The sequence below is a fragment of the Mytilus galloprovincialis genome, chromosome 9 (genome assembly GCF_965363235.1).
Source record: "Mytilus galloprovincialis chromosome 9, xbMytGall1.hap1.1, whole genome shotgun sequence".
Taxonomy (NCBI): Eukaryota; Metazoa; Mollusca; class Bivalvia; order Mytilida; family Mytilidae; genus Mytilus; species Mytilus galloprovincialis.
The window spans coordinates 74893324-75144316 of NC_134846.1; the positions used below are offsets into that span (position 1 = coordinate 74893324).

Below are 250993 nucleotides of genomic sequence, written 5' to 3' on the forward strand. Positions count from 1 at the left end.
TTTTTTACGGGTTTGGCTTTACCGATAGCTAACATTGCAGATTTTTCCAGTGGCGGATCCAGGGGGGGGGGGGGTTCCGGGGGTGCGCATCCCCCCCTTTATTTTTGCCGATCAATGCATTTGTATCGGGACATATGTTTTGCACCCCCCTGCCACCCCCCCCCCCCTTTTGCCCTGGGTTAGCACCCCCCTTTCGAAAATTCCTGCATCCGCCCCTGTTTTTCTACCGCATTTTTCCATAAATCCCAGAGTTGGTTTACATCGTTTATTTTGTCACTTTCTTTAGTAAATTTGCTCATATTTTCATTAAGTTTTTTCTGGAAGAGGGTCCAGTCTGTTTTATCGTTTATTTTCCAAACGCATTTTTCATTTTGTGTCTTTTTCTGTACAATAGGTTTACAAATTAGAGTTAATCTTATCAAAACATGGTCACTGTGCAAGTCGAACCTGCCTGAATCGTCTATTACAACACTAGAGACATTTTCTGACAAGCTCTTTGTCAGAAATACGTAATCTATTGCCGACCTCTGATTATTAAGAATGCGCGTGAAATGACCCGTACAGCAATTCATTGTATTTGCTACTATCATTTGACTTGCGTCAATGAACTGTAATAAGCGAGATCCGTTATATGACGGTAAACTACATAGTTTATTTTTACCTGTATGTTCGCAAACACCAACGCAACGCCCGTTGAAATCGCCCATGAGTAGTATTTCATATCCCATGGCATTTAAACGAGACGTTTCGTCTAGTAATTGGAACATTAATTCATCAGTGTGAGATTTATTTGTTCCGTCGTTCGGAAAATAAACTACACCTATTGCCGTTTTCACGTTATTTATTCGCGTTAAAGTCCAAAGCCGTTCATATAAATCTGATTTGCTATCAAGCAAATTTTCATCAAGCAATGGTAAATGCGACTTCAGACAAATACCTATGCCTCCTTTTTCTTTACTACCTTGTCGCGTTTTTCCGACCCAACAATAAGATGTATCTAAGTTAGGTGGTCGACTGTTATTTTTAAAAAATGTCTCAACCAAACCAAAAATACCAACATTATTATATTTTAAATGTTTGTTAACTTCATGTATTTTTGACGTCATACCACGAATATTGAGATAGTCGATATTAAGAGTGGTCTTACCATACGAGCGACGACTAGTTTTCTTTCCGCGTTTATGTTTACGAGATTTTATTGCATGCATTTTCTTACTTTTATCTATAGGATCTATCTTTTCAGAGTTGCCAACCTCTTCGGCACTCTCTTCTTGGCCAGTAACCTAAAAACTACATACCTTGGCCTTATGGCCGGGTTCATTACAATTATGACAAACAACATAAGTACCATGCCTACAGACAGAAGTCGTATGGTTAGATTCGCCACAATACCAACAGAAAATGTTATCATGAGTGTCTTTTGTTTTCCTATAGTTATTAGGTGTTTGTGAATGACCACCAGACCTATTATAATCACCATACAAAGAGAACGATCTATTGTCTAGACTATGATATTGTTTATCTTGCCTTCGGTCCATATGGTTACGGTTGTTTTGTCTTCCCGGGTTCCTTTTATAACTATTACTAGCGTCGAACGACTTCTTATGAGAATTCTGATTGGAATGACTGTCCGCCTGTCGTCCGTTGTAGGGTTTACGGTTGTTAGACATTCGTTGAAAGTATAATTCATCTGTTACTTCTTTCAGAGCACGATGATCAAACTTTGGTTCCAATAATTTTATGTTTAGGTTTTTGGCCAACTTAAAGGTGCCTGTAATGTCCAAGTGAACTCCATCAGGTTCATACATGTTAACATTTATGGAGCCATTCGATAGACGGAATGTGTCGTCATTGTCTACATAGTGTAAAGTTTCATCATTGGCAATTTTTTGTAGGATGTTGTTTGCTCTACTAATGTTTCCGAATTTATCGTCTAACCGTGGGCACAGTCCTGATACCACTACATTCTCGCTTACCGATTTTGCCTTTAATACTAGTGTCATGTAATCCTCATAAAACACATCGGGGTTGAAATTTTTATCAAGACAGTCATTGCTACCGACTAGAAGAATTACGTTTTCTAATAGTGTGTCTTTCGGTAATTTCAGCAACTCGTCCGTTATATCGTTTACCTTTCCATCTCTAACACATTTTGGTTCAATGTCAAGGACAAAACGATCTTGAGTCATGCTGCGAATAATTGAACTTCCCATAAGCAAGGTACCACTTGGTTTCGGTTTTTGGGGAGATTGCATAGATGCACGCTTAGATCTAGTGTTGTTCGATCTTCTGCTTATGTCACAGACGCTGTCATTGTCATCACTGTCGGAATCACCGTTACAGGTCGAGCAGTAAGAGCTAGTTGATGATGATTTTGCTTTATTGACAAGGTTACGCAGTCGACTATTTTCTGCTTGTAAGGATAGAATTTGATCGGTCTTGACAGATATATCCTTAACTAAATCAGTGTTGTTCTGTATAATGGATGACAGTTGCGATTGAATATCCTTAACTACTTTCGGCAACGTGCGACATTGTACACAGATCCAGAAAGCTACATTATCATCTTTCTTTATCGACATACATTTATTGTGGTACCATTCTTGACACCAATTACACTGAATCATATCACCTGCAGGCGGTTGTTGGCATATGCACATATTTTCATGGATCTCATTTTTGTGTTTTGCTGTTTTTCGTTTATGTGTAATTGGTTTAGAATTATCGTTGGTTATTATCGTTTTTGCTTGAATCAGAACTTATGTTTTATTGATATCTGTATCATTGGTAGCCTGTTGTTGCTCGCTAGTTGAATTGACCACTTGTTTCTCCATTGTTATACTATCATCAGGTAATTCCTCCATACTTGTGTCAGTTGATGTTTCTGGCTGCTGATGACCGGAGATGGGCGTTTTTGGTGTGTTGAGCTGATCCAGGCTAAGCTGGTCAAAAGAATCTGAAAGCTCAAACTGAATCGTTTCCGTGATCGGACTAGGTTTTTTGTTAATGTTACGTTTTCTTTCACCTTTTAAACGTTGACTTTCATTGTTCAGAGCATTTGAAATATAATGACAGGATGTTCTAATAATGATATCACTTGTATCTGGTGTTAGTTCTTTCATTTCTTTAATCATTAAGTCTCTATATTTGAATTTATTGAACGCTTTCAAATCTGTTATTGACAACTCGTTTACGATGTCCAAGTACTTTGCCTTTAGGTTACTTTCTATATCTGTAACCTTTGATCGTGACCTCGGGGTAAGTTTAAACAGAGCACCCTCGCCAAGGCTCATGATTGCTTGATTTAATTGTTGGTTACTTTCGACGAAAATAAAATTTCACAGACTTTGAAAAGTCTCAAATCTGGAAAAGCCTGTGGTACTGATGGCATTCCTAACGAATTCCTTAAATATGGTGGGGACATCCTGTTGAACTCCCTTGTGCATATTTTTACAAAAATTACAGATCTAGAAATAATCCCAGATGAATGGCATAAAGGAATCATTATACCCATACACAAAGGTGGGTTAAAACTCTGTCTAAGTTAGACTGAATTATAGACAGTACGAGTTGACACTATTAACAGTCCGATTCGACTTTTTGACGGACTGAAGGTACAATACAGAATAGATATAAAAAAAAAATGAATGTCGAATTTAACATTCTAAGCCTCAACTTCATTTTTTAGTATAACTACACGCGTTTCGCCGCAAGTCACAGGATTTGTCTGAAGGATATTGGATCAAAATATTTCAAATGGCATCATGGTATTAGTATGTCGTCGTGATTTGTGGGGGACATCAAATTCGATAAAACATTCTTGATGAATACACGATATGTCATATACTAACATGCTTTCCAAATTATTACATAATTATTTTAATGTGACATTTTATTAGAGGTAATTATTTATATGTACGCAGATGGTTTACTGTCGATGGAGAATTATGAGAAGGAGGACATGATGAAGGGAGAAATAAAAAATAAGAAGAAAAAGTGCAAATGATGTATGGTAATAAATAAGCCAAGACGTGAACAAGATAAAAAAAAAACGAGATGTGGTATGATTGCCAATGAGACAACATTCCACTAGCAACCAAATTGACGTACACGTTTTAATTGTTGGCACTTATAGGTCCGGCTTTGTACGGTCTTAACAATGAGAAAAACACATACCAGATAACAAACATATTGAAAAAAAGCCAACGGCGTAATTAGAAAATTGAAGGGTATAAACATGTTTGCAGGTGCCCAACCTCCCTTAATCTGAGACAGTGTGTAACAGCACGACACGAAAACAAAGTATAGAATCAGTTGAAATGGGCTTCAGGGGCCTGTAATTCAGTAAAACGGGCTTCAGGAGCCTGTAATTCAGTGATAGTCTTTTGCTTATGTGTTACATATTTGTTTTTCGTTCATTTTTTTTATATAAATAAGGCCGTTAGTTTTTCTCGTTTGAATTGTTTTACATTTTCATAACGGGGCAATTTAAAGCTGACTATACGGTATGGGCTTTTCTCATTGTTGAAGGCGGTACGGTGACCTATAGTTGTTAATGTCTATGTCATTTTGGTCTCTTGTGGACAGTTGTCTTATTGGCAATCATACCACATCTTCTTTTTAGCTCACCTGGCCCGAAGGGCCAAGTGAGCTTTTCTCATCACTTGGCGTCCGTCGTCCGTCGTCCGTCGTCGTCCGTCGTCGTCCGTCGTCGTTAACTTTTACAAAAATCTTCTCCTCTGAAACTACTGGGCCAAATCAAACCAAACTTGGCCACAATCATCATTGGGGTATCTAGTTTAAAAAATGTGTGGCGTGACCCGGTCAACCAACCAAGATGGCCGCCACGGCTAAAAATAGAACATAGGGGTAAAATGCAGTTTTTGGCTTATAACTCAAAAACCAAAGCATTTAGAGCAAATCTGACATGGGGTAAAAATGTTTATCAGGTCAAGATCTATCTGCCATGAAATTTTCAGATAAATCGGTCAATCGGTTGTTGGGTTGCTGCCCCTGAATTGGTAATTTTGAAGAAATTTTGCTGTTTTTGGTTATTATCTTGAATATTATTATAGTTAGAGATAAACTGTAAACAGCAATAATGTTCAGCAAAGTAAGATCTACAAATAAGTCAACATGACCAAAATGGTCAGTTGACCCGTTTAGGAGTTATTGCCCTTTATAGTCAATTTTTAACCATTTTTCGTTAATTAAAGTAATCTTTTACAAAAATCTTCTCCTCTGAAACTACTTGGCCAAATTAATCCAAACTTGGCCACAATCATCTTTGGGGTATCTAGTTTAAAAAATGTGTGGCGTGACCTGGTCAACCAACCAAGATGGCCGCCACGGCTAAAAATAGAACAAAGGGGTAAAATGCAGTTTTTGGCTTATAACTCAAAAACCAAAGCATTTTGAGGAAATCTGACAGGGGATAAAAATGTTTATCAGGTCAAGATCTATCTGCCCTAAAATTTTCAGATGAATCGGTCAATCGGTTGTTGGGTTGCTGCCCCTGAATTGGTAATTTTGAGGAAATTTTGCTGTTTTTGGTTATTATCTTGAATATTATTATAGATAGAGATAAACTGTAAACAGCAATAATGTTCAGCAAAGTAAGATCTACAAATAAGTTAACATGACCAAAATGGTCAGTTGACCCGTTTAGGAGTTATTGCCCTTTATAGTCAATTTTTAACCATTTTTCGTAAATTAAAGTAATCTTTTACAAAAATCTTCTCCTCTGAAACTACTTGGCCAAATTAATCCAAACTTGGCCACAATCATCTTTGGGGTATCTAGTTTAAAAAATGTGTGGCGTGACCTGGTCAACCAACCAAGATGGCCGCCACCGCTAAAAATAGAACATAGGGGTAAAATGCAGTTTTTGGCTTATAACTCAAAAACCAAAGCATTTTGAGGAAATCTGACAGGGGATAAAAATGTTTATCAGGTCAAGAACTATCTGCCCTGAAATTTTCAGATGAATCGGTCAATCGGTTGTTGGGTTGCTGCCCCTGAATTGGTAATTTTGAAGAAATTTTGCTGTTTTTGGTTATTATCTTGATTATTATTATAGTTAGAGATAAACTGTAAACAGCAATAATGTTCAGCAAAGTAAGATCTACAAATAAGTCAACATGACCTAAATGGTCAATTGACCCCTTAAGGAGTTATTGCCCTTTATAGTCAATTTTTAACAATTTTCATTAATTTGGTAAATTTATGTAAATTTTTACCAAATATAGTTCTCTGTTACTAATGGGCAAAGTTCATGATAGATATAATTGTAAGAAACAAAATCGTTCAGTAAAGTAAGAACTTCAAACACATCACCATCACCAAAATACAATTTTGTCATGAATCCATTTGTGTCCTTTGTTTAATATGCACATAGACCAAGGTGAGCGACACAGGCTCTTTAGAGCCTCTAGTTTATATTGGCCCATCTAATCGAAACAAACCACAAAAACAACTAAAAGAACCACTAAGGACACAAAGTACCGATCTGAGAGTACTTGTAGTTAATGGAAGCTAGTTCAAATAATCAAATTATCATGTATCCAAGACAAACTGTCAATCAGTACACATCCAATGGATTTAGTATACATTTTAAGTAAATTTGTGGAAACGAAATTCCTCAATTAATTATTTACCAGTGACGCATAAATTACGTTTAATGAAGTATACACAACACTTCAGACACGGCAATAGTGAATGAGTTGGGATATATATTATAGATACCGTAATATCGGGTCAAAGAAACGTCACCGTCCGAAAATGGAAAATTAACAATAGGGAACGAAAATCGGTCCTTTTTGTCGTATTGTGAGTATCGAGTTTTCAGTGTGAATTGAAATATCTTATTCTAGGAAAGGGCAGTTATTGTTGTTTATATCATTGTTATAAGTAAGTTCCCTTGGCAAAATTTCGGCATTATATTCAGAAAATTATTGGTTATCTAACAAAAATGTCATCATTGCAACGATATGTGTTGTAGAATTTATCAATTAAATAAAATAAGACGTATCTTTCCTGAGTTTGTCTAAACGCTGTGATTCGTAACGGTACAGAATAAAAGTCTGCGGAGCCTAATTGGTACCCATATGATACATAAAACCAGGAAACAAACTGTGTTACCGAAACGCACATAGACGTTAATCATCACATATCTATCAATTTACCTTAATTTAACTTTTTCATTACAAAAAAAAAAGCTTTATAAGAGTTGCAGCAAATAAATTTGCAATAATGTTTTTTCAATGGACTATTTAAATAAATAGGAAAATCTGTGTTTATCATCTTCATATCGTTTTATAGTATTCTTAAATTTAATTGTCCACATGATTATTACTTTTACTGTTCATTCGTTTTTTGGTAATATCCATTTGACGTGGCTCTGTACCTATACATCCCGTTCTTTCAGCATTTTTGTATTCATGTCTTTCATTTTTGCTAATGTGCTTTGTCTATATGCCTTTTTTGTGCTCCTTTGTTACATATTTGTTTGTTTTTATAGTGATTAAGATTATAACAAATTTATTAAAAGTGGGAACACTGCTGTTCCCCTATTTATGTTCACACATCGTTGTCAATATAATGGAATTTGATGTGACTGTCATACAAGTGAGAGGTTTACGGCTAGCTATAAAACAGGTTTAATTCACCATTTTCTACATAAGAAAATGCCTTTACCAATTCAGGAATATTACAGTTGTTATCCATTCATTTGATGTGTTTGAGCTTTTGCCATTTGATTAGACTTTCCTTTTTGAATTTACCTCAGAGTTCAGTATTTTTGTGATTTTACATTTTTTATAAATAAGATTGTAGGCCGGGGAGTATAGAGAGTCGAATAGTCAAAACTGACAACTAAAGTAAAAAGACTATCATAGCACGCAGTAATTTAATTAATTATTATATAAAACATCTACACTAAAGACATGTTTACACTCTAGAAATGATTAATATCATCATTTACATACTAGTATGCTTTATAACAGAAATAAATTACTAATTATGTGGTAAATAAAAAAGGGTGAGGGGAGTAAAACCATTCAAAGACTTGATGTTGAACACTACTAATGTCTTACAATAGGCCGAGATAAAACGATATTTGACAGATTTTTTTATGCTTTAGTTTGGGTAGCCAATACAAATAGAAATGGTAATATGAGACCTCAAGCTAAGTTGTCGTGTTGATATGATTGTTAACTGTTCGAATGTCTGTGAAGTACACGAACGACAAGCGAGAGATACCTAAAAGACATTTAGAGAACAAGAGGTAATTGTAACAGGATGCTGTTACGAAGTCTCCCAAACAAAGCTCCCATACCTCGCCATTCCTATGGTCCCATCCATTTACAAGTAATCAAGCAGGACGGGGGGTGACCACAAGGGACTTTACATACATTTCATTTGATTTGTTTTATAGTCCCATACAAGAATATATATGGTTTAGGGATGGGGATCTCAACCATTTAAAAGTTTTTCCACCATGTGGGGATGGGGGTGACCCCCACGGACTCTCCCTATATTTCATTTGATGTGCTTTATTCTTCCATACAAGAAAATATATGGTTAATGGGTGGGGATCTTGACCGTTTACAAGTTTTCTAATAAGAGGGGGTGGGGTAACCCCCTAGGGACCTCCCTTTTATTTCATTTTATTTGTTTTATTCTTCCATACAATAATATATATGGTTTAGGGGTGGGGATCTTGACCGTTTACAAGTTTTCAAACAAGAGGGGTTGGGGCGACCCCCTTGAGACTTCCCTTTTATTTCATTTCATTCGTTTTATTGTCCCCTACAAGAATATATATGGTTTAGGGGTGGGGATCTGGACCGTTTACAAGTTAATAGCACATTCTCAAATTGAACGGGGTGGGGGTAACCCCCAGGGACTTCCCTTATATTTCATTTGTTTTGTTTTATTGTCCCCTACAAGAATATATATGTTTTAGGGGTGGGGATCTGGACTGTTTACCTGTTTACAAGATAATAGCATATTCTCAAATTGAAGGGGTTGGTGATGACCCCCATATGATTTGTTTTATTGTCCTTTGATCATTTCTGAAGACTGCGTGTGTCTATCACTTACAATTTTTAAGTTATATTCATTTGAAAATTTTAGAAAATAAAATCCCATATGATTCTATAGTAAACCCCTCCCTTCTTTCTGCCCCCAAAATACTAGTACCCCTTAATAGACCCCTATATACAAACAAAAGATTGATGGCTCACCTAGACATATTAGTCTAACATTCTATGAAACCCTAAGTAAATCTGAAAAGCGGTTTTGGAGAAACGCTGCGGACAAGTTCATTTTTAAAGTGGCTGAAGAAGAGGAAGAAGAAGAAGAATAATAAAAATAATAAGAACTGAGCAAAAACAATAAGTCACCAAACTTTGTTTGGGAGACTTAATGGCATGCAGTCGTCAACAATAAGCAGGTGTATATTCAGTTTTTGTCAAGTTCTTAATCGAGTCTTTAAAATGTGTTTAAATTCAACAAAACAAATCAAAAGTCTACAAGCAACATCAAATACTCTCTGACTCCATGACTTGGGACAGACACATCTAATCTGTTGCAGGTTAAACTTATACTCATCATAGATACCATGCAGGATTAAATTTTGTATATACACCAGACGCCAAAGTTTTGCCAAATACAACTAAGGTAATCTATTCCTGAGGTAGAAAAGCCTTCAAGTTAGTATTTCAAAAATTCAAAAGTTTTGTAAACAGTTAATTTATAAATATGACCATATCAATGATAATTCATGTCAGCACATAAGCACATAAGTGCTGACTACTGGGCTGGTGATAACCTCGGTGAATTGAATCTCCACCAGCAGTGGGATCGACCCAGTGGTTGCAAATAAACCCATTATAGATGCCAGGATTAAATTTTGTATAATCGCCAGACGCTCTTTTCGTCTACAAAAAACTCATCAGTGACGCTCAAATCCAAAAAAGTTAAAAAGAGCCAAATAAAGTACGAAGTTGAAGAGCATTGATGAGCAAAATTACTAAAAGTTTTGCCATATACAGCTAAGGTAATCTATTCCTGAGATAGAAAAGCCTTAGTATTTCAAAAATTCAAAAGTATTGTAAACAGTTAATTTATAAATATGACCAAATCAATGATAACTCATGTCAGCACTTTTGTGCTGACTACTGGGCTGGTGATACCCTCGGGTTATTAAACTAAATGTCTGTAGTTGGATACATTCTTCCATCATAAATCTCCTCAGTTGTATTCAAAGTTTGTATTGAAATTTAAACTAAAAGTGGAAGACAATACTTATAGGACAATAAATATCTAAATCGAAGAAAGAACATACAAAAACAATTACAAAAGGACAATTAACAGACCAAAACACTACACAGAAAATTGAGAACTGTGCGGCAACAACCTCACATAAAACCGAAGGTGATTTCAAGTGATCCTTATTGGTAAGCAGACCCAGTTCCACTATAGTTGCACCCTTCGTGTTGTTTATGGCAAGTAAACATTTGATGATAAGTGAAATTCGGTTATGTTACAATCGGAGAGGATCTGTGGCACTGATATTCCGTAACGACCAACCGAATCATGATGGCGTCCGTAGACGTTCGAAGGATTCAAATCTTCTTTAATATATTGTAAGCAGCAACCTTCTTTCAAAAATCTGGATATGATACGCTAGGAATATTGGAATATTTTAGCATCTGGGAGATATATACCCTATATTCAAACGTTGTTTGAATGTTTTCAATCAACCCTCATTGCAATACGTGGGGTTCATGTTGGCTCTGTCTTTAGTTTACTTTGTTGTGTTTTGTGTACTGATTGTCTTTTCGTTGTTTTTTTTTTTTGCTCGTTTTTTGTCATAGCTTTGTCAGATTAATTTAAACATTTGAGTTTGAATGTTTATTTGGTATCTCTCACCTATCTTTCCCAGATGTCCTTCGCGATACGAAGCATGTTTAACCGTATATATGATATCCTTTATATCAAGTTCAATTTATGAAAATAGCCACGAAACTTGGAATGATTCCTCTATTGTGAGATGTCATCACCTACACAGCGAAACGTGAAGTTAAAGGATAATGCCAATCATTCTTCTTATAAGGGTCATATATGAAGTATTTTCTAGATATCAGAATTACACAAATAAAGCACAGTGGTTCGCATAGAAATAATAATTCACTGTTAAAAAAAATATCGTTCAAACATAATAAAGGTTACAGATAAAGTATTTCCATCGTTCTTTCATCATAATCGCAAATAGCATTGTTTTATTACAATATCTCATAGTTGAGTGAAAGAACTATCCGTTCCGACAGTCTCCAACCCATGATTGCCTCTTTGTTTTTGTTTTTTGTTTTTCAAACTAACTTCGGTTTTACGTCAAGTAAAAAGGTAAAAAATAAGCAATACAGATATATATCAAAGTAAGGTTTAATCAATTGTAGTGTATAATATAAAACAAAACAAGTATAAAACGGATCTGAGACTTTTTTTTTAGTCCTTTTTCTACTACCAAAAAAATGTTGATTCTGATTTTTGAGGAACGTTCAATTGATCTAACATATGTCCTGCTTTCCTTTTCTCTAATGCAACATTTGACAACCTCTCCTTTCCAAGCCTCTTTTGTTCTGCCATAAATAACATAGCCTCTTGTTTGTCAGTTAGATACTCATCATATTCCCGTAGCCCATGAATGACAGCAAACATCATAGGATACTTAGTCCCACATGCACCATTAAAATCGTCCATATCTAAAGTCCACACAAATGCACCTCCCAGTCTATTACTAATCACTAACTCAGCCTGCAAATACATTTTCTATGGTGTGATATTGGTATAAATTCAAGGATTACATATTGAGAGAAGCGAATATTACTGTCTAATTGATGTTTACCCAAATCTTTTTTTTTAAACTTTTTTATGCTGACTAAGGAGCAGGAAACGATTTAACACAAGCATGCACATGCTACCCCTAACATTTCTCTCAATTTTAGTGCATAACATGTCTAGGCATTAGGTTTTGTTATATGTTTGCATGTCTGATTTGTTAGATCTTTTACATGTCCACATGTTTTGGTTGAATTCGTTTGTTCTATGTCTTTCAAGGATTTGAGTTTTTTCCCCTAGTTGCTTCATTATTTTCTGTTTCTCTCGACTTATATGAGTTTTGAATCCTCTCGGGTGTCCGCATTTTTTTGTAAAACGTATCCGGTGATGATCATGCAACATGTGTTATACACGCAATGAAATTTTACCATTTTGTCCTATAGCCCCGAATAAAGCATCCATAATATGATTTCTTGAGAAATATTACCTTTTCTTGAACACTGGAAGGATTATCATAACTTATCCATTCATCTTCATGCACTACGAATGGTACACGTGCATACATTCGTTCTGACAATCCACCATGTTTTATAAGATGACAGAGCTGATAAGAATAGAAACATTCTGTTATATGCATATACAATAAAGATGTGGTATAAAGCTATAGGTCAACTGAGAGCATATACAAGTATTGTTCCTGTTCGGAGACATTGACCCATAACAACATTTGTGTTTTGCATGCATTTGTTTGAATTTTTGCTTTGATTTTATCTTTTCTGCTCTGGCGATATTTGTATTCTTGTTATTTAACAATATAAAAAATACAATAACAAAAAACCTTGAATAGTACAATAACCAACATAAGATTGAACAAGAAATAAAGGCGGCTGATGACTTAAAAAGCAACTCGTGAAAATGTGTTCGCTTTACTACAAATGGCTTACTAAGGTAGCACCACATGTTGGTTGAATACTGTATTATCAAAGGTACCAGGATTATAATTTAGTACACCAGACGCGAGTTTCGTCTACATAAGACTCATCAGTGACGCTCATATAAAATATTTATCAAGCCAAACAAGTACGAAGTTGAAAAGCATTGAGGATCCAAAATTCCAAAAAGTTGTATCAAATACGGCTAAGGTAATCTATTCCTGGGATAAGAAAATCCTTAGTTTTTCGATAAATTCAAAGTTTTGTAAACAGGAAATTTATAAAAATGACCACATAATTGATACTCATGTCAACACTGCAGTGCTAACTTCTGGGCTGGTGATACCATCGGGTACGAAACAAAATAACTTTCGAGAATAGGATTTACAATATAAAAAGATTATTTGTATTTTTCTATCAAAATTAAGATACTCTTTATGAATGTTGATTAGAGTTTTATATTTACATTTTTAACTGGATATCCATCTCCATTGTCAGAACCAGGACCGATACCCAATGATCCTGGAGCAGACAAGTTGCTGTTCTGTAATCTGAAAGACCTTCCAAAAAATGGTATTCCAAGAACGATTTTATGCTTAGGTACACCCTGTGAGATCCAGTTGTTTAATAAAGAATTCTGAAAATTAATAAACCATTAAAATTATTAATATTTGTTACAATATACAAATAGGTTATGATTGCCAATGAGACAAGTATCAAGCAAAGTTAAAAAATAAAGTGGATGTAAGCAACTATCAAAAACTATTTTCATGAGCTTTCAATGTTACTGATTATTTTCAAACTTTTTTTGAAAGATATACAGTGTTGGAGTACGAAAATATATTTTACAAACAAAATAATTTCGTTGTTCATAGTACAAGAACAGAACTAAAAATGATCTTATTCAGATCGGACGTGTCTGCGCATCTATATACCCTGCATAGCAAATGGACGCCCTTCTTTGGTATACATGTGTTTTATAGCTGGGTAGGAAATAAACTCATCATAGATACCAGGATTAAAACTTTATATTTACGCCAGACGCGCGTTTCGTCTACAAAAGACTCATCAGTGACGCTCGAATAAAAAAACGTTTAAAAGGACAAATAGAGTACGAAGTTGAAGAGCACTGAGGACTAAAAATTCCTTAAAGTTTTGCCAAATACAGCTAAGGCAATCTATTCCTGAGGTAGAAAAGCCTTAGTTTTTCAAAAAGTTTTGTTAACAGTTAATTTATAATTATGAACACATCAATGATAACTCAAGTCAACACAGAAGTGCTGACTACTGGACTTGTGATACCCTCGGGGAAATAAATCTCCACTCCAAAAGTATAGTGAGTTTTTCTTTTAATTAAATGTTTGTTTAAAAATACAATATGTAATCCATTTAAGTGCGTGGAGTTTGTTGTTTATGCTTTTTCACTTCAACTAATTATTTTTGTTAAAATGTAAATATTGCACTTTTTTAAGTATTTTTTTCCTGCTATCACAATAAAAAATCAAAAAAGAAATAGAACAAACCAAAATATCTATACCTTCAGTGATAACATTAACGGTAGCCTTTTTACTGCACCAGATGCACATTTCGACAAATCGCTTGGCTCTCCAGGGATTCTCGAGGCCGCAATATTTAAAAATTTAGATATCGAATAAATATGAAAAGAGTATCAAAAGATTATCCAAATTCAGACAAAGAATCAGACCTATACAAGAGGAAATATCCCTTAATTTTAGATGATACCTTAAACTATATACAAGAAAATGTCAATCAAACAATATCCGTCTCTTCGTACCAGTATCGAAAATAAGACACAATCATGTATAAACTTACTACATTTTTCTCGTTATTTTCTCCAGTCAGTGCACTATGTGGATATATTCTCATTGGATCGTCCCAATGTCCATACAAGTCATACAGTTTCAGATTTATGAAATCTACTACTCTACAAACACAGAATGAAAATTATCGAATGGGAGAATGAAATGAAGAGCCAATGTTGAGATTCTATAAGTCTCATATAAAACTAGGTCATAATGTCATAACTGTACCAACGGTTTAATCATTATTGTACTCTCTTTTTTCTTTAGAATAAGTAAAACTTTTTAACAAAGAAAGAAAAATAGAAATAGGGTGAACAGAAGAGAAGCATAACTGGTAATTATTAGCATACCAACTAGCCGTTTAAAACTGTCGATAAAGTATATCGTAAAATCTAGATTGGTTCATTAAAGGGTGACAATAACAATACGTGAATAAAATCATAAATGGAACAGACGACATGGCAAAAAAAAAACACAGAAGAAATTTCATATGATAGTTCTAGCTCAAATAGTGACACGCTCTGTGTAGAGAATGGTAAGATTCATTGATGATTTTTACAAGGTGAATATTTATCCTCTAAATGTGGATTGTTGAGTGTCTCTTGTCTTGTCTTAACGTAAAATTCGCAAACCATTTATTTTCTATCCCAAAAACTCGTTTGAACCTGGTGGTTTGAAACAAACACTATATATATTTTTCTGGACAAAATATTGTCACAAATTACTTGATCATCGAAAATGAATTGTACAAATATAACACTGAACACAAGGTGAGATGAATAGTTTTAATGTCTGTGGGATGACCTACTGAGCGAGATGAGAAAGAAAATAAAGTTAAAATTTTCAATAGAATAATTCCATAAATGTAAACTATTTAATCAATGTCGCAATAAAGGAAGCCTTAACATCGAAATGGCAATGAAGTCAATACAGACAACATTAGCATAAGTGCGGACAAGACAAACCAAATTTGTAGAAGAGCATTTAAATATTTGGTATAACCCTTAATTTTCTATACTAACATACAATTTGTCTGTGTACAAACCTTGATATTCTTTTTAGATCATAAGATTTATCAATCATCTGTTGAGTAGGGTCGACACAAACTGATAAAACAAGGGTTTCTTTATTGTCAGGTTCTTCTTCGATCTCAAAATAATGTTGTAATACCTAAATTAATAGAAGGAGAAATTCCTACTAATACTTTGAAATATTTATAATACTTGAAAATTTTTGCTCAATTATAACTGGAATTATACTTATATTATCCCAGATTATAATAAGTTGTTCATATTACATAGATGTTTTTAATTTCCCCTAAATAAAAGTTACAAGATATATACTTGTTGATGTTGTGAATAGACTTTACATAGTAAAACATATCACATATGCCAGGAAAGTTAGAAATTGGCGGGAAAAATTCAATGCACTTTTGTTCTAAAATGAATACCTGCACACATTTCCAACGAATATTCTACTTACATTGAACCTTATATCTTATCATAAATTTACCTCGTTTCATCAAAAAAAATATAGATGATAGTTACAGCAGATTCCAACGAGTATGAAGCTACAGATACATTCTTTGGTTAGCTTGCTTGCTAGCTCAACCATGAAATGATTATTACCTTAAAATTGGGAGGAGCATAGCACCAATTCATCATCCAATGAAAACAATCATATCAATGGCCTGTTTATAATATGTATGTTTCATACAAACAGGTTTACCTAAATGTAAACAACTTTGCAAATTAAATTTTATTTCTTATAGTCTTTGATTGAATTAAAAAATTCTTAGTTTTACAATAAATTAGAAGCGGAGTTACGGTTTATGTTTTGTTCAAAGATGATAATATTTAGTGTTGATTCAATGCTAAACAAATAGAAATTCTATAGAAAATCCACAGTATTTCCCCTTGTACTCTCAAATTTGGCAATTTGGTACCTGATAGATGGAGGATTATCGCAAGCAATGATTTCCTTAAAAAAAGTTTATAAATTTAGATATTAGTTTAAACAATATAAATATGGACCAATTCAAGTAAACCTTCTAGGGTGCGCTCGACTTTCGGGACTTAGCACGATTTTTTAAATTTAATTTAAAAGGTTGTTTAGGATTTGTTGTAAACTATAATCGCTAGCACATCATAGAAAATCAAGTGAGTAATCTATGCTTAAAATTTTATAACAAAAATATATGTGGATTTTTTACAAAAATCTTGGTTTATTTGCCACAAAATCCCGTTTAACTTTAAAAATGCAATGCAACTATAAATATTAATGCTTGCTCGAAGTTTTCCCTTTGTATATGTACAAAATGGCCCATCTCTTAATCATTATCTTTGCTGTTTTTATACTATTGCAGTTTAACAAATTCCTAATTCAAAGGCAACAGAAGGATATTTACGCCGTGATTGTACCATTGTAAAGTACATTCACATAACTGTATTTATAAATGAACTGAGTAATTGATTGAAATAAAATTGGCAAATCAAACACACCTACAACATGCTTGTGAATTTGCTTATACTTATCAATAAATTTTAAATTTAGATTAAAACTTATTTTTAAACTGACTTGTAAGACTAGTTTTACAATGTTTATATTATGTCACTAGTTCTGATTGGTTCTCTGTTTAACTATTGACTCCACCCAAAGGCTTGTGTACCTTACCTAATAATGATTTCATGGTTGAGCTAGCAAGGAAGCTAACCAAAGAATCTACCTGTAGCTTCATACTCGCTGGAATCTGCTGTAAGTCTTTTTTTTATTTTAATCATCGCCTCTACCCATGGTCCAAAAATTTGCTACATTTCATTTTTTTTACATATGCAGATGTAGCCTAGTGGTTTATCAGTAAAATACAAATCCCAATTACGTATATTTTGCCTTAAATGTTCATACTTTAAGATAGATAAAACAAAACAGGTTTAATCAACCATGTTTTGCATAAGGTGTAATGTCTGTACCAAGTCAGAAATATGACAGTTGTTTTCCACTCGTTTCATGTGTTTTTAGCTTTTGATTTTGCCATTTGCATAGGGATTTTTCGTTTTGAATTTTCCTTAGTGTTCGGTATTTTTGTTATTTTACTTATTTCCTAGACAATTACCTCTAATAATTCGGCAAAGTTGTGTTTATCTCCCGGTGGGCTCCCTCTAGTGGCTGGATATTCCCAGTCAACGTCCAAACCGTCAAAATTATGCATGCGAAGATAACGAATAACTTCCAAGGCAAATAATTCCATGTTTGTACGAGAAGATACTAATTTACTCCAACTCTGACTACCAAGTTCCCATCCACCAACAGATAACATAACAACCAAATCTTCGTTTATGTTCATTAGATTGGTCAAATCTCTATATCTATAAAATAAACAAGAAATTTTAATTAAGAAAAGTCAGTTAAGTGTTCTTGATATGCATTTAAAGGCTCAACGAACTCCCTTTCCCCTGAATATCATGTGCTCTGATCTGAAATGGTCATTATTTCCTGATACTTTGAGATATTCAAAAGTATCTCGCTTTGTTTTCAGCATATCTAAAAGGGGTAACATATCAACCAAATCCCTGTTTGGTAACGAATAGAATAGTAAATGCATGGAAACGAGGAAGCTTCATAAAGACAACAACGGTTGAACCCCGCCAAAGAACTGAAACATACTTTTTAGGAGACTGGTTGATAAAAACAAGTGATGTTATGATAAATTGACTTTTAACATATTTGTTTGCAGACGTGTTAAGGATGACAGTCTCATTTTGTCGGACTCTCAAAGTTCATAGCATACGTATTTCATTAGTTGAACGATGCTTCGTGTTGAATGTTGTGATTTTGCCGAAAACTGACAATTTACAGGTTCAGTATAACAGTCAAATGCTGTATTTATTTATACTTAAATTTGACTAAGCTAAATGCCATGCATTTTAAAAACTGTTAAAAACTTACTGTTGAAAATCATCATAACCATCTGGCAGTTTTACAGCGGAACCGTCATCGTTTAAGGCTGCTGATGCATAGATAAGATGTGTACATAGAAAAGGGTCTATATCTGATGGTTTCAATGAAAATTCAAGACCATCTCTGTAAATGGAGCTACCGCTGAAATAACATACCCTTCGAATATCGTAACCTAAGATGAAAAAAAGACGAATTAAAGAATATATTTTCATTTTAATGCCAGCGCACGTGTCTTTGTGTGGTAGGTATTGTCAAGTGATACTTAATGAAGCTGGATCAATATGTGACTGTTCAAAGTGGGTGTTACTTATAATTTAATTTCAGAAACATTCCTAAATATGAAATGTTTTACCTTTGATTAATGCTGCCAAAAATATGTGGCAGAGAATTGAAAGCTGCCTCTGAAGTTCCATCTGAAAGACGTGTAAGTATGTCGTTGTTACCTCTTTATGTTCCCTAAAATGATTAAGAGTACATGTATAATAGCAATTTATTATCAACAAAATTCACTGGAAACTATTAATTAATTTCTCTCCACCCAAAGAAAGACAAACAGTTAATCGACAACCACTTATAAGTTGGTTGGCAAGGGTAGACTAAGCTTTAAGTGAATTGCAGTATTAAAAGACTTTGAAAATGTCTTGATATAAGAGTTTCAATACGCATGCAGTGATTATATTTTGAAATTTATTTCTCAAGGACCTTATTTTTGGTATATACTATATATTGAAACTGCTTTAAGGTAGTTGTTTGTATGTGTGGACTGCTATGTGTGTTAAACGTTCGACGATTAGTGATGTTACAATGTATTGCAAGTGATTGAAAACAACTTTTACGCATATAATTTTATAAACTACCAATCGAGAAAAATAAATTCTTTTATTGGCTAGAACATTATTGGATCAAAATTCTTCTAATGAGTGCAAATATTTACAAAATACATGTCAAAACAGTGCAAAATCATTACAAATTGATGTCGAAATTTCGAAAATTAAAAATAAAATCGGAAATATTGACACTTTGAATAGAAACATTTGTCTTTGTAATAATCGGAAGGAACCACGAATCAGTAGGTTTGGTTAAAATCCTTTGAGTAATCCAAGTTGCTTTGTACATAAGGATGTCTCTCGACATATGTAATCAACTGTCAATCCAGAGATGTCTCGTCTGTATGTTATTTTTGGTAGTAAAATACAAATGTCGAAATCAAAATGGCAATACTTTGACAAGCAAACTATGCAATTACAAATTGATGTCGAAATTTCGAAAATTAAAAATAAAATCGGAAATATTGACACTTTGAATAGAAACATTTGTCTTTTTAATAATCGGAAGGAACCACGAATCAGTAGGTTTGGTTAAAATCCTTTGAGTAATCCAAGTTGCGTTGTACATAAGGATGTCTCTCGACATATGTAATCAACTGTCAATCCACAGATGTCTCGTCTGTATGTTATTTTTGGTAGTAAAATACAAATGTCGAAATCAAAATGGCAATACTTTGACAAGCAAACTATGCAAAGAAATCAAATTGAATGCCCACTGACCTTTAAAGGTACAATGTCGAATAATCTCTCAATGAGATATGCCAATGCTAAAATAATTTTGTTTCTACAATCGAAAATATAATTAAGATAGTTATCAAAGGTACCAGGATTATAATTTAGTACGAAAGGGAGAATTGCACACTTGGTCAATCCCCTATCATAAGTCGAAAAAACAACTAATTGCCCAAATGAAATTTGACGATAAGATAACGAGTCTACAAAATAACACAAAAACTGGAGTTGAACTGAAGTATCCTAGAAGGGTCAACAGTTTCAGTAGTAAATAAATTCATCAAAGATACCAGGATTAAATTTTATATTTATGCCAATCACGCGTTTCGTCTAAAAAAAAATACTCATCAGTGACGCTCGACTCCAAAAATGTTAAAAAGGCGAAATAAAGTACGAAGTTGAAGATCATAAAGGACCAAAATTCCTAAAAGTCTGCTAAATACAGCTAAGGTAATCTATTCCTGAGGTAGAAAATCCTTATTTTAAAAAAGAAATTTCTAAAACAAATCAAAGTTTTGTAAACAGTTAATTTATAAATATGACCATATCAAAGATAATTCATGTCAGCACATAAGTGCTGACTACTAGGCTGGCAATACCCTCGGGGAATATAGCAACAACCGCCGTCTTTTGTTGACAATACGCGTGTCGGGCGTACAAAATTCTAATCCTGGTATCTATTATGAGTTTTTGACCGAACGTGAAATAAAAAAAATAAGAAGATTTTGTATGATTGCCAGTGACACAACTCTCTGAGAGAAACCAAATGAAAAATGTATTCATATCACAGTTACCCGGACAATATATAGGTAAAATAAAAACGTTTGTTACTCATTTTTTCATGTATTACATTCCGATGAAATTGAATGTTTAAAATTCCGACAACAATAATTTAATTTAATAGTCTTTTATTTTAACTATTTCTTGTAGTGACAATCAATAGACTTAGAAATTACAGTGTAATTATATAAAAAACGAACAGAAATTAAATCATTTACTGAATAAATAATGTTGAGATATATAAAACGATAAGTCTTACCTAATATGTTGTTTACCAATAAATATTTTAGTAAAAATTTATTGTTCGATTGTCAACAAAGAAATCCTCATTTTTCACATGTAAATGATGTTACTACATGATTGACCGTGTAAATCTAACTGCTTGAACAATTCATAAACTCTTAATTATTATAATTAATAATTTTTTTACAAAAGTTGTTGAATTATATTGAAAAAAAGTATGCAAATTTGACAATGAACTAATTGTGTGGTCAACATATTTCTTACACATTATATTACGGCTTCCGGTTTTCTACATACGTTTTATATTTGATGTTAATTAACTAATTATAGCGGGTGATATATCTTAAGATTTATTGTGTTACCACCGATTAAATAAATATTGACAGTTGACAGACAGTCAAGACAGTAAAGAGCATTGCGTGCAAAATGGGTAATTTAAATATTACTGCACGATTTTGAGTGTGAAAAACGGCAACTCATAGTGACATATATTACATGCATGTTATAGAGGAGACCAATTTATCAATAAAATAATAGTTGGTTTCTGCTATAATAATTGATAGGGATAAAAGGTATGCCATTTGGGCCGACACTGGATAAAGAGGGAATGATGGATAGAGACAGCAATTCTACCTAGAAACGGAGACCACATACGGACCCCTAAAATATTTGTTGCATGAGTTCTGAATCGCGAAGACACATTTTATCGACTAGAAGATTAAACTTCAGTATTCTGATTGGATGTGGATGCAAAATTATTCATCCCACACAGCCAAACAAACGTCCCACTTTGGCAAGGGTTTTACTTACGGTCAGAAGAGGACTGTGGTGATAACATTTCTATACCCTAGTTCCCCATTGAGTTTATGTATGGATGAGCTTTAGATTGAGAATGAATATAAATTTGCATCTCATTGGTATGATCCTATCAAAACGTAGCAAATAAAGGCAACAGTAGTATACCGCTGTTTAAAACTCATAAATCGATTGAGAGATAACAAATCTTGGTTACAAACTAAAAGCGAGGGAACCACATCGACTATAAGAGGAAAACATAGGAACAGCAGGAACGCAACAAAATCAAACGCCAACATACATATAACATAACTAATTGATTATAAGCGCCATACTCCTGACTTGGTACAGGACATTTAATGAAAAAATAGAGGGTTGTACCTGGTTTTATGGCTAACCATACCTCCCGCTTATATGACAATGTTAAAAAACATTTCACTAAAATGTCAACACTAAGTGACAGAAATGCAGTACAAACACACAAGCACACTCATCATAGAGAAACACAAAACAAATAATACAATAGTCGGCAAACAGTAGAACAATAGCGAACATCTTCCATCAACGACAGACACCGCAGAACATCACAAACAGTGACCCACTTACGTTACGAACATGCAATATATATGATTATCAATTTATATAATTATTTTCACGATACCAGTCAAATTTGTCCTTTTTTGAACAATAACATATGTTTAAACTTAAACCAGTCCAAGCAATTTCTATGACAATGACTGAATTGAAAGGCTATTTTATGATCATTTTATATTTATTTGGACTTCAGTTAATAAAATTGACGGTACTAATTATCTTGCACCAGACGCGCATTTCGACAATACATGTCTCTTCAGTGATGCTCGTGGCCAAAATATTTGAAATCCAAATAATAATGATCGTATCAAACTTTTTTTTACATTCCCTTCATTTGCACTCTGTTGGATAGTTGTGTCAATGGTTCAGTGGAGTAGGACATTATTCGTATCGTTTGGGGGTATTTATTTAATCACTTTGCCTGCTTTTATTTCATTTACACCATAGGGGTAGCTGAATACATCTGGAGCATTTCCACCTGACATCTCAGTTCAGAATTTCTGAATTTGACTACGTTTCTTCAAGTACAAAAGATGTTATTTTAGACGAGAAAACGATGTCAAACCGTGAAAGACTTGTAATACTTATAGATGATTTATAATGGAACATATGTAATACATGTAGTTACACCAACTGTCAAATCATAGATAATTTATAGTAATTATTACAATATTAATTAATTGCTTAGTATACTAAGTTTACATGCATACAGTTTTAATGCAGACATGTACAAACAATACCTTTGTAAATTTCACAAATTACTATTTAGACCGCTTCACGTTCACATGCCCAATTTGATCAATTGGACAATGGAATATGTGTGGGTGTTGGGTAGTATCATTTATGAGTTGTTTTTTTTTTTTTTATTTATAGCTCTTTACAGAATAAATAAATATATATATATATATATATATATATATAAAACCAAAATACAAGATACCAAACTGTTTATTTGAAAGTAGATACGGAGTAAACGTCATTGCTTTGAAACCAAATCCGAAAGTCGTCAATATTTCAATAGCTAAATGGCCATTTCAAACAAAGGTCTACGAATTTTAGAATTCAAGCAAATTATTTTTCACAGGTCTACGAATTATAGAATTCAAACAAATTATTTGTTAAAAAACCATACCAAATATTTTGCATGTACACAGTGTCTTAAAGATTTTTCTATACGAAACATACACGTTTCAATTATAATTTACATCAAGATGTTGTTAAATGAAATTGGATACCCTGCATTAATCACGCTTTCAATAACATATAATCAATCGTTAAAAGCCCCCATCCCCCCCTCCTTTTTTCCGTTTTCCCTAAATTATTGAATACTATCATGCTGCATGCCATTATATTTTAATGAAAATTAGATACACACCATCGTAGTAGTATCTAATACATATTATCTTATTTCTTCAAAATTTTCTGTGATTTCTGATACAGTCGCTTCAATGTCATAAGTTTAATTCAGTTGAGTATATTATCTTTTATGATATAGTATTTCAAAGTTGTGCTGAGTATCTTTTATTCTCATGGTCACTTTTTACCTGTCACCGGGAATTATTTACTTGCAAGTAAATAATTCGACATAATTTAATCCGTATGCATGTGACCTCCAATTTAACTCCTTAGCTGGTGATGAGTTATGCATGTATTCATCTATTGAAAGATAAAGAATGGCAACATTGAAAGATAAAGAATGGAAACATTGAAAGATAAAGAATGGAAACATTGAAAGATAAAGAATGGCAACATTGAAAGATAAAGAATGGCAACATTGAACGCGAAACAAGAAGGAACCATTTGGTTGACAAAGTCGATCAACAAACACACAGTTAAAATTGTTTCTAATCCAAATTTGTAAATTAAAATATTTCTGGATTTAAGGACAGTTAAAGGTAGAAAAGGAAATGTTCGGTTACAAAAATAGGAAATATGAATGTTGAAAGTTGATCTTTAGTAGATAATTTTCTATTTAAATGTAAATTATAAAAAAAACAGGGTATTATAATGCTTTCAGTACACAATCATAAAATATTATCAATCTATAAAACAACATTCTGCAAACGTTCTTTTTTATAACAAAATATAGTTGAAGCATGCAAAGAACATTATTTTTTGCAAATGTACATCTTTTGTATCTTTCTTTAACATAGAAACATAACTTTAAGTTGCTTTTCTCACATTTTCAAGAAAGTTTCAGTGTCAATTGGTAAACAGAATGAGTTAAAACCATTACTGTAAATTTCTAAATGATTCTTAAAAAGTTCATCGGAAGATACCAAGACGTTGTTGATAAATATTTCGTATCAACTTCACAAGTAATACACGATGGTCTTGAAGTATAGATTATAGGTACTGACATTGTTTATCATCTTAATAACGAGTTACATTATTCTTTTATTTGTCTATGTAAATCATTATATTTACTGTTTAGTCTAATTTTAGTAATATCCATTTGACGTGGCTCGGTACTTAATTGTGTTAAGGTGCCATGGATTTTTTTTTTTGTTATTCTTGTCTTACGTTTTTGATACTGTGCTTTGTTTATATGCCTTTTTGTTTTTCTTTATTGTTACATCTGTTTACTTTCATACTGATTAAGATTAGAGCATATTTTTGATTGTGGCGTTTTGCATTTGCGTTGATCTTTTCTTTCACTTTTTTCGCCGATTATTTATTTCATTTGCGCCGATAGTGTTCAGGTAGATTACAGATGAATGTTCAACTTATTTATCATTTATCATTATAAACCTCTTCCGTTAGCCAATTGTAACGCAGTAATATTCATAAAAACACGAATGTGTCCACAGTACACGAATGCCCCACTCGCACTATAGTTTTCTATGTTCAGTGGACCTTGATTTTGGGGTAAAAACTCTAATTTGGCATTACAATTAGAAATATCATATCATAAGGAACATGTGTAATAAGTTTCAAGTTGATTGGACTTCAACTTCATCAAAAACTACCTTGACCAAAAACTTTAACCTGAAGCGGGACGAACGGACGAACGGACGTACAGACCAGAAAACATAATGCCCCTCTACTATCGTAGGTGGGGCATAATAACAGAAAACAATTATTTATAAACGTTTCCATGCTGCGTATTTATATACTTCACATCTGATGTATTCTTTCTTTGTAATTTGATCAATTCTATACTTGTTGCGAACAGCGGAGGGCATTATAAGAGATGTTATTTTGACATAAGGAACGACAAGGATTTTCTTGATGGCACCAATAAAATGTATGCTAGGATAGTGCGAATAGAACCGTTTATTGTGATGCGAATTAAATGATTCTGGACTGTTATTCGTCCTCTTACTGATATTTTTCAACAGGTGCAGCTACCCAGAAATAAGGTGGATAATAAAGTTGTGCATAACATTTATAGAAGTACTTTACATAGTCTAAGAATGCATGCCGTTTGTCATCAGAACGAGCATCAGACATAATATCAAACGTGAAGCAGTTCTCGGTTTCATCTGGGGGAAAGAATGGTAGCCCGAAAAATTGCGATAGCCATATTGGCATATACCAGGTCAATTGATTTGATTTTATACTCTGTACTTAGCTCAACAGACTGGAATTTCCTCCACCAGTTCTGAGTCGGAGAAAACGACAATAATCCATTCGTAGAAGACAGCAATTATAAACATGTTATAATTGGCAATTTATAACATATATACAACTGGCCGACGGAAGAGGTTTATATTGATAATTAATCTGTAATGTAAATGTGCGCAATCCGTGCAAAGAAAAGATCGAAACTTTAAAAAACGGCGCAAATGTCATACACCCGTTGACTGCTGTATCCTTAATTTTGACATTTTTACTAATTATGTCTGGTTTTTGTTGGTTCACTAATCGTTGTCAAAAGTATGGAATTGTACGCGACTGTCATACAAGTGAGAGGTTCAGCTAGCTATATAACCAGGTTTAATACACAATTTTCTACATAGTAAATTGACTTGAATCAAGTCAGGACTATGACAGTTGTTATCCATTTGTTTGATGTGTTTGAGCTTTTGATTTTGCCATTTGATAAGGGTCTTACCTTTTTGAATTTTCTGTGGAGCTCAGTATTTTTGTGATTATATCTTTTCTAGCAGATGCTTTTATATTACGATCATATATCGTGTTGCTTATAAAAACATAATTCTTTTTACCCAAATGTTGAAAAGAGTTACAGAATGGACGGTTCATGATTTTTTTTTTAAAAGTGCATGTTAATTTTTGTTAAAATGTGACACTATTTGCCAAACAATGTATATAATATGAATTATTTAGAATATTTGAATAAGAATGCAAATCACCTGCAAACTTCCATTTTAATGTAAAAATTCTGACAATGAATTACAAAAAGTAATCTTTATAATATTATTCAAAAATGATTATTGTATACATAAGTACAAAAGATGTTATTTGAGACTAGTAATAACGAAAACTGTGAAAGACCTGGTAATAAAAATAGCTGAATTATAATGGAATGTATGTAATAGTTACTCCAACTGTCAACAAATGGTAAATTATAAATAATTGATAGCATGATATTTGACAATTATTACAATATGAATTAACATTGTGTTTAGCATAATACAGTTTTATGCATAAATGCGCAAAAATACCTTTGTATATTCAGGTATAGATGTTTCACAAATGACTGTATAGACCGCTTCATATACGTTCCCCTTTGCCCTAGTTAACCCATCTACAAAATCTGACCAAAAGTCAATAAGAAAGATCTCAGGTTTGTAAAAGAACTAGAAAATGAGAACCTGCAAACTATCCCGATTTATGGCCTTTGATGAAGTCACCAAATATGAAAGTCGCCAATATTCCGATAGCTAAATAAATAGCCACAGATCGGGTTGGATCAAATATTAGTTTTCGATTTTTTTTTCATTTCCTTATCATTTTCTAGCTCTTTTACAATATTGACTCAAGTAACCATATCCGAAAGTCGTCAATATTCCCAAAGGCTAAATGGTCATCTCATATACAAGTGGTATGCTGTCATACATTTTTACAACAGTCTACGAATTAAAGGATGCAAAAACAACGTATTGCAACATTAACAGGTGATTGCATATGTTCACATCTTCAAACCAACAAATTATATCTAACTATTTTCATATTTGAAGAGTTCTATAATAATATATTATCTTATTTCTACAAAATTTGTTAATGCTAAATAAAGCAATGAAGTAAAATTCAGTTTGATAAATAGCTTCTCTTTAACTTCTATTATGGAGTATTTCATAGTTGTGCCGAGTATCCTCTGTTCTCATGGGCACCATTTACCTGTCATTGAGAAAAATAATCGAAATTAGTAATTCTGACAGTATATATCATAACATATATAAAAAAAAACAATAAAAACTTATTACTTGACGGTCAACTTTCTAAATAAATTAAAGAAGACTACTTATTCGTTTGCTTAAAACATATAGACTATAGTACCTAACAAGATTTTGTGAGGGAATTCGATGTTTGCTATACCACTGTTTATTTCAACTCACATTATGACAATACGTCTGTACCAATCAAAATGAAAATTTTTGCAGTGTTTTGAGAAATGATTTTACTTTGTAGTAATGTATTGTGTTGGAAACATTTTATGCTTTAAAAGGACAAATTTTCTGTATAAAGTCAATAATTATGTGGAGTTTTGAAGCCCAAACTTTGTATGGCTTTAAATACATAAATGAAAGATCCAAAAGGTGTACCAATAGAGAACAACATGTTTATGAAATTATAGCAAAACTTTTGGTTGACAAATTTTTATTCGTAATTGCAAAAAAATAAATTTTGAATATCTTACATTTTCTCCCTACCCAGTTTACCCCTATTAATTATTATAATGTGGACCGGTCATTGTTATTGAATGTTACGCTATTTGATTGGGTTAAGTTATTATTAGTTTAGCTTCAAACTGTTTATGCTTTTCATACATGACTATTGATTAAATCAGAACGTGCATGAATGTGACAGTAACTAAAATGACCTTCAAACTGGACACTGGATGAGTCCATGTTATGTTTTATCAATGAAAGTATAGGTATGAAAGGTAAGAATTGCCAATTCTCCTATTTTCACAAAATTTTCCAAATACACAGTAGATATATTATTTTTTAATAGTCAATTGCGGAGAAAAACAGAAAAAGTTTACAAATAAGACGTTTTATTCCAATCACCAAGTCATTTTTCGGAGAGAAATGCCGCAATACACTTTACACACGGTTACGCCAGGTAAAATTATTATTTATCTTACAAAAAAACAACATTTTTCAGTCTCATAGGAACATGCCAATTACAATTAATCCCAAACTAAGGAAGTCTTTAAATAAAGTCAAAATATGTCCGATCTACCTATTTTTGGAGCAAAAAAGTCAATAAGATCGTTTTAAGGTCAATTTCGTCTACCTCACAAAATCTTGTTAGGCACTATAGATTTCAGTAATTTACTTTCTCATCTCAATTTTCTTTTATTGGTGCTGATTTAGACGACTATCTTTACAATATGGTTTAGTTTTCACGGGACAAAAGAGAACTTGTCTGGTCGTTTAATAATTAGATATATACTACCGATGATAGTGGAACTTTGTCTGATGAGTATTGTCGTCTTCTTGATACAAAACAAGCCATTGCTATAGATAAACACAAGACTAAAGTCAAGGTCACAGCAATGACGACAATAAGTGCAACAGTCGTCTCGGAAAAGTCATCTGTTGTCTGGCTTTTTGTTGTTTTCTCTCCAGTTTGTGCAGCAGTACTCTAAATAAAATAACAATATACAAATAAGGAAAGAGAAGAAGGTATAACATCAACAACAGAGGACGGATATTATTAGTTACATAGTGTGTTAGTGACCTAATATTTGCTCGAATCCCCATATGGAATTTACTGACCCCATATATACCGTATTACGTTACTAGCAAACTATGTAACAAATTTATCTTACCGACTATCTTAACTTGTAAAATTTAGACTAGTGACCTATCAAAATGAGCAAGTCTTCAATACAGTAATCAATAACATGATTAAGAAACTACTTCCATTGATCCTACAAAAACAGATGCCAACAATGACAACTTGTTGGATTTAAATGTGTTTTATGAGTTTATTTAAATCTTAATCATCAATTTCTTTGTCTGTTGAAACCTTAGATTTTTTCTCAGTACTGTTTTGTTTTTCTAAAGGGACGTAACACCACTACTAACCGTGTATCAAATAAGCCCCGCCTCCCTACTACCTTATATGGAATATACAAAGGGACGTAACTCCACTACTAACCATGTATTGAATAAGTCCCGCCTCCCTACTAACCTAATATTAAATATACACGGTTTCTAAGAGGACGGTTTTAACCAATCACATTCCTAGAAATGAATATGAGGTTAGATAATATTAGTTACATAGTGTGCTAGCGACCTAATACGGTATATATGGGGTCAGTAAATTCCATATGGGGTGAGAGCGACCCGATATGGAATTTACTGACCCCATATATACCGTATTACGTCACTAGCACACTATGTAACGAATTTATCTTACCGACTATCTTAACGTGTGAAATTTAAACTAGTGACCTATCAAAATGAGTAAGTCTACAATACTGCTAGCATTATTTAAAGAAACTACTTCCATTGATTCAATAAAAACAGATACCAACAATAACAACTTGTTAGGTTAAAATGTGTTTTATGAATTTATTTCAATCTTAATCATCAATTTCTTCGTCTGTTGAAACTTTAAAGATTTTTTTCTCAGTACCGTTTTGTTTTTATAAAGGGACGTAACACCACTACTAACCGTGTATGAACTAAGCCCCGCCCACCTTATATTCTTTTATGGAATATAAAGGGACGTAACACCACTACTAACCGTGTATGAAATAAGCCCCGCCTCCCTACAAACCAAATATAAAATATACACGGTCACCACGCGGACGCTTTTAACCAATCACATTTCTAAATTAAAACATAAAAAATCCAACTTCAGATAAAAGGTCTACATTATATTGTTGTTTTATCATGGCAATTGTAAAAATCAAGTAAATTCGAGCTTGAAAAAGGTTTTTGTGTTAGGAAATAAAAGTACAGTGGCATATACAACGATATTCAATTTGACTTTTATTTGGTTAACCCCACTGCACAATCCAATACATTAAATTCTAATAAGCTATGCCAGCCTTTATATAAGCTTTGTTATTTACAAGACTAGTATAGTCTCAATTGAAAAAAAGACAACGGGTTTATGCTACAGGTAGGAATTACCATTTGAGGCGAAACTGTAGTTTGAAAATTGTTTTCTGTCATATGTTTAACAAAGGATATCTCTGCTACTGCAAACCATTTTTCAGGAGAAAGTTCTTCTGCCTATTCAAAATAAGAAAAACATCAGGAGTAATAAAAAGCGATAAATTGATAGAGCTTTATTCAAAGTCTTTTTTTCTTCAGAGCAACACTTCCGTATTGGTATAATTTATTGGAAAAGTGGTATAGTACTGTTGCCTTTATTTACCTTGGTAGGAGTGATTGTAAAAAATTGATAAGTATTCTTTTTGACTATCTAGAAAACAAACCAATTTAATGCTTATTTTACAATAGATTATTTGAACCACCAGAATTAATGTAATAGCATTTATCATTCATGTATACATACATGTATAACATAGATAAAGTAGATATAATGCCTATCGTCTGAATATTGTATTCACAATTGAAATAAGATGATACAGTAACAGTAAGAAATAAGTATTTCAAAGTACTTGTAATCTCTCACCTTCAGCAATATCACAAAATCTCTAGGAAGTTCAACACTTTTGACCTGTTTCACAATAGCTTGGAAATAGTTTCCCACTTTCTTTGTCTCCACAGAAAAATAGCTATCATATCCAGATGGATACGCTAAATAAAACATATTGACATAAAAATAACAAAATGTGAAATAACATGCAGTTATTGTTTATACGACAACCTCAAAGAGGTCAGCTTTTATCAGTTCATGTTAAAAGTTATCAAAGGTACCTGACTTACATTTTAATATGCCAAACGCGCATTTCGTCTTCAAAGACTCATCATTGACGCTCAGATCAAGATGGTTAATTTATTAGGATATAGCTTGCTGCTATTTGGGGGGTGGCTTCAATGTTTTTGCGCTTCGAACGTACCATATTTATAAAGTGTTATTTTCCTAATCTAGCACTGGATCGATATCACTGCTTGTTGGCTTACGAACCCGATGGTATCATCAGCTAATAGTCAGTGCTTTGGTATCGATACGATTAATCAAATACATGTTCTTACATTCTTCAGTGGACATTACAGCTTTGTTTTGCTGTAACGCAAGATTCATATCATGTAGATTAAAGAACAAACTTTCACTAGTGGTGAAAAAATACATTAAATTTCAACTACGAGTATCACTCTTTGTTAACCTGGAAGTATTTCGAATGTATAATTGGTAATTTGGATAGGTGTTCTTCCTGTTTTGCAGGATGCTCTTTTCGATAGTGTCAATTTTTCTATTTTGATGGACATTGTTTACCTTGATTTTTTTTCTTGGCAAGTATCACCTAATGTTTAGCTACTTGTAAAGTGAAGAAGTGCCATACCTAATTTAATGATGTGGTATGTGAGAGAAGTCACATACACAATTATGTTTTGTTTATACCGGTTCAGGGATAATTTTTTCTAATTTTGAAATAACTTAACAAACAACCAAAAAAACAACCAAACAAAAACGTGAATTTGAATTCATTCCTAAGTAACGCACCCTGACATTATTTCAAAAAGAATGGTTTCAATTTGCAATTAACCGACGATCAACATTGTAAGTGTATTTGGTTAATACGAAATTCGATATTTAACTTACTTGTCGCCACCGAAAATACTACGTCACTTGGAATTCCGTCCATATCTTTGGCTAAAATTCTAATTGCATTTCCTGTTACGTCAGGAAAACCATGGAAATGCAGCTCTTGATTCTAAAAATATATAATTAAGTATTTCTTGAAATAATAATCGAGAAACAAATAAAATCAAAGGTTGATTTACTTCTACCAGCTTTTTGATAATTGGCTGACATCTTCCAGTACAAATCAATGCAACCTTTTTTGTCCGACGTGTAAGTCTGTAAAGAACACTGGAGTTTCTGTCTGTATAGGTAATGGCATCTGCCTGTTTATATTTTTGAAGACTAAGTTTGACATATGCTTGTGAATAACAATGCAGATTTTTTTCTGTGAAGGTAATTGTTTGGCATACACCTGTTCTAATAGTTGCAGTCGCTCTGGTCAACGCCAGTCTGTAAAGTTCAGTGAACTCTGTGTCATTATAGGTAATTGGTTGACATCCAGATGAACAAATTGTTGCAGTCTTTCGGGCCGACGTCTTGTTCTGTATATACAGATAAGTGGTTGACTGTACAGATCATTGCAGTCTATGTAGGTGGTATATATTGAACACGGACTGGTGACGCAATTCTTCAAATAAAGCCTTACTGGTTATCGTAATCCATCGAATAAGAAAGAGCCGATACCATATCTCCACAGTTCTCTTCAGTGTCCTAGTTAATAACACAGATTGTCATCAAAAAGTATGAATGTATTAATAGATTATGCATGGCTGTTTTTAAATTGAAATCCATAAAAGTATGATTGTCCCTTCGGTATCATCTGCCTCTTATTTTCCTAAAGCAATGGAGGGTTTTAGTGATATCCCAGCATAAACTTCTCTGTGTATAATTTATTTTGTTTTGAAGGTTTACCAGGTTGACTGAATCGGAGGTCCAAAGTTTATCTGGTATCATTAGTATAGAGTTGAAATAAAAATCGCCCATCCTCTTTTCGTAAGCCAAGCATTTTGTTTTAAGGAAACATTCAATGATACTTTTAACTAAATGATTGTTCTAATCGTTATTTGACCAGACTAATTATTGGGGCTTATAGCAAATAGTCACTTGTCTTCTTTACTAGTCATCATCGGTTTTAAGATATAAAATATGTTTCTAAATTAATATCTTTATTGAATATGTCTTCGATAAATCCTTACCAGAGTTATTGCAGTTACATCTACTGTATATTTTGGCGATACACAGGTCATTTTATGCTGCAGACAACCAGTGTACATGTAAGAGGGTCCCTTGTCGTTTCCATCAGTTACATTTACTTTTATATCAGTATATGCCGAACGCTTTGTATTTGGTCCGCCGTCCTGAAATACATGATATTAAATGCTATGATCAATTCCAAAAGCTAGTAATAAAATTAGAAAATGCTAAATGTATTAATAATAAATTAATACAACAGAAGGAAAAGAGCCAACTGTTTCGTTAAATAACAGCTTCGGGAAAAAAAATGTTAATAAACGAGAGAAAGAGGATAACCAGCAAAGAAAACTAGAGGCTCTAAAGAGCCTGTGTCGCTCACCTTGGTCTATGTGAATATTAATCAAAGGACGCAGATGGATTCATGACAAAATTGTGTTTTTGGTGATGGTGATGTGTTTATACATCTTACTTTACTGAACATTCTTGCTGCTTACAATTATCTCTATCTATAATGGACTTGGCCCAGTAGTTTCAGTGGAAAATGTTAGTAAAAATTTACAAATTTTATGAAAATTGTTAAAAATTGACTATAAAGGACAATTACTCCTTAGGGGGTCAATTGTCCATTTAAGTCATGTTGACTTATTTTTAGGTCTTACTTTGCTGTACATTATTGCTGTTTATCTCTATCTATAATAATATTCAAGATAATAACAAAAAACGGCAAAATTTCTTTAAAATTGCCAATTCAGGGGCAGCAACCTAACAACTGGTTGTCCAATCAGTCTCAAAATTTCAGGGCAGATAGATATTGACCTGATAAACAATCAAACCCCAGTCAGATTTGCTCTAAATGCTTTGGTCTTTGAGTTATAAGCAAAAAACTGCATTTACCCCTATGTTTATTTTTAGCTGTGGCGTCTATCTTGGTTGGATGGCCGGGTCATCGGACACATTTTTTTAACCTAGATACCCTAAAGATGATTGTGGCCAAGTTTGGATTAATTTGGCCCAGTAGTTTCAGAGGAGAAGATTTTTGTAAAAGATTACTAAGATTTACGAAAAATGGTTAAAAATTGACTATAAAAGGCAATAACTTCTAAAGGGGTCAACTGACCATTTCGGTCATGTGGACTGATTTGTAAATCTAACTTTGCTGAACATTATTGCTGTTACAGTTTATCTCTATCTATAATAATATTCTAGATAACAACCAAAAACAGAAAAATTTCCTTAAAATTAACAATTCAGGGGCAGCAACCCATCAACAGGTTGTCCGATTCATCTAAAAATTTCAGGGCAGTTAGATCTTGACCTGGTAAACAATTTTACCCCCATGTCAGATTTGCTCTAAATGCTTTGGTTTTTGAGTTATAAGTCAAAAACTGCATTTTATCCCTATGTTCTATTTTTAGCCATGGCGGCCATCTTGGTTGGTTGGGCGGGTCACCAGACACATTTTTTAAACTAGATACCCCAATAATGATTGTGGCCAAGTTTGGTTTAATTTGGCCCAGTAGTTTCAGAGGAGAAAATTTTTGTAAAAGTTAACAGACGACGCCGGACGACGACGACGGACAACGGACGCAAAGTGATGAGAAAAAATGAAATAATTGTTCCATCATCTTTCATTTACTAGTATTTCTATTTAAGTTTAAATATTTATGATAGCTATTTGAAAATAAGTTGCAGTTTAAAATGTTGAGAAAAATATGTGCCTCTATACCTACCATAACAACAACACGAATAACATAATACTTGTGTCCATCCCCTAAACTTTCATAATCCAAATTGTCTCTAACTGTGAGGATGCCTTGGAGTGTGTCAATATCAAAGAGGTCTCCTCCATCATTCTGTCAAAAAAAAATGAAATGATCATGGAAATGAAAGCTCATTTAATCTTTGATGAGCTTCACTTCCCCATCTTTCTGTCAAATATACTCAAAAACAAATATAAAGACCACTAGTTTATGTTTAATATTACAATAATTATGAAGTATTTGGTTGAAAATATTAGGTAGTAGCATAATTTTGACTTCAGAGTGGCACTGAGAAAATGCATTTGTCTGATTATTGAGAACCAATATCAGCTGATGATAGTATAGTTATTCTTTGTTATATATTTGTAAGTTTTTTAAGTGATTATAACACAATGTTCACTGCTGTATCTTTGACATTTTTACCTATTATGTCTGTTTATTTTGTTCACGCATAGTGGTCAATATAATGGAATTCGATGCGACTGTCTTACACGTGAGAGGTTTATCTAGCTTTAAAACCAACTTCAATCCACCATTTTCTACATAAGAAAATGCCTGTACCAAGTCAAAAATATTACAGTTGTTATCCATCCGTTTGATGTGTTTGAGCTTTTGATTTTGCCATTTTATTAGGGACTTTCCGTTTTGTATTTTCCTCTGTGTTCAGTATTTTTGTGATTTTACTTTTTGTTTATAGAATAGTTATTTTATTACTTTCGTGTTTAGACTGAATTGAAAAGTATTCCATCTTTCTATGATAATTCAGTATATTTCACTCTATATAATGAATTATCCCCTTTAACTGTTTTTCATAAACTTGAATGCACATGGAGATGGTGTTAGATTGTCAGTCCCTTTCAGCCAAAAAGTGTTATTCAATATTGAACTATTGAGACTTACCACAAAGCCCAAATTCCTTATAATACTGTATGTAATGTTACCATCTAAATTCGAGTCTTTATCAACGGCAGTAACTGTTAGTAATTGTGTACCAACTGGTGTAAGCTGTTTAAAATGTAAAAGATGAAAACGTTACGTAAATTTATATATTTTGTAATCATTATTAACTAAATTTATTATATTTGTTATGTAAAAATTCCAAAAAAAAAAATTAATAAACTGTTTGATAAGAGAATTTAGAATTCACAGTGCACTTAAAAACCTCAAATATTATCCAACGACACTGACCAAAGAGGAGATCTTCGATGTGTGTCTTTTTTATGAAATTTCCAACAAGATTTGAACATCGGTCAACTACTGTCGCCGTATTAAGTCACGAAACTATTTTATGTGTTGTGTTTTAATATTGAACTTTCTTAAAATTCTTTTCACTGAATTAAAACATATAAACAGTCTAACCAGGAACAAATATATTTACATATAGTTAGATATACTGCTCCAAGGTCTAACGAAATCAAAAGTCGATCTTACTTTATATCTTGCATATTATATAAAACAGGTTTTTAGTTTACCTTCAACTAAAGTTTTATATATGATCTATGCGTAATCCATCTCTTGTTAAAGGCTTAAATTGAATTTCATATGAATACGGATTAAATGAGGTTAAATTATTCACTTGCAAGTGAATAATTCATCATTGATGTTTCCTAGATTATATTGACAAAATTGAACCATTTTGGCTGCTAAAAGCAAATCATTATTTCATTAATGTTTGAAGATAAAAATTAATCATTATTTAATTTTTATGTATCTCGCAGCTAGTGTCCCTTTAAAACTGTTTCTTACCTCATTAATAGTAGTTTCATATGGCGCATTAGAAAATATAGGTGGGTTGTCGTTCTTGTCCATAACCATGATACTGACATCATAAAAGATCTGTTTAATAAAAAAAAGTACGAATTTAGAATGACATAAGTTGATTGACATGCACAGATATATGTATAGATTGCAGATTTTTTTATTGCTTCTGTTTTATTTCATTGAAGTCTGATGTGGTATATTTGATTTTTGTTTTACAAAAGATAATGGATGAGTTTTAGACTTGATAATAACAAGGATCCCGGAATGGTAAATTGTTTGCTTTTTTTTACTTTCTGCGACATAATGAAAACATTTAAGCAATTTACAGTAAAAATAGTTTGTGATATTACACTTTATAACAGTATTATCTTACTTCTACTGAGAGATTGTTGGCTGGGGAACACTTCAAGGTGAATGTTATAACACTGATATCATCATCTACACTTTCCGTGGGACCCTGAATAAAAAAGTTGTGATAAATATCAGGTGAACTAAATAGGTAATTGTCCCTGAAAGAAAAAAAATGAAACATTTAAATTGAATTTAAATGAAGTTATCTAATGTACATGTATATGACCGATTATATTAAGATTATATTATTGATTGAGTATCCATTTCAACAAACCGTCCTGACCATGTATACGTTTACATGAGGACTTAGCGCGTCCGATGAGTTATTTGATGAATAACGTTTTAACGAACAGAAACATATTATATAGGGACGAAAGAAAATATCGGAAATTACTGATCAGTATCACTTTTCAAATTTCATTATTACAGCCCAGGAAAAGTAAAGTACGTCTTGATAATAACTGTAATTCATCAAACTTGTATGTAATGAAAAAAGTTTTTTTTATTTTTTAGCAATTTGTTTTGAAATCTTGTATAGTATTGCATGCAATTTACATAATAGAGTAATTGAGCCATTTTGCCACATGTGGAGCAGGATACTTACCTTTCCGGAGGACCTGAGATCACCCGCGGCTTTTGGTAGGGTTCGTGTTGCTGAGTGTTTAGTTCTATTTTGTATTTATTTATTTTTTTGCTGTTGTGTGTAAAGGGTCTTTTTTAAAATTACTTTATCAGTTTATTTTCAACTTGTGAGTTTGAATGTATTTTTGGGTATCTATCGTCTCCCTGTTATCAATAAATATTAAAATTCGTATAAACTTTGAAAAACGTATTTTTAATGCGAATTGGATAATTCGAAGTTGCCAATTCGAATCAATTCGAATTAAAAAAAAAAGAAGAGTGTGTGAACGCGATTAGCGAATTCGATTCGAATTAAATGTACGTGTGAACGAGGCATTAGATTGGATTGAAAATGCATAGAACTGTGCATAATGGGGGAAAATTGTTTCAAAATTGTATATAACTGAAGTTCAAATCGTACATGATATTTCTGAAACTCTTGTATCATTTTGTCCCCTTGGTATATAATTTTGTTTTTCAAGAACGATTAACAATATAGTATGTACAAGGCGTCGACAACTTACGTCCCTGTCTAATGGTTGGACTAGACGGAGAATACTATGCCCTGAAACACTTTCGAATTTGAAATTTTCTGCTGGATTAATCACAAGATAATCTGTCTGTGGCTCTAGTACAATTCTGTTGGGTGAATTTTCATCTAGAACGCCATTTAGTCGTATTTCGGACTGGTACATAGGATCGTTAGGGTATAGAAGTAATTCTGAAAATAAATTGGTTATATCAATCAAATATTAAAAAAGGCTGACAGAAAATACTAAAAATGTGAATAATGCAATAAAAGTAACAAATCAAACAAGATAATTAAAAAGCGAAATATGTCATAATTTTTACGCTACCGTGTTAAATAAAAGGAAGAGAATCAAGTCAGTATGGAAGATCGTGTATAAATGGTTGACATTGAAATCAATGCATATATTGTCCTCGTGGTGAACTAAAAAAAAAAACCATAATCTAAAATTATGTAAATATAATTGATGAGCTGTGATAATTAAAAGGAAAACCGACACAATAGAATGGGAAATATTTGTGAAATGTTTGGTAATATGAAACATTTTTTTTAACAAATTTGATGAACTCTTATATAATGAAGAGATGTCGCCAAGATTTCTGAACTAGTGTCAGTCTCACAACACAATTACGAACTTTGATTATATATTACCTAACTATTCATCCCACACATGCGAATGAATACACCCAGATTGGATAAATAAAAAATTTTAACATATTTTAATAACATTCTATTTATGCATTAATAAAACACTCGGTGAACATGATACAAAGCAAATAGTAGATAATCCAAATAAAATTAAAATTTTCATTCTTGTCTAAATACACTTAGGTTTCTTGTCTAAAAACACTTAGCTAGGTGAAATAGTTTTAGGCGTTGTTGACTAACAATCTGCCGGTCGAGATGACTCGTATCATACTGACATGTACAACTGTAAATATATGCTGTTTACCTGTTTTAAATATTTGTCTTAAACTAGTAATTTTGATCTAGACATTTGTAAGACATTTCAACCTGAAGTAGACATTTCGACCTGAGGTTAGGGACATATAAAAAGGTAAAAAGTTCATAGGCCTTCTGTTTATTTAGACAGCTGATATCGTTACGGACACATTGTGGTTAAATGTTTTATATCATTGATATGTCACCCCTTCAAGTATCCAATGACGAACGGGTAGGTTATATAAATCCGGTTTTATTTCGTATGAATTAATAATGCAAGGTCATCATCAGGTAGTATTAATCATATTAAGTACAATTTATGTTATGAAGGATATATGGTTTAATTTTGGGAGGATAAAGTCTTTAGCTGTTTAACTATGTCAAACAGTGTGACATAAGGCATACAAAACGTATTTAATGTTTGATGCACCCCTGTGCGGTAGGTCATATTTCAAAGAGATAGGACCTATTTCGCATGAATGTGTACAATCCAGGGCCAATACTGTTTTTTTAAATCTTTACTAAAATTCAAAGTACTACAGCTTCATAGGTGCACATTTAATATGGTGAAGAATTTCTGATCATGTCACCAAGTTTTGGATGTCTTGCAATGGCTTTGAACTGTAGTTTGAAAGGAATTAACACATTTTGCCGGATATGTTTGCCAAAAAAATATTGATCAAACGGACACTCTAAACTAAAAGCAAAATTCAATTGGAAGTAAATATATATGCATTGTCTTTCAGATAATTGTTTATGTTGCTGTTTCGGTCTAAAATTAACAAAAAAGTTCATTTATTTTTTCCAACCTTCTCAATAGATTGCACTAACTTACATTTTGATGGAACCCTTTAATGTAAAATTGTGGTACAGACTATGGTCATCTAGATTTTACCATCCAGTAGAAATACCCTTCCCAAGGGAAGATAGGGTCCCTTTGTCAGCACTTTATGTTTCGTAGTAAAGTTGTGTAGATACAAGGATGATACGTGTTCAGAAATTGTCATTATTCGTTTGTTTAGCTGTCCTATATTTTCTCCCATTTATCTGTTTCTTTATTGTAACCCTGTCGTGTAATGTTGTCATTTTAATGTTATGATTAACACTACCATTAAAGCGGTAGGTTTGGCATGCCACAAAACCAGATTCAACCCACCATTTTTTCATAAAATGCCCTGTACCAAGTCAGGAAAATGGCCATTATGACATTATAGTTTGTTTCTGTGTGTGTTGCATTTCGGTGTTGTGTCGTAGTTCTCTTATATTTGATACGTTTCCCTCGGTTTTTGTTTGTAACCCGGATATGTTTTTTCTCTATCGATTTATGAATTTTGAACAGCGGTATACTACTGTTGCCTTCATTACGGGTTTTTTAAACTCTTGTTACCGTGAATTTACTGAAACATTCTCAGAATCTTAACAATGTAATGGTTTGTTCTTAGTACTCCTAGTATGTATATGTGTATTATGGTGTATATCTTGGGGATTAAGCTTCAAATAGGATTTTAGTTTTATATTATATTTATCTTTGTCGGTAATTTTGGATTTCAAAATCGGGACACTTTTTATCTTTCAAGAACAAACCATCATCTGATCTAATGCACTGCCTATATTCAAACATGCATTTCCAATAGTAGCATATGATAAACACGCGTTCAATTTGATTTGCATTTTCAAGTTTCGCTCAGGGTCAAGCAAAAAGACCCATAGCCAATGGAACATATTTATTTAAGAACCTTTGTATCGTCATCTGAACATAATATTAATCCAAACTAAAACCGTTACCAAGAAATAGCATATAACGTCATAGATAATTAATAAGAATGGTGTTTTTGTTAAGTCATCGTAACAGGCGTCGTCATCAGAAATAAACCACAAATAAATAGAAAATGCGCCCGAAAAGGGATGAGTCAGACCAACTTTGTTCTTAATTGAAAAAGGTTAACTGGTAACGAACTGGGCGGGCTTTCAGTCATGCAAGGATGCTCACAACACTTAATTGCCACATCTATATTGAAATCATATCATAAATGGGTAAACATACCAAAGAGAAATTCTGACAAACAATAGCTCCGGGGTGACATTTTATTTGATTGTTATCCGTGGGGTTATCAGAACCTCTAGTATGAACAAAACGTCTAGATATCTAAACATGTTTTCGAATGTATTATTGCACAATACAGAATAGTGCATTTGCAGTAGTGTACATTATCTTTATCAATTTTACAGAAACTATTTTTGTCATCACGTTTCACTAGCTCTAGAATTTTATTTAACTTATTACATATTGTCCGTGAAACTGTGATTTGATTTCCCGAGGGTATCACCAGCCCAGTAGTGTGCTGACATGAATTATCATTGATATGGTTATATTTATAAATTAACTGTTTACAAAATTTTGAATTTTTTGAAATACTAAGGCTTTTCTACCTCAGACATAGATTACCTTAGCTGTATTTGGCAACACTTTTAGGAATTTTGGATCTCAATGCTCTTCAACTTCGTAATTTACTTGGCTTTTTACAACTTTTTTTTATTCGAGCGTCACTGATGAGTCTTTTGTAGACGAAACGCGCGTCTGGCGTATATTTAAAATTGAGTCCTGGTATCTATGATGAGTTTATTTACTATAGAGTATATTAACTATGTTCGAGCTATGTACCAGTCCAGGGAAACAATACGATTGTACACTGGTTAACCTATGAACCAATATAAAAAGTTAGATACAAAAATACCGAACTCCATAGTCCGGCGGCTACAAGCATATTTCAGACGAATTGTGCACATCCTGTTACAAGCATGAAATTTGGCATAGACCTTCCTCAACTATTACTCTTTTATTTCAGATAGGGAGGCATTTGAAAAAAAATGTCTCACTTCCGGTAAAATCCAAAATGGCGGACGTCATACTTAAATCAGCCCAATATCGAAGGCTAGCGTGTAAAAATGTGTTATTATCATGCTACTATCATAATATTTGGTACAGACCTTTGTTTTTTACTACTTTTGGATAAATTAAATAGATTAGATGTCTTCAGAAACCCCACTTCCGGTTAAAATCCAATATGGCTGACATTGTACTTAAATAAGCTTATTTTTTAGGGAGGGTAACTGAAATGTGTTTTAACGTATTGCTACTATCATTACATTGTGTATGAACCTTTCTTTGGTGTTTCTGATGGATACAATGCATAAGACATATGTCTTAAAAACCCTTTCTTCCGGGTATATCCAAAATGGCGGACAGAGAAATATCAATTTTTTATTCAAATTTTCATTTTTTTCAATATGTAAAGAAATGATTTTATTTTGTGCTGGTCATTAAACTTTTGGCTTAAAGTTATCCTCAAAACCACTTATTCTAGCATGTTGTAAATATTTAGATATAAAGTTGACACTTCCGGTTAAAAATATGACGTAAATTTCAAAGATGAGTCCTCAATCTATTTCTTCGATTTAGAGTTTTGGATAGATTGATTAAAACAAAATAAAATCACTATAGTACTAAAAATTATTTAAAATTATTACTATTTGGCCAAGAATACATGTTTATTCACAGTCACCATGACATGCACACATCGCAGTGCACGGGATACCCGATTTGCCACATTAAAAATGACCGCGGAATCCTTTCTTACATCCACAATGTATAAGCTTTTGACAAAATGATGAGGCCTCAAAAAGAGTTTTTCAAAAGTTATCCTCTTTGTCCCCGCCTGGAGTGGGTAGCATAAGAGCCAATCCCAAGCTCGTCTCCCTAAACACCTGCCTAAGTATATTGCATTATTTACATGCTGGAAAAGACTAGACCAAGTTGAGGGAATAGCCTCGAAAAGCCGTCCCTGTTGCGCAAATAGTTATTTTCTTGCTTCGTTAACCATGTTATACCCATCTGCTAAGTTTGTGCGATCTTACAGTAAAACCCCGGTGATTTAGTCTGATTAATCATCATTCTTTTTGTTAAAGTCACATCTTCAAATGCAATCAATGTCTCCCACATAGTCTTTCCCCCCCCCCCCCCCCTTCAAGCAAAGAGAGAACCATATCACAACAGGTAAAGACATGGATAACAATAAGTGTTTCAGATCACCCAGATCACTCATTGCCTAGTGCATTTGAAAGGCCATTGATAGATATTAATCCAAAGTCTTTTGCCCTCCCAAACACAACGTCTACCCCTATGTCACGGAATAGCGAAACAGTATTGACAAAATCATCATTAACGACTGTTCGAATCATGACTCGTTTAAGTGCGTGTTTCACTGCATCAGACACATGCACCATGATTTTAGTGTCTGCCTCTAAATGTGAACTTGGTGCTGAACTTGAAATACATTACGTGGTGGATAAGATAGAATATCCTGACCATTTGTTGCTATAACTACCATACGCATCCAAGACTTCATCCACTCGTATTTCAGTTTCAAGGTATTTTATTTAGGTAAGGACATAATACCCAATCAGCATACTCAGTAGGCCGCAATTCACAATCGGAGAGCTGATTTCCAACATTTACAAAGACTGTGGTATTGTTTCTCACATCTTAATAAATTCTGCAAAAACACATATTTTCTTGCCTTGTTAACCTAATCTGTTTCTTTTTTTTTTTATCTTCCAACAAAACCACGTATCGTTTTCAATGACATTAAACATCAAATCCATATGGTGATGTTGGCTGGTCAATCATCATTCTAAATGCTATAGTCACATCTTCAAACTCCATTAATGTCACCAACGCAGTTCCTTTTCCAGCGAACGTGTTATCTTTTAATGCCTAGTGCATTTGAAAGGTCATTGATTGATATATATCTTATACTTTTCCCCTTCTAAATGCAAACCAAACTTTGTCTGCCCTATGTCACGGAATAGCGAAACAGCAATGACATCAGTATCGACTGTTTGAGTCATGACTCAGTTAAGTCTATGTTTCACTGCATCAGACACATCTATCTTGATTCTAGTGTCAGTCTCTTCGTGTAAACATGGTGCTAAACTTGAAACATCATCAAGTGGTGGATAACACTAAACATCCTGAGCATTTGTTGCTTCAACTACCTTGTACTCAAAATTGTATTGAGCAAGCTCCTGTGAATGAAAACTTAAAAGTTCTTTCTTACTGTCGTCATCTCTCAGAAAACTTTCCCATCTTTGAGGATGTTTTTAATCCTGGGTTCGTCTGTGTATTCCCTTTCCCCTAAATGTTGCCCTTGCTTCTTTTAGCAGCTTTAAAACTACCAGTATTTCGCTATTGCGTAACAAAGGGGCAGACGAACTATTGATTGTATTTGGGGAGGCAAAAAACTTTGGATTAATATCTATCAATGGCCTTTCAAATGCACTAGGCAATGAGTGATCACACACTTTTATTTCTGACCAATACCTTATGACGGGTTGTGATACTGTTCTCTCTTTGCTTGAAAAGGAAAAAAAAGACTGCGTTGGAGACATTAATGGTATTTGAAGATGTGACTTTAACATAAAGAATGATGATTGATCAGCCTAAATCACCGGGTTTGTACTGTACAAACTTATCAGATCTAACATGATTAACGAACCAAGAAAGTCAATTTTTGCACAAAAGGGAAATCTCATTTTAAGTGAGGCTATTCCCACGACTTGTTCTAGTCTTTTCAAGCATGTAAAACGTGTAATATACTAATGCAGGTGTTTAGTGAGACGAGCTTTGGATTGACTCTTATGCTACCTAGTCTTGTCACTAATGGATTTGCGAAGGGACAAAGAGGGTCCCTTTAAAAAAAAAACTCTTTCTGAGACCTCATCATTTTTTCAGAAGCTTGTACATTATGGATGTAAGAAAGGATGCCGCGGTTATTTTTAATGTGTAAAATCGGGTCTCCCGTGCACTGCCTTGTGTGCATGTGGTGGTGATTGTGAATAAGCATGTATTCTTGGCCAAATAGAAGTAGTTTTAAATATTTTTTAGTACTATAGTGATTTTATTTTGTTTAAATCAATCTATCCAAAACTCTACATCGAAGAAATAGATTGAGGACTCATCTTTAAAATTTACGTCATATTTTTACCGGAAGTGTCAACTTTTTATCTTAGCATTTACAACATGCTAGAATAAGTGGTTTTGGGGATAACTTAAAGCCAAACGTTTAATGACCAGCACAAAATAAAATCATTTTCTTTACATTTTGAAGAAAGTTGAAAATTTGAATAAAAAAATTGATATTTCTCTGTCCGCCATTTTGGATACTTCCGGAAGTAAGGGTTTTTAAGACATATGTCTTATACATTGTCTCCATCAGAAGCACCAAAGAAAGGTTCATACACAATGTAATTATAGTAGCAATACGTTAAAACACATTTCAATTACCCTCCCTAAAAAATAAGCTTATTTAAGTACAATGTCCGCCATATTGGATTTTAACCGGAAGTGGGGTTTCTGAAGACATCTAATCTATTTAATTTATCCAAAAGTAGTAAAACACAAAGGTCTGTACCAAATATTATGATAGTAGCATGATAATAGGACATTTTTACACGCTAGCCTTCGATATTGGGCAGATTTAAGTATAACGTCCGCCATTTTGGATTTTACCGGAAGTGAGACATTTTTTTCAAATGCCTCCCTATCTGAAATAAAAGAGTAATAGTTGAGGAAGGTCTATGCCAAATTTCATGCTTGTAACAGGATGTGCACAATTTTTTACAAAGCCGCCGGACTACCAAGGAAAATTCAAAACGGAAAGTCCTTTATCAAATGGCAAAATTAAAAGCTCAAACGCATCAAACGAATGGAATACTCATAATCATCAACTAACTTTTTTTAGTTCTCATATTTGATATATAACCTACTAAAACGTATAAACCGAATTACAAAAAGAGGTTGAAGTTTTTACTTGTATTATATATCATCGTGATTTTAGATTGTTTTGACAAAATTAAACCAAAATTGTTTTCATCCACTCCATATAGTTGTCTCATTGACAATTATATCACATTTCCTTATTTTTACATTACTGTTAATAAGAAAATATTATTTCAATATTCCGCTTTTATAAATGTTTGAAAAACAAAGCATAGTCATAATTTAGTGTGTTTTGTCTGATCGTAGCTGATGCCTCTTTAAATGACAGTTAGTAAACACATAACTCATTAGATACAGTACCTTCTTGATTGGCTTCATAAATATTCAAATACAATACAGGACGAACTGGTGTCCATTCTCCAGGATCCATGGGACTACATGCTGTAAATCAAAAGAATACGCTTGTTTATCTTCATTTACTGTTTTGAATATATATCTTAAAAAGAAAAAAATAACAACGCACATTCTACGTAAAGAATGCAGAAGTAGCTAAACGTAGAATAAATGAACGTCAAAAACTAATTAATGCCAGATTTTCAGACAGAAACATGTTTTATAAAATTATAAAAAGTCAAAGAGGAAAATTATCTAGATTTATAGATCAATTACATGTAGATGATAATACCTATCACAACAATAATATCATTGAAGGCCGGCGTTCACACTTTCATAAGTTTGCAATAAAGGAACCAAAACAAAATTATGACACTCGATATCTAGATCTTATTGAAAAAGAAGCTAACATTATAATTGACATATGTAAAGATCGTTTCAAGCATAACCCTATTACAGAAGAAGAGATTTCAAAAGCAATATCATGTTTAAACAGGAATAAAGCTGCTGACTACTTTGGTGTAAATGCTGAATATATCATACATGGTGGTAAACAATTGAAACAATATTTACAACTACTTATCAACAGATCTTTTGAACTAGGCTATATATCTGATATTCTGAAAATTGGTACACTATTTCCTGTATTCAAGAATAAGGGTGATGCAAGATATGCGAAAACTATAGAGGAAAACAGTCACACCTATATACTCTAAAGTAATCGAAAAGATAATTAAATTACGGAGAAACAAAACCCATTACAAAGAGGATTTACTGAGAACACCACCCCTCTGTTATGTGAATTAATTTTTGAAGAGTTTGAGCGTGAAAGTACAGATCTCAAACTACCAACATACATACCTTTACTTGATTGTAAATCGGCTTTGATGTTGTTGTACATTCAAATCTTATAAGGAGATTATATCAAACAGGATTCTCTGACCAATCCATAATACTGATAGAAAGCCTCTATAAAAATGCAACATCTTGTACAAAATGGAGAAATAAAACTTCAGAAGTCTTTGAAATAGAACAGAGTGTACGCCAAGGTGGGGTCATAAGTGCTGATCTGTACAAGTTGTATGTAAACTCTACTAACCCTTTTATGTGACACAGGAATAGGTGGGCAAATAGGTAATATTAGCTGCTGTGCTCCAACGTGTGCTGATGATGTTGCTATCATAGCAAACAATCCAATAGAATTTCAGACACTAGTAAATATTGTTGTCAATTTTAGTAGGAGAGAAGGATACACTTTACAACCAACAAAAAGCGTAATATTACCTGTTAACCCCTCATCCAGATCGATTGAAATAGAAAACAATGTTTGGCATTTAAACAATAACCCTATGCCAGTGGTAGATCACTCCTCACATATTGGTATACAAAAGTGTCAGAAAAACTCAACTAGCAAAATTAACTGTTGATGAAAACAAAAAGAAGGCAAGAAGATCATTATACAGCCTAATGGGCGCAGGCTTACACGGGAGGAATGGATTAGATCCTAAAACAGCTATAACTCTTTTAAATACAGATGTTATGCCTATAGTAACATATGGTTTGGAAATACTACTCCCGACAGGCAGCATTTTTGATACTATCCACCAATTCCACAAGAAAATTATTAAACAAATACTCTCTTTACCTCAACTGACCCTGCTAAGTGGAATGCTGCTAATTGAAGCTGAAATCCACCTAAAAGCTTTAACACTTTTTGGAAATATCACCAGAGCTAACAAAACATCAGTTGAATGGAGATTAGCAGAAAGACAGCTGCAATTAAAAACACATACAAGTAAAATTTGGTTCATCGAAATAAAGAAAATATGCCTAAAATATGATCTGACAGACTGTCAGAATTTCCTAACATATCCTCCTGCATGGAAAATTCCAATGGAAAAACTTGATTACAAGGAAAATTTATACTTACTGGAGAGAAAAGATAAATGAAAATTCGGAGGGTTATTCAAGCTTGCAATACGTCGCATGTGCCTATAAGATCAAAACAATACATCTAATCCTTACAACAAACACCTCAAACTGCAGGGACATCAACAGAATACCTATTAGAACTAAAGTTGCAACAGGAAATTACACACTGCAATCAAATAGAGCCAAATTCAACAAATGTGCGGTATCAGCCACCTGCAAAATTTGTAATAAAGAAGACGAGACGATTGAACACTTTCTTATCTCTTGTATACATCTAGAACCGGACAGAGAAAAGCTTTTAAAAATGATACGTGAGCAATGTCTTAGATTGGTAGAACTATTTAACATTAGTTTGGATATAAACTTAATCCATGTGATAATTAACACATACTATCTTGTGAAATTCTGTGCTTGCACTCAAACTAGTGATTTATGTAGCTTTGTTAGCTTGCATGTTGAACCTGCTTGTAGAACACTTATATATAACCTGCAGATGCAAAGGTACAAGCTCCTAACCACTAGACAGACAAACTCAAGAAAGTCAAATTTAGCTAAGTAGTAGTTGTGTGTGGACTGTAAGTTATTAGTAAATATATTCTAAATTCCGTAAATAAGACTTGATATGTGTGTGATATTGGTGAAGGAATATATTGACATACTTTTATTGTGTACAGACTGTATTATAATTAGGTCTTTCCACCTTTCCGTGGAAAGACCTATTGAATTTGTTCTGATTATTATTAGGTCTTTCCACCTTTCCGTGGAAAGACCTATAGGTTTTGTTCTGATTATTATTAGGTCTTTCCACCTTTCCGTGGAAAGACCTATTGAATTTGTTCTGATAATATTATTAGGTCTTTCCACCTTTCCGTGGAAAGACCTATTGAATTTGTTCTGATTATTAGGTCTTTCCACCTTTCCGTGGAAAGACCTATTGAATTTGTTCTGATTATTATTATTAGGTCTTTCCACCTTTCCGTGGAAAGACCTATAGGGTTTGTTCTGATTATTATTTTTTTTTTTCTTCCGCCTAATTTTTTTCTTGCGTAGTATTGATGTTTCAAAAGATGTTGCTTAGATATTTGGAATATGATATCGTATAGTTTATACGCTTGAAAAATTTACAACCGCGTAACAAAATACTTTACGTTGTAAGAGTTATCTCCCCAAATACTGTTTTTCTTGTGGCCACTACTCCTTGGCAACCGTTAAAGATTACGACAAATTTATTTTACCAAATTGCTCGTTACATCTTCAAGATTAGGATATTCATTTGGACCGAAGCTTTACGGAGACTCCATATGAGAGTTATTCCTCCTTTTCCATTTAATTAAGTGATATGCATTTCTAAATGGTAAACCATAAGTGATAGAGACATAGGGTCTTTAGATTTGAAGTCCTTGGTCCAAAAAAATAAAAAGTAGGTCAAGGTCAAAGGTCAAGGTCATATTCTAAATTTTGATTTTGGCTTATTTTCACTTATTTTCAAATACCGTATGACATTTCCACAAATATTTTTTGATAAATTGTTAGTTGCGACATGTCCATTACTTGTATATTTTGGTTGAAAGGGTGCAGCCCATAAATTGGAGTTTTTGTCCATCTTACATTTAGAATTACGTGTAAAGTGATATTACTCATTAACCAAACATATTAAAGACCTAGGGTCTTCTGATTTAAGGTCCTTGCTTTGTGACCTTGAAATTGAGGTCAAGGTCATAGGTTAAAACGACGTTCTAGATTTTGACCTTTGCTTTAAATTCATATAAATACATCATAAAGCCATAAGAACTAACATTTTAAACTGATTTTTCATATTTCAATATCAAAATAGATCTTTACTAGTGGAAAGACCTACAATTGTTCTCTGAACAATTGGTTTTTAATTATTATTATTTTTTTTTTTTTTTTTCTTCCGCCTAATTTTTTTTCTTGCGTATTATTGATGTTTCAAAAGATGTCGCTTAGATATTTGGAATATGGTATCGTATAGTTTATACGCTTTAAAAATTTACAACTGTGTAACAAAATACTTTACGTTGTAAGAGTTATCTCCCCAAACACTGTTTTTCTTGTGGCCACTACTCCTTCGCAACCGTTAAAGATTACGACAAATTTATTTTACCAAATTGCTCGTTACATCTTCAGGATTAGGATATTCATTTGGACCGAAGCTTTACGGAGACTCCATATGAGAGTTATTCCCCCTTTTCCCTTAAATTAAGTGATATGCATTTCTAAATGGTAAACCATAAGTGATAAAGACATAGGGTCTTTAGATTTGGGGTCCTTGGTCGAAAATAATAAAAATGAGGTCAAGGTCAAAGGTCAAGGTCATATTCTAAATTTTGATTTTGGCTTATTTTCATTTATTTTCAAATACCTTATGACATATCGACAAATAATTTTTCATAAATTGTTAGTTGCGACATGTCCTTACTTGTATATTTTGATTGAAAGGGTGCGCAGACAATAAATAGAAGTTTTTGCCCATCTTACATTTAGAATTACGCGTAAAGTGATATTACTAATAAACCAAACATATTAAAGACCTTGGGTCTTTTGATTTAAGGTCCTTGGTTTGTGAACTTGAAATTGAGGTCAAGGTCATAGGTTAATATGACGTTCTAGATTTTGATCTTTGCTTTAAATTCATATAAATACATCATACAGCCATAGGAACTAACATTTTAAACTGATTTTTAATATTTCAATATCAAAAAAGATCTTTACTAGTGGAAAGACCTACAATTGTTCTCTGAACAATTGGTTTTTAATTATTATTATTATTATTTTTTTTTTTTTTTTTTCTTCCGCCTAATTTTTTTTCTTGCGTATTATTGATGTTTCAAAAGATGTCGCTTAGATATTTGGAATATGGTATCGTATAGTTTATACGCTTTAAACATTTACAACTGTGTAACAAAATACTTTACGTTGTAAGAGTTATCTCCCCAAACACTGTTTTTCTTGTGGCCACTACTCCTTCGCAACCGTTAAAGATTACGACAAATTTATTTTACCAAATTGCTCGTTACATCTTCAGGATTAGGATATTCATTTGGACCGAAGCTTTACGGAGACTCCATATGAGAGTTATTCCCCCTTTTCCCTTAAATTAAGTGATATGCATTTCTAAATGGTAAACCATAAGTGATAAAGACATAGGGTCTTTAGATTTGGGGTCCTTGGTCGAAAATAATAAAAATGAGGTCAAGGTCAAAGGTCAAGGTCATATTCTAAATTTTGATTTTGGCTTATTTTCATTTATTTTCAAATACCTTATGACATATCGACAAATAATTTTTCATAAATTGTTAGTTGCGACATGTCCTTACTTGTATATTTTGATTGAAAGGGTGCGCAGACAATAAATAGGAGTTTTTGCCCATCTTACATTTAGAATTACGCGTAAAGTTAAATTACTCATTAACCAAACATATTAAAGACCTAGGGTCTTCTGATTTAAGGTCCTTGGATTGTGACCTTGAAATTGAGGTCAAGGTCATTGGTTAATAGGTCGTTCTAGATTTTGACCTTTGCTTTAAATTCACATAAATACATCATTAAGCCATAGGAACTAACATTTTAAACTGATTTTTCATATTTCAATATCAAAATAGATCTTTACTAGTGGAAAGACCTACAATTGTTCTCTGAACAATTGGTTTTTAATTATTATTTTTTTTCTTCCGCCTAATTCTTTTCTTGCGTAATATTGATGTTTCCAAAGATGTCGCTTAGATATTTGGAATATGATATCATATAGTTTATACGCTTTAAATACTGACAATGGCGTAACAAAATACTTAACGTTGTAAGAGTTATCTCCCCAAACACTGTTTTTCTTGTGGCCACTACTCCTTCGCAACCGTAAAAGATTACGACAAAATTATTTTACCAAATTGCTCGTTACATCTTCAGGATTAGGATTTTAATTTTGACCGAAGCTATCCAGAGACTCCATATGAGAGTTATTCCCCCTTATGTATTTGATATAGGTGATATGCGTTTCTAACTGGTAAACCATAAGTGATGGAGACCTAGGGTCTCTTGATTTGAGATCCTTAGTCCAAAAAAATGAAAATAAGGTCAAGGTCAAAGGTCAAGGTCATATTCTAAAATTTGATTTTGGCTTATTTTCACTTATTTTCAAATACCGTATGACATATCGACAAATATTTTTTCCAAAATTGAAAGTTGCGACATCTCCTTACTTGTATATTTTGGTTGAAAGGGTGCGCATACAAGAAATGGGAGTTTTTGTCCATCTTACATTTAGAATTACGCGTAAAGTGGTATTACTCATTAACCAAGGTCATATGTTAATACGACGTTCTAGATTTTGACCTTTGCTTTAAATTCATATAAATACATCATAAAGCCATAGGAACTAACATTTTAAACTGATTTTTCATATTTCAATATCAAAATAGATCTTTACTAGTGGAAAGACCTACAATTGTTCTCTGAACAATTGGTTTTTAATTATTATTATTTTTTTTTTTTTTTCTTCCGCCTAATTTTTTTTCTTGCGTATTATTGATGTTTCAAAAGATGTCCCTTAGATATTTGGAATATGGTATCATATAGTTTATACGCTTTAAAAATTTACAACTGCGTAACAAAATACTTTGCGTTGTAAGAGTTATCTCCCCAAACACTGTTTTTCTTGTGGCCACTACTCCTTCGCAACCGTTAAAGATTAAGACAAATTTATTTTACCAAATTGCTCGTTACATCTTCAGGATTAGGATATTCATTTGGACCGAAGCTTTACGGAGACTCCATATGAGAGTTATTCCCCCTTTTCCATTTAATTAAGTGATATGCATTTCTAAATGGTAAACCATAAGTGATAAAGACATAGGGTCTTTAGATTTGAGGTCCTTGGTCCAAAATGATAAAAATGAGGTCAAGGTCAAAGGTCAAGGTCATATTCTAAATTTTGATTTTGGCTTATTTTCATTTATTTTCAAATACCTTATGACATATCGACAAATAATTTTTCATAAATTGTTAGTTGCGACATGTCCTTACTTGTATATTTTGGTTGAAAGGATGCGCAGACAATAAATGGGAGTTTTTGCCCTTCTTACATTTAGAATTACGCGTAAAGTGATATTACTAATAAACCAAACATATTAAAGACCTAGGGTCTTTTGATTTAAGGTCCTTGGTTTGTGAACTTGAAATTGAGGTCAAGAAGGTCATAGGTTAATATGACGTTCTACATTTTGACCTTTGCTTTAAATTCATATAAATACATCATAAAGCCATAGGAAATAACATTTTAAACTGATTTTTCATATTTCAATATCAAAATAGATCTTTACTAGTGGAAAGACCTACAATTGTTTTCTGAACAATTGGTTTTTAATTCTATTGGTGATTGGATTTAAATTAGATTTATTACTTCGTACTGAAGGTGTGCCTACATTGGCAGAATATATGAAGATACAGATACAGAATGGTAACCGACAGCAACATATACCATGAAACAACGCGGTGCAACAGGAATAGACAAGGAAGAAATTTCTCACAAACTCAGCGGTCGCGGTAAAATGGCGAACCTCCGTGAATTGGGGAGCAGAAAAACGCATGTTTTTACAAACTCAAATTAGAGGCAAAACTTCGTTTTTGTCAGACAAGAATTTAGTACAGCCGGTAATATATAAAAGATACTACATTGTGTATATACCTGTAGGGCTTTAAAATAAGATGTGGTATGAGTGTCAACGAGACAACTCGCCATCCAAGGCATAATGTGAGAAATGTACACAATTATATTTCAAAATACGACCTTCAACACGGAACCTTGGCCCACGAACTACAAACTTTCGTATTCACCGACACTCCTTTCTAAACAGTTAAAAAATTTCTTTCGCCGATTCTGTACTACTAGCATTGAAATGGAAATGAAGTGATGAGTTTCAATTGTTTTGGAATGGTTATACTGAATATAAAAAAATATATCAAGTATAATAAGAAAATAACGATTTTAAGTTCATGTTAAAAAATACATAAGTAAGAGAAATTAAATAAAAACACAAACGACTTACGTTCCTGTGCAAATACAATGGAAACTATTGCAAAGTAGGCGAGTAAAATCGGTAACATTTCTAATATCAGAGTTGTATTCGGTTGTCTTGGGTCCCGGTAAGTCAGTTCTAGAATGACTATATTCTGTTTTTGTATTTCAAATTTTAGAACAAGGAAGTCCTATTTCGTTATGGGTGCGTTCTACTAGATCCGGGATAGAGAGTTTAAACAAACTTTATTTTGTTCAAGAATTCAACTTCATTGTGTTATCTCAACCAGGAAGCTTTGCAAAATAAATATTCATATAGAAAAAAATGATGTGATACCAAATGACCGTTACAACCTTTTGTGCTCTCAAATGTTTTATATGTTTGGCTTTGGAAACTTTCAGTCTCGAGCTTTCCTGATGAAGATTGTGTTATGCACACGAAAATGATACTAATATCACATGTATTTCAAACGTTACATTCTGAAACAAAGGCGGTGTAGTTTAACCCGTTTAAAAAATTATAAACTATGATTTAGAATAAAATTTCCGCGGAGGTCCGTTGGTACTTTTGGTTCAATCCACTTTGAAAAAACATCTCAAATATCTAATGGCATGGGTAGTTTATTTATCGGAGTTGTTTTATGGATGCTTCATATTGAAATTCGTGAAATCATGGTTCTCGAGTCTCTTTCCTAACATGTGAAAAAAATCATTGACATTTTATGAATGCCGTATTGTAACGACTTCAGAAGCATGTCTTAAAACACTATGTACCTTAATATTGTTCCTGTTCAAGAATGAGTTTATCATAGCAGAGAGGGACTTTTACTTTGAAATAATTATACAAATGGCGATGGGGTAGGGTACGCGTTTTTGAGTTTCAAAAATGCAAGTTGATTTTGTGGAATAGCGCATTTGTTTATGATAATGTTTATGAATCGCATTTGTCTAATTAGTATTTGTTAGGTTTATAACGTTTATTGTTTATACTGACGTATAATTCATCTGCAGGGAGATTTTATGTTGTTTACAGAGCACGTAATTATATTTCAAATATAATAACCTTGGGTGAATCTTGCATGTGGTCATATCTTAACTTATCATGGTCTAGTTATTTTTACTTTGTTTAAACGGTTTGTTTTTATCAATAATACATTAAAAGGAAAGCCGGAATGACCAAAAAATATTTGACAGCATAAAAGACTACACTAACCAGTAAACATATAATGCACTCTACTTGCACATTATGTGGTAATGTGAAACTTGCGTACAAACCACTCCCTTTTATAATCTAGACCGCATGTCGTAAAGGTAAAACACACACAATATTAAACAAGGAATTAAACGACGGCATGTTAAAAAGGAAAGTAGGGTGTTCTTTAAATCAAGTAGTTCATGCTAATCAGGAGGACAGCAAATGATAAATTAAAATATTACGTGAGTTCGACAAGGTTGGTCAAACAGGATGAAAGGTGGGAATTTTTTTTAATTATTGAAAATGAGGATATGTTGTATATTGAAATTGCAAAAAAGCTGCATTGCAACTGACCAACTAAAGAGTTGTTGCATTGTTTCTCAAAGCGTATTTTTACATCCCGCACAAACATACGGACACGTTTAACGGATGGACGGATCAAGTTCCGTTTTTTTTTATACTTACAACACTTCAAGCTTTGTGTTGAACGTCTGCCTGCATGTTTTACAGTTTTCAACTCAAAACTAGTAATGATTTTGATATTTTCAAAATAACATTCATACATTTAATCTTTCAGTTGAAACAAGTTATTGCTTACTAGTTTTCTTTTCATTAATTGATTTAAAATTAGTGTATGGCAATAGTTATCAAAGGTACCAGGATTATGATTTAATACGCCAAATTTTTACGTCAATTTTGCATGCAAATTAGCTCCAGGAAAACATTTTCTTCTTTAAATGAACATCTTAATCATAAGTTTCTTTGACATAATACACTGGTCAATGAATTCACAGTAAGTGTTACAAAACAGTAATGAGTAAACTAAAACAAGCGTATTCATCTGTTTCACTAAATTTTTGATAATAGCGGATACTTTTCTTCTAACTAAAATCAGTCTATGGAAGAAGCGTATCGATAAAAACTTTTCTTATATCACATAGCGATATTGTCTAATATCAATTGTAAATATGCAGACATTCCATGCGGAAAATGTTGTTTTCGGCAACGAAAAATTAAGAAAATACTAATTTTAAAACTTATTGTTCAAATATAAACAACAATTGAGTCTAAATATACATGCAGAAGTTAGTTAGAAGCTTAAGTTTATGTCAGTGTAAAATTTGAAGTGCTGTGTTTTTCTTATATACATAAATAAACAATGCGATACTTTTAAAATATCAATGCGATACTTTTAAAATATCATAGCGGTTTTTTGTTATATCAATATTAGTACCGATTAGTATTAATATTAGACTGTTGTACCCCTATTTTGACAATTTTACCTATTATGTCTGTTTTGTTCACGCATCGTTGTAAATATGACAGAATTTGATGAGACTGTCATACACGTGAGAGGTGAAGTGCTATAAAACCAGTACCGAGTCAGAAATATGACAGTTGTTATCCATTAGTTTTGTGTGTTTTATCATTTGATTATACCATTTGATAAGGGACTTTCTGATTTGAATTTTCCTCGGAGTTCAGTATTTTTTTTAATTTTACTTCTTAGTAGTATTGTATGTAAATAAGCAGTTTTAAGACCATTGCTTAAATTCAAATTGCTTTTGGTGACATCTTACAAATTTCTCAATTGGTTTTTGGAAGCAAATCTAATCAAATAAGAGTTTTATAAACAATTCCGTAATCAAATAATCAAATAGCTAAGTTTCAAAATGATTGACCTGTACTTTTGAATCTTCTTTTTTTTTTTAAATTAGACCGTTGGTTTTCCTGTTTGAATGGTTTAACACTAGCAATGTTCTTGTTCCTATATAGCGTGGTGTTCGCTGTGAGCCAAGGCTCCGTGTTTAAGGATCTACTTTGATCTATAATGGTTTACTTTAAACAAATTATTACTTTGATGGAAAGGTGTCTCATTCGAACTCATGCACCATCTTCTTATATCTATAAATCTTTAAAATTTCCCCTTATAAATAACTTCTTTCCAGTCCTCCAACTGAACAATCTAAATTTATGAATATAGAAAAGATATAGGAAGATGTGGCGTGATTGCCAATGAGACAACTCTCCATCCAAATAACATTTAAAAAAAAAGTCAACCATGATTAATGGTCAATGTACGGCCTTCAACACGGAGCCTTGGCTCACACCGAACAACAAGCTATAAAGGGCCCCAAAATTACTAGTGTAAAACCATTCAAACGGGAAAACCAACGGTCTAATCTCTATAAAAAAAACGAGAAACGAGAAACACGTATATAATACATAAACAAACGACAACTACTGTACATCAGATTCCTGACTTTGGACAGGTGCAAACATTTGCAGCGGGATTAAACGTTTTAATGGATCCAAACCTTCTCCCTTTTTCTGAAACAATAGCATAACATCACAACATAGAAAAACACACGATAAAATATCAATTGGCAGACTTAACTCAATCAAAAAACGTAAATTAATACACAATGAACGAATGAACGAATATACACATTTCTAACGTCAAAAGACATTTACATCTTATTTATTTGTGTTCTAAACATTTTTTTAGTACTCATTGAAGAAATGAATTTATAACAAGCGATACGGATTGTTATTTTGCACTATGAAAAGTTCGCGTATTTATACGATCGGTTACTAGCCAAAAACGAAAGTCAAATCTCTGTGGCAACAATACATCGGAATACCCTCACGGTCATCGCGATGTAAAAGAGCGTCCACGCGGCGAGCTGATTATGTTCATAGAGATATCAATTTACCAACGGGGAAAAGTCTTTGATATCCAAAAAGAACTGTCTTCCTTCTCAATATCTTTTGCTATGTTAATAATAAATATATTTTCTGTTTGACAAGATTTTTGATTTTCGTTGTATCTGAAGTTGTCCAATTTTATAGTCTGAGGCTACTCAGTTGGTATCTTCAAAGAGCGGGACATCAGCATTTGTACATTTTAATTTGTTTGGATTATTGATTTTACCATTTGAATATTCATTGTAATTTGGAGCTGTATTGGATTGGATTGTTTGAATGAATGTTTCTTTTAAGTAATGATATTTTTTGTCTATTTCGATATTACCAAGGTGGGTAAACTATAGCAGTGTGACCAGTAAATAAGAATCTAATAGGTCGGTAGACGTATTTGCAACCGCTTTTAAATTCCGCCATTGCATCATCACTTCAAATAGAATTATAAAAAAGAAGATGTGGTAAGATTGCCAATGAGACAACTGTCCACAAGAGACCAAAATAACGCAGACATTAACAATTATAGGTCGCCGTACGGCCTTCAACAATGAGCAAAGCCCATACCGCATAGTCAGCTATAAAAGGCCCCGATAAGACAATGTAAAACAATTCAAACGAGAAAATAACGGCCTTATTATATAAAAGAAAAATGAACGAAAAACAAATATGTAACACATAACAAAACGACAACCACTGAATTACAGGCTCCTGACTTGGGAAAGGCACATACATAAATAATGTGGCGGGGTTAAACATGTTAGTTAGTTGGTTAAACCATGTGATTGAAGACAATAGACTGAACAGGTTGTTAACACTTTCAACTATCAATAGGGTCAAGCAACATTTTCGGAATGATAAGTTCATGTAAGCGTTAATTGTTTTACAGTAACGAAATTTTAGTGATGTTGATCCTAAAACATTGAACTGGTCATGATCTAAGTTTGTGAATTATGTTTGCAGTTTTCTTGACATGCATTGTGACGTGTCATCGTATTAATACTATAGCAGTTATATTAGAAAAGTATCGCATTCATAAATTTTTTATATTAAAAAATCATCGCTATGATATAAGACAAATATCGCATTGATATTTTAAAATATAGCAGTATCGTTGACTTATAGGTGATTTTGGCAAACAATTGAATTCATCTCAATTGCATTCCACTGAATTTGCTACATGATATTTATAAAATGTGTACATCTACAAATGATAAATCGTGCATTTATGTTTCATTTATTCAATAATTAAATTTTCTCATTTAAATACACCTTGCTTGTTATTACATAAAATAACTCATGAAAATTATACACCAGACGTATTTCATGTTAAATGTCACCCTTTTTTAAGAAAAGAGTCATTACTTTATACCAAGAAATCTGCCTTTCTTCGTACAAATGCTAACATTCGTCTGAAATTTCCCACAATGCAACTCGTTGATATAAGACAATATCGCTCGTTGATATATTAAAAGCTTTTATCGAATCGCTTCTTCCATAGACTGAAAATCACTTGACGATAAATGATAGCGGATATGTTCCTAATGTCGTTACTACAATCAAATCCCCTTTTGACGAATGTGTCCTATCGAATTTAATATTACTGGGGTTGTACTACCATGAGCAACACGGCGGTTGCCACGTGTGGAGCTGGATCTGCCCAGTTTCCGGTTGGTTTCGTGTTACTTAGTCTTTAGTATCCTATGTTGTGTATTGTGTACTATTATTTGTCTGTTGGTCTTTTTCTTCCATGACGTTGTCAGTTTGTTTTCAACTTATGAGTTTGGGTGTCCCTCTGGTATCTTTCGCCTCTTTTTTGAGGGAATCAAAGAATAAACTTCAAGTGCAGATGTTTAATCCACCATTTTCTACATAAGAAAATGCCTGTTTACAAAGTCAGGAATGCGATAGTTGTTATCCGTTCGATTTGATTACGGACTTTCCGTTATGAATTTTCCTCGGAGTACGGTATTTTATTTTACTTTTAAGTAACCCTATCATCTGTATGCCCTGCACTGTTAATATATAATTGGAATGACCACACAAATGATTTTGACAAACGTATCTTTGTCATAATCATTGGTGTGGTTTTTCAAATTATTACAGATTTCGTAACGTCATTTTGATATTATATTTGAGACGAATAAAAATAATTCATTGTAGAAAAATCATATGCAGTCAACTTATAAAGACCACACACCTATGGTATAGATAATTTATCTAGTTGAGTGCACCAATTAGTAAATAGTTATGACATTTTCCATTTAAGTTAATCAATTGTGCTATTTAAAGAAGCAGTATGACGAATATTATTAGTTGCATAGTTTGCTAGTGACCTAATACGATATATATATGGGGTCAGTAAATTCCATATGGGGTGAGAGCGAAACTCTAATCTTCAAATGGAATTTACTTACTTGCCCAATATATATCGTAAGTGTTAAAGAACCTACTTACATAGGTATAAACAAAAGCAAATGCCAAAAAATACAACTTGTTATCTTTAAATGTCTTTGTTGAATTTATTTCAATCGTTCGTCATCAATTTCTCCTCAACACCGTGTTGTTTTTATAAAGGGACGTAATACAACTACTAATCGGGTAATGAAATAGTTCCTGCGTCTCTTATCCCATAGTGATTATACACGGTCACCATGTAGTTGCTTTTAACCAATTATATTCCTAGAAATGTATAGGAGGTATTACATACTTACATACCCGCAGCAGTCATTCACAGGGTTTAGAGTGAAAAATTCCTTATCAGTGGAATTGGCAAAAATAATATGATCAAAGGTAAAAATCCACTCATAGTGGCGCTAAGTATTAAAATCAATCTACTTCTTTTGAAAGAATCAATAAAGAGAAAGAGCAACACAAATTACGACTTATTCCATCAAATACTAGCCGAAAATAATATTGTCACAACAAAATAAAATACCATAAATTGCTTCTTTTGTAGAGGTCATTAAAATCATACATATTCTTTTTTTTTAAACAAATTTCAGTACAAAACTTCGAACGGTTGAATGGAAGATTGGATAAGATGAATGCAACTTAATAAGAGTTGCGATTGGAAACGAGGAACGTGTCATAGAAAAAAAAATCCGATCTAAAAAGCACAAAAAAGACCAAGGCCACCAACAGTCTTCAATAGACAAACTTGTTTAAGGTTAACTCTGCTTGATTGAAGCGGTCATATTTTATGAAGATTACAAACTTCATTATTTAAAACAGAGAGATCATCGACGTCTCAAAAAAAAAGTAAAAACACAAAAATACTGAACTCCGAGGAAAATTCAAAAAGGAAAATCCAAATCAAAAGGCAAAATCAAAAGTCCAAACACATCAAACGAATGAATAACAACTGTCATATTCCTGACTTGGTACAGGCATTTTCTAATGTAAGAAATGGTGTATTGAACCTGGTCTTTAACGCAGTAGAAATGGCGAATTTGAGAGTAGCCCAATACGCAAAATAAGCCAATGAAACCTGAAAAATCGATCACAGAGTTATCCAGTTTTAACATTATGCGACGTGAGAAGTCCACATATCAAAAGTCGTATTGAGTCACAGCATGTCTAGACCCTAAAATCATTTAAATGTAAATAACTTCGATCTTAGTGTATGATAATTGATATTTACAACAAAATGCAATGGTGGTGAACACATTAGAAAATTAATATATTGAATGTGAATATATTTTTATTGTATTTGTTAAATTTAAACAGAACCAGGTAATGACGTCATTTATTCAAATATTTGTTGCAGTCCCATATTTGTACAGGACAAGCAGTCCTAGATTCACAGAAATACAGTCAGGCATGTACAGTGGAGTGTAAATTGATTGGTATTTTGAATATTCAGCGGCAAACAGTTCATGCAGCATATTTAACGTAACCGTGTGCATGCATTATTAACTAATTCTGCTTTGTTCTAGACCGACACATTGAGTGATATTTTAAAGTTCGGGAAGACGTGTTATACTACACACCATGCTGACCATGAGGAAGCCAAACTATGCCGTTGATCCCAAATGATGACTGTTTGGTAGAGAAACAGCAAATATAAATGTGAAAATCTCTTGTTCGTTCCTCACGACCGCCGTGATGATAAATAATAAGATAAAGTATAAAAATATATGATAATCTTATTTCTTGCATTATTTCTATGGAAAAAGACATTTTCATGCACTCAACTTTCAACAAAAGTAAAGAAGGTGACATGTACATACTTTCATTATGAAAAGACTTTAATATTATTACGCACTCGAATGTCCCATACCAATAAAAAATTATCAATATTTGAACAAATATGTAACGAAATTTGAGGATATGTAGGTAAGATATATATGGAGAAAAGGATTGAAGCTTATACATGGTGAATGCTAAACAACAGTTAAGCTTCAAAGACAGTCACTGAACGATTTCTGTGTGGCTTTGTAGTACAACTCTTCATCAAAGTCACAATTTGTAAAAAGTAAACCGTTACATGTCAAAGTACGGCCTTTAAGACGGACCTACCACCGAACAGCAAGCTAACTCGGGTCCCAAAAATGACAAGTGTACTACAAAGCCACAAATATAACTTTAAAATATACAATATTTGCCAATGCATGTTGTTTGTTGTTGTCTTATATCTTAACTGTTGTTTAAAACTTTGCTCTCCATCACATATCGTTATAGGCCTTATTTTTTTTTTGTTCTGTTACACCGCAGTATCTTCGTAGTGGATTTCCACTGCAGATCTATAGTACACATGTAGATGTATACTATTGTTTGGCTGAATATCATTTTAAAATGTTTGAATTTTTTACTTAATTTGTAGAATTGAAGATGTATAAACCCATATGTATGATAGAATAAACGGTTGCATGGTTTGTCCTGGCTTGTTCACTTTTTAATTTCACGTAATAGTGATATATCTATTATGTCACCTTGGTGATAATACTATATCTATATGATATAGAGAAACTCTAAATAAAATCATTTTAAAATCTGATTATTTTTTGTGTGTATTAAAACTTAAACTTGAACAAGCATAATCCGTAGAAGATTACTTCACATTCTTTAAGTAAAAGTCTAATGCATAATCTTTTGAATTAATGTTCACGCAACCAAAAGAGAAAAGGTAAACATTGGTCGATATCCCGTAGGTGGAATTTAAAAAGAAAATATATGAATAAGAATTTGTATATCTACCCATCGTAGAGTAGGCATGATGTTATGATAAGTTATGTAGGTTTTCTTTTCAGTGTATTCATTGAAGTGGAGAACTCTGTTTTCGTCCATTCGGGTGTGGTAAAATTAACCAGACCGTTCACTCCCTGGTGATTGTCGGGATTAAAATTACGTATAAGGATGCAAAAAATCTTTAATCTGAAATAAGGTAAGTTTTGTTTATATATTTTGTTTCTTAACAGATTCTCATTAAAACTAATTTTGTTGACGTAAAATCAGATATTTTTAAAAGTGCATTTAAATAATTAAAATTTTATTGATTCAAAACTAGTTTTGAAACTTAATGGGAAAGAATGTATATAATGTATTAATTCATAGTACAAACATATACACACTGTAAGTGAACATTCAACTGTAAAATATGTTGGAGAGGGAAATACATCCCTATTCTAAAATGTCTCAGAGGTTCGATGGCCGTCAATATTAAAGAAAAGAGCGACAGCAGTGTCTCTCTGCCAATTACTGTATACTAAGAAACATGTGTTTCCATGCACTCCGTATCTATGGAATTGGAAGGTTTTTTTTTAATTTAAAATGGTAGAGCATGTAAAATAAAATCTAAAGACGACAGGAATCGTCCTCGCTATTTCAATCTTGATATTAACATATTTAAATGACAATCTGTGTATTGGAAGGGGTTCGTGCAACTTGAGCCAAGGACATACGTGTTTAAATTGTGATAAATCTTACATAAATTAGTTTTTATTGAATAAACGAGCACAAAGCTCTAAAAGGACCATTACAAACTGGATCAGCATGGATATATGTATCAACGATGTTAAGTCTGGTAACAATTTGTGTGCTACATGGTTTCCAGAAGTAATGCTAATGGTCACACATCATTCGACGTTTGTTTTTTGTTGGCTTTCAGCTGTCAATATCTCTGATCTGTGGCCTTATGTTTCTCTCCTCCAGTAATATTATAGGTTTTCTCTATGGAATCATTTTGACTGGTGACCTTGCTATATTGCTTTGGTGTTTTACTTACAGGAATATAAATCGTAAAAGTTAAAGTAGACGTTTTGTTAAATATAGTGATTAGAGTTTTTACAAACATGTGTGTCACACACTCTTTTTTACCTAGGGTTTACTTGTTCTTGGAAACTTGTATTGTTAAACATTTTAATGATATCTCAAACTGATCTGTTTCCTCGGGATATTTGAAGGTCGACATGGTACGGGGATTTGTGTTTTGACGTAAGATTGACCTCTATATGTCCTTTTTGGATTGAAATGTGTTGTTAGTGTATAATTTAACCAAAGTCCATTTTTGACAGTTTTTTGCCATCAATAAATGCCTAGATTTCTTTGCTATTTAAATTAGAAATGTCGGCGGGTGATTGCCCAAATTGAACGTTTAAAACTTACTAAAATGGTGTACACGTAATTCTTTAGTAAAATCCCGGAGCACTGGAGATCTCCACCAAATATTGGTGGGGTTCGTTTGCTCAGTCTTCATTTTTCTATGTTGTATTATGTGTACTGTTGTTTGTTTTCTTCTTTTTTTTTGCCATGACATTTATTTTCAACTTAAAAAGTCTAAACGTCCCTTTGGAATCTTTTGCCTCTCTTTTAAATTTGACATGTAGTCTATGCAAACAGTTTTCACAGTTTAATAATATCAATTCGTTTCTTCATCGAATATAATTTTGTAAGGTTGCTGGGTTCATATTTTTACCTTTGTTGGCCAACTGCACCAGTGCGGTAGGCGTTTAATTGACTAGGTAACAAACAGATTTACTTCATTTTCGTTGTTAAAACCGGTTTTATTTGTTAAAGACGTATGTTCAGTTGTATGTTAAAAAATGTGCATAAATATTTATTTAAATTGTAAATGTTTTACGGCATTTTTATGAACACGGTTAGTGTGAATGAACTTTTAGATCTTTTAGGATTTCTTCAGCACCCTACTGTTTATAACTCAAGATTTTTTATTTCATGTTTTCATATAATTCTAGTCTTCCCCAATGAAATAAATATTGATTTATTCACGCCTCTAAGAGTTTCCAAATCTCGCATATCTTTCAGTGGGAAGTCATACTGTATGTAATGAATACAGTGGTCTCTTATATATCTCTGATTCAAACATTTATTACAAAAAGAGTGAAGATACAAAAAAGACAATTAAAAACTGTGATAGACACACACTCAATGCATCGTCTATTTGTGTTCCTGTTTGCTTTATATCCAGTGGATATTACTAAAGGACGATTTTACAGATAAATAATAAATCAAATACGTAATATCTGCAAAGGGTACCGACCGTTACGAAAGTAGACTTCCACTAGAAACAAAACATGTTATGCATGATATTGACAAAAAGCATGCCTTGCAACATACGGACCCCAGTCACAGAGTTGTTTTAAACTGTCCTGAAATGCAGAGCGTGGCATTATTACAATAATATATATTTAACTTCCAATTTCGAATGCATGTGACCGTGTATTTATACATCCAAGACAACCAAACGGGCGCTCGTCTTTAGAATGGATTTTAAATAGACAAACACAGAAAAAATGAATTCACATATAGAGCGAAAAGCGAGGAATATTTCTATATGATCAACACTTGACAATATGTTGTTAATTTTTTCTATAGATAACAATTATATAATTGTATGGAGCTAGGATATTTCGGATTACATGTCATAGTTTTATTTTTCATTTATAAACATAAGAAGATGTGGTATGAGTGTCAATGAGACAACTATAGGTCAAAGTACGGCCTTCAACACGGAGCCATAGCTCACACAGAACAGCAAGCTATAAAGGGCACGCATAATGACTAATGTAATATAAAAAATAAGATGTGGTATGATTGCCAATGAAACAACTGTCCACAAGAGACCAAAATAACACAGACATTAACAACTATAGGTCACCGTACGGACTTCAACAATGAGCAAAGCCCATACCGCATAGTCAGCTATAAAAGGCCCCGATAAGACGGTAAAACAATTCAAACGAGAAAACTAACGGCCTTATTTATATAAAAAATGAACGAAAAACAAATATGTAACACATAAACAAACGACAACCACTGAATTACAGGCTCCTGACTTGGGACACACATACATAAATAATGTGGCGGGGTTAAACATGTTAAATCCATTTAAACAGGAAAACCAACGATCTAATCTATATAAAAAAAGAGAAACACTTATGAACCACATCAACAAACGATAACCACTGGACATCAGGTTCCCGACTTGGGGCAGGTGCATGCAAACAAATGCAGCGGGTTTAAACGTTTTAATAGGTGCCAACCTTCACCCAACTTGAAACAATAGTTATCACCGAGGGTTTCACTGGCCCAGTAGTCAGCACTTCTGCGTTGACATGAATTATCATTGATATGGTCATAATTATAAATTAAATGTTAACAAAACTTTGACTTTTTGCTTTTCTGCCTCAGGAATAGATTAACCGTAGCTGTATTTGGCAAAACTTTGAGGAATGTGTGGTCCTCAATGCTCTTCAACTTCGTACTTTATTTTGCTGTTTTATTCCCTTTTTTATTCGAGTGTCACTGATTGAGTCTTTTGAAGATGAAACAGTAGAGGGTCGACGACAAAAGTTAATCCCTTGAAATCTAAGGAGCAAAACAATTTTGAGTGCAAAACAATTTTGAGTACCAACAACTACCAGTAGGGTCATATTGGATTGTAACAATATTATTAAAAGAACATCTTTTTTGAAATAGTGATTGAGAATACGACGATTTAATAACAGAGCTATCTGAAAACGTGTTGGCGGGTAAAAATTTAACCTCAAAGTACTGGACATTACGGCCATTTAAATAGAACATCCACGTTAAATAGACCGTCAAATCCCTTATAATACAAAGGCTGAAAAACAAGATTAAGTGGCCACAACTACTACCTGCGAGGTAATATAAGGCTGTAACAATATCATTCTTAAAAAATTAATGCCTGGCTTGAGAATTTGAGGCCATAAAACACATATATACCATAAATGGCAAATTTGTACTATGCATGGTCAACAATTTGTCTAAAAGATAGAATGAGTAGAATTGCTGAATACTTCAAGTTGATTTGTCCTTTGTTTCTTGACATATTTTAAGAAATGAGTCATATTTGACATATTTTAAGGGATGAGCTAGCTATATTTTTGATATATTATTAGGAATGAGTTATATATTTTGTATATTTAAGGAATGAGTTCTATCTTTGGCATATTTTAAGGAACGAATTCTATCTTTGGTATATTTTAAGTATTGAGGTCTATCGTTTGCGCATTTAAGGAGGAACGAGTTCTATCTTTGGCATATTTTAAGGAACGAGTTCTATATTTAGAACATTTTAAGAATTAGTTCCTGTGTTGGTCTACCGGAATGTCCAAATCAATAACTGTAAAGTTCATCGAACCTTGTGATGTCTAGTGAAAAATGTCGACTTTATTCCTAGTCTTTCTTTTCTTTTAGATTTCAAAAATTCAGCAAATAATAATAGTACCAAATGGTGTTTTAACAGTTGGTGAAAGCTAACAATGGGTAAATTAGAGAAAGGATTAGTGTCATGTTTAAACATCTCGATTCTTGTTGGATCCAAACAAAATATATGTCAAACTCAATTATCGGATATCTTAGGTTTTATTTGATCCTAACAAAATAAGTCAAACTCAATTATCGGAAATCTTTGTGATAATTAATAATCTGCGAAAACACAACTATAAACTGTTATTTTTGATAATTGTTTGTAAAGGGACAAACTATGAATTTTATAATCAATAGATCTATATGAAAATAAGATTAAAACAATATTCAATTAATTTACTAGGACATATTTGATGCACTTTCAAAGATGTACAATTTTCTTACAATCGAATTAAATACTGAAATCTCAGTCGTCAAGAGTAAAATGACAAGAATATTCATTTTTAGTTCGCCAGGTCGGGATATTCATTTTCAAAATTCCACCTTTCCCTAAAAATAAAATTGTCGTCCCAGCAATGAAAAATTAAGAATTCATATACTAGTATTCATTTTAATCTGTTCTACGCAGAGTTTTTTCCGCGGCTTTTTCTTCACTCTTTTGCACATAGTTATTTTCTGCATTTTGCAGATTCCTATAGTAACCTTTTTCAAGTTTATTTGGATATATAAGACGACATCCCTGTTTACGCAGCTTTCGTACAACTATAAGATAGATGAAACTTGCCTTGTATTAGACCGACACACGAAGCCGGGGTTTTAATTATATAAAGTGCTAGTTCAATCTGACCTTAAACCGTCCGTCTCTTCGACCTCGGATGCTTGAACATAATAATGGGTTATTGTCATTTCCTGGAATTGGGTTTGTTGTACTGCTGGTGAACTGTAAGTTCCCGAAGGTTTCATAAACTTAATATTCGGTGCTTCGGTACTGCATGAGTGTTATTAGACTTGTCTTTAATTTATTTGATATACTAGTACAAAATGTATGCAGATATTATTATGAAGCTAATGTTCCCACTCATAAAGACAAAGATAGCTACTAGAATGTTAAGGTCCGTTTTTGACATATATAAAGCTATTCACGTTTCTAGGTCTTATAATAAACATCCTTGGCTTTCAAATGTTTGGGTTTGAGCGTTCCTGATGAAGATATATTAGGAACAACAGTTCAGACGCACGCAATTAATGAAGGGTTGATTTTCTTGAAGCAGTAAATACTAATTTCAAAGGCTTAGGTTTCACCGGCCAGGATTCGAACCCATAATCTTCCACACTCGAGACTAACATGTTACCAGAAAATCAGAGTTTCTATAAAACTGAGAGGATGAAATTGGGAAGTAAAATTTGTGTAAATGAGTGCCACGTTATAAGCGCACCACAGAACCCTAGCAACAACTTGGGTGGGATGTAATTATTTGTCATGTTGCAAAACATAATTTCTAACGTTATCCAACATAACTTCATTTTCCAGTGGCGGTCTCAATTTCCCGTCCAACCGCGAAGACCATACATATTGTATAAACCTATTTTTTCCCTCATTACCAATGCGTGAAATATTTGCCACTGGACATTAATCAAACTATAATCATTCAATCAATCTATAGTTCAGTTCTCATTTTGTAACTACTGAATAATATTAGATATTTTTCAAACAAACTAAATTATGATCCATTTCAAAATATTATTACTTTGAATATGCCGTTTCATATAAATACAATTAGAACGTAAAACCAGGAGAACCAGGTTTTTAGTGTAACCATATATGTGCAGCAACCGATATGTTCTCTCTGAATGTGATAAATGATAACTCAACGGTGACCTATAGTTGTTAATTTCTGTGTCATTTGGTCTCTTGTGGAGAGTTGTCTCCTTGGCAATCATACCGCATCTTCTATTTTATATATCTACATAGACGACTATATCTAATAATAGAATTATTGATAGTTTTAATAATTAATCATTTATGAAATTCAGTTTGACTCAATGTACCAGAATTTATGGTATTCTGCAGTGTTTAAACAGATATCATTTGATCATGCTCTCCATTGAAAACACTTTTTAGAATTACATTATACAAATCTTTGTAAGAAATGAATACCTACTTAATTTCTTTAAAAATGCATCTAAATTTGGAAAAAGTAAATAACATCTATACGTTATATGTATACCCAATACCACGTGTTATTAAATGGCAAATAAATATAGTTTTGATCAATTAGCAGGAATTCTGAAATCGATTTTTCCACCTGTAATTAGTCAACCATACCACATATGTGTACCGGGTATCTTTTACATTATCTGACTAGTAGTTATATTCGGTCATGTGTAGCAATAGATTTTATGAAGGAATGATCATAACAAATGTTATATAAGGTAATGTTTTATTTGTTGTATTACTTTTGTTCGTTTATTTTTTCAAAGTTTGCTGTTAATTCCGATGAAATGAAGGTACACAAACAGGTATCAATTTGTAGGTAGGCAATATGATTATAGTTGTGCTTCGTAGCAGAAATCTTCCCACAAGTATTCGTCCCAGTTCAGTATAACAGTGCAATTGTTTTTAAATGTTTAAATGAATTGAAAGCTTTTGGGGCGAATGCCACAGCAGTCTTTGTCAGGTTATTTGTATTCTAGTATCACTGTGTTGTCATGTTGTTCTTTCTAAATTAAAGACGAACTACCATACATGAACAGGTATCATGATCAAGAAGCGTTATGGAACTTTGGGTTCTTACTGCACATTGAGATCAGATATTTTCTGGAAAACTACATTAGTAGTAAGGTTAGGTGGAGCCTGTAATTCAGTGGTTTTCGTTTGTTGCTTTGTTAAATATTTGTTTTTCTTGATTTGTTTGTACATAAATAAGGACGTTACTTTTACATTTGTCATTTCGGGACCTTTTATCGCTGACTATGTGGTATGGACTTTGCTCATTGTTGAAGGCCGTACGGTGACCTATAGTTGTTAATTTCTTCTGTATCATTTAGTTTTTTGTGCGAGTTGTCTCACAAGCAATCATACCACATCTTCTTTTTTATACAGTAGATCAAGATAACATTTAGTTAACTAATCGTAACGTTATACACACACCATCTCCCATGATGATGCATGATGAAAATTGTTGATTTTCCTACCCGTGAATGAAATTCCAAGAAATGCTAGAAAAGCCTGATCCTTATAAAGTATTAAATAATGAATCCTTTGTAAGATTTCATGTAACATTTGTTCTATCACCATACATGATTTACTTTATTAACTGTTTGCGAGCAAGTAAAATGACGTTTCTGAATAGTTACGACGATACAAAAATCCAAATTATCTAGTTAAAAAAAGACCATCGAATTCGGTAAAATTAAACTTTACATTCAGTTTGCTTAAACGATTTAGTCATAGGAAGTTGTCTCCGGGGGTATATTACATGGTTCTACAAAATATTTTACGTAGACCGATATTATCTAAACATAAAACTTTCTGCACCATAAAGCAATCATCCTTGAGTCACGATATAATTGACATTCAACTGAGTGTGGTGGTTGCTCCTTAATTTAAATTAAAATATAATGAAAGTCAATGTAAGTAATACCCCTTTCCATCACACACTGTAACGATACAACATTGATTATGTTTTTTTAACTACAAAGTTTATCACATGAAAGTTAGTACTTGACAAATAAAAAAAGACTACAAAAATCAATATAGAATTAAATATAATGTGAATTCGGCAGTACGATTGATCAAGGAAATTTAAAGACGGAAATATATAATTTAGGTTTTTTACGTTCACACATCCTTTGAATTTCCCACCGTTTCAACTTCTCTTGTAAGCTCACCTGGCTATTGCTGTCATTTGGTGTCCGTCGTCGTCGTCAACTTTATCAGAGATCTTCTCTTTTGAAACTATTGTACTAGTTTCAACCAAGCTTAGCAAATGGTTCTTAGGTTATAAAGCTTAAAGTTTATGTGTTGTTTTTTTGTCGAGCCTGCAACTTTTGTTGCAGAAAGCTCGACATAGGGATAGTGATCCGGCGGCGGCGGCTACGGCGGCAGCGTTAGCTAACTTCTTAAAAGCTTTATATTTTAGAAGGTGGAAGACCTGGATGCTTCATACTTTGTATATAGATGCCTCATGTTACGAAGTTTCCGTCAGTTACATGTCCAATGTCCTTGACCTCATTTTCAAGGTTCAGTGACCACTTGAAAAAAAGTTCAGATTTTTTGTAATGTTGAATTCTCTGTTATTATAAGTAATAAGATAATTATATTTGGTATGTGCGTACGTTGCAAGGTCCTCATGCCTGTCAGACAGTTTTCACTTGACCTCAACCTCATTTCATGGATCAGTGAACAAGGTTAAGTTTTGGTGGTCAAGTCCATATTTCAGATACTATAAGCAATAGGGCTGATATATTCGGTGTATGGAAGGACTGTAAGGTGTACATGCCCAACTGGCAGGTGTCATCTGACCTTGACCTCATTTCATGGTTCAGTGGTTATAGTTAAGTTTTTGTGTTTTGGTCTCTTTATCTAATACTATAAGCCATAGGTCAACTATATTGGGTGTATAGAATATTTTATGATCTATATGTCAGTGGCGCAGGTTTTTTTTTTTTTATCTTGACCTCCTTTTCACGATTCATTGATCAGTGTTAAGTTTTTGTGTTTTGGTCTATTTTTCTTAAACTATAAGTAATAGGTCAACTATACTTGTTGTATGGAAGCATTGTTAGCTGTATATGTCTGCCTGACATGGTTCATCTGACCTTGACCTCATTCTCATGGTTCATTGGTCTTTATTTAGTTATCTTGGTTAATGTTTAGTTTATGTGACAGTTGTAATAAAGCTTTATACTTAGGACTATCAACATAATATCAATGATTAATAAAGAAGGCGAGACATTTCAGCGTGTGCACTCTTGTTTAATTCTGGCAAGTCAACACAATTAGCCAGGCCACCATGGCTCAAAATTAAATGAATAAAATGTATTTCATCTTGAAAACCATACCAATAATAGATAATCTGAAAGGGACGAACATAATCAAAATGTCGAGAATGACCTACCCCCTATTTTGACTAAACTTTCTTGTTGCAGTATTATTTGGGTTTTTTTTTTTTTGCGAGAAAGGGATCGGGTGGCGGTAAAATACCAGTTTAACGTTACAGGCTCCTTGGAGCGACTTGGATATCTTTCTCGTTCGAATACCTTTATAGAACTGATCGACCCTCCTATCCAATGCATTTTGTTATGTTTTTAATAACAAGTCAAATGCACAATTGTAATTTAAAGTGATTTCCGAATTTCCTGTCTATTTTCATGATTTGTATTAAATTATCAGAGTTAACACCAAATAGTATTACAATTATTTAAATTATTTCCGCTAATTCAATCCATCTGCTTCATTCTCTATTTTAGTATTTTTTTCTACAAATGCGCACATTTTTTTTTTATTTTTCAGAAAGTTTAATGGTACATTATATTATCCTGTAGATATCTGTTTTTAGTCGTTTTTATTGGTCTATGTAGGGATACCTTGACCGTTTGTACACCCCAAAATATCAATTTTAAAAGAGGTGACACAGCTAATGATTCTATTTAAGTTGATAAATGCTGGGTCATTTGAAAAGAAACAGGTAGTTCGCAGCAGGCAACCGAAGTAACAATAATGTCCTGGTCACATTTTACTTTTATTTTTCAGATTCTATGGCCGAATTGTCCGATTCATCAATTATAGCACTTAGTTCTGTATTGGGAATTTTCGGATTACTTATAACTTGTGGAGTAGCGGTATATTTTCGCAAGTATGTATAGCGTGTGTATTGTCTGTTCAGGAGAATTGATTTATTGAAACATTGAAAATTGTAAAAGTTTCAACACCTTTCTTGTCTCACGTGTTCATTTTCATTGTATTGAAGTAGGTTATATTTGACTCTATTATATTTAAAATCAATAATTCTTAATATTACCAAATTCTTTTTATTTGAAAATAGAAATTTATTGATTTTTTTTATATGAGATCTGTGAACACAGGTACAATTCAGCATCAAGCTTTTTACCGCAAGTGCTGTTTGCAGTGTTGCATTGTTGGAATTTATTAAAACATCATAACCATAAATTTAATTTGGAAAACGGTGTGCAAATATTTTCTATATATAATTAGTTACATAATGCTCTGATATTTCAGTTAAAATGGGGAACAATTCAAGCAGTAATGGAGAAACTACAAATCGGTAGATTAACTATAATGAATATTTACATGTAGCAATCCTTAGCTAACCTATGCATGTTTGTAATGATATATATATATATATATATATATCTTCTTGTATATTTGTACTAACAGCCACCACTCTATTGCTTTTCCCTTGCCAACTGCATTGCTAACATATAAAGCTTTTCTTAGAAACAAGTATTACTTAACGTCTTCTATATAGTTACATGTAAACATACACTACAAATAATACATAGTTGGTTATGTATACTAAAAATATTACAGTGCTGTCTTGGTAATTGTTTCAAGCACATCATATATCTCTGCATTGTTAAACAATTCTTTAATTCTACATGTCATATCTACGTCTTGCTTTAATTTTTTCGTGTATATATATATATTTATATATTTTTGGTATTATACTTTTTAGTTTATGCTTATATATTTATCTAATACATGTATATTTCCTTTTTGCATAGTGACATAGGATATTTTTTTTCTGTTTTCTTTGAAAATTTAATGATTTCAGTATAAACCAACATGATTAACTTCGAGTTCACTCGCTGTCTTAGTGAGCATATAATACAGACCAATATAAACACGTTTAAACTTGAAGCAAAGTCCTATTGTAACATATTTAGTTCATTAACATTGCATCTGTTCTTTTTGCGAATTTAACATAATAAAATAGTGAAGTTAAAAAAAACGAAATCCTAATCATTATAATAATAGACAATGTACCAAACAAAACAAACTTTATATTTGTTCCATTGACAGGAAGTATGTTTACAGTAAAAGAACATACGTAAACGGGACAAAGCCACCAAGGGCAGTACCATCGGCCTACATTGCTCCTCCAGAGAAACATTACGTCACAAACGGCTACCCAAGTAGTCCAGACAAAGCTAACCTAAACATACCTCAACCAGAAATAGGAATAGAAAGTTCGACACAGCCAGAACAACGAAAAGAAAACGAAATAAAACCAGAACCTGTACATGTGCCTGTAACAGTACAGACTGTACCAAAACCAAACAGTTATGTTAAAAATGCCAAAAATAAGAAAGGCTTTGGTGATCATGTAGTTCAAAGGGAGGCAAGTTATAAGTTACATGATCCTGAATTACTTGTTCAACGTAATAACAGTTACAAAATATTAGATGAAAGTCGTCATACGGGAAGAGCACGAAGTTACATTCAATATGAAGGAGCAAGGCCTGAATATGTCGTTCGGCAAAGAGGGTATAAAATGCACGAACCGAGATATCAAGCCAGGCGAGTGGCCCATACATATGGTACATGGAGGCATCAACCAGAAATAGTCAATGCCCGACCTATTATGGAACTGAACGGTGGACGACCAGTAGCAGAAACGTTAACTACACGAGCAAGACCAGTAAGAATTGTTCAGTCGGTGCCTCCAATGCCAATTCGAACGGTTAGACCTCAAACCGTTGGACGGCCTGTTATCGTACGTCGAACAATCGAAACAGAGAGGCCTTACAATACACCAGTTCATGGATATATTCCTCGACATCGCCTCGGACAATATCGACCAAAAGTTATAGACAGCTACGTAGCACCTAGTAGGATAGGAGAACATGTGTATCCTTTATCAGAACCAGGAGGTTATAGGGACGTAATGATAGAACCCGTGTACCAAACTAGTAAGTATAAATATGTGTGTCTCATTTGTCTTTAGAAAATATTGTTGTCCTTAGAAAAGATTGTTGTCCTTAGAAAAGATTGTTGTCCTAAGATTGTTGTCCTTAGAAAAGATTGTTGTCCTTAGATTGTTGTCCTTAGAAAAGATTGTTGTCCTTAGAAAAGATTGTTGTCCTCAGAAAATATTGTTGTCCTTAGGTCCTTAGAAAAGATTGTTGTCTTGTCCTTAGAAAAAAATGTTGTCTTTAGAAAAGACTGTTGTCCTTTGAAAACATTGTTGTCCTTAGAAAAGATTGTTGTCCTTAGAAAATATTGTTGTCCTTAGAAAAGATTGTTGACCTTAGAAAAGATTGTTGTCCTTAGGTCCTTAGAAAAGATTGTTGTCTTGTCCTTAGAAAAAATTGTTGTCCTTAGAAAATATTGTTGTCCTTAGAAAAGATTGTTGTCCTTAGAAAAGATTGTTGTCCTTAGAAAATATTGTTGTCTTGTCCTTAGAAAAGGTTGTTGTCCTTAAAAAAGATTGTTGTCCTTTGAAAACATTGTTGTCTTATCTTTAGAAAAGATTGTTGTCCTTAGAAAAGATTGTTGTCCTTAGAAAAGATTGTTGTCCTTTGAAAACATTGTTGTCCTTCGAAAAGATTGTTATTCTTAGAAAAGATTGTTGTCCATAGAAAATATTGTTGTCCTTATAAATGTCCTTAGAAAAGATTGTTGTCCTTAGAAAAGATTGTTGTCCTTAGAAAAGATTGTTGTCTTTAGAAAAGATTGTTGTCCTTAGAAAAGATTGTTGTCCTTAGAAAATATTGTTGTCCTTAGAAAAGATTGTTGTCCTTAGAAAATATTGTTGTCCTTAGAAAACATTGTTGTCCTTAGAAAATATTGTTGTCCTTAGAAAAGATTGTTAAGATTGTTGTCCTTAGAAAAGATTGTTGTCCTTAGAAAAGATTGTTATCCTTAGAAAAGATTGTTGTCTTTAGAAAAGATTGATGTCCTTAGAAAATATTGTTGTCCTTAGAAAAGATTGTTGTCCCTAGAAAAGATTGTTGTCCCTAGAAAAGATTGTTGTCTTTAGAAAATATTGTTGTCCTTAGAAAAGATTGTTGTCCCTAGAAAAGATTGTTGTCCCTAGAAAAGATTGTTGTCTTTAGAAAAGATTGTTGTCCTTAGAAAAGATTGTTGTCCTTAGAAAAGATTGTTGTCCTTAGGTCCTTAGAAAAGATTGTTGTCTTGTCCTTAGAAAAAATTGTTGTCCTTAGAAAAGATTGTAGTCCTTAGAAAAGATTGTTGTCCTTAGAAAAGATTATCTTATTTGTAATGCAAAAAAAACATTAATGCTAACACAATAAATGATCAAATGAAGCACACACAGACCCACTAAATGATCAAATGAAGCACACACAGACCCACTAAATGATCAAATGAAACACACACAGACCCACTAAATGATCAAATGAAGCACACACAGACCCACTAAATGATCAAATGAAGCACACACAGACCCACTAAATGATCAACTGAAACACACACAGACCCACTAAATGATCAAATGAAGCACACGGACCCACTAAATGACCAAATGAAGCACACACGGACCCACTAAATGACCAAATGAAGCACACACAGACCCACTAAATTATCAAATGAAGCACACACAGACCCACTAAATGACCAACTGAAGCACACACAGACCCACTAAATGATCAAATGAAGCACACACAGACCCACTAAATGATCAAATGAAGCACACACAGACCCACTAAATGATCAAATGAAGCACACACAGACCCACTAAATGATCAAATGAAGCACACACAGACCCACTAAATGATTAAAGGAAGCACACACGGACCCACTAAATGATTAAATGATCAAATGAAGCACACACGGACCCACTAAATGATTAAAGGAAGCACACACAGACCCACTAAATGATCAAATGAAGCACACACAGACCCACTAAATGATCAAATGAAGCACACACAGACCCACTAAATGATCAAATGAAGCACACACGGACCCACTAAATGATCAAAGGAAGCACACACGGACCCACTAAATGATTAAATGAAGCACACACAGACCCACTAAATGATCAAATGAAGCACACACAGACCCACTAAATGATCAAATGAAGCACACACGGACCCACTAAATGATCAAATGAAGCACACACGGACCCACTAAATGACCAAATTAAGCACACACGGACCCACTAAATGACCAAATGAAGCACACACAGACCCACTAAATTATCAAATGAAGCACACACAGACCCACTAAATGACCAACTGAAGCACACACAGACCCACTAAATGATCAAATGAAGCACACACAGACCCACTAAATGATCAAATGAAGCACACACAGACCCACTAAATGATCAAATGAAGCACACACAGACCCACTAAATGATTAAAGGAAGCACACACGGACCCACTAAATGATTAAACGAAGCACACACAGACCCACTAAATGATCAAATGAAGCACACACAGACCCACTAACTGATCAAATGAAGCACACGCAGACCCACTAAATGATTAAATGAAGCACACACAGACCCACTAAATGATCAAATGAAGCACACACAGACCCACTAAATGATCAAATGAAGCACACACAGACGCACTAAATGATCAAATGAAGCACACACAGACCCACTAAATGATCAAATGAAGCACACACAGACCCACTAAATGATCAAATGAAGCACACACGGACCCACTAAATGACCAACTGAAGCACACACAGACCCACTAAATGATCAAATGAAGCACACACAGACCCACTAAATGATCAAATGAAGCACACACAGACCCACTAAATGATCAAATGAAGCACACACAGACCCACTAAATGATTAAATGAAGCACACACAGACCCACTAAATGATCAAATGAAGCACACACAGACCCACTAAATGATCAAATGAAGCACACACAGACCCACTATTGTTGAGTTTATAATTATGAGCACACATAGAGAGCACAGGAACTTGTTTCAGAAAATAATGTCCTATATGACTTGGAAGAAAAATTCGAGCCAAGTGCCTGTGATAGAGAGCAAAAAAACCCTATCATGAATCAAAATTAGTAACTTACAAATGAGCCCAAAAGTCAAGTATATAATGAAAGAAAAAGGGGCTTGTCCTTTCAAAAATTAGTCAACTTTTGAAATGAGCAATTGGAAGGCTAATCTATTTTTGGATTTTTATAATTTAATAAAGATAGAAGTGTTATTTGATAATCTAATAAAACTGGAAGTATTTGTGTCGTTGGACCTCTCTGTCAAATTGCCGTTTGTCCAACACATTTATTCATTCATAGGTCGCTACACCTCTTCATTTTAAAACAAGTGACATATTTCATTTCAGTTAAAAAGATTCCTCCACCTCCATACCCAGGAAAAGTGTAAGTATTTTTAACATCAAGTAATACTAATAACTTTAATCTACGTGCAAACGTTCACTATACAAATAATGAGATGTGGTATGATTACCAATGAGACATCTATCCACCCAAGTTCAAATGTAAGCATTTATAGGAACCGTACGGATCCAACAATGAGAAAATCCCATACCAAATATTCGGCTATCGAAGGTCCGACATGAAAAATAAGAAACAATTTAATTGCGAAAACTACGACATGATTTATGACAAAATATGACCAACATGAAATAATAACAACCACTAAACTACTGCATGGCTCCCGACTTGGGTCCCGTTGTCTATTATTCATTATATATCGTCAAAGAAACTGCTTTGTTCATTTGTTCTTGTAAACTTTTTAATTTCCTGAGCATAGCTCTTTCACCTTACAAATCGATGTTCTGTACTGATTTTCGAGATATCCGATTCTTATTGTCGAGCCTGCAACTTTTGTTGCAGAAAGCTCGACATAGGGATAGTGATCCGGCGGCGGCGGCGGCGGTGTTAGCTAACTTCTTAAAAGCTTTATATTTTAGAAGGTGGAAGACCTGGATGCTTCATACTTTGTATATAGATGCCTCATGTTACGAAGTTTCCGTCAGTCACATGTCCAATGTCCTTGACCTCATTTTCATGGTTCAGTGACCACTTGAAAAAAAAGTTCAGATTTTTTGTAATGTTGAATTCTCTCTTATTATAAGTAATAGGATAACTATATTTGATATGTGCGTACCTTGAAAGGTCCTCATGTCTGTCAGACAGTTTTCACTTGACCTCGACCTCATTTCATGGATCAGTGAACAAGGTTAAGTTTTGGTGGTCAAGTCCATATCTCAGATACTACAAGCAATAGGGCTAGTATATTCGGTGTATGGAAGGACTGTAAGGTGTACATGTCCAACTGGCAGGTGTCATCTGACCTTGACCTCATTTTCATGGTTCAGTGGTTATAGTTAAATTTTTGTGTTTTGGTCTGTTTTTCTCATGCGATATGCAATAGGTCTACTATATTTGTTGTATGGAATGATTGTAAGGTGTACCTATCTAGCGGGCAGATGTCATGTGACCTTGACCTCATTTTCATGGTTCAGTGGTCAAAGTTAAGTTTTTGAGTTTTGGTCTTTTTATCTAATACTATATGCCATAGGTCATCTGTATTTGGTGTATGGAAATATTTTATGATCTTTATGTCAGTCGCGCAGGTTTTATTTGACCGTGACCTCATTTTCACGGTTCATTGCACAGTGTTAAGTTTTTGTGTTTTTGTCTATTTTTCTTAAACTATAAGTAATAGGTCAACTATATATGTTGTATAGAAGCATTGTTAGCTGTACATGTCTGCCTGGCATGGTTCATCTGACCTTGACCTCATTTTCAAGGTTCATTGGTCTTTGTTTAGTTATCTTGGTTAATGTTAAGTTTATGTGACAGTTGTATTATAGCTTAGCTTTATACTTAGGACTATCAACATAATATCAATGATTAGTATAGAAGGCGAGACATTTCAGCGTGTGCACTCTTGTTTTTAACTTTGGTATACATTTTATAAAAAATTTAAGGATTCACAATCTTACAGGAAATGCTGAAGATATTGATTGTCCTATTCTGCTTGTATTCAATGTTCAAATATTTTAGACTTTTGGTTGCTACTAAAGTGTTTGTTGGTTGAATTAAAATTACTCCAGTTATTTCCACACTTTTTTCTTCTGCATTTCTGTACGAGAAGATTTATAACATTAACAGAAAAATCAAAAAAAGATTTTGTGAACACAATCAGACACCGTGATTTATCATTTGGAAAAATGATCCGTTCCAGGGCTAATTTTAAAAACCATGTATGAGCAAACTATATTATTTAGTTAGATTACTTGAAGGAAATTATCCCAATACACAAACTTGCTGTCAACTATCAGAGTAACCATCACGTGGTTTTCTTATTTGAAAATTACGTTTATGTCTTATGAAATATTTACTAAATCCTCCACTGTTGTCAATTTAAAAAAAAATAGTCAAGATGAATATCTAATTTTATTTAACAGGTATGAAAGGGAAAGAGTTCCAGTTGAAAAGGTATTGTATTAATTTATATACGGGTTTTAATATCTATGATTTGAATGCTATATTTATATTTAAAATACAGTTGCTATTTATTGAAATTCACAGTACTTGCTCGTCAGTACCTTCATATTCAATATAAGACGTTATTGATTAAAATCAAATGTACTTTATCATCAGGTTGGAATTTTTAATATTAAAGAAGTTTAACGTACACAAACAACATTAGTGATTACAAATTGATTAAAAAAAATGTAGGCGGGACAAATATTTCATTTTTTTTTAATTTTCACTGATGGGTTTAAAAGTACACACCATTTTTTTTATTTAAAGAAAACAGGTACTTTCCGGCAACAAGACATCATTGAAAGAAGGTACAACAGCACCTATAGCTTTACATTTAAAATGGGTTATATTCATAGCTTTTATGACAATTATATGGCCCGTCACATTATTTTTTATTTAAAACCATTCAAACATACAAATGCACAATCATCGTTCGGTTTATAGTTTTAAAGCTCAATGATTCTAATGGTTTCATCTGTAGAATGTAATAATTTTGGAGAGGTCCAGCGAAAATATCAAACATCTTTATTTTTCCCAAATACGATGAAAAAATAGACGCAATTCAAAATAGTGATTAAATACATATTCAGAATAAATGCGGTTTTAAGTTTACTTTTTTAAAGGTGATATAAAATTTATGGGATTTGTTCGATATTTTTTTTAAGGTAGTTTTTATAAGCATTTGTTGAATATTGAAATCACTATTAATCAATCGAAAAGGCTTGCCTTAGTTACTTTTAATTGAGATTTAGCACTATTCTACCCAACAATTTATTTTTAAAAACTGACTTTTTTGTCAAGCCTATGACTTTTGTCGCAAAAGCGAGACATAGCTATCCTACATTCCGTCGTCGGCGGCGGCGTTCACTAATAATCACTCTGTGGTTAAAAATTTTTGAAATTTTAATAACTTTCTTAAACTATCCTGGATTTCTACCAAAATTGGACAGAAGCTTGTTTTATGATCATAAGATAGCATCCAGAAGTAAATTTTGCCAAAAAATAATCCTGTTTATCCATATTTTACTTATAAATGGACTCCGTTTTTTCTGCCAGTTAACATGACATTTACTCTTTGGTTGATTTTATAAAAATTTTAATTACTGTCCTAAAATATCCTGGATTTCTACCAAACTTGGACAGAAGCTTGTTTATGATCATAAGATACCGGTAGTACCCAGAAATAAATTTTGATAAAAATAATTCCTGTTTTCCGTTTTTGTCGAGTCTGCCACTTTTGTCTCAGAAAGCTCGACATAGGGGTAGTGATCCGGTGGCGGCGGTATTAGCTAACTTCTTAAAAGCTTTATATTTTAGAAGGTGGAAGACCTGGATGCTTAATACTTTGTATATGGATGCCTCATGTTACGAAGTTTCCGTCAATCACATGTCCAATGTCCTTGACCTCATTTTCATGGTTCAGTGACTACTTGAAAAAAAGTTAAGATTTTTTGTAATGTTAAATTCTCTCTTATTATAAGTAATTGGATAACTATATTTGGTATGTGCGTACCTTGCAAGGTCCTCATGCCTGTCAGACAGTTTTCACTTGACCTCGACCTCATTTCATGGATCAGTGAACAAGGTTAAGTTTTGGTGGTTAAGTCCATATCTCAGATACTATAAGCAATAGGGCTAGTATACTCTGTGTATGGAAGGACTGTAAGGTGTACATGTCCAACTGGCAGGTGTCATCCGACCTTGACCTCATTTTCATGGTTCAGTGGTCAAAGTTAAGTTTTTGAACTTTGGTCTATTTTTCTAATACTGTATGCATTAGGTCAACTATATTTGGTGTATGGAAATATTTTATGATCTATATATCTCTTATGCAGGTTTTATTTGACCTTGACCTCATTTTCACGGTCCATTGCTAAGTGTTAAGTGTTTGTGTTTTGGTCTGTTTTTCTTAATTTATAAGCAATAAGTCAACTATATTTGTTGTATTGAAGAATTGTTAGCTGTACATGTCTGCCTGGCATGGTTCATCTGATCTTGACCTGATTTTCATGGTTCATTGGTCAATGTTTTGTTTTCTTGGTTAATGCTGAGTTTATGTGACAGTTGTAATAAAGCTTTATATTCAGGTCTATTAACATAATATCAATGATTAGTAAAGAAGGCGAGACATTTCAGCGTGTGCACTCTTGTTGTGTTTTGGTCTGTTTTTCTTAAACTATAAGCAATAGGTAAACTAAATTTGTTGTAAGGAAGAATTGTAAGCTGTACATGCCTGTCTGGCATGGTTCATCTGACCTTGATATCATTTTATGGTTGAAAGGTCAATGTTTAGTTTTTGTCGAGCCTGCAACTTTTGTTGCAGAAAGCTCGACATAGGGATAGTGATCCGGCGGCGGCTACGGCGGCGGCGGCGGTGTTAGCTAACTTCTTAAAAGCTTTATATTTTAGAAGGTGGAAGACCTGGATGCTTCATACTTTGTATATAGATGCCTCATGTTACGAAGTTTCTGTCAGTCACATGTCCAATGTCCTTGACCTCATTTTCATGGTTCAGTGACCACTTGAAAAAAAAGTTCAGATTTTTTGTAATGTTGAATTCTCTCTTATTATAAGTAATAGGATAACTATATTTGATATGTGCGTACCTTGAAAGGTCCTCATGTCTGTCAGACAGTTTTCACTTGACCTCGACCTCATTTCATGGATCAGTGAACAAGGTTAAGTTTTGGTGGTCAAGTCCATATCTCAGATACTACAAGCAATAGGGCTAGTATATTCTGTGTATGGAAGGACTGTAAGGTGTACATGTCCAACTGGCAGGTGTCATCTGACCTTGACCTCATTTTCATGGTTCAGTGGTTATAGTTAAATTTTTGTGTTTTGGTCTGTTTTTCTCATACTATATGCAATAGGTCTACTATATTTGTTGAATGGAATGAATGTAAGGTGTACCTATCTAGCAGGCAGATGCCATGTGGCCTTGACCTCATTTTCATGGTTCAGTGGTCAAAGTTAAGTTTTTGAGTTTTGGTCTTTTTATCTAATACTATATGCTATATTTGGTGTATGGAAATATTTTATGATCTTTATGTCAGTCGCGCAGGTTTTATTTGACCGTGACCTCATTTTCACGGTTCATTGCACAGTGTTAAGTTTTTGTGTTTTGGTATATTTTTCTTAAACTATAAGTAATAGGTCAACTATATATGTTGTATAGAAGCATTGTTAGCTGTACATGTCTGCCTGGCATGGTTCATCTGACCTTGACCTCATTTTCAAGGTTCATTGGTCTTTGTTTAGTTATCTTGGTTAATGTTAAGTTTATGTGACAGTTGTATTAAAGCTTAGCTTTATACTTAGGACTATCAACATAATATCAATGATTAGTATAGAAGGCGAGACATTTCAGCGTGTGCACTCTTGTCTTAGTTTATGTTAAGTTTATGTGACAGTTGTAATACAGCTTTATATTTAGAACTATCAACATATATCAATGATTAGTAAAGAAGGAGAGACATTTCAGTGTGTGCACTTAGTTTTTCTGCCAGTTAACATTACATTCACTCTGTGGTTTAAGTTTTAAAAAAAATAACATTCGTAACTATCCTGGCTTTATACCAAACTTGAACAGAAGCTTGTTTATGATCAAAAGCTAGTATCTAGATGTTTTTTCAGATTGCAGTAGAGAAAATTACAAAAAGACAGTCTGGAAGTGTACAGAACTTTATTTTAAAACCGCCAGTTCCTCAAACAGATGACGAAAAACTAAAAGACCTGCCTTCGACACAATATTTCGATGACGGAAAGACAATCATGATTATCGATTATTTGATGGACCCTTTCACCACTAAAGTTAACAAATTACCACAGTCAACACCACGTGATATAAATCACAATGGTGATATGTTGAATGGACATACATCTGGTGGGGACCTGAATGGACATAACTCTGATGTGGACCTGAATGGACATAACTCTGATGTGGACCTGAATGGACATAACTCTAACAAGGATCTGAATGGACATTACTCTGAGGAAGAAAGTGACGACCTCAACGATTCCCATAATAGACAGAGATCTGCTGAATTTGGAGATGTTCTTTTCCTTCCGTGATCGATAATCAAGAGTAAAAGTCTCATAAATATTTGCATATAAGATGTTTACAATAATTATTAGCATATAAGATGTTTACATAAGCTTAAATAATTATCATAGCAGTATGGTATCATCAAAGTAAAAATACATTAGTTCGCTCCAAGATGTGTGTTTAATAATACCAATATACTTATAGCAGATGTAAAAAAAATGTATTGACAAAGTAACAGATGTAACACTCCAGATATACTGGTTCGTCTGGTCTTGAGGTTCCACTGGGCAGACAAGAACTTGAAAAAGATCCATGTTCAATGAACAAGCGTTTCCTTATTTTTCGTTTACATAAATGATGTCGTTTACAAAAATGTTCATATTTCTGTTCCTTCAGTTCATTTTGTATCAAATCCGTTATGTTCACAACGAAATTAAGAACTATAAGGCTGACTAGTCCTATCATTATCTGAGTTGCTGCTTCGTGCAAACTTATGTATTCTGTATGACTTTATAAAATTTCAAGCTTAATTTATAACCATGTACTTAAATGATTTTGACTTAGTTTAGGAAGTTAAAACAAAGTGCTGAAAAAAGATTTAACTCTTTTGGCCGTTATAACTATATACATTTTTTGGTCATGTTAAGTTGGTTATTTAAACAGGGTAAATCGTGCTTGAATTCTTTCAGTGAAAGAAGTTTATCAAATGTAAAATATCAACACATCAGTCAATCAATCTAACATTAAATGTAAGAACCCCGGCGACATAATGAAAGCCTTGGTCTCATTTATCATTTTTGACTCTCGTATTATATTTTCGTCAGTATATATATGGATCATATTCTATTATTTTAACTAACACTATATATTCAAAGTGTCTGATTATAATAGATGATAAAATATTATATAATATGTACTTTAATAAAGATCACATCAACTGTATGATTTCATAATTTTTCCTTTAAAATGCATCTATTATTTCAACACATTTAACCAAAGGATTGACAATTTTAGACTGAATATGTAGTTTTACATTATATAAATGATTCATGTTCATAATAATTCAGTATGTGTCAGGTCTTGCAACTCAAGTCAGTCTGATAGCCTGAGGGACGTCACGTTTTACTCAATACTTAACCCAGCGACTCGGTCAGTAACTGGTGTTATATAATACAGAAAGTAATACAGAAAGTATTACCAATGTTTGTTTTATGTCTCTCGACTCCGTTAGTGAAAGTATGATAACTTCGAGGAAAATTCAAAACTAAAAGTCCCTAATCAAATGACAAAATCAAATGCTCAAACACATCAAAGGAAAGGACAACAACAGTCATATTCCTGCAGGTACATGCATTTTCTAAACATGATAAAAATGGTAAATTAAACCTTTTTTTATAGATAGCCAAACCTCTCACTTGCATGACAGCCGCACATAATTTCATTATATGACAACAATGTGTGAACAAAACAGACATATATCCTTTAACTATACTTCCCGCTATATAGATGATGTTCTTTCATTAAATAATTCAAACTTTGACTATGTCGAACGTATCTACCCCATTAAACTAGAGATAAAGGATACAACAGATACAGTTAAGTCAGCCTCACATCTTGACTTACATCTAGAAATTGACAATGAGGGTCGATTGAAAAAAAATTAACGACAAAAGAGATGATTTCAGCTTTCCAATTGTGAACTTTCCATTTCTAAGTAGCAACATTCCAACAGCACCTGCATACGGTGTATATTTCTCCCAATTGATACGATATTCCCGTGCTTGCATTTCCTATCATGATTTACTACGGAGCCCCGCTAGGGACATGCAAAGGAAAAAACATATATTGTGCGCACAACTTAAATATATATATATATTTCAATGGATTTGACTTACTCTACACTTTTGACATTATCAAGATGCTTGATTTCTTGATTGACAACATATTTGTTACGTTTGGAGGACGTGTTTTTCAACAAACTGTCGGAATTCCAATGAGAACCAATTGTGCCCCTCTTCTTGACGACGTGTTTCTTTATTATTATGAGGCTGACTTCATACAGGAACTTCTTAGGAAGAAAGATAAGAAGTTATCAATGTCCTTTAACTTTACGTTCCGCTATATAGATGATGTTCTCTCACTAAATAATACAAAATTTGGTGAAAACAAAACTTTACTATAAAAGAGATGATTTCAGCTTTCCAATTGTGAACTTTCCATTTCTAAGTAGCAACATGCCAACAGCACCTGCATACGGTGTATATATCTCCCAATTGATACGATATTCCCGTGCTTGCATTTCCTATCATGATTTTCTTGATAGAGGGTTGCTATTAAATCAAGAGTTCCAAATGGTGAAGTTGAAATCATCTCTTCGTAAATTTTACGGACGCCATCACGAGTTGATAGACCGTTATGGAATAACCGTTTCACAAATGATATAGGATATGTTCCTTACGTCGTAACTACAATCCCCTTCCCTTTCATAAATGTGACCTACCGAATTAGACTTTACTGGATTTGTTATCTCTTAAGCAACACGACGGGTGCCACATGTGGAGCAGGATCTGCTTACCCTTCCGGAGCACCTGAGATCACACCTAGTTTTTTGGTGGGGTTCGTGTTGTTTGATCTTTAGTTTTCTATGTTGTGTCGTGTGTACTATTGTTTGTCTGTTTGTCATTTTCATTTTTAGCCATGGCGTTGTCAGTTTATTTTCGATTGATGAGTTCGACTGTCCCTCTGGTATCTTTCGTCCCTCTTTAAAAGAAAACGAAACATAGGATGCTAATCCGGTGAAGTAAACTTTTTTATACTGGTATACACCTTTATATCCAAGAAGACCTGGTGCTTCACATCCTCTGTACTGATGTCTTTTATTTCGAAAATTCCGTCTGTCATATGAATCATATGTCGGTTGTACTCATATAAAACTTGTTCGGAAGTCATCTATCAAATAATCACCTAGTTTATATGGATCGTTTTAAACTACGGGTGCACTTTATGCCATTTTACTATCCTATTTATCTGCGATTCACCACATTGTTAAATTCTAACTATTGTTCATTTATATGTTTACTCGTAAAATGTCAAGAAAGGGAAGTAAAATCGCTGAAATGTATCATGTTAAAGCAATATAACAACAATTAACCGAGATCATTTGAATTTCATACCAGCGTTGAATGTATCATTAACTGTCACTTCGATAGGGCATGAAAACTGAAAACATTGTCGTAATATTTTTTTTAATTTTATACAAAACAAAAAAATATACGTGGAATACTACTAATGACAGAAAAATGTTGTTTGACATATCTCCTTTTGTTTATATTGAAAACAAACAGGCATATCAAATCATTTTATTTGCTAAACAATATCACGGGAGCATATTGGTGCATGTTAGTGTGTCCTGTTGCATTCACCTCCAATCTTAATTGACTAGGATTGTCAGTTTTTGTCCAATGTCCTTGACCTCATTTTCATGGTTCAGTGACCACTTGAAAAAAAAGTTCAATTTTTTTGTAATGTTGAATTCTCTCTTATTATAAGTAATAGGATAACTATATTTGATATGTGCGTACCTTGCAAGGTCCTCATGTCTGCCAGACAGTTTTCACTTGACCTCGACCTCATTTCATGGATCAGTGAACAAGGTTAAGTTTTGGTGGTCAAGTCCATATCTCAGATACTATAAGCAATAGGGCTAGTATATTCTGTGTATGGAAGGACTGTAAGGTGTACATGTCCAACTGGCAGGTGTCATCTGACCTTGACCCCATTTTCATGGTTCAGTGGTTATAGTTAAATTTTTGTGTTTTGGTCTGTTTTTTCTCATACTAGATGCAATAGGTCTACTATATTTGTTGTATGGAATGATTGTAAGGTGTACATGTCTAGCGGGCAGGTGTCATGTGACCTTGACCCCATTTTTAGGTTCAGTGGTCAAAGTTAAGTTTTTGAGTTTTGGTCTTTTTATCTAATACTATATGCCATAGGTCAACTATATTTGGTGTATGGAAATATTTTATGATCTTTATGTCAGTCGCGCAGGTTTTATTTGACCGTGACCTCATTTTCACGGTTTATTGCACAGTGTTAAGTTTTTGTGTTTGGTCTATTTTTCTTAAACTATAAGTAATGGGTCAACTATATATGTTGTATAGAAGCATTGTTAGCTGTACATGTCTGCCTGGCATGGTTCATCTGACCTTGACCTCATTTTCAAGGTTCATTGGTCTTTGTTTAGTTATCTTGGTTAATGTTAAGTTTATGTGACAGTTGTAATAAAGCTTAGCTTTATACTTAGGACTATCAACATAATATCAATGATTAGTATAGAAGGCGAGACATTTCAGCGTGTGCACTCTTGTCCTACCGAGCGTTGGTGATTCTATCCAACTTCGGCTTCTTCCACCACTGTCAACCACCAAATATCACAATATAGTTTAAAGTGGCTTTAATCACCAATCAATCAATATTTATAATTTAACTATCGAGATCGGATAAATCCGATAATCTAAGAGTAACTATGTAAGAATCTGTTTCTCTAATGATTAAAAATACATTTTCGTTTTTTTGTTAACCGAAAATCCCCTTCGAATGCCTTTCACATTGCACGAATTTGTCAATTTCATTAACACCTGTTAGCATATTTTGATTGATCCTTGTTAGCTAAAAAAGGTCATGAACCTTAAAATCATCCAATGATCTTTTGAGATCACCAGCAACCACACGTTGACTCAATTTTTTTTTATACATTGGGTTCGGAAAGGGATAAATCCATAGAATTAGAGAAACAGCATTACATAGCATAACGTGTATTAATGATGATTCCTTTCCATCTACCATGCCTCTGTTGTTTTGTTCTAAGCCATGACTTCGACTATTCATTGGTGGTGATATTTATCCCACAGTGACATTCTTTCTTTACTGTTTTTTTTTTTTTTTTGTGTGGAACGATGTCAAATGCTTTGCAATAATTCTACTTTTTTTGTTATCTGAAGATGATGTGTTCTAAAAACTTGCATGGTACGGATGTTAAATAATCATGGTAGTAGCTCACTGGCTTGCTTCTGACTCCTTTGGAATGATCAAGCGATGTTAACCATTTACCAGTCTTTTAGAATTGTTTCAAGCTTTTTCATTGGTGGTTTCTTTCAATATCTTGAATGATACTTGATATCGGACATTTGTTTTTTTAATGTCACGTGTGGTTAAAGATTTTTAGTAGTTTCCCAACATTTTCTTCACTTATTTTGATGCTGTTTATTGCTGTTGCAATTGAGTTCTTGTGATATTGTAAAGTATCTATATCATTTCGACCAATTCTTTCTATCTTGGCCTTTGTAAACTTTTTTTATGAATACCATCGTGCATATGACCCGTGAGTGTCAATTATTGTGTGAACAAGACAGATAATTTCATAATGAGACTGAAATTAAAATCTACTGAACATGTTAAATGAATTGAATTAACATCCAATAATTGTACGTGTCCACAATAATTTTTACAACTGATACAATCCAAATGTGAATATTTTTTTAAATGGAAAAAAAAAATCAACAGTTTTTGATACAATTCAGTATTACTTGAAGTTATGGGACATGTATATTATCTGTTGGCATTCATAAACGAAGAACAGTTCTCAACTTCCCTGCAACTTTTTTTTTCGAAACGAACAGAACTGAAGGATGTCGCTTATAAAGTTTCAAATATTCTATTGCGATTTAAAAACTGGTTTGTACAGAAAATAATAAATCTTTCTTATTGACATTCTGTCACTGATCTTTTTGAACCCAACTTTACATTACAATAAACGATAATTGAGTGTAACACAATAAAGATCTTTGGCAAATGGTGTTAAAATCTTAGTTTTACACTTGGGTGGTTTGTCATCCGTTTATATTGTCACTTTGCGTGTTGTTCACTCCGTCTTAATTAGAATATGATGTTGGGGTTTTTAGATTGTTAGTTTGATAAGTCCAACCTGTAATTTTATATACCATAAACAAAAAGAAACAATGAATACGCAAACATGTAAACTAATTGTTTTCATAATCTGAGAGGTAAAAAGAAATAATTTGAAGTAAGCCCTTTACTCTAGAATCATGGATAGGATAATTTGAGCTCTTATATATATCCATAACGTTATAGTATGGTATTTGTTTTCTGTTTTGCTTTTTCCAATCATATTGTGTTGTAAAATGATGCCCTTTATGGGTTCTTGATTAGGTTAAAATAAAATTCTATATCCTGTGAATTAGAAGCAAAATGTTGTAGTGTTTTATCTGTCAATTATCAATATAAACACAGAAAGATATGTGAAAACAACATTTTACTGTCAGTCGAAGTATTGCTAGATTATAACATCTAAAGGTGACCTTAGGTGGATTTATCTATTATTCTCACGTCTTTTTAAGTTATTAGCTCTGCCTCGGTTTTTTTATACATCCTTGACCATCAATTATTCGGCTTTGAGCGTTCTTGAAGTAAATTAGGAAAACGCTTGGGACGCATTCAATTCATTGTGTTTTTATTCTTTTGTTTTTATTAACATGTTCTAGTCTAATTACAACTCATACTGAGTAAATGAAAGAAATACCCAATGCATTTAGACGTAGACATAAAAAATGCTCACAAACACTTTGTAACGATAGACTTTGTTATTGTGAAGGGGAAAAAATAGAGATCAATGGAATGTTAGGTCTGTGCAGCAACAAAAGAGGGATACATATACCAGAGGGACAGTCACTCGTCATGATAAAATTGCTTCTTATCCATCTTACTTCATTTGTTAGTACACATTCTCGGCGTTTTTCATTTACAATTACCTATTGAATTTTTTGGTCATGGCATGAACATAGACATATGACATAGGGTTAAACGTATGATCACAGATAACAATTACCAAACTGTTCTAAATTGGTCAAAATCTACCAAAATTTGAAATAATTGCACGAGAAAGTGCGTTTCGTTCTAATAAAATTTATCTATCACTCTGATCAATATTTCTATAAATGCTAACCACCCATCTACCCCTCTGGTGAAATTTTCTATTCATCCTTTGTTATCTAGTCATTTCTATGTTGTGATGTTGTAATGTTGTTTCAGAAAAGAGAGAAGGTTTGGTACCATTAAAATGTTTAATCCCGCTGCAAATGAATGCACCTGTCCTAAGTCAGGAATCTGATGTACAGTATTTGTCGTTTGTTTATGTAGTTCATACGTGTTTCTCTTTATAGCTTGCTGTTCGGTGTGAGCCAAGTCTTCGTGTTAAAGGCCTTATATACCTTGACCTATAATGGTTTACTTTTATAAAGTGTTACTTCGGTGGAGAGTTGTCTCATTGGCACTCATACCACATCTTCATATATCTATTTACCTTACTGTTCTAATTTTTATTCACCCATATGCCATCCATCTACCTCTTTGATTGAAAATTTTGTTTTTACTAATGCCATTCATTTGCCTTTGTAATCAAAATTTCTATTCCCCCTAATGCCATTCATCTACCTCTGTGATCAAAATTTCTATTCCCCTTAATGCCATTCCTTTACCTCTGTTATCAAAATTTCTATTTAATTTTAGGCCATTCATCTACCTCTGTGATTAAAATTTCTATTCATCATTATGCCATTCGTCTATCTCTGTGATCAAAATGTATAATAACCTTAAAACATTCATTTGCCTCTGTGATCAAAATTTCTATTTACTGTTAGGTCATTCATCTACCTCTGTAATCAAAATGTCTATTCACTGTTAGGCCATTCACCTACCTCTGTTATCAAAATTTCTATTTACTGTTAGGTCATTCATCTACCTCTGTGATCAAAATTTCTATTGACTGCTAGGCCATTCATCTACCTCTGTGATCAAAATTTCTATTGACTGTTAGGTCATTCATCTACCTCTGTGATCAAAATTTCTATTGACTGTTAGGCCATTCATCTACCTCTGTGATCAAAATATCTATTTACTGTTAGGCCATTCCTCTACCTCTGTGATCAAAATTTCTATTCAATGTTAGGCCATTCAACTACCTCTGTAATCAAAATTTCTATTTACTGTTAGGCCATTCATCTACCTCTGTGATCAAAATTTCTATTCACTTTTAGGCCATTCATCTACCTCTGTGATCAAAATGTCTATTCACTGTTAATCAATTTATCTACATCTGTGATCAAAATTTCTATGCACTGTTAGGCCATTCATCTACCTCTCTGATCGAAATTTCTGTTTTTACTAATGTCATTCATTTGCCTTTGTGATCAAAAGTTCTATTCCCCCTAATGCCATACATCTACCTTTGTAATCAAAATTTCTATTTACTGTTAGGCCATTCATCTACATCTGTTATCAAAATTTCTATTAACTGCACGGCCATTCATCTACCTCTGTGGTCAAAATTTCTATGCACTGTTCGCCATTCATCTACCTCTGTGGTCAAAATTTCTGTTCACTGTTATGCCATTCACCTACCTCTGTAATCAAAATTTCTATTCACTGTTAGGCCATTCATCTACCTCTATTATCGAAATTTCTATTTACTATCAAAATTGTTATTTACTGTTAGGCCATTCATCTACCTCTGTTATCAAAATTTCTATTTTCTGTTAGGCCATTCATCTACCTCTGTGATCAAAATTTCTATGCACTGTTAGGCCATTCATCTACCTCTGATATCAAAATTTCTATTTACTGTTCGGCCATTCATCTACCTCTATAATCAAAATTTCTATTTACTGTTAGGCTATTCATCTACCTCTGTGATCAAAATTTCTATGCACTGTTAGGCCATTCATTTACCTCTGTTATCAAAATTTCTATATACTGTTAGGCTATTCATCTACCTCTGTGATCAAAATTTCTATGCACTGTTAGGCCATTCATTTACCTCTGTTATCAAAATTTCTATTTACTGTTAGGCTATTCATCTACCTCTGTGATCAAAATTTCTATGCACTGTTAGGCCATTCATCTACCTCTGTTATCAAAATTTCTATTTACTATCAAAATTGTTATTTACTGTTAGGCCATCCATCTACCTCTGTTATCAAAATTTCTATTTACTGTTAGGCCATTCATCTACCTCTGTGATCAAAATTTCTATTTACTGTCAGGCCATTCATCTCCCTCTGTGATCAAAATTTCTATTTACCTTCATGTCATTCATTAGCCTCTCCGATCGAAATTTTTATTCAACCGAAAGTCATGCATCCTCCTTCCTCTCTGATCGAATTCTCTATTCATTCTTATGCCATTCATTTGCTTGTGTTACTGCGATCAAAATGTATATTCATCATTATGTCATTCATCTATCTTTCTGATCGAAATTTCTATTCACACTTATGTCATTCATCTACCTCTTTGATAGAAATTTCTATTCATCTTTATACCATTCCTCTACATCTGTGATCCAATTTTATTCATTCTTGTGACTTTTATCTACCTCTGTGATCAAAATTGCTATTCATCTTTATGCCATTCATCTACCGCTGTGATAAAAATTTCTATTCATCTTTATGCCATTCATCTACATCTGTGATCCAATTTATATTCATCCTTGTGACTTTTATCTACCTCTGTGATCAAAATTGCTATTGATCTTTATGCCATTCATCTACCGCTGTGATAAAAATTTCTATTCAACCTTATGCCATTCATCTACCTCTCTGATCGTAATTTCTACTTATGCTGGTGTCATTCGTCTATTTCTCTTATTGAAGTTTCTATTTGTCCTTACGGAGCTACCATGTGATTTTTAGGGGGAGGGCTAGGATGACACATTTTGTCTTGCCTTTTTTAGTTGTAATCTCTGTCATGCCCTTTTATTAATTTATCCTGATTATTTTTACATAAATTGTCATCCTGAATTTTTTGGCAAAGTTGTTCATCCTGCCTTTTCTTTACATAACACTCCTGTCCTGTCTTTTTTTCAAATTTCATCCTTGTGTCCCCCTCTCCTTGGTAGTCCCCTTATGTGATTCATCGATTTATGTGATAAAACATTCTTTTCATCCTTATGCCATTCATCCACCTCTTTGATAAATATTTTTTATTCATCATTATGCCATTCATCTTGACTTTTTAGTCATCATTCGGATCATATTTTTTTTTAATTTATAAAGATGAACACTTCTACATATCTAATACAAATGTCAATATCATTGACCTTCTAAGTAAAATTAAGTATGAACAGACCAGAAGTGTTTAAACTAAATGTCTTAACAATAGTTACTATTGATATAAAATTCATAAAAGAGTGACTTTAAACTTATTGGTCAATTTTCAAACTGTTCATGAACATGGTCACAATTGAATTTAGTGACCCAACAACAAGTGTGCCTGATTTCTGTTTTCTCATTAAAAAGAAAATCGATCATTGAAAGTGAACAGTTGAACAACTAGTTTGTCTGTTAGCTAGATGTTTTAAACCCAATATACGTTTCAATATTACTGACCTTTTTTGCCGTCAATTATGGGTTAAAACTGAGTAATAATTATTCAAATAGTAAATGGACCTGAAATCTATGAGCTGAAATCCCTTCACAGAACAGTCTTTGAAAATAAGTGTAGACAAGGTATCAAGATCTGCCCTCTAGGTAAAAGTTTAAATATTTAAGTCAAAGCAACTTTGACAGGGTTTATCTGCCGTATTTTGCACAACTTTTGGGAATTTTGGGTCATCAATGCTCTTCAACTTGTACTTATTTGGCTTTTTACCTATTTTGATCTGAGCGTCACTGATGAGTGTTATGTAGACGAAACGCGCGTCTAGCGTATTGAATTATAAGCCTGGTATCCTTGATAACTATTTATCTGACTTATTTTTTTATGATTTATCTGTCAACTCTTCAAAGTTTCAAGACCGTTATATAAAAACTGCCAACGTTTAATCAGTTAAAATCCTTTAATCGTGTGCATCTTCGTTTTTTAATTATAGTCATCTGTTTAGAGAAGGAGCATCTATATCCATGGAAAATGTTTAAGTAATTAAAAATTATTTCATAAACTGATTTAAATAAACTCATCATAGATAAAGGTAATCTAGGTCGATGGCACTGCTGGTGGAGATTTATTTCCCCGAGGGTATCAGTAGTTTTGTATTTGTGCTGACATGAATTGTCATGGATATTGTTATATTTATAAATTAACTGTTTACAAATTTTTGAACTTTTTGAAATACTAAGGCTTTTCTACCTCAGCCTTTAGCCTGTAATTCAGTGGTTGTCGTTTGTTTATGTGTTACATATTTGTTTTTCGTTTATTTTTTATATAAATAAGGCCGTTAGTTTTCTCGTTTGAATTGTTTTACATTGTCTTAACGGGGCCCTTTATAGCTGACTATGCGGTATGGGCTTTGCTCATTGTTGAAGGCCGCATGGTGAACTATAGTTGTTAATGTCTGTGTCATTTTGGTCTATTGTGGACAGTTGTCTCATTGGCAATCATACCACATCTTTTTTATATTAAGGTCAATTAGCTTTTTGGAAAATTCTTACTCAGCTTTGATCCGTTTTCTAATATAGCACTTGATAAACAGACCTAACTAACTGGGGGGGGGGGGGGCAGGGGGACCCGGCCCCCACCCCTTTTTGGGAAAAAATTAGGTTGCTTATATAGGGAATGACTGAAGTGTGACTGAAGCTGGCCCCCTATTAGAGCAGTCAGTGGGCCCCCAATTATGAAAATTTCTAGATCCGCCACTGAATACTCAGAAACATGAAATTGAATTCAAAGTTATGTAAACCCTGAGACAAAGCATGTGTATCAAACAATGATCAAATAAATATTTTATAATTTTCGATGATCTTGTATTTGTTTTAAATTTTCTGATCAAATTTTCTATTCCTCACAATGAAATTTTTCTAGACTCTTTTATCAAACTTTTGGTTAATAGTGACCCCAACCATCTATACTATCAAATTTATGAGAAGGTTCAATTGACAGAAATTTAAAAACAACAAGCATGTTAATTCATCAAGATGGACACCACTACTGAACTAATACAACTTTCAACATGACAGACCATCTTATAGGTAAATAAAATTGAGAATGGAAATGGGGAATGTGTCAAAGAGACAACAACCCGACCAAATAAAAAACAACAGCAGAAGGTCACCAACAGGTCTTCAATGTAGCGAGAAATTCCCGCACCCGGAGGCGTCCTTCAGCTGGCCCCTAAACAAATATATACTAGTCCAGTGATAATGAACGCCATACTAATTTCCAAATTGTACACAAGAAACTAAAATTAAAATAATACAAGACTAACAAAGGCCAGAGGCTCCTGACTTGGGACAGGCGCAACAGGTCTTCAATGTAGCGAGAAATTCCCGCACCCGGAGGCGTCCTTCAGCTGGCCCCTAAACAAATATATACTAGTCCAGTGATAATGAACGCCATACTAATTTCCAAATTGTACACAAGAAACTAAAATTAAAATAATACAAGACTAACAAAGGCCAGAGGCTCCTGACTTGGGACAGGCGCAAAAATGCGGCGGGGTTAAACATGTTTGTGAGAAAGCCTAGTATGAATAAACCCAATTGGACCTGACATCCTTTTACAGAGTAGTAAACATTAAATCACAGTTTAATATGAGGCAGGCATTACCTGTAAATGGGACGAAGTCTGTATGAATTTTTTTTTTGTAACTTAAATATTTGATTAAAAAAAAAGAAACGGAAATACCGTAACGTTTCCGATTTTGGTTCTGTTGTTAGGGATTTAGAGTGTACATGCTGAAATGTCTTGCCTGCTTCACTAATCATGATTGAATTTATATTGAAAGACTGCATTATGAAGGTTTTAACTGCAGGTATAACAAAGACTTACAATTATCAATTATCCTTTTAAATCAGGTCAGATGAATCGTGCCAGACAGACATATTTATTTTACATTAATACTTTATTTGAGAAACAGACCTTATTACGAAAACTGACCAATGGACCACAAAAATGCACACCCTGAAATGTCTTGAATTCTTTACTAATCATTGATATTATGTTGATAAATAGTCCTAAATATAAAGCTTTAACACAATTGTCACATAAACTTAACTTTAACCAAGAAAACTAAACATTGACCTATGAACCATGAAAATGAGGTCAATGACAGAAGAACCATGCCAGACAGACATCTGTCACCAGGGAAACTGGGTGACTTTTGAGGTTGTGTAACAAGAGCCTGACTGAATGGCTTCTTGTTACTGTAACTGTGTGATGCACCTGATCACACAACGAACGATTGCTGTGAATAGCAATGAGAACTCTGAACCCCTGGTGAAAACTAACTACTGAGACTCTGGAACTAGCGATGAATAAACCAATAATTCAGCATGGAATACTTATACTTTTATTACAGATGGACTGTGTTCAGTGTAAGTCCTGAGTCCAAATCTTCCATATAAAAATTATAAACAAGTATTTATACACAATTGAATTGACAAGTATAGACATAACAAATAACAATTAATTTGAGTAATATTGTTCACTGACAAAGATTTAACTATTTTTAGAACTTGAAGAATAAATATTAAATGATAATCTGATTATGACAATTAAGAACATACATTATGAAAAAGGTAAAATGTCACTAATAAGCTAACAGAATATAACATGTCACTCAATGTCCAAACTGAGAATTAAATGCATATCAAAGCATGCTGATTTTAAGTCCTGGATACGAAATGTAAATAGAAACAAAATTATAAAATAATATGAATTGTAAAACACAGAGAATTAAAAGTCTAAAATATCAAAATTGAGAATTTTAAATTAAAGTCCAAAATAATAAACGAAGCTGCTTTTTTCCTTGGTCACACATGTACAGCTAAAATTCTTCCATACAACAAATATAGTTGACCTATTGCTTATAGTTTAAGAAAAACAGACCAAAACACAAAAACTTAACACTGAGCAATGAACAGTGAAAATAAGGTCAAGGTCAAATTAAACCTGGGTGACTGACATATAGATCATAAAATATTTCCATACACCAAATATAGTTGACCTATTGCATATAATAATAGTAGAAAAGACCAAAACTAAAAAATTAAACTTTGACCACTGAACCATGAAAATGAGGTCAGGGTACAGTATAAGAAAAACAGATCAAAACAAAAAAACTTAACTTTAACCACTGAACCATGAAAATGAGGTCAAGGTCAGATGACACCTGCCAGTTGGACATGTACACCTAACAGTCCTTCCATACACTGAATATACTAGACCTATTGCTCATAGTATAAGAGAGGGACGAAAGATACCAGAGGGACAGTCAAACTCATAAATCGAAAATAAACTGACAACGCCATGGCTAAAAATGAAAAGGGCAAACAGACAAACGATAGTACACATGACACAACATAGAAAACTAAAGAATAAACAACACGAACTATTAACTAGTATCTAATATATGGACTTGACCACCAAAACTCAACCTGGCTCACTGATCCATGAAATGAGGTCGAGGTCAAGTAAAAACTGTTTGATGGACATGAGGATCTTGCAAGGTACGCACATACCAAATATAAAAATATAGTTGACCAATTGCATATAGTATCTGAAAAACTGACGAAACCATGAATGATATAACTTTATCTCTGAACTATCAAAATCACATTAAGTTCATAAGAAACCATATAGACAGATATTTACATCTTACATTAATTCCCTATACCAAATTTAGTTGTATTTTTGTTTATAGTATCTCGTCAACTAACAAAACCATGATTATTTTTTTATAGAACACTGAATCTTGCAAATAAATTTGAGGTCAGAAAAAACTGCTAGACAGACATAAACACTGTACAATCATTCCTTTTATCAGATATAGTGGCCCGAATGCTTATGGTGTCTGAGAAATACATATACCAAAAATAAAATTATAATTGTCCAATGTACTATGAAAAGAACTAGGTGTCAGATGAAAACTGCCAGAAAGATATAAACATGTTACAACCATACCAAACATCAAATACAAGCTGAACTATTTCTTATAGTATCAGAGTAACAGATCCTTCAAAACAAGAATGTGTCGACAGTACATGGATCCCCCACTTGTACTATCATTTTGTATGTTCATTGCACTGTGAAATTTGGGTCAAATCTGTTATTTGTTATAAAAATTACAAAGATTATATTATAAGGAAAATGTGTACTAAATGTCAAGTTGATTGGACCTCAACTTCATCAAAAACTATCTTGACCATAAAAAAATTTAACCTGAAGGGGGCACCATCATTTGCTATATTCTGTACACCCTGAAATTTGGGCCAAACTCTAATTTGGCATTAAAATAAGTAAGATATTAAGTTTCAAGTTGATTGGACTTCACATTCATAATTAACTACCTTGACCAAAATTTAAACCTAAGCGGGACAGAAAGACGGATGAACAGACTGACAAATGGATGTATGAACGGGTGCAAAGTCCTGAAATCATAATGCCCCTAGGTGGGGCATAAAAACTAAACATTGATCATTAACCATGAAAATGTGGCCATGATCATGTGAAAATGAGGCCATAGTCATGTACCTGTCCCAAGTAAGGAGCCTGTAATTCAGTGGTTGTCGTTTGTTGATGCGTTACATATTTGTTTTTCGAACATTTTTTTGGTACATAAATAAGGTCGTTAGTATTCTCATTTTAATTGTTTTCCATAAGTGATTTCGGGGCCTTTTATAGTAGACTATGCAATATGTGCTTTGCTCATTGTTGAAGGCTGTGCCGTGACCTATTTCTGTGTCATTTGGTCTCTTGTGAACAGTTGTCTCATTGGCAATCATACCACATCTTTTTTTTTTATATATTTCAGATGAAACCTGACAGTAAACCTTGCAATCATTCCATGCAAAAAATTAAGTTGACCTATTGCTATCTGAGATACAGACTTCGATGCTTTTTATTAACCCAGGGATCACTACAACAAATTACTGAGGCAGTAAAATCATACTGATGAAGGATATCTGTTGTCAGAAATATTTATAGATAATTACATTGAATAATTTCTTTTTTTTAATATTTGTGTTGTTTTGTACACTTTTTAGGAGTTTATATAATTTATTTATTGTGTACATGTATCTTTACTAGTATCGATGAGACATCCTTATTAGAAAGACAAATGACATATATCTAGAAAGACAAAAACTAATTTATCATCTTTTATTTCTTTTTCCTCTTTTTGGTTGACTATTGTTTTTGCTTCCTTTGCTTCCTTTACCTCCTTTGCCTCCTTTTTTGTCTGTTTTCTGTCTTTTTGAACTGGAATATAAAATTATATATTTATGATGCAAATAAAATTAAAATTCATACACAAATAAATATCTCATTTATATATTTTAATCTATGTTTTAAATATTTTTGTATTGACATCTATACAATTTGAGTTAAATGAAAAGAGGATATGACGTCCCCTTCTATAAAAAATAATGGAAAGTGTTTCATTTCATTATCATTGTTCATGGCCAAATAATAGAAAGCTTGTATATCTTTTACAGGCTAGCTCAAAGAATTTATCTAAAAAATGTGTAAATTTCTTATGAGGCATGGAAGTTAAGATAACAAATTATTATTGCACAACAGTTGATGTTCTGTGCTTGTTATATATAACCTACATTGTGTTGTTTTCTGCATATTTACTGTTACCATTGTCATTATATATTATGTTCTTTTGCTAATATATTCATTCATTCATTCAGTATAAACTAAATAAATCACATGTCTGGCATTATAATTGTCTCATAAACTGGTAGAAAAATATTCCATTGTTATTTTTTTATTCGTCTTAATATTCTCAACAATTTTTTATTCATTATTTTTACCAATGTTTCACAATGTGTTTACATGAAAATTTAAAGAACATAGTGTAAAATATAACTTTTTTTTTTAAACACTATTCACACAGATTGTTAAATGACTTGAAAAAAGTATATTCACATATTTTGTCACAGAAGTGTGAGTTTACTATAAAACTACAAGATGATTAAACTGCCAAGGCATCTGTTTAGTTTTTATCCAGCATCTCTGCTTATTTACACCACTACATTCAATATATTGTTTACTTTGACTGAAAAGAACAATTAAAATTTTGATATGGAATAAATCTTTCTGGTTAGACTTTTACCCTAGACAATTGCCATTTCATTAAGCACTGAATATTTTGGCAAGATGAAGAAAATATATAATATGTTTACCTTGATCTGTTTTCGTCCTTTACATGTGCATTTACAGCTTGAGTTACATCTAATATTGGTGTTTTATTCAGAACACTATTTAATATATCTAACTGCTTTGTATTTTCTTTCTTCACATCTCCATAGTTGGGTTCAAACTGAAATACAAATTCATATTCTATTATTATATTGCATTATCTTGTGTAGATATTTAAAGTGATATTTTTTAGCACTTAAGATTTGCTTTGGACAAAGCATAAGCAATTCTGTAGATTCTTTTATTTTAATAGATGCTAATTTTCATGGATTGAGAAACAATTGCATTTCAAGTGGATATTAAATATCCATGGTAATGGTCTGAATACAAGCATATATAGAATTTATACTTTAATGGAGAATTAAATTCATGGTTTATCTGTGCTTACAAAATCTTCATTAGTTAATATCCAACGAATAATAATGAACCCACAGTAATTTTTTCTAGCACTTTTCTGTGACCTTGCAGCCACAACTTTTTTTAAATTCTGCCATGTCAACAGTACAATCTATATTACAATAATCTTCTTACCTTTCTCTTCTTTCCAGTAAATTTTGAAGGTTTTTCTTTAGGTAATGTTTCTGTAAACTTTCCTATAGAAGCTGTAGATTTCTTTGCTATTGCCAATGCTTTACCAAGATGATCTTTAGAAGGAGCAATTGTTGGTGTTAATCCAACCCCAGGAACTGAAATTTAGAAAAAAAAATGTTGACACAGAGATACCGCTTGCCCTTGAAGTAATTATGATATATAACACAATGAAAATGCTGAAATATAAGTATAAATACTTTAACATGTAAACTATGCAAAACTATCAAATTAAAATAATAAATTGCTTCGCCGAGCGCAACTGGATACAACCGCAGAGGTCCAACCATGAACAGTTGGGACAAAAATGGACACAATATTCGTGCTTGATACAGGTCTGAATTTGGATTGTAATTAAATATTTGACACATAATAGGTTTCTGACACAGAATAACTGTAGTCAAAGAACTTAGAATTGGTTATATGATTTGAATTTATATATTATGTCAGGCATTCTGTCTTCTTCACCAATAAAAACTGACTGCCACTGAATGGCGCTATAGTGTTGAAATTGGCATTAACCACCAATCAATCAATCAAGTTTGTTGTAAATTAGCCCAAGTAATTCAGAGGAGAAGATTTATGTAAGTGTTTAGATCTGTCAACATGTTTTTTTAAGAAGATCTTTTATTATATATATAATTATATTAATTCTTTTATAAGGTTTCACCTAAACATTTCCTTCTACACTTAATTCAAAATTAATAGCACAAATATATTAGCTGCTTTTTAGATAGTCATTGAAGAAATATGATTCCTTTCTTTCAGGGATTTAAATTTATTCTTTTGAATACGATAGCTGTTAATCAATATCAAGTAGAAGTAAAATAAAAATAGTTTGTAATAATATTTATGCAGTTATGCACCTAAAGTATGCCCTACACTGGATCATGACATTGTGTGAAGGAATGATCTAAGTCTATTATGAAAATTATGTCATTCTGACATTGGACACATTTAACATAAAATTTAACAGTAATAAAGTTTGGTTCAATTAAGACATCTTTCCCTTTTTCCTATTGAATACATGTTATAATTAAAGGTCATATAGAATTCAGTAAATCAGTAAAATACCAATTATAAGAAAAATAAACCTAAAAGAAATTTACTTTGTATGCATTACCTTTTGTTTTTTGTGCCCTGGCAATATTTCTCAGTCTTTGTAATTCATTCTTAGATGTCCTTTCATTTTTCTTTTTCTTCCTTTTCTCAAATTGGTCTTCAAATGGATCTGAAAAAAAACGTAGTAATTCATTTTTAAAAACCTTAAATTTACTATAGAATTCAGAATAATTGTAACTAGATATCATTGAGATGGCAGCCATCTCTGTGGGCCCCGCTGTGAATAATGTGCATTAAAAAATTGTATCTTTACCATAGGACATGGGTTTGTCAACTGAAATCAAAGTTTTTGACCTTGACCTTTGACCTAGGAAGTTGTAAATAAATTATGACACATCCTTTGGTGTTGGTTTATAAACAAGTCAAGTATAAACTTTGAAATGATAACGGTTCTCAAGATATAGAGCGGACACGATCTTTACCATAGGACATGGGGTTGTCAACTGAAACCAAAGTTTTTGACCTTGAACTTTGCCCTAGGCAGTCGTTCATAAATTATGACACACCCTCTGGTGTTGGTTCATATACATGTCAAGTATAAACTTTGAAATCATAACGGTTCTCAAGATATAGAGCGGACACAATCTTTACCATAGGACATGGGGTTGTCAACTGAAACCAAAGTTTTTGACCTTGACCTTCGACCCAGGAAGCTGTACATAAATTATGACATACCCTCTGATATTGGTTTATATACATTCCAGGTATAAACTTTAAAATGATAACGGTTCTCAAGATATAGAGCGGACACAATCTTTACCATAGGACATGGGGTTGTCAACTGAAACCAAAGTTTTTGACCTTGAACTTTGCCCTAGGCAGTCGTTCGTAAATTATGACACACCCTCTGGTGTTGGTTCATATACATGTCAAATATAAACTTTGAAATCATAACGGTTCTCAAGATATAGAGCGGACACGATCTTCACCACAGGACACAGCGTTGTCAACTGAAACCAAAGTTTTTTTACCTTGACCTTTGACCTAGGAAGTTGTACATACATCATGACACGCCCTCTGGTGGTGGTTAATAAACATGTAAAGTATAAAGTATGCAATCATAATGGTTCTCTAGATATGGAGCGGACACAAAGTTAAAGTGTTACGGACAGACGGACGGACAGACTGATCACTATTGGGCGACCCGCCTACGGACAGACGGATGGACTATAGGGCCATGACACGCCCTCTGGTGGTGGTTAATAAACATGTAAAGTATAAAGTATGAAATCATAATGGTTCTCTAGATACGGCTGGACGGAAGGACGGACGGACAGACTGATCACTAAAGGGCGACCCGCCTAAAGGCGCAGCCCTAATTAAGTAACGGTTTTATTTGAATATAGTCTGAGCAATGTATAAATATGATTGAAAAGCTGATCTAAAGTAGTGGCTTGCTAATATGTTGCTGTGATCAAAATATCTTTCTGCTTTAGTTTTTGAGGTGAAGCTCATATGACATATGTCAGATGATCATGGATATTATTGCCTGAACTATATTTACAGCCAAAAGACCTCATCCTGAAAATACTTTACCTTATCATAGGAAGATCGAAAACATAGTCAAGGTTAGGTTACAATTATTGGAGACTCCAGACTACATATTAGTTATCCTACAGATGACGAGTTGATATGATATTGAGGTTGTAAGCGAATTAAAAAGACTGTTGTTACTTGCAAAGTCCTACATTAGAGTTACCTCTCTCACATTTCAGATTTCAGACAAAAATGCAATGTTTTTCTTCTTAACAAAAATTACTATTATGCTGAAGTTGTTATATTGAAATATATGTATAAAATGGGAGAAAAAACATACTATGCTGGGTTCGACACTAACGCTAGCCCGCTAGCCCGAGACTAGTAACTTTTGTGTCGGGCTAGTAAATGTCCGTGGCGCGGTAGCCCGAGGGGCTAGTAAATTTATTTGTCATTGAACATCAATCTGTTGTACTTTCGGCAAATACAGTCCAAACGCCGGTCACATCTGACAACTTCGTCGAATTTTGTCTACACTGGTTCCACGACCTCTTTATTTACATACAGATACAGATACTGGAGGGTAAAATTTCTACCGTAAACCAGTCGCTATATATAGTCAACTCGGTCTAAGATTACTCGGCCCATAAAGTAAGAATGCACCACGTTTCAAGATAACCCGTTTTGAAATAAATATTAATTATACTGCATATACATTTTGGTTTTATTATATTTTATTAATAATCACATCAGAGATCCTGATAAATCGTCTGAATAGTTTAGCCTTATCTATTACATAGTCGTCGCGTAAATAGTTTAAATTGGAAATGTCCTTTCGTTCTTAAAATAGAGCATTGAAAGGTTCCCTGTTGAAATTTTCCTTTACTCCAAAGGTACACGTGGTGATGAAAACTTTTCGATCTTCTCTGTCTTTATAGAATTAGCGTTTGTCATGTCGTCATAATTCTTTTCGTATTGCTCGGGATTTATCATTACAGTTGCAATGGACTGAAACGAAAGTAAATTTCCGGTAATAATATTAAATGTGATTAGCTTTTTTTGAGAGCTGAGGGGTGATGATGATAACAAGACTAAGCCATTGGTATCAGAAAGCGTCCATTGCACGTACCGGGATGTATGCATGTCATAATGCATTAACGAGAACAGGGTTAAAACTCGTCATGAGACAAATCAGTTGGAACATGAAGACTCAGCATCAGAAACCAAAAGTAAAATAGGGGACAAGTCAACTTATTTATGTAAATAAAATTAAACAAAAACAGGACAACAGAGATGTAAACAAAAATGAAAAGTGGTGAATATAAACAGCTATATGACTTTTTGTGTGATGGTCAATACCCTCTAGAGTTTGATATTATAATAATGAAAGAAGATCATTTAGAAGGAAGGCCAAGCAATTTGAAATTAAAAACAATGAAATGTTTTATACATGTTGACAAAAAAAAACACTGGAGAAAACATTCAAACTTGTTATTCATAAAGACAAACTGAAAGAAGTATTGTACCTATGCCATAACGAGAGTGGATGCAATCTTGGGGTTAATGAGACCTCTTGTTAAAAAATGACAATAAATAAAGTGTTAAAACAATTCATTGATTCCTACTGTATATTTAAAAACAAATGTCTATCTAGTCTTATTATTTTTTGTAAATTAAATTATTTGGTTTTAGACAAGACTTTTAGTGCAATTTGGACATGATTTCACTATGAAAAAATATCCATCAAATTCCTGCCGTTAGATTTCTTTCGTGTTAATTTAAAAAAAAATATTTTTTTTATGAAGATATAAACAAGTATGAAATAGTTATTTTTCAGACTGAAAACATCTTCTTAAAAGGCCTAAGAATGCAGGATTTTGCATCTAAATTTCAAAAAATTTGAAAACCAGACCCCCCTAGCAAGTCACTCGTGGGCCCACTCACCGAGCTACCTGACACAGAACAGGGCTAGTTGAATATAATTTTTACTAGCCCTGCGGGCTAGTACCTACAAAAGTTAGTGTCAACCCCTGCTATGATACCATGGTCATTAGGATAAAAAAATGAATGGAACAAAATAATTTCAGCTTTTTTTTTTTTTTAACTTACCTGCATTTTGAGGAACCTCTATCAACCAATCTTTAGTATCATCATTGGCACGTTTATATCCCCATCTAGGTTTATATTCCTGTAAAAACAAATGTACATTAGATTGATAATTATTAAAATCCATAACTGTTATGGATTCAGTATAGGTCACATGCTATTCTGCATTGAATTTTTAACAAAGACAGCTTCATCAGAAGTTTGAAAGGGCATCATCTTCAGATTATATCAGAAAATAAAGATAAATTTATATAATCTATTCATTCTTGACATTTTCATTTTAGTTTACGACTGAGCAGATACTGCTTGGTACAAAATGTCCACTACAAATTACTATATTTTTTATGGTTCAGATTATAATAAAAAAAAAAATCTGTGTGTGTGCGTGTAGATCTACAGCTACATTAATGAAGATACAGTCAATTGTAATATACTAACCTCTAAATTATATAAATGTTCTTTGCAAACATGAAGCTCAAAAGCAAAGGGTACAAAATGTGCCATGTTGTAATGTAATATTTAAGAAAGATCGAAACTGAGTATAAAAGCGGAAATGAACACTCCAGCAGACATATAGCAGAGTACTCAAATCAAATCAATCCTTCATCAAGGCATTTGATTGTTAGTAAATATAGTAGATTGGAATTATTTCTATAAAAGGTTATAATTTATATTAATTTAACTGCATACTTAATTCATTGACTTATTCAATTAAAACACAAACTTATATAGAAGCACATGTAAGACCACAGAAAGTGATAACATGTGAACACAACATTATTCAGTATTGAGTAGAGTAAAAACAAAATTTGTATATACTATTAGTCATTGAACAAAAAAATAGAATAAACTTACTTTCGACTGTTCATCAAACACCATTCTTCCTTTTTTCTTTTTATTTATTCCTTTCATTCTGGCATACTCTTCCCATTTTGTTGCTTTTCTTTTTTTTGGTACCTAAAATATGGAAATAATGATAACAGATTGTTTTTCTGTGATTTTCTAAATTTTTTTTAATCTTTTTCTTCAACAAACCTTACAACATATCTATGCAAGCTTCTGTTATCATTTAGGTTTATCAACATGTTTGCAAATGTTCTAAATTGCATATGTGATCCAACTCCTGTAAATGGTTAATTAAGGCAATATTGTTCATCCAACAATCTCGAGAAGTAATTTAACATATTGTCTAGATGGACCCAGTAAGAGGTTTGTGTGCAAATACAACTGGTATAACCTGACCATAGTTTTGCCAGTACCAACTCAGGATATTGTTTGTTGGTGTTGTTATTTGAATATTTATCAAGCTTTAATGCGAATGAAATGCAAATGACTTCATTCATACAACAAAACAACTATTACTATATTTCGTACTATTTCATATTCTCAACAACAACAAAATTTCAATATTGTTAAGACTAATTATTTTTATATACTGACTTCATCAGCCACCCTAGCAAAATATCTCGATAACCATGCTGATAAAGTTAGTGTCAGTAACAAAAACACAATTATTCTTTTTAAGTATTACAAAATTTATTCAGGTAAACTAAAAATCATACTTACTGGTTTTTCTCTAGGGATAAGTGTTTTAACATCAGGTAACTGAAAAGAAAAACAATCTTTTCAAAACAAATAAATTGTTGGGGATCTCTTTTCAAGCATTGATTACTATGTTTGTGCAAGTAGAAAATCCCTAACTTTAAAAAAATCTCATCTTAGCAGAATTTGTTATTTATAAAAAAAATTATCAACAGTAATGTAAACTTTCATTATGTTGGATAGCTGAGATGGAATTGTCTCCCTTAGTATACATGTATTCAATTACTTCAATAATAAAATTGAGAAAGGAAATGGGGAATAAGTCAAAGCGACAACAACCCAACCATAGAGCAGACAACAGCCGAAGGCCACCAATGGGTCTTCAATGTAGCGAGAGAAACTCCCCCACCCGGAGGCGTCCTTCAGCTAGCCCCTTAAAAAATAAGTTTACTAGTACAGTGATAATGGATGTCATACTAAACTTCCGAATTATACACAAGAAACTAAAATTAAAAAACTTACAAGACTAACAAAGGCCAGAGGCTCCTATCAATACCGATGCCCTCATTTTTCTTATCAACTTATTAAAAATTTATTTCTCCCCAATTAAAATCTGGAGTCCCCAAATAGTCAAAAAATAACAAACGGACCTTAGAGCTACGGTTCCGCAGCTAGACTGTGATGTGATTATCAATAATGGTGACATACAATTCTTTATCTTGAGGGAAAATTACAGGAACAAATTAAATGTCAAAATGTAATTTGTACAAAAAATTAATTGCATATGAATAAAGCGATATAAGTTATATATATTTTTAGGGGGTCTCTGTCTCATTCAACACCTACTTTAATTCATATCTACTATAGTCTACTATATTACCTCTGCAACTACAACTTCGTCTTCTCTGTGAGTTGGCAACTATAAAATAAAATTATATATTATTATATTCATGTTTGTAAATACTACTATCTATACTAGTTTTTTGTTTTCATGTCAGTGTGGATAACACAAAATCAACTATATATTTTGAACTTTTTCATTATGATTTTTTTATAATAATGTATTCTAAATCATATATGTTTGTCATGCCTGTGTTAAAGATACAAGAATTTTACTATTTTTGCAACTTTATAGGCATGAAACCAATGGCTCTTATTATACTTCCACCTTTTATGTCATATTTGACAATACTTCATTAAATATCCTCATTACTTAGATAATGACAAAATAATTTTAAAACATCAGCAGGCAAGTTACATGTACTAAACATAAGCAAACAGTCATTTTTTTAATCAACAAGCATTCTGTAAGTATTGCATGGCAATACATAGTCCCCTACCAATTAAAAATAATTAATTCTAATATGACGTTCTTCTTTAGCTTTGGGTACAAAGCCATGTTCTAATTCGAATAGAATAAAATAACAAACAAATATTTTTTTAAACCTACCACTAAATCTTCAAACAATTTACTAAAGAAAAGGATGAAGTTGAAGGGGACTAATAATTGTATACATTTGTACTTTATAATCCAATATCCATGAATGCTAACATATTCCAACGAACCTGCCATATTCTGTTGATAAGTAATTGTGTGTTGTCTCTACTCAAGTCTTTTAAATAGTCTTCTCTGTTCTTTCTACAAAATAAATAAATAATGCAGGTAAGTGATTAGTAATATAAAAGCTTTTCTGCGATATATGACAAATAAAGAAATAATTCATGGAGCCCACAGGTTAATGATCATGAATTGACTTTTTTTTACAAACATGATAAATATTCACAAGAGTGCACACGCTGAAATGTCTTGCCTTCTTTACTTATCATTGATATAATGTTGATAGTCCTAAATATAAAGCTTTATTACAACTGTCACATAAACTTAACATTAATCAAGAAAACTTAACATTGACCAATTCAATGAACAATATGAAAATGAGGTCAAGGTCAGATTGACAATGCCAGGCAGACATGAATAGCTAACAATTGCTCCATATAACAAATATAGATGACCAATTGCTTATAAATTAAGAAAAACAGACCAAAACATAAAAACTTAACACTGAGCAATGAACTGTGAAAAGGAGGTCAAGGTCAAATAAAACTTGACATATAGATCATAAAATATTTCTATACATCAAATATAGTTGACTTATTGCTTATAGAATAAGAAAAAAAAAGACCAAAACTCAAAAACTTAACTGACCACTGATCCATGAAATGAGGTCGAGGTCAAGTGAAAACTGTCTGACGGGCATGAGGACCTTGCAAGGTACGCACATACCAAATATAGTTATTCTATGACTTATAATAAGAGAGAATTTAACATTACAAAAAATTTCAACTTTTTTTTTAAGTAGTCACTCAACCATGAAAATGAGGTCAAGGACATTGGACATATGACTGACAAAAACTTCGTAACATGAGGCATCTATATACAAAGTATGAAGCATCCAGGTCTTCCACCTTCTAAAATATAAAGCTTGTGCCACTGAGCTGCCAGATCACTATCACTATGTCTAGCTTTCTGCAACTAAAGTCACAGACTCGATAATAAAAACTAAAAACAAATTATTTATAAAGTTCTATTGTGATAACTTATAACCAGGTGCTCCGCAGGGCACAGCTTTATACAACCGCAGAGGTCGAACCCTGAACAGTTGGGGCAAGTATGGACAAAACATTCAAGCGTGATACAGCTCTGAATTTGGATTGTGATCAAATTTTTGACATTATATGGGTTTTTTACACAAAACAAATGTCACGATTTTACAAATCAATTAAAGATTTCTTCTTCAAACTTATTTAAATCTAAAATTAAATAGTTGACACAGCATAGGTTTCTGACACAGAATGAATGTGGTCTAATGAACTTATTTTTTTTTGTTTTGCCTTTGAGCAATTCACTATGCTGTTGAATATTAATCCTCTCAAAAAATGTTTGAAGAAATTTTCTTTTTATTTATGAAATCTGAAATGAGAAAAATTTACCCCCCCCCCCCTTCCCCCCCCATTTTTTTTTCACATCCCTCTTTCCCTTTTTCCAAAACTGATATCAATTCAAATTTCTAATGGAGTTTGCAACAATAACTACTCTTTTAAATACATCATAAAATATCAAAATGTAAAATAAAGTGCTTGTTATCACTGAATGGTAAAGATTGGTTGGTAGTAAAAGTGAATATACATTGTATATTGTATAAAACAACGATTTAAGTTCATTTCAACTACTATTCTGAACAAAGAAAGATAACTCCAATTGAAAATTTCTTGCTATTGCACAATATTGTGCAATTAGATATTTCTTGCTATTGCGCAATACTGTGCAATTGAAAATGTTTGCTATTGCACAATACTGTGCAATTGAAGATTTCTTGCTATTGCGCAATACTGTGCAATTGAAGATTTCTTGCTATTGCACAATACTGTGCAATTGAAGATTTCTTGCTATTGCTGAATACTGTGCAATTGAAAATGTCTTGCTATTGCACAATACTTAATATAATAATTTTGGATCCTGATTTGAACCAACTTGAAAACTGGGTCCATAATCAAAAATCTAAGTACATGTTTAGATTCAGCATATCAAAAAAACCCAAGAATTCATTTTTTGTTAAAATCAAACTTACATGTAGATTAATTTTGGACCCTTTGGACTTTAATGTAGACCAATTTGAAAAAGGGACCAAAAATTAAGAATCTACATACACAGTTAGATTTGGCATATCAAAGAACCCCAATTATTCAATTTTTGATGAAATCAAACAAAGTTTAATTTTGGACCCCGATTTGGACCAACTTGAAAACTGGACCAATAATCAACCAGATGCTCCGCAGGGTGCAGCTTTATACGACCGCATAGGTTGAACCCTGAACGGTTGGGGCAAGTATGGACACAACATTCAAGCTGGATTCAGCTCTAAATTTGGATTGTGATTAAATAGTTGACACAGCATAGGTTTTGGACACAGAATGAATGTGGTCTAATGAACTTAAAATAATTTTTTTGTCTTTGAGCAATCACTATGCTGTTGAATATTAATCCTCTCAAAAAAATGTTTGAAGAAATTTTCTTTTTATTTATGAAATCTGAAATGAGAAAAATTAAACCCCCCCCCCACCATTTTTTTTTCACATCCCCCTTTCCCTTTTTTCAAAACTGATCTCAATTCAAATTTCTTATGGAGTTTGCAACAATAACTACTCATTTAAATACATCATAAAATATTAAAATGTAACAAAAAGTGCTTGTTATCACTGAATGGTAAAGAGTGTTTTAATTTATCAGTTGGTAGTAAAAGTGAATATACACTGTGCATTGTATAAAACAATGATTTAAGTTGATTCAACTACTATTCTGGACAAAGAAAGATAACTCCAATCAATTGAAAATTTCTTGCTACTGCACAATATTGTGCAATTAGATATTTCTTGCTATTGCGCAATACTGTGCAATTGAAAATATTTGCTATTGCACAATACTGTGCAATTGAAGATTTCTTGCTATTGCACAATACTGTGCAATTGAACATTTTTTGCTATTGCACAATACTGTGCAATTGAAAATTTCTTGCTATTGCACAATACTTAATATAATAATTTTGGATCCTGATTTGAACCAACTTGAAAACTGGGCCCATAATCAAAAATCTAAGTACATGATTAAATTCAGCATATCAAAAAAGCCAAAAAATTCAATTTTTATTAAAATCAAACTTAGTTTAATTTTGGACCCTTTGGTATTTAATGTAGACCAATTTGAAAACGGGACTAAAAATTAAGAATCTACATACACAGTTAGATTTGGCATATCAAAGAAACCCAATTATTCAATTTTTGATGAAATCAAACAAAGTTTAATTTTGGACCCCGATTTGGACCAACTTGAAAACTGGGCCAATAATCAAAAATCTAAGTACATTTTTAGATTCAGCATATCAAAGAACCCCAAGGATTCAATTTTTGTTAAAATCAAACTAAGTTTGATTTTGGACCCTTTGGACCTTAATGTAGACCAATTGGAAAACGGGACCAAAAATTAAGAATCTACATACACAGTTAGATTCGGCATATCAAAGAACCCCAATTATTCAATTTTTGATGAAATCAAAGAAAGTTCAATTTTGGACCCTTTGGGCCCCTTATTCCTAAAAACCTGTTGGGACCAAAACTCCCAAAATCAAACCCAACCTTCCTTTTATGGTCATAAACCTTGTGTTTAAATTTCAAAGATTTCTATTTACTTATACTAAAGTTATGGTGCGAAAACCAAGAATAATGCTTACTTGGGCCCCTTTTTGGCCCCTAATTCCTAAACTGTTCAGACCTCAACTCCCAAAATCAATCTCAACCTTCCTTTTGTGGTCATAAACCTTGTGTTTAAATTTCATTGATTTCTATTTACTTATACTAAAGTTATTGTGCGAAAACCAAGAATAATGCTTATTTGGGCCCTTTTTTGGCCCCTTATTCCTAAACTGTTTGAACTAAAACTCCCAAAATCAATCCCAACCTTCCTTTTGTGGTCATAAACCTTGTGTCAAAATTTCATAGATTTCTATTTACTTAAACTAAAGTTATAGTGCGAAAACCAAGAAAATGCTTATTTGGGCTCTTTTTGGCCCCTTATTCCTAAAATTTTGGGACCAAAACTCCCAAAATCAACCCCAACCTTCCTTTTGTGGTTATAAACCTTGTGTTAAAATTTCATAGATTTCTATTCACTTTTACTAAAGTTAGAGTGCGAAAACTAAAAGTATTCGGACGACGACGACGACGCAAGACGCAAGACGACGCAGGACGACGACGCCAACGTGATAGCAATATACGACGAAAAATTAAAATTTTTGCGGTCGTATAAAAATGAAGTCAGTAAATTTGTTTTATTAATGTATTTATCTATTGTCTCATTTAACTAGTTTTTACTTTCCATTCTGTGTAAATATATGTCCAAAAACAAGAATATGTCCCCAGTACATGGATGCCCCATCCGCACTATCATTTTCTATGTTCAGTGGACCTTGAAAATGGGGGGAAACTCTAATTTGGCTTTAAATTAGAAAGATCATATCATAAGGAACATGTGTACTATGTTTCAAGTTGATTGGACTTCAACTTCATCAAAAACTACCTCGACCAAAAACTTTAACCTGAAGCGGGATGAACAGACGAACAAACAGAAGAACGAACAGATAGACTGACACACAGACCAGAAAATATAATACCCATAATTGGGGCATAAAAATAATATTGGCCTAGTATTGCACATTATTACCCATTTATGGGATATAGTGCAACCATCCAGGGTAATAATACAATGTATGCCAAAATAGTTTTTCAAACTGAGATGGAGCGGATACAAATATGTGAGGATAAATTGTTGTACCGACCTTGCATAATAAAAGGAAATCAAATTGTCATATACAAAACAATAATAAAAGGAAATCAAATTGTCATATACAAAACAGACTGATTAACCATGATCAATGTTATAATTGATGAGATATATTCTATACAAATTAAATGCATACTCTTATAACTAACTGTAAGGCCACACTTAAAATAATCTTTTGGTTTGCCCAAACCCAATCTAATTAAAAACCGATCTCTCATCGCTCCTGTTTCTGATATGTCGCGTGGGAGATCTAACGAAACCGGCTTTGAGGTCACATGTGAGTGAACTAAAAGTTATGAATTTACAAAGATATGCAAATGAGTTGACGACCTATTAATAAGCCAATCAAAAAAGTTTATGAATTATTTTGACTGACGATTTCGTCGTAAATAAAATGAGTTACATCCCTTTGCCTTACGTTAAACTTCCAAGATCGTGGAAGACTCAATTTCATTGGTCGAAAAAGACACACCTACGAGGTCACTCACATGTGACCTCAAAGCGGGTTTCGTTAGATCTCCCACGCGACATATCAGAAACAGGAGCGATGAGAGATCGGTTTTTAATTAGATTGGCCCAAACCCTACCCAAAAGTTGAGACATTGGGTAGGTAGATAGGTAAGTATATATTTTTTTTCAGCAAAGAGAAATTGAAGTGTCAGATGTTGTCAAGTCTTCATCCCTATCTTATTAGAAAAAATGTTCACATCAGGACATTTAATTAAAGATTTTGAATAGGCAGCTATTTTCTGGGAAGATAGGGTTAGGGCATACAAACATATTTAGTTTTATGGCCTTATATAGGTGGTAAAATGACAAGGACACATATTTATCATTTAGAAAGTTTTATTTATTGTTTCAGTTCAAAAATATAATACAGAATATAAGAATTGTTTATAATGCTAGACAAATTTAAATACCCACCTCCAGCTTTGTCAAGGTTAGGTAAATTAGGATTATAATTTTTTTTACAAAGGAACAGCTTCTACACCTCAATTAAAAAAAAGAAAACATAAAATTGGAAAATAATATATTTCAATAAATGAACTAAGTTTCCACGGTGTATATCCAGTTATCAGGACTGACACAAAAAGCATTCTTGCTTATTTAAATAAACAAATCAATCTGTGTGTGTCCTTACAAGTGATAAGTATATGATGATTTGTTTATCCATGGTTGAATTATCAGATAGCAAATACATATTATTGAAAACTGCCCATGTATGACATACCCCAGAATTGTATATTTCCTATTCTCTATTATCAAAAATAATAGGATATTTAATCAAACTTTAAAGTCTAAATCAAATGTAATATATTATCTTAATGCAAGCTTAAAGGTGTAATTTAAGAAGCATGTGTTATTGTATTCTTTAGGTAATGAGTTTACCAATTTAAATCTCTTATCGCCATTAGACATACATGTAGTGTGTTTAAAATTAGTTATTGGTCAGTGACATAATAGGTGTTTTTCAACTTTACCAGTTGGAGGTGACCTATTTATTCTTATTTGAACTATTTATGTAATATATTGTTGTAAATTAAAGCATCCATAGTCCAAGATAACGGAACTTGCTGGAAAATAGTGAAATTATTGTGATATATCGGAATAATTCAATGTTTAAGAGATGGTAAGATGAAATTTAAATAGACTTTCATTCGTTTATTTAAATGCTATTTGTAACTTGCCGGCAGAGCTGTTGATAAACACATTTTGTGACGTCAGCAATTTGTTTGCTTCTTGGGTCACTGCACTTCAGAAATTTAGGGGAAAAAATTACTTCTCCCTGGCAGACAAACCAGGAGAAGTTGAGGCACAAAATGGAGACCTCAGGGAGAATTGAAGGATCAAATAAATTTTTTTTTTGTAAATTGAATTTCCCCCTATCTACATGTATACCTTTTTGTTATTTAAATGAGCTTTTTACATGATAACTGTTAATGTGTTTCTTCATTACAATGCCTTGTGGTCTGGTTAAGTTGAAGGAATTGAATCAAGGCTTTGCATGAGAGAAATCTATTCCTAAATTTGAAATGATTATAAAATTTAAAAAATGAAAATTTCATTTAAACAATATCTGCATATACATGTACATGGCATTATTTCAGTACAGGTACTAGGATAATCGATATCATAATGATACCCTTATGGACTAATAGTCCACCAGCAGATGTACTCATGTAGTGACACAGTTTTAGTAATATAACATTATCACACTAATTTAACTGCATCAGGTGCGCATTTCAATAATTAATGTATCTTCAGTGATGTATGAGATGTCAAATTGACAGCAAACTGGGTTTTCTGTATTTTGAAAGTTGCTTTCAGACATTTCTGACCTGCCATAAGCTATGCAAATATATCAAAGACCTTAACTTCTGAATAGCAAAAGTAATAAATTGCTCAGCCCAGCCCAGCTGGATATGACTGCAGAGGTCAAACCCTGAAAAGTTGGGGCAAAAATGGACACAATATTCCAGATTGATACAGGTCTGAATTTGGATTGAAATTAAATATTTGACACATAATCATGATAATAGGTTTCTGACACAGAATAACTGTAGTCAAAGAACTTAGAATTTGAATTCATATTCATTTTTTTGCTTTTGTGCAATTCACTATGCTGTAGCGATTTGACCCCCCCCCCCCCCCCCAATTTAAAATCAAAGAGCAGATTGCTCTGAGGGATACGATTGCCATTGTTTTCATTGACACATGTATACATGTAGCTGGATAATATTATTTTCAAAACTAATTCAACTGCAAATGTAAAATGTAATTTACGTTATCTGAATAGTTACAAAATAGCCAAAAGTGTATGGACAATGTACTTATGTTTATTGTGTTTTATTTTTGTACTATCAATTCCAAGTTTAATTTCCACAGCAGTCACTGAGACTCAGAGTTAGAGAAGTATTTCACTTCGTATCTTATCACCTATTTTCCTACGTTAATTCTAGGAGGAACCCCATTCCTAACTCTTTAAATATTTAATTTCCTTTGGGTCAGTGATCATGACTCCTTTCCGTACACATTCCTCAGTTTAAATTGCGATCGTTTTTAATATAATACGACGTTTATCGACAGAACGAGTTAATTTTTCTCAACGTTTTGTTTTGATTCAGAATTCACGGAAGTGACTTCCGGAAGGGAGACAACTCGAAACGATAATATGGAAGACTCCATTTCGCCTCAAGGGGTGTTGAAAGTAAACCTTCACAATGTGGACTACATTTATTTTAATTTAAATGATGCATATGATTTAAAATTATGCAACAACAATAACTCTCAATAGCAGACATACATAGAGTTATAAATTAATCAACTGAGTAGGGAATCCAGAGCAACCATTTAACCTAGTACCCCTTGAAGTCAAGAGAACTATACGCATACGCATAATTACCTAAACAAACCCTGCAGTAAGAACGAATATTAAACCTAAATGGTTCTCTATTTTTTATGGAAGTACAATATCAAATATCAGTTTAATAACGGTGACATATAAGTAAAACTCCACTTCAGTTCTTATATGACAACTTTTATCACAACTGGGGAATTCCCTCTGAAGTGTTTCTAAATTTATAAAAACACTAAATACAAATACTGCTTAATTCTGACTTTCCGTGTTGTTAAAAACACGCATATAAGTCAAAGGAAATATTAAACATGAAGATTATGAAAAGAACATTATAGGAAAGTTGTTTAAGTTCAATCCTTTTGTTTGTTTTTAACTTTTAAACTAAGACAATCATAAGAGTCTGAGATGGTCCTTAATGTTTAGAATAAAACGGTTGACGTGAGGGCATTGTCCTGAGCCACTGGTATAAGTCTACAGATTGCTTGAAAGCAATCGTATCCCAATAAAATTAGACAGAAATTTCTTTTTAATTTCTGAAATCTTGAGAAGAAAAAAATTGTTCAACCCCAAAAAAATCTTTTACTCAATATAGTTGAATATACATCTTCGTTAGCTAAGGGTTAAGATCCATTCCCCTCCTCTCCACCCTTGGCAGATTGAGCCAACATTTGTAATAACAATGTTGCGCCATGCATCTATTGATTGATTAAAGTCATGCCCATTCTGAATACATTTTTATTGACTAATGGTAGCACTTAAACACTCTTCAGTGTGGAGGTGAAAACATGGTAGAGTCTAGAGTCTACAAACTTGGTGAAGCAGGAAACGAAAATTCCAACATTAGTGCACAGGAATGAAAGGGTTATGATTCAATCTCCATGACCTGTTTTATGATGGCGGACCGCCATTGTTAATATATCATCCACCACTGTCAAAAGATCCCTGTCATTGTTCAATTATCTTCACCATCGTCAAATGATATTCCCCATTGTCAAAATTTGTTTTTGATTTTCTACCCGCTGCCATTTTTGTTAGCAATTATAATAAATAATTCTGTAGGCTTTTAGTATTATAATCCAAAGGGTACTTCTAATTTTTATACAATTGGCTGTAAAACTTTTTTTGAACTATTTAAGGTTCATCAAAATACAGACAAACTGATGTATCTAAGAAAGTTTTCAGGCATGGGAGGGCCTAGATATATAAAAATTACAATTGTTTACAGATGTCTATTGTCAATCTATTGTCCATTTAAATTAATACTACTCACAACATCTATTATATGAGGGGAGCTTCTCAAACGTTTTCCCAACTTAAGTTTATTTTTGCACCTTCTGCAGGAATGAAAAAAAAATGAAGAGCAAAATCCAGAAAAGTTTATAATTTTCTGAACTATAAAATGCATTTAAAATTTAATTACTGGTATCTAGGTCCAGCCATGCCTTGGTGCACAGGTGTGTCTGTACTCAGAGTAAAATTTGTGGTGTAAATACAGCCATTTTAGCCAAAAGGTTGGTGTCAAGTATTGGTGACATCAATGCATGTGGCAGAAGACTTAGGGATATATCATGAGATAGAATTTTTTTATACCTTGCAAAAATGAAGAGAAAATGTTTTCTTGGTACAAGTAGAAAATAAAAATTTCCCTGTCAGACCAGTACAATTTTTTTTACTAAAAGAGTTATCTCCCCTTAATGGCTCAGTTGAAAAACTTGATACTTTGATAAATATAGATATATATATACATCATGTACATCGATAAGTCTTTTTATTATTTTTAATTAACATTTTTCTGTAATCTACAACTCACATTATTATATTTTGTTATAAGGTTATGAAACGTCTCACTACAAATCGACTAGGTACAAAACAACCTGCACCTGATTTAGCATTGTAACAACTCTTCAGACAGTTTATGTACCGACAAAGTGGTACTTACAAAAATGTATATGTATCTACTGCAGAATATACATCCTTGTATGAAGAGGGAACTAACATGCTGATACCTTCTTAGCTTACCTTCGGATATATACATCAATAAGTCTATTTATAATAAATTTATTTTTAATCAAAATATTTCCATAACCTACAACTCATATATTAAGGTTCATCATAACAAACGGACAAATATGGCTGTATTCACATGCCAAAAATTACTCTGAGTACAGACTTACCTGTAAAGTTGGAAAAATTTTAATGCCTAGCATCCACTAGATATAATAAAGTTAAATGCATTTTGTGTTTCAGAAAGATAAAATCTCTTTTGGATTTTGATGGGCATTTTTTTTCCTTCATGCAAAAGGTGTGAAAATTGACTAAGTTGTTGTACAACTATGAGATGCTCTCTCAGGTAAAAAACCGGTTTGTATTGTTTTCATTGTCCTTAATTGACATGGACACCAGGTATCTTCACAACTATAGGTGAGTTAAAGAGTTTATCTGAGTCAGTGAGTGGACAGTATCAAAGTAATTCAGGTGTTTGTTTATTTTTGCACCTTCTGTAGAAAGGAAAAAAAATGCCCATCAAAAACCAAGAAAGATTTTATCTTTCTTAAACACAAAATGCATTTAACTTTTATATATCTAGTGGATGCTAGGCATTAAAACTTTCCAAACAGCACAGGTAAGTCTGTACACAGAGTAGTTTTTGAGTTGAAAATACGGCCATACTTGTCCATTTGTTATGATGAACCTTAAATATTGTTATGGCTCCGTGTTGAAGGCTGTACATTGACCTATAATGGTTGACTTTTTTAAAAATTGTTATTTGGATGAAGAGTTGTCTCATAGGCACTCACACCAGAATTATAGTTAACCCGTACCAATGTAAACTCGTACCAACGTCAACTCGTACCACTAAAAAATAACTCGTACCAATGTAAACTCGTACCACTGCTAACTCGTACCAACTTATTTAAATGCATTTGATTGGTGTTTAATTATGAATATAAATTATATACTGTTATTTTTCTCAATACCTCTTAAGTCTGTAAAATGTATATAATTTGAAAGTAAAATGACCAGTCTGTAGCTAATGTTCCATGTGTATTAGATATAGACAATACCTTGACAGATTTGATTTGTTGTCTCCCTTGAATCATTCTTTTTTAAACTTATACTGATAACCATTGGATTTAATTTTTAATCATTCCAAATCAGTTACATTGAATAGATTTGGGTACTTTTCTTTTGTTTCTCGAAGGATTTTTATTCACTGAAAGAATTAATTTAGTGTGTTTTAAAGGTTGTAAATTGTTTATGACTAACATGTTAAAAGTATGAATTTTTTTTTATATATAATATTTTGCACTTGGTAATGATTGCCGACCGAGAAATTTAGGGTTGCATAGCCAGTGAAGGTTGTTTTTTTTTTAGTTGTAATGATAAACCAACCAGGTAAGGGCTAAATCGCCAGTGGTCGTTATGTACTTCTATGTATTGTTATCAAGATTTTAAGTAATGTCATGTTCATTTTATGTGTGAGATATGCATTGCTTTGAAAAAGAGTAGTGACTCCTTCAGAGGAAAGTAAATGAGACCTGAAATCATCCTCAGATTAGTCTTTCGTTTGCTATGTTGTCACGGTCTTGTGTGCTATTATTTATTAGCCATGGCGTTTATTTCTTTATATGAGTTTGACTGTCCATCCATGGTTCTAATGGTATTGTGAATAGCCAGTAGACGTAATGCTAGTGTTGGCAGCATAATATTTTAAGTTTATTTCTATTTATGAGTTATGAGTTTGACTGTCCATCTATATTGTGAATAATGGTATTATGAATGGCCAGTAGGCTTAATGGTAGTACTGGCAGAATAACAAAGAATATATATTTTATTTTGATGCTTTATCTACCACAATTGCAATAACAATCATCTATAAAAAAATAACAAAATTATTAATTTTAGAAAGAAAAAACACCACAAAACATTCGTATTTTTTAATATATTTTTAATGGTACGACTTCCCAGTGGTACGACTTTAAGTTGGTACGAGTTAACTTTTTTGGTACGAGTTAACATGGTACGAGTTTCCGTTGGTACGAGTTAACTTGCTTCCCTCACACCACATCTTCCTATATCTGTATAAGGTTACGAAACGTTTCAGTTACAAAATAACTAGTTACATGTAGTTACGAATAGACTAGTTACAAAACGACCTGCAACCACTGTCATACTGTTTAATTTAAACTAATAAATTTAAACAAACACTTTTTACCATATAATATAAACATGATAGAAGAACAAGTTAGTCTGTTATCATGGTGAAAGTGTTACTGAGTTATTTTTGAAAATTATGGAGGTCTTCTTACTTTTGTAATTTAAAGTCAATAGGATTTGTGTCACACACAAGGAGATTTCCTTCATCTATAATGACATCAATCTCTTTTTCAACTTCTATAGTTTTAAACTTTGATTCCTTTTCAGCTGCTTCTCTCAAAACTTTTTCCACGAGGTCTGCCATCTTCTGTTTACATCCAACGATAAATAATAGACTAACACTGATTAGTCAATTGAAAAAGTTTAAACCAATCAAAACAGTTTTTACAAAATATTTCTCCCGGAAGTATATTGCAGAATCAATTTCCTACACAACATTGACGGACTGCTATCATGAACCCTACATAAATTAGTTATATTTTATCCCTAAATGCTTAGGCATTAGTACTTTCAAAATGTTTAAGCCAGAGAATCTTCGCAAGAATTTTATGAGAGCGAAACAACTCGCTGATCAAAATTTAGGAAGGTGAGTTAGATTAAATAAAATGGCAATTATTTATTTTTTTTCTTAACACTGAAATTATAGCCTAGATTTGCCATTCTATAAAATAAAGAATGAGCGAAGCTCAGTATTTAAAACAGTCATAATAACTAAAGATGAGGCAAGTTGGTGTTCAACTTGTCAGTACCTACTCCTATGTTCTAGGATCCATCATAACCATTATTCCTAGAGCCTAGACTTGGATCTCCTGTAGTTGGTGATCGCAATACTGGTATAAAAATTTTGTACTACATGTAATATTGTAACTTTTTTTGAAAAAAAAACAGCAATACTGGTACATTACTGATATACCAGTATTGTAGTTGTATTGTTGACTATACTTTAAGGTGTATAATGAAAAATGAATTTTTAATTATGTAAATAATTGGTAATAATTTGCATTTTTGTCAAAAACTTTGGTTTCTGTGAACATCATTGGTGTGTTTAGGGTCATCGTCACTAACTTCCCATGTGAGCTTTAGAAAAAATTACGCGAATTATTTCGCAAATTGAATTCTTATAATTGACAATTAGCACTGCTGTTATTAGGGAATTGTGATAAAGTACCTTCAAAGGAACCATTATTTCTAGTGTAACCTGCAAAATGACGATCATGAAGATGATTGATGAACTTTATAAGGTTAGGGATACAGGCAATCTCCCTGGTAAATGACGTCATAAAGGTGCTAATAATAATCGAACATTTCCGGATAACTTGAAAATCGTCTATTGATAATCATATGGTGCAGGCGTTATCAGTAAGGCCAAATAAAACTATATATGTGGATCCAGTTACCCTAGCTAACTGTGTAAACCTCTTTAAATAAAGAATTATTATTATTATTGTAATTAGTTTAAACCCAGACCCTAGAACTTTTTTACATTTCTGAATAGTTTCAAACAATCAAATTTTGAGGAATGTGAATTGAAATAATAGACAACTTTCGAGTTTGATGCATTTCCGTCAATTTTTTGTTTTTTATTCAACGTTTAGGGGCTTATTCACTTCTGTTCCAATGTTGAGCGAGTGGTTGGACAACTACAAAGCTATATTGCACAAATTATTCTGCAAATTGAATTCTCATTATTGTCTTTCAGCACTGCTGTCCTTAGGGAATAGTGTTTATATATATATAATTAGGTACATGTACCTACAGAACAAATATTATTTCTAGTTTATCCTGCACAATGATGATCACTAATACACTTGATGAATGTTTATAGTGCTGGGATACAGGCGATCCCCTTTATCTCGTAAATGACATCATAATTGACAAATTTTTCCCGGTGACAGAAAAACTCAAAATTGGGCTATTAAATTCACTGACACAGACTTCTGTGATCTGAATTTTTATCAGAAGTATTCACAATGGCTAAAATGCAACAAAATTAACTAAAAAAATGTACATATCTGTTTATACTTATACAACCAAACACATGGAAAATGGCGAACTTCCGGCTGGGATGTGTATGTGAAGACACGATTTTTTCTGAATTTTGAATTTTTTACCATACCATATGTAGCTAGGACTCTGAAAAGATCATAGTGAAAACTAGTTGAACTTTAAAACCAGATTTAAAACCAGTGTGTTTTGTTTTACTCTCAGTAATTTGCTCTAACATAATGTTGTTTACAAAAATTGAGGTGATGACAGGAATTAAAATACAGGGATTAAATTTAATAAAAATTATGTTTACAATTTAAAAGTTGAGTCACCCCACAAAACACAAACCATTTTCATAAGATTTAAGTGTTTTCTTGTTATATTTATGAATACTTATGTTTTTTTGTCCAATACTCTACATGTATCTGTCAATTTGGTATTTGATGAGTGAATGTACATGTGTGTGCTTAAGGTAGATCCGGTGTCTTATCCTGAGCATCCCTTCTGCTCAATGTCATGTTGCAAAAATACTTTTTTGGTCTAAAAGTATTTCAGTTAAGTTTCATTTAAAAAAACAATAGAAACAACTTAAACTTGAAGTTAGTATAAGTATTAGACTATTATAAAAATTAAGTGTCAATAAATGTATATTGTATTAAAAAATTCAGAAAAAAATAGTTTACAATCAAGGGCAGATAATTATATCAAATTGTATATGACAATATGTGTTTTTCCCTGATTTTTAAAGAAAATGGATTTTTGGTTAAGATATTATTAAATGTAAAACGTACCAGGACTGACTCATAAAATTATCCTAGTGAAAATCTTGAGATCTTTTGCATATATACATCATAACTTGAATACATCTTTGAAATAAAGAAAAAATATGAAATTTCCTGGATACAATTCAGCATGTTAAGAGCCCAGACAGATTTTCATGAGATCTGGACTCATAGACTCACCTTAGTGAAGACTCTGAATTAAGAGCTAGAAATCAATGATTATGAAGATCCATCAACTGGACTTAAATTTTGACTGCTAAATGTTTGTTTGATACACATACAAATGTATAAATTTTCAATCTTCTAAAGTGAATCTGCATTTGTATGTGAATTAATGGCTGATGGCCAGGGAAGTATAGAAGAGGGTGTATATTAAAAGATAGATCACACATGTATTAAAGGAGGTGTATATTAAAAGATAGGTCACTACAATGTATGACCTATACATTTGTATATTAAGCTTCATTGACATATACATGTATGCTAGATTTTGCATACATTTTGAGTTTATTTTTAGATACATTTGTACATGTACATTGTACAGTAGTAAGAAACCTATGGTGATATAGTACAACTGTATGTACTATCATGGTCAAACATGAAGTTATGATACAGTTTTTGGGATACGATTGCTTTCAAGCAATCTGTAGACTTATACCAGTGGCTCAGGACAATGCCCTCACGTCAATCGTTTTATTCTAAACATTAAGGAACATCTCAGATTCTTATAATTGTCTTGCTTTAAAAGGTTAAAACAAACGAAGGGATTGAACTTAAACAGCTTTACTATAATGTTCTTTTCATAATCTTCATGGTTGATATTTCTCTTGACTTATATGCATGTTTTTAAAAACACGAAAAAAATCAGAATTAAGCAGTATTTATATTTAGTGTTTTTTTAGTGAATTCCCCAGTTTTGATAAAAATGCGAGAGTTCTCTGAATTCCGATAAATCTATTTCTGTCATAGCTAAGAACTGAAGTTTCTCTTATATGTCACCGTTATGAAAATGATATTTGATATTGTACTTTCATAAAAAAATAGAGAACCATCTAGGTTGTTTAATTAACATTTAATATACGTTCTTGCTCCAGGGTTTGTTTAGGTATATATGTGCATGCGTATAGTTTTCTTGACTTCAAGGGGTATTAGATTAAATGGTTGCTCTGGATTCCCCACTCAATTGATTGTTTTAAAACTCATGGGATCGTTTCTATTTTTGTCTGCTACTGAGGGTTAGTGTTGTTTCATAATTTTAAATCATATGCATCATTTAAATTAAAATAAACGTAGTCCACATCGCAACCACACCCCTTACGGCGAAATGGAGTCTTCCATATTATCGTGTCGAGAAAATTAACTCGTTCTGTCGATTAACGTTGTGTTATATTAAATACGATCGCAATTTTAACCGAGGAATGTGTATGGAAAGGAGTCATGACCACTGACCCAAAGGAAATTAAGTATTTTTAAAAGAGTTAGGAATGGGTTCCTCCTAGAATTATCGTAGGAAAATAGGTGAGATACGAAGTGAAATACCTTCTCTCACTCGGAGTCTTTGCTGTGACTACTGTGGAAAGTAAACTTAGAATTGATGGTACAAAAATAAAACACAATGAGTAAATTGTTCATACACTTGTATCCGGGATTTGGCTATTTTGTAACTTCAGATTATGTAAATTACATTTTACATGTGCAGTTGAATTAGTTTTGAAAATAATATTATCCAGCTACATGTATACATGTGTCAATGAAAACAATGGCAATCGTATCCCTCAGAGCAATCTGCTCTTTGATTTGTTTTCATATTAATTACGTTTTCATCAGATTTAGATGAAGTAGACAGATGTCTATTTTTCATAAACATTTGTTTTTATTGTAATACACAAGTATCTTGTCAAGATCTGATAAAAACTACTGTATTTTATTAGTAACCAATCTATAATTAGATAAACAGAATGATTCAGAATACAGATTCATTATCAGATTTCCTGTTTTCATTCTTAGCTTTTATGAAATTTGATTTATTTTAGAACTTTCTATTGTTTTATAAATGATGTACGTTGAGATGACAATTCTCCTTAAGTCTACACTTCCCTTAATGGTACAATGTATTTCCTTAATGTTCATGAGCATGTGACTGAATAAAAAAAATGAAGAAATTAATGTTAAAGAGAGGGTTTACCAGTAATATATTGATAAAGTACACTATATGCTCTTAATTACTACACCAAAATTGAATAAATAAACATAACAAAAAATAATCTTATTTATTGAGTCCTAGATTATTTATCCAAATATCCATCCCAAATACTGTAATAGCTACAAAGCTGAAGTTTGGTTAACTATATCGCATGCTTTGTAGTACATCTAAGAGTTGTGGATAAATATGATTAACTGATAGCTAAATTTTTAGATAAAATCATGGAAATATTTCTTATACAAAATTAATTATTTATCAAAAAGAAAATATAGGTTATCAGCAAAATCAATAAGAATATTGTATGTTTCTCATTATTCATTTTATTTTTTCTAATAACAGTTACTTTATAAAAAATATATTCACAGGAAAAAGAACAATTAAAACTTCCCACGATAGATTTTATCATAATGAGATGAAGTACTCTCAAAGTGTATTTCTAACAAGAGAGAGTACTTAAATGATGATATATATACACAAGGACTGTAATTGACTGGTTCCTTTGATATTATGTAAATAATCACACGCCCATAATTTGTCTTATCAGGAAATCTTGTTAAATGTAAGCATGGATATTATGTGTGCACCGAGAGTGCACTCACAAAAACAATCTAACAGCTAGATAATAAACAACGATCAAAATTTATAGTTTAAATTTTTGGTTCCTATAGACTTGAAGATATTTTCACTTGATGGTAGACATAGTGGGAGGCAATGTTTACAAGTTTTATGTGAACTTTTGTACCCTTTTTAAAGTCGCATTTAACATGGATAGTATTTTAAACGTATAATATATTCAATGGATTGTACTTTAAAGTTTAGTTAAATTTATTGCTATTTATTTCTTGAAATGATTGCTTGTTTATTTTGCTTACCTGGCTCATTGAGCCAGAAAGACATCATTTTACACCTGGTAATGTCATTTATCCCTTAATTTTACACATTTTCTTTTTTTATTGAAATTATGGGCTTACACTTTGTGCTTGAACCAAACATGAAATTGGTCTAAAAGATTTTTTTTATGCTTATTGTTTCTGTGGTGATAAGTTTTTTTTGTTGCTGTTTTTATGCCCCATTTTATGGACAAAATGTTTTTTGGTCTGTACTGTGGATCAGTTTGTTTGTCTGTCTGTCCCACTTCAGAGTAAAGTTTTTGGTCAAGGTAGTTTTTGAAATCAACTCGAAACTTAGTACACACGTTCCCTATGATATGATCTTTCTAATTTTAATTCCAAATTAGAGTTTTGACCCCAATTTCACGTTCCAGTGAACATAGAAAATAATAGTGGGATTGGGGCATCTGTGTACTATGGACACATTCTTGTTTACACTTGCATCAATGTGCTGGTCCTTGTATCTGTTTTCAAGTGAAATATGAAACGACATACATGTACATGCACTTCAATAAATATGATTTCACATGACTTATTTTCAAAATTACACCACATGCATTTGTTTTTATAAATAAAAAAAATAATTGACTTTATAAGTTTACGTTGTAAGTATTATTATGACTCAATGGTATAATCCAGAAAATTTAATGTTAGTAATTCTGTATCTTGGCAATATCCTGTTTAAATTATTTCTTATTAGATAAATGTAACATGGTACAAGGTTATTATATTGACCTTGCAAACTTTTGACAAGATGAAAACTAGATGTCAAATTATCTTGTCTGAGTCATATAGCTTATCCCTACACAAATTATTGCTATTATTGGGCATCACTGAAATTAATTGTTCAGTATCGCAGTTAATATTGCATATCCCCGTGATTGGCTCGAATGAAAACCATTTTACTATATAATCAGTATAATGGATAAAGGTATATATACATTGTACTTTCCCTCTATATTAAAAGAAACAAGGAAAATATTTTGATTTGTTGTTGTTTCCTGTACTTGAATGGAATTTTCAACAGTTCTTCAAAAAAAATAATCTTGAAATAATCAACAAGATTTTATACTACCGCAAAAATTGAAAATTTTTTGGGCGTATATTGGTATGATGTTGGCGTCGTTGTCGTCCGAAGATATTGTGTTTTCGCACTAAAACTTTAGTATAACTATATATAGAAATCTATGACATTTAAACACAAGGTTTATGACCGTAAAAGGAAGGTTGGGATTGATTTTGGGAGCTTTGGTCCCAACAGTTTAGGAATTGGGGGCCAAAAAGGGCCCAAATAAGCATTTTTCTTGGTTTTCACACAATAACTTTAGTATAAGTAAACAGAAATCTATGAAATTTTAACATAAGGTTTATTACCACAAAAGGAAGGTTGGGATTGCTTTTGGGAGTTTTGGTCCCAACAGTTTAGGAATTAGGGGCCAAAAGGGTCCCAAATTAAACTTTGTTTGATTTCATCAAAAAATGAATTATTGGGGTTCTTTAATATGTCAAATCTAACCGTGTTTTCAAATTGGTCTACATAAAGGTCCAAAGGGTCCAAAATTAAACTTAAAATTGAATTCTTGGGGTTCTTTGATATGCTGAATCTAAACATGTACTTAGATTTTTTATTATGGACCCAGTTTTCAAGTTGGTCCAAATCGGGGTCCAAAATTAATCTTTGTTTAATATCAACAAAAATTGTAGATATGGGGTCCTTCAATATGCTGAATCTAACCATGTATTTAGATTTTTGGAAAATGACGCAGTCATTGTTCCATTACTGGCGACCTGAACTTCATTACATCTCTGCCTACCGCGCTTGGTTTCGTATTTACTATTTTCTATACAAACTGGAATTTGCTTGTGTTATCATTATGCATCAGAGGTCATCGTGTAGTAATCAGCCAGGAACCAGTTTACAAACTAACTGGTTTCTGCTTGTATTCCACTACACTCGAACAAAGTGTTGTAGTTTGACGGGAACCAGTTTAGAATTTGTAAACTACAAAACGTAATCGGGTATTGTTCATTCCGTTTTGGTGTTTCATACCGACTTTTATGGTTTGAATAAGCTTAAGACCCTTCAAACATTAATGTGATAGGTATATTAAAGACTGTTTTACAAAAGGATGGAACTGTTTTGCTTCCAAAGTCGTACTATAGGGATATCTGTTATGTACGGATTTCCACTCTCACCGGTTAATTTCTTCTTTTACACGTGCTTTTGAAACTTCCTGTTTAAACATCGCAAGTTTTAAAATTGTTTTTTGAGTGAATTTAACTTATTTTAACAATCATGAAGCGTTCCAGAATCATTTTCAAGCAGTTTCTTCTTCTCTTTGATGATGGAAAATAGGTTTTTCTCAAGAAAATACCGCAAACGATCGCAGAGGAATTGAGACGTACAAGTTAAGTCGGCACCTGGTTAAATTGGCATCTAGTCAAATCGGCACCGATTTGACGTCAATTCGGCATCCAATAATATTTGTTATAATATTTTCTATTCAATTAATTAATAACTGTTACCAAGTACATAGTGAATATGTTGTTGTGTATTTAGGTAAACAACGAAACCAAAGTGAAATTATGTTGTTGTGTATAAAGGTAAACAACGAAGCCCTTACCCAAGCTGTTGTTTTAACAATTAGACAATTATTAAAATAAAATGGAAAACTATGAGTCCCTTTCAATAAATCAAACTTTCATGCCAAATAATAAGCAAATTTAAGGTGGTTTTTTTCAGTAAAGTTTAAAAGCATTAAACAAACAATCCTGTAAAATGCTCAACTGGTTTAAATAATGCATAAAAATATCCAATATCTCATTTATAAGTCCAAATAATTATGACGTCTGGCAAGGCTATTTTATTTTTTTTCTGTGATGTCTTCCTACGAAGTTCGTAGGAAGGCTTCGTAGGAAGGCGTCCCAGAAAAAAATTAACATAGCCTTGCGGTCATAGAAAGGTGTCCCAGAATAAAATTTAAAAAGCCTTGCCAGACGTAATAATTATTTTGACTACTCATATATATATATCATTAAAAATACACCAAAAAAGTCATTAAGTTGAGAAAAATAAATATATACAAAATGTACATGAACACCCAAAAATGTGAAAGTTAGTATTTAACTCTTTTTGCTTAAATACTGAAAAAAATTCTGGCAACCCCTTACTTATTTTTACTCTTTTTGCTTAAAATACTGTTAAAATTTATATTTAACATGGGTGACGAATTGACTATACCAGGTGTCGATTTAACCAGGTGCTGATTTGTCTAGGTGCCAATTTAACCAGGTGCCGGTTTGACTAGAATTCTTTGACAAGTGTTTGAAATTACCTGAGTTTCATTAGACCTTTGATAACAGTAACAAAAAGATTATTTACTTAATATTTTGTGGGAGAAGGGGGTTCAGACTATGTGGTATCAGGTCTGTTCGCGCCCAATACACTTTCGCACCCTACACGTTCGCACCTCGCACGTTCGCACCCAAGGTCTGTCTGCACTCTACTCATTCGCGCCCAATTTTAATTCAAATTCAAGTTGAATAATTGGAAAATCATGATTGTTGTTTTAAATTGCTTTGGTGTAAATACTGAATGTATTTATAGCTTGGTATGAGTAAAACATTGAAGATTTTAAAGGAAAAATTCAAAAGATAATTGTTTTTAACAGCTTGGTCCCTTTGATCTGAAACAACGAAACAATAAAATATAGGAACCAAAATATAGCAATCCACTATTATAACCAAAACATGATAAAATCTATTCAACACACAGAAAAAAACATAGTCAGAATCTCACTTCATTTTGAAAGTCAATGAAACAAAGTTATAGCAATACACTAACCATTGCTAACCAAAACATGATTAAGAGTTATTCAACACAAAATAAAACGTTGACAAAATACCACTTTATTTAGAAAGGATTATTATAATTTTTAACAATACGCTATCTAAAACATGATTAAGATTTATTCAACACAAAAAAAAATGCTGTCTCACTTTATTTTGAGACAATGACAACAATTATACTTATAAGAAAAGAGTTATTAAACACAAAACCAATTAAGATTGGGTGCGAACATGTAGGGTGTGAAAGTGAAAGGGGCGAACATGAGTGGGCGCGAACGGACCCGGATTCAGACTATGTACCAGTGAGAAATATACAAGCCTTTCTACGGTATTTATTTGTACAATTCAGGTAGTCTTGACCTATTCATTTGTCTTAAAAAAACAGCCAGTTGTCACCTTCACTTCAACCACACACACATATACGAATATCAATTATATGCTTACGAGACATGTTGCATTGTTAAACTAATTACGGTATGTGAAAATCAAGACTTGCATAAAAACTATCCCAATAATAGAGACAGTGGCGTCATTTTTCTTCAGAGCTTTCAGCTCTTTGATTAATATTTGGGCCCTGTTATCAAATTGGTCCACATTGAGGTCTAAAAGGTCTAAAATTGAACATTATTTGATTTCATCAAAAATTGAATTCTTGGGGTTCTATGATATGCTAAATCTAACCATGTATTTAGATTTTGGATATTGGACCATCATAGGTAAATGTCCAATTTAGAAATTTTAAGTTTTTAAGTTTAAGTTCTAAGACCACATACATTCTGTGTCAGAAACCTATGTTGTGTCAACTATTTAATCACAATCCAAATTCAGAGCTGTATCAAGCTTAAATGTTGTGTCTATACTTGCCCCAACTGTTCAGGATTCAACCTCTGCGGTCGTATAAAGCTGCACCCTGCGGAGCATCTTGTTAAAATAATGTGTTGGGAGTAAAATAGCAAGATAATACAATTATATAGAAAATATAGAATTTTGTTATGTTACTAGTCAAATCCTGGGTTAATCAAGCTGTAAGTTTTATGGATACATGTACTATTAACATATGCTCTCAATGAAAGCAATATATGTATACATGTACAACTCATATTACAACTTTCAAGTTGTTAGATTTTTATTCACAATCATATGAAAACCTGAAACCTTGAGGAAAAGTCCTTCATTTACTATGGAGTGCTCCACACTAAATACATGGAATAGATTTTGTCTTTCATTAAGGTCTGAGTAAAGTATATTTGAATTAATTTGAAGAAGAAAAACGTCCACTTAAAATTCAGAAAAATAGTGACATTATATCTTGTTGTTTAAGATACATTTGTACTTTTGGTATATTTCGGATTTTTAAATAACATATATAATAAGGTCTAGATCTCTAATTAAACATGCAGATCATTTTGAGAGGGGAATGCCATGCATGTTTAAACATTTCATCTAAACAGAGAACAGATATCAATTCACTTATTTTAGAAAGGCATTTTTTTTTTTTCGCTAAATTTTCCTATTTTGATCTGTAATATGAAAACCTCAATTATTCTTTTTATTCTCTGAAAGCCCAGGATGAGAGATATCTTCTCATCTTTTATTAACCAGTCTTTTTCAATGGAATAATCTGCAGTGGCGGATCTGGGGAGGGGGGGGGGGGGGGTGATCAATGCATTTGAATGTGGACATGTAGTTGGAACCCCCCCCTTTTGTCCTGGGTTAGGAACCCCACCCTCTTTTTAAAATGGCTGGATCCGCCCCTGATCTGATTATCAAAATGTTGAAGTATGACAGGAGGGGGAGGGATGGTGGCTGCCAACAGTTTCCATGCAATAATTTATAACCATTCAACCAATGCGTTTCAATTTTTTTTAACTAATGACAAATAGAGATCAATATCAATGTTAATAATTTTAACTTTTACTGTTTAGGAGTTATGGTCCCTGATTGATTTGGAAAAGGCACTTTATGATATTTCTATGTTATACATGTTACATGTATATATATATGAATCATGCAACCAAATTAAGCAAATTTTAATTTGTTGTTACTGAAATTGTGGTCAAGTTTGATTTTAATGATTTACGTGTTTGCACTTCATGGGTTATGGTGCTCTTTAGATTGAAAAATGGCGCTTAATGTTGTTTCCACGTAATAAATTATGAACCATTTGTTCAATGCTTTTCAAGTTTTAATATGTTGTTACCATGGTTACTGATGGTGAAGTGGGGGTCAAGTTTGTTATTGACTATTTTTTCTTTAACCCATTCATGATATACATTGTACATGACAGTCATGTATTGGGAAAAAGACCCAGAATGTGACAGATCAAACAAGTCTGAAAGCACCATACATATGAATACTTGAGGTTCATTTCATTTGTCTGGCTGCCCTCTTTAAGTTCAATAATAGTTACCTTTGGAATACTGTATATACTCTTTACAAACTAAATGGTATCTTTTTTTGCTCTGCTAAATAGGGACATTTGATATGAGCTTTATTTTGACAGTTTTTGTAGTTATTGAAAATGACCAGTATTTGTTAGCAAGATTGTTATTTCGTTGATAAAACTTATCTCTTTATGAATTGTCAGATGTATAATTCTACATAAATTAAATCCAGAAATATTTCTTCATTTTAGGACAGAAAAAACAGAGGTCCTCTCAGAGGATTTACAGTCAGTTGAGAAAAGAGTGGATCAAGTTAAAGATGTCAGTACAAGAACTACAAAGAAAATTGAAGCATGGGTCAAAACTTCCTCTTCCGAATTTGAGAAACGATTGGTATGATATTATATCTTTATTGCTTATTTGGTAAACAAGGATTAGAATTACCTCCATGGACTAAGTAAAATAATCTGACGAAGATGGGTTTTTAAAATGAGCTGAATCATATTTCTACCATTAGTTAAAGAAATTTTATATTTTTATTTTGTTCAATGCTGTGGACATTTAAAATAAGTAAAAGATACTTCTATTCTTCAAATATCAATCTCTCACTCATTATCAGTCACTGTCATGACTGTGTATGGATATATTTATTCCTAAAACTACTTTTACGTCCCACCTGCAACAAAAATTGCTGAATCCAGACTTGGATGTAATGTTGTCAATATTATTAATAATTGTAAGAGTGTGTGATTAGGTGACACATATCTCTGTGTTATTTTTCATACATCTAAAACCTGATATGAAATATAATTCAGTGATAATCATGATATATGCAAAAAATCTGCAGCAGATAGGTTAATTATATTATGCATATTTATTTCATATAATCAGATATGAATGATGACTTATTTGTTAGAAGCATTTTTGAAAAGTGCTTGAAGACAAAAGGATTGATAATCTAAATGAATACACTCAAATTGAGCACAAACAACTGATAAATGGCATCGACTGGACATATCAAACCATTCATGTAACCATGCTACATTATGTATGACATCCAGTTAAACAAAAAAATTAACCTGCCTTCCTGGTCTGTTTACAAAGGGTAACCTGGGGAGGGGAAACAGAAATTCTTTTAAATGTGGCATCATGGACATATCTCCATTTATTTTTTAGATATATTGCTATATGGAATATAAATAGTATCGGTTTTCCCTTGAGAGTTTTCCCTTGAGAATGCTGAAAACTTCTTTAAAAGATAAAATCATTAATTCTTCCTTTAAATTGTATTATCTTTTAAGTCTCTGATAAAGGGAAAGACAGTTTGTAATAGTAACCTTTCCTTTTCCTTAACCTTTTCAGGAAAATATGCTGTGTACATGTATGCATGTGCTTTAAATTTTTCTATGAATTTTATTATATACAGAGCACAAATATATGTTGTAGAGTTGTCACTGACTCAGACGTACTTATAAATATAATTATTTTCTGTGACTGTATATTACATTAATTTGTAGGATCCTTTACTATAGATAATTTAGCTGATCTGTAACAATAACATCTTCATGCCTTATATATCATGTACTGTAGTACGCCGTTAGATTAAAACTGACGAGGAAAGGTAACACACGGCCAGCGAAAGCTCTTTTTTTGAGAGCCCAGGTGGTCGTGTGGTCTAGCGGGACGGCTGCAGTGCAGGCAATTTGGTGTCACGATATCACAGTAGCATGGGTTCGAATCCCGGCGAGGGAAGAACCAAAAATTTGCGAAAGCAAATTTACAGATCTAACATTGTTGGGTTGATGTTTAGACGAGTTGTATATACATTATGTACACAGCCATGTATCACCATCATTGATGACGATCCGATGGATACATCTGTTGTAGAGTTGTCACTGACTCAGATGTACTTATAAATATAATTATTTTCTGTGACTGTATATTACATTAATTTGTAGGATCCTTTACTATAGATAATTTAGCTGATCTGTAACAATAACATCTTCATGCCTTATATATCATGTACTGTAGTACGCCATTAGATTAAAACTGACGAGGAAAGGTAACACACGGCCAGCGAAAGCTCTTTTTTTGAGAGCCCAGGTGGTCGTGTGGTCTAGCGGGACGGCTGCAGTGCAGGCGATTTGGTGTCACGATATCACAGTAGCATGGGTTCGAATCCCGGCGAGGGAAGAACCAAAAATTTGCGAAAACAAATTTACAGATCTAACATTGTTGGGTTGATGTTTAGACGAGTTGTATATATATATATATATATATATATATATATATATATATATATATTTATATTATTTAAGGAATGACTAATTTTTCTATGAATTTTATTATATACAGAGCACAAATATATATATATATATATAAATAATATAAATATATATATAAATAATATAAATATTTATATTATTTAAGGAATGACTGTTATGTTTTTTCTGTCTATGAAGAAATAACATAAAAAATGTGGTCACACTAAATAACCCTCGTAGAAAAGTGTGCACCACATTTTTTATGTTATTTCGAATAGGCAGAAAAATATTCAATTTAATTCTAAATTCCATTGTAAACTGGAGTAAATCATGAAAAAACATTGATGACGTCACGGTCACATGACTAAATTATGTCTATGGGCTGATAAACTAAACAACGTTTGCCAATCAGAAGACGTGTTACATCCAAAATTAAATTATTACTGTATAGGATGAAATAGATTTATTACACATTTAACATGTATGTCCACTGTCAAGATGGTTGAGATAAATGTTGTATTTTGTATTTTTTTAGAAAAAGATGCCAGAAACCAGCTTAGCCATCAGTATGATAGAAAGTGCTGGTGTACTTGGTAATGAGACATTAATGGGGTAAGATTCTACACTGGCTGGATTAATCTGTAAAATAACAATTTATTTTTGTAATAATTCTAGAATTATTTCATATATATTTGTTGAATATAGAACATTGTTTGTGGCTTGTGCTTTCAACCTTAATCCCATTCTATTGGTCTTGAGCATAGCTGAGGAAGTAAATTCCAGAAAGATGCAGAACTTTGGGTGTGAGTAAAGGAAATACCAACATGACAAATAATGGTAAAAATTCTTGCCTAAGGCATGAATGGTAATTTTTGGTGCATGATGATAAATGTACACTTTCTTTTAGACGAAAAATTTTGACTGATTTTGACAAATCATGTTAATTTAAAATAAAAAAAAACTGGTAACGATAATTATTTTAGACCTCTGACAAATCATGTTAAAGATATTTGACAGATCACGGTAAAATTTCAACCAATTTGATGTTAATGGTAACTGAAAATGACCATTTGACATCTGATGGTAAAGGGTATTCCTACCCTGGTTGGTACTATTTCTGTTCAACTGTCAGTCCTCAAGGATAGAGAATTAATAAATGCATGGTTATAACAATAATTGTAATTGTTAAAAACAAGAGATACTACTCCTCAGTCCTCACTCAAGTTTGTTTGGTTGTTCTTAATTGACATTTCAAGTTTTGATGCTAAATAAATGACTATTGGTGTTGGTCTCGAAATTTAGAAAAAGCACCTGTTATTTGAAATGTGTTTCCATAGTTAAGTTATTGTAGACCTCTGAAGTAGAAGCATGTCTCTACTAATTGTTAATAATTTCTTTTGTAGGAATTTATATCAGATGTGTGGAGAATGTCAAAGTAACTTGGCTAGTCACCTGTTAAACCATGATATATCAGTAGAGAAAGCAGTATTACAGCCAATGCAAGAAATTTTAGATGTAAGATAATAATGACATCCTTTTAAATTATTATTAAAGAAAACCATATTGATTTTTTCATAAAGTTCATTTACAAAAGTAAAGTCCCCTTATACAAAAAACAATTTAGCATAATACAAACAATAAATGTAACAGTAGTATACTGCTGTTCATTTGTCATAATTTGATTAAGCGAAAACAAATCTGGGTTACAAATTTAAACTGAAGGACACAAATCAGCTATAAAAGGAAAATAAAGGAACCACAGAAAAACTTGTCTGCTACAAAAACAAATGCCAACATACATAGAAATAGACTATTTGAAAACAACTGCCATATTCAGGTGTTGCCATTGGTAAAGGACATTTGAAGAAAATTTAAAAATGGTCGGTTAAAACTGGTTTTATGGCTAGGCAAACCTCCTGTTTATATGGCAATGTTAAAAATACCGCTAAAATGACAACATTATGTGACAGGAATAATAATGAAACAATGCCAGTAAATCTTCAAGATGACATGATTCCTAGAGTGGATAACTCTGGTATGCAAGTTTTTTACAAAAAGACATAAAATGTGAAGATTACAACATGTTTTGTGGCCTAGTGCATCACAATATAGCATATTGTTATAAATGATTCAGATGTTTGAAAGAGTTTTGATATACATTAATTGTTTATGTGAACTTGATATATATTCATCATTAGTACTGATTCTGGTTTGTTTTTCAGGTCGAAATTCCTGCAATTAACAAATTCAAAAAGAATTTAACAAAAACAACATTGGATATGGATTCACTGAAAACCAGGTAAGAATATATGATACAAAATGACTTGATTTTTAATATCCTATTATGTTATATCTGGTATAGAACTTTTTTCTTTTATTTCCTTGTTAACGAATGGACATTTACATAGAAATATATAAAGCATTTAAGTTTGGTTTAGATCTTCGAGTATGATAGATAAACCTTTAATAGTATTTAATATTGACATTAAGTAGCATTTAAGATAGAAATTTCTTGAGATGAACAATATATATACCTTGATCTGACTAAGGAACACAAAAATGATTTAAGCGGCATTCATAATTGACAGGAATGCATTGACTCAAAAAGAGCAAAGGATCCAGTCTATTAAGTACCGATCTGACTAAGAAATAAAAAAAAAAGATTGATGTGACATCCATAATTGACAGCAACCAATTGACACAAAAGGAGCAAAGGATCCAGACTATAAAGTACAATAGGTTTATCTTATTTGTGCAATAAATCTGGTACCCTCTTTTAATCATCAATGACAGGAGTTCAGTAACTAAATATATAAAAATGGGTCCTTATGAAAAGTTATATTTGTAAAAACTGTGATTTTACAGATGGCATCAAGCAGTGAAACAAACACAAGTTAGTGGAACCAATATGCAGCAAGCAGCCAATAAAGCAGATACAATGAAGGAACATTATGAAGATTCATGTGCTAGAATGGAACAAGCAAGGGTAATAATATATTATGACAAATGTATATAATGTTTTTCATATTTTCCAATTTCTAAAGTAATTTTTATACGACCGCAAAATTTGAAAAATTTTTCGTCGTATATTGCTATCACGTTGGCGTCGTCGTCTGCGTCGTCGTCGTCGTCCGAATACTTTTAGTTTTCGCACTCTAACTTTAGTAAAAGTGAATGGAAATCTATGAAATTTTAACACAAGGTTTATGACCACAAAAGGAAGGTTGGTATTGATTTTGGGAGTTTTGGTCCCAACATTTTAGGAATTAGGGGCCAAAAAGGGCCCAAATAAGCATTTTCTTGGTTTTCGCACTATAACTTTAGTTTAAGTTAATAGAAATCTATGAAATTTTGACACAAGGTTTATGACCACAAAAGAACAGTTGGGATTGATTTTGGGAGTTTTGGTTTCAACAGTTTAGGAATTAGGGGCCAAAAAAGGACCCAAATAAGCATTATTCTTGGTTTTCGCACAATAACTTTAGTTTAAGTAAATAGAAATCAATGAAATTTAAACACAATGTTAATGACTACAAAAGGAAGGTTGGTATTGATTTTGGGAGTTTAGGTCCCAACAGTTTAGGAATTAGGGGCCAAAAAGGGACCCAAATAAGCATTTTTCTTGGTTTTCGCACCATAACGTTAGTATAAGTAAATAGAAATCTATGAAATTTAAACACAAGGTTTATGACCATAAAAGGAAGGTTGGTATTGATTTTGGGAGTTTTGGTCCCAACAGAATAAGGGGCCCAAAGGGTCCAAAATTAAACTTTGTTTGATTTCATCAAAATTGAATAATTGGGGTTCTTTGATATGCCGAATCTAACTGTCATGACTGTGTATGTAGATTCTTAACTTTTGGTCCCGTTTTCTAATTGGTCTACATTAAGGTCCAAAGGGTCCAAAATTAAACTTAGTTTGATTTTGACAAAAAATGAATCAGTTAGGTTCTTTGATATGCTGAATCTAAAAATGTACTTAGATTCTTGATTATTGGCCCAGTTTTCAAGTTGGTCCAAATCGGGGTCCAAAATTAAACTTTGTTTGATTTCATCAAAAATTGAATAAATGGGGTTCTTTGATATACCAAATCTAACTGTGTATGTAGATTCTTCATTTTTGGTCCTGTTTTCAAATTGGTCTACACTAAAGTCCAAAGGGTCCAAAATTAAACTTAGTCTGATTTTAACAAAAATTGAAATCTTGGGGTTCTTTGATATGCTGAATCCAAAAATGTACTTAGATTTTTTATTATGGGCCCAGTTTTCAAGTTGAATAATTGGGGTTCTTTGATATGCCGAATCTAACTGTCATGACTGTGTATGTAGATTCTTAACTTATACTTAAAAAAACAAATCAGGATCTAAAATTATTATATTAAGTATTGTGCAATAGCAAGTCTTTTCAATTGCACAGTATTGCGCAATGGCAAGAAATATCTAATTGCAAAATATCGTGAAATAGCAATTTTTTTTTAATTAGAGTTATCTTTCTTTGTCCAGAATAGTAAGCAAGAAATATCTAATTGCAAAATATTGTGCAATAGCAAGATTTTTTTTTAATTGGAGTTATCTTTCTTTGTCCAGAATCAACTTAAATCTTTGTTATATACAATATACAATGTATATTCACTTTTTACTACCAACTGATAAATTAAAATAATCTTTACCATTCAGTGATAACAAGCAGTTTTTTTTACATCTTAATATTTTATGATGTATTTGAATGAGTAGTTATTGTTGCAAACTCCATTAGAAATTATAATTGAGATTAGTTTTGGAATAAGGGAAAGGGGGATGTGATTAAAAAAATTGGGTTCAATTTTTCTCATTTGAAATTTCATAAATAAAAAAGAAAATTTCTTCAAACATTTTTTTGAGAGGATTAATATTCAACAGCATAGTGAATTGCTCTAAGAGAAAACAAAAATTTTAAGTTCATTCGAACACATTCATTCTGTGTCAGAAACCTATGCTGTGTCAACTATTTAATCACAATCCAAATTTAGAGCTGAATCCAGCTTGAATGTTGTGTCCATACTTGCCCCAACCGTTCAGGGTTCAACCTCTGCGGTCATATAAAGCTACGCCCTGCAGAGCATCTGGTTTATTTTTTACCTTTACATCAGTAACTTTGACATAGCAGAAATGATCAAGTATATTTTTAATTAAACTTTAGAATTGCCATGTCCCTTTATAAGTCCCCTACCGACAAAGTCAAGAGGACTTTGGATTTGCACTCCGTCTGTCTGTCTGTCCATCCGTCAGTCTGGCTTAACAGTTTTCCACACTTTTTTCTTTATGCTTGAAGATATTTGGTGTATTGATTTATCATGACAAATTACAGGTCAAGTTCAAGTTGTGTTCCTGTCTGATGATTTTGTACAGAATTATGGTCCTTTGACATAGAAAATTAACTCAAATAATCTGTTTTCTGCACTTGTTTTTGTCATTCTTGAAAGATCTTGATTTGAAATTTTAATAACTTTTTTTTAAACTATACTGGATTTCTACCAAACTTGGACAGAAGCTTGTTTATGGTCATAAGATAGTATCCAGAAGTAAATTTGGTAAAAATTAAATCCATTTTTTCCATATTTAACTTTTAAATGGACTTAGATTTTCTGCCAGGAAACAACACATTCACTCTGCGGTTAAAGTTTTTAAAATTTTAATAACTTTCTTAAATACCATTTTTAATTTGTACCAAATTTTGACAGAAGCTTGTTTATGATCAAAAGCTAGTATCTAGAATGAAAATTTCGTACCTGTGTATCTGTATTTTACTTATAAATGGACTTAGTTTTCTTCCAGGTAACATTACATACAGTCTGCAGTAAGAGTTTTTAAAACATTTATTAGATTCATAGACTATCCTGGATTTTTACCAAACTTGGACAGAAGCTTCTTACAATCAAAAGATAGTATCAAGAGGAATATTTTTATTGATTTTTTCCTCATTTTTGTTGAGCCTGCGATTGTCAGCAAAAGTAGGCGAGACACTGGGTCCAGCAGAACCCTTATGAATTTTTTAAATGAAAAATACAAAAATATTTTTTTCCTCATGCTTGAAGATTTTGACTTGATATTTGTTATATAGTTTACACCATGACCAGTTATAGATCAAGATAGAATTTTGTTCCAATAAAATGAATTTTTAACCGGGAGGGGACTACGTATTGCCATGCAATACTCACAGAATGCTTGTTCATTTAAGATTGAGGTCAACATTTTTTTGTCAGTAAAGAACATTTTGTCAATCAAATCAAGTTGTATTAGTCAGACTAGTTAATAATCTGATTACATATATTACAATAATTCTCAACATTGTTTTTTATCTTACTTCCAGGATCAATTAACAACAGAAATGTACAATTTTATAGCCAGAGAACCTGAACATAGTCAAAAATTATTAAGTGTAAGTAAACTGTAAAATCATAAATTTTTTGCGAAGTTTTTAGTAATGGGAAATAAAATTGAGAATGGAAATGGGGAATGTGTCAAAGAGACAACAACCCGACCATAGAACAGACAACAGCAGAAGGTCACCAACAGGTCTTTAATGCAGCGAGAAATTCCTGCACCTGGAGGCGTCCTTCAGCTGGCCCCTAAACAATTATATATACTAGTTCAGTGATAATGAACGCCATACTAAACTCCAAATTGTACACAAGAAACTAAAATTAAAAATAATACAAGACTAACAAAGGCAAGAGTCTCCTGACTTGGGACAGGCGCAAAAATGTGGCGGGGTTAAACATGTTTATGAGAAAGTTGTGACCAGATAGCTTTCGCAATATTAAAACTACAATTTAAAATTTTGAAGACCTGATGTATTTCTGAAAACACAGTAATTAAAATCACACTTATGTTTATTGTTCAACAATCACAGTAACAAATGCTTCCAAACTTTTCTGATCTTTTTGTGTTTGCTTTCTACAATTGGGAAGTTTTACTCTCTCAGTTGCTGAGTGGATTAGTAATCCATCTCCTTTTATAGATAGGCAGATCAAACAAGATATTACTTATGTTCTTTAGAAATCTTTGGGGATAGCTTCCATATCAAATCAGATGTTTTTTCCTCGTACAAAGATGGATTTAATCATTATTATGAATAACTATTTATTCAGATACCGTACAGTGGGTTATTTTAGCTGGGTGTAAATTTTAACTTATTTTCACGGATAGAACAAAATCGCCAAAATAAATTCCGCCAATTTAAAGGTGTTCATGCAATGGTATTGATAAAATAGTTATCAAAGGTACCAGGATTATAATTTAGTACGCCAGACCCGCATTTTATATACATAAGACATATCAGTAATGCTCCTATCAAAATATTTATAAAGTACATAGTTGAAGAGCTTTGAGGATCCAAAATTCCAAAAAGTTGTGCCAAATACAGCTAAGGTAATCTATGCTTATTTTTTGAATCCTCCAAAATTATATTCGCCAAAATATTTTGTATACCTTATTCAATGAATATCGCAAAATTTTACACCAGCTAAAAATAACTGCTATACAGTAGTTTGGTCCTTTGATTTTCTTCACACTACATCAACACAAAAGTATAGTAAACATGTGTAAAAATATTGATTGACTGGGAATCCATCACCTTGATAACCTGATAAAGAATAAAATCATGAAACTCTTGCAATAATATTTCGATGGAACTTAATTCTCATATCACATGAAGAAGAAGGTCAAATTTATGAGTAGTAAAAGTATATCAAACTGAGGTTGATTTTCATAACCTTGACCACTGTGTACAAACTAAATATCCTTACTAAGTATACACAGTGACTTATTAAAAGTCAAGGTTAGAGGACAAAGACTAACTAAAAGATACTAACCTGCAAAATCCTCATGATTAAGGTCATTTTGTGTTTATATTGTCCCTTTTGTTTGTCCTGTATCTGTTATAGTTACTATGTGTGATATGATTATATATGCTTAATGTTCTTTCAGTTATTAGAAATACAACAGGCTTACCACAAAAAAGCCTTAGACGAACTAGACAAAACAATACCCAAAATGAGGGATACATTAGGTATGTTAAAATTACAGTAGAACCTCGTTGTCCTGAACTTTGATGTCCTATTTGTCTATGGTACATTTCTTAGTCAATTTGAGAATTACAAACATAAACGAACCCAAATATTTTTAGCTTAAAGGAAAAGAAGCTTTTGAATACTTAGACTAAACATTAATAAAGGTTCAAATTGAATGTTTTTATTAGTGTATGCAAGCGAGTTAAGAAATTACTTATAGTTATGTCAATCAATTTAAACAACAGAAAGAGTTCATATTTATTGGGAACCATTTTCACTTGGCTAAAACCTTTGATGATTGACTATTAGCAAAACATAGCATTTGTTGTCTACATTTTAACAGATGACAACTGAATGAATTAAAAGACCCAAGTGAACCACATCAATTAAAAATTCAAGAATAATGTGAAATAAAGTTAAAGTGAATAAGAAAAATTTGTTTGTCATCATGTGTAGTAGACAAAACTATACCAACTGTACATTTTGATTGGACAATTTTAAACTACAAAATGTGACTACTTTTTTGGCTACAACTACAAAATGTGACTACTTTTTTGGCTATCATACATCAATGAACTCTTTAAACAGAACTCTTGGAACTGTTTGACTGAAACCTCTTCATTATTTTAGAATTGTTTGACATGTGTAGATGACCATATTGTACTCTTATTTTGATTACACCATTTTTACTTTTTCCTTAAAATGACAACAGTTTCAACAACAAACACAAAAGTTCAAAATACACTTATGATTTATATTCCCGCTGGACGACACTTTACTGTAAGTTCAATGCTTGTTATACACATACTTCATTTTCCCAGAGTGGCCTCAGCCTTTTAATTGACTAGTTTTTGTCGAGCCTGCAACTTTTGTTGCAGAAAGCTCGACATAGGGATAGTGATACGGCGGCGGCGGTGTTAGCTAACTTCTTAAAAGCTATATATTATAGAAGGTGGAAGACCTGGATGCTTCATATTTTGTATATAGATGCCTCATGTTACGAAGTTTCCGTCAGTCACATGTCCATTGTCCTTGACCTCATTTTCATGGTTCAGTGACCACTTGAAAAAAAAGTTCAAATTTTTTGTAATGTTAAATTCTCTCTTACTGTAAGTAATAGGATAACTATATTTAGTATGTGCGTACCTTGCAAGGTCCTCATGCCCGTCAGACAGTTTTCACTTGACCTCGACCTTATTTCATGGATTGGTGAACAAGGTTAAGTTTTGGTGGTCAAGTCCATATCTCAGATACTATAAGCAATAGGTCTAGTATATTCGGTGTATGGAAGGACTGTAAGGTGTACATGTCCAACTGGCAGGTGTCATCTGACCTCGACCTCATTTTCATGGTTCAGTGGTTATAGTTAAGTTTTTGTGTTTTGGTCTGTGTTTCTCATACTTTATGCAATAGGTTTACTATATTTGTTGTATGGAATGATTGTAAGGTGTACATGTCTAGCGGGCAGATGTCATCTGACCTTGACCTCATTTTCATGGTTCAGTGGTTATAGTTAAGTTTTTGTGTTTTGGTCTGTTTTTCTCATACTTTATGCAATAGCTTTACTATATTTGTTGTACGGAATGATTGTAAGGTGTACATGTCTAGCGGGCAGATGTCATCTGACCTTGACCTCATGTTCATGGTTCAGTGATTATAGTTAAGTTTTTGTGATTTGGTCTGTTTTTCTCATACTTTATGCAATAGGTTTACTATATTTGTTGTATGGAATGATTGTAAGGTGTACATGTCTAGCGGGCAGATGTCATCTGACCTTGACCTCATTTTCATGGTTCAGTGGTCAAAGTTAAGTTTTTGAGTTTTGGTCTTTTTATCTAATACTATATGTCATAGGTCAACTATATTTGGTGTATGGAAATATTTTATGATCTATATGTCAGTTGTGCAGGTTTTATTTGACCTTGACCTGGTTTTCACGGTTCATTGCTCAGTGTTAAGTTTTTGTGTTTTGGTCTATTTTCTTAAACTATAAGCAATAGGTCAACTATATTTGTTGTATGGAAGCATTGTTAGCTGTACATGTCTGCCTGGCATATGGTTCAACTGACCTTGACCTCATTTTCATGGTTCATGTTAAGTTTATGTGACAGTCGTAATAAAGCTTTATATTTAGGAGTATCAACATAATATCAATGATTAGTAAAGAAGGCGAGACATTTCAGTGTGTGCACTCTTGTCCTATCAAAGGTCACGCTCCAGGTACTCAGTCTTCCTTTACCAATTAAAATTGGCTGCCATGAAATAGTCCAAAAGCAAAGCTTAAAAGTGGCGTTCAAATAAAAAAAAATCAAAAATCAAATCAAATCAATTTCACTGTGACTTGGGACATTTCTCTATGGCATAGCAATCTTGTTGAATATTGTTATTATATTGATATGGTTTTCTTTTCTTGAATAGAATGTAACCCTCATAAACCAGTATATGGTCTTCCATTAGAGGAGCACTTACGTGTGACAGGACGAGATGTAGCACTTGTGATAGAGGCCTGCATCGTTACAATCATTGAAGGGGGCGGAATGGAGGAAGAGGTTAGTTTGTAGATATAAGGGTTTTATATTCGACAACAATTAATGGCCGTATTTATTTTATTTGAAAGTTAAGGTATGGTTAAAGTTTAAATTATATTGTATTTGAAGGATAGACGGCTGTTAAACGTCCACTGGCAAATTTAATTTAAATGGAGGACGAGAACATTTTAGTGCTATATGAGTATGAACCTTACCTTGTACTAACTGTCATGCTGAGCTGGATTTTAGATATGATAGTTTCCAAGGTAACAGTCCACAGGAAGACCTGTCAACTTAACTGGACACATATTCTGACAGAGCAGACTTGTGTTTGCTCTTCCTAACAGCTGCATGCTTAATTAAGCTTGTGGAGATTCAGCAAATTTTCCATTCTGATATGATCCAGCTGGGACTTGAACCCACAACCTTCCTCTAATTGGAATTAGTAAAGCAAATATCAGAGACACAATTAATATAATATAAATACATATTATACCAAACAGACTAATGTCTTGTGAGCATCTGTAGGATGTTATTTGAGCAGTAGTTTAAACTTGCTAATTCATATGATTAAATTGAATTCAATAAGGCCAAAGCATTATTCTTATCTGGTATCAGGCTTAGATTCTTGTCCTTATTCCACATAAATATGGAAAAAAATTGAGAGAAAAAAATATTGCTAATATTTTGTAAGTGGTAACTGAAATTGTTTGGTATTTTGAAGATATATTGTATAGCCTTAAATGAAATTGTAAAAATGTAAATTGAAAAAAAAGAAAGTGTAGAATGACATTGCTTTTATGTGACTACAACGATAATTATTTAATTTCAATTTCAGGGATTATTTAGAATAGCAGGGATGGCTTCAAGAGTGAAAAAGTTGAAGGTAAGGGAGGCAACTAAATTGTTTGATCTTGATCCAGGTAAATTATATTCTAATTTAAAGTCAATCTCCATAGATATAGAAAATATATATGGAAAATTAAGTATATTAAGCAATCTTACACATACATCTTTATGAAAAAGTTTTAAAAAGAAAAAAAATGTTGGAGCAAGTGCCCCAGGGCAGATGGCATATTTGCAACAGCAGGCCATTAGAACACTGTTCTGTTATTCTATCTAATTCAGTAGGCATTTAAAATATGTCTTAAATGTTGGTGATTTATACTGATCTTAATACATGTTACCTTATTTATTGTAGACATCATTTGATGCTGGTGTAGTGGATATGGATGAATATGCTCTTGATATACATAGTGTAGCAGGTAAATTGTTTCATATGTTTAATATCTATAAAAGTAGAGGATGAGGTTGTAGCTAAGTAATACCCTCTCATGTAATAATTGGATAATAATATAACTTTACTATCGATGAATGTAAGGGGTTTATTTTCTAATAAGAAGAAAAGATTGGATGTCTTTGATTGGGCAAAGGGCAAAAATGCTTCAATTATATGTTTTCAAGAAACACATAGCAGTAAAGATGTTGAAAAAATATGGGAAGAAGAATGGGGCAATACTTGCATCTTTTGTCATCATAACAATAGAAGCGCTGGAGTTAGTATCATGTTTAAAAAGGGTTTAGATTTTACTATTCATGACAGTAAATTTGACCAGAATGGTCGTTGTATTGTTATTGATATCACTTTATTTGAACAGAGATTGACTTTAGTATGTCTATATGGATATAATACAGATGAACCCTTATTGTTTGATGATATATTATATAAAATAGCATTGTATGCTAATACTAGTATTTTATTATGTGGTGATTGGAATGTTGTCCAGGACTGCAATTTAGATATATATAACATTTTACATAAAAGAAATCCCAAATCTCGTGAAAAGATTGAAGAAATTATTGAAAAATTAGAATTATTGGATCCTTGGCGAACATGTCACCCTACTGACAGAAAATTTACTTGGCGTCAACCATCTCCTATTAAACAAAGTCGACTAGACTATTTCTTAGTTACTGAGGACATATATTCTCTTATGAAAAACACGAAGATTATACCCGGTTATAAGACAGATCATTCTGCCATTGTCTTTACTTTTTCTGCCAGTCTTGCTAAGCGGGGAAAGGAGTATTGGAAATTTAATTCACAACTTGTAAGAGATGTTGAGTATGTTGAGAAAATTAAGACATGTATAAAGGACACTATCTCTGAGTATTATCTTTCAGGTGACATTCAAAATTGTCTCGATGTTAAACTTACATGTAATGATCAATTATTTTTTGAAATCCTGAAGATGAAGATCAGGACTTTGTCCATTTCTTATAGTATTGAAAAAAATAGAGAGGATAGGGAACATACATCTAAGCTTGAAAAAGAGGTTGAACAATTAGAAAATATTATGAATATGTCACCAAATATTAATGTTCAAGCTACTTTATATGGGAAGAAACTAGAACTAGAAAATAAAAGGGAACAAAAGATTGAAGGTTTACTCCTCAGATCAAGAGCAAACTGGCATGAAAATGGAGAAAAATGCTCCGAATACTTTTGCAAATTAGAGAAGAGTAATTTCATTAAAAAGACAATGGCTGAATTGATCGATTACCAAGGTAAACATATTTCTGAACAGTCAAGCATTCTTTTTGAACAACAGAAATTTTATAAAACTCTGTATTCAAGCAGAAGATCTGACAGGGAAGACAACTCTTTTTATAACCATAATGTTAAACTCACACAGGAACAAAGTGATCTGTGTGAGGGTAACTTGACATTTGATGAATGTGCTTTGGCACTGAAACATATGACAAATGGTAAGAGTCCTGGTTCTGATGGATTTACAGTTGATTTTTATAAAAAAATTTGGAGAGATCTCGGTCCATTTGTATATCGATCTTTAAATTTTGGGTATGAGCATAGAAATTTTTCTAGTTTTCAATATCAGAGTGACATTACTTGCCTTCCAAAAGATGGAAAAGATAGGAGATATATGAGTAATTGGCGACCTATCAGTTTACTGAATACTGACATTAAAATAGCTTCAGCAGCTATAGCTAACAGACTCAAACCAGTATTGCCATTTATTATAAGTGACACTCAGAATGGGTTTTTTTAAGATAGGTTCATTGGGGAAAACATTCGCTTATTATATGATCTTATGCACTATCTGGAAGAGCATAATATGACTGGTTTACTGTTACTTGTTGATTTTGAGAAAGCATTTGATTCTGTTGTGTGGGATTTTCTAGTAAAAGCTCTAAAAAGCTTTAATTTCGGACCATCTATATGCAAATGGTTTGAGACTCTCTATTCCGAAGCTAAAAGCTGTGTAATAAGTAATGTTAATTTGTCAAATTTCTTCAATCTTGAGCGAGGCTGTAGACAAGGTGACCCCTTATCCCCATATTTATTTATTATAGGTGTTGAATTATTAGCCCTAAAACTTAAATCTTCATCTGATATCCATGGTATTCCTATTGACAACAAAGAATTATTGTTGAGCCAGTATGCTGATGACACATTTCTTGTTTTGGATGGAAAGGAAAAATCTTTAGAGGAGACTTTAAAATGTTTTGATTCTTTTCACAAGGTCTCTGGGCTAAAAATGAATGCATCCAAGACCAAAGCTGTTTGGATTGGAACCAAAAAATATTCAGATCATATAGTATCGAATTCATAACAGTGTGGCTATGGACATTGATTGGCGCACTTTAATATCCCATTGACTGGGACAGATTAGGTGAACGATCGTCTATAACGCCCATTGCTCACGACGTCCTTAATATAAACATTTAAACCGTGGGGTCACCAAAGGTTCTCAACGCCTATATAAAATAATTCGAAATACTAATCAGGAATTTGTGTTTTGATTTATATTGATTAAATAAACGTCCTTTACTTGTGTTTTTGTTATGTTTCGACAATCAATTTTCATAAGAAGATATCGCAAAGCCATGTTCTTTCAGAAAAAAGAATGACTTACTAAATGCATGTATTGATTGATTATCTTTTTCGGATTTAACAATTTCGATTGTCGAGTTATGTAATCTTTTAACTTTTATCTGGTCTAATTTTATTTTAGAACGAATGCATAATCCACTTTCAAAAGTTGTGCAAATACGAAACATAAAGACAAAATATACTTCTGCCCTGTCTTTTTCGTACTTGAAAGTTATTGGATAGTAAGAAAGCTATTTGGATTAAACCTTGTGAAATTTGCATGCATTTACGTTATTGTATTGGCAAAATGTATCATTTGGTGTATATAGGAAACTTAAACCGTTCTGCTATACTGCTACTATACTTGTGAAAAACACTTGGCAACAGAAACGCATTCATCTTATCTATATAAAAAAAATCGACCCAATTTACATAGAAATGGACGTCTTCGTGCATTTGTGATCGCAAATAAAATATGTTCCGGACCTTATGAGTATTTGGACCATACGTGTATGGTTGGACCATATTAGTATACCCTTATGGTCATGATATATGCGTATGGTCCAAATACTCATTTGGTCCGGAACACATACATGATATTCTGTGCGTTGTCGGTCGTCTATTAATTTTTTTCTTTTGTTGATGGATTTGACGTCTTTCTGTGAGTGATTATTTGTTCATGACTTAAAACTTACTTGCAAATAATTTAAAAACAAGACTTGATTTATAAAAATGTCCAAACAAACCATGATTTTTTCATAAACATACATCACATCCATTGCAAAAGGCTAAAATTCGCCAGGTCTTTAATTTCAACTAAGTGAGTTGACTAAATTAATGTTGCGGACCATTTTCCAATTTCCATGCAGTATCCCTATTTTTTTTCTCGCTCATCTTTTATGTTTGTTTTTTTTCATCCCAAGACCTCTTGGAGCTTTCATTCTATAAAGTGTGTATTTTGCTAATGGTCGAAGGCCATACGGGGACCTATAGCTTGATAACGCCTGTTGGTCCCTGGAAAGAATGTTTCTGATTGTCTATCACACTTCATATTCTTATTTTAACATGCAGTTATATCTATGATAAGAATGAAAATTGAATTGTCATTGAGACAAAAACCCAACCAAAGAGCAAAAAAAAAAAAGAAAAAAAAAGCCCAAGGCAACATGTAGATCTTTCGTATCAAGGGAATTGCTATAAATATATTTATTTCAGGTTAATAGTATTAGGCCATACTCAAGTTATAAAATAGATCTTGTCGTCAACTTTTGCAACCAGCTTCTATGTTTCTATAATGCACTGTTCATCTTTTTTGGGCTTCGACTTTTCCATTGGACAGACAATTTTGTTTTCGACTGTTTTAAAAAGATGCATTTTTTTACAAAATCATACAAGTAAGGAGTCTCTGGCCTTTGGTAGTGTTGTATGTTAATTAATTAATGTTTGTTTATTTATTTGTTTAGGAAATAAGTATGACGTACATTTTCACTGAACTAGGACACTTTTTATAATAGTTTTTCGATATCGCTCAGGCAAAAATAATCACGAATATAATGCCTACCCATGCATTGAAAAAAAACGGGTATAAACTACATAGTGCAGCTTCCAACAAGAATACAAGATTTATTGATTTTCAAAATGCGACCAAAATTAAAAATTTGCTCGCACCTTAAAAAATTCAAGTTTGATTTTCATTGAAATAAAATAATTGTTATGATTTACACACCGTTACTTTTTCCAATATAAATATTCGAACTATTTTGTTTGTTGTTTCCTTTATAAATTTACATCATTTTTAAAAAGACCACGCGTCTTCTATATTTAGAAGACTATAAAAGTGATGTTCATTATCTTTCTTCTGCTGTAAGTTTAATTTAGTTATTTTGTGTCATAATTGCCATCTCGTATGTTTTAAATTTGAATAAAGAAGATTCAGGTTGTCTTATACGTCAATGATACACACAAAAAAACACGATAACAAATAAAATAAGGTGCAACATTCATTCTCCATGAAAAGAATACATCACATGGATGTAATTTTTGTAAGAAAAATACCAATTTCGTGAGAAGTTGTGTGTTGGACTTGAAGAGCCAAGGCAAACTGACAAATATCTGAATGAACGAATCGATTTATGGTATATAAAAAAAAACAAAGCCCACATGGTTAGCATTGAATAAATACAAGGCCACTCTTAAATGATCACAACGTAGAAGTTTTTGTTCTCTTAATCAATAAGATATTTTCTGAAATAACGCGGGTCCCTATTAACTTAAAAGTTTTTTTGTTTTTTTTTACCATGAATAAACTTTTTTTTTTTATTATTATTTATTGATATCAGCTCTGGACATTAATATTCTTAAAAGTGAAACTGTTGTAAGTGATGGTATAACAATTATTTAAAATAAATTCCTTAAATGATTTGTGAAAAGAAAGTTTCATTTTATGTATCAGAATTTGTAACAAATGATTATTTAAATCCCCACTTGAAGGCCTCCGATAGACTGAGTGAGCATAAAATCATCGCCCACGACAAACAAGTTAAAGGTAAACTTTTCAGTACAATTACTAATAAACGTTTTGCTGTCGACCACACTGTTATGAATTTCGTTCTACTTTGTCCTAATTATAATCTTCAATGGACAAAGTCAAATTTCAAACTTTTAGGAATAGATTTTTCATTAGATTTACAAGCTATCTTAGATATAAATTTTACAAAGAAAATCAAGATAATGTCATCAATACTTAAGGCTTGGGAACACAGAAAACTTACATTACTAGGTAAAATTACTGTTATTAAGACTCTGGCATTACCAAAGATAATTCATTTGCTCACAGCTTTACCAAATCTATCCCAGATTAAAATTAAAGAGTTAAATACTCTCTTTTATAACTTTATTTGGAATGGGAAATTAGAACGTATAAAACGCAATACACTAATTGGGGATTTTATGCAGGGAGGTTTGAGCATGGTGCATTTGTCATCTTTTAGTACATATCTAAAAATAAGCTGGGTTAGAAGACTTCTTTTGAATTTAGAGGGATCATGGCAGACATTATTACTGTCTGAATTAACTAAATTTGGTGGTGACAGAGTCTTTTCTTTACAAAAAGAAAAACTGCTAGAAATTCATGGCTATGTTCAGAATCCTTTTTGGAAAGATGTTTTACTTTGCTTACATACTGCAAAGTCTTATACTAAGGCTTGTACAAATGATATATTATCGCTAGATATTTTAAATTTTGTGCCAATTTCAGATTACACTATTTATATGCAATGGAAGGTCTTTGGTGTACAGTATATAAAAGACCTTGTAAATGGTCAAAACAAAGACTTCTTTACATTTCAAAAGATTAGACACAAGATTCTTACAAATAATTTTCTAAAATATTACAGTCTAATCTCCAATATTCCAAAATTTATTAAAGATCACATAAAAGAATACTGTGATTCTCAACAGATTGAAAATGTCAACGTCTCTGATGCTTTTTGTACTCAGATTATTAATAATAAGAAACCAAAATTTGTGTATAAGAGTCTTATTGATCATATATTTCAACCTCCCCTTGAAAAATTTCAGAAATGGGAGCAGCTGATAGACTCAGAAATTGAAAATTGGGAAAAATATTTTATGCTACTAAGAAAGTCTTGCAAAGACACCTACTTAAAAAGTTTTCAATATAAAATACTGCACCAAATAATTCCTACAAACTCTTTTTTGTACAAGATAAAAAAGAAAGATTCTAGTTCATGTACTTTTTGTAAACTAGATGACGAAACTATTGTACATTTTTTCTATGATTGTCCAATAACATATCAATTTTGGTCATCATTACTACAGCAAATAAGATTGTATAGCAGGGATTTTGCCATCAGTAAAAAACAGATATTCCTTGGTTTCTATTCAGAAAGTTTATTCATAAATCTTTTATTTATAGTAGCAAAAAATTATATATATAAATGTAAGTTTAAGGAACTTACTCCTAATATTGCTGGTTTTAAAAATAGAATAATACAATATCAGTCATATGAATATTATATTGCAAAGAAAAATAATAATGTTGATGTATATGAAAAATTTTGGACCCCATTAAAATATATATTTCCACTACAAGAGTATGATATTAATCTGTGTGCAAATTTTTTTTTTTTTTTTTTGGATTAGATTTTGTTTATTCTTTGATGCATACAGTTGTAAACAATAACTATGTACATAAGTAAGTAATGTATGTGTGTATGTAAATAAGAATTGTATGTGTGTATGAGAGACTGAGAGAAAGTGATAGTGAATGCAAGTGGTTCTCATTTCTTTTTTCTATTTACCTCTTTACATTGGTATTTCCTGATATTTATTTATCTATTCATAAATTTTTACTCTTTCCTTTTTTTTTTTTATTTCTTAATTACTTGCAGTGTGTTTTAAAGTTTATCTTAGTTATTTAACTTTAATTTATTTTATTTTTTTTAATTTTTCTTGGGAGGGTGGAGGAGTTAAAATTCAATAAAATCATTTAAACATTTATTGCATTCAAAAGGGGAGGGAAGAGAGAAGAAAAAGAAAAAAGAAATGAAATTACTCTTGATTTATAATCTTTGTTTAATTCCTTAAAATTCAAAACTAAATAATATCTCATTTATGAAGAATTGTTTTATTTTTTGTTTGTTCTAATAGATATTTATGTTGAACCATCTTTATATTTGCTAGCTTTTAACTTACATTGTACTTATACCAGTTTATTATATATATTTAATGAATATTACTAACAACCACTAACTCCTGTATATATAAATATCATTACTAATGTTAATGAGGCCGGGATAAGGTACCGGTAATCGATGTTTAAACTAACAAATGTAAAGATTTCAATAAAATATAGATAAACCTTAAAAAAAAAAAAAAAAAAAAAAAAAAAAAATGTAATAATTGGAATAGTTTTCAAGTTTTAAAAATAATATTAAGTATTCCCTATTACGACAAGCTTACCTACCTAGAAAAATTTCATCTTTCCACATTAAAGCCAGGATGAGATTACAAAATTTAATTAGTAGTTATGTTACTTGTTCATTGTTCTATTGAATAAAAAAAGATGGACTGTTTAAGATAATTATATATTTGACTTTTGAAAACGTTCAGATTTTGTTGATTAATTGTACAAAGTAGTGGAACTATGGAAGTGTTTAGATGTGTTATGGTGATATGTATCACTCTTTTAATATATTAGAATTATTTTGAATATCATATAGTTATGGTTGATCTTGGTATTAACTATTGTATATTTTTTCCAGGTGCATTGAAGCAATATCTTAGAGAACTACCCGAACCATTATTGACTTACTATTTATACCAAGATTTTATCAATGTTTTATCACTGTAAGTAGTTATGTTTCTTGTTCATTGTTCTATTGAATAAAAAAAGATGGACTGTTTAAGATAATTATAAGATTAAGAATGGAAATGCAGAATATGTCAAAGAGACAACAACGGACGAAAGAGCAGATAACAGCCGAAAGACATCCAATGGGTCTGCAATGCAGAAAGTCCTGCTCTTGGAGATGGACTTCATCGGGCCCTAAATAAAAGTGTGTACTAGTTCAGTAAAAATGGACGTCATACTAACTCCAAAGCATATGAATAAACTAAAATTAAAAAAACATACAGGACTAAAAAAGGCCAAAGGCTCCTGACTTGGATCTCCATCTTTTGTCTTCTCCAAAACAAAACAAAATAAACTTAAATCATCACATGACCAAAGTCACAAATAAAGAACTAGTAGAAAACTGTGTTACAACATTGAAATTGATATTATCAAACCATTTAACCATTTTAAAACTGCATAAACACTGAATGTTGAAAGTGTAGAGGATATGTAACAGATCCTAAAGTTTATTAAACTTATCTAATTTTGATTGTAGGCCACAAAACCAGAGGCTTCAGGCTCTTTGGAAAGTAGTACATGACTTACCAGAACCCAACTATAACAATTTTAGGTAAGTTTTAAAGATAAGTTCAGTCTAAATCTTGACCTTGTCGCCATGAGAAAGAGACTACAATTCATGCAGGTACAATCCATTTGTTTTCTGTATACCCCCTAGTGTTTCTTCTATGCAGACGTACATTCTTTAACTGGTATTATCAATATCAATTTGTTCTTATATTTCCTTGGTTTCCTATAGAAAAAAAAGAACCTTATTTCATGTGGCCCGTCTTTCTTCTGATGTTTAATGACTTTAAAATCCATCAATAACTTTCTGGACAGTATATGATTGAAGCGATGATGATAAAGAAATTATTGCACCTAGCTTTATGCCACTAATGTTCAAAGTATCAAAAGATGTACTTTTAGCTACTAGCAACTGAATGCATATCAATGTACACCCAGATGAGTCAAATCAAAGACTTTAAAATTCATATTTGTCTTTTCCCTGCTAGGCACTCTTATTTCTTTAAGCAAAATCTGTCTGACTTTGAATTTGAATATGTTTTTAAGTATTAATACAGCCAAGCACGTTGGTTAAACAAATGAAGTTTGAGAAGATGTTAAACAGTAATCATCATCATAATTAATGTACAACTTAATGTGTTTTTTGCATTTGATCACCCAGTGGTGATTTTCATATGTTTTGTCCTTAATTTCTATTATAAAAGCATTAGAGATCAAAAACAGGATTACATGTACTAATTTTTGTTCTTTCAGATACTTAGTAAAATTTCTAGCAAAATTAAGTGAGAAGTCCGACATAAACAAGATGACACCTAGTAACATAGCTATAGTAATTGGTCCTAATCTGTTGTGGTTGGAAGGCGATGCAGGGTAGGTATAGTTATATAGCTATAGTAATTGGTCCTAATCTGTTATGGCTGGAAGGTGATGCAGGGTTGGTATAGTTATATAGCTATAGTAATTGGTCCTAATCTGTTGTGGTTGGAAGGTGATGCAGGGTAGGTATAGTTTTATAGCTATAGTAATTGGTCCTAATCTGTTGTGGTTGGAAGGTGATGCAGGGTAGGTATGGTTATATAGCTATAGTAATTGGTCCTAATCTGTTGTGGTTGGAAGGTGATGCAGGGTAGGTATAGTTATATAGCTATAGTAATTGGTCCTAATCTGTTATGGCTGGAAGGCGATGCAGGGTATGTATAGTTATATCAGTGTTCTCCCCAGGCCGATATGACGCTGCGGTGCCGCAGCGCCTTCATAATATTTTCGTTAATCCCGCAGCGTCTTAATTGGCCGCTATCCCTTACTACTTGATTCCGCAGTGTGTTAATTTTCACATTTTCATCATAAATGTTGGTTAAAATTGTCAAGTTGCTGATCACCGCTGAGCACTGCTGAGCAGGGTTGGCAAAGTATTACCCACCCAGAAATTCCCGGGTGGGAAAACCCGGGTTTTCCTGGGCTGGGCAATACTCCCAGAAATGGGTTATAGTGGGCATTACTGGGCAATATGATTTTTTAAGCTTATTTTAACACAAAATAGTAAAGATTTGTTACAGTTTCATAGTATAACAGCTAAATATATACTTTTTATACAGATAACCATTGACAGTCATTTCTAGAAAATTCAATTTCATTCTCTTCTCTATTAATTTTATATGTAGGCAGAATACAAGATTTGCACATTTAAAGATACATGTACCTTTTAATTACCAAGTATTGTTTCAATAATCCAAACTTTGAAAAATGCATTTTATTGCAGTGTTTAAGTGAATTGTTAATTTTAATTGTTATACATTCATATTGCTAAATAAACACCCTGCAGGGTCATGCCATTAACACTTATAAAATTGAAAGGACTGATTATTGTTACACAAACAAATCTGTGTTCTAATCTGAATAATTACTTATTAATCAGTGACAGTACATATACATTATTATGTTTCTTTAATACATGTTATTGTTAATTCTTAATAGGAGCTATATTCATTTGAAAAAAAATGATTTATTTGCTTTCTATTTACAGTTTGCCAATCTAGACAAATGCTAAACAAACAAAATAGGGTATAAATATCTTATTAAATGTATTGCATTTGTGTTTATCACTGAATCCTCTTTAAAATTCAGACAAATATTTTATATTACCCAGTATTGCCCAGTATTACCCACTAAAACCCAGTAAAACCCGGGTTTTCCCAGTATTTCCCACTGGGCTGGGCAATACTCATAAAACCCGGGTTTTTGCCAACCCTGCTGCTGAGAGGTTGGTCAGTGTTACACAATATCTGATAATATAGTTTTACCTGAGCCACGCTTATCTCAGCCTTATCGGACTATGTTATCATGTAATAGCGTAAATAATCATCAAGAAGATAGATATTTTAGAAGAAAATTTAAAAAAATAAAAACTTCAGAGCAGAAATTGAAGAAATAGATCGCAAATACATTGTATTTAAGCATCATGTGTGTGATTACTTGACCATTTAAATAACGAATTTTGTCATTGGTCGAGAAGAAGAATCTATTTAAACACGACCAATGAACGTGTTCAATACACGTGATAGATTTGAATACACATTGCTAAAGATATTTACGATGAAAATTATGAATGAGAGTATTTGTAGTTGAAAAAATTAAAATAAACTTTAATTAAAGATAACGAGAAGTGATTTATTTTAACTGAAAGTGAAAAATGTTGCTTGCAAGGTAAATTCGTTTCAAACTGTCATATTTTTAGAAATAAAATGATCATTGAACATCGATCGTGAGTCCTTGCGTCGGGAACGTTTTATGTGACAATCAACACGGGTACGGAATCGCCGCGGCTTCTGTATTAGTCACTAGTAAATAATTTCAATGGTCTTAACTTTAACGATAGGTTTTAACAGTAATGCACACGGAAGCGTAAATAAATGTCAAACTACGGAAACTTGTCAGCTGTTCATTAAAATATTTTTGTTTTAAAAAGTGGTATACCAACTATCTTAACCATATTCGATTTTATTAATTCTGAATGAACATGTTCTCTGCAAATAACAAAGGGTGAATTCTAAGCAAAAGACATGATGGAAGTAGAAGGTTTTTTTCAGATCAATGACTTAATTCTAATGAAAAGGGGAATACACCTCCCTCTACACTCAGCTGTCAGTATAAGCAGATGTTATAATTGCTTTTCATAATCCCAACTGAGCTAAAGTTTTAGCAAGTGATAACTGCAAGCACCATGTTTCTGGTTTCGGTGACAACTGGCTGACTGAGTTTTCATGGCTTAGAAATGTTAAGATGGATATAAGAAAAAAGTTATTATGAGAGGGGGTTTTCAACCCTGAAGAGGATTAAGACAACGTTGAGGAACAGACTATCCAACACTATCTTGAAACAATATCCCTAGAAGTAGCAGAGAGTACAGAGATGAATATTTATATTTTGACTTCTTTAATTGACTGAATATAAATAACTTTTGTGTTTTAAATCAATTTATTTCATATATAGTATATTCTTGTATAAATTCATTAATACTCTGTATTATTAAACACACAACATAAAGCAATATTGCATGTTATGATTTATGACTGATTGATTCAGATCACAAAAGATCACTATAAAAAAAGAGTTACGCGCCCTTGAATTTTGCGCCTTAAAAAAATCCTGGGGAGAACACTGTATATAGCTATGCAGGGTTGGTATAGTTATATAGCTATAATAATTGGTCCTAATCTGTTGTGGTTGGAAGGTGATGCAGGGTAGGTAAAGTTATATAGCTATAGTAATTGGTCCTAATCTGTTATGGTTGGAAGGTGATGCAGGGTAGGTATAGTTATATAGCTATAGTAATTGGTCCTAATCTGTTGTGGTTGGAAGGCGATGCAGGGTAGGTATAGTTATATAGCTATAGTAATTGGTCCTAATCTGTTATGGTTGGAAGGTGATGCAGGGTAGGTATAGTTATATAGCTATAGTAATTGGTCCTAATCTGTTGTGGTTGGAAGGCGATGCAGGGTAGGTATAGTTATATAGCTATAGTAATTGGTCCTAATCTGTTGTGGTTGGAAGGCGATGCAGGGTAGGTATAGTAACATAGCTATAGTAATTGGTCCTAATCTGTTGTGGTTGGAAGGTGATACAGGGTAGGTATAGTTATATAGCTATAGTAATTGGTCCTAATCTTTTGTGGTTGGAAGGCGATGCAGGGTAGGTATAGTTTAATAGTTTCTGTAATTGGTCCAAATCTGCTATAGTTGAAGGCAGTTCATTGAAAATTCACCTTAGACCCACCATGCATCAAAAAATTTCTAGGGAAGACACTGCGCCATACCAATTCCAACCAGATGTTTACTCTCATAATCTGAGAACCTGAATCCAAAACTAACCAGTGAATACAAACAAGAAGTCTGAACTAAGAATTTGTGGTTTCCTTGGTTGTGTAAAATTTAGATTTAATTTCAAACTCAGATTTTCTCAGAAATATTCCTTGTGATGGTCAATATTCTTAATTGAAAAAAAATGTTTTATCATTCTTTCCTGCTTTTTAATTTAACTATCAATAATGGAGAAATCCATTGACTGCATTGCCCTAATTTCAACAATGTTCTAAAATAATAATTTGGTCTTTATCTTTTTCAGAGCCAGTATGGCCAGTAGTGGATCTGTTAGTAATCTTTTTGAAATGATAGTTTCAAATGCAGACTGGTTTTTCCCTGAAGGTTAGTAGATTAGAAGCTTTTCATAATATTATTGCTTAAACAAGCTAGTTTTGTGCATAGCAATCAAATACATATGTATGATAGTCCTTTATAAAGAAGAAAGTTTTTGTTATTCATCAAACCTCCATTTTAAATATGTATAGTGAAATATGTACCTTAACAGGCATTTCATGTTTCAGTTAAAAGAAGGAATCTTTATACTTTTGATAACAATAACACTTTATTTATACAGTGCAATATATTAGTCATTAAGGATACATTGTTATAATATTAAGTTGGGTTTTTTTTTACAGTAACAGTGTTAACTATTTTATAATTTCTTTTATTTTCAGCAGGAAAATTCTTTAATTTCTACCTCTGTCCCCCTACTCCTACCTCTAAAGTTCCTCATGTTTTCTCATGAATTTCAGAAATATTACATATTTATGGCTGTATATTTACATATTTATCAAATGATTTTGGAAACCAGTATACATTTATATGCTCTGAATGAAACTGTTCTAAAATTAGATGTACTGCAATCTCATAATTTATAATCCTTCATATTATATCTTGAAATGCTTCCACACGTTAGAGATAAAGAATATTTATCTTATTTTTCATACTAATTTTGTATCACCTACAATGAATTTTGAGAGGGCAAGATATAGGATTCTTACATTCTGGCATCAACAAGAATAGGGGAATGCTCTGGTTATTTGTTTTATATTATTGGTACTTAAGATCTGTAGAGAATTTAATGAGAATTAAACCCAAAAAAATATCAACCGATGAAATCTGATGTAAAATTTAGTACACATTATTTTCCATTTTAAAACACCATTAAAAACAAATGTGTCATTGTATACTGTCATTTCTCTGTCCAAACATCCTCCAGAAACTCAAGCTTGCTTTCTATGAATTTATCAAACAATTTATGCAAGCTTTCATTTAAGAGTTATTACACTTTAAGTGATGAAAATTTGACAGTTTGGAGAACATCCAATGCTTAATCAGAATATCTACACAATGAATGGTTTCATAAAGAAGAGCCCCCTTTTTTATTGCTGTACCATAGTCTATTTTTGAAAACTTTCATAATTACTATTACAACTTTTTCACTATTATCAGCTTGATTTTAACAGATACATTGAATACGGGTCTACATATAAATTTTGACTCTTTTAACAGTACATCTAGTTTAATATATTGAATATGCCAGTTGGTTTTATGTTTAAATATTGCTTTATATAAACTGATTATAACTGAAGGACACTAGTATACATATAACTTTGTCTATCATTATTGAATGATTTTTATAGCTTTAACAATATATTTTAAATGTGTCTTCTGTACATATATAAACTTTGGGATGTTTTTGTCAACTTTTACACAGATATAGACTTTCACCAAGTTAACAAAGGCACTGCACCCCCTCGAATATCTAGCAGCTCGAGTGACAATGTGACAACAGTTTCAACAGCAGTTGTTGCACCCATGCAAGCATCAAATACTCTGTCTTCTATAGCAAGAGCATGTGAATTAGTTACCCCTGCTGTAACTTTACCTATCACATCACATTCTGATGATAGCATGTCAAATGTAGAAGAAACTGATGTATTTTCTGATAAGGTATCACCATCGTATCAGTCGTCAGCGTACAGTGTTGGAAAGGCATCACATAGCTCAGACAAGAGCCCAGGTGATCTTGTTAAATCCTATAACTCACCACGTTGCAGTGTTATTAGTCACCATAGTAATTCTATATCATCTAACACTAACGCTGAATGTAGCACTGATAATTCTTCTAAGTATACTCGCTCAAGTTCTGTTCCACCTGTTGCTAAGAGTGTTCATTCTGATGTCTACAGTACTATGTTTGCTTTACACTCGCTGGGTGACGGAAATGTTTCAAACTATATGACAAAAGTACGTGGAATATTGGATGTCAAACATCAGCAACAGAAAGGGCCATCAGCTTCAAGCGGGCAAATTCATAAAGTTGGGAGAAGTGACAGGGTATCAACGGCAAATAAAAGATGTTCCTTACAGCCAGGTCAGATCAAATGAAAATGTCTTAGAACATCATTTATTTAGCATGTGTTTTATTCTGGACTTTTCTGTTAGATAGTTTGAACCTTTTTCTATACATATATCATTATCATTTTAGGCTTCATGGATATGAGTATGAATTTTTTGAAGATTGGTATTTTTAAGTTGAGTTGCTTTTGTTTGAGGTCAATTTAAAACTTCAGATCATTTATATTTTCAAAATAGATTAGGTTTGTGGTACACTCATACATTTTCTGGTTTGCAGGATAGAATCATAGGAAAACATTGAAAAAGAAACAGCTTACTTTAAAAAATTTGTAACTTTAATCATTAAAAACTCTTTAATTTTATTTCATGGCTTGATTTGCATAAAAAATGTTTAAAAGGTGTATTTTTGTCTAGGCTCGTAGAAATGAAAAAAAGCAGGACAAACAGCAATGGCAGTGCTTCAAAGTTTTGTGATTAGGTCAATTAAAGGGGAACAACAATTTGGTATGCAGTTGAATAATCAGTGGCACATCTCATATCAATGTGGATTATTTGACCCTGCCCCTGTCAGTCATGGTCTATTGACTTTGAATATTTTGCCTAGTTTACTTGTAAAAGGTCATTATAAGGTCAGCTTAAGGAGAACCTCTAGTGGTAGGCCAATGATATTTGGTATGTAGTTATATAAGCATTGGCATTTCTCATTTTTCATTTCCATCGGGATTATCTGATCTTGCCCCTTCATTCATTGCCAATTTAACGTGAAGCTTTTGCATAGTTTGCATTTTGATAGTTTGTGATAAGGTCAGTTTAAAGAGATCAAGTACTGTTTGATCGATAATTTTTTATATGCTCTTGTATTCATATTTGAACGTACAATTTCCCTTGAAATTATATGGACCCACTCCCTCATCATGATTCATTGACTTTGAAACTGTAACAATTTTAATATGTAAATTGTTACAGTTTCAAAGTCAATGAACCATGATGAGGCAGTGATTAAAATTTGTGTTTAGGTCAGTTTATAGGGAACAACTTAAGATAATTCTATGGTTTATGCTAGGCATGAACATTTCTCATTTCCACAGAATTTATTAAGCCACACACCTCAGTTATGGTTCATTGACTTAAAATGTTTTGCATAGTTAACATGTTTAAAAAAGGCCATTTTGAATTCAACATTCGCATTATATTATCAAAAACAGGCAAGGCATATCTCTTTGTCAACAGTTTATTTATGTTGATGTACAAGTGATTTAATTTATTCTCTTGATCTCAATTATACTCATATATCATGTTCATCAAAATCACTTTTTTTCACATCATGCATGCTTAGGTGATAAATGATTAATTGACTTGTCAATCATTTTTAGTAGAACTTTGAATGAAGAAAAAGGTTCAAATTGTGAAAATTTGATGTTTGCCAAAAAAATATATGTATATATTCTTTAATGATTTGGGTGGATTTTTTTGCCTGATACCCTTATGCTTGCTCCAATTTTCAGATTTGTTTGATGTTAGCCAAGAAGACTGTCACATGATAGCATGACAATGTCATTTATTTTATTTTCATTGCTGTGTATTTTTTAGCATAAATCATATATCATTTACTTCCATATTGATCTCAGTGTGCTTTTAACTGTTTTGATTTGTAAAATAATGTAATACAAATGTTGGTTTTAAAATTTATGCACAAAAAAAAACAACTTTATAGATTTTTGTTTGGTGTTAGCCAAGGCTCCTTGTTGAAGGCCATACTTTGATCTATAATGGTTTATTTTTTACAAATTTTGACTATAATAGAGAGTTGTCTTTGTCTCATTGGCACTTATACCACATCTTCTTATATCTATATACCTTATGATTTTCCCATGAGTGGTTCTATTAATGAAATATATAACTTTTTTTTTAGCTCACCTGGCCCAAAGGGCTTTTCTCATCACTTGGCGTCCGTTGTCATTAACTTTTACAAAAATCTTCTCCTCTGAAACTACTGGGCCAAATTTCACCAAACTTAGCCACAATCATCACTAGGGTATCTCATTTAAAAGATGTGTCCAGTGACCCTGCCAACCAACCAAGATGGCCACCATGGCTAAAAATAGAACATAGGGGTAAAATGTAGATTTTGGCTAATATCTCTGAAACCAAAGCATTTAGTTGAAATTGTCCTCTGTAACTTGAGGGCAAAGTTCATAAAAAAGAGGAAATTGTAAGTAGCAAGAATGTTCAGTAAAGTAAGATCTACAAACACATCACCATCACCAAGACACAATTTTGTCATGAATGCATCTGTGTCCTTTTTTTAATATGCACATATACCAAGGTGAGCGACACAGGCTCTTAAGAGCCTCTAGTTATAATATCTAAGATTATCACTTATTTCACCACTAGGGACCATCTTTACCTTGTTAGGTTATTTATGAGATTTTTGTCCCCTGTGTAACGTGTTGTGCGGGACATGGAATTACCAGGTGTTGATCAGGTCTTGTGACGGCTCTCACAGGTACAATTCTTCTTTCCAGATTTTTATAAAACTTACACTATAAAGTTAATATCAGCAATATCTCACATAAGTTCTTTAAAATGGTGGACGAATGACTTTTATCAAAAGAGTTATGGCCCTTGGAAATATTAAACTTATGGTAAATGGCCTTGTTAGCGCTATCAAAAAAAAGTGTTTCATTAAGTAATTGCCCTTGTACCTTGAAAAGATCAAATATGTGTAACCATGGGGACATTGGAATTCTGTTCTTTTATTGTCTCATGTTCACATAACAAATTTCCTTTCTTTCCATTTGTACTTTTGAAATTAACTCTTATTTTAACACATCTGTTGAAACAGAGATTTTAGTGCATACTTTTGTGTATAGACTTTGAAATCAACATTTTGTACATGTATATAAACTGTGTGTATTCTTTTTATTAGATATAACTCAATTATAAACTTTTTTTCAGAAAGGTTATTCTATTATCAAACTTAAACAACTCATTACTAAAATGAATATTATTTCAGACTAAGGTTAAATTTGACTTTTAAAACTATAAGGATTCTTTTAAGTAAAAAAAAAAGGTACCAGTTGGTTTATAGTTGAGTTATATTTGCAATGACACTTATTAATATTTATGAATTATGCTTTAAACTTAACAAATGTTGTTTATGATATATATAATTCTAAATAAACAAATTGTGTTGTTCTTTTAACATTCTCCTGTCAGCATCTATTAAAATAGATATTTTATTATAATTTGCAGACATTTACATATTTTAATAAACATGCTGTTTTCATATATCATTGGTCTTCTTTAATTTTTTTAACTTAACAATTCAGAGTATTTGCCATTCATTTTGTGAAAAGAGTCAAGAGAAGCCAATGAAATATTTAACCTGATCAGTCTAAAACGTACTGACATTGCTATCGCAAAATGAAAAACGATCTATAAATAACAGTATACAAAATACAACATGGAAAACTAAATACTGGCCAACATTAACCCAACCAAAAAACGGAGTGGTCACAGGTGCTCTGGATAGTTTAGTAGATCCTGCCCCAAATGGGCCTCCAGTTGTGTTGCTCATGTTAGTACAAAACCTGTGATAAATCTGGTTCTGTAATCACATTCGAGGAGAAAAGAATGGAATTGGGGTTACAGCAACTGGAATATATGTGTTGTCATCTGTGAAGCAGATATTTCATATCGGTCAACCAACTTATGATGGCAGCTGAATAATTTTTGAAAGGATGATTTTAAACCTCACCTCTTGGAACTCATGGTTTATTAGCTTCAATGGAAACAACAACCCTCTATCCAGGAAATGCAAGCTCTGTAATCTAAAAAAAACAAACTGATAGGTTAAGTACATCAGTTAGATTTCGTATCATGCAAGGTAGAACTGCATTCAGGTGTAAACTTAATTTAATAGTTATCTTCATTGTAGTGCATTAATTAGCTTTTTAGCTTTTTGGAAGTTTTTGATTGGTTATACTTCATTTTAAGTACTGTCAACTGTGACATTTTTAAGGGTTTTAATATTAATTTATCAAGTGATAATTGAGAAAAAAAAGAAAAAAAACCTATGATACAGAAAAACAGAATAAACTCCTTGATGCTAAAGCACTTTACAGTACTTGGGATATGATCAATTACCAATTCACCCTATTCAGAATCTAAAGGACTATGGGTAGATTGCTTGTACTCCAAATAATGTCACCTCATTGGTAGAAATTTTAACTATTTAGGACATTTTCAGCCAAACACAAAGTTTTGGTGTAAGCTTTTGAAAATATTAGATTCTGAAATTGTGAATAATGAACATATTTTCTTTCTGTTTCATTAGATTTGTATTATATATTGTTCTGCTTTAAAGCATATTGATATTTTAACAGTGCCATGTTTTTCTTATTTATTATATATAAAATAGTACATGATCATTACGTTACATTGATTGCATGTAATTTTTGTTTATGCTTAAATATTTGTCCAGTAGGTCCAAACATTTTCTAAAAAATTGACAATTGATATATTCTATTAAAAGATGAAATTTACTATGTCTGCATCTTTAAAAAATTGCTAATTATCAGGCTTCATTATAAAGATAAACTATTTTTGTCTGATGATTTTATTGAAATATTTTTGCATTAACATTTTATTTTCAATCTATTGACATTAATGTTGAAAGTGACTTAAAGGCACTAAAGTGGGTGTGGTTCTTATAATTGTTTTTATCTACACTGTATTATACACTATTTGTTAAAAGACATAATTATGATAAATAATTTGGTCAATAGTTAGATAGTTATATACTAAACAATTTTTGAAATATTATTTCAGTACAGCTATAATATACATAACATGCAAGTTAGAAATCGCTTCCATATGTAACCAATACATAGTTGCGATACTTATTATAAATCAATTTATGCTGGTATTCGATATAACCGTAACTATTCCATTAGTCAGAAAAAAATGCATCCTTACACATATATTTCATGTGCCAGAGTTCCTGTATTTAAAAATAAGAAATCTTTTTATTTGCCTAAAGTTACATGGTACATAATTCTAATTTAATCTTACAGCTTAGCAGGTTTTTATATTGAAAATATTTTTTGTATTTAACATTTTCCAAGAAGTACGACTTGTAACAGTATTAAGGCTTTTCCCAAGATATATATCTCAATTAATAAATTTCTTAATGTGATTTATGCTTTATTTACAGAAGTAGAATTTGGAACCATGGCATCTTTTTGTTCATCTAATACTTCAAGGCTGTCAGATAATTATGATATGCTAGATCAAGAAGAAGCACTTGGTGGTGCACCGCCTCCACAGGAGGAAGATACATCAAAACCCAGACCTAATAGTCAACCAATACAAAAATCTGAATCAGCTTCCAATCTCCATGCACCCTTAGCAGAAGTGTAAGTCACTTAGACATAAAACGTATATCATTCATACACATATATGTTCTATAATCTCTATAGCAGGTGGATGCAATTGCCTGATCAATACAACTGAAGTTGCCCATGGCAAAAAATATGAAATGATTCAATTTGAAATGATTCAGCTTGAAACAAAAAGTTGTCTTACAATTATATCTTCACGAATGTAAGGCTTTTTCACAAGGGAAAGCACAGGAATGTCCCAATTTCTTTTTCTGCAGTTCTATATTAGAACATAATGTAAGTTGTTTTTCTAAAAGACATTATGTTTACAATAATTACATCATAAACCTCTACTGTGTTAATAAGTTTTCTTGCAACTTGTCAGATAAAATAAAATTAAATTATGAACTGTTTAAGTATTGAAAGCAATATTGATTGATAAAAAAAAAATTCTAGTGATTTGACTCATACTTACCCAAGTTCAGTCTGAGCAAATTTGTTTGAACCTCTGACATGTTTGTATCACTAGACAATGTCAAGATTCAACAACACATAGGGATCACTTCTGCTAATTGATGTTATGCAACTCATTGAAAATAGCTTGACAGATTCTTGTACAGGACATGAAGTTGTACACCTTCTATTTCAATTGTTGATCTGAGTAATTTTAATTTTTTTTTTAACGTCATTTTTTCCATACAAAATATAGACTTAATTATTTATGCTTATCATATAAAAAAGAAGATGTGGTATATTTTCCAATGAGACAACCCTTCACAAGAGACCAAATGACACAGAAATTCAGTCATTTTGTTTATCAGGACACCTTAAGGGCATACAATACAGTTTTGATCCTGTATTTTAAATTTGATGAAAATTTGCATGCAGACTATATTTTACCTGATTAAATCAAATATGTAATAAAAGATATACCTTCATGTGTCTTCTGTTTGTTATTCAAGATTATTCAGGTAGGGTTATAAACTTTAAGAATTTTTTTTAATCCATATGTCAAAATTTCAGGGTAAATGGTTAAAAAAAAGATAAAAAAAAAAAAAAATTGAAAAAATGGTTTCCAAATGGAAGCTTGAGATTCCATGGCTTGATTGGGATGGAACTTAAACAGAAAGTAGATAAAGAGAGGGGCAAACAGCCGATTGATTTTGGTCAACAGGTCAAACTTCAATGTCACTGTTACTCAAAATTGAATAGCTTTTTACTGGTTTTGGAATGGTATTTCATAATGAACAAATTAATTTGGCTCACATTACCATTAACATTACAAATAATGTGGTCTGTATTTTATTTCAGAGAACCAACTTCACCTAGATCACATCGTAAACACAAGTTAAAACCAGCACCACCACCTCCACCGGAGAGACCATATTCAATCGCTGTGACAGCTAGTTACTCCAAAGCCAATAATCCTGCTCAGTTTCAAACATGGCCACGTCAGGCTGTATCAGAATCAAATGATGAAAAATCAAGTGCAACAAAAACTAGATCTTCACCAGATAAACCTCCTGTAGCTGAAAAGCCAGGTCATCCTCCAAATAGAGCTTCCACGATATCACATGGTGATAGGCCTGTAGCGCCACCACCTGACCGACCTAGTAAACCGCCACCAGCTGCACCAAGTCATCAAAGATCAGCGTCAACGGGAAGTGCCAATAATGCTGGATTATCAGTCACAATGGAACAAAACGGCCAAGGTAGTTTAACAAATATTTCACCAGACTTTGTAGAAGGTGCTGGGCACAAACATAGCCAAACTAACCGCTTAAGCCAACATGGTAGTGCAAGACCACGACCAACACCACCACCACCACCACCCCCGTCAACCAATAAAAATACAGAGAACACTCATTTATAGAACAAACTAACATCTAGGAACTTAATAAATTGGTTGTTTTTATTATACAGTATAATTTATCATAAATGTACAGACTTTTAAGAAATATTTTTGAGTGCAATCAAAATTTGTTCTATTAAATCTACTTTTACTATGTTGATTGCATTTTTTTTTACTTAATTGTATAGTAATGTGCATTTTGGTGTGATAGGTTTCTTGTGTCATGTCATATATGATACAAGCTTATTGCTTTTTGTGCTTTAAATGCTTGTAAATAAATTCAGGATAATTCTTAATATTTATACATGGACACTTTACACATTATTTTTATTTTAAAAAAAAACCTCATTAAAATACCTGTATTTTTTTCTGATTGGTTGATTGAATGCTGATTGCTTAACATCACATCTTTTCATTGCTGTGTTTTCTAAGTTTAAGTCATTTTGACTTTTTGTCATGGAACTTCTTTTATCAACACAATTGAGATCAGTATTTTTTACATCAGGAATTAAAGGGTCTGTATGTTATTTGCATTTCAAAGATGTGTTGAATTAGCCACAAGTTAGGCAGTGACCAACACCTAATTTTGGATCTCACAAAATAATTATGTATGGAGGAAAAAACGCTGATGTTGCACTACCTTGTAATTAACATTATATTTCCACTGGCATGCTTCCAAATTCTGTTCACCTGAACATGTTTTCATATCAATTTTTGGGGATTTTCATTTTTTCCTTCGCTTCTGATAAAAATATATTTTCTTGACTGCTTGCTTTAAACCTGTATAATAAACAGCTTCATATTATTCAAGGCTTATTATATGTATTTCATTCACATTTAGGAAAAATTTCTTTATTTTTGGATATATTCAATACTCTCTTTTGTAAAGATCTGTTAAATGCTGTTTTAAATAACTAGAACATTAATATTGCCAAAAAAAAGGAATAAAAAGTTATTTCTTAACAAAATCAAAGACAAAGTAGAATAACTGTTAAAATTTTAATTATTTTGCTGCAAGAGCACTAATTAGCTATACTATGGCATGATACGAGAAATACTGTGATGTTGAAATAGGATATAGGGTTACAACAAAATTATTGTCCACAGTCAAATACTGTATTGCACAAGTTTGAAAGTGCAATGAATATTGTACAAAAAAATAGTCATCGTATTTGTGCAATACACCTATTAATGTATGGTAAAACTTACCAAAGGTCCATCTAATAATAATGTCACCATTTGAAATAATATTACAATGAGCAATACCATAGATTATTGCTATTTTATGAAATTTTCCTTTGATCTTACTGACGGATAATAACCTTTATCAGTACAGTAGAATGATATGATTTTATTGCTAGAAACTTAGGGCACACTTGCCGTTGTCAATAAAATTAAAAATGTCGTCAAATTTTAAATAGCAATACACAGATTATTATTGGTCATCTTAGTTTGATTTCTTTTCTCACTTACTCCCTCCACACACGAGCGAGAAAATCAATCTCATTGAGATGACCAACGATAATCTATAAATATCGCATGCTAACTTTGGGTCAATTTTTACAGAGAATATAACATTGTTAAACAAGTATATATTTAGCAGGTCTAATTTATGTATTCCCAGTGATATAGTAGTGTGCATGTGTAGAAATGTAGATGTCAAGTTTTATAACATTAAACATTAATGTATTTAACCCGTTAATCAGAAGTTAAGGATGTACTTAGGTGAGGTTAGGTGAAAATTAATAAATTAAGAAGTTAAAATTGACACTTTAAGCTGGTAGAGAATCAATTCAGGATAAAAATAAGCTAAAAATATTGATAGGTCATGGACCTCCTTTTCGAGATATTTGAGATTTAAAATATGGCAGGAAAAGGCTGACTCGGACTTTTACCTTATATTTGCAATGGTATTATTAGGTCTCAAAACAAAAGAAAGAAAATTAAGAATCTTCTAAAATTTTGGTAAATGACCTTCCATGAGCTATTAAGTCCTATATGAAAAAATAAATGGGTGTTATGGGACAAAATATTTTACATTGTATTGTATGGAAAAACACCAAGGAGTCCGAACATTTGACACAAATTCCAAAACCTCACCTAAGTACATCCTTAAGCAATGTACAAAGAAGGATAACTCTTGTTAGGAGTTTTAGAGTCAAAATATGCCATTTATTGTATAGATCTTACTATTTTACCAGCAAGTGCTACAAACAGCTACAATTGTATCTGATAAAGAAATCCAAACCCATGTACTTTTACTTTATTTCTCATGATTTGTTTGAAGTTAAATTATTGCTAATTTAATTGTAGATATATAATATATAGTGAACTTAAAGGATGATTATTAGTTAATTTATGAACAATCTTAGTAGGTAGTTATGTATAATAAACTTGTGCAATGCATGAATGATGAAAATTTTGAATGTTTATATCATGGATAATCAAAATCTGAATGAATGGCAAACCTAAACTAACAAATTAATCTGATAGAGGTTTAAAAGTGGGGATACACATATATATTAATTTCAATACATTTTTCTCTTAAACTTTTCAAATTTACGTTGTTGTTATGAATATAAATATAGCTATTTTCAATAATTGTCATTATTATTATAACCTTTATTTTGCTCCCTCAAGTACAAGGGACCTAAGCATGATAATTCTGTTCTAAAACAGCATGTTCAATGGGTTTGAAAAAGAAAATATTGAATGACGATAGAATAAGATATAGAAATTTAGGCTGAATTGAAAAAAATATGTACTTTTGAAAGTGCTAATAGCATAATAGGTATTGAAAAGGTTTTTTTTTTTAGATTAAAACATTAAGTATCTGCCGACTTTACACTTGATATTCACTTGACTTTGTTCTAAAATCTAAATTATCAATCTCATTTTGGCATAGGAGCAATATCAGGTAAAACTAACAATGATCTAGTAGAACAACCTCAAAAATCAGTAAGCAAATAAACTGTTTATGCTTTAAGTTTAAAGGTATGATGAAATGAAAGAAAAAGTCTGCTTTTATAAATCGAAAATAAAATCGAAAAAAGCTATAAACAAATCAGGTAATATGATAGCAGAAAAATATGTCCAACCTTAAAACTTTGATTTTATTTGATATTTAATGATTGCTTGATGATCATTTGTGTTAATGAATTGTTGTATCCATAAAATTATGCCGCTTGCAATGCTAGTTTTCAACAAACCATTTCTTTTAAATTGTAGATTCTGGATCATAGTCTGTTTTTGCTTATCAAAGTGTTTGTATTCCCACTGTAAATTTTAAAAAATGTCAAATTAAGTGTCACTAGTGCTTTTAAATTATGTTATTGTTGTATATATTATAGCATTCCTTCAAGTCTTTCATTTATCAATTTCTTACAATTGTCATATTTACTTTTGTCATTTTGCATTAATTATGGCTTAGTGCTCATACATTTTATAATATCCTTTTTATGTACCACATTGGTGAACCTTTTACTTTCATTTTCTATTTGAAACATGTTGAAGGGCGTGAAAATTTGTATGTTCAGAAACATAAAAAGCAGTGACACAAGTAATTAGTAAAATGTGTTTGTACAGTTTTTAGGACTTGTAACAAACGATCATTAATTAAACACTGATGCTAAAAAGGTTAATTTGGAAACTAAACTTTTGATTAGATTTATAAACTTTGTATAACAATATATCCTTACTCATCCTCTCCCAGCTTACTAAAGAAACTAGGATGTATCTCCCTGCTTACAGGCTTAAGTGCTTCTTGGTCAAGGTGTCCATTTTGAAATAGGGTTTTCTGAACAGTTTTTGTTTCTCTGAGCCTTGCTTAATTCATCACAACAGTCTAGTTGAATCTCTTAAAGTTTTGTGTGTATCAAATGTTTCAATTTGGTTAGTCATGATTTATATCGAATAAATTTGATTTCATTACACCTGTCTGTCTTATACAAAATGTTAATTCCTGCGAAACAAAGATGAAGTTCAAATTTGGGTGGCATCAATTTCATCACTCTCAAGTTATGTTCCTTTATCAATGGAAGAAATGCTGAATTTGCCCTTACTACACTCTTAACATTTCTTTTTTCTCCACCAAGTGTTATTAAACATATACAAAATGCTTATTACCACCAAACACAAATTGAGATCAAGTTTGTCTTTTACTATGCTGAATTGGCAGTATATTTACACATAGGGCTTCTGTCATTTTGAAGTTACAAGGTCTCATTTGAGTCAAAACAAAGCCGCTCAAATTGTTACTTTTATCTTACTTTGGTGATAACATAGTAACATTTTTAAAATCTAAATGAACTACCATACAGAATTACAAATAAATATAGGAAATAAACTCATCATATATACCAGGATTAAAATTTTGTACACTGGAGGTGTGTTTCATCTGAAATATCCTAGGTTGTGAACTACAGATAATGTTGTAGACTTAAAATCTCAGATAATCGCACAGATTTCTTTTAATTGTGATTTAATCATTTATGAACAGGGGCAGTATATTGAGCTTGATATTTTTAAATGACAATTTAAAAGTGTTATATTTAAAGGTTTAAGGGAAATAAATCTCACAAATTTTAAACTGCAAAAAGAAAACCATAACCATTGAAACAGTTCTAGTGTATAGAATGAAATTCATAACAGTGTAGCTAAGGCCATTCATTGACTGGGGAAAATTAGGTGAACGTTCGTCTGTAATGCCCACTGCTCACGACGTACTTATCATAGACATTTAAACTGTGAGGTCACCAAAGGTTCTAAACGCCTAAATAAAATAATTAAAAATACTAATCAGGAATAACCTTTGTAATTTGAAAATAAATAAAAATGGCCTTCAACACGGAGTCTTGGCTCACACCGAACAGCAAGCTATAAAGGTTGGATACTTAAAATTCTTTACTTGATTTTTTGTTATGGTTTGACCATCAATTTTCCTAATATGATATCGCACGTTCTTTCAGATTATTTTTTTTACTTAATTGGCTTTAAAAGTTACAATGCATGATGTCGTCTGTTTATGTAGTTCATATGTGTTTTTCGTTTCTCGTTGGTTTTCCCGTTTGAATGGTTTTACACTAGTAGTTTTGGGGCCCTCTATAACTTGCTGTTCGGTGTGAGCCAAGGCTCCGTGTTGCAGGTCGTACCTTGACCTATAATGGTTTACTTTTATGAATTATTACTTGGGAGGAGAGTTGTCTCATTGGCACTCATACCACATCTTCCTATATCTATATCTATACATTTTTTTTTCAACAAAAGAATACATCACAAGAATATAAGTTTTGTAAGAAACGTGAGAAATTGTGTTGGACTTGAAGATAAGGCAAAGTGACAAATATCTGAAAGAATGAATAGTTTTATGGTATTAAACAAAGAAATCAAATGATTTTTTAATTATCCAGAACTCTTCACAAACAAAACCCACATGTATACGCATTGAATAAATAGTAGGCCATTCTTAAATGATCACACCGTAGAAGTAGTTGTGCTCTTAATCAATGAGATATTTTGTGAATTAACCCCATCAACTTAATAGTTTTTTTTACAATGGATAAACCTATTTTTTTATTATTATTAAATAATATCATCTCTGAACATTATTATTCTTATAAATGACACGGTTGTATGTGATGATTATAATAAATATTTAAAACAAATTCCTTTCAAGCTTTGTAAAAAGAAAGTTTCATTTTATGTATCGGAATGTGTAACAAGTGAATATTTCAATCCCCACTGGAAGGCCTCTGACAGACTGGGTGAGCATAAAATCATAGCCGTTGACAAACAAGTTACAACCTACAAACGTTTTACTGTCGACCACACTGTTATGCAATTCATTCTATTCAGTACTGCCATGTTTTAAAGAGATCTGAAATTTAGTTTTTCTTTTTATTGATGAGCAAGTTTGTTTGTTTTTGATGTAACTGTTAAAAATTCTTTCAGAAATGCCACCATTTGAGTTTTTGAATTGCAGAAAGTAATGCTGACGTCAGCATTTAAACTATAAAAACTCCAGAGTAATTTTAAAGTTGTTATAATTATTGATACATTCAATATACATATAGCTTTTAGAACAATTCAATATACATATAGCTTTTAGAACAGGGTAAATATCCATGCTCTATTGAATTCTACAATTTGTAATTCACAACTACATTGTATATTTTATCAGACAATGTGTTTCTTTTGTTGTTGAATTATTCTACAATTTGTCATAAACTTCTTCAATGTATATTTTATTTTACAATGTGGTACTTCTACATTGTGTATTTTATTTGACAATGTGGTACATATATTAGTTAAATTTTAATGATGGAGAATAAACATGCTTGTGTCAGCTGTGATATAAGTTTATGCTGACCATGAAACAAGCACCAGTAGGCTGTTGATTATCTTTTAATTTATGTCATATGATATATTATGTGAAGCAGATTATAATATGTTATAATATACTGTAGGAATAAAGAATGTTTTTGTATACTTCGGTATTTTTTCAGAATATTCAATAAACTGAAAAGTCCACATTTGCTTTTCCCACATGTACTACTAGCTAATATTCATTTGACTATAACTATAGTATTTTCTTACTTTGGAAAATTAGAAGTAAAAAATATTTTTAGATTTCATCAGCTGGAAAAACTGTATAGACACATTTATAGTGTATCTGTAGCAACAACATGGGTAACTTCTGTTTTCCACGCGGAAAAGGCAAGTGTGAACTTTGCCATTTCTACTTACATTATTTTGAAGCGTCACATTTCTTCATCACCATGTATCATCGTACAGTGGATATAGGTACTGACCAAGCAAGCATGAGCTATTTTTGACCTTACACGGTAACGAAAATCTTTGTTTTACATTATCAATATTAAATGTACATTTCTCAACATTTGAAATTCCTGCTCTCAAATAATTTTCGCATCGATTTTTTCCTATTTATAAAACAACTTTGATATTCTAATGAGAACAATTAACTTGTTCATGCGCAAATAGTTGTGAATGTCAACACCAACTTTCAATTTCGATACAGTTGTAGAGACATTTACATGTTTTACCTGACAGAAAGCTAATACAGGGCAGAAGTAATGGTTACAAATCATAAACCTACCTGTTACAACTCATTCCTTAAAACTTTTTGGGTAATAAACGAGTATGAAAATAAAGTTTTTGTGTACAGTGTACTGCAACTTAACTATGCACCGTACGGAAAGATTTATGTGGTCAGCTAAACACTGTACACAACACTCTCAGCTAAACACTAAACACAACACTCTTTTCGGAATAAAAGATAAAAAAATAACATATGTATGAAAGATTTCAATGCCAATTATTGATACCGCTATACTTATTACACACACACAGTGGCCTTCTATCAGAAAAAAGAGTTGCAATGAATGTAGAATTATGTCGGATGAGATAAGCGCCAACTTCTTTGACAAGTATTTGCACATGTTTATAGTAATCGTTCTTGTTTTGGGAAAATAATGAGACATCTCTTATCATCAACCTACGACCAAATCATTTCTTAAAACAACAATTATATTTAGATTGAAGTACACATTGATATTTTGTGAACAATACAAAGATTTTCTATATCTGCTGTACGATGATACACAGTGTTCATTGGAAGACACACATTTTATATAGGAATAGGAATTTATGATTTATTAGGAAAAAAATAATAACTTTTTAATAACATTGTAAAATAGATTCTATATGTATCAGGCTTTTTGAAAGGGAAGTAATCCTTACACATAGAGTGGAAGGGATCTGTTTTGTGTATTTAATGTTCAAGCATTTACTGTCTTTTAAAGTACTGTATACAAATCTTTGACCATAGGTTTAGTGCAAGTTTTATAAGAATCATTAAATCATATGACTTTTTAAACTTTCTTTTTTTACTCTCTCAAATTGGTTTAGTTTTACACATGCCTGGAAACTGTAAGATGTTGTTCTACTTTCTTCTTTATTGAAAATAAGTGACATCCTGCATTTCTTACAGGAAGTGCTAGGTCAGAGTTAGAATTATAGAAGCATTTGTCTTTAAAATATCTTTTACTTAAGTATATATGTTTATGTATAGAAGTAGATATTGGTAAACGGTCAAAGAGACAGCAACCAAACATAACAAACAAGACATATATAAATCAGTATACAGCCTTTAATGGTAGACAAAGGACTATACAATATGCCAAGCTCTAAATTTCCTATATAAATTTATCAAAAGATATCAAAGATCTGCCATCAACACTGAATTGCTGAAATGCCAAAAAAAACCATTTCAGATATTTAAAAAAAAACCAGCAGCTGACAGGATATGACAGGGTAGAGAGGTGTGAAGTAATTTTTTTATAGCTCATTTGACCTAAAAGGCACTTTGTGTGTGCCTGTTGTCTGTAAGCTTTTCTTTGAAAGTCTTCTTCTCTATATCTGCTCAATTGATTGAAACCAGAGTTGGAATGGAAACAGAGAATGTGTCAGGGAACAACAACCCAGCCAAAGTGCAAAAAACAGCCTGAGGCAACTAATGGGTCTCCAACAAAGCAAGAAAATCCTGCACCCATAGGCAGGCTTCAGCTGGCCCATTAACAAATATGTGTACAAGTTCAGTGAAAAAAGAGGTCACACAAAACTCTGAAACATTAAATAACCCAAATTGGAAAAAAAAAACATACAAGTACCTTAATAATGTGTGTCCTTTTGAACTTGAAAATTTTGACTCTGTTTACTGGATAAGTTGTCACTACAACTTGTTTCTAAAAATATTATTTTGGATGATCCGGATCAAAAATGTGAGTATGACTTTTATGCTTTGTAATGTTAAAAAATAATGAAGCAAACACAATCTTTCAAATGATTTTTTTCTCCTTTTTTTTTTTAAATAGACACCAGATTTCTTTTTCTTAATTTCTTACAGCTATATCTATTGATAACTTCCATCATAAACATGCTGATGGTCCAAAAGATTTTAAATTTTAATGCCTTTATTTCAGACAATGATAAATGGTCAAGAAGGTCCTGGTTTAAAAAAAAGCCATTAACAAAAATGTTTGTATAAGGTGATTGTGTGTGATACAGAAGTAACAAAAATTATATGTAATCAGACAAACCAAGAACTATACATCTATTGATGCTTTGTGTATCAACCTAAATTTGTTCCTTCTTACCATTTTCTATGAAAACCATGTTATTAACAATGTTATAATATCTGTTTCTATTTAAAAAAAAAAACTATTATATTCTATCTATTTTATCAAGAAAACCCACTAATATTTAATATATAAGTGAAAGTGATATTCCAGAATATTTCTTCTTTTTCTATATCAAGCTTATGAGCCATCTGATATAGGCAAATCAAAACACTCTTTGTACAAAGCTTAAATGGGAACAAGACCTGGGGACTTTATTCCTTATATGCAAATACATTATGTTACCAAGTGTCAGTCTGGCATATGTCCATTGTCCTTGACCTTGTTTTATGGTTCAGCAACCATGAAACCATAGTATAGTTTATATGTAAAGATTGCATTAAATGCAATCAAAACCTTATGGGACTGACTTGATATCAAAATCTTCCAAGGTTTTTTTTTTTGATACACAAAATATAGTGCATTGATCATAACATTCTTTACATCCTATCCATGAACATTTCCAGAAAGTTATTAATGTAATATATGCTCAGATATTTAAGGCACAAAATAATATTATATTGGTCAAGAAAATGACATTACCTTTGCAATGTGGAGGAATCTAATATCTGTTCTAAATATATAAATGATGTCATTGTTAAGGTCATCTTTAAAAATTGGAGTTATCTTCCTTTCTCTAAAATTGCTATTAAATCAACTGCAACCAATGCAATTATTAATTTGACTTCCCACTGATAAATTGAAGCAATCTTTACCCTCAGTGCTTACAAGCACTTTGATTTTTGTCATATTAAATACCAGTAATAAGGCAGCAACCATTTGATTTTCTGGGGGGGGCTATGGTTTTTTTTTGGAAAAAAAAGTTTGTTTCCAGTTTTTGGAGAAAAAAATAATTTGTTTTTGATTCTGAGAAAAAAAAATTGTTTGTTTCACCCTCAGCTGCCACTATATGTAATGCTAAAATTGAAAGAAAGAAAATTGTTTTCGACTTGTCGCGAAAAAAATAGATTGTTTTTCGCCGCAGACGAAAAAAAAAGTTTGCACAGAAAAAAAAACCATAGCCCCCCCCAGAAAATCAAATGGTTGCTGCCTAAGATAACTATATTTGGTAGTTGTGATCCTTGTAAGGTCTACAGGTCTGTCAGACAGTGTTCATTTGACTTCTTCCTCATTTTTAAGGTTAAGTCTTGTATTCAAGTCTATATTTTAGATATTATAATCAATTGGTCAAATTAATTTGTTGTATGAAATTATTGTAAGATGTACAATGTAAAACTGGCAGGTTTTATCTTACAATACTCATTTTGATGGATTCATTTGTCAATGTAGCACTAGACTGTCAACACTATGGTTGTCAGCTTAAATCCTGCAGTTTTCCTCTGGAAGGTTGGTGATTCTATCTGGGCACCCTGGCTTCCTCCACCAATAGAAAGTAACATCTAGGAAACTGCACAATGGTGTTTACAGTGACATTAAACACCAATAAATTGATCAATCAGATACTTGGAGCAATATGTTAAATGTATTTATTGTATGGCAAGATTGTATGGTGTATATGTTTACTGGCAGGGCTTATATAAACTTTACCTCGTTTTTATACGACGCAAAAATAAAAAAAATTTTGGACCTATATTGGTATCACATTGGCGTCGTCGTCATCCGAAGACATTTGGTTTTTGCACTCTAACTTTAGTAACAGTAAATAGAAATCTATGAAATTCAAACATAAGGTTTATGACCATAAAAGGAAGGTTGGGATTGATTTTGGGTGTTTTGGTCCCAACAGTTTAGGAATTAGGGGCCAAAAAGGGCCCAAAATAAGCATTTTTCTTTGTTTTCGCACAATAACTTTAGTATAAGTAAACAGAAATCCATGAAATTTTAACATAAGGTCTATCATAGGCGGATCCAGGGGGCCTTGGGGGCCCGCCCCCCCCCCCCCCTTTCATGGGAAAAATTTGGTTGATTATATAGGGAATCATTGAAGCATGACTGGAGCAGGTCCCCCGTTAGGTCATTCAGCGGGCCCCCCTTTAGGAAAAGTTCTGGATCTGCCACTGTCTATGACCACAAAAGGAAGGTTGGGATTGATTTTGGGAGTTTTGGTCCCAACAGTTTAGGAATTAGAGACCAAAAACAGGTCCCAAATAAGCATTTTTCTTGGTTTTTACACAATAACTTTAGTATAAGTTAATAGAAATCTATGAAATTTTACCGCAAGGTTTATGACCACAAAAGGAAGGTTTGGATTGATTTTGGGAGTTTTGGTCCCAACAAATTAGGGGCCAAAAGGGTCCAAAATTAAACTTTGTTTGATTTCATCAAAAAATGAATTATTGGGGTTCTTTGATATGCCAAATCTAACCGTGTATTCAGATTCTGAATTTTTGGTCCCGTTTTCAAGTTGGTCTACATTAAGGTCCAAAGGGTCCAAAATTAAACTTAGCTTGGTTTTAACAAAAACTGAATTCTTGAGGTTCTTTGATATGCTGATTCTAAACATGTACTTAGATTTTTGATTATGGGCCCAGTTTTCAAGTTGGTCCAAATCGGGGTCCAAAATTATTATATTAAGTATTGTGTAATAGCAAGAAATTTTCAATTGCACAGTATTCCACTATAGCAAGAAATCTTCAATTCCACAGTATTGTGCAATAGCAAGAAATTTTCAATTGGACAGTATTGCACAATAGCAAGAAATCTTCAATTGCACAGTAGTGTGCAATAGCAAGAAATCTTCAATTGCACAGTGTTGCACAATAGCAAGAAATATCTAATTTCACAGAATTGCACAATAGCAAGAAATTTTCAATTGCACAGTATTGTCCCTTTTTCAAATTGGTCTACATTAAGGTCCAAAGGGTCAAAAATTAAACTTTGTTTGATTTCAACAAAACTTATTGAATATATGTGGTTCTTCAATATGTTGAATCTAACCATGTATTTAGATTTTTAATATTTGGGTCGGTTATCAAATTGGTCCACATTGAGGTCTAAAGGGTCTAAAATTGAACATTATTTGATTTCATCAAAAATTGAATTCTTGGGGTTCTATGATATGCTAAATCTAATGTATTTAGATTTTGGATATTGGACCATAATAGGTAAATGTCCAATTTAAATTTTTTAAGTTTTTAGGTTTAAGTTCTTAGACCACATTCATTCTGTGTCAGAAACCTATGTTGTGTCAACTATTTAATCACAATCCAAATTTAGAGCTGTATCAAGCTTAAATAACGTGTCCATACTTGCCCCAACTATTGATGGTTCGACCTCTGCGGTCGTATAAAGCTGTGCCCTGCGGAGCATCTGGTCATAAGCCAATATTAGGTTGTCACGGTTTTGTCAGTTCATCAGATACTATAATTGATATAATGAATGATTGTAAGATGTAGTTGTATGCCATGTTTCATATAAGCTTGACCTCATTTTTTTGGTTCATTGGTCAATGTTAAGTTTTCATGGTTTATAAGTTTATAAGATACTATAAGAAATTGGTCAACTATAGTTGGTGAATGGAATGATTTAAAGGTGTGCATGTCTGTCTGGCAATGTTCATATTTCCTTGGCCTCTTATTCATAAGTACATTGGTCTATGTTAATTATTCATCAATAGGTCAACTGGATTAGGTGCATGAAAATATTGTATGATGTAGATGTTGTCTGGCAGTGTTCATCTGACCTTGACCTCGCTTTAATGGTTCATTGGTTCACTGGTCAGTTTCGTCTGTTTCTTAGATACAATGAACATTACTTCACTAATATATTTGGTGTATGACGTGATTTTAAGGTATATTTGTCTGTCGGAAAGGAGGTTTTCCCGACCTTGACATCACTTACCTGAATCATTGATAATGTAAAGTTTAAGTGATTCTTGTATTTATTTAAACCTTCATACCACAGACTGTCAACATAACTTCAATAATAATCAAAAAAAAAAATACAACAGCCAAGACATTTGAGCGCGTGCAATCAAGTTACCGTATGCTCTTATGTGCTGATGTTTAACCAATGAATGTCCGAGGTTAGGGAGCTACCATTTGATTTTTATGGGGGGGGGGGGGGGCTAGGATGAAAAATTTTGTCCTGCATTTTTTTTAGCTGTAATCTCTGTCCTGCCTTTTTATTTTTCACTCTGTTCAGTCCTGCCTTTTTTTTTTTAGTTTATCCAGACTTTTTTTTACCTAAATTGTCGTCCTGACTTTTTTTTTGCAAGTGCCTCATCCTGCCTTTTTTTTTACTCAAAATTCCTGTCCTGCCTATTTTTTTCAAATTTCATCCTATAAAACATAAAACTTTGGGAAATTGTTTATATCTATTGACGTGAGCTCCCTATCGTTTTTTATAAATTTTAGATTTTAAGTTTCTGAGTAATGAGGTTTATTCAATAAAAATGGTGGTTTTTTTTCAGTTTTCTGATAATATCTCAAAAATCCTTTCACAAATTTGCAAGGAATTTTGGTGAATTGTTTATATCTATTGACATGAGCTCCCTTTCAATGTTTATAAATTTGAGATTTTACTTTTCCGAGTTAAGGGGTTTTATTAATTAAAAAGGGGGGTTTTCTAGTTTTCAGACATTAACACAAAAACGTTTTCAGCAGTTCTCATGAAACTTTGCTGAATTGTTTATATCTATTGTTGTAAGCAACCTTTCGATTTTTATTTTATTTTTTTTATTTTATGTTATTCAGCTAACGGGTTGATTCATTAAAAAAGATGGTATTTTCCAGTTTTCAGACAATAACTCAAAAATGTTTTCAGCAGTTCTCATGAAACTTTGGTGTTTTGTTTATATACCTGATATATATTGACTGATTTTTATAAATATCTGATATGACATTGAGAAGTTATTGAATATTTCAAAAAGGTGACGGGTGTATCATGCGCTCATGGCGTAGCTGTTTATTTGTTATAGTATACTTTTTTCAGCATTTTTTTTTTGTACAGTTATAGAAACTCACACATGCTTGAAATTTAAATAGTGAGTAACAAAATTGAGAATGGAAATGAGGAATATGTCAAAGAGACAAAAAAGATATCTAGTAAAAATTCAAGGGCAGTTATGGTATCAAAGTAGGTCCAATTGACATAGTTCTTGTGTTTGTTGCTACTAAAAAATGACCTAAAAGAGTTTGAATAAATATATTTGACTTTTTTAAATGCCCATTTAATGAGGTGTGTGATTTTTTTCTGAATAAGACTATGAGGCAAAGTTGTATATAGGGTAGAAAAATCAAAAGCCCCAATTATAAGCATGCAATTTATCAAGTAACTCGAACCAATTTTGACACTCCTAAAGTAATTTATTCCACTATTTTCAAAGGCCTTATTTGAACATTATTTTATCAGGTTTTTGATTGTACTAAGTCTACTAATAAGTAGAATACATAGTTTAGTAGTGGAACGATGGCTTGAAGACGAAATAAATCTTTGTTTGTAATGAGTTATGTGCAGCTTCGGAACCCAGTACATGGTGGAAACTTTCACTGTACAATGTATTTGGTTTTGCTATGAAAAGAGCTGAGTCTATGCACCATATAATATAAAAGGTTAACTGGTTGCAAGGACCTAGTCCTTAATTGAGACCCTTGTCAGATATTCCTGGCCGTATGTTTTCCTTTTTGTCATATAAAGAATTGTTCTAATTTAATATGTTCGTTCGTGGCTGTCATAAAATGCTAACATTCCAATTTTCGATAACAGCTAACAGCAAATACATTATCACAATAACAGATAACAAAAAAACTAAAAGCCCAATAACAGCTAACAAAGAATAAGACAGCTAACAGCAAATATAATTTCAGAATAACAGATAACAAAGAATTAAAATGCCCCATAACAGCATAACAGCTAAACCCCTTGTCCCCCCCCCCCCCCCCCCGCTCATTTTATATTCCTTAAACATAACTATATTTTATATTCCTTAAACAGAATTGCATTCTAATCATTAGTTTCACAGATAAATGATATTTTTTTCAATCTTACGTTATTTTCAGCTTACTTTCAACGTTTCTTCAGGAAACAATATATAAACTCAATAAGAAATGTTGAAACTATAGTATAATTGATCTGGTGTGATGACTCATTTCAAAGGGAAACTATAGTTTGAAAAATGACAAAAAATGTCATGATACGAAAATTATAGAATTATTCAGAATATACATGTTTTTTTCACAGCTGGGAATTGGTTTGTATTCAGGTTTTCCTGTCAGAGTTTAAAACAGCACTATTTTTACAGTTATGTTTGATATGTTGATTTTTCTCAAATTGACAAGGCTAAAATGTACATGTTCCTTTACAGCTCGCTATATTATTGTTGAAATTAGAAATAGATACAATCGGGACAATAAAAACCTAAAGTTTAAAAAAGACAGACAGACAGCACCCTGGTGAAAAGAGGAACAAACAGTCCATTAAACTTAAAGACTGAGATACACAATCACAATGGTAATACCTGGGGTCAACCCAAGTGCTACAGGTATTAGCTCCTGCCGCGTCACTGTAGTAACTCCCGTCACTAAAATAATAATGTTCCACTTCTGTTTCTTCCCTTAGTCTCTGTTAGATAGTTATCTCATCGGTAATCATACCACATCTTATGTTTAGACTGCAATCAGTTAGGTGTATACTATTCATTGTCAACCTGGTATTCCGTGATACTTAAATCAATGCAAGACAGACGAATACCTTATAGAAGAACATTGTTTTGAAGTTCACAGTGGCGGATCCAGCGGGGGGGTTCCGGGGGTGCGCACCCCCCCTTTATTTTTGCCGATCAATGCATTTGTATCGGGACATATGTTTTGCACCCCCCCCCCCCCCTTTGCCCTGGGTGCCCTGGGTTAGCACCCCCCCCTTTCGAAAATTCCTGCATCCGCCCCTGGTTCATATGACAATAAGGTAAAGGTTTCAAATTACAGCATCCATATACTATATACTGGTATTCTCTACCACAACGTTGATCAAAGATATGTATCTTCTTTAATTTTGACATGGCATATTATGATTTAGGATATGGCAAAATACTTGGAGTAAACAAATTCATATGTAACATGATATTGTGCCAATAATTAGATGTGTCTGATACTAAATGATCTTAAATATCAAAAAGTGTTGTCATATTTGACAAACAAGGTGTTCTTTCAATTCCATTAGAATGGAGATAAAAGGATTGTATTTGTATTTGAATATTTGTGACAACAATTTTGCAAATATCCATTTAATTGCTCAGCTAACGCGTCTCTAGTTATCTTTGTCGTGGCGAATATCGACCATCAAATCACCATATTGATGCCTGCAAGTCTTTAAATGCATTTTTTTTTATACATGTACTAACAGAACATGTGATTCTATTCATTTTTATTTTCAGATGAAAACAAGACTGAAACAATTTCAAGCTGACTATAACTGGAAACTACATATATAACATTCTCGCGAATTAGCATGTATAATCACCATTGATTGCTGTTACTATAATATATCACTTGAAATTTCTATTTCGTATATACTGTAAATCCAGATAAGAATTACAGTATTAGAATGTGCATAATATTTTCAGTGTTAGGGAAGACTTTCAGACACTTAAACGGAAAAAAGTATAACAAACAAGAATGTGTCCTAAGTACACGGATGCCCCACTCGCACTATCAATTTCCATGTCCAATGGACCGTGAAATTGGATAAAAAATCTAAATTTGCAATAAATTTAGAAAGATCATACCATATGGAACATGTGTACTAAGTTTCAAGTTGTTTGGTCTTCAACTTCATCAAAAACTACCTTGACCAAAAACTTTAACCCGAAACTCTCACTTTCATTTTCTATGTTCAGTAGACCATGAAATTGGGGTCAAAAGTCTAATTTGGCATTAAAATTAGAAAGATCATATTATAAGCAACAAGTGTACTAAGTTTCAAGTTGATTGGACTTCAGCTTCATCAAAAACGACCTTGACCAAAAACTTTAACCTGAAACTCGCACTTTCATTTCTATGTTCAGTGGACCGTGAAATTGGGGTCAAAAGTCTAATTTGGCTTTAAAATAAGAAAGAACATATCATAAGCAACAATTGTACTAAGTTTCAAGTTGATTGGACTTCAGCTTCATCAAAAACTACCTTGACCAAAAACTTTAACCTGAAACTCGCACTTTCATTTCTATGTTCAGTGGACCGTGAAATTGGGGTCAAAAGTCTAATTTGGCTTTAAAATTAGAAAGATCATATCATAAGCAACCAGTGTACTAAGTTTCAAGTTGATTGGACTTCAGCTTCATCAAAAACTACCTTGACCAAAAACTTTAACCTGAAACTCGCACTTTCATTTCTATGTTCAGTGGACCGTGAAATTGGGGTCAAAAGTCTAATTTGGCTTTAAAATTAGAAAGATCATATCATAAGCAACCAGTGTACTAAGTTTCAAGTTGATTGGACTTCAGCTTCATCAAAAACTACCTTGACCAAAAACTTTAACCTGAAACTCGCACTTTCATTTCTATGTTCAGTGGACCGTGAAATTGGGGTCAAAAGTCTAATCTGGCTTTAAAATTAGAAAGATCATATCATAAGCAACCAGTGTACTAAGTTTCAAGTTGATTGGACTTCAGCTTCATCAAAAACTACCTTGACCAAAAACTTTAACCCGAAGCGGGACGAACTACTATCGTAGGTGGGGCATAAAAAAATCGACCAGTAGCTACAGGATTACGAGATAACATACGGAATACATTTTTTTTTTCACAAATATATGGACTTTAATAAAATAGGTTATAGCGAGTTTTTTTTTTTTTTTAAACTTTGAGAGTAACATAAACTTCTCCATAATCACGATAGTCATTATTTTGTATTTTAATGACAAATTGATGGAAATGAGGGAAATGAACTTACCTTTGACAGCAAAGTAAAACTTTAAAGACAGTGGTCATAAGGTTCCGTGACACACTGATGACATTGTCATAGTACATACATATTTGCTTGATGCAGCATTATTAAAAAAATGTATTAGCTTAGCTGAAAATGGGGTCGTTTGAGCTGTTTAGACTTCATTTACAAACATAGATGTGGTATGCTTGTCAATCAGACGTACATAGTCCATCATCATTAATAATTTTGTATGCTTAAACTGTTTACTTGTGTTTCTGAAATTGATTCACAGAATTCTTATATGTGTGCATGAATATGTTGTAAAGCGCTTAGGGTGATTTTTGTCGAGCATGCGACTTTTGTCGCAAAAAAAGCTTGACATAGGGATAGTGATCCGGCGGCAGTGGTGGCGTTAGCTAACTTCTTAAAAGCTTTATATATTTGAAGGTGGAAGACCTGGATGCTTCATACTTTGTATATAGATGCCTCATGTTACGAAGTTTCCGTCAATCACATGTCCAATGTCCTTGACCTCATTTTCATGGTTCAGTGACTACTTGAAAAAAAGTTAAGATTTTTTGTAATGTTAAATTCTCTCTTATTATAAGTAAAAGGATAACTATATTTGGTATGTGCGTAACTTGCAAGGTCCTCATGCCCGTCAGACAATTTTCGCTTGACCTCGACCCCATTTAATGGATCAGTGAACAAGGTTAAGTTTTGGTGGTCAAGTCCATATCTCAGATACTATAAGCAATAGGTCTAGTATATTCGGTGTATGGAAGGACTAAGTTGTACATGTCCAACTGGCAGGTGTCATCTGACCTCATTTTCATGGTTCAGTGGTTATAGTTTTTGTGTTTTGGTCTGTTTTTCTTATACTGTATGCAATTGGTCTACTATATTTGGTGTCTAGAATGATTCACGGTAAGGTGAACGTGTCTAGCTGGCAGGTGTCATCTGACCTTGACCTCATTTTCATGGTTAAGTGTTCAAAGTTAAGTTCTTGAGTTTTGGGCTTTTTTTCTTATGTTATATGCAATAGGTCAACTATATTTGGTGTATGGAAATATTTTTTAATCTATATGTCAGTCGTGTCGGTTTTATTTAACTTTGACCTCATTTTCAAGGTTTATCGCTCAGTGTTAAGTTATTGAGTTTTGGTCTGTTTTTCTTAAACGATAAGCAATAGGTCAACTATATTTGTTGTATGGAAGAATTGTTAGCTGTACATGTCTGCCTGGCATGGTTCATCTGACCTAGACCTTATTTTCATGGTTCATTGGTCAATGTTTAGTTTGTTGGGTTAATGTTAAGTTTATGCGACAGGTGACTTGTAATAAATTTTTATATTTAGGACAATCAACACAATATAAATGATTAGTAAAGAAGGCGAGACATTTCAGTGGGTGCACTCTTGTTGATATCATATAATGCGCTGTTATAAATACTGTATAATAATAATAATGGATCGGAAAGGTGATGACAAAATACATCCTTGCTCAAATACTAAAACACATGGGTTTTTACGAAGATATTTACTCCCTAGCCAACTTATTTGTCACATATAATGATACATGATTACGAAAAAAAATTACACAATACAACTTCTTTTGCTGTTAGACAACAAAATGGAAAGGGGAAAATTAACATAGGGATAGTGTTGTCCACTCTCAATCAAGCTCAAGATATCTTTAAGTAAATGTAGAATTCTCCACTTCTCAATACTAATATTTTATACATGTACTTATCACTTACTAGTAACTTAGATAATTTATGGATGTAAATTGTTAGGTCTCTGGAAACTCTTCCAACCTGTATTGTTAAATTTATTATACTTTTTTTGTTATGTAAAATCAAATAAATATCAAAGTTCATTAAAAAAATACTCTAGAAAATGCGATTTAGATAGTATTATTTCTCTCTTGCCCGACAGTGTTTCCTGTTCATTGCGATCATATGAAATGTAGCTACTGTTAATTCATAGTTATTTGGCTTTTATTATCAAATTTAGAAATACGTTGTGCTTTACTGAAACCTTGCACTAATAAATCTGTGGGTACAGCCTCAACATACCTTATATTGTGGTAATCGTGTTTGTATATAAAAGGCCCAAATATTTTTCCATATTGTTCTTATCTATGCAATGGATTGTACTGCTTTAAAACTACTAGCAGAAAGGGAAAGAGAATTACAACTGAATATAAGAAATGTGGTTTTAAAAACTGATCATATCTTTTGGGTAATAGGAGTCCCTTACATTTTTTGTATTTTGTCGCTCGGGTTGCAAAGGGAGGCCATACTAGAAAACTTCTACTAAATGCTGCGAACTCAGAATGCCCCAAAGGGCTGCCACTTCTAAAAATTGATCCCAACTCAGAATCCCAAAACTGTATGTTGCATGGAGTTGCTTAGTCCAATGGAATTGTGGGCTGAAAGTGACTGAAACTAATACAGATTTGATCTTTGACATTAATTATGCTTGTATTCACAGTGCTATGCTAGTGTATATTATATATATTGTTCTGTGATAATACTGTTTGTATCTATTGATAATCTCTAAAATGACTTGGTTCTCAGAAATAAAGCGTATATAATATACCTTGGTATTATTTATTATGTAGGATTTGTGGAAAGACTTTAGAGTATATTGGGTGGATGTTTCTGAGATAATTTTCACAAAACCAAGATCATGCTATGTATAATGCTCTCTACTACATGAATATAGATCTTTGTAAAGGAACTAATATAAAAATAAGGAGATTTGGTATGATTGCCAATGAGAGAACTATCCACTAGTAACCTGAGGGTGTCTGTGCAAGCTATTAAACCCTGGTGCAATCCACCATTTTCTACATAAGGAAATGCCTGTATCAAGTCAGAAATATGAAAGTTGTTTTCCCTTGATTTGATATATTTGAGCTTTTGATTTTGCCATTAAATAAGGTACTTTCAATTTTCCTTGGAGTTTGGAAAATTGGGCAATTTACCTATTAACGCTACTAGAAACAGACAAATAAGTCTCACATCAAACAATCAGGAAGACTTTTATAGCAGACAAAGTAGGAGTTTTTTCCACCATATTATTGGATGAATTTACACAGAACCATCTCACAGAAGAAAAATAACAAAAAGTTTGGCTCATTTTACAAAATTGTCTTTACTTAACAACTTTTCCATAGATTTCTTATAAAATTCAAACACTTGTTTGCTCGAGGTTTTACACAATGATGTACAATCTTTGAACTGTTTTGATGAGTAGCTTCCTTTGGTATTCACTGTTACAATGTTGAAATCTTTATTGTCGAATACAAATGTTAATAAAGCTTTTCCATCTTTTTCCTGTTTGCTATTTGGATCAAGAATTATCTCCCCTTCATTGTTAATAAGACATGTAACTGCTGCTACAAGAAATTTCAAACTTACTCCTGCATCCAACAGAGCAAGACAAGCTGAATTTATACAGCATGCCAAATAGGAACCAGTATTTTGCATTTCTTGGATAATAATATTTATACCAGACCTAGGATGAGCGGTTGTAAGAATCATGGTCTCACATGTGTTACGAATTATCCTTTCAAACATTTTCTCAGCACAACCTGGAAGTCCTACTTTTGATTTGTAAACAACTTCTACTGTAGCTCTATCAAGAATCTCTTTGTTCATTCGAACCTCTGTTGGGCCATAAATAGCTGTGGTTACACATGTTTCTCCCTGCATTAAACATGCATCGCCATCACAGCGTGTTAATTGTCCAAGTTCACAAGTCATTTCACGCATAACTTTGTCAACATGATTATCATCTGTCTTCATCTTTTAAAGCTGAAAAATAATATTTAACTTAATTAAAGCTGTTCAGTTACAAACATTTTTTTCAATCTCCATATTTCATGCAACCTTATTTTAGGCTATATAGACAATGTTCTCTCACTACGACGTGACTACGTAAATGATTCAAAATTTGGTGACTAAAAAATGTATGTGGAAAACATCTATCACATTAAACTTGAGATAAGGATACAATAGAAACAGTTAAGTCTGTCTCCTTTCTTGACTTACAACTAGAAATTTACAACAAGGATGGATTATAAAACCAGGTTTAATCCACCATTTTCTACATTTGAAAATGCCTCTACCAAGTCAGGAATATGAGTTCTTGTCTATTCATTTTTGATGCGTTTTGTTATTTGAAATTGCCATGTGATTATGGACTTTCCAAATTGATTTTCCTCTAAGTTCAGTATTTTTGTGATTTTACTTTTTAAAAACAAAATATTACAAAAAGAGATGATTTTAGCCTAAGCTGCTTTACAATTGTGAACCTTTCATTTCTATGAATCAACATTTCAGCAGCTGCTGCAAAAGGAGTACTTAATCTCCCAGGTGATATAATATTCCAGGGCTTGTGTTTCCTATCATGATCTCTTTGATAGAGGGTTGCTGCTCACAAGGTCTTGAAGAAAGCTAGTTAACTAAGAAGTGAAGTTGAAATCATCCCTTTGTAAATTTTACAGAAGCCATCACAAGTTGGTTGACCATTATGGAATTTCTGTTTCATAGATGATAATGGACATGTTCCTAATTTCATGAATGTTGATACATGTAGTTGTAACTACAATAATGTCCCCTTTTCCTGAATTTGACCTACATCTAGACTTATTACAGCATTTGTACAAACATGAGCAACATGACCAGAGCACCTGAGAATGGCTGAGATCAGTGAAGTTTTTGGTGCCAATGGTGGAGTTTGTGTCGCCCAGTCTTTAGTTATCTATGTTGTGTTATGTGTACTATTGTTTGTTTTTTTCTTTTTTTGTCAGTTTATTTTCTCCTTATGCTATGAGTTTGAATGTTCCATTGGTACCTTTCACCTCTCTTTAAGAAAATCTGAGATGGGTATCATATACATGCATAACATGTGTTCTTTAAGTTATGAACATCAATGATGAAATTAATAAAGGTCCTCAGAAGACTTATATCAGTATCATTCCACCCAAAATCATGTTTACAAGAGACATTCATTGAAACACCCGAACTGTGAATATCTTAAATTTATATATCCCCAACAGCAAGTTGGGAACATTACCCCAAATGAGGAATATCCCTTAAATAAGTGACTGTCCTGACACAAGGGGTCATTTTACTGATATACAAGAGTTACTGAAACTGATTATACATAAGTATTGTTGCCAATCCTAGTATACATGTACAAGTATTGTGGTCACCAATTTCAGTTGAAAAATATTTTTAACACTTGATTTAAGTCCTGGACTCATCAAAATCTGTCTGGACTCACCATTTTCAAAACTGGTGAGTCCACAGATGCATTAAGATTGAAATATTTTGTATAAACTGAACACAAATAAACATAAATATTATCATTTTATAGCAAAAGTTTAAAAGCAATCTTAATTTAATGTCATGTCATTGATCTGTAAGGCCCTGGAGACTAAAATATTACATTATATTGTAATAAAATATCTTCTACTTGCTATTGGACTCACCATGGCAAAAAATGACGAGTCCCTGGACTCCCCTTCAAAAATCCTTAGCGAGAACCCTGCGTGACTTGAAAATACCCCTCTTAAAAGGGTTCTCGAGGGGTTCATCTTCAGAAAGGGATAGTCATTACATTGAGGGGTTGCTCCTAAATAGCTGCGGATCGTAACTCTTATGGCCCTTTTTATTTTTTGGGGGATTTTGCGGACCTAAGAGGTGGGTCTCATAGGTGTCTAAGCGTAACGCAGGATTGACTGATTAGCGTGACACTTGAAATTCAAATAATTAAGCATAAAAACAAGAAACAAAGTCCATCTAGATACTGGAAATTACATGCACTATTGATATTATGGCAAGGAGAAGCAGGATACAGGATTCTCACTAAACAATAAGCGGAATCAGACCCCCATCCCTCCAATCCCTAAGAGCTATGGTTCCACAGCTAGTTCACAACCTGATTACTCATAAGACATAACTAGCAAGAGGGCATCAAAGAAATTAAAGTCAGTCTTCTTAGACTTATTAATCATATATGGTCTTGCTTGAGACATAAAAAAAAAATGATTGTTAAATGACAGGAGAATAGTTTTTTTTCTATTTATAGTTTTACTGACATTGTGACAATTATTCATTTATTTCAATATTTGGCAGAAACAGAAACAAAACACGTGTTTACTTTTATAATTTCACACGGATCACGGTGTCTCTTTTTTTTTTAAATAAGGTTTAGCGGTGGTATATAATAGTTTTGATAGAAGATATACAAAATAATTACATTAAAACCTCATTAACAAGGTAACTGGTACAATATGCAATCAAAACTGTGAACAGTTTAGACACTTTGTTGAAACAAAGGGAAGTAAATCTATAATGTAAAAGAAAAAGAGAGAAAAAGAAAAGGTGTGCCGAATGATAACCAATTTACTCAAAACAAAAATCCTCGTAAAACATAGTTCTCTGACATTTCTTTTTTTAATTGAAAAAAAAGAACAATACATCAAAAATCAGCATTTGGTCAGATTTAAATGGTTTGAACAGTTTTTCAATACTTAAATAGCAAAATTCTGGATTTTCTAAGTAATCGCCGATAAAATTTATAACACAGTGGAGTTGTCATTTTATGTTAAAATATGCAACATAGCCTAAAAAAGCTAATAATATAAAGAGATTCTACTCACTATGTTGTTATATCGTAATCAAAATGCGTCTTTTTTTCAAGATTTATTGACAGCGCTAAGACACATACAAGTATAATTGTATATTTAATGATCAATTCCTTGCTTAAAGTCAAAGCATACTACATAAACGAAATTTTGATTTTATTTTCTAAATAAAGAATGAAAGTAGTTTGTATAGACTTCAATAAATTAATAATGACTGTTCCCCTACATATAGACAAAATCCTTCCCTTTTAATGTATTGTGAATCAATAATATAGTATCCACGCTTAAATATTTACCAAATACGATTTATTTTATATACCCTTTATAACTTTGAAAATATATAGCTTTTTACAATGAGATATTATTTTTTTTTCAAATCTATATTCAGATGCAGTTCAAATTAAGAGTTCTAATGCATACAAAATTTAATAGAAATCCAAAAATTAGCAATGCCAATGAAAACATCTAGGCAGTGGGACCTAGTTTTACAAAAATATATACTTTGCAGTATCGCCAGTTGAGAATCAGTTGAACATGAAGTTTTGAAAAATTCTCGTATTGGCAAACGAAAACTGTCATGCAACAGAAGATGTTTGTGGGTTGTTAAAACGAAGGAGAAGGTATAATTTTCTGCAAGCATACTGTTAGTGAATACAATTCGCGAATAGGGTATGTATATTTGACAGTTTTAGAGGCCACATGTTCTTTAGCTGAGAATTTAGTATGACACACTGTGATAATTATAATTGTTACCTGCCTTTGCCGACTGTGACATTTTCCCTATTAAGTGTAATATATAAAGAAATTTTTACTTACCGTTCCTCTTATTCAAAACACTGATTGATAGGCATAATGTACCGAAACGACCAAGGCCGAAGTTTAAGGAAGACGGATTTATATAAGTTTTTCTTGTTTCCGAATCTCTGTATTTATATCGTATTATCATATTTTGTGCACTTTTTGAAAATAAAATATTGTTTAAACTAAGGCCGAAGTTGGGTATGGCCGAAACAACCTTTGGCCGAACGGAAACGTCTCGAAAGCTCGATTAGCACTGAGAATTTTTTCGTTTTATTTGAACAATGTTTTTATCATAATAACGTTCCAAGAATCATAGGTATGGTCTGGTTGGTTTGCCAAAAATGTAGAAAGTTGCTTAGGTACTTTGGAACAGGACATTTTTTTTAGCCCATCCCCCCTTTTCCCAAAATCCGTGATTTTTTTTGTTTTCCATTAACTTAAAAAAATATACATGTACAGATCGATATTTTTTGTGTCTTAAGATTAAGACAGTTAGTGAGTTTAATAAACTATAGTAGGCTCAGCTCTAACTTAAGAGTGAGGTTATCTAATGGAACATAAAATCAACAAATCAATGACGTAATTTAGGCGCATTAATACAGACACTCATGCGTTCTTTTTGAGTCCATTGAACAACGGACGTACAGTGAGGAAGAAGACCTTGAAACAAGAAAATACACAACAAACTCATTTTAAGAACAAAACACAAACTATGTCATACAGAGGAAGAGACCACAATTCTGGGCGATCAGATCGTAAAGGGTAATTATTAATATTTCTTTTTTTTTTTTCCAGTAAATCAGTTCTAAAAAATGACTATTGTTTAGACTTTATGAGAAGTAGTTCCTTGCATAAATTTTGGAACGCATTAGACATTTGTCTATGAAAGACTGAGTTCTCTTAGGTATATTAAATTAATTATTTATATAAATTAAGGACGATGCATATCACAATGACAAAGATTGTTCAAAATTCTCTTCTCAATTTAAAAAAAATCACGATCACGACAGGTGTGCATGATCACTATAACCGGACGTTCAAACCTCCATTGACATTGTAAGTGTAATATGGGTTAAATGTTGTATTTTAAAAGAAAAAAATCTTGCGTGAAACTATATATGAAGAAAATGTCATGGTTTTATGAAATTTCACAAGATTAGCCAAAAATCTTTTGTTACCAGTAAAGTGCCGAATACACGAATACACTGGACTGCACGGTAATTATATTGGTATTGTTAAATTTTTTCTCAAAGAATACTACATGTCCCTGAAATTTGGAATATTTATCAACTTCTATTTCCTTTAATGGCTTTATTATTGAAAATTAGAAGACCACCTTTTGTAGTTTCCCTTATATGATGAATTTTCCTCCTTTTCCATTAAAAAGGGGGAGGGATAAGGTTTGTTTATCATTGGAGTAAAAATTTGTACAGACAGCCCTCACGCTTAAATTTTGAGTCCACAAGCCAGAAGCTTAATTTTTTAAATCTTAGTTGGATTCTGTGGGCTTGTTGTGAAGGATTTTACAAGCCAAAGCTGAAGGACTTGTGTTTAAGTGTCAAGACTGTATAACTATGGCCATATTTAATAGAATTAAAAATGTATGGTTGTGTTAAAAACCACAAAAGATTCAAACATGTTCACATGTATAAGTTGTAAGGAATGATAAATACTGTAGAAACATTAATTTTTGTGGGGTTAAAATTTCATGGTTTTGTCTCTCTATAAGATTTAATGGGGATATAATTTTGTGGTTTCTTTAAATGTAAGTGGTATTACATGCAGGTTAATTTTGGTGGGGTTCTTAATTTCATGGATATACACTGCATCCTTTCCACGAAATAAACGAAAATTTCTGCTTTTACTGTACAACTTTCTAAATATTTGAAATTTTAATACAGTTTCTGTTTTGTTTGTTTAAATTAATGCAAAGATAATTTTATTTAGATATGGAGACTATGGTGGAAGTGACCTCCCAAAAGCATTTGGATCAACCAGTCATAATTTTAGAGATGGTGGTAGTGGTGGACGAGGTGGGGGAGGCTATGGTGGTAGAGGCAGAGGAGGAAGAGGTGGTGGGGGAGGAGGATTTGGTGGACGTGGAGGAAGTTTTGGTGGAGGACAGAGAAATAAAAATGATCAGCCAGGAGCAAACTTACATAAACCAAAATGGGACATGGGCCGCCTTATGACCTTTGAGAAAAATTTCTACAAAGAACATCCAAATGTTTCAGCACGACAACAGGTATTTCCTTAATCAACACAAACTTACCAATTATAAGTATCAATTTAAATATTTGAAAATGAATATTCACTGCAAATTGCAACCCCTAATTGAAACAGCAAATCAAAAATAAGATAGAAAACTCATTCTTTATCAATAGGATACTTGATTTTCCTATTGTGTAATTTATTGAGTGACCATATCATCTGGATCCTGTATGTCAAAGGGCAAGGTCAACTTGACACACGAATATGTACCTGTAGTTGTGAAGGACAATGCTGATACAGGTTATACCTTGTTTCGCATATATTGACAAACTGATGAAAGGCATGTATTGCAGGGTTGGCAAAGTATTACCTGCCCGGGAAAACCCGGGTTTTCCCGGGCTGGGCAATACTCCCAGAAATGGGGAATACTGGGCATTACTGGGCAATATGATTTTTTTAGCTTATTTTAACACAAAATAGTAAAGTCTTGGTGTAGTTTCATAGTATTACAGCTGAATATATACCTTTTATACAGATAACCATTGACAGTCATTTCTAAAAGAATGAAAAATTTAATTGCATTCCCTTCTATCATTGTCTATGTAGACAGAATACAAGATTTGCACATTTAAGGAAACCTTGTTTATTACCAAGCATTGTTTCAATAATCCATACTTTGAAAAAAAGTATTTATTGCAATGTTTTAGTGAATTGTTAATGTCAAATGTTATACATTCATATTGCTAAATAAACACCCTAAAGGGTCATGCCATTAACACTTATAGAATTGAAAGGGATGGTTATTGTTACATAAACAAATCTGCATTCTAATCTGAATAATTACTTATTAATTAGTGACAGTACATAAACATTTTTTAAATGTAATTTCTCTTACATGTAATTGTAAGTTCTTAAATAAGGGTTATATTTATTTAAAAAAGAGTTTTTGCTTTATATTTACAGTTTTATCAATCCAGACAAACAAAAAAAGTTATATATATGTATCTTAAATGTATAACATTTGTGTTTGATCACTGAATCCTCTATAAAATTCAGATCAGTATTTTATATTACCCAGTATTGCCCAGTATTACCCACTAAAACCCAGTAAAACCCGGGTTTTCCCAGTATTTCCCACTGGGCTGGGCAATACTCATAAAACCCGGGTTTTTGCCAACCCTGAATTGTATTGCATTTGTGAAGGTTCAGTTAAAGCATTAAAAGTGTTTTATTTTTGCAGCATGAAATTATGACTTACTACACATCAAAGCAGATTTCAGTTAAAGGAAATAATTTGCCCAAACCAGTATTACAGTTTGAAGAAGCAACTTTTCCAGGTAATTTCATCTGTTGTAGCATTTAAGTCATTAATTCAAGTGAATAATCGATTTAAGGCACAGTAAAGCATATTGATAATGCATGTTCTTGTCATAATCTATCATTTATGCTAATATCCTAATAAAGTTTGAAATAAGATGATATAAAGGTAGCCAGAAAATTTCTGATATTTATGCTCAAGGACAAGCATCCCCATAGTCAAATTAGAAAATAAGTTAACCTGAGGGCAACTAAAACAATAGTCTTCATGGCAAAATGAAATCCACAGAATAATATATGCATTTATATATAATGTTATATATATATAAACCTATGTAAATCTCACTTATAACCTGTGTTGAAGTTTGGTGTTCCATAAATTCCTTTACAACTAGTAATTTGTCACTAGGAAAATGTAGTAATGATTGACAAATAAACAGGAAAAAAATAAGGTGTCAATTTGAAGACTTGTCAACTGAAAAAAAACTAATGATAATTTCATATTGTTAATAACATTTAATTTATTTATAATTTTGCTATAAGTGATGGTATTATATGTGTGATTATTATTTTTTTTATTTTTTTGCTTAATAGATTATGTTATGCAGAGTATCCAAAGACAAAATTGGGAAAGGCCAACAGCTATACAATCTGTTGGATGGCCTGCAGCACTAAGTGGCAGGGATATGGTTGGAATAGCACAAACTGGTTCAGGAAAAACTGCAGGGGTAGGTCAAACTTGAAACATTGTTAAAGAATCATTTAATTATTAATACAGATCGGGGGGAAGGGGGGGGGGGGGGTTGGAAAGAATAGAAAGAAAAACTTAAAACACAGTTAATAATGTGATATATTTCTTTTCTTTAAGAAACCAATCTAATGTATACCTTTATTTCCATTGTGTTTGAATATCTGTTCATTTCGTTGAAGATATTTTATGCATTTTGATTATACCTGCACTACAAAAACAAGTCCTTGTCCTTTTATTGATAGATTTCACTGTTTACTTTCAGTTCATGTTACCAGCTATTGTACACATAATGAATCAGCCACATCTACTAAGAGGAGATGGACCAATTGTAAGTGTAATGTTGAGAATTGAATTAAGTCTTGTTTTAATTTTTCATCTTACATGTAGCATGAACAATTCACATATTTGAAGTAGATCGATAAAAAAATATGATAGCTGTATTTAGGTTACACTGCAGAAAATTTAAAAAACAATCTGATATTTATTGATTTATAGCTGAAAAGTCAAAGTTGACAGAAAACCTTTAATATGGAATATAGTAACAGTATCTATAAAAAGGTATTAAGATCGTGTTTCACACTGAATCCAAGAAATTAATCAAACTTGAGAAGCACAGGAACCATCTGTCCTTTATTTGTGAGTGCCAGTTTTATCATCAAGTAACTTTTTCCAGGTTCTAGTCTTAGTGCCAACAAGAGAACTTGCCCAACAAGTACAGGAAGTTGCTAATGAATTTGGAAGACAATCAAGGATCAGAAATGTTTGTGTATATGGTGGATCTCCCAAAGGACCACAAATCAGAGATTTAGAAAGAGGTTTGTAATGACAACCTCCTGTTCAAGTGCCAGTCTTGATTTATTTAGGGCTATTCCAGAAAAAAATGTATGGGGGGGGGGGGGGGGGGGTGGAAGGCACATTATATTAATAATACATGGGTGATAGGTCAGAGCAACTTTTCACACTACAATGCACTATAATACTTAATCACAATTGTCTGGGTGGCGGGTGCTGACAAAAACTGCCTTCCAACCCCCCCGCCCATACATTTTTTTCTAGAATAGCCCTTAAATAAATCACAAATCAGAAACTTTTGATTGTATTTCATCTTCAACTTTTTTCAAAAGAAGTTTAATTTCTGTAAAAAAATCTAGTAAAGTGCAACTAGAGCTTAAATGGACAGTTTATAAACAAGCTGATTTCCTTTTTGATGTTCAAATTTGAAGAACAAAAAAAATAATGCTTCTTTCATAGATATGTCAGACTTTAAAGATTATTCAATTCAAATATTGTTATGTATCAATCCAGCAGCAAACAATCTTGGACGACAATTATTGTAGATGATGTTTTAATATTATCAATTTGGTTATTCTTAGGATCTGAAATATGTATAGCCACTCCAGGCAGATTAATAGATTTACTGGAAGCAGAAAAAACAACGCTGAAAAGATGTACATACTTAGTATTAGATGAAGCTGACAGAATGTTGGACATGGGGTTTGAACCACAAATCAGAAAAATTGTAGAACAAATTAGAGTAAGTAGTGAATGCAGTGGTAATTTTATCTTCAATCTTAGTTCAATCATAGACCCAATGGTGGACTGTTTTCTGCTGAGACATTCTCCGTTTCTATTCTTAATTTTGATTGTTTTTCCAACCAAATTTTTATAATGCCTCAAAGGTGTTTTGATAAAGTTATTTGTTCCATGTGAACAAAGATTTGGAACCATATCCTTGAATGAATTTTACTGTTTTTTACTTAATTGCAGAACACTGGAATATTCTTGTTGCAAAGTATTTATTTTATACGAAAATTGTAAGTTGTCCAAATCTGCTCTTAAACTTCAAGAATTTCTGCAGGTTAAAAGTACAAGTTTAAAGTTAAAATTTTAGTGCACTGATTTAATTTTTTCTGACTGCAAAGTAGTTTGTTATAAAAGAAAAGAAAACCTCATGCATAAAAAGAAATAAAAGGTAAACATGACTACACTGGAGAAAAAAAATTGGTGTCTCCAAAACTTGTCTAATATATTCAATTGTGAAGCTTTTAAAAATTATCTCTTTATTGGTTGTGCAGTGTTCAGTTATGATCGGTGAAATGAAAAAATATTGAAAAAGTTCACTTTATGCATATTTTTCATCTTTTGTAGCCTGATAGACAAACTTTGATGTGGAGTGCTACTTGGCCAAAAGAAGTCAAAACATTAGCAGATGAATTTCTGAGTGATAACATCATGATGAATATAGGAGCCCTTCAAATTCATGCCAATCATAATATACTACAGATAATTGATGTGTGTACAGAAACCGAAAAAGACTACAAGTAATTATATTTACATATTTCTTTCCTGTTTCTTGTTCATTTACATAACAACCAGAAAGAATATGCTTCTTTTGCAGTTCCAACATGTAAAGAAATATACCAATTGTTTGGAAACAAATCATATTTTTGTCATATTTCTTTATAATTTATTATTTATAGATTGATGAAATTATTAGACGAAATAATGCAAGAAAAAGAAAATAAAACAATAGTATTCACAGAAACAAAGAGAAGAGCTGATGAATTGACGAGACGAATGAGAAGAGAAGGGTATGCATTTGATTAATTCTATAGGATTGTTCTTTCCCAATCATAACACAGCTTAAAATGGCAGAATGTTAAAAGTTGATCCTTAAATGTTCAATTTTGATTTGATTGTTAATTGCTTATTCAGATATTTGTAGCATGTAATTGCTATTGTTAATTGTTTATTCAGATATTTTTAGCATGTAATTGCTGTATACAGTCGACTCTCGTTATCTTGAAGTCAGTCGGACCAGAGAAATATTTCGAGATACACATAGTTCGACTCAACGAAAGCTGGAAGTTTGACAAACCAAGGGACACAATTCTTGCTTAACTTGGTTAAGCTAAAATAAATCCCGGTGAATTTGTGAAGGGGATAGATATTCTGGTATCAGATCGATGCATTTAAATGTGATGGTCTTTCATTATTATAATAACATTATTTTTACTTATTCTATTGTTTCAGTTACAATTTTTTCCTATGGCTTTTTTTCGAGAGAGTAATTTCCAATCGTTAGTTTCGTTATTCAGGTCGGATATAGTTGACAAAATGATTTATTCTCGGATACATGAGATTTTAGAAAAACTTGAGATTTCTCTTCATTTTGTTTAATCTCACTCTTTCTTTTCAAAAGAAAATTAACAAGATTAAAGACGCCGATTGAGTAGTTTTTAGGTGATTGTTTACAAAAGTCATAATCCTCAATTTATACACACCCAAGCTCATTAGTATAAATCACAATTAATTGTTTTGTAAACATTTTAAATACTTTTTTATGAATATTAACAATGTATCACTAATTATTTATATAATTTCTCACGTAAACACTCTGGAAATAGCATGTCATAAATCAATACAGTGGTCAGTGACCGGAAATTTAATTACACGTGTATTGTCAGATTAAATCTTTGATCCATTTAAATCCCGTAGGTCATGTTTTGACATATGTGTATTTGTTCGAGATAGATAATGGATTTTGAATGCTTTTGTTAACCTTGGGACCGTAAATTTAGTTCGACTTAACCGAAATTTCGACTCATCAGGAGTCGAATTACATACATTTATATGGAACAAAGTTCGGGACTACGTGAAAACTTCGACTCATCCGAAATTTCAAGTCAACTGAGTTTGAGACAACAAGAGTTAACTGTAATCTTAAAAATGCTTAACAACCTGTTAATATTTTATAGTTTAAACAAAAAAACTTTTTTTTGCAATTTTTTGTTATCTTTAAAAAAAAAATAGTATGTCTGAACATGCTGAAAGACTATTTTCTTTACAAATGTAATCATATTATTGTATGAATTTATGTTCAAAGATATTTGTTTTACTTACAGATGGCCAGTAATGTGTATACATGGAGATAAAAATCAACAAGAAAGAGATTGGGTTCTACAAGGTAGGCTTTAAATAATTAATAGTTTAACAATCCATATTGGATATTTTAAGGAAAGGATGGCTTTCAAAAACTAGATACATAAATTGAGACATTGTCAAAAATTATTCTGGTCTTTTCACCATTTAGAATAGGGGTTATTCATTATACTGCATTTGGTGTCTGTGCTGCTGGTGATTTAGATTAACCCGAAAGCCACTGGGATGATTCCAATAAAACGTACTAACCACATTATACAATATAAAAAAATTGTCCGCAGATCCTGATGTCTTTCCAGAAATGTTGAATGTCGTAAAATTGAGCTGACAACTATAAGATAACATGATACTTCATTAATTCTGTTCATAATACTTTTCAAAGTAAAGTATCCTTTACTAAAATAATTTTGAAACAACTGATAATATATATGTCTGTCAGAATATAAAGTTGATTGCCTTGTTTGATATTATATTGTATATTTTTGGAAGTAGTGTATGTGTAATAATATTATTGTATTTTGTTATCTTATTTCAGAATTCAGAGTAGGAAAAACGCCAATACTAATAGCCACAGATGTAGCGTCCAGAGGTCTAGGTTTGTACACAAAAACTGTCACTAGTGACAAAAGTATATATAAGGAGTTAAATTATTCCTGAACTTTGCTGTAATTGAGTCATTTTGAAGTAAACAAGTCTTGATGATCATTTGATCAAAATATTGTGTACCATTTTGTAAAGTTGTAAGTGGTTTTGCATAATTTCAAACAAGTGTATTATTTCTATTCACAATACTGACTTATTATTTTGCTTTTTCTTTTTGAATAGAAGCTTATCTCTTTAAAAAGAAGAGTTCCTGAATCAGCTTTCAATGTTGATCTAACGGAAATAACTTTATAATAGACTTATGTCTGGTACTGGCGAGGAGGAAAATAATAGACTTTGCTTCGTGGAACTGACTGATGCAAAAGGAGGGAATGTGCATTTTCAAAAACTTAAGAAGAAACCTGAAAATAACTTAAAATGGGATATATATTAGAACTGCAGATGCACAAACCCTTCAAGGAATGCACTCCTAAACAGCTTGGAATGTAGATTTTACAAGACATGTCCTCAAGACTCAGTAAACAAATCAGAGAAGGTATTTGTATGGAGATATAAACTTGCCAAAACACGAGTAGTTACAAAGGTTAAACAAGGGATAGAGCAAGCTGGCTGTTACAAATGGCCAAATGTAAATGGACGACCATTTAAATGGTCTATTTTTTTTTTTTCTGTTATTTTGATACTTTGCAATCTGTCAGCATACCACAATTATTGCAGTCTTGCTCCAATACATTTTTTGTGATAACGAGATGTCTATCCCTTTCTCTTCATATATTTGCTTTAGAAATAGGACATGCATGTATAAGTTAGCATTTATCTAGTTATCACTATTGCTGCCTTTCTTTATTCAAAAGGTCTTATTTACTGAAAGAGAGAGATCTTTGAATTAGGGGGTCAAGCAGTTTTGAGCTCTCAACAGTGAACGTTTAGCATACAAATGTGCTTTACTTGGCCAATCAAAAACATCAGAACATTTTTATGACGTCTGTACCTTATTATATTGTACTACAGTCATAACGAAGCAGGTACCAGACCTGTTTGTATTTATTTTATCTTTTGGGTTTTTATGTTTACTTTGGCCATAGCGCAATATTGAAAAACAACTTAGAAGATAATTGGGGGGGGGGGGGGGGGGGGGGGGAGAGAAGGATGAAATATTTTGTCCTTTATTTTAATTCTTTAGCTTTCTCAAGAAGTTAAATTAAATCCCTTTCCTCCCCCTCAATTCTAAATTATTGTATTGCATTATATGTTGGGGGTTGATTGTTCTTAATTGTTACTTGTGAAATTTTTTGTGCAATTCTAAATCAAGTATTTTGTAATATAAAGGTCTTATATCTGTTATGAATGTATTTTATATGGCTGCAAAGTTCTAGGTATTGTGAATATGCATATTGACTGCAAAGTTATACTATTTGTGGATGTTGACATTTAAATTTGAAAGAGAATGTAGGTTTTGGCAAGTGACATACAAATAAATATGTGATGGGTTTAAGGAGAGAGAAGGATATGTGTTGATGCAGCATTCAGATGGAAAAGGAGTGCATGAATCATCAGCCGCAAAAGCAAAGTGCAGTATTGCATGCTCCCACTTGTCTCATGTTGTTTTCTGTTGGACGTGCCTTGGGTTTAAGGTATTCTGATTGCAGGTATTTATGGTATGGATATGTGAATAAGGTAAGTCACTTATCATTTCCTTGTATTAAAATACTTGAGACCCAGGGTGAGAATGAAAACAGCATGACAGTTCCTATTTTTGCATTATAAATAATTGGGAGTATGCATGTTTTATCAGTAAATAAATGCCATGTAACCAGACTTGTGTAAATGAGTTGATAGTAATATTTAAACTAATTTATATTCATTTGCAGTATTACATGTGTAATGTACTAGTACTTATTTGTATTTCTGTTTTATTTCATTGTCACTTTTGTGCTTTGATCACATTTGGGACATACAGATGTAGACGATATCAAATTTGTGATAAACTTTGATTATCCAAACTCATCAGAGGACTATGTTCATAGAATAGGCAGAACAGCTCGTGCAAACAACACAGGAACAGCATACACATTCTTCACACAAAATAACTGTAAACAGGCTGCAGATTTGATAAGTGTACTACGTGAAGCCAACCAACAAGTTAATCCAAAACTAGTGCAACTTGGAGAAAGTGCTAGATTCTTAGGAAAAGGTAAACATCTAGGCAAATGTTTTGTGTAATAAAGATGTAACATAAATTTTCTTGTAAAATCTAATGTTGAAGGGCTTTACCGAAATTAAGTAACTTCATCTTTGTTCATGACATCCCAGCCCTGCAAGGAGTGGTCCATAAGTACTTTCAATCACAATCAAATTTGTCCATCTTTTCTTATGAGTACAAAATTGGCATGAAGCAAAGTGAGGATGTTTTTGTAATGCATTTTTAAAATTCAGTGCTCAACAACTTCCTGTTTACAGAAAACTTATTAATTCAAAGACATAGTTACTCTGTAAAATCTTCCTGAAATTTGGAATCTTGATTTTATGTTAGTCCATACATGTGGGATGCATTTCAAAATCCATTGCATATTTCCCTGTTGGTATCATTTGTTTTGTAAAAATAGCTCAAGTTTTCATGATGGTAACAAGGTTATTGTAGAGATGAAGATGGAAATTTCAAGCAAAATAAATTTTAATAAGAAATATTGTGAGAAATGATAATTCATTATTGCCTTTAAATAATAGATGTTTTCAGGTGTATGAAGGTGGAGATAATGCAGCAGAGCTTTCAGACAAAGAAGGGGGGAAATAATGAACGGCATCATTGATAAGGCCTATTTATTAAAAATGCTTTTTGAGGGTTGAAGGGAATTTTTTAGTTTATGACATTGAGGGTACCATTTATGCTTGGTCTACTTAATGTAAGCACAATAAATCTTGAGCGTATTTTGGAAGTCTGGAAAATTTTAAGTCCATTTTCTTCCCTCCCATATCTAATTTAATGAACTTGTCCAAAGTAAAGGCGAACATGTGAAATATTTATAATAGACAGTTGATGGTCAGAAAAAGTTTGTTCCAAATTTTTAAAAACTTTTATGGAGCATTAAAAATTGTTTCTTTTTGCTTTAATTAGGCCTGATCACAGAACCATTGTTTTGGTGAAGGGCCTTTGTTGACTTCTAGATGCTTCCATATTTTCTTCTTGTAAGTATTTTGACCATCAGTTGTATTTTTGTACGGTGGACCAAGAAAATTTTTGCACCATTGCTGACGTTTCTAAAAAATTTAAATTTCCAGGTTAAGTAGGAAGTTAATAAGTTGCTTTTAACATGTTAAGTTATTCCTTAAAAAAATAATCACATTTAAGTCTTTTGTCTCGTTATGTGGTGAGGAAATAAAAAAAGCCCTCAACAAACATCTTAAATTGTAAAATTTTAATGTATGCTGATGCAATTTCCACCTTTTAGTCGTCATGAATATACTTGAACTGTTGGCCACTTCACTGACAGAAAAGAACAATCCAAACTCCAATTTCATTTGATAATGGGTATACTTGACTTTTTTAATGGTTCTGTAAAAAGTCATTTTTGTAGACTTGTAACTTGTAACCTACATTGAGGACTATGGAATGAATGAGAGGTTAGAGTTGATTACATGCTTGACATTGATACAAAACATTAGACATGATTTTGATTTAAAAAGCTGGGAGTGCCATATTGAGGCAGTAACAGCTATAAATACAACACTTTGCATGTGCCACTATTTATATAATGGAAAATTTATTCAAAATTCAGTTTAAGTGCTTACCCTGATAGACTTCATAATGGCATTAAACTTTAGGAAAATACAGAGACGTATTAATCTGATCTAATCGTATTTTCCTGAACCAAGAATTCTCAGATTCCTTTCTAATATTTTTTATTTGAAATTTTTTGTATTATGTTTAAAGTAACTAAAATAATGGACACTTGACTAATAAGGATTTATTGCATTGTCAGTCAATATTTGAATATTTTCTTGGTCTGCTGCAATTGCATCAAGTATTTTTTTTTACTTTTGGTACATTTCCTTAAATTTTAAATTTCTTTTTCAGGTCGTAATCGTTATAGTAGAGGAGGAGGTGGTGGACGGGACGACAGGAGAGGAGGAGGAGGACGTTTTGGTGATCGTGATTCAAGCAGAGGGGGTCGTGGGGGTGGGTTTGGGAATAAGGGTGGTTCATATGGATCTGGTGGAGGTGCAGGGGGTCGTTCAGGGTATGGGGCCAGTTCTGGGGGATCTAGTTTTGGTGGAGCAAATCGCAGTAGTGGATTTAGCAATGGGGGACAAAAAGGATTCGGAAATACTACTGGAGCTACTAAAGGATTTGGAAATACAACTGGAGCAACAAAAGGATTTGGAAATACAACTGGAGCACAAAAAGGATTCGGAAATACTAGTGGAGGACAGAAAGGATTTGGAAATACTAGTGGTGGTTATAGCCAGTCTAGTGGAAGTTATAATCAAACACAAGAAGGAGGTGGACATTATAATTTACGTCATCCACAACATGACGCATCACAGGGCCAAATGAATGGCTATAATAATGGTTACAGTGGACAATACACTCAGCAGCAATGGGGTAATCAGTGGAATACTTCTTCTCAACCTCCATTACCAGCTGGTAATCCACCCAAAATACCCCCTCCTCCACCAGTATAAATCTCTATTTAGTCTCACGATTTTATCTCAATGTTGCAATGTAACTTTATTTATTGTAAATTTCATATCATGTAAGTCCCATGTCATGTCATTCTCTACATGCAAAATTGTTATCAACTGACAGAAAATAAACAAAAGTGTACAAAATATTCTTAAATACTCATTTCTCCATAGTGATGTCTTTTATGATTTTATGAAATATTCATCTGTTCAGTTAATAACATTTTGTTATTTTTCTCATCTGTGCATATGATATAGGGTCCAGTCAAATTTAGCACTACCAAGATATAAAAAAAACATTTCAAGTGCTCAGTTTGCAAGTAAATCCATGTTCATTTGTTTTTAATGTATGTAAAATAGGAAGTGTTTTATCATGTTTTATAAGGAAGTTAAATAGTTTTATTGTCTTTGCTCTGTGTGACATAATAATGTGAAAAAATATAACAACAGAAGACAAATAAACTAATCAGGTCAGGTAAGTATAACATTCAAAGATTTAAAACTAAGAAATGTAATGTAACAACTAGTTGGATTACTAGTATAAGGATTTTTTCTAACATCTCATTTTAGCCGGTCTGGCATTGACCACAAATTATTGTTATTTTGTTATAGTGGTCATGTTTTACCACAACATGTAAGAAAAGAAATTAAAATAAAAAAATTGTAAATTATTTGTTTTAAGTATCTGTCATTACACTAGAAATGTACTATTAAGCTGTCAAAACCAGTTATGAAGATGAAATTATAATGTTTCCCATTAACTGCAATGAGCTAATTGCATGTCGAAATATATCAATTTATATTTATTTACACGTAGTTTGATTGATTCAAAAATTACTGAGCTCTTAAACTTTTGTCCTGAGCTGAAGAGTTTTGAAGTTGGTTATGTATCACAAGTGTTGCTGAAAGCAAGATTAGGTCTTGAATAGTAGCTGCTAGACTTTGTCCATTTGAAAGACTGGTATGTCCGACTTTTTACCATGGCTTCTGTAGAAGGGAATGCAGCTGGATACTGATAAGTTGTAAAGTCGTTTTTAACATCCAACAGCTTTAAAATTTACGACACACTTAATAGAGCAATTGAAAAAAAATGTTCTGTATTTTTCCGGCTTCATTATCCAATTACTTGCAGCAAATCAGATGCAAAGGTCATTGTTTGTTCGTTTCTTTGTTCCAGTATGCATTTAAAGTATTTTGGTGACCCAGATTCTCAGTTCAAGATACATGTGGAATTGTCAAGTTGTTGAAAAATATTTGAAAAATTTGTCTGATCTATTGAAATAATGTTGATCCTAATTTCCTTTCATGACTGCGGTTTCCACAAATATCCTTATCAAAATAAGATTGCTTTTTATGCTGAATGTGTTTCCTGCTTTACTGACATTGATTTTATGTTGATAGTCCTAAAGATACAAGTATCGCACACACTACACATGATCCAAGAAAATGAGGTTGAGGTCGGGTAAACCAAACCAGAAATACATATACTAAGATATACATCTTAGAAACAAACTCTAACAAGAAAATAAGTTTAACAGTTGGATAAACCAATCTGCATAAATTTAGTTTACATCTTGCTTACAGTATCTAAAAAACAAACCATGAAAATAGAATGAGATCAGATGACTGCCAGACCTACATGTACACTTTACAATCATTTCATCCATCAAGTATTGCCGATTAAACCGACCTTGACACACCAATGATCTAAGAATGAGGTTAAGGTCAAATGAAACCTGGTAGACTAACGTGTACATCTGATACAATATTTCTATACATCAAAAATAGTTCATCTGTTGCATATGGTATCAACCACTGAACTATGAAAATGAGGCCAATGTTGGATGCCATCTGCCTGTTAGACGTGCTTGCAAGCATTTCAAACTACTCAATATAGATTTATTTGTGACTAGTATCTTATCGTCACCCAAAACTTAACCTTGTTCATTGCAATGAGGTCAAGGCCAGATGACCACTCTTGTCGGACATATAGACCAGTCGAGATGCGCACATATTTAGCAATAGGGAAATTTACATTACAAAAAACTTTTCTCCATGTTGTCGCTTAACCATGAATATGAAGTCGAGGACATTGGACATATGACAGATAGAAACTTTATAACATCTGCACTGTGTCTAAAGGGAAAACGGTAGTATTACATTTTCCCAGCAGTAGGTTGGCCTTTTGTGTACCCAAGACAGGTGAAGGAAATCAACTTCGGAGCGCTGTGATTGGATATAAGGGTACACTATATTTTTATATTTATCTGAATAACTGCAGTGTGTAAATTTACAATAAAAATTTTAAAACCTATTGAAATATTTTCTATAGAATTATTCGAAAAGGCTTCCAAAATTTCATAAATTTGGTGCAAAATGACGGTGGGCATGGATAACATAAACAAGCTCCGTTGGAAATTGGTCATGATACTATTCGGCTTCATTTTTTAGAATACAGTAATAAAGTACTAACACCACACATAACTGTTTTATCCAGGTTTTTATTATAAAATTTAGAAAATGTTAGTATTGTCGCCTATGGCAGAATAAATAGTACCGTTTTCCCTAAACCACAACGGCAAAAAATGTTCGGACTCTATGGTATCTAATATCCGGCACGGTGACAGAACATTAATGGACACAGAAAAGGATGATTTCTGTTTATTCACCCTGTATAATCCCGATACAGATGAAACCGGACGTTGACGCGTTCGAATCGAACACACTGAGTTCAGACAGTTAAGGAATTAATACTTCTAAAGAAAATCCAATATCTATTCTTCGGATATTTTGTTCCAATATATTCTTTGCCATAATACTCATTAGTTACTAAAAGGTTTTTCAAATGTGTGACATTTTTATATACAAATATAAAAAAAAACGCACGACGATATGGTTATTATCAATGATAAAACGTGCTTGATATTTTTAAATATTCAAAACTTAATGTTTCTCGTACCTCATAGTTTTTAAAACACATTTTTGAAAATTTCGTAGTATAAATTAACAATCTTATAAAGATCGTTTGTTTATGTTGTATGATCTTGTATCTAGAAACAAAAAAATACACGTTTTAAAGTGTCTTTATTTTCATGTTGTGTACGCTTCGTTGACACAAATTGCGTTTGTCAATGAATTTTGCATGTATTAAATTATGCTTTGGTATGCTTATAACCAATATGCATGTATGAAAATAATAATTTCCCACCATAGCATGCAGACAGCAACCCATAATATCCGTTATATTGTCGAAACACTCTTGGAGGAAATTTGTACATGTAAAAAAATCCTTATGTATACGAAAGTGTAAATTGGTAGGAATAGTTATTAAAGGTAGGAAAATACAATAACTCGACAGATGCAAATATGGCTAAGCATACAGATCTAGATACACGCGTCCGATTCTAATTTGATAGCATTTTTGAAAGTTTTTACCATACGACATTTAATGTACGGTTAGGTGGTGGGTTGGGTGCCCGCTAGCATGTTTAATCCCTCCATATTCTGTGTGTGCCTGTCCAAAGCCAGGAGCGTGTAATTCAGTGGTTATATATATTTATTTGTTCACTGTCTTGTGCATAAATTGGGGCGGTAGTTTCCTCGTATGAATTGTTTTACATTTGTCATTTCGGTGTGTTTTACAGCTGACTATGCGGTATGGGCTTTGTTCATTGTTGAAGGCCGTACGGTGACCTATAATTGTTATTTTTGTTTCGTTTGGTCTTGCGAAGAGTTGTTTCAATACCACATTTTTTTTTATATAGACAGCAATCAAAAACAATCAATGGATTATAGGTTAAGCCTTTTGTCCTGAATCTCAGAGGCGGGTCCTAGGGGTCATAGATTACAATAGAGCTAAAGAATATGTGTATACAATAAACCATCAATAGTAATACAGTTACTTTTATGTGAAGATATAAAGATGAAGAGATAATTCTTAATTATAACTGGTTTGCTTTTTCAATTATGTTTTTTTGTTTGTTTAATTTTTAAGGTATAAAGATTATGCTTAATTTCCTCGAATATTACAGTCTTTCTACTGTGGTGCCAAAATCTAAATGATTGGTCATTCTGGTTATTATAAGCACCTTAAAGTCTATACCCACCCATATGCATTTCATTCAAATGTTTACTTATTTCGGAGAAGTATGACCGGACGAAAAGCATGCTAATTATTTGGACTAGCATCTTTCTGACTTTAATTAGGGTCCCGCCAAAGGCGGTCCCCTATAGTGATCAGTCTGTCCGTCCGTCCGTCTGTCCGTCCGTAACACTTTGTGTCCGCTCCATATCTAGAGAACCATTATGATTTCATACTTTATACTTTACATGTTTATTAACCACCACCAGAGGGCGTGTCATGATGTATGTACAATTTCCTAGGTCAAAGGTCAAGGTAAAAAAACTTTGGTTTCAGTTGACAACCCTGTGTCCTGTGGTGAAGATCGTGTCCGCTCTATATCTTGAGAACCGTTATGATTTCAAAGTTTATACTTGACATGTATATGAACCAACACCAGAGGGTGTGTCATAATTTATGAACGACTGCCTAGGGCATAGTTCAAGGTCAAAAACTTTGGTTTCAGTTGACAACCCCATGTCCTATGGTAAAGATTGTGTCCGCTCTATATCTTGAGAACCGTTATCATTTCAAAGTTTATACTTGACATGTATATAAACCAACACCAAAGGGTGTGTCATAATTTATGTGCAACTTCCTAGGTCAAAGGTCAAGGTCAAAAACTTTGGTTTCAGTTGACAACCCCATGTCCTATGGTAAAGATTGTGTCCGCTCTATATCTTGAGAACCGTTATCATTTCAAAGTTTATACTTGACATGTATATAAACCAACACCAAAGGGTGTGTCATAATTTATGTGCAACTTCCTAGGTCAAAGGTCAAGGTCAAAAACTTTGGTTTCAGTTGACAACCCCATGTCCTATGGTAAAGATCGTGTCCGCTCTATATCTTGAGAACCTTTATCATTTCAAAGTTTATACTTGACATGTTTATAAACCAACACCAAAGGGTGTGTCATAATTTATTTACAACTTCATAGGTCATAGGTCAAAGGTCAAGGTCAAAAACTTTGATTTCAGTTGACAAACCCATGTCCTATGGTAAAGATACAATTTTTTAATGCACATTATTCACAGCGGGGCCCACAGAGATGGCTCCCATCTCAATGATATCTAGTTACTATATCTTTCAATTGTCATTTTTAGCTTAAATATTCCCACACAATTATCTTTTTATTAAATAATATTAATTCGCGTTTTGCAGAAAGCGTCCTGGTTTTTGACATTTGAAGCATTTTGAATTTCTAGCGGCACACAAACTCTGGTTGGTATGTTGCTTTTCACATTTTCCACACATTCTGATAAACTCTCTTCTTTCTGGATTAACTCGATACGGCATATAATTCCACATCCATGCTGGTCTTAAGGAATATCCGTAATAATCCATTGTATTGATATTACTGTCCAAATATAGTTCGTCCGAAATATAATAATTCTGGGGTAAACTAGTCACTTGTCTGTAACTTGTCCTTTGGGAAATTTCGCTTGGCTGCGGAGGTAACGGAATCTTGTGTTGATCTATAAAAGATAACACTCACGAGTCTCTAAACACCATGTATAGCCAGGCTATTTGCTGGGTATTAAAATGAAGATTCAAGTCGGTATAAAGTTTAACAATTTAATAAACGATCCAACAAGAATATAAACGATGTTACAATATTGAGTCCGGTGTTTACGGTTTAAGAACCTATCCAAAACTGAATATAAATTATTTTTAAGAAGTATATAAAACAGAATAATTTAGAAATACATGTAACAACGGATTAGGCAATTATTGTCCATTGTTCAGATAATCTGCTAAAACTGTCTTTGACACGTAGATACGAAGTCCATTATCGGATTAGTAGAAACACATTTTAAACCAAAGATAATTGTGTGGGAATATTTAAGCTAAAAATGACAATTGAAAGATATAGTAATTAAAGTCAGAAAGATGATAGTCCAAATAATTAGCATGCTTTTCGTCCGGTCATAGAAGACCAAAGGGACTATATTTATATTCCCCAGTTACCCTTGGCGTCATGGGTAAATTATGCAGATGAGCAAAGCATCAATCATCAACCTAACCTTAGACATTTGCTGTGTTTCTTCTTTCATGTCTTAATAGTTATCAATAAAAAATGAAACGTTACTCAGTAGGTACTGAACAATTTCTGGACCCTTTTATTTGTTTATGACACGCTTACGTAATGGCTGATTGTTAGTTGCTTAACGTCCACTTGCAAATATGTCATGCATGTTTAGGATAAGCACAAAGTAGCAACACATACTACATGTAGGTCCTGGAAGGAGGCCCTCCGGAATTACGTTAGGGAAGTTTGGACTGCCACTGGATAAAATGAGGTGTATTGAATAAGGACACAAATGTTGCCTTTCAACAGGTTATTTATGGACCTCTCATAAAGTTTTTGCAGGGGTTCGTACAGTGTAGTTAGCGTAGTACTCTCTTTACACAAGACATTGGATCTTAAATTCCCATTCGGACTTGACGTGACTGCGTACTTTTACATCCCACACAACTAAACGGGTGGCCAACTTTCGTCAGGTTTTACTGCCGGTCGGAAAAAAAACCAAAGTGACCATATCTAATAGTAAAAGTTTACCAAATTCTTTCATGAATAAAAAAAATTTGACTACAATATAGAAAGTTATGCTGTACCGGTTAATCACTTAACATTATTACAATATATGCACACTTATGAGAACTCATAATACCGTACATCCTCTCGATACTGTTTATATTTGGCATTGCACAAGTCCATGCGTTTTATTACGCCTTTACCTAAAAGCGTTCGATATATACTGATTAATACTTTAGATACACGATTTACCTCTTAGTTGTAATTCGCTTTGAAATAACTATCAGTTACTAAAATTACTCCTTTGTCGATATTGTGTATGTTTTTTCTGCTTTGTACCGACATTTTGAGTTGAGCCAATTGCAACTGTACAGTTTTTTTTATCATGTTGTGCTGTTACACCAGTGTCCCAGGTAAGGAGAGGGTTGGGGGCTTACGTGTACGTGTTTAATCCCGCCACATTTTTTTTGTGTCGGTCCAACGTCAGGAGCCTGTAGTACATTGGTTATATAGATCTGTCATTTTTCTTCTTCTTTAATACATAATTCATAAGTTATAAAAATATTACCGTTAGTTTTATCGTTTTAATTTTTTTTTTATATCAGGGCCTTTTTTAGACGACTTTATGGTATAGGTTTTCCTCATTGTTAAATGTTGTACTTTGGACTATAATAATTGCTTTATACACCCACTTCATTTAAACTTTGGTGGAAAGTTGTCTCACTGGCCACCACATCACATCTACAAAGCTTTATATATAAAAAAAAACCTAAAAAATAAAGCAGGTGGAATGCCATCTATGGCATTCGGCAAATTAAGTTCAACGAGTTCCTATGTCTGCTGTCGTCTAGGCGAATTTGGACCAACATCGGCATTTGGAAGAGTCTCAAATTGTGAAAAGTAAGTCATTAAAGTTTTATTGACTGTACTATACTTTTTGAAACTTTATTTCTACTGGAATATATTTATTAACTGTTCAGTTCATCTGGAATAACGTTGAAAGTCCCAATTTTCAATAGAAGCATTCCTATCAGATGTCACGCTGGTTAAATATTGCAATTTTGGCTTTGGATGACAGATATTTTAAGTTAAACTACTTTGACTAAGTTAACAGATAAACATTTACAATAAAATACAGAAAAGGTGTCGCCGACACCATCTCGAATACCTTGACAAGAAAGTGATTTGTGACGGTTTTTGTCAACGAACTGTACAGTGATTATTTAAAAACGCACAACGAACGCGACACATTTGATTGAACGAACAACACAGTAAGAGAAAATTTATTTAGTATGATATTGCGTTTATTCTAAGTTCCAGGGAACATTTGAAGACACGTAGTAATTCAACGTATAGTTATTTATTATTGCTTAAGGTAATTAATATGCAAAGGTGTATGCACGAAAAGATATTCAGCATTTACCTCATAAAACGTATGAAATTGCACCATGTCTGTGCGTTTTGCATCTAGCAGTTTTATCAAACGTTCTATGCAATATCTAAAACTTACAACAACTGTATAATTGAATAAATAAACTAACATGCAAATTGACATATTTATATATACTCAAATAAGTTCTAGAGAAGCATTCGAAATTGTTGTCATACCAAATGTTGTCATGATTATCGCTTCGAACGCGTCAACGTTCGGATTCATTTTTAATATAGTACAATATAATCTATTCAGTGATCATGCATTAGTCAGTGTCGGCCGGGAAGGGGTGAGATTTTCCGGGGGTTTATCCCCCTTTTTTGTTAGCTCACCTGGCCCGAAGGGCCAAGTGAGCTTTTCCCATCACTTTGCGTCCGGCCTCCGTCGTCGTCCGTCGTCGTCGTTAACTTTTACAAAAATCTTCTCCTCTGAAACTACTGGGCCAAATTAAACCAAACTTGGCCACAATCATCATTGGGGTATCTAGTTTTAAAAATGTGTGGCGTGACCCTGCCAACCAACCAAGATGGCCGCCATGGCTAAAAATAGTACATAGGGGCGAAATGTAGATTTTGGCTTATATCTCTGAAACCAAAGCATTTAGAGCAAATCTGACAGGGAATATATTGTTTATCAGGTCAAGATCTATCTGCCATGAAATTTCAGACAAAGCAGACCACCTGTTGTTGGGTTGCTGCCCCAGAATTAGTAATTTTAAGGCAATTTTGCAGCTTTTATACGCCCGTCGTCTTTTAGACTGGACGTCCGTCCGTCCGTTGTCCACACTTCGGACAATAACTCAAAAACGCTTTCACCAATTTCCATGAAACTTAAGTGAATTGTTTATATCTATTGACGTAAGCTCCCTTTCGTTTTTTTTTTTAATTTCAAATTTTAAGTTTTGGATTTATGGGGCTTTATTCATAAAAAAGGGGGGATTTTCAACACTTCGGACAATAACTCAAAAAGGCTTTCACCAATGTCCATGAAACTTTGGTGAATTGTTTATATCTATTTATGTAAGCTCCCTTTCAATTTTTATAAATTTCAGATTTTAAGTTTTGGATTTATGGGGCTTTATTCATAAAAAAGGGGGATTTTCAACACTTCGGACAATAACTCAAAAAGGCTTTCACCAATGTCCATGAAACTTTGGTGAATTGTTTATATCTATTGATGTAAGCTCCCTTTCAATTTTTATAAATTTCAGATTTTACATTTCCGTGTTATGAATTTTTATGCTTAAAAGAGGGGGGATTTTCCAATTTTGGGACAATAACTAACACTTTCACAAAATTTTATGCAACTTTAATAAATTGTTTATATCTATTGACATAAGCTCCCTTTCCATTTTTATAAATTTTCGATTTTACGTTTTCTTAAGTAATGAATTTTTATACTTAAAAAAGGGGGATTTTATGAAACTTTGGTGAATATATTAATGTAACATCCCTTTTGATTTGTATATATATTTCTAGTTGATCATATAAATTCATTTAAAGCATAAAATACAAGTTAAAAGAGCAACGGGCGTATCATGCGCTAAAGCGCAGCCCTTTATTGGTTATTATCTTAAATATTATAATAGATAGAGATAAACTGTAGACAGCAATAATGTTCAGCAAAGAAAGATCTACAATTAAGTCAACATGACCAAAATTGTCAGTTTACCCCTTAAGGAGTTATTGCCCTTTATAGTCATTTTTTTAACAATTTTCATAAATTTTTGTAAATTTTTGTAAATTTTTAGAATATATTTTCCACTGTAATTACTGGGCCAAGTTCATTATAGATAGAGATAATTGTAGCAACTAGAATGTACAGTAAAGTAAGATCTACAAACACATCACGATCACCAAAACACAATTTCGTCATGAATTTATCTGTGTCCATTGTTTAATATGCACCAAGGTGAGCGACACAGGCTCTTGAGAGCCTCTAGTTTGACTACTAATACTTTTGTATGGGAACATATGGTTGGAACAACCCTTTCTATTTGACTTGAAAGTGTTTGAACCCCCTTTAAAAATTTTGCTTGATTGGCACCTGATTAGTGGACAAAAGTCTCGAACATACAAAAATAGATAAGAATTGGGTTGTTTTAATGAAATATAGATATAGATTCAAGAATCAGTACTGCACTTTGAACACCACAATCAACTGAGTTTTACTTATTGACTTTGTGAAAACTATAATTGGGTTCGTATCTGTTATAGTATCTAAATAACTGTATAAGTTAGTGATAATTGGTATGCAGTTGTATAAGCATTGGCACATCTCATTTCCATGAAGATTATTTGGCCCGCCCCTTCTGTCATGGTCTATTGACTGAAATCTTTGCTTAGTTTTCATGTACTAGTTTGTGATTAGATCAGTTTGTGGTAGGTCAATGATATTTGTATGCAGTTGTATAAGCATTGGCACATCTCATTTCCATTAGAATTTTTAGCCATGTACATTCAGTCATGGTTCATTGACTTTTTTAATTTCAACATTTGCATTATCGACATTACAAAAAAGCGAGACATATCTCTGTGATAACAGTTCATTATTCATTATTTAATGTTCTATAACTGGTCGATTTCTTTTTAGAAAGTCCACTTGCCCGCACCATTCGCTATCTGCAAGAAAAAAGTTGGTGGAGCATTTGCGTTCGGTAAACGCCCTGTCACTGTCTTGTGATTTTTTGGGTATAACTAGACTAAGACCCTTAAAGGGTCGTGTGTAAGTTTGTTGACGAAGAGCTAGTACGCTCTGTTTACTCTCGATTCGTCTTATACCGTGTCCGGAATATAGAGCTGATGGTTTAAAACACTTGAAATGGTTAACTTTAGACATTTCTGATTTAAAAACTTATTGCATCAGATTACCAATCAATGCAGTTGCACTTAATTTTATGTGTATGTTTTTATATAATAGAAAAGAATATAACAACTTTAATGGATATAAATCCTAAAATATTTGGTGTGAGTTGGTAGAAATACGAGTTGGTAAATATTGGGTACGAGTTTGCGAAGGTACGAGTTGACACAGCAACCTCGTGTACTATTTTATTCTAGATTTGTAAAACTTCTAGACTTGTCAAACTTTTTGATTTGTAACATGTTGATTTGTAACTTGTATTTTTGGAAAGATTTGAACTTGTTCTAAATCGTCACTTAGGCACTAGCCTCCCTTACAACACAACAGGTTAGCTACTGTTACTAAATGTATTCACACTGAAATATAGTTCCCTATAGTTCTCATATATGTGCACATAATACACATATGAACTGAAAAAAATGGTATATTTTTGGAGCAGTTCGTCCAAGAATGTATCTAACTAAGGTTTGTTGATGTGCAGGCTTTTTTATAACATTTTGATTAGGTAATTGGGAATTGATACAGTACTATAATGATTGACAACCGTTATTATCACCAAACAATCAGAGACAAGGTGGACCTTTAATTACAATGCCCCACCTCCTAAACTCAATCAAATTGACCACATTACTTATCAACCCCAGTCTTACATAATTAGAACCTTCAATATACAACTTCAATATACAAATATCTGACCTCATAATTGAATACACAACTGTACATATTAGATGTTTGATATATATATATGGATTAATTTATTGCCAATTACTTTTGATCTACAATACATAAAGTGATTCTGTAAATTATGTCTGAAAGATAAATGATCAATGGATTAAAAAGATCTTTTTAAAAAAATGAAATATGAATATAAATATGAATATATAAAAGCTATTCAAGTAAGGCCTATAATTTACTTGATAAATTTCTGTAATTAATCAACAGTTTAGATTAGTTAACTTTTTTTTATCATCAGGAATTGGCTTGAAACAGTTTTAAAATTTTAAATCATTGTTTATTAATTTATCCCCCATCAATCATTATGTCTATTTCAGTCATTTGAATTTTTATTAGAAGTGAATATGTATTTTTGCAATCAAGACACAATCCAAATTTTAATAAAATAAGTTTTTTTTTTAATTGGTTTACGTTGAAAAAGTACATTTCAAATGCCCTGTTTTGAGAAATACTTTAAAAATTGATCAAAAGGCACTCTATAACTTTTAATCTTCAATGTCATATAACCTCTTTTTCAACTTACAAAATGCCCCAAAACAACATATTTAGATTATTTTTGTTGACACTTTAAAGTTATTAGCTGTTGGTCTAGATTTTATGTCTTACAATGATAGTTGGAAGCATTTACTAGAAGAATTTTTGATTTGCAATTGTTTTGGTTTTTTTAAACATGTTCAGAACAGGCAACATTATTTGGATAAGATATACACTGCAGTTTAAATAAAATTGTGCACATTAAGAGACCCATATTGTTAAATTAAATGAGCTCATTTTATTCTCATACTGGAAAAGCACTTTTCCTTCTAAGGATCTGCTGTTAATGCAATTTTCAGCAATAGTGCTTTATTAATGATCATTTCCCCCCACCATACCTTAATATGAAAATTTTCAAACTACTCTTCTAATCTTTCCATGAGCGATTTCCATCACTTTGATTTATTTAGAAACGGAACTTCTCATTGGCTGGCAGCGGTAACACAGACACAGTGATGAAAGGTAGTTGTAAATTAAAAAAATGGTGCTACAAAGTTATAGAGATTTTGAAATCCTTTGATTTTGAAAGATATTGAAAAATAAATGAAAATTTTCTTGATAGTTATATAGTATATCTCAGTTAGAAGAGAAAATGTTTGATAAATATAAAAAAGACGGGTGTACAAGAATTTTTTCATATAGTACCGGTTGTAAATTGAGAACATATAAACTTTTTAAACATACTTATAACACTGAGCAATATTTGCTACAGAAAATGCCACAGCGCCATCGTAGTGCTTTTTCAAAGTTTAGATATGGTGTAGCACCATTAAAAATTGACACAGGTCGATATGGAAAAAAAATCTAGACGAAAGAGTCTGTTTTAACTGCAATATTTTAGAGGATGAAAAATATGTACTTTTAAATTGTCTGTTGTATGAAGATCTTAGACATGCTCTTTTTATTGATATATTGTGTCATAATGATATGTTTTTAAACTTGTCTGATGAAGAAAAATTTATATATATGTTTAAAAATACCAATATTTGTAATATTGTTGCCAAAACATGCAATAACATTTTAACAAGGAGAAACAGTATTTTATATCATTAACTACTGTATTTGTAGTATTTTATAAAATGAATAAGTATTATATGTAAAATAGTCTCTCATAATTCTTTTAAGAATGGCACATACATATATTTAATTGTTTTAACTATGTTTACTGTATAATTAATTTTATAATTGTATCTTGTTTTAATCATGTTGTATGTGGTGAGACTTTGATAAACTATTGAATCTGAATCTGAATCTGAATCACATCTCTCCAAACATGACTCAAACATAGTAACTACATTTCACAAATTAAGAAATGTAGAAATTCATGTATGAAGAAAATACGTTAACAAATTAAAAATTGGGTTTACACTTGAAGACATTACATTTCACAAATCAAGAAATGTAGAAATTCGTGTAACGGATGGAAAAAAATACATTTTACAATTTAAGAAATTGCATGTTAAGAATTAAGAAATTGCAATTAAGAATTGTATAACTTTGGCGGATATTTCCTTCCATAATTCTGTTCGTATTCATACGAAACTAAATGGATGCATAACCTCGAGCAGGGACTTTTCTATTAGTATAGACAGTCCCTGCCTCGAGACATAAAACAAATGTCTCTTGCAAATTATGTCGTATATTCTGATAAATTCGTATTACTTGGGATCAAGCATAAAACAAGTTTATCTTTTTTCTTGAAATTTACAGTCGACTACAAACTATGAGCAACAGACCAACGATATAGTATATATTTCTGACATATCTATTTCAAATTTTAAAAAGAATATTAACATAATCTATAATCATCACATCAGATTCCCGACTTAAGACAGGTGCAAACAATTGCAGCGGGTTTAAACTTTGTAATGGTACCAAACCTTCACCCTTATCTGAAACAATAGTGTTAACATCACAACATTGAAAAACACACTATAAATATGTATTGAAATGGCTTAATTATAACTCCATCAAAAGACATATTAATACAAGTGAGCATACACTGAATGATTTTTTTGGCTTTTAAAAATGAACGGCAAAACTCGTAAAACGGTTGAAAACATTTAAAGGGCAAACACTGCTATAATGAGTCTACTTGTAGCTTTGTAGACCATGTTTGCTGTTTACACTTTCTACCTTACTATCATATAGTTCGAGATACAATAGGCAACACTCGAAAATTAGTCAAGGATCGTCTTTTTATAAGTTAATCACCCATAAGGAATTATCTGCTAATTTTGGTAGAATAAGGAAGAAGGTATAGATCTCGACATTATGAACAGTTTTGCTCTATGATCAGATTTTCTCTTTCTAAAAATAAAGATTTTCAAGTGTTGCCCTTATATTTTAGCCATCTTCAATGGGGTTTTGTTCTTGAGGTTCGTTAATAATAATAATAAATTCTTTATTTAAATTAAGAGAGTAAACACAGTTAGTTACAATTACTAATATGCTGAATCTAACCGTGTATTAAGTTTTTGGATGTTGGGCCCTGTTTTTAAATTGGTCCACATCGAGGTCCAAAGGGTCCAAAATTAAATTTTGTTTGATTTTATCAAAAATTTAATTATTCGGGTTCGTTAATATGCCGAATCTAACTGTGTATTTAGATTTTTTAATTTTTGGTTCCGTTTCAAAATTGGTCTACATTCTTGGGGTTCCTTGATATGCTGAATTTAAACATGTATTTAGATTTTTGATTATTGGCCCAGTTTTCTAGTTGGTCCAAATCGGGGTCCAAAATAAAACTTTGTTTGATTTCAACAAAAATTGAATATACATGGGTTCTTTGTTATGCTGAATCTAACCATGTATTTTAGATTTTTTTATTTTTGGGCCCCTTTATCAAGTTGGTCCACATTGAGGTCAAAAATTAAACTTTTTTCATTGTTTGATTTCATCAAAAATTGAATTCTTGGGGTTCTTGGATATGCCGAATCTGACCATGTAATTAGATTTTTGATATTGAACCATAATAGGTAATGTCAAATGTCAAATTTCTAAGTTCTTTCATTCATTATGTGACCCAGAAACCTATGCTGTGTCAAGTATTTAATCACAATCTAAATTCAGAGCTGTATCAAGCTTGAATGTTGTATCCATACTTGCCCCAATTGTTCAGGCTTTGACCTCTGCAGTTGATTTAGCTGCGCCCTGCGGAGCATTTTATTTCAGTTTAATTCTTGAAAAAAAACTTTAAAAAACTGTAAAATTTTCTTTCAGTGGCAATTCTCCCTATTTTAGTGGATAATTTACAATTTCTGTCGTGCAGCCTTTAATATTTGCTGAACGTTTTTGCTGTTTACAGTTTCTCTTTATCGATTTAAGTAAAGAGCAATAACTATCTAAGGAGTCGTCTGACAATTCCCTCTATATTGTCTTCATTGTAGTTTTTTTTTTTGCTATCATTTTTGCCTAGCTGAGTTTAAGATATAAGACAGAAATGCAAAACGTTCATCAAAATCCTCATCCGAAAGGGCAATAACTTTTAATAAGGAATTTGATTGACGATTTCGACCATCTTTAGATATAAAAAAGATGTGGTATGATTGCCAATGAGTCAACTCTCCACAAGAGACCAAAATGACACAGAAATTAACAACGATAGGTCACTGTACGGGCTTCAACAATGAACAAAGCCCACACCGCATAGTCAGCTATTTACCTATTTGTTGAATGTGTCTTGCTGATCATCTTAAAGTTTCTCTGTATTTATTAGTTTTCAAGATAGTAGACAAAAATGAGCCTGTGTCGCTCATCTTGGTCTATGTGCATATTAAACAATGGACACAGATAAATGCATGACAAAATTGTGTTTTGGTGATGTGATGTGTTTGTAGATCTTACTTTACTAAACATTCTTGTTGCTTAAATTATATCTATCCATAATGAACTGGCCCAGTAATTACAGTGGAAAATATTTTGCAAAAATTTACAAAAATTTATGAAAATTGTTAAAAATTTACTATATGGGGCAATAACTCCTTAAGGGGTCAATTGACAATTTAAGTCATGTTGACTTATTATAAGGTCTTACTTTGCTGAACATAATTTCTGTTTACAGTTTATCTCTATCTATAATAACAGTCAAGATAACCAAAATCTGCAAAATTTCCTTAAAATTACTAATTCGGGGGCAGCAACCCAACAACAGGTTGTCCGATTTGTCTAAAAATTTCAGGGCAGATAAATCTTGACCTTATAAACAATTTTACCCCCATGTTAGATTTTCTCTAAATGCTTAGGTTTAGAGATATAAGCCAAAATCTACATTATACCCTATACTATGTTCTATTTTTAGCCATGGTGGGCATCTTGGATGGTTGGCCGGGTCATCGCACACATTTTTCAAACTAGATACCCCAATGATGATTGTGGCCAAGTTTGGTTAAATTTGGCCCAGTAGTTTCAGAGGAGAAAATTTTTGTAAAAGTTTACGGACGACGGACAACAGACGCCAAATGATGAGAAAAGCTCACTTGACCTTTCAGATCAGGTGAGCTAAAAATGGTAAAATATGTCTTTTAAAGGCAATACATCCTGTAAGAAGTCATCAGTTACTTTTGATATGTTATGATGAAGTATGGACAATTGGAAGTGCTCCACACCCTGAACATTTTTGCTGTTGTCAGATTTGGTTTTCAAAATAATAGACAAAACTTGCATTTTACCACCTATGTTCTATTTCTAGCCATGTTGGCCATCTAGACTTATTTTTTAAACTACACGTAAATACCCCACAAGATATTGTTGCAAATTGTGATTAAATTTGTCAAAGTAGTTTCAGAGGAAAAGAATTTTATAACAGATTACAAAAATTTGCAAAAAATTGTAAAATAAAATATAAAGGGCAACAACTCCTTAATGGATCATTTGACAATTTTGGTCATGTTTACTTATTTGTAGAACATTATTGCTGTTTACAGTTTATTATTATCTAATATCCAAGATGATAATCTAAAACTTCAAAATGCCCTTAAATTTACCAACTCAGAGGCAGCAACCAAACAACAGGTTGTTTGATTTATTAATGACAGATAGATCTAAACCTGATGAACTTGTTTTCCTCTTTCAGATTTGCTTTTATTGCTGTTGTTTCATATCAGCCATAAAAATGCATTTTACCCTGATGTTCTATTTTTAGCCATGTCAGCCATCTTGGTAGGCCAGTTGTGTCATTAGATACAATTTTTAATGATAATTGTGGCCAAGTTTGATTAACCCTGGCCAAGTAGTTTCAGAGGAGAAGATTTTAGTAAAAGTTAACAATGATGGAAGACGACAGACAATGGACGCCAGTTGCTAAAAATGAGAATACTTGAAAAAATTTAAATCCTTTGTACATGTACACTTCCATTATGTGAACAAATAACCTACAAATATTAAAGTTGTAGCTCAAAAACTGTAGGTGAAGATAACCAGATCAACCATAATTTCTTTATGCAGCTATAGTACCAAAAAATGACCCAGTCCAAAAACCCAGTCCAAAAACTTGGCATTTTTGTCGAGCCTGCAACTTTTGTTGCAGAAAGCTCGACATAGGGATAGTGATCCGGCGGCGGCGGCGGTGTTAGCTAACTTCTTAAAAGCTTTATATTTTAGAAGGTGGAAGTCCTGGATGCTTCATACTTTGTATATAGATGCCTCATGTTACGAAGTTTCCGTCAGTAACATGTCCAATGTCCTTGACCTCATTTTCATGGTTCAGTGGCCACTTGAAAAAAAAGTTCAAATTTTTTGTAATGTTGAATTCTCTCTTATTATAAGTAATAGGATAACTATATTTGATATATGCGTACCTTGCAATGTCCTCATGTCTGTCAGACAGTTTTCACTTGACCTCGACCTCATTTCATGGATCAATGAACAAGGTTAAGTTTTGGTGGTCAAGTCCATATCTCAGATACTATAAGCAATAGGGCTAGTATATTCAGTGTATGGAAGGACTGTAAGGTGTACATGTCCAACTGGCAGGTGTCATCTGACCTTGACCTCATTTTCATGGTTCAGTGGTTATAGTTAAATTTTTGTGTTTTGGTCTGTTTTTCTCATACTATATGCAATAGGTCTACTATATTTCTTGTATGGAACGATTGTAAGGTGTACATGTCTTGCGGGCAGATGTCATGTGACCTTGACTCCTTTTCATGGTTCAGTGGTCAAAGTTAAGTTTTTGAGTTTTGGTCTTTTTATCTAATACTATATGCCATAGGTCAACTATATTTGGTGTATGGAAATATTTTATGATCTTTATGTCAGTCGCACAGGTTTTATTTGACCGTGACCTCATTTTCACGGTTCATTGCACAGTGTTAAGTTTTTGTGTTTTGGTCTATTTTTCTTAAACTATAAGTAATAGGTCAACTATATATGTTGTATAGAAGCATTGTTAGCTGTACATGTCTGCCTGGCATGGTTCATCTGACCTTGACCTCATTTTCAAGGTTCATTGGTCTATGTTTAGTTATCTTGGTTAATGTTAAGTTTATGTGACAGTTGTTATAAAGCTTAGCTTTATACTAAGGACTATCAACATAATATCAATGATTAGTATAGAAGGCGAGACATTTCAGCGTGTGCACTCTTGTTAGAATATTAGAAAAAAAATATTCTGTGGACATGATGGTATTTTTTCACCTCCTGGTGTGAGATTTTCTCTCTGCGTTAAAGACCCATTGGTGGCCTTCAGCTGTTAACTGCTCTTTGGTTGGGTTGTTGTCTCTTTGACATAATTCCCATTTCCATTCTCAATTTTATTTACACCTCTCTTGTGTGTAGAATTATCCTACAAAATATTAAAGCTGAAGCTCAAAAACTTTAGGAGGAGATAGCCAGAAAACCATGTATCTATATCAGGATGGACAAATGGAGTGACAGGGGTAAATTATAATGCCCAATGACATTTTTTCATGGGGGCAAAACTAGTTCTAGGTCAGACATATGTAATTGCATTCCAATAATTGATATCTTATTATTGAAATGTCAGTTAAATTCACTCAATTTTAGTCTTTCTAGTAGAGCTGTGTTACTGATACACTATCTTAATTTTGGTTGCTGAATCCATATTTATTAACTCTTTAAACTTATTCTAACCATAAACATTTGAGAACAAAGAATACAAAAATGTACAAAACTCAACAATCTAATCAATGATTAATTCTAAATATTACTGGCAATCATTAAATCTATGTTAGCATTTGATTTATTACTGATTAGTAAAATAAACATATAAAAACTAAAAAGTAGTGTTGTCAAATCGTACACTTTTGCCTAACCGGTTACTCGGATAATCGTTCGACCGATTAACCGGTTAACCGATAATTTAAGTTGGTGCTTGAAAGCCTTATCAATAGAACCCTACACATAGATATAAGATGTGGTATGAGTGTCAATTTGACAACCTTTCATCCAAGTCATAAATTCGCTTTAAGAATTGAAGTTTTTCCTCTAGCATTATAAGGCTTGTCTGTGAGGATTCCTGGCGAAGTTTGACTTTGAATAATCAAATACACCGTATCAACTATGGCGTTTGTACCAACTTCAGATTAAAAAATACAAAAAAAATCTTAATCTCGTAGAATTGAATATGTCATATGTCTGAAACCGATTATTCTTTCCTTTTCTCTTTCACGTATACATTGAGTAAATTCACATTGGTTTACATTTCACAATTTTTGAATTTAAAGTAAGACTAACCCTTGCACTACGGAGGTTGCACATTTAAATGTAGGTTTGCACAATATTAGATGGAAAACGAAATAATGAAGTAATTGGTAAAATTAAATCTCATTACTGATTTAAAGTTACTGTTAAACAAACACGTGTACTAATTATGTTTCTTAAACATCCTGCCCCGAACTCTAATTAATTGTATGATTTTAGGATTAACAATAGCAATCAACATACTGGACAATTATTGATCTGTCAAACTAATTACCACGACGACAATTTTTAAATAAAACATAACTTATTAATGATTTAATTTTCAACACAAATTTATATCAAATTTATCGAAATTGAAAAAAGTCCGGTTAACCGGTTACCGTTTTTGGTATTCGGTATTCGGTCGTTCGACCGATTAACCGGTTAACCGTTGACAACACTAATAAAAAGAAATGAATATTATACAAAAGAAAATACATTTGTCACATCAAAATGTTAAATTTTCTGCCTAATTGGGCATTGAACATATTGAATACTAAATCTTATTTCCTCTTTGTCTTTACACTGTGACAGACCAGTTAGATTCAGACTGTGAGAAGAGCAGGTTCCTTTATATGAAATAGTTACTGAGGTAAGAATCTATGTGTGGGAGAATGAAGCAAAACAGGTTTCAAAATAAAATACACCTGCTACCCAATTATTTGTTTTAATAAAAGAAAAATAATCAAGGTACTCATAGATAACAGAAGAACAAAAGTATACAGTTACTGTAAATATGTGTGTCAAGAGATAGTCATAAAAGTCTGAGTCGTTCCAAGCTAAATATCTGTGTCAAGAGATAGTCATAAAAGTCTGAGTCGTTCCAAGCTAAATATCTGTGTCAAGAGATAGTCATAAAAGTCTGAGTATTCCAAGCTAAATATCTGTGTCAAGAGATAGTCATAAAAGTCTGAGTCGTTCCAAGCTAAATATCTGTGTCAAGAGATAGTCATAAAAGTCTGAGTCGTTCCAAGCTAAATATCTGTGTCAAGAGATAGTCATAAAAGTCTGAGTCGTTCCAAGCTAAATATCTGTGTCAAGAGATAGTCATAAAAGTCTGAGTCGTTCCAAGCTAAATATCTGTGTCAAGAGATAGTCATAAAAGTCTGAGTCGTTCCAAGCTAAATATCTGTGTCAAGAGATAGTCATAAAAGTCTGAGTCGTTCCAAGCTAAATATCTGTGTCAAGAGATAGTCATAAAAGTCTGAGTCTTTCCAAGCTAAATATCTGTGTCAAGAGATAGTCATAAAAGTCTGAGTCTTTCCAAGCTAAATATCTGTGTCAAGAGATAGTCATAAAAGCCTGAGTCGTTCCAAGCTAAATATCTGTGTCAAGAGATAGTCATAAAAGTCTGAGTCGTTCCAAGCTAAATATCTGTGTCAAGAGATAGTCATAAAAGTCTGAGTCGTTCCAAGCTAAATATCTGTGTCAAGAGATAGTCATAAAAGTCTGAGTCGTTCCAAGCTAAATATCTGTGTCAAGAGATAGTCATAAAAGTCTGAGTATTCCAAGCTAAATATCTGTGTCAAGAGATAGTCATAAAAGTCTGAGTCGTTCCAAGCTAAATATCTGTGTCAAGAGATAGTCATAAAAGTCTGAGTCTTTCCAAGCTAAATATCTGTGTCAAGAGATAGTCATAAAAGTCTGAGTCGTTCCAAGCTAAATATCTGTGTCAAGAGATAGTCATAAAAGTCTGAGTCGTTCCAAGCTAAATATCTGTGTCAAGAGATAGTCATAAAAGCCTGAGTCGTTCCAAGCTGTGTCAAGAGATAGTCATAAAAGCCTGAGTCTTTCCAAGCTAAATATCTGTGTCAAGAGATAGTCATAAAAGCCTGAGTCGTTCAAAGCTAAATAATCTGTGTCAAGACATAGTCATAAAAGCCTAAGTCGTTCCAAGCTAAATTATCTGTGTCAAGAAATAGTCATAAAAGTCTGAGTCGTTCCAAACTAAATTATCTGTGTCAAGAGATAGTCATAAAAGCCTGAGTCGTTCCAAGCTAAATTATCTGTGTCAAGAGATAGTCATAAAAGCCGGAGTCGTTCCAAGCTAGGTTATCTGTGTCAAGAGATAGTCATAAAAGCCTGAGTCGTTCCAAGCTAAATATCTGTATCTGTGTCAAGAGATAGTCATAAAAGCCTGAGTCGTTCCAAGCTGTGTCAAGAGATAGTCATAAAAGCCTGAGTCTTTCCAAGCTAAATATCTGTGTCAAGAGATAGTCATAAAAGCCTGAGTCGTTCAAAGCTAAATAATCTGTGTCAAGACATAGTCATAAAAGCCTAAGTCGTTCCAAGCTAAATTATCTGTGTCAAGAGATAGTCATAAAAGTCTGAGTCGTTCCAAACTAAATTATCTGTGTCAAGAGATAGTCATAAAAGCCTGAGTCGTTCCAAGCTAAATTATCTGTGTCAAGAGATAGTCATAAAAGTCTGAGTCGTTCCAAGCTAAATATCTGTGTCAAGAGATAGTCATAAAAGTCTGAGTCGTTCCAAGCTAAATATCTGTGTCAAGAGATAGTCATAAAAGTCTGAGTATTCCAAGCTAAATATCTGTGTCAAGAGATAGTCATAAAAGTCTGAGTCGTTCCAAGCTAAATATCTGTGTCAAGAGATAGTCATAAAAGTCTGAGTATTCCAAGCTAAATATCTGTGTCAAGAGATAGTCATAAAAGTCTGAGTCGTTCCAAGCTAAATATCTGTGTCAAGAGATAGTCATAAAAGTCTGAGTCGTTCCAAGCTAAATATCTGTGTCAAGAGATAGTCAAAAGTCTGAGTCGTTCCAAGCTAAATATCTGTGTCAAGAGATAGTCATAAAAGTCTGAGTCGTTCCAAGCTAAATATCTGTGTCAAGAGATAGTCATAAAAGTCTGAGTCGTTCCAAGCTAAATATCTGTGTCAAGAGATAGTCATAAAAGTCTGAGTCGTTCCAAGCTAAATATCTGTGTCAAGAGATAGTCATAAAAGTCTGAGTCTTTCCAAGCTAAATATCTGTGTCAAGAGATAGTCATAAAAGTCTGAGTCTTTCCAAGCTAAATATCTGTGTCAAGAGATAGTCATAAAAGCCTGAGTCGTTCCAAGCTAAATATCTGTGTCAAGAGATAGTCATAAAAGTCTGAGTCGTTCCTAGCTAAATATCTGTGTCAAGAGATAGTCATAAAAGTCTGAGTCGTTCCAAGCTAAATATCTGTGTCAAGAGATAGTCATAAAAGTCTGAGTCGTTCCAAGCTAAATATCTGTGTCAAGAGATAGTCATAAAAGTCTGAGTATTCCAAGCTAAATATCTGTGTCAAGAGATAGTCATAAAAGTCTGAGTCGTTCCAAGCTAAATATCTGTGTCAAGAGATAGTCATAAAAGTCTGAGTCTTTCCAAGCTAAATATCTGTGTCAAGAGATAGTCATAAAAGTCTGAGTCGTTCCAAGCTAAATATCTGTGTCAAGAGATAGTCATAAAAGTCTGAGTCGTTCCAAGCTAAATATCTGTGTCAAGAGATAGTCATAAAAGCCTGAGTCGTTCCAAGCTGTGTCAAGAGATAGTCATAAAAGCCTGAGTCTTTCCAAGCTAAATATCTGTGTCAAGAGATAGTCATAAAAGCCTGAGTCGTTCAAAGCTAAATAATCTGTGTCAAGACATAGTCATAAAAGCCTAAGTCGTTCCAAGCTAAATTATCTGTGTCAAGAAATAGTCATAAAAGTCTGAGTCGTTCCAAACTAAATTATCTGTGTCAAGAGATAGTCATAAAAGCCTGAGTCGTTCCAAGCTAAATTATCTGTGTCAAGAGATAGTCATAAAAGCCGGAGTCGTTCCAAGCTAGGTTATCTGTGTCAAGAGATAGTCATAAAAGCCTGAGTCGTTCCAAGCTAAATATCTGTATCTGTGTCAAGAGATAGTCATAAAAGCCTGAGTCGTTCCAAGCTGTGTCAAGAGATAGTCATAAAAGCCTGAGTCTTTCCAAGCTAAATATCTGTGTCAAGAGATAGTCATAAAAGCCTGAGTCGTTCAAAGCTAAATAATCTGTGTCAAGACATAGTCATAAAAGCCTAAGTCGTTCCAAGCTAAATTATCTGTGTCAAGAGATAGTCATAAAAGTCTGAGTCGTTCCAAACTAAATTATCTGTGTCAAGAGATAGTCATAAAAGCCTGAGTCGTTCCAAGCTAAATTATCTGTGTCAAGAGATAGTCATAAAAGTCTGAGTCGTTCCAAGCTAAATATCTGTGTCAAGAGATAGTCATAAAAGTCTGAGTCGTTCCAAGCTAAATATCTGTGTCAAGAGATAGTCATAAAAGTCTGAGTATTCCAAGCTAAATATCTGTGTCAAGAGATAGTCATAAAAGTCTGAGTCGTTCCAAGCTAAATATCTGTGTCAAGAGATAGTCATAAAAGTCTGAGTATTCCAAGCTAAATATCTGTGTCAAGAGATAGTCATAAAAGTCTGAGTCGTTCCAAGCTAAATATCTGTGTCAAGAGATAGTCATAAAAGTCTGAGTCGTTCCAAGCTAAATATCTGTGTCAAGAGATAGTCAAAAGTCTGAGTCGTTCCAAGCTAAATATCTGTGTCAAGAGATAGTCATAAAAGTCTGAGTCGTTCCAAGCTAAATATCTGTGTCAAGAGATAGTCATAAAAGTCTGAGTCGTTCCAAGCTAAATATCTGTGTCAAGAGATAGTCATAAAAGTCTGAGTCGTTCCAAGCTAAATATCTGTGTCAAGAGATAGTCATAAAAGTCTGAGTCTTTCCAAGCTAAATATCTGTGTCAAGAGATAGTCATAAAAGTCTGAGTCTTTCCAAGCTAAATATCTGTGTCCAGAGATAGTCATAAAAGCCTGAGTCGTTCCAAGCTAAATATCTGTGTCAAGAGATAGTCATAAAAGTCTGAGTCGTTCCTAGCTAAATATCTGTGTCAAGAGATAGTCATAAAAGTCTGAGTCGTTACAAGCTAAATATCTGTGTCAAGAGATAGTCATAAAAGTCTGAGTCGTTCCAAGCTAAATATCTGTGTCAAGAGATAGTCATAAAAGTCTGAGTATTCCAAGCTAAATATCTGTGTCAAGAGATAGTCATAAAAGTCTGAGTCGTTCCAAGCTAAATATCTGTGTCAAGAGATAGTCATAAAAGTCTGAGTCTTTCCAAGCTAAATATCTGTGTCAAGAGATAGTCATAAAAGTCTGAGTCGTTCCAAGCTAAATATCTGTGTCAAGAGATAGTCATAAAAGTCTGAGTCGTTCCAAGCTAAATATCTGTGTCAAGAGATAGTCATAAAAGCCTGAGTCGTTCCAAGCTGTGTCAAGAGATAGTCATAAAAGCCTGAGTCTTTCCAAGCTAAATATCTGTGTCAAGAGATAGTCATAAAAGCCTGAGTCGTTCAAAGCTAAATAATCTGTGTCAAGACATAGTCATAAAAGCCTAAGTCGTTCCAAGCTAAATTATCTGTGTCAAGAGATAGTCATAAAAGTCTGAGTCGTTCCAAACTAAATTATCTGTGTCAAGAGATAGTCATAAAAGCCTGAGTCGTTCCAAGCTAAATTATCTGTGTCAAGAGATAGTCATAAAAGCCGGAGTCGTTCCAAGCTAGGTTATCTGTGTCAAGAGATAGTCATAAAAGCCTGAGTCGTTCCAAGCTAAATATCTGTATCTGTGTCAAGAGATAGTCATAAAAGCCTGAGTCGTTCCAAGCTGTGTCAAGAGATAGTCATAAAAGCCTGAGTCTTTCCAAGCTAAATATCTGTGTCAAGAGATAGTCATAAAAGCCTGAGTCGTTCAAAGCTAAATAATCTGTGTCAAGACATAGTCATAAAAGCCTAAGTCGTTCCAAGCTAAATTATCTGTGTCAAGAGATAGTCATAAAAGTCTGAGTCGTTCCAAACTAAATTATCTGTGTCAAGAGATAGTCATAAAAGCCTGAGTCGTTCCAAGCTAAATTATCTGTGTCAAGAGATAGTCATAAAAGTCTGAGTCGTTCCAAGCTAAATATCTGTGTCAAGAGATAGTCATAAAAGTCTGAGTCGTTCCAAGCTAAATATCTGTGTCAAGAGATAGTCATAAAAGTCTGAGTATTCCAAGCTAAATATCTGTGTCAAGAGATAGTCATAAAAGTCTGAGTCGTTCCAAGCTAAATATCTGTGTCAAGAGATAGTCATAAAAGTCTGAGTCTTTCCAAGCTAAATATCTGTGTCAAGAGATAGTCATAAAAGTCTGAGTCGTTCCAAGCTAAATATCTGTGTCAAGAGATAGTCATAAAAGTCTGAGTCGTTCCAAGCTAAATATCTGTGTCAAGAGATAGTCATAAAAGCCTGAGTCGTTCCAAGCTGTGTCAAGAGATAGTCATAAAAGCCTGAGTCTTTCCAAGCTAAATATCTGTGTCAAGAGATAGTCATAAAAGCCTGAGTCGTTCAAAGCTAAATAATCTGTGTCAAGACATAGTCATAAAAGCCTAAGTCGTTCCAAGCTAAATTATCTGTGTCAAGAGATAGTCATAAAAGTCTGAGTCGTTCCAAACTAAATTATCTGTGTCAAGAGATAGTCATAAAAGCCTGAGTCGTTCCAAGCTAAATTATCTGTGTCAAGAGATAGTCATAAAAGCCGGAGTCGTTCCAAGCTAGGTTATCTGTGTCAAGAGATAGTCATAAAAGCCTGAGTCGTTCCAAGCTAAATATCTGTATCTGTGTCAAGAGATAGTCATAAAAGCCTGAGTCGTTCCAAGCTGTGTCAAGAGATAGTCATAAAAGCCTGAGTCTTTCCAAGCTAAATATCTGTGTCAAGAGATAGTCATAAAAGCCTGAGTCGTTCAAAGCTAAATAATCTGTGTCAAGACATAGTCATAAAAGCCTAAGTCGTTCCAAGCTAAATTATCTGTGTCAAGAGATAGTCATAAAAGTCTGAGTCGTTCCAAACTAAATTATCTGTGTCAAGAGATAGTCATAAAAGCCTGAGTCGTTCCAAGCTAAATTATCTGTGTCAAGAGATAGTCATAAAAGCCGGAGTCGTTCCAAGCTAGGTTATCTGTGTCAAGAGATAGTCATAAAAGCCTGAGTCGTTCCAAGCTAAATATCTGTATCTGTGTCAAGAGATAGTCATAAAAGCCAGAGTCGTTCCAAGCTAAATTGTTTAACTCTACCCAGCATTACCTCTCTATATATAGTTTACTTTTTTTTCCAAAATTTCATTTAATAATACCAGTCAATTCACTTTGACAGAACTTGTCTATCTGATTTATTGTCTATAAGAAATATTTGACAGTTGAGTCATCTTCAGAGTAACAGTACTTTTATGCTTTAATCCCCCCCCCTTTTCATAGGATGCTAGTCAATTAGTCATTAGCCTATTTTGCCGTCCATTAAAACTTTTAAATAGATAATGGGTTTATCAATTTCTTTCGGACCTGAAGTTAACTGCTAACATGGCTTAATTCATGTATGTTGACCATAAAATCTTAAACTGGATGAGACATGCATTATTAAAGGATATGTGGAGTATATATTAATGAGAAAAAAAAAACACTTTCCAGAAACACAAAAACATCAACAAAAGACATCTTGAGATTAAAATATAGTGTTCAAAAATAGACAAGAGTGTATAAAGTATGTCAAGCTTTAAGTTACCCCTGGTCCTTACAATAAAAAATTTAACAGAAACTATCAAAAATATGGTACGACTTAACACAACCAATGATGAGGCTCCTGATTCCCCGACAACTAGTTTAATGAACACTTAACCTTTACCCTTTGAATCACAATCTGCGGAATAACAAAAGATGTATAAATGATTGTACAATAAAAATCTGGTAAAAAAAAGCAACTGAACATTATAATAAAACAATATAAGTAAAACAATGATTAACACCGGCAATGTTGTATCAAGGAAATAATTGCAATAAAAATTAGATTCTTGCGTTAAAAACTATAAATAAACAAATACAGAGAATTCACACAATGATTTAACAAATACAGAGTATTCACACAATGATTTAACAAATACAGAGGATTCACACAATGATTTAACAAATACAGAGTATTCACACAATGATTTAACAAATACAGAGGATTCACACAATGATTTAACAAATACAGAGGATTCACACAATGATTTAACAAATACAGAGGATTCACACAATGATTTAACAAATACAGAGTATTCACACAATGATTTAACAAATACAGAGTATTCACACAATGATTTAACAAATACAGAGGATTCACACAATGATTTAACAAATACAGAGGATTCACACAATGATTTAACAAATACAGAGGATTCACACAATGATTTAACAAATACAGAGGATTCACACAATGATTTAACAAATACAGAGGATTCACACAATGATTTAACAACACCAGTATAATCAAAAGCTTTTGCAATAAGTACTTACAGCTAATTTCCTAATCCATGTAGAGGAAGACTTTGGTTAGCTTGTTTTGCTTTGTTTGTATACTGCACAATTATATTGGGATAATGTCCAATTAAATCTAAATATGATATATACAGGTTTAACTATGTCATATATATTGTTTGGAAATGTCAATCTTAATTACAATGCTTGAATAGACAATTATTCTCTAGATTGATAAAGCCATTGATTGCGTCATGCATGTATAGATGTCAACCAGTGGAAATTTCCACAAGCAGACATGCTAACAGGTCAACTGGCCTTATGTAGGGCAATACACGAAGGTTATCACAAGACAGCGTTTACCTTACTTTGTTCTTTTTATAGCACACATGATTTCAGGTCAATAGTTATAGGTTAAAGGTCAACATATTACAATGCGATTTCTGATTGGCTACAGGCACATGTTTTGTAAGAAGGTTTCTTCTATTGGGACAATTTGATTGGGTTGTGTACGGCGAACATGGTTATTTAGCAGATTGCAAGGCAGCCAGTAGAATTCAAGGTTACAACTGCATAACCGCACAATAGTTATGTCATAATACATGGTTTTGATTTCTCAAGGAAAAAAACTGTAAGAAATTCATGTTTTTAAAGCTGTGATTTTTAACAATAACGTAGTTTAAAGCTCCTGTAAATAGAATGTCACATAATTGTATTACTGGAAACCATTTTCTTGTCTCTTTATTCTTTTCTTTTTCTTTCGTAATCTTGGATCTTTTATTTCTCTTTTCAGAAGCACATCATCTACAAGATATAAGCCAAACTTAAAGTCAATTTCATAAAAATAAAATACAGGTAATTTGAGCAGTGCTTACAAAGTGATATTCCTTAGCCTTTTTGTCCATGTGTTTGAAAGCTGGGCCATTGCCTCTTTTACAGAGACCCAATATTATTTCTTTTTACAACATAATACATGCACTTGTTTAGGCCATTTAGACAGTTAAATTTAACAAGTACATATGTAGTTAAGGCATTTTAAATATGAGCTGGAATATTACCTTGCTGTATTCTTAGAAATAACAAATATGTTCATTAGTACTTACTATGTAGACATTTCAACAAATACTATAGTGATTAGCTACAGGAAAATAAGTATCATTTATATCCTTTATGGCATTTAATATAACTAACATAGAATTCAAAGTTTGTGTTTACATAAAGCAAAGAAAAGAGACACCAAACTTTAACATCTGGCCCTCACTCAGAAATAATTTACATCTCTTAGCTATAATGCCCTCTAACATACAGACAGTATATGCAATAGTACTGGAGCTCTCATTTTCAGATTCTGTCATTGACTACAAGGTTTGGGGATAGTTATGGCAAAGCAAAAGTAAAGACTATTCTTGAATTGTAACAGTACCTCCTTGTATATTTTTGGAAGCTAGCATGTCATCTCTTTGCATAGCATCAATTGAATCCTGTAGATCTATGTTTTCTTTTCCATTTTCCTTCTTATCTTTGTGCGTTTTATTCAAACCTGTAATATACTGTTTTTAATATATTGGCAAAAAATAATAATATAAGTCTTATTATATTTAAAGAGTCCATAATATTTTGAGTATTCATTCTGCTAAGTTGTAATTACTAAGCTATTATATTTACGCAAGAAGAGTAAATTAGTTGCCATCTTTGTCTAAAAAAAGATGCATTGTTGACATTAAAAAAAACTGTAAGCCAGAATAGTATTAACAATATATATGTAAAAAAAAAAGCAATCAGTAAAAAATTACCACTCAACAAAAGCATGCATATAAATTATATGGCCATTTGAAAACTTGCTTTTGATAAAAAATCATATTAACAGACATTAGAAAGGATAAATATATAGAACTAATTCTTAATCAACAAAAGCATACATGTATATTTAAAACCTTCTGTAGGGAGGACAATAATCCCCTTTCAGGGATCTTCTTCCATCCCCCATTAATGAGATATATATATATCTTTATTACCAAAGTCTATATAAACTATAGGTATAAACATCCTCAGACCACCAATTAAATATCCCTATCTGTTCAACCAAATTTTGCAATTTTCACAGCTTTCTAAATATTTTACCTTAAGTTTAACTTCATAGAAACCAGGTATAACCTGAATTGTACATGTATCAGCTTTCTGCATGCCAATTTTCAACATACATTTAAAGCCTTCTAAGAAAAAAACTGACCTTCAAAAAGAGGTACTCCAAAAATACCCCCTGGTTTTCTGGAAATCTTAAATTAGTATACTGTGGAGAGCATTAATCTTAAATTTTTAATGCAAACTCATAGACAAGTAAATTTTAGCTCAAAATGGTATAAATATATTTCTCTTTCACCAAAAGTTTCATTTCTGCAAATTTGTTGGTTAGTTTAAGTAAACAAGGACATCAAACGCACTATTTTGTGTCAGAGTAGGTCTACTTTTACATACATTCTAAATTTGAGGGAGTAATTGGTGGTCTGACACCTCCTTAGATCTGTGTTTCAAAAACTCCATGAAAACGGCAGGAAAGTTATCCACCTCAAATAATTTAGGAATGTTAAGTGATTTGTACAGGTCACTGTCAAATAATTATATTAGATGTATGTTTCATTATAATACGTTATTCTGATTGGCTAACTGCACATCACATGCTATTCCTGAAACAATTGTATTAGACAATAAAATTTATCATTCATGATGACACAAGGTCCCACAATAAAGTGCACAGGTGAATTAAATGAAAACTTGATAAAAATCGTGTTTTCATGATTCTAGCTAAAAAAAATTTAATTATAAGTATTGAATGCTTCTTTTTGTAACTTTATAGGGTTGTAAAAGCGTTGACCGTGCGCACATTTTTAGTATGAAGCGCTTCCGCGCTTCATACAAAATGTACTTCGGTCAACGCTTTTACACCCCAATAAATTTACAAAAAGCAGCATTCAATTCTTAAATAAAAGTCATGATGAAGAAGCAGCAAGTAAAAACATTTGACTGTATTTCTCTCAACTATAACTGTCAATTCATTATTCATACTTTGGTTACCAATTTTTGTGGATATGGAAGTTACAGGGGAACCACTAATTGAAATATTCAACGAATTACATATGATTGGCATGTAAGCAGACCAAATTTGGCAAAAACAGGAAATAAAATATCCACAAAAATGCAAGTTTTCCTCAATCCATGAAAGTTGGTACCCACAAAAGTAAAGGAATCCTCTGCAGTTGATGAATTTGCATCACGGTGACTATTACAGAATGTTAAAGCTTAAAAATTCATATTTTTCAAGATAACAAAGTTATAACTTTAAACTCAGAATTGCCAAAACATTAATAACTTTACACTTAAGTCAAATGTCAAGGTCATATGTAAGTCAGGGTGGTACAAGACACAGAGTAATAAAGTGGTTATCTAACAGGTCAAATATCATAAATCTACCTTAAAAATACTTAAAAGATATCAGAGTTGGTCTGAACTAGAATTCAATAATTACAGCTTTTTCGTCTAAGCTAGGTCAAGGTTATATGTCATCAGGTTAATTTAAAACTTTTGATGTTATGGTCAATCATGCTAAATATGAATTGTCAAATAAAATAGTTTTTTGGACACACTTAGGTTCACAACTTATTCTCGTGTCAGTAAAGCATTGGTGGATCCAGGGGGGGGGGGTTCCTGGGGTTGGAACCCCCCTTTATTTCGGCCGATCAATGCATTTGAATGGGGACATATAGTTGGAACCCCCCCCCCCCCTCCTTTGTCCTGGGTTGGGAACCCCCCTTTTTAAAATGGCTGGATCCGCCCCTGGTAAAGTTACCTCAAATCTTAATAAAAATTGATCTTGAGGTCAAAGTTCATGACCTTATGTCATAATGTTGTACACCACACATTTTCTTAAGGGAAATTGAACCATATTTCATGAATTATGTTGATGACATTTTAGTGCAGACATTCATATTGAAGAAGATTAACAACAACAAATCAGGTTAAAACATCTTGGTTAGTAGAGCAGTACATATTGAGGACATCAATGCATATGGAAATGCTAAAAATATATGTGCATAGTAATCTAATTCTGTGAAAAATACATGGTATTAGTAGAAGTTGAGGTTAAGCTATGGTAAACTTGTAAAAAATATGCTTGTTTGAAATCAACCCTTAAAAAACTTTGTAAATGACATAATTTATAAACTTCTTCCCTGTTTAAATTGAGTTTTTAAAATAGTATTGTCAGTTCATTTGTACTCTTTAAGCTATAATCAAGACAACATACCCATTTCCATGTCAAAGGAGTAAATTGATATCTTAAACTATTTTAATTAAGAAGAAAGTTTTACTGTTCACAACATATATATACTGGTGTGCATATATATATAATTCATCTAAATATCAGCCCAGCAATGTTAGATGTGTTTCTTCCCTGGAAGGGATTCGAACTCATGCTACTGAGATATTGTGGTACCAAATCGCCTTGCAGTTTGCCCTACCCTAGACCACTCGACCATCTAGGCTCTATAAAAAAAGGCTGGACCGAACAGAGTGAAAAATAAAAAGGCAAGACAGAGATTACAGCTAAAAAAAAAATGCAGGACAAAATTTTTCATCCTAGCCCCCCATAAAAATCAAATGGTAGCTCCCTTAGAAATAAGACAGATCTATCTCCTTTTAACCATTCTGTTTGATACTTAAAACACCAGTACAAAACATACTCTTACAGCAATATGCAAGGCTGATTTCTATATGGCTTAGTTCAATAAAACACTCTTTTGATGAATATTTGCTATAACTACAATTTATACATAACTACTATTTATGAGTGAAATTTTCGTCTAATAAAAATTAAAATGTGAAGATTTTAGAAATCCACAACCAATATCAAGTGTCATTTACCTCAGTATAAACCATTACCACTGATAAAGCTGAAAAATTATTATCTATGCATCAAATAAGGATAAACATAAAAATTGTTTGCATGTAGATGGAAAAATTAGTATTGCATTGCTACTATTACCCCTATCTCAGGATCAGGATATCTCAAGATTACCCTTTGATTTTTCTCAAGATTATCTTGAGATATCCTGGGAATATCTTGTGATATCCTGCACCATTTTCGCAAGGGCAGCGCAACTATGATGCTATTATGTTAAAAGCTTGAATCAAATAAAGCTACTTCCCAGGCAGAGCAGAAATACTGCATCAATTATATGTAGGAATATGTGGTAGGAGTGCCAATGAGACAACTCTCCATCCAAGTCACAATTTATAAAAGTCAGGTTATATTCAGACAAAACTCATCATCACTGAAGGTTTTATGGTCACCATAAGAAAACTCATGTAAGACTTGAGAAATATTTTCCAATTCCAAATGTGTTCTTTTCTCATATCCAATTTTAATGTATTAGATTTTGAAATGACTTGTTTTAAATACTCTGTTGTCACAGTTGGCACAAAACATTCTTCTGAAGTTCCTAATATTATCATTTTCTGTTGGGATGGAAATTTCACTATTTTAGAATCTGAGACACTTGACTCAAGATTTTGCAACACTTGAACTACAAATTTGATGTCATACAACATTGTTGTATCAATAATTTTCTCTTATAGCCTCAAAATTTTACAGGACATTTTTTGATGTCCAGTTATGGCAGACAAATAGCTGTCCATTGTACATTGTATAGTTTAATGTTGTTTTGTTTCTGGTATTGTTGTCCAAAAACAAATCCTCAATGTGGGCTGACTTCAATTTGTTTTATGGTATTTTAGTAATTTCAATAACTAGAGATCAGCCCAATGAGTTGTTGATAGTAATTTTTCAAAAGCTTTGAATTATAATTTGTCATTAATATTAGGGTAGTTTATATGGTATAAGTGTTGTATTGTGCTTAAGTTTTATAACATTTTCATTCCTTTTAAAACATTCACTTTACTACTGTTAGTAAAGAACTTGATCACAATCAATGGCAAATTAAAGAACCTTAGTGAGCACGCTCACATACCCCACGTCCCCACATTGTCATTGGAGAAATTAAATAATTATAAGAAAAAAAAATTGTATAAGAAAAAATACTGAATAATAATTTCCTGTCAATATACACATCTACATAGTATGTCCTTATTATCTACAAAATTTCATGAAATTCTGTTGTGTGTTTTCAGAGGAGTTGAGATGACAAACTGTTGCAGAAGTACATTGAAGCAAATAAGTTCAAAGGGGCATAACTCCTAGAAAAAAAATTGAATCGTAATTTCCTGTTGATATGCACATCTACGCAGTATGTCCTTATTATCTGAAAAGGTTTCGTGAAATTCTGTTGTGTGTTTGAGAGGAGTTGCGATGACAAACTGTTGCAGTAGTACATTAAAGTAAATAAGTTCAAAGGGGCGTAACTCCTAGAAAAACAAGAGTGCACACGCTGAAATGTCTCGCCTTCTATACTAACCATTGATATTATGTTGATAGTCCTAAGTATAAAGTTAAGCTTTATAACAACTGTCACATAAACTTAACATTAACCAAGATAACTAAACAAAGACCAATGAACCTTGAAAATGAGATCAAGGTCAGATGAACCATGCCAGGCAGACATGTACAGCTAACAATGCTTCTATACAACATATATAGTTGACCTATTACTTAGGTCAAGAAAAATAGACCAAAACACAAAAACTTAACACTGTGCAATGAACCATGAAAATGAGGTCACGGTCAAATCAAACCTGCGCGACTGACATAAAGATCATAAAATATTTCCATACACCAAATATAGTTGACCTATAGCATATAGTATTAGATAAAAAGACCAAAACTCAAAAACTTAACATTGACCACTGAACCATGAAAATGAGGTCAAGGTCACATGACATCTGCCCGCTAGATATGTACACCTTACAATCATTCCATACAACAAATATAGTAGACCTATTGCATATAGTATGAGAAAAACAGACCAAAACACAAAAATTTAACTATAACCACTGAACCATGAAAATGAGGTCAAGGTCAGATGGCACCTGCCAGTTGGACATGTACACCTTACAGTCCTTCCATACACCGAATATACTAGCCCTATTGCTTATAGTATCTGAGATATGGACTTGACCACCAAAACTTAACCTTGTTCACTGATCCATGAAATGAGGTCGAGGTCAAGTGAAAACTGTCTGACAGACATGAGGACCTTGCAAGGTACGCACATATGAAATATAGTTATCCTATTACTTATAATAAGAGAGAATTCAACATTACAAAAAAATTGAACTTTTTTTTCAAGTGGTCACTGAACCATGAAAATGAGGTCAAGGACATTGGACATGTGACTGACAGAAACTTCGTTACATGAGGCATCTATATACAAAGTATGAAGCATCCAGGTCTTCCACCTTCTAAAATATAAAGCTTTTAAGAAGTTAGCTAACACCGCCGCCGCCGCCGCCGCCGCCGGATCACTATCCCTATGTCGAGCTTTCTGCAACAAAAGTTGCAGGCTCGACAAAAATTGAATCGCAATTTCCCGTCGATATGCACAACTACATAGTATGTCCTTATCTGAAATGGTTTCGTGAAATTCTGTTGTGTGGTTTGAGAGGAGTTGCGATGACAAACTGTTGCAGTAGTTCATTAAAGTAAATAAGTTCAAAGGGGCGTAACTCCTAGAAAAAAAATTGAATCTCAATTTCCCGTCGATATGCACAACTACATAGTATGTCCTTATTATCTGAAAAGGTTTCGTGAAATTCTGTTGTGTGGTTTGAGAGGAGTTGCGATGACAAGAAACAGGACTGACGGACGGACTGACAGACGGACGGTACGACGGACGGGTCAAAAACATTACACCCTGCGCAACTTCGTTGCGTGGGGTATAACAAGTAAAATGTACATGAAGGTGGGGCTTAAATTCTCTTGGCAGGAACTTAACAGGCTCTTTTAGATACATTATTTTGAAACTTTGGATCAATGCAAGTCATCTTATATCTAAGAAATGATCAGTGTGCAAACTATTATAAAATGATATTTTAAATGTATAATATGGCCTCCTTTTCGAAGCTGATGGTTGAGATGTACAAATAAATATTGAAAAAAAAATTCAAATCATTATTCTTGAAATTTGTGTTTTCAAATTTGATAACAATAAATACCATGAATACTCACTGGTTAGGATAAGAAGGATAACATGTAAAATAAGGAACAAAGCAGCAAACTTTGGAAAGAATCTTATAAACTTAGATACAGTATTTGGTGAGCAGCATACCTGCATACAACTTCGTATGGACATGGTTTCTAAAAATAAAGAAAAAGAAATTCATATCATCTATCAGGTTTAAAGTAACTTGGAACATGTATCTCTTAAAACATCAATATCTAAAAGATTGTTGAAAGGGAAAATAGTGATTTGGCAAAAATGAAAGTAAGGGAGGGATTAGAGGGAAGCAGGACCTTTTTCAGGGCATCGAGATCGGATGTTTTTAAGCTCGGGATTTGGGGATTGATCCTTACGGGATCTGGGAATATATTTTTCGATTTCGGGATATGAATTTCCTTAAATTCTGCATCTCGGGATTTCATTGTTTAAGCCCGGGATTTCAGAATCAGGACCTCTCCGACCACCCCTCAAATTAGCCTTAGTCGGTCTTAGTCATTTATACATGATTCCGATATCCTTCCATTGGGATGTTAATGAGGCTCTCAAAAGAAAAAACACTGATGGATTGTCCTAGAAGCATATTTTATTAGACTAATAATGGTCTATATATAAGGCTATAAGCAGTTACATTTATTTCATGTTTGAAACGGTGCAAATTTTGATTTGACTTTTACCAAAAGAAGCATCATAGCAAAGGAAAAGAATAATTGTGGTCTGAGGCCAGACACACGAAAATAATTGAATTTAACAGAAAGGAAACAAATATTGGACTTGAGAAAAAGGGAAAGGGCTTTTGATACCTTTTATGAAATTTTCCATACATAAAATCTTTTACCAAAAGTTATCCTACAACAGTTCACAAGCTATATATGCCCGCGATTTCGCGGGTGTGTTCTAGTATAAGTTAAATCAGGGATTTGAATAGTAGCATGATTTGTATAGTAGCATGGTTGTGCTAAAAATGAGCTAGTCAGAATAATAAAATTGCAGAAAAGGGCTGCAAGACTTATTTTAGATACTGATCCACTTTCATCATCAGCTCCACTGTTTAAACAGCTTGGATGGATGACAGAAGAGAATATGGAATAACTTACCAACATCCCTGAAAAAATCAACCTCAAGTACAAGCTCATTCAAAAAAGATTAAAAAAATTACTTGTTGGAACATTAAGAAGCTGTGCGATTTTATATGCATAATAATTTTCACACACTTACTCAAACTTATATTGTTGATGCCCAGGCGCGTAGCTCCCTATACGCTAACACGCAGTTGCGTGCACATCGATTCGGCATGCAAAAAAAAAAATTGCAAAATAAAAATTCATAGATTGAATGTTAAAGGAAACACCTATGTAATCACTTTTTTAATTGATGAAATATCATTAAATAACGGCATTTGGTTTCAAAATAAAAGTGTTATTGGAGATTATGACAAAATCGGACAGTAACTTGTATCTTTTACAAGATTTGAATTTGTAATACTCAGTCTAAGACATGTATTTTTGGAGCACATTTTACAGTGTACGGTTCATCAGTTTGGAATGAGATGTACCAATAGGCATTAGAATTATCAGAACCCTTCGATATCGTTGAAAATATGCCGAGGCGATGTGGTCGACAGACTACCAGTGCCAATCACCCTGCAAACACGCCAACACAGTATTGGAAAGTCTCATTATTTTTTGCGTATGTTGAAAACAAATGTAAGATCAACAATGAACGACGACAGTTACTAGCATTACTGCATATATATCGGCATTTCAGTGTGAATATTGACAATTAAAGTACATTGTAATAGAGAAGTTTGTTTCTGCCTAGACCCGAAGAGCAGATTTTGGACAATTTTGAGTAAATTCTGTATCACAAATATGTGTTGTTTACTCTATTCAGAAGATTTATTAATAGTTTTACATTCATAAATTTTTTATAAGTCCTATCTACATATAGCTCCTCTTTTAACCGTCCTATGATCGAAAAACCAGAAAAGAAAACATTTTTTTGCATAAAAGGGTCCCAAAATTTTTTTTGCTTGCACATTATTTCTTTCTAGCTACGCCCCTGATGCCAATACTATATCATTTATGAATTTGCAACTTTTACCTGTTTTGAAAATTGTATATTTCATAACATTTTTTATTTCATTATTCATGTATGTGTGTTTGTTTGATATTTTGTAATTGTTTGTTATATTTCATTGTATTTCATGCGGGCTCAGGGAAGATTAGCTTTATAGCTAACTGTGTAACCCTCTTTAAATAAAGAATTATCATTATTATTATTATTATAATACAAATCCTTGGTTAAATATATATTGCATAGACATTAGTCATGATTAATTGAATATTAATTTGTGAAGAAATGATGATCGAAAGACGTCTTGGTTTATTGTGTTTGTTGGGTTGTTGTCTCATTGGTAGACACCCACATTGCCTTTTAATCTATTAATTAAATTTTAAATCTTGTTACAGGTGTTGAGATATTTATTGTTTTTGTTGGTTGTTGATAGAATTTTTCTGAGTCTTTACAATTTTCTGGGACTATTATACTAACAAGTTAGTGTAATAATCCCAGCAATTTTTCCACCGATATGGACATTCTGCATAATAGCATTCTCGCAAACAATTCTTAATAATATTTTAACAAATGTAAAAACAAATTTATTTTTTTTTAATTTAACTTCCTTATTTAATAGACAAACGATTGGGCTTTCATTTTGTCTCCCATGTTAGATGATTATCTCACACAGAACACTTGATTTTAACTTGAGTGTTGTTGCTTAAACATGTTTGATTCGTTTACCTTCCCCTTTCAGGATTTGTTTATATTATATACATGTATTGTAGGGGTAGGAAATTCATCATCTACTGTTTTTATTTAACATTTTAGGGTTTCCACCCTCATCCAGAACCGGAAATCATTTTCTAATAGTTTCTAAATGGTCCGAGAAGAGAAGGATAAGTGTATATTTCCGTACTTAAATGACCTATGGTTGGAAATTAATACATCATATCTCAAAACGTGATAGGTTTAACAGGCTATTATTTCCTTCATTATTACGTTTTGTCGAGTGTTCACTTGAAACTGAGAGGTCCTTACCTTTTCGACGAGTTTATAACTGCCATGAATTGCCCTCCCCCTTTTGAAACCAATTTTGATAACTTTTAAA

The 250993-nt window shown here is 32.6% G+C and overlaps 7 protein-coding genes and 1 long non-coding RNA gene across 15 annotated transcripts; 3 read left to right on the forward strand and 5 right to left on the reverse strand.

Annotated features, from left to right (window-relative positions):
* Window positions 1–11438: 11438 nt before the first annotated feature.
* Window positions 11439–18985, reverse strand: LOC143047048 (putative chitinase 1). Its single transcript, XM_076220033.1, has 8 exons — window positions 18909–18985; window positions 18545–18728; window positions 17712–17964; window positions 15645–15769; window positions 14610–14721; window positions 13243–13413; window positions 12332–12448; window positions 11439–11820 (listed from the first exon to the last, which is right to left on the reverse strand). Exons 1-8 carry the CDS (start codon window positions 18967–18969, stop codon window positions 11527–11529), a joined length of 1317 nt encoding a protein of 438 aa, XP_076076148.1. The 5' UTR covers window positions 18970–18985; the 3' UTR covers window positions 11439–11526.
* Window positions 18986–26841: 7856 nt separating this feature from the next.
* Window positions 26842–54884, reverse strand: LOC143045934 (cadherin-99C-like). The gene is made up of 13 exons (XM_076218781.1): window positions 54712–54884; window positions 46685–46765; window positions 38600–38796; window positions 37477–37560; window positions 37089–37178; window positions 36243–36347; window positions 35313–35435; window positions 33585–33746; window positions 32407–32518; window positions 31315–31439; window positions 30807–30908; window positions 29116–29304; window positions 26842–27831 (listed from the first exon to the last, which is right to left on the reverse strand). Exons 1-13 carry the CDS (start codon window positions 54767–54769, stop codon window positions 27787–27789), a joined length of 1473 nt encoding a protein of 490 aa, XP_076074896.1. The 5' UTR covers window positions 54770–54884; the 3' UTR covers window positions 26842–27786.
* Window positions 54885–63785: 8901 nt separating this feature from the next.
* On the forward strand, window positions 63786–86680 carry LOC143045941 (uncharacterized). 3 transcript variants are annotated; one of them, XM_076218793.1, is made up of 7 exons: window positions 63788–63961; window positions 73964–74066; window positions 74450–74495; window positions 75254–76143; window positions 79515–79551; window positions 81609–81639; window positions 85327–86680. In XM_076218793.1, exons 3-7 carry the CDS (start codon window positions 74455–74457, stop codon window positions 85762–85764), a joined length of 1437 nt encoding a protein of 478 aa, XP_076074908.1. In that variant the 5' UTR covers window positions 63788–63961; window positions 73964–74066; window positions 74450–74454; the 3' UTR covers window positions 85765–86680. The 3 variants fall into 3 exon arrangements, with proteins under 3 accessions (XP_076074906.1, XP_076074908.1, XP_076074907.1); XM_076218791.1 differs by lacking the exon at window positions 74450–74495 and having other exon boundaries at window positions 63786–63961; XM_076218792.1 differs by lacking the exons at window positions 63788–63961; window positions 74450–74495 and adding an exon at window positions 70510–70641.
* Window positions 86681–101890: 15210 nt separating this feature from the next.
* Window positions 101891–124042, reverse strand: LOC143045942 (ribosome biogenesis regulatory protein homolog). The gene is made up of 10 exons (XM_076218794.1): window positions 123849–124042; window positions 111353–111425; window positions 110667–110705; window positions 109811–109849; window positions 109100–109201; window positions 108248–108326; window positions 104664–104771; window positions 103484–103638; window positions 102937–103073; window positions 101891–102004 (listed from the first exon to the last, which is right to left on the reverse strand). The coding sequence occupies exons 1-10, from the start codon at window positions 123998–124000 to the stop codon at window positions 101899–101901; spliced, it is 990 nt and encodes a 329-aa protein (XP_076074909.1). The 5' UTR covers window positions 124001–124042; the 3' UTR covers window positions 101891–101898.
* Window positions 117663–193043, forward strand: LOC143045938 (rho GTPase-activating protein 44-like). Of its 6 annotated transcripts, XM_076218784.1 has the most exons (20): window positions 124109–124282; window positions 136042–136183; window positions 138590–138666; window positions 139458–139569; window positions 140277–140353; window positions 140920–141040; window positions 144403–144471; window positions 146022–146103; window positions 148523–148653; window positions 149471–149518; window positions 149834–149897; window positions 157813–157897; window positions 158440–158514; window positions 159222–159338; window positions 163089–163168; window positions 164544–165203; window positions 170406–170607; window positions 171883–172283; window positions 181423–181488; window positions 188951–193043. In XM_076218784.1, exons 1-19 carry the CDS (start codon window positions 124212–124214, stop codon window positions 181485–181487), a joined length of 2679 nt encoding a protein of 892 aa, XP_076074899.1. In that variant the 5' UTR covers window positions 124109–124211; the 3' UTR covers window position 181488; window positions 188951–193043. The 6 variants fall into 6 exon arrangements, with proteins under 6 accessions (XP_076074898.1, XP_076074899.1, XP_076074901.1 ...); XM_076218786.1 differs by lacking the exon at window positions 181423–181488 and having other exon boundaries at window positions 124110–124282; XM_076218787.1 differs by lacking the exons at window positions 181423–181488; window positions 188951–193043 and adding an exon at window positions 175652–176473 and having other exon boundaries at window positions 124110–124282.
* Window positions 193044–193470: 427 nt separating this feature from the next.
* LOC143045944 (exosome complex component RRP46-like) lies at window positions 193471–196840 on the reverse strand. Its single transcript, XM_076218795.1, has 2 exons — window positions 196717–196840; window positions 193471–194264 (listed from the first exon to the last, which is right to left on the reverse strand). Exon 2 carries the CDS (start codon window positions 194253–194255, stop codon window positions 193584–193586), a length of 672 nt encoding a protein of 223 aa, XP_076074910.1. The 5' UTR covers window positions 194256–194264; window positions 196717–196840; the 3' UTR covers window positions 193471–193583.
* Window positions 196841–198507: 1667 nt separating this feature from the next.
* On the forward strand, window positions 198508–212083 carry LOC143045945 (putative ATP-dependent RNA helicase DDX5). Its single transcript, XM_076218796.1, has 13 exons — window positions 198508–198667; window positions 199853–200150; window positions 201357–201453; window positions 202028–202161; window positions 202447–202512; window positions 202858–202999; window positions 203558–203718; window positions 204333–204505; window positions 204665–204775; window positions 206090–206151; window positions 206662–206721; window positions 208690–208923; window positions 210805–212083. Exons 1-13 carry the CDS (start codon window positions 198618–198620, stop codon window positions 211410–211412), a joined length of 2196 nt encoding a protein of 731 aa, XP_076074911.1. The 5' UTR covers window positions 198508–198617; the 3' UTR covers window positions 211413–212083.
* A 24210-nt stretch (window positions 212084–236293) lies between these two features.
* Window positions 236294–250747, reverse strand: LOC143045937 (uncharacterized). Its single transcript, XR_012969047.1, has 4 exons — window positions 250627–250747; window positions 247836–247964; window positions 241083–241199; window positions 236294–240463 (listed from the first exon to the last, which is right to left on the reverse strand). It is a non-coding gene; the product is annotated as an uncharacterized LOC143045937 (long non-coding RNA).
* Window positions 250748–250993: the final 246 nt, after the last annotated feature.

Coding starts and splice junctions, on each gene's coding strand:
- LOC143045934 (XM_076218781.1), bottom strand. CDS start 54,769: ATGTTACCGATTTTACTCGCCTACTTTGCAATAGTTTCCATTGTATTT. Junction 32,519..33,584: donor ATGTAACTGCAATAACTCTG/GTAAGGATTTAT, acceptor ATATATTTTTAG/AATCAAGAGCTGCATTTCCA. Junction 30,909..31,314: donor ATTTTGTGATATTGCTGAAG/GTGAGAGATTAC, acceptor TATTTTGAATAG/GCAGAAGAACTTTCTCCTGA.
- LOC143045942 (XM_076218794.1), bottom strand. CDS start 124,000: ATGGCAGACCTCGTGGAAAAAGTTTTGAGAGAAGCAGCTGAAAAGGAA. Junction 109,850..110,666: donor ACGAAGTTGTAGTTGCAGAG/GTAATATAGTAG, acceptor TTTTCTTTTCAG/TTACCTGATGTTAAAACACT. Junction 103,639..104,663: donor CAGGGCACAAAAAACAAAAG/GTAATGCATACA, acceptor TCTAAATTTCAG/TTCCTGGGGTTGGATTAACA.
- LOC143045941 (XM_076218791.1), top strand. CDS start 73,969: ATGGCCGAATTGTCCGATTCATCAATTATAGCACTTAGTTCTGTATTG. Junction 74,067..75,253: donor GTAGCGGTATATTTTCGCAA/GTATGTATAGCG, acceptor TTCCATTGACAG/GAAGTATGTTTACAGTAAAA. Junction 76,144..79,514: donor AGAACCCGTGTACCAAACTA/GTAAGTATAAAT, acceptor ATTTCATTTCAG/TTAAAAAGATTCCTCCACCT.
- LOC143045938 (XM_076218782.1), top strand. CDS start 124,212: ATGTTTAAGCCAGAGAATCTTCGCAAGAATTTTATGAGAGCGAAACAA. Junction 139,570..140,276: donor CAATGCAAGAAATTTTAGAT/GTAAGATAATAA, acceptor TTTGTTTTTCAG/GTCGAAATTCCTGCAATTAA. Junction 158,515..159,221: donor CCCAACTATAACAATTTTAG/GTAAGTTTTAAA, acceptor TTGTTCTTTCAG/ATACTTAGTAAAATTTCTAG.
- LOC143045944 (XM_076218795.1), bottom strand. CDS start 194,255: ATGAAGACAGATGATAATCATGTTGACAAAGTTATGCGTGAAATGACT.
- LOC143045945 (XM_076218796.1), top strand. CDS start 198,618: ATGTCATACAGAGGAAGAGACCACAATTCTGGGCGATCAGATCGTAAA. Junction 201,454..202,027: donor TGAAGAAGCAACTTTTCCAG/GTAATTTCATCT, acceptor TTTGCTTAATAG/ATTATGTTATGCAGAGTATC. Junction 206,722..208,689: donor TGTAGCGTCCAGAGGTCTAG/GTTTGTACACAA, acceptor TGGGACATACAG/ATGTAGACGATATCAAATTT.
- LOC143047048 (XM_076220033.1), bottom strand. CDS start 18,969: ATGGAACTTCAGAGGCAGCTTTCAATTCTCTGCCACATATTTTTGGCA. Junction 14,722..15,644: donor GATCTAAAAAGAATATCAAG/GTTTGTACACAG, acceptor CTGTGTTTGTAG/AGTAGTAGATTTCATAAATC. Junction 12,449..13,242: donor ATGGATATCCAGTTAAAAAT/GTAAATATAAAA, acceptor TATTCTTATCAG/CTCTGTCATCTTATAAAACA.